Raw genomic sequence first — 288,358 nt, 5'->3', positions numbered from 1 at the left:
CCTCTCTGAGTCAGACTTAGTGGCTGCTTTAGTGGTTTTAAATGCATGGATTCCAAATGCAGAGATGTGAGGGAGATATAGCTGAGTTGCTAGGAGAGAAAGTCCTAGAGTGGAGACTGAGAGAAACCTTTCAATCCCTGCTTTTATGCTGATGATAATAGCTTGCTGTGCAGATTTTACATGTGAGGCCCTGTACACAGAGCTGCTGGGATTATTTGCAGTTCTCATGCCAACCTTCAGAGGTAGATGTTATAATGACTTCTATTTCATTGACAAGGAAACAGGAGCAGTAAGTCCAGAATTTTGAGTGAAATCTTCCAGTTCCTTTAAATTGTGGCAGCCCAGTCAAATATTTTTCAAAACCTTGTACAGTCCAAACTAAGCCCATCTGCAAGTTGAACCTAGCCCCATGGGCAGCCTTTGCAATCTTTGGTCAAAAGCCTTGGATCCCAGGACTAGTTTTGGCATTCTCTGTGTGACCTTGGGTAAATCACATAACTTCTCTGGATGATGGCTGCAAGTTATTGATACTCAATATCTTGCAGAGGTCACAGAGCTTATAAAGGGCAAAGCTCAGGATCTTAACCAAGGCAGTTCAAGATCACAGAACGTAATCACTGTAAATGTAAACAATCTTCAATATGTGTTCCTGTTACTCTTCTAAGACCCTCTACCAACCGAGCTACTAGTTCTAAGTGATGATCCAGTTCTAAGGATGATGACCTAGTTGCATTGGCTAATACTTTAATATATTTCCACTGATGGACAGTGAGAATGAAAGTGAAGAAGTGAAGGGTTGCATAGACTTCTTTCAATGTGAAAGGCAAAGAAGAGGTAGGAACACTCCCCTCAGCGCCACATCATTTGGCCTGAGATTCCATCCTTGAGTTTTTTTTTCCTCATCCACGTGACACTCTTGATTCATGCTTCAGAATAAGAAGAGTCTGGTGTTAATATTGGATGTCATTTAGTCTTAAAAGCTCTTGATGTGAAAATGAAACTGTCCACTGGTTTTTCAGTTTTATTTTTAGCAGAAAACCTTTAAAGAAAAAAAAGAAAGAAACCTTATATAGAATGCCAGCACATAGAATAGAATCAGCTGGTGTCCATTATGTATTGCTCCAGCATAATAATGATGATGAACGTAATAACCGCAGCAGCTAATCCTTGCTGAGAATTTGTTGTGTGACAGGCATGATTTATTATAAGACCTGACCTGGGGCTTCCTTGGTGGTCCAACAGCTAAGACTCCAAGCTCCCAATGCAGGGGCTCTGGGTTCAATCCCTGGTCAGGGAACTAGATGCTACATGCCACAACTAAGAAGTCAATCAAGGATCCCACATGCCTCAACTAAGATCTGGTGCAGCCAAATAAATAAATAAATTTTTTTTTTAAAGAAAAAAGGCCTGACCACAGTAACTCATCAAAGTCCTACAACATCTCTGTGAGGAACTTAGATCCAGAGATGTTCAGTAATTTGCTCAAGGTCACAGAGCTCAGCCTGGAAGTTAGGCAGACTGCCTCCAAGGCTCACAGCCTTTCCCACCCTACTGCCCTGCTCTCCACCCTAGTTAACTCCAGATGCACCCAAGTAAGAAGATGCATATTTCAGAGGGAAGCCACAGTGATGCAGAGCCATGCCTTTGCCCTTATGATCCTGAGTCATTGAAACCCCAGCTTGATTTTACTATCCACAGGGTCTTTATCTGTGGGAAACCTCTCTCCTCATTGACAGTTACTAGGCCTGTCCTTGTACCTCAGTCTAAGCTAATTTGTCTTTGAGATGCTCCAACAGATCTTTCAAAGTGATAGTCATGTCTGCCTCAAAAAGTGAATTAGAAGTCAGAATACCCCCCCACACACACACAAACACACACACACACACCTTTACTCTCCAAACTTGGTGAAAATATGTCTAGAGTGGTTAGAAACAAACAGACCCCAATCCACTGGATTTATAGAAATACAAGAGAATCTGCAGTGATCACAGGAAGAGGGTGGCCCAGAAGCCCAAAAGGCTTCTTCAGGGAAACTTGGGTTCTGGGAACACAGAACAGAAAGCTGTTAGACAGGAAGAAACAGACTTGCCTGAACTCTGGTTTCTCTGGGACCTCCCAGAAGGTATTTAATTTACATGATTAGGCTGGGGCTGATGGTGTGATTAGTGATAGGTTAGACCTCCCTGGAGCTTTACTTTCTTTACACTTTACTAATAAAATGTAACTTTTAAATAAAATATGCATCTTAAATATTAAATTTCTAGAGAGTTGAACTAAAACAGATTCCTCAGTCCTAGTATTATTGATAGCCATCCTAAAGGAGATCAGTCCTGGGTGTTCATTGGAGGGACTGATGCTGAAGCTGAAACTCCAATACTTTGGCCACCTCATGCAAAGAGTTGACTCATTGGAAAAGACCCTGATGCTGGGAGGGATTGGGGGCAGGAGGAGAAGGGGACGACAGAGGATGAGATGGCTGGATGGCATCACCGACTCAATGGACATGAGTTTGAGTAAACTCCAGGAGTTGGTGATGGACAGGGAGGCCTGGTGTGCTGCGATTCATGGGGTCACAAAGAGTCGGACATGACTGAATGACTGAACTGAACTGAACTGAAGGCTGGATGGTTCTTTGCAGTGGGAGCTTCCCTGGGCACTGGAATATCTTTAGACGTGATTCTGGCCTCCACCCTCTCTGGGCCACTAGCATGACCCATGGGTGACACTCAAAAATGCCTCCTCACATTGCTAAATATCCTCTAGTGAAAGTGACAGTGTTAGTTGCTTACAGTAGTCATATTCGACTCTTTTCTACCCCATGGACTGTAGCCCACCAGTCTCCTCTGTCCATGGGATTCTCCAGGCGAGAATATTTGAGTGGGTTGCCATTTCCTTCTCCAGGGGATCTTTCCAACCCAAGGACTGAATGTGAGTCTCCCACATTGCAGGCAGATTCTTTTCAGTCTGAGCTACCAGGGAAGCCCAAATGTCCCCTAGAGGGCAAAATAAGTCTAGTGAGAACATTGAATTAGGGAATTTCAGAGATGCCATTTCATTATCTAGTTACTTAGTCGTATGATCCCTTTGATATTTGAAATCAGTTTTAAATGAAAAGTTGGCTCAGTATATTTTTTCCTACTGCTAAACATGTCCTTTGTCTGGAGGTTCTGGTTCATAGGTTGAGGACAGCAGCATAGTGGTTTGCCATCACACCAGCTGCTCTTAACTAAAAGTTAACAAGTCAGTTACTAAAAACATACCACTTAACAATCCTGCACAGATCAACCTCACCACCTCCTGTTGCTTTCAATTCCCTTCTTTCATCCTATCTCCTTTTCCCACAAATGTGAAACTGGAAGACTAACAAAAATAAATGTCAGTTGACTTGGCTGAGGCAGCCTATCTCACCCCAGACAGCCTTTCTCTTATCAAAGGGCATTATTTATTTTTTACTTTATCTTCTTCTGTTGTCTTTTTAAAATTTCCTAATAGAGGATACTTGCTTTACAATATTGTGTTGGTTTCTGCCATATATCAACAGGAAACAGCCACAGGGATACACATGTCCCCTCCCTCTTGATCCTCCCTCCCATCTTCCTCTGTATCTCACCCTTCTAGGTTGCCACAGAACACTGGGTTGGGCTCCCAGCATCACACAGCAAATTCCCACTTGCTGTCTATTTTACATATGGTAATATATGTTTCCATGCTGTTCTCCCTGTTCATCCTACCCTCTCCTTCTTCCGGTGTCCACAAGTCTGTTTTGGGTCTGTGTCTCCATTGCTGCCCTGCAAAGAGGAATCTAGAAAGATGAGGTTCCCTTGTCTTTTTCTAAACAGTTTTCTCCAGTAATTACTACTCACTTACTTAAGGGCTTAAGTCACACTCTGTATGTTGATGTGGGTGTTAAAAGTTCAAACCCCATAATCAGAGCATAGCCCAGGTTTGAGTCCTGGCTCATCCATCCATCCACTGGTTTCAGGATGGTGGGTAAGTTTCTGAAGCTCTTAACTGCAGTTTTATTATCTATAATATGGGGACAGTAATAGTGCCGGCTCCACACAGTTGTTGTGAGAATTTAATAAAATACATATGTGACATGTTCAGCAAAATGCTGTGCATTAGCAAGCATTCTAGACACATTCTTCCCACTGTAATCATCACCCTTATAATTATTTTTAAAGATCACTTCATTCCCTATCCTCCTATCTCCGCTAGAAGTATCTGGAGGTAATGACTTCAGGCAGACAGAAGATTGCTTCAGAAACTTTTGAAGAAGTAAACATTTTTTAAAAAGCAATTAAAAGTTTTCCCGTTGTATCTTTCTATAGCTCTGAGACCACAGCCAAAGTGACCATAGGATATCTACAATGAACTCACCCAGAACCTGAAACCAGGAAGTGCCTAAAGACCCACCCAAATATCCCCCAAATCACCCTCCCCTTTATCTTTTCTTAGGCAACATCACAGGACCTCCTCCCACTCCCTCACCTTTCCTTTTCTAAAAATCACTCCTGCCATCATTTGAAGTGGCTACACTTGAATTCAGAATGACAGGAAAGAAAATATCTTGTTTCTTGGTGATGTTTATTTGCTCAGCAGGTGAAAAGCAAAGACTTGCAAGAAAGAAGTGAATCTAAGGATGCAGTTGAAGTAGCTGTACACCAAGCATTAACTCCTTATTGTCTGAGTGTCCAGCATTAAGGAAACATCCCTTTGGGATTGAAGCATTCAATAGACTTAGTGACCTTTTTTCTTAATCAACAAAGATTGAAGTCTTTACCATCAAGTTCTCTTTTTTCTGAGTAGATGACTAGCAGCGAGAGGTCTGGGTAATGGATAATGGTTTTTTCTAGGTACTTGGTATGACATATAGCATCATGTTTACACCCTCAGTCTGAAAATGCACATGCCTAGATTTTCATCCCAAATCGGCTATTTACTAGCTGTGAAAAAAACATTGTCACCTCACACGATCAAGGCATTCTCTTCGCCATAAGCACAGATGGTCCCCGTGCTAGTGAAGCCTTGGGAGACCAGGAAGAGATACTGTTAAAGTCTGAGTCAGGTTTCCAGTTGCTTGATATTACATATCAGTCTATATTAATATGTCTTGGTTTGGAAAGTGACTCTGTTAAGTTATCTGACCTGTTTGAGCTTCAGTTTTCATTTCTGTATTTCTTCTGCATAGGGTTGTTCTAATGATTCAATTTATAAACAGTGTGACAGACTGAGCTCAAAGCCTGGCATCTGATAGCTACTCAATTAATAGTTCTGAAAATAATGGTTATTTAAATGAAGATAATGGGGGTCTGTGCAGAGCAGTATAGCCCAGCATTAGCAATTAGGAGACCTGACCTAAGTCCCCAGATTTGTTCCTAAATCTTATCTTGTACAGCTATCTCAACCTCTGAAGCATAGATTCCAATCAGGTTAAAATGGAGTTAATATTATTTGCCTATAATTGCTTAGAGAGATGGTGACAGACTCAACTGAGCTTTAGGGAAGAAGGAACCATGAAAAATGCAAAATGCAAAACAGATTTGACTGCTAATAATTTTCTCATTCTTTGCACGCTGTTGTTGTGGTTGCTTTTCATCCTGGTGGTGGCATTTGACAGGCTCACTACTCATAGGCACTTCTAGCACATTCCTAGACAAGGAGAGACTGCCAGAAACCATTGCTCAAGCTAACTCAAGGCTAAATCAGGATCAGGACCCAAATCTGTGACTTCGGTCTGGTGTCTTTCTCTTTCACAAAATGGGAGGGTCCTACAGAGACTGGACCTTGTACGGAGGCTAGAATTATTGACAAGTGGCATTCACAGAATGAGAGGCATTAGATGATTCTGTGCATCTCTTCTGTTTGCTAAACTTACCGAAGCGTTCCTTCAGAGCTATTTCTCTCTCCTTCCTTTTCTAGCTCTTCAGGGTAAAAGAGTGTTCAACTGTTGACAGCTGGTGATATGCTTACCCTGGGAACAGTTCATAAAGCCTGGCTGCTTCCAGGAGAGCCTGGAAGAGGGCTCCATCCACTAATGGAGGCAGCCAAGATTGCCTGCAAAATAAACAGGCAACTTCTTAAAGATCATACTGGACATTGAATAGCTCCCTGCTGGAGGCTGGGGCAAGGGAAGTGAGGACTGGGGAGGTCGTTTCCATGCCATGGCTTTATTAAGACCCATTGAGATGGGAGCCAAGTTGGTTAGAGAGCTGGCCACAGACGGTGACCTCCCAAAGCAGATCAGTGACTTGTCAGGGATGGAGGTCAGGCAAAGGTCCAGAGACTAACACCACTGCTACTCCTTCCTGCAGCACTCAACTGGGAAAATGTAACTAGTGCAAGAACTCTTGATATTCTCGGACTTCCTGTACCTGGTAATTGCTAAAGTTAAATCACTTGAAGACAGGCAGTGCCAAGGAGTCATTGTCTAATTCAGCCATGTTTTGGGTTGAGGCCACAGGCCATTGCTGTACTGGTTACAGAAGGGAACAAAAAATCCAGTGCTAGAATTGTTTCTTTTGCTGCTGCTGCTGTTGTTCAGTAACTCGGGCAAGTCTGACTCTCTGTGACCCCATGGACTGCAGCACACCAGACTTCATTGTCCTTCACTGTCTCCCAGAATTTGTTCAAACTCATGTCTATTGAGTCGATGATGCCATCCAACCATCTCATCCTCTGTCATCCCCTTCTCCTCCTGCCCTCAATCTTTCACATCATCAGGGTCTTTTCCAGTGAGTCAGCTGTTCACATCAGGTGGCCAAATTATTGGAGTTTCAGCTTCAGCATCAGCCTTCCAATGAATGTTCACTGTTGATTTCCTTTAGGATTGACTGGTTTGATCCCCTTGCTGCCCAAGGGACTCTCAAAAGTCTTCTCAAGCACTACAGTTCAAAAGCATCAATTCTTTTGTGCTCAGCCTTCTCTGTGGTCCAACTCTCACATCCGTACATGACTCCTGGAAAAACTATAGCTTTGAATACACAGACCTTTGTCAGCAAAGTGATGTCTCTGCTTTTTGTCATAGCTTTTCTTCCAAGAAGCAAGCATCTTTTAATTTCGTGGCTGCAATCACTGCTTACAGTGATTTTGGAGCCCCCCAAAATGAAATCTGTCAGTTTCCATTGTTTCCCCATCTATTTGCCATAAGTGATGGGACTAGATGTTATGATCTTAGTTTTTTGACTGCTGAACTTTAAGCCAACTTTTTTACTCTCCTCCTTCACCTTCATCAAGAGGCTTTTTAGTTCCATTTTGTTTTCTGCCATTAGGGTGGTGTCATCTGCATATCTGAGGTTAGTGATATTTCTCTCAACAATCTTGATTCCAGCTTGTGCCTTATTCAACCTGGCATTTCGCATGATGTTCTCTGCATAGAAGTTAAATAAGCAGGGTGACAATACACAACCTTGACAGACTCCTTTCCAAATTTTGAACCAGTCCATTATTCCATGTCTGGTTCTAACTGTTGCTTCTTGATCTGCATACAGGTGTCTCAGGAGGCAGGTAAGGTGGTCTGGTATTCCCATCTCATTTAGAATTTTCCACAGTTTGTTGTGACCCACACAGTCAAAGGCTTTAGCATAGTCAATAAAGCAGAAGTAGATGTTTTTAGTATTAGAAAAATAAATAAATAAATAAAAGACAAGAGATGAACCTGATACCCTTCAGGTATTTGAAAGAAAGGAAAAGATGACAATTTTTTAACCTGGCTCCACAAAATAGAGCCAGGGCCAGTAAGTGGAAGTCATGGCAAGATGGCCCACATTTGGAAAATTGACAGTTCAGTGGTCCAGAATGGAGTGGAATGCTTTGTGACATGACAAGTTCCTCATGTGAGGTGTCCAAGCATAGACTGGCATTCTTCTGTGTATCCTTAGGGTTCTCTTGAAGTTCAATAAAGTCACAGCATATGTAGAAATCAGCCTTGAAATTGGTCCTGAACCAAAATCATAGCTGGTCAAAACTACTTTGAGAATCCTTGAAAGTGAAAGTCGCTCATTTGTGTCTGACTCTTTGCAACCCCATGGACTGTGTAGACTATATGGACTGTATGGACTATATATATGAATTCTCCAGAATACTGGAGTGGGTAGCCTTTCCCTTCTCCAGGGGATTTTCCCAAACCAGGGATTGAACCGAGGTCTCCTGCATTGCAGGCAGATTCTTAACCAGCTGAGCCACCAGGGAAGCCCAAGACTGGGTTGGGTAACCTATCCCTTCTCCAGTGAATCTTCCCGACTTAGGAATCGACCCAGGGTCTCTGCATTGCAGGCAGATTCTTTACCAAATGAGCTATCAGGGAAGCCCCAACATACGTAGAAATCAGCATTGAAATTGACCCTGAAGCAAAATCATAACTGGTCAAAATTACTTTTGAGAATCCTTTAAATTGTCCATAAAAACTGTATCTAAATATGATTTTACTTTTCACCCTGGACAGTTAAGCCTGAGTTGCCTCTAAGAACCATACTGTTGAAAAGGGGTCTTTACACACTGGAATCACTTTTAGTGGGGTTAGGTGCTTGAGGATTAGGAATCGCGGCTGTTCACCTCTTTCCTCTGTGCTTGTGCTCAGTGAGTGGGTGGACAGGCACGGGGAACCACTCACATTATTTAAATTAATGTATATTTATGGGTACATGAGGTGTGGCACATATAATTGATTGTGCCAATTTAAAATTAAATATGCTGCTTATTAATCTCACAGGATGAGAGCAGAGAGGAAATCTCGAGTCACCTATCTTGGTGGCTGAGATGGTAAAGAATCTGCCTACAATGCAGGAGACCAGGGTTCCATCCCTGGGTTGGATCCCTGGAGAAGGGAATGGCTACCCACTCCAGTATCCTTGCCTGGAAATTCTATGGACAGAGGAGCCTGGTGGGCTACAGTCCATGGGGTTGCAAAAAGTTGGACACAACTGGAAAACTCACAGTTCTGTAACCATCACCACCAACAAGACATAGAACATTTCTATCACCACCTAAAATTTCCTTGTGCCCAGGCCCCTTTGTACTCAATCCTTTCCCTCCTAATCTTGGAAACCACAGATCTGATTTCTGTCTATATAGTCTTCCTTTTTTATAAATTGCACATAAATGGAATCATATGATACCTAACAGTCTTTTGTGTCTAACCTCTACTCAGTATGTTTTGAGATACAATCACATATACTGATAAACATGAGTTTATCAGTAGTTCTTTTTTATGGCTGACAGTCCATAGTATCAACATATGACAAGTTTTGGGATGATTATTTTTTATTAAAGTATAGTTTACTTACAATATGTTAGTTTCAGATGTATAACACAACTATTCAATTATACACACACATATATACACATATGTATGTATTCTTCAGATTCTCTTCACTTATAGGTTATTATAAATTATTGAGTATAATTTCCTGTGCTATACAGAAGGCCTGTGTTGGTTATCTATTTTATACATATTAGTGTATATATGTTAACCCCAGCCTCCTAATTTATCCCTCCCCACCCTGACAACTTTATCTATTCACCTGTTGATGGACATTTCAGTGGTTCCCAGTTTTTTACTATTATAAGTAATGTTACTATAAATATGGTCTTCCCTGATAGCTCAGTTGGTAAAGAATCTGGCTGCAATGCAGGAGACTCCCATTCAATTCCTGGGTCAGGAAGAGTCAATGGAGAAGGGATAGGCTACCCATTCCAGTATTCTTGGGCTTCCCTGGTGGTTCAGCTGGTAAAGAATCCACCTGCAATGTGGGAGGCCTGGGTTTGATCCCTGGGCTGGGAAGATCCATTGGAGAAGGGAAAGGCCACCCACTTCAGTATTCTGGCCTGGAGAATTCCATGGACTGTCTAGTCCATGGAGTTGCAAAGAGTCAGACACGACTGAGCAACTCTCACTATAAATATAAGCTTTCAAGTATTTGAAGGAGCATGCTTTCTTTTTTCATTTTTATTGGAGCACAGTTGATTTACAATGTTGTGTTAGTTTCTGCTGTACCGCAAAGTGAATCAGTTATACGTCTGGATATATCCACTCTTTTTTAGATCCTGTTCCCATGTAGGTCATTACAGAGTAGTATTGAGTAGAGTCCCCTGTGCTCTGCAACAGGTTCTTATTAGTTATTTAGTTTATGTACAGTAGTATATATCTGGGTTCATCCATGTTGCTACAAATGGCATTATTTCATTCCTTTTATGTCTGAGTAGCATCCATTGTATGTATGTACTATGTCATCTTGACTCATTCGTCTGTTGAAGGACATTTAGATTACTTCTGTGTCCTATTGTAAACCATGCTGTATTGAACACTGGGGTGCATGTATCTTTTCAAATTATGTTTTTTTCTGGATATAATATGCCCAGGAATGGGACTGGTAGTCCTATTTTTTTTAAGTTTTTAAGGAATCTCCGTACTGTTTCTTTACATTCCCACCAACAGTGTAGGATGATTCCCTTTCTCCACACCCTCTCCAGCATTTATTTTTTGTAGATTTTTTGATGATGGTCATTATGATCAATGTGAGGTTATTAGTTTTAACTTGCATTTCTCTGATACTTGGGCTTCCCTGGTGGCTCAGCTGGTTTAGAATCTGCCTGCAATGTGGGAGACCTGGGTTTGATCCCTGGGTTGGGAAGATCCCCTGAAGAAGGGAAAGGCTACACACTCCAGTATTCTGGCCTGGAGAATTCCATGGACTGTATAATCCATGGGGTTGCAAAGAGTCTGATGTGACTGAGCAACTTTCACTTTCATTTTTCTCTGATACTTAGTAATGTTGAGCATCTTCTCATGTACTTTTTGACAATCTGTGTATCTTCCTGGGAGAAATGTCTATTTAGATCTTCTGCCCACTTTTTGATTGGGTTGTTTGCTTTTTTATATTGAGCTGCATAAGTTGTTTGTATATTTTTGAGGTTAATCCCTTGTTAGTCACTTCCTTTGAAAATATTTTCTCTGATTCTGTTGAGTTTTTTCATTTGTTTATAGTTTCTTTTGCTGTGCAAAAGTTTTCAAGTTTAACTAGGTCCCATTTGTTTATTTTTGTTTTTATTTTTATTACTCCAGAAGGTGAATCCAAAAAGGTATTGCTACGATTTATGTCAGAGAGTGTTCTACCTGTGTTTTCTTCTGAGACTTTTATAGTATCTGGTCTTACATTTTGTCTTTAATCCACTTTGAGTTTATTTTTGTGTATGGTGTTAGAAAGTGTTTTAATGTCATTCTTTTACATGTAGCTGTCCAGTTTTCCCAGCACCACTTACTGAAGAGACTATCTTTCCTCCATTTTATAGTCTTGCCTCCCTTGTCAGAGGTTAGATGACCTTAGGTGCATGGGTTTATCTCTTGGCTTTCTATCCTGTTCCTTTGATTTCTATTTCTGTTTTTGAGCCTGTACCCTACTGTTTTGATGACTGTACTATAGTTTGAAGTCAGGGAGCCTGATTCCTCCAGTTCCATTTTTCTTTCTCTGAATTGCGTTGGCTGTTCAAGGTCTTTTGCATTTCCATACAAGTTTAGAAAGTTTTTGCTCTAGTCCTGTGAAAAGTGCCATTGGTAGTTAGATATGTATTACATTGAATCTTTAGATTGCTTTGGATGGTATAATCATTTTGACAATATTGATTCCTCCAATCCAAGAACATGGTATATCTCACAATCTGTTTGTGTCATCTTTTATTTCTTTCATCAGCATCTTACAGTTTTCCAAGAACAAGTTTTTTGCCTCCCTAGGTAGGTTTATTCCTAGATATTTATTCTTTTTGATACATTGATAAATGGGATTGTTGGTTGAATTTCTCTTTCTGATCTTTCATTGTTAGCATATAGAAATGCAAAGGATTTCTGCGTATTAATTCTGTACCCTGCAACCTTACCAAATTCATGCGTGAGTTCTATTAGTTTTCTGGTAGCTTCTTTAGGATTGTCTGTTTATAGTATCACGTCATCTGCAAACAGTGACTGTTTTACTTCTTCTTTTCCAATTTGGATTTGTTTTATTTCTTTTTATTCTCTAATTGTCATAAACATTTTATGTCTCTGATTGTCAAAGGTATGTTGAATAAAAGTTGTTAGAGTGTACATCTTTGTCTTTTTTCTGGTCTTATAGGAAATGTTTCACTTTTTTATTTACCATTGAGAATGATGTTTGCTGTGGATTTGTCATATATGGCCTTTATTTTTTTGAGGTAGGTTCCCTCTAAGGCCACTTTCTAGAGAGTTTATATCATAGATGAGTGCTGAGTTTTGTTAAAAGCTTTTTCTGTATTTATTGAGATGATCATATGATTTTTGTTCTTCAGTTTGTTAGTGTCATGTATCATACTGATTGATATTGAAGAATCCTTGCATCCCTGGGATAAATCCCACTTGGTCATAGTGTATGAGCCATTTACTATGTTGGTGATTTTTAATATTTTTAATTTATTGATTTTTATCCATTCAGACAAATTCTGCATTTAGAATGTTAATTTCCTTAATATATAATATAATTTTTATATGATTGTATTTTAGCCTAGCATTTTGCTACTTTCAACATGCTCCCTTTGGTTTGGCTTTGTTGTTCCTCTGTTTCTAGGGATTCTTTTAATAATATTGAAGATTCCATTTTATTTATTTCTCTTGGGTTTTTCCCCCCACACTTCTTAATTTTTTTCCATGGGTTTTCTAAGTCTTAAAATCCTTAACTTTTATTGTGTTTTAATGTGTAACCTAGAGTTAATGGGTACCACTTCATGTAAAATGTAAAAGCTTTGAAATCATGTAATTCCATTCTCCTACTTCCAATTTTATGCTACTGTTATATTTATGACATCCACTTACATAAAAATCTCAGAAGGTACTACTGTTGTTTTTCCCTTATACAGGCACTTGTATTACAAACAAATTAAGAAAAGGGTAAAAAAATTATGTTTTTCACATTTACATAAATATTCACCACTTCTGGTACTTTTTATTCCTTTCTAGGGATTTGAGTTTCCATCTGGCATCATTTTGCTTTAGCCTGCAGAAGTTACTTTAGTGTTTTCTTGCAGTGCTTATCTGATACTAACAAGTTATAGTTTTCTCTTATCTGAAAATATCTATTTTGCCTTTATTCTTGAGGAATTATTTTTGCTGCTTGTATAATTCAGCTCTATTTTTAAAGTCCTTGAAAGATGTTTTAATATTTTCTGGCTTTTAATCAAATCAAAATTCTTATATATGTATTGTGTCATTTTTCTCTATTTCTCAAGATTTACTCTCTTCTCTTCCTTGGCTTCTGATAGTCATGGACATATTATGAGCCAATAGTCTTTTTCATATTTATTCTTATTTATTGAGATTAAATTTATTCTGGTTTATTGAGCATCTTGAATATGCAAATTTGTTTCTTTTTTCAAATTCAGGAAATTTGGGGGGCCTCTATTTATTTACATATTTTTATATACCCTCTTTGTTCATTCTTATCCTTCTAGTGTTTCAATAGCATGTACTTTAGACATTTTTTATGTTATTAGCAAGCCTCTGAGACGCTGCTCATCTTATCTTTGTTCTTCACTTTGGATAATTTCTATTGCTCTGTCCTAAGATTCACTAATTTTTACCTCTGTCATTTTCATTTTATAGTTATATCTGTCTAGTGAATATTTTATTGCAGACATTTTAATTTTGGTTATAGAATATTAATTTTTACACATTTTTATTGTTCCCATATTTATGCTAAGATTTTTACTCATTGCAAACACACATTATTTTATATCATTGGTTATCATAACTGTTAAATTTCTTGTCTGCTAATTATAAAATCTTAATCATCTTGAGACTCATCTTAGTTGATGGCCTCTTCCTTTGAGAATTGGTCACATTTTCCTGGCTCATATATTTTGAATATCCTATACATTTTGAATGTTAAGCATGGAGACACTGAATCCTGTTGTTTTTCTACAAGATGTAGCTTCTTTTCTTTTAGAAGACATTTAACTTGGTTGGAATTAGACTACAAAATTTTCTTCTTGGGAAGCAGCTTCCACATCAGTTCACCTCTTTTTGTTTGTTTTCAGTTGATCTTCTTGGATCTGTTCCATGTGTGCATAGTTCAAGGGTGAATCAGAGATGTGGGAAGACAGAACTTAAGGATCCCCTCTCTGGCTCTTTCCCTGCTGGAATTATTCCTCTTTGTTTCTGTGGTGAGCATGATTTCCCCAGACTTAGTCCTTACCCATGCCACAAAAACAGTTTTTCTCACTAGCACCCCCACCAGTTGAACAGATCTCTTCCAACAAAAGCTACTCCACTTCTGTACCTTGTCACTTCAGTGTTAAAATTGTCTCCATTGATAGAGAAACTTGTTGACACATAAAAATTTTTGTTTGTCTTGAGCTCTCCTAAGGTTAGATTTGCCAACACTTCATTCCTTTATCACTCACAACTTTCCCTCTGTTTCTGAGCTACTTCTCACTCTGGGTGCCTTCTTTAGTGCGTCTTTGTTATCCAGATCCTACCATCTAAATTCTAACTCAGACTCCACCGTGAAAGCATCATCCATTCTATTCCCAGTTAACATTGTTGTCTTCAAGTAAAGTTTTCTTAGAATTCCAGTGGTTACATCACATATAGTGTCTTAGATTATTATTCTTTTTGAATTAAAGGTGGTTTTTTTCCTCAAAATTGGCTTAAACTCCATGGCCACAAGAAATATGTCTTAAGCAATTAGTTTTTACCCTCCACGATAATTAAGGGCAGATAGACCAAGATTAGATCTAGATTATGCTGTGGTGTTAGAGAAGACTCTTGAGAGTCCCTTGGACTGCAAGGAGATCCAACAAGTCCATCCTAAAGGAGATCAATCCTGGGTGTTCGTTGGAAGGACTGATGCTGAAGCTGAAACTCCAGTACTTTGGCCACCTCATGCGAAGAGTTGACTCATTGGAAAAGACCCTGATGCTGGGAGGGACTGGGGGCAGGAGGAGAAGGGGACGACAGAGGGTGAGATGGCTGGATGGCATCACCGACTCGATGGACATGAGTTTGGGTAGACTCCGGGAGTTTGTGATGGACAGAGAGGCCTGGTGTGCTGCGATTCATGGGGTCACAGAGAGTCGGACATGACTGAGTGACTAAATTGACTGATGCTATGGATTTACTATATATTTCTGACAAGTTACCTCTGTAACTTCAGCATCCAATATTTTAAATATACTTAATAATACCTGATTTATGGGGCTATTTTAAGATAAATAAAATTATTTCCCTAGCACAAACACTCTCCTATTCTTCTTTATGAGTGTTTTACAACTTCTTTTTCCTCAAACTCCCAACACCTTCTTCCCCTTCTTCATTTTCAGCCAATGAATTTTTGCTTCTTATTTCACTAAGAAAACTGTGAACTTAGTAGCAATCAGAAGGAAACTTTCACACATTTCCCAACTAGTCTACCTCCCCACCTACATCTGTGCCCATTTTCTCTGTTTTTCTTCTTGTTAAATGTCAATGCTCCTACCTAATGCAGTACCTTCACTTTTGTATTTAATATCTTATACTTGTATACTTTTCTACTCAAGGACATTGTTTCTGTAATATTTTGCTCTCTCCTAGGTCATCAGTTTTCCACCTCTACTCAATCATCCCCATCAACATGCCACCATGGTATGACAACTCCCCTGCTTAAAACAAATCAGATTTCTCCTAACCTTGTATACCTTCTATTGTTCTACCCCCTATTAACAGTTTTCAAGACTGGTCTGGACTCACTCTTTCATTTCCTTACCACCCATTTTCTACTCAGTCCGTGTAATCAGGCTCTTATATCTATCATTCAGTAAGAATATTTCTTGTTAAGAGCTCCATAATGGCAAATCCCATGCTAGTCATCAGTCTTCATTCTTAACTTCCTTCACTGGTTTCAGAACCCTAATCTCCCTTTGTTCTCCTCCTACTTCATTGAACACTCTTTTTCAGTGTCCCAGGATTCATTTCTTAGGACATTTCTTGGCACCCACTATCTAGATGATCTCATATTATCCCATGGCTTTAAATGTTACCTACACATTGATAACTTGAAAATATATATCTCCAACCTAGATCTCGCCACCAGATTCCAGATTTAAATGCTCAGTTCTCAAAAGATCACCTCCACTTTGATAATTAAACGTACATAATTTTTACATATGTAATTAAGCCAACATAATTAAACCTCAAAGCTACATACCAAAACTGAATTTCTGTCTTCACCTTCCAAGCCAGTTCCTTCGGTAGTCTTCCCCTCAGTGTTTAAGAACTCTGTATTTAATTGCTTGTGACAGATACTGCCCTCTGGTCCTTGACTTTACTCTCTGTCTTACCCCACATGTAGTACATCAGGAAATCCTTTGGGCTCTTCTGCGTATATCTGTAATCTGACCATTTGTCAGCTTGCGTTTGAGCAAGCTCTGGGAGTTAGTGATGGACAGGGCATTCTGGCGTGCTGCAGGCCATGGGGTTGCAAAGAGTCGGACACAACTTCCTGTCTGAACTGAACTGAACTGACCATTTGCTATCTCCATCACGTATTGATCTAAACCACAATAATCTCTCAAGTGGCAGTATTATTTCAGTAATCTCCAAACCGTACTTCCTAGTTCTATTCTTCACTCCAGCTATACTGACCTCATTTTTTCTAAAAAATGCAAGCGTAAAAAAAAAAAAAAAAAGCAAGCGTGCTTCTGTTCTGGGGCACTACACTGGCATTTTCCCTTCACGGAATTCTCTTCTGTTAGGTATCCCCATGGCTTTACCCATTTACTTCTAGCCTCTGTGTAAATGTCACCTTGTCCTAGAGGCTTTCCTGATCTTAATGCATAAAGTAGCATCCATATACCCATTACCTAGTTCTGTTACCCCACTTTATTTTGCTTCATAGCACTTACCACTGTCTGAACTATTGCGTAGTTGTTTCATACACACACACACACACACACACACTGGGGACAGGATTTTGTTTTGCTTTGTTTTTACAGCTATAGCCCTAGCACCTAAAGCAATGCCTGACATAAAACAAGAATTCAATAATTGTTATTGGGTGGATGGGTGAATAATACAAACTGAAATCTTATCATAGTACCTGTAGTATAGTTAGCACTTAATAAATCATAAGTTTATTATCAGGCACTAGATAAATATGTGTTGAATGAATGAATGAGTTTGTTCAAAAGTAGCAAAAAGAATTTTATCTATATTGAGCTAAGATCACCATCTTGATCTTGTGTCTTACCTCCTGATCACTTCACCAGGTTCTACATCCAGATGTTATGTGCCCAGGGTTCAAAGCCATTGCATCATGATAAGGAAGGACTCTGACTTGGGGTAAGATTACCCTAAAAAACACTTGCAAAGGTGTGAACAACAGCTACCTGCTCACGTGACAGACAGAAACCCCTGAGCAAAGCCAAATTCACCCACAGAGGATCAGCCCAGATATGATCATTGTAGCAGAAGGCTGGGTCAGGACCACATGGCTGCTCCCCATGTTTCTCCAAGACCTACAAACTGCAAACAAGGTTGGATCATCTCAGTAGGTGACCTGGGTTATGACCTATATTTAAAATGAACTGAAAATAATAATGAAACAGACTAATGTAACATGAAAAAGTAGCTTCTGCATCTGCTCTGCAGATTCTGTAGTCAAAATCTACTGCCTTTTTTTTTTTTTTTTTTTTTTTTGGCTACATTTCTTTGGTTAGCTTCCTTCGAACTAGAGAAAATGTCCAAAAGGCTTTTATGAGAAGGTTCATGAAGTCTCGCACAGAATCCAAAGCATGGCTGCACGGAGATCTCCAGGAGGACAGGGCCCCGGGAGCCCAGCAGCCTCAGCAGTGGGAGTCCAGGACCCCCTCCACCAGGGTGCTGCCTGCCATTCGAGGGACTCCCTGTCATTGCCAAGTCATGAGAGAACTTGATTGGCCTGGCTGATTTTGAAAATGCACTCAGGTTCAACCAGTTGTTCCAACCAATTGACTAGACAGTGGGTCATATAGTAGAAACCTGAGGTGGGGGTTAGAGGGGTATAGTTTTCATAAGAGGAAGGATAATTGGAAAAACACCCTGGGAAGTGTCTAGAAGACCTAAGGGAGAGTACAGGGCAAATTCAGAGAAGTCACTTTATGGGCACCACACACAGGAAAAAGAAAAATGCCTTGAAGACTCACTCATCCAATTCAACAATGAAATAGTATTGACTTCTCCCAGCAGCCCATTCAGACTTAAACATATGCAACAGCTAGGCACATTGTATGTACCATGTGTCATTCCACCTACGTCAGGTGAGGAGAAAGTGCATTATGATGCCAACAAATAACTTCCACTCTTATTGTGTGGTCTTGGGCTTTTGTGTGGTCTGTCACATCTGACTCTTTGCAAATCCATGGGCTGTATAGTGCTAGGCTTCTCTGTCCACTGACTTTAGTTCCCCAGTCCCTTGCTAGACTTCTCTTCCTGACCCAGGGATTGAATCTATGTCTCTTGCATCTCCTGCATTGGCACGCAGGTTATTTACCAACTGTGCCACCTGGGAAGCCCCTTGGGCTTATGACTTTATCTTTATTCATTTCAGGATCCTCATCTGTATGATGGGAAGAGTAGTATTTCCCCACACAAGGTAGGAATGAAGTGAGATAGTGGGGCAGGGCAGGAGTCAGGACAGACTTGAGTCTGAGAGATGAGGTCAAGGCTAACACTGCTGTCCATCAGCTGTGAGGCCCTGTGCAAGCTCACTTTCTCGGACCTGCATGCTCTGTGTCTCTAAAATAAAGACAAGTGTGCCCATCCTGGGCTTTGGCAGCATGAAATGAGTTATGCAAGGCACTGCATCAGGCCTAACTGTGTGACAGCTTAACATTGTGCTTCTTAAAAACTGTTTTTAAGTGATGGTGCTTTGAAAAATGTAAAATATCTACAGGTGTACACTGTGTTTTTTTTTTATATTATTACTGTCACCACTACTATCATCAATATCACCACTGATTCAAGAAAGCACAGTAGAAATAAAGATAAATATAGCTTCAAAGGATGGGCTTATCCTTCCTTCTTTAGAAGGCTCTACCTTGCTACCAAGTAAAGTAAAAATGCTTTAACTTGACAGACAAGGCCATTCATTCCCCAATCTCTGTCCTTCCAACCTCATCTCTTGCACTTTCTCTCTCTCTTGCCTGTTCCTGCCACTTGCCCTGCTATACTTCATCACCCAACCTCATGGGCTATGAGCTGTCCCTAGACATTCTCTGTACTTAAAAACTCTGTGCCTTCATGCTTGGCGCTTTCTTCTCTTGGAAAGGTCATTTAACCAGTCGCTGTCCATTGGAATTCTCATTTATCTGGCTGCACCGGTTCTTAGTTGTGGCATGTGGGATCTAGCTCCCTGACTAGGGATCCCTGATCAGGCCTCCTGCATTGAGAGCATGGAGTCTTAGCCACTGGACCACCAGGGAAACCCTCCATTGAAGTTCTTATTTCTAGTTTCAATAGAACTTCCTAGTAGGCCCTTATTACAGCTACTAGTCCTGTTACTTATTGAGATATTTGTTCACTTTTTCAAATTTTGCTTGTCAGTCTACTATTTAACCCTTATTTTATTTAGATTTTCTGTGAAGTTGTTCATGTGACCCAACACCGCACCTTATTAAGGTTCCCTTTAGGGCAGGACTGTGTCATGATCATTTTTGTGGTTCCCTGTTGGCTAACACAGGGACAGACATAAAACTGGAACACTAGAATTGTTAGAAGAGAGAGAGGGCAGGGAGGCAGAAAAAATGGCACTCCAATCTGCTCTCTGTGGACCTCAATCTGTGAGCATGATAAGTATTAGCCCTGTATTATAAGCAACTGAACGGCCTACCTTTGCAAGAATATCCAGAAATGGAAAAATAAAGTCCTCTCCTAAGCCTGCATAGAGTTGTTACTTTTCCCATGCTGTCAGACCATAGAATCTCAGAAAATCATAAGCCTTAAGGGACCTAAGAATAACAGTATCTCCATATTACAGATGAAAAGATTGAGGCTCAGAGAAATTTAACCTCTAGCCCCCAGAGGCATTAAACAAGAAGTAGAGCTGAAGTTAGGATGATGGTATGTGTGTGGTGGGGGGAGAGGGGCTGATGTTGGGTAGTGTCTGTGACCGCCATGTCCAGACCAGCCTTTCATCAACTCCTACCTGCGATTTCCAGGTTTTGCTTGGCTTTCACTTTCTTGGACTTGACCACTGACTTCATGTCCCCAGTCCCTTGCTAGCCCAACCCAGTGTGATAGTGGCTCATTCCAGGATTTGTTGCTGAAAAAAGAGAGGAACATAATCCAAAAGAATATTGCCAATGCAAGGAGTGAGGGAACCCACAGAGTTAAAGGGGGCACAGTTCATCAGCCTACCCACTCCTCTCATACCAACTGCAAGTTTGGAGGTTCCCAAGACCACCTTCAGTGTTGATCGTTCACTGGCAGGACTCAGAGTTCACTGAAAGCTGTTATACTCATGGTCATAGTTTACATCAGGGAAAGGATATGGATGAAAATCAGCCAAGAAATCATGGGGAAGATTCCAGGGAAGTTCCAAATGCAGAGTTCCCATTGTCCTCTTCCCACGGAACTGTGGACAGTGTTACTTTCCCAGTATCCACGTATGACAACGTGCACAGAGTACTGCCAGCCAGAGAAGCTCCCCCAAGCCTTGTGCCCAGAGTTTATACTGGGGCTCCATCCTGTAGATACAGCTGTCTGCCCACATGGCTGAGCTAGGCGCCTCTGGATACTGAGCTGACACTACATGACCCAAAGCGTCCACCCTGCATCATGTTGTTAGTCTCTCTGACATGACCCAGCATCCCCAGGCAAACAGAAACACTCACACATGACATTCTGAGACCTTTGAGATTATTTCCCAGAAGCCAAGGACAAATAGTGGACCTCTGTGGGGCAAGGTTAAATTCTGCACACCCTTCCTGACTGCCATTACCCCCACTTCAGCATGCTGGGAAGTGCATGAGCTTGAAACCAGACTGGCCTGTGCTGGCTGACCATTTATCCTTGCATGACCTCACCAGTCACTCACATCTCTAAGCCTCAGTTTTTTCTTTTGGAAAATGGAGGTAAAAATGCCTGTGCCTCGCAGTGTTTGAAAGGATTAGAACTGATGCTTTTAGGGAACTTGATATAGTTATGATGTGTAGTAAGTACCCAACAAAGGTAATAGCCTTTTCCTGTTCTTCAATTCTTTTTTTTAATCCTCCCCCTCCTCTTTCTCTTTTTTCTCTTCCTCTTTCTCCCTCCTTCCTTCCCTCTGTCCCTCTCCTTCTCCCTCTATGCCCTTCCACCCGTCCATCTTCTCTCAGGATAGCAGAATGTCACTTCAGCTTGCTGTGACTCAGGAAATGCCACCTCAAGGGACCCAGGTTCCCGCGGCAGCTTTGGTATGCCCTGCTGGTATCTGCTGATCAAAGCTAGCTGTCCTGGGCTGGAATCAATAGGACCTAACACATTGTAATGACTTAGCTCCATTCCAGATCTGGTGTAAACTGAAGATGAAAATGTGTTTTCTAAAAATATCGAGGCTGCTACAGATGTCTGGGCCTGTTTCACCTCTGGTTACACAACAGTCCTGCCTGGGCATCTCTACTGAGTTCACGTGCCAGGAGACTACCCTAAGAACAGCCCTGCCCTCCTCACTAGTGTTAGCACCGTCCACCCACCACATAGACAGAGAGGTTAAAGCACCCAAAACGGACACTAAGCGAGTTATGAAGCAAGGTCTTAGTGAGACCAGAACTTGCATCATCTGAGTTAGGCATGCATGACTCTCAATAGCTCTCCTGATGCTGCCTGGGATTGTTCTGTGGTTTTGGAAAAGCCAAACCCTTCCCCAAACCTCTATTGTGTGACTGAGATCGCACTTCCACGTACACTCTCCCCCCAGATGCCTTCTGCTACAGAGCTACCATCATGAAGAAGAAAGTCCTGATTTAGGGCCTCTGTTTTCAGACTGCTGAAGATCTGAGTCACAGATCTTGCCAGTTTCTCTCCCTGCACCTCTCCCATGAACCTGGCATTGGAGGTGGTCAGTGATAAGCTGCCTGCACATTTGCTCCCTGAGAATCCCATGATCAGCCTGTGACATAGCCCCAGAGATTAGAGCTGCATACGATCAATGCTGCTGCATTGACCTTATTTTTCCTGCCATGTTTAGAGAAAGAAAGTCACTTCCCTGAGTTCTCAGGCATTTTTAGTGAGCAAAGAGAGAGACTGATGAGGGTAATCCATGAAGACTGAACTGCAGAGCATGAAGGCAAACATTTTGCTTTTTGTACCTGCAGGCTATGTTTATGCCTGACCTCTCTTGTTTAGTGTCAAAGCCAGCTCCCCCTGTAAATATTTCTTCCTTCCTCATCTTGTCTGCAATCATTCCTCCTATTCTTCCTCTTCTAGATCAAGCATCACTGTCCTTTTCAATCTTTGATTTCTTTTGCATGATCAAGTCAGAGGAATAGCTCCTCTTCTTTCTTTCATTATCTCAATATTTACTAAATGCTTCTTACAAAGAACTCTTCTAGGTAATCTAAAAAATGAAATGGACAGAACAGACAAAAATTCCTGCCTTCATGTAGTTTATATTTTAGTAGTGAGGAACAAGCAATAAGTCAATAAAAATTAGTAAAAACTTGTTCTATCAATTGATGATAAATGGTTTGGAGGAAAAATGTAAGGGAAAATGATAGATTTGGGGCATAGAGGGCTTGAGGTTTTAAATATTAGATTGGTCAGGGAAGTCCCAGTGGAAAGATGACTTTTGACTAAAAACCAGGGGAGGTGATCAAGGGAACTCATTGGGGCTATCAAAACAGAGTCTTGGTCTTTGAGATGTCCTATGGCAGGAGTGCCTAAGAACAATTAGGAGGCCAGCATGGCTAGAGCAAAGTGAGCCATGAGGTGGAGGGGGCTGAGAAAGGATCAGAGGGGAGAGGAGAGGCCAGAATACATAAGGTGTGTTCAAAATGATGGCAGATGAGTGAGGAATACAAGCACAAAGGAGTTTACTCTTTTTACTCTTTGTTGCTCAGCTGCTCAGTGTCCGACTCTTTGTAACTCCATGGACTGCAGCATGCCAGGCTTCCCCGTCCTTTACTATCTATCTCCTAGAGTTTGCTCAAACTCATGTCCACTGGGTAGGTGAGGCCATCCAACCATCTCATCCTCTGTTGCCCCCTTCTCCTCCTGCCCTCAATCTGTTTTTTACTCTGACTGTAGGGAAAGCCATTGAAGAGTTTTGAGTGGAGCTGTGAAATAATTTTATTTCTATTTTTCAGAATGACTATAGCTACTATTTTTAGAACAGACTCCAAGGAGCCAGAGTAGAAGTGTAACAACTTAGGAGCTTATTGCAATAAGCCAGTTGAAAGGTGATGGTGGCTCAGGCCAGGGTATGTCAGAGGAGACAGAGAGAAGTGGTCAGATTCTGTAAATACAGTGGACCCTTGAGAGACACAGGTTTGAACTGTGCAGATCCACTTGTACATGGAATATTTCAATAATAAATCCTACAGTACTACATCATCCACAGTTGGTTGAATCTACCAATATAGAACCACAAATACATAGGAATCACATACCCCAGGGGCCAGTTCCTGACTGCAGGAAGGGACAGTACCCCTAACCCCTGCTTTGTTCAAAGGTCAATTGTATATTGAGGTAGAGTTTCCTGATTGATTGTATGTGCATGCATGCTCAGTTGTCTAACTCTTTGCAACACCATGGACTGTAGCCCGCTAGGCTCCTCTGTCCATGGCATTTCCCAGGAAAGAATACTAGAGTGGGTTGTCATCTCCTTCTCCAGAGGATCTTCCCGACCCAGGGATTGAACCTCATCTCGTGTCTCTTGCATTGGCAGGCATATTCTTTACCACTATTGCCACCTAGGAAGCCCAGCTGATTGTATAGGATTAGATAATAGGGTATAATAGAGACAGAAAAAAACAAGAGAAATAAGAATGACAGAGCATTTGGCCAACAACTGGAGGGATAGAGTTGTAATTTGGGAACAAATTATGGTTTGTTTTCTCATCTGCCAAATGGGTAAATGAACTAAAATGTTAAAGGTTGTTATAAGCACATGGCTTAGAATCACTCCTGGTGTGTAAAACTCAAGTGTTAGCTACCAGTCTTAGGATTATCCTCCTTTCTCTGCTTGCTTCCTTCAGAGAACTAAGCAGTCTGCTAGGATCTTGTTTATTTTTCTTTGTCATCCATCCCCTCACCAGAATGGAAGCCTCATGAATGGAGGCAAAGATCTCATCTGCCAAGTTCATGCTGTATCATCATCTTCTACAAGTGTTTCAACTTTAATATATGCTTGATAAATACTTATGAGTAGAAGCATGAAAGGATTAAACACTCAGGACAACCTGCATTTCCCATGATATATCTCTCCTTGGCATCTGTTTCTTGCGTTCATACTGGTCCATTTATGACTTTAGAAAATGGCATTAAGGAGGGCCTTTCTAAAAGGTGGATCAGGGACTTTCCTGAGGCTCCAGTGGTTAAGACGTTGTTTTTCAATGCAAGGGGTGCAGGTTTGACCCCTGGTTAAGGAGCTAAGATCGTACATACCCCATAGCCAAAACACCAAAAGTAAGACAGAAGCAGTATTGTAACGAATTCAATCAAGACTTTAAAAATGGTTCATATAAAAAAAATTTTTTTAATATAAAAGAAAAATTAAAGGTGGATCATATAAAGGTTAAATAGTTCACTCAGAAAATCCTCTCTGTACTATGCCTTGATGAAGGGAAAAGTTCTAAGTGCCGCCATCAACAGGAGCTCTGAGATTCCAGACACCACAATCCATGCTCCTCCTTCTGAGGCTGAAATCAGTGCATCCCGTTCTTTAATTAGCAGAGTTGCTGCCCTGCCTCCACCCCTGGTTCCGCTGTCAAGATGTCACACATCTCTGGGTTGGCTGCCCGTCCCAAGACAGTTCAGCTCTCTGTGCCTGGCTGGAGGAAGGCAGGAAAAGGGCAAGGAGCCAATTAGATTGAAATGGAATCTGGTCTTTGGAGGCCCCCTGTCAGGGTGAAGAGTTTTGGATGTTCCCAAAGATGACAGATGTTTCTTTATTTGAGCTGCTCTCAGAGGTTAGAGGTCATTTGTAAATAAGATTTGCTCCATTTGGTATGGCAAGTCGTGTTCTTCGAGTCTTATTTTTTTTAATCCCTGAGTCTTTTTCTCTGTGTTTTGACATGCTCACTGCCCACAGAAAGGCTATTTGGTCTGGAATGAATATTTCATGCCCTTGGGAGCAGCTGAAGTAGCAATCAAGTTCAGGGAGGGTACCAGTGATGAGCTGACATGGCGCTAAGACAATCCAATGGGAAGGATAAGATAGAACAACTGGGGTGATGAATGAATGGATGAATGAATGAAGGAGTAAATGAGTGAAGCCTCAAAATTATTTCCTCTGATTTTAGCTGGCAGGAGAAGAAGTAAGCTAGGTTCTATTATTTAGTCTTTACTTTGTTGGTCCAAGAAATTTTGTCTTTGTATAGATGATATTCCATGGAATATTATCTTCAAGTAAATAATAACCCATCCAGAATATAAATGTAAATTTTAATGCAAATCAGGGAATTTTTTAAAAAATCAGATCAATGGACTTATAAGTATCCATGAACTGTATGAAATATGTATACATTTATATGTAATATATATATACACATATAAGTTAACCACTTTAAAAAGAAACACTTGGTATGGGGCAGTCATTGCTCTAATATTTTTTTTAACTTTTTATTTTACATTGGAGTAGAGCCAATTAACAATGTTGTGATAGTTTCAAGTGGACAGCAAAGAGACTCAGCCATGCATATACACGAATTCATTCTCCCCCAAATGCCCCTCCCATCCACGCTGCCACATAACATCAATTGCTCTAATGTTTTAGAAATTTTTTCTCATGTAATCCTCACAACCCTAGGAAGGAGATGTTGTTATTAATACTATCCCCACAGAAATAATGTTACTGAGATACTGAAAGGATAAGTAGGACGCACAGCTAGGGAGTGGCAGAGCTGGTGTTTAAATTTTGGTAGTCTGGCTCTAACTATATACACAGTGTCATGGTAGGACAAGGAGAAAGCATGGATGTGGAGTTGCCTTTTGGTTTTGATTTATTAAGGAAGTTATAATGAAATAAATCAGAGCATCGCATAGACTCCAAGGGCAAGAAAGCAGCTACCGTCACAGGAATAAGAAACGGAGGTCAAGTCATCAGGAACGTCAGCAGCCATCTATCTGGTCTCTTAGATTTTCTGTGTGTTTTATCTGCAACAATGGCCTGTGAACCCATCCATCAGCATGAACATGGCCCATTATAATGGACCAACACACAATATGTGCTTCTTAGCCTCTTCTGTCTGGCTGTCATATTTACCTCTCATCTGTGACTCTGAACATACTAATGAATAGTCTAAATGGACAGAGTTTGAAAGTTTAATCTCCAGCAGCTTCATTGGAAATCTTGAGTTGCCCTGCAGCAGCCTGTTCAGAACTCTCAATTCCATGCTCCTTCCTTCATGCCATGATACTTATGGCAATAGACTTGGGCCAAGATGGGGCAAAAGTGTGACGTTTAGCCCAGGGCTGATAGTGTTGAAGGTCCAGCAGAATCTGTTTTATATCTTGAAACCTCATTTCAATATTCAATCAATATTACAAATCAAGTCAATATCAACATATTACCTATGAAGGCTCCTTACTCAGAAGTGTTAACATTTGGTGGGGAGCAGGATATGCCACCTCCAGAATGTGCATGAGGATTATTTTGAGCCGCAGACAACTGGAACCCACAAATTTAGGAAGAGCGTTTTACCTCCCCCTTAACTGCCTGAAAGAATCTCAGTAGGAGGCCTGTACCCAGCAGGGAGGGCTTACCTGGTGACTCAGTGGTAAAGAATCTGCCTGTCAAGCAGGAGACGGGGGTTCAGTCCCTGGGTCAGGAAGATCCCCTGGAGGAGGGCATGGCATTCCACTCCAGTGTGCTTGCCTGCGAAATCCCATGGACAGAGGAGCCTGGCAGACTACAAGAGTCCATCATGACTTAGCGACTAAACAGCAACAACCTGGAAGAGAACTATGAATATTACCAGAGATAACTTTTTTATATCAGAAAGACTCATTTGTATGGCGGGGCAAATATTTGTTTACCAAACATTCACTGTTCTCATCTTCCTGTAAATTGTCTTCCTCCCTTCCGAGAACCCAAATCCCTGCCCTCTTCTCCTTAGTTCAGGATGGTATATAAGCTTCAGTTACCTGAATTCAGTGAGTCTCATTTTTACGGGCCTTTCATAAGTATAAAATTTGTTTTTCTCCTCTTAATGTGTCATATGTCAGTGTAATTATTAGACCAACCAAACAACCTAGAAAGGAAGAAGGGGTTTTCCACCCCTAAACATTCCATGAAGAATGAGCACCATTGTTCGTGAATCCCTAGGTGTTTTGATGCATTCCTGTCCTGTGATTCAACGAGAGAACTGTGTGCTCCGCCTCACCTCACAAGGTCCACCTGGAAGCTTTTCACATTTATACCGTTCCTACCACACAAACACCGTTCCGTCACACACACAAACACTCTTAACTCCTCAGCACCCACAACTTGTGTGTTAAAGTTGGCCTACTTACTACAACAAACGTAGTCACTCAGGCCAGTTATCTGCTGAGTGAATTGACACCAACAATAATTAGAAAAAGCAAAGAACCCGCACACCTGCAGTCAATCTTTGATAAAGGAGGCAAGAATATACAGTCAGAAAAAGATAGTCTCTTCAGCAAATGGTGTTGGGAAAGCTGGACCGCCACATGTAACTCAGTGAAGTTAAAACATACACTTAACACCACACAAAAAAGTAAACTCAAAAGGACTGAAAAACTTAAATATAAGGCATGACACCATAAAATTCCTAGAAGAGAACATAGCCAAAACCCTCTGACATAAATCACACCTATGTTTTCTTAGGTCAGCCTCCCAAGTCAATAGGAATAAAAACAAAGTAAACAAATGGGACCTAATCAAAATTATAAGCTTTTGCACAGAAAAGAAAACCATGAGCAAAAGAAAAGACAGTCTACAGACTAGAAGGAAATATTTGCAAGTGATGCAACTGATAAGGGCTTAATTTCCAAAATATACAAATAGCTCATACAACTCAAGAAAAACAAACACCCAATCAAAACAAAATGAGCAGCAAACATAAATAGACATTTCTCCAAAGAAGACATAATCAGTAGGTACCTGAAAACATGCTCACATCATTATTAGATAAATGCAAATCAAAACTACAATGAAGTATCGCCTCACATTGGTAAGAATGGCCATCATTAAAGTCTACAAATAAATTCTGAAGAGAGGTCTTTTTCCCTCCTCTCTCCCTGAGAGAAGGGAACCTTCTTACACTGTTGGTCAGAATGAAAGTTGGTGCAGTCGCTATAGAAAACAGTATGGAGGTTCCTTAAAAAACTAAAAATAGACTTACTATGTGATCCGGCAGTCTCATTCCTAGGCATATATCCAGAGAAAATTCTAATTCAAAAATATACATGCACCCCAGTGTTCACACGGAGAAGGCAATGGCATCCCACTCCGGTACTCTTGCCTGGAAAATCCCATGGACGGAGGAGCCTGGTAGGCTGCAGTCCATGGGATCACTAAGAGTCAGACACGACTGAGCGACTTCACTTTCACTTTTCACTTTCATGCATTGGAGAAGGAAATGGCAACCCACTCCAGTGTTCTTGCCTGGAGAATCCCAGGGACGGGGGAGCCTGGTGGGCTGCCGTCTATGGGGTTGCACAGAGTCAGACACGACTGAAGCGACTTAGCAGCAGCACAGCAGTGTTCACAGCAGTGCTATTTAAAATAACAACACATGGAAGCAACGTACGTGTCCATTGACAGATGAATAAAGAAGATATATATCTTCTTTATTGTATATATATGATTAAATACTACTCATCCATAAAAAGAATGAAATAGTATCATTTGCAGCAACATGGATGGACCTAGAGATTATAATACTAAGTGAAGACAGAAAGGGAAATACATATGCTATCTGATATCACTTACATGTGGAATCTAAAAACATAACATAGATGAACTTATTTACAAAAGAGAAACAGACTCACGGACATAGAAAACAAACTTACAACTATCAAGGAAGAAAGGAATGGGGGGAGAGGTATATTAGGAGTTTGGAATTAGCAGATACAAACTATATAAATAAAACAGGTAAACAACGAGGTCCTACTGTGTAGCATAAGGAACTATATTCAATATACTGTAATAAATCATAATGGAAAAGAATATAGAAAAAGACATGATGGGCTAAGTCATGAGGTGGAGTAATTTTTGATCACATGGCTTTATGTGCAGACATGCAAATCATACACTTCTCCCCCAAAACTACATCTTTTTTACCAAGACAAGATCTCTGAAAAGCTTGCAGCAGATGTGATGAAATAACAAAGTTTCCTACCTGAGTTTAAAGATAGTTTGAGATGTTCAAGAAGGCCATAAACTCAGTGGTGGTTTAGTTGCTAAGTCGTGTCCAACTTTGCGACCCCATAGACTGTAGCCTGCCAGGCTCCTCTGTCCATGGAATTTTTCAGGCAAGAATGCCGGAGTGGGTTGCCATTTCTTTCTCCGGGGGATCTTCCCAACCGGAATGAAATGAATCAGGAATGAAACCTAAGTCTGCTGCATTGCAGGCAGATTCTTTACCGACTGAAACTCAGGGGGAATTAAAAATGCATAAAAGAGCTGAAACTCTTAAAGAAGACAGTCATTGCAGAGGATTTTATGTCATAAAACAAGGATCAAGATTGCCTGGTCAAAGCCTGATTGCAGAGGTTTTTAGGCATATTGACTCGTAGGAAAAGTTTAAGAGTTGACTTTAATTTGAATTTAGTTCAGAGGACTCTAGAGCAAAAAGAGAGTGCTTAATAAGCTTGTTAGAGGGGTATTTGCCAGAAAAGAAGCCAGCACTTTCATTTCAGACTTCATTGCTCTCAGATTTTTGTAAATTCTGTTCAATAACAGAAAGAAAATACAATGTAGTCTTTACATTCCCTATTTGATCTTTGCTTCTTAACAAGTGTTTGCAAAACACATATTTGAAGGATGCAAAGAACCGACTCATTGAAAAAGACCCTGATGCTGGGAAAATTTGAAGGTGGGAGGAACAGGGGACAACCGAGGATGAGATTGTTGGATGATATCACTGACGCGATGGACATGAGTTTGAGTAATCTCCAGGAGTTGATGATGGACAGGGAAGCCTGGTGTGTTGCAGTCCATGGGGTCACAAAGAGTCGGACATGACTGAGCAACTGAACTGAACTGAAGGTTGCTTTGTCCCTCATTTATTTTTACAACTAGTGTTGTTGGTATTTTAGGGTATATCAAGTTTCCATAGGGTAATACCAGTTCACAGCATCCCTCCCATGGGAAATAAGGGCTCACATTAAGTCAACTAGAGTTGCCAGCAGGAAACAATTAGGTTAGGAGCTGCACCTTAAGTATATTCAGAGTGGCCATAAGATCACAGTGCCTCAGGATTAGTTACAGGATCTTTCCTCAAGGAGAAATGTAACTTCTTTTCTGCCATTCTTTGAAGCTGCAATTCAGTCTGTGAAAACGGCAGGCTGGCCACCGCACTAGCAGAAGCACAGATTTTTGAAGCCCAAGAGACCCGCCTTTAAATCCTAATTGGGCTCCTTGTGATAGATTTGATCTTCAATAGGTCACTTAATCTTCTGGCACTGGGTCTCTTCATTGTGAAATGGCAAGAATAATACTTCCCTTGCAGCATGATGGTAAGTTTTAGAGGTAATCTACTTAACAACACCTGGCACATAAGCCAGACCAAACAAACAGCATCCATAGTTATTTTGTTTTTGATGATGAGATTCATGAAGTTTTTATTTGGGGTATGGGATCATTTTTAACCAACTGTTGCCGGTACTCAGTCTCTGTTCACTGGTGCCAAATAGAAACATGGAGACAGAGTTTTGGGTGAAATAGAAAAGAGTAGCTTTTATTGCTTTGCCAGACAAAGGTGGCCACGGTGGGCTAATACACCTCAAGATGTGACCCACGCTGGAGGCGGTAGTGAGGAGTTTTACAGTGTTCAGGGAGCAGAGTGTGATTAGCTCATGGACAATTCTTAGACCGGTTGGCATCAAGCTGAAGTTCCAAGTATCACCAACCTCCTTGTTTCAACCAATCTAGAGTCTGTGTACTTGTGGTCAGCAGTTTTTATCTGGAGGGGGCTCTACTTCCCATAGAAACACCTTAGTGGTGTTTGTGTCAGGCCTTTATCTGTATCTTTCAGGGAACAGTGAGTTCGGCAATTCTGCTACATGGCAGATTTATAGTCTGAATTGTTACCAGTTGCCCAGTTCAGCAGCTGTTCTTTGTCTCTACATCTTCATGTTTCCCAACTATTAACTCTTGAGTCTGCATTTTACTTCAGTGGACTATCTATCACACAGGCTCATCCATGGTTTCACAACCTCCTGGCTCTTTGATCTGTGGATCTCTGGAACACCCCCATACAATTCCAGCCCATTGTTATAAATCCCTGTATTTATTTGATAGTTCATCTCAATTCTGCTCAGCTCTTCAGCAAGAACTGCTGTGGGCATGGTGCTGGGGCGAGGTGTGCAAACATGGATAATGCGTTGCCCTCAAGGAACTTAAGCTAAATTTGTGATTATTGTGCTGAGCGCTCAGTCCCAAGTCAGAGAACACCAGTGAAATTCAGTCCTCTTGAGTTTACTTGTGTGTGTGTTCATTTGCTTATTTAGCAAGCATTTTTGTTCCTAGCATGTGTCAGCACCATGTCAGATCTTGCACCAGACAGTCTCTGTCCTCAGGAGGATCTCAGGGGTCAGCAGAGGGAGCAGGCAGTGGGGACATGGGTGACTTGTGCTGGGCCCGTTTAAAGCTTGGGGAGCAAGGACACTAGGGAAGTTAGTGTCTGTACTCTCTTCCTGGCCAGAGTTCCACCCAGAGCACCTGGCACATCCTACCCCGCAGCAATAACCCTGCGACTAGTAAAAGCTCCTTATGAAACCCTTCTTATTTCTTCAGCGTCTAGACCAAGGCCCCGCTCTGAGAAAACTACTTTCTCCTTTGCCTCAGTCTGGCCCTCTGTGGCCCTTCCAAACTGAGACCCCACCAAGCCTAGGATAACACAACCTGTTTTTCCATGCCTGTCCCAGCATCCCACCTTATCCTTGGCATCTTGTTTGGATACATCCCAAGGAGCCCTTCTTAGAAGTTCTAGCAGGAGATGGGGCAGGGACATCAGAAGCAAGTGGACAAGAGAAGAGCTGGTTGTGAGGCCAGACTCATGTGGCTCCCCATCTGGACGGTGGGATCTTCAGAAAGATATTCAACCTCTCAGAGCCCTATTTTCCTCTTCTGTCACATGGAAATAATAATTACTCTTAGCTCCCAGGGCTCTTGTGAGGATTAAATAAGTTAATGCTTGCCTAGGCCATAGCTTAGCGCTTGACATTTGATAAGCTCTCAACCAATTTATTCCCACTGAAGCAGGCGCAGTCCAAAAATGTTGCAATTTGAAACGAACTGCCTTAAGTTCAGTGAGGGCTTGAGCTTTCAACAGGGGAGGTGACTCTGGGGGACCCTTCCCTACAAAACAAGAGGAAAATGAGAAGGAGCGAATAAATCACACCAAAGGAGAGCATTGAAAACACACATAACATGCCCCAGAGACACACGAGGCCTTACCCTCCACCCAAATGCTCACAAGTTAAGTCATTTTTGCTTCAGAATTTTTTTTAAGTTGAGATACAGTTGAAGTTTATTGTGTAGCCCCTTCCTTCTCCAAACCTAATTATTGCTCTAAATTTGATATTATTCCCATGCATGTTTTTATATCATAATAAGTATGTGTAAATCTATAAATAGTGTATCATATTCTGCTAAGCCTGATCTAAATGGCATTTACAATAGAAACTTTGTTGCCTACTCAGTATTTGTTTATTAGCTAGCCTACTTCAATATTTTCTTCTTTGCAGAACATGTGGTGTGCTCTGGGTAACAATGCACCCAACTCAAGGCCTTCTTTTCCCACCTTCACTTCTGCTAGAGAGGTAGCCGGTAAAACAAGGGTGAATGTCATTGGTCAGGGCTTCTGGGGCGATCCTTTTTAGGGACTCACTTGCCAGGTGTACCCTTGCTCTTCTTCCCCTTTTTCTCCCTCCTACCTGGAATATGACTGAGGTGGTGAAGCTCCAGAGGTTTTCAGCTCATGACACCCCTGGAGGTTGGACGCCAGTGGTAAGCAAGGTGGAGCAGAAAGGCCTGAGTCCCTCATGACCTCAGAGCCTCTGCATCAGCCAGCCTTGCACTACCTGCCTCAAGATGTGTCTTGTGTTGTAAGTAAATATTGTAGTTAAGGCATGTTTTCGTCCCATGATTAAAAGCAGTTGAAGCTAAGCCTAAATAGTAAAGAATCATACTATATGTATCATCTTCCAAAATGAATCTCTTTTCAGCATTATATTTTCATTGCTCAGCATTCTGTTTATCTTATGAGGCAGATTAGGGCTAAAATCACCAGTTCTAGAATTAGACTGGCTGGGTCACAGCCCAACTCTGACATTGACAGTTATGTGAGACCTTGGATAACAGCTTAAACTTCTCTGTCTTCCTTGCTTGTCTATAAAATGAAGATGATCATAATACCCCCATCACAGGATTGGCAAGAGAATGAATTGGGTTAATATTCACATGCAAAATGCTTACAGTTGTACCTCCAGCAATATCATAAGTAAACCTGTAGAGACATAATATTATTTTGCTGCTTATCTGTGATTGTATAGTTCCATTTTAATTGCCATATAATATTCCATTTTATAAACATGCTCTAATTTTTTTTTTACTCTATGTTTGATGGATTTTTTGTTTCTTGTTTTTAGCTTTTACTGAACGATGATGCATTGAACATTCTGAACATGTCTCCTTGTTTACCCCCATACGAGTTTCTCCAGGGCATCTACCTAGCAGTAGCAATGCTGGGCCTAGGGGCATGTATGCTTTCTGCCTGACTCAATAAAGCTAATTTGCTTTGCAAAGTGAAACACAGCAATCTGTGTAAGAAAATCCCCATTGAATCTCATCTTTCCCAAATCCCAAGGTGATTCGACTTCTTGTTTTTTGCCATTCTGATGTTGTAGCAAGGTATCACTTTGTTCTTATTTAAATTTGCATTTCCCTGATGAGTAGGGAAGCTGGAAATAATTACATGGTTTGGAGCCATTTGGATTTTGTCTTCTGTGAACAACCTGTTCCTATCATTTCTGGTTTTTCTTCAGGATTGTTTATCTTCCTCTTTTTGAATTTGTATCTGTAATAATGTTACGAGCATCTCTTCCAAATCTGTGACTTGTCTTTTCCCATCTTTGGGGGCATAGAGATTTTAATGTAGTCAAATTTATCAAACTTTAATTATTGATGTCTGTGCCTTAAAAAAGTTCCCCCTCAACCTCAAGGTCATAGGGACTTTCTCCTCTATTTTGTTTTAAAATTTTTTCCCCAGGAAGGAAGTCTTGACTGCAGCTGGGATATATTTTTTATGTGCAGCATGAAGTAGAAATATGTTGTTTCTATCTGAGCTAACAGTGATCTCAACACTATTGATTGAGCAGTCCGTCTGTCCACCCTGATTTGTAAGGCAACATCTGTCACATATTAAGTCCCCATATGTACACGAGTCTGTTGCCCAGCTCTCTAGTGTGCGTATCATTTGTCTGCTTGCTATCCTGGTGCCAATACACACTGCCTGAGTCTCGGTCTCTAAAGGGTCTTTAGTCCGTGAGAAGGTTGGTTTGTTGGCACCATGCAGATAAATCAAATCATAGGATGGGTTTTCCCCTGTCCAGACAGCTTTTCCGGCATTATGTAGGACAAGTCTCAGTGCCACAGGGACACAGTAGAAGGGAGAGATACATTGAATTCAAACTTGCCTCTTCCTTCTCTTCTCACTACATACCCTGTGGTGTTTCAGACTGCAAAACCCATGCATGCATCCTGCCACCATCAGAGCTGGCTCTATGTGATGCTATACTCAACACTGATGGACAACAAAGCCATTTTGTCTTTCTAATGGTCCAAAGGAAGGGAACGTTGCCTAGAAGCAATATTTATAGCCTGGATAGTTATGAAGCACTTGTGAGAGAAACCATTATATTGAAGATGTAAGAAGTCACCAAATCCCCACATGCACAAGCCTAAAAAGATTGAAAAAATTAGAAATAGATAATCCACCCACCAGATGGGGTGTTATCTCCTTGGCTTGTTCATGAAAGGACAAAATGAAGTGATTAGGAGGTGGGAAGGTAGCTGAGTATAGCTACCTACATGTGTTAATTTGCTTTTATCTCAATTTTCAATATCAGAAAACAAAAGGCCCCAGAGAGAATGCTGATTTTGCTTTATTAATCAGATAACAAAGTCCCTGCAACACCCTAAGAATTGTTGAAATGGTTGCCAACCCCCTTGGGCACCAGGAAATGTCAGTGGGTCTCCCTCCACAGAATGCAATCAGAATTCAATCAGACAAGAGCATAAAAAGCAAGGCCCAGTGGTTTTCTCTAAACATCCAGGATCTCTCACCAAGGATTGAAGTTTAATGAAGAGGGGAGAATTGGGCCTCAGGGACCAAGTCTTCAGAAGGGGTAAATTTCGTGGAGACGTATGCAGCCCCCAAGCTCCATCAAGCAGTCCAGCCAGGAAGCGTCACTCTGCCATTCTCCTTCAGGCTGACTGTGACTGATTGATTTATCACTGTGCTGCAGCTCCCCTGCTTTCCAAATGGCTCAGCAGTAAAGAATCTGTCTGCAGTGTAGGAGACACAGGTTTGATCCCTGGGTGGGAAGGATCCCCTGGAGAAGGGAATGGCAACCCACTCCAGTATTCTTGCCTAGAAAAATCCCGTGGATAAAGAAAGTGAAGTCGCTCAGTTGTGTCCGACTCTTTGTGACCCCATGGACTGTAGCCTGCCAACTTCATCCACCTGTGGGATTTTGGCCATAAAACAACAAAAGAACCCTTCAGAGTCTGAAATGAGGCAAGAACCTAGTGATTCGTGACTGGCATGAATCCAAAGTTACTGCCCTGAGGAGCTAGCCCCCTGCCCACCCACACCAGCTCATGGCTCTTCCTGAGTGAGTGAGACAGAAGAAGTGTGGGTCACATGAGAAAGTCACTTAGCATCACTTCAGATAGGAATAGAGGAATATGAAAACAATCCACAAACCAGTGTTTAACTGATTGAGTCTCTCGCTGCCAATGATCAAGTATTGTGGTCCTGGGATTAGAATCTGTACTTTTCTCTAGTTTGAGATGCTTTGTGATTTGAGAAGTTTTAAAATGACAAGGTAAAACCAAAATAAAGTTTATAGTTTAGTTAATCGTATTGTACCCTAATTTCTCATTATGACAAATGTTTTCTAGTTTTGTAAGGATAGGAGAATCTCAGATGAAGAAAATCTCTGCACTACCTTTGCAACTCTTCTGTAAACCTAGAATATCCCCAAATCAGATATGTATTTTTAAACAAATCAACCAGGGCAATCACAGGTGTCTAAAATTACAGGAATAAACATAAATGGCTCACAAAGACTTAGAAAAACCAAAAGCCAAGTTCTCCACCTATACATTAGGAAACTGATGTGAACTCTACCACTGATAATTTTTGTGACCTTGACCAAGTCACCTAACCCTTCCTCATTTTATTTATTATTCCAAAGAAAAAGAGCAATCAGATTGATCTGCAAAACATGGAAAAGTTCAAAATTATCCATAGTCATACTCTCCAAGCCATGATTTCACCAAATGCAAAAATTCAGTAGAAGCAGATTTACTTCTGCATATCTTCTAATTAACCCAGGCAATTTCAATTTCAGTATATGCAATTATCACATCATTTCGAAGAAAACAAGTAACTAAAGAGTTAGGAATGAAGATGGTATATTGGAAGTAAAGATTGGTGTGACATAATATGGAAGGATAAGGAATATTGAAAGCATGTGATTTGTAATCTTAGAAACAGCACCCTGGGTTTGTAGGGAAAGCTTTTGCTGAGAGGTGTGAGAGCATTTAGTTAAAAGTACTTTGATCAGAATTCCTCCTGAGCAAGGTTAAGGACATGTAACAATGTGTCATGGGAAGGAAGTTTCAGCAACACTTCCCCCAATAATTTGCACATCTCAAGAATCCAGTCATTTAGAGTCTCTGAGATCTGAGGAGCCAGAAATCAAAAGCTCTGAGTCATAAATCAGAACAATTTGTTTTCATGCTTCACAACAGATGTTAGTAACAAACAAAATTAATTTCAAGTTTCTCGTGTTAGGGAAGGCAAGCATTAAAAGGCTGTAGGGAGCAGATTCTGAATAGGAGTGTGCCGTACCTATGGTTATTTTAAAAGGTAAATGTCATTGATATTGACATTATGTAGTACACTACCTTGATTGCTTTGTTCAAAATATTTTGTATTACACTCTCAAACTTGGCCACAAGGAAAGGGAACTTCTATGAGTTCTAAAGTTCCTTAACCACAAATTTACCTGAATGGGTGTATTGAGGAGCTTAATACCTACAGCTGGGGAAAACCACTGTGGTACAGACCTAGCCTACCTCGAAGGATTGTTTGAAGGTAAAACGGAATAATACAGTCATGCCTCATCTAATTGCATTTCTCAAATATTGCATTTTTTATAAGTTGAAAGCTTGTGACAAGCTTGCTTTGAGCAAGTCTATAGATGCCAATTTTCAAATAGCATTTGCTCACTTCATCTCTCTGTGTCACATTTTGGCAAGTCTCTCAGGATTTCAAGCTTTTTCATTATTGTGATATTTCTTATAGTGATCTGTGACCGGTGATCTTTGATGTTACCATTGTATTTGTTTTGAGGTGCCATGAACCACACCCATATAAGACTTTGAACTTGATTATTGAAATGATAACAAAGGATTTAGAACATTACATAAGCTTAGCTGATAAAGCAATGGCAGGGTTTGATAGGATTGACTCCAACTTTGAAAGGCATTCTACTGTGAATAAAATGCTATTAAGCAGCATTTCATGCTACAGAAAAATCGTTTGTAGCAAACCCACTTCATTGTTGTTTTCTTAAATTGCCACAACCACCCCAATTTTAGCAAGCACCACCATGATCAGTCAGCAGCCATAGGCATACTGCAATGGTACACTTAATAGACTACAGTGTACTATAAACATGACTTTAAATGCCTTGGGAAATCAAAAGATTCTTGTGACTCAGTTTATTTTGCAACAACATTCACTTTATTATGGTGGTCTCTAACTGAACCTACAGTATCTCCAAGGTACACTTGTAATAGAGTTGAAGTTCTCTGACTTTTTAAAAAATATTAATAATAATGATATGCAAATTTTTCATTAGAAAAATCAAGCATGTCTTGGTGCTTATCACTGCACTAGGAAAGGAGGTATAAAGTGCTGCTTGCTTCCAGGACACACTGGTGGGTAAAGTGGTGATGACTCTATAGAAGTACTCAATGCCTACAAGTACAAAAGTTTAATATACAGAACTAGGAGCTAAGATGGGATAAGGTCAGAGTACTATAAGGTGAATGAGTAGCACTTCAATTATACAAGACAAAGGACGGGTTCCTGGGGGAGGTGACATCGAAGTCCTAAAATATGAATGGAAATTAGCTCGGCTTTGGGGGGATGGGAGCTGGGAAGTGCTGATGGTAACTGCACTGGTGTGACAGAGAAAGACAGACACAAAACGAAATAAAATAATTTCCTTTGGCTAGAATACAGCGTGAACAAATGAGAGATTAGCAAAAGATGAGGCTACAAAGAGAGGCCATCTCTAGTTAATGGAGGTAAGGAGCTGTAAGTTATGTTACACTTTTGTTCCTTACCCTGTCTGAGGGAAATTGAAGCCAGAATGGGTTTTGAGCAAGGCTATGACATAAATGGATTGACAGTTTGATGACATCTTTCTGACCTCACTGTGGAAAAACAGATTGGAGGGAAGAAAAACTGGAAGCGTAAGGACAAACTATGATAAGTAATCAAGACAAGAGATGAGAGAGGCCTGAACTGGTATGGTAGCAATCAGCCCAGAAAAGACCCGACAGAACTGACAGATGTATAGAGGTTAGAACCAACAGAACTTGGTAATTAGATACATTGAATGAGAAAAGAATCGAAAACTTGAGAAATGAAACTGTAGAATTGCCATTCCATGGAGATAGGAAATAGGAGGTAAGAGCAGATGTAGGAGTAAAGATAATGAGTTTATTTGGAGGCAAGCTGAGCTTGATATTCTCAAGAGATGTCCAAATAGTGATGTCCGATAGACTGATGGATCTTTCCTGAAGTTCTCCCTACTTTGAGAACAGAAGTTTGGAACATATGGAGGACTTCTGAGAACTTTGTCCATTGATATATTAATCAAATAACAGAGGAGAAATAATAAAAGGAAAGTATTGGTTACATAAGAGAATGTCTTTGGAAATAAGAGAATGCTCAGTCCAACACATGTATGAGAAAGTAACTCAGTCAAAACAGATAAGAAAGCTCCATTTCTAAAAGGAGAAAAGATCAGCCACTTAACAATGATGTGCTATGAGATCACTTCCTTTTATGGATAGGCTGGCATCTGGGGAGGAAATAATCTGCCATCTCTCAAGATCCCTCATCAGGGTCACTCATGCCCTTGACTTCAGAAAAGGCACAGTGAATTAAAGATAAAGTGAAAGTGTGGGAGATATACATGGGCTATAGCCATTACTGGTGCGATTCCCCCATTTTATAGAGAAAATAATTTAGATTCAGAGTGACTGACCTGCCCATGGTCACACAGCTGGTTAGCAGGATGTGTAAGCCACATGTCAATTTGGCATCTTACTCTGCTCTTTGAAATCTACATGAGGTCAACTTGAGCTCCCATCCGTATCCTTTGGAAAACCCTGCACCATTACTTCCCCTATCCCCAACTTCTGTGAATTCGTGTGGGACTGATGTTTCTCCCAGTCATCTCTGGTTCTCATTTCCAGCATTTGCTAAGTTTCCCACTCTCTTCTTTCTTATGGCTCTTTTAGTTTCTCCCCTTGTCATTGAGCCAAATATGGGGACGACTCCTCCTTGACTTCTAGACCACTACCCCCAATCAAATGATACCAATCAGTCAAGGCCTCTCTGTGTTGTAAAGTTTTACTAAAAATGTTAAAGTAACATGGATGGATAGTGTATCATAATATCATACATATTTGTAAGTGAATATCATTTAAAGTACCATTTATACAATGAAATATTATTCAGTCATAAATAAATAAGGAAATATTATTTGTAACAACATGGGTGTACCCTAAGTATGGATTATGCTAAGTGAAATAAGCCAGACAGAGACAAATGCTGTATGATCTCACTTACAGGTGGAATGTAGAAAGATTAATAGTTGCTAGAGGTGGGTGTGAGGGGGTGAAATGTGTTGTTGTTGTTTAGTCACTAAGTCATGTCTGACTCTGTGACCCCATGGACTGCAACATGCTAAGCTCCCCTGTCTTTCATTATGTCCCAGAGTTTGCTCAAACTCATGTCCATTGAGTCGGTGATGCCATCCAACCATCTCATCCTCTGTTACCCTCTGAAGAGGGTCAAAAGGTACAAACTTCACATTATAAAATTAGGTCATGGGAATGTAACATACAGCATGGTGACTATAGTTAATAATACTGTATTGCATATTTGAAAGTTACTGAAACTACTAGATCTTAAAAGTTCTCATCACAAGGGAAAAAAAACATTTTGTTACTATGTATGGTAACAGATATTAACTAGACTTCTTGTGCTGCTCATTTTGCAAAGTATACAATTATAGAATCATTATGCTATACATTTGAAACTAATATAATGTTATTTTTATAAGTCCATTATACCTCAATTTTTTAAAATAGCCCCTCTTGCCTTTCTTTTGACAACCAAGAACCAACCTGCTACCATCTTAATCTCATTTTTCATGCTTTTGCCAATGGAGTCTCCCTCCTTCCTTTTCTCTTTTCCACTTAATTCTTGTCCCCTTGCCATTAATCCCAAGTGCTAATCAGGAGATGTTCCCTCCCTAAGGAAACTCTGGAACCACCTGCTAAAATATTCATTTTTCTCACCTCACTTAACAAATCTGGTCCTACACTCTGCATATGCCAGATGACTAGTTCATTCGACCTTGTAGAAAGCTCCTCCCAAATTTCCCAGGTCCTGCTCTCTGTCTGCCCCCACCTCAGGCTTTCCTGTGCTTGCTAGTTAGCATGCAACTCACATAAGCATGCCTATGTCTTGAGTGAAGTGAACTGAGCCCATCAATGTGTACTATTGTCTTCTAATTGCTTTTAGACCTGCAGACTTTAAACAACTTTCTTCACCCTTCAGCTCAGCACTGATTTATTCAGCTTCTGTGAGCAATTTATTCACTTTTAATTAGATCCAACTTAATTATTTTGTCAGTAAAACAAACCAAAAGAATCTATAAAACAACTTTTAAGTGAAATCACATTCCTGCCTGGGGGGATATAAAAAATGAAATTATGCATCTCATTTTACCTGCCTCTTGCAAAGACAGGATTGCCCACGTTGCCTTTTTATTTCCCAAGACCTTTTGTCTTTCATTAAGGAAAAGACATGAGAAATCAGGCTTGAAATAGAGAGGAGAAAATGGGAAAAGTTATTTTCAGTGGAGAGCAGGTATGGGAGTGCATAAGTTAAGTGTTAGTCACTCAGTCATGTATGATTCTTTGTGATTCCATGGACTGAAGCCTGCCAGGCTCCTCTGTCAATAGAATACTCCAGGCAAGAATACTGGAGTGGGTTGCCATTCCCTTCTCCAAGGGATCTTCTCGACCTAGGGATCGAACCTGGGTCTCTTGCATTGCAAGCAGATTCTTTACCATTTAAGCCACCAGAGAAGCTCCCATGCATGGGAGTGCAATAGGGCAGGGCTTCTCCAGATCTGCTTTTGGGCAACCCCTGTCCTAGAATATTCTGGGAACTGTTTAAGAGAGCAGGTTTCCCACCCCAGCCCCAGAGCTTCTGATTCATTAGGTCTGAGAGGTGGGGATGAGAGATGGGGCTTCTTACCTGCCTGTTCTCTCACATTCTAAACTCATGCCTGCTTCTGGACACCCAAGCCTTCATCTTCACTAACTGGCCACTTCTGCTTCTCCAGGAAGCTTGCCTTGCCCTTCCTATTCAAACAGCTTTTCTTCTATCTGTGACAACGACCACTGCTTGCTGTCTGCACTTTTTCAGTTCCCCACTGATAGCCTATGCATTCCCCTATCCTGTGTGTACATCTCATCTCTATAATTATTTTGTTAGGTCAGGAACTCTCATTACAGATCAGTCACTCAGCACTCAGCCAAGTCCCCTGTCTGCACTGTTGGATTCTCACTACCAAACAAGTATTTCCAACCTTTCAGAGCCCAAAGATCCTTTTGTCATCAAAGAACTTTACAATCTCTACCTGAAATTTGCTTTCATTTTAGTTTTTGTGTGACTTCCCTGGTGGCACAGACAGTAAAGAATCTGCCTGCAGTGCAGGAGACCTGGGTTCAATCCCTGGGTCAAGAAGATCCCCTGGAGAAGGAAATGGCAACCCACTCCAGTATTCTTGCCTAGAGAATTCCATGGACAGAGGAGCCTGGTGGGCTACAGTTCATGGGGTCACACAGAGTCAGGCACAACTGAGCGACAAACACTTAGCAATCATGGATTGAGAAAATGCCTAGTAGCAAAATCCTGTTGTGAAATCAGTAATGTCTTTAGACAAATTTATAATATATCTATCTTAAAAGTAACTGCCATGACTTCCCTGGTGGTCCAGTAAAGATTTTGCCTTCCAATGTGGGGCATTTTCGTTTGATCCCTGGTCAGGAAGCTCAGATCCCCCATGCCTCATGGCCAGGAAAACCAAAACATAAAACAGAAGCAATGTTGTAACAAATGCAATAAAGACTTTAAAAATTATCCACATCAAAAAAATCTTAAAGTAACTGCCAAACTTTAAAATAGGGGCTCGTGTATGTATGCAGCATATAATGTGTTCCATACAGACTATGCCGGGAGGGCATTGCATACTCTGACCTCTTGATGTCAGTGACATACTTCAGGGAAAAGTATAAGGACCAGAGTTCAGGGGCTACTCTCTTGGCCTCAAATTTGAAGTATGACACCCAAGTAGAAGGAGTCAGGGTGTTTGGAAAATGTAAGCTCATTCTTCAGCTAACAGTAGTAATGACAGGTCTGACCATGTCATGTTGTCATCTTCCACATTACTCCAACAGCTCTCACTGGCTTCATCTGTTGTTCAACTCTCTGACTAAAAGTCTTTTAATCTAGGACCTGGCAGAGAATGGCTAATACCCACCAAATATTCTTTGTGCTTTCCAAGTAGCCCAGCTTCCTTTGCAGTCAGGGTGAGGCTGTGTGACTGATTCTGGCCATTTGACTCTGAGCACAGTAATGTTATTCACTTATGGCTCCTTGTTATGACTACATTTAAAGCCACATGTTGAGATCGTGAGGTGGAGAGGGAGTCTGGATGCATAAGTCTCTGGATGGGAGCAAGTTACGTGGACCTGTAGACTCTTTGTAGGTTGTGCTAAACCACTGAGCTTTGGAGCCTTATTTGCTTCACAAGCTAGCATAGCTTTTGTTGCTGCTGTTTAGTCACTAAGTCACGTCTGACTCTTTCCGCCCCTGTGGATTGAAGCTCACCAGGCTCCTCTGTCCATGGGATTTTCCAGGCAAGAACACTGGCGTGGGTTGCCATTTCCTTCTCCAGGGGATCTACATGACCCAGGGATTGAACCCATGTCTCCTACATTTGCAGGGGGATTCTTTACCGCTGAGCCACAAGGGAAACCCCTCTCATAGGTTAGCCTGACTAACCCATAAAGTGAAAAAGGAGCTTTTAAGGAACTGCTAAATACCTAGATCCATGCACCTAGAAATAAGAGAGACAGAGGAGAGCTTGGGTATTTGCGAATACTGAGCAGCAAGGAAAGAGGTAGGCAGGAGCTGCATCATATGAAGAAATATAGGCCACAATGAGAAGTCTAGATTTTGTGCAAAGGCAACCATAAAGAGCATAAGAAGAGAACTGACGTGATCTAATTTGCACTTTAGAAAAATAGCTCTGGCTGCCATGTGAAGGCTAGATTGAAAAGGGAACAAGCAAGGCTGTAGGAGCCAATTAAAAGTTTGTTGCAATTCATCCAAGACAAGAGATGCTAATGCCTTTTATTAGAAAACAGTAGAAATGTCGAGAAGCAGATGGATTTGAAGAATATTTAGAAGACAAAAATGGGTAGACCAAAAAGAGATTGGCTGCAGCAAATGAAGCAGGAATCAGAGGTAATGACTAGATCCTTTGAGTAGGTCCTGGTGGGAAAATCACTAGGCCATTCAGGTAAGACCTAAATCAAATCTCATACAATTATACGGTGGAAATGACAAATGGATTCAAAGCATTAGAACAGATAGAATGCCTGAAAAACTATGGACAGAGGTTTATAACATTGTACAAGAGGTGGTGATCAAAACCATCCCTAAGAAAAAGAAAGGCACAATTGTTGTCTGAGGAGGTCTTACAAATAGCTGAGAAAACAAGAGATGCTAAAGGCAAAGGAGAAAAGGAAAGATATACACATCTGAATGCAGAGTTCCAAAGAAAAGCAAGGAAAGATAAGAAAGCCTTCTTTGATCAATGCAAAGAAGTAGAGGAAAACAATAGAATGGAAAAGACTAGAAATCTCTTCAAGAAAATTAGAGATACCAAGGGAAGATTTCATGCAAAGATGAAAACAATGAAGAACAAAAATGGTATGGATCTAACAGAAGCAGAAGGTATTAAGAAGAGGTGGCAAGAATACACAGAATTATACAAAAAAGTTCTTCATGACCCAGATAATCACAATGGTGTGATCACTTACCTAGAACCAGGCATCCTGGAATGCGAACTCAAGTGGGCCTTAGGAAGCATCACTACAAACAAAGCTAGTGGAAATGATGAAATTCCATCTGAACTATTTCAAATCCTAAAAGATGATGATGTTAAAATGCTGCATTCAGTATGCCAGCAAATTTGGAAAACTCAGCAGTGGCCACAGGACAAAGATCAGTTTTCATTCCAATCCCAAAGAACATCAGTGCCAAGTAATGTTCCAACTACTGCACAATTGCACTCATTTCACATGCTAGCAAAGTAATGCTCAAAATTCTCAAAATTTTGAGAATTTCAAAATTATGAAATTCAAAATTGAACTTAATAATTCAAAATTATGAAGCTAAGCTTCAATAGTACATGAACCAAGAATTTTCAGATGTTCAAGGTGGATTTAGAAAAGGCAGAGGAACCAGAGATCAAATTTCCAATATTCATTGGATCATAGAAAAAGCAAGGGAACTCTAGAAAAACATCTACTTCTGCTTCATTGACTACACCAAAACCTTTGACTGTGTGGATCACAACAAACTGTGAAAAATTCTTAAAGAGATGAGAATACCCGACCACTTGACTTGCCTCCTGAAAAACCTGTATGCAGGTCAAGAAGCAACAGTTAGAACCGGACATGGAAGGACAGATTGGTTTCAAATTGGGAAAGGATTACATCAAGGCTATATATTGTCACCCTGCTTATTTATCTTATAAATATAGTACATCATACGAAATGCTGGGCTGGATGAAGTATAACCTGGAATCAAGATTGCTGGGGGAAATATCAATAATGATATCTCAGATATGTAGCTGATATCACCCTCATGGCAGAAAGTGAAGAGGAACTAAAGAGCCTCTTAATGAAAGTGAAAGAGGAAAGTGAAAAATCTGGCTTAAAACTCAACAGTCAAAAAAACTAAGATCATGGTATCCGGTCCATCACTTCATGGAAAATAGATAGGGAAACAATGGATATAGTGACAGACTATTGTCTTTGGCTCCAAAATCACTGTAGATGGTGACTGCAACCATGAAATTAAAAGATGCTTGCTCCTTGGAAGAAAATCTATGACCAACCTAGACAGCAAATTAAAAAGCAAGACATTACATTACTGACAAAGGTTCCTCTAGTCAAAGCTATTGTTTTTCCAATAGTCATGTACAGATGTGAGAGTTGGACCATAAAAAAGGCTGAGTGCCAAAGAATTGATGCTTTTGAGCTGTGGTGTTGGAGAAGACTCTTGAGAGTCCCTTGGACTGCAAGGAGATCCAACCAGTCAATCTTAAAGGGAATCAGTCCTGAATATTCATTGGAAGGACTGAAGCTGAAGCTGAAGCTCCAGTACTTTGGCCACCAGATGCAAAGAGCTGACTCATTGGAAAGGACCCTGATGCTGGGAAAGATTGAAGACAGGAGAAGGTGATGACAGAGGATGAGATGGTTGGATGGCATAACCAACTCAAAGGACGTGAGTTTGAGCAAACTCCAGCAGATGGGAAGGACAGGGATGCCTGGTGTGCTGCAGTCCATAGAGTAGCAGAGTTAGACATGACCGAGCAGCAATGATCCTTTGGGTAATTGAAGATGCTATTCATGAAAATAAGGACTGTTGCAACCAAAATGAATTTTGGGGAGAATCCAAGACTTCTAAATATGTTAAAATTGTGACACCCAGCAAAGCAATGGAGATGGCAAGTAGCCAATGGGATTACCACCGTCCAGTGCCCATGAATGAGGTTTGAGCTCCAAATACACTGAATGGGAAATCAGCTTGTTATATAACTGGTGATGTCCTAAACACTAATGAACTTGGGAGATAATGATGTTTAACATGGCAGACTACAAAAATAATCTCATCTGTTTAAAAAAATAGTTGTCCTTGAAATTCTGTTGGAGTAAGTCTTTCATGGACTTAGCAGCTAACAGAAAATCAATCAGGGACAAAAGCATCAACTAGGCTTATGATGAACTCTGAGCGGGGCATGTTATGATACCTAAGTCTTATAAAAACCTGTCTCTGATTATTCCTTTCCCACACAGGTCCATTCTATAAGGATTTCATTTGTCAAGTATTTTCATTATCTTCAACAGCGGTAGTCTCCAGCCTTTTCAGCACCAAGAACTGCTTTCATGGAAGGCAGTTTTTCCGTGGACCAGGGAGATGGAGGATGGTTTCGAGATGATTCAAGGGCATTACATTTATTGTGCACTTTATTTCCATTATTATTACATCAGCTTCCATCACAGATCATCAGGCTTTAGATCCTGGGGATTGGGGAATCCTGTTCTACAGAACTGCATCCTTTGGTTAATTTTATTAATATTTAAGGTGATTGCTGTTTCTTTCTCACTCCGTAACTCCTTTCATGCTAGTCCCCACTTTCACCAGCCTCTAAAGGCAGCCATCCCCACCCCGCTCTATGCAAGGTCCTGCAGACTCAGTTCTTACTCAGTATTGCTTCCTCTCTGGAGGAAGGCAGCATCTGGCATCCTAATTATAGGACACGTTTTGTACTCTGTGAATGAGGCACAATCAGAGCTCTTGCCCTTCCCTTTGGGGAGGACAGAGCTTGTCTGGTGCTTGTAGGAACTGCAAGCACACAGCAGCTGTATGTAGACTCCTGTAGCTGAGTTCACGGCCAGTGAAGACTCTGAAGTGAGCTGTCCTCGAGGCTTCTAGCCTAGCTGAACTCTACTGCAGGATAAGGTCTTCCTTTTAACCATTCTCCCCTTTGACCATTTCTTTCATGGGAAGCTTTACTGAACTTTCCTGGGCAGATCCCAAGGCTAGAAACCTTAGTGAATGGCTTTCAAACCATGATTTCTGTTTTTTGGCCTGCATCTAAACATATTTTCTTAAATCAAAAATGCTATCAATTGAATAATGTTGTGAGGGTAAAAAGAAAAAAAAAACAAACATAACTGTATATAACCATATCAATAATGTGACATAAAGAAGTTCCTTGTGACCCAGTGATTAAGATTTCCTCTTCTAATACAAGGGGTGCAGATTCAATCCCTGGTTGGGAAACTAAAATCCTCCATGCCTTGTAGCCAAAAACCAAAACATAAAACAGAAGTAATTGTGTTCTGACAAATTCAATAAAGACTTTAAAAATGGTCTACATCATAAAAAAAACTTAAAATATGACATATCCTGGGTTCAAAATACTGAAGTGTGTGTGTGAGGAGATGAAGGGGTTACATCTTGGATTCTAGTAATTACAGGTTTTCCTGAAAGGGAGTAGAAAGAAATGACAGTTTCCATGGAGAAAGTATTCTATTCCCTTAATTTTTGTTTCTTCATCTGTAAAATGGGTATGAGTAAGGTAGGTAGACAACTACATAGGGTGAAGGATTTCCTCAAGCAAATCCAATCAAAATAAATGGAAAAGGCAAAATGAATAAAACATTGATAAGATTGCTTATTGAAAATCTTTCCTTGATCTAGTAAAACGTTTGGGGAATGGATAGGAATGTGGTCAGTGGATTTTTTCTTTAATTCAGGGCTGATGCAAAACCTTTTGTTGTTGCCTTTGTTGTTTTGAAACTTCTATAGGGATACAAATACCTTACAAAACATATTATCAGCCTTTCATACAGTAGTTGGTAAGCTTCAGATAGTGAAAATGACTGATACTGCGTGACCGGTGATATTTCTGAACCTGATTCCCAGACAGCAAACAGAGGTATAGACGGTCTGGAGCAAATGTAGTAGTAGCAGGCCAAAAGTTTTCATTTTGATAAAAGTAGGTCTTATTAGTGTCCATTAAAAAATAATGTGCGTCAGGCCCGACTTCTAATATCCGTGCTTTAGCACAAAGCCAAAGGTGATCAAGCTTTTTAAAAGTGAGTTGACTTAAAATATACTGCATTTAGAGACACGTGCACCCCAATGTTCATCTCAGCACTGTTTATAATAGCCAGGACATGGAAGCAACCTAGATGCCCATCAGCAGACGAATGGATAAGGAAGCTGTGGTACATATACACCATGGAATATTACTCAGCCATTAAAAAGAATTCATTTGAATCAGTTCTAATGAGATGGATGAAACTGGAGCCTATTATACAGAGTGAAGTAAACCAGAAAGATAAAGAACATTACAGCATACTAACACATATATATGGAATTTAGAAAGATGGTAATGATAACCCTATATGCAAAACAGAAAAAGAGACACAGAAGTACAGAACAGACTTTTGAACTCTGTGGGAGAAGGTGAGGGTGAGATGTTTCGAAAGAACAGCATGTATATTATCTATGGTGAAACAGATCACCAGCCCAGGTGGGATGCATGAGACAAGTGCTCGGGCCTGGTGCACTGGGAGGACCTAGAGGAGTCGGGTGGAGAGGGAGGTGGGAGGAGGGATCGGGATGGGGAATACGTGTAACTCTATGGCTGATTCATGTCAATGTATGACAAAACCCACTGAAATGTTGTGGAGTGGTTGGCCTCCAACTAATAAAAAAAAAATAAAAATAAAGAGAAATATATATATATATATACTGCATTTAATAAAACAAATAATATTAGGGTACAGCAAGAATTGGAACGGTGACTCAAGAATGCTTGCAATTTGGGGAAAACTGATGTAATTAAATGATTTAAAGACACATTAACCGTAGACTATTTCTTCTATGGTGGTTATCGTTTAACTCAGTGTCTGACGGGAAATTGTTTTTGTGAGTTTATACTATTTGTCCTCAGAGGGGAGTGCTTTAAAAACCCACCAAACTTTCTTACATTCTAATTAATTCTAATGTCAGGATAGTGTACTATTTATCAAGAATCTAAGTGTAGATTAAATTTAGTTTTATAGGATTCCCCCCTCCCCTGGCCCTGACCAACTGATATGCTTTGTATCAGAGAACTGTACGTGAAGGGAAAATAATTCTCTAGTAACCACTTTTTCCTGTTTACAGTCCCACTTGGATCTTCTTTCCATTTTTAAATTCAACATGTTTTCTCTCAGCACAGGAAGCTTGCGTGTGTAACTTCTTGCTAAGTTGTTCACTAACTTCCAGACACATACACATGAATTTACACACATATAACACACGCTCACTATTTCATCCAGTTACCTCTAATCCCCTAATCTCAGCTCAATGAACTCTACCTGCTCAGGGACAAGGTCGCATCTCTCTGTCTTGCAGTCACACAGTACCCTCGTCTTTTGTGGCACTTATCCTGATTGGTGAATATGTACCTATTTCTATCAGTGTGTGCTTAAAATCTCTCAGCTAAAGTTTAGGAATTCCCCGAAATCAATTAAGAATATGTTCATGATATTAGAGATAGGAACAATTTCTTAAAGAGAATGCAAAAAGCAGAAACCATGAAATAAAAACTAATTAATGGATTATTAAAAATAAATAAATTTTAAAAATAATAGTAAAATAAAATCTCTCAGCCTCACTAGAATGCAAGCTCCAAGAGAATAGATGTCTAGGTTTTACTCACCTGGTACAAAACAAAAAGTTCAATAAGTGTTTTTTGTTTGTTTGTTTGTTTCAGTGAATAACTGTTTGAAAAGTAAAAGTGTTAATCGCTCAGTCGTGTTTGGCTCTTTGCAACCCCATGAACTGTAGCCCGCCAGGCTTCTGTTTAATTGACCCCTAATAATAATAGTGGAATTTGCTAAAGATGGGGTTTAGTTGAGTTCATTAAAATGTAAAAGAAAAGAACTAGAGTTAATTGAAAATGTGAGCCAGGCAGGATGGAGTAAATTTGGGAATAAGAACAAAATTTGTTAACAAACTGTAATTAACCCAGTATCTTAGACCCATGGTCCAACGTAGAAGAATCGTCCCTCCAGACACCCCCATTTAGAGGAAATCCTGCCCAGTGGAAAAGTGATATTAATACCCGACAGGATTACTGCTATAAGCCAGAGGTGATCTGAGTGTGAATTAGCAAAATCAAATAATCACCAAGTTTATTGTTAGTGGGAGGTGCCATGTTGAAAAATTAGAATGAGAGGGAGACTTTACAACTGGAAGGACCTTGGAGAGTTGCTTCAGACATGCCCCTCCCTTTCTGAAAGCAGTTAAAACCACACCTCAGATAAAAGGATTACACAATCCCCCTCTGGTTCCTGCTCTACTTTTGGAAAGAAGTAACTTATCTGAAGCAAAGGGGAAGCCATGAGTCAAGGGGTTTGCCCATCTTGGCCCCTCCAGCCCATCCCTTTGGGCTTCCGCCAGAGCACAGCCTGGGGCCTACATAGCTCTGGTCCTCGGGTCCCTGCCCGACAGTCTCCAGGGCTTCTTCCTCTCAGCATCACAAATAGCCTTCACAGGCTACCTGGCCCTTGTCATCTCTACACCCTCACCTTTTGCTGTTTTGTCTCCTGCCTCATGGCCTCTCTGGGAGAGTCCTGTGAATTTTGTTTCTAGAAGCAGTTCTTCTACCTGGAACACCCTCTTACAACCTTCTACCTAGCTAATAGTGTCTATATACACATACACATATATGTATACACACACATACAAACATATTTTCTTTCTTTTTTTAAAAAAAATCTTTGTTTTGTATCAGAGTGTAGCCAGTTAACCGTGTGCTCCACCTCCCGCCCACTTGGCCTGATGGACCTGCGCTGGTGGAGACTAGGCTCTCATCCCTCCAGCCATCCAGCATCTCCACGCCTGTTTGCATTTCCTCCCTGTGACTCTCGCCTGTGCCAGCAGCACGGAGAGCTTAGAAGCTGACCTCTGAGGTCATTGCAGTTGGTAGTCAGAGAAGACAGCCTGAGGACTCTTCCCCACAGGATGTTTGTTGTTGTTTTTTTTTCCCCCAAACTTTAAACTTTTTATTTTGTATTAGGGTATCGCTGATTAACAGTGTTGTGATAGTTTCAAGTGAACAGCCAAGGGACTCGGCCATACATACGCTTGTATCCATTCTCCCCCAAACCCCACTCCCATCCAGGCTGCCACATAACATTGAGAAGAGTTTCCTGATGTACAGTAGGTCCTTGTTGGTTATCCATTTCAAATATAGTAGTTAAGCGTATTATTTTCTGAATCATTGAAATGTCTTGCCTCTTTACCCATAACTACTTTAAGATGGATTTCCTATGAACAAGAACAATTTCTTATATAAGCACCATATATTTATCATCATCAGGAGATTTAACATTACTAAAATCCTGTTTCTAATCCACACTTTATGTTTAAATTTTCCCCATTGTCCAGTAATGTCTTTTATACCTCTTTGATCTCCCCCTGTCCAGGAGCCAATCCAAGATCACATATTACATTTTAGCCTTCTTTAATCAGAAACAGTTCCTCTGCTTTTTCTTTGACCTTTGACATTTGAAAAACCTAAGTCAGTTATTTTGTAGACTAGCCCCCAGTTTCAGATTCTTCATAGCTTCCCTGTGACTTCCACAGAAGCGATGTCCTCCTCAGTATGTTGTGTCAAGGGGCTTAAGATATAAAATTATCCCCAGATAGGTGATGTTTGCTTTGATCTCTTGGAGAAGGTGGTGTCTGCCACATTTCTCCACTACAAAGTTATTCTCTCTTTTAAAACCATTGTAATTAACAATTTGAAGGAAAGAGACTTTGAAGCTAGGCAGATATTCAGCTCCTCATCTAGCTTTCATCTACTAATTTGACATCCATTTTGTATCTGCTTTATTTTTATGGAAGCTTAGTTAACATTGTTAATAAAAAAAGGAATGTGATATGATAAATGGACTTTCTAAATTACCTTACCTAAAATACCTGCATCTCCCATGTCAATCCAATCTTCTTTATGAAGATCTTATCACATAAAACTGAGAGATGTCTCATATGTATGGCATTAGCCAAGGCAAGATTTCTCATTTTCATTTTCTATTCTATTCATGAATGATCTTTTCATTTCCTTTTCTTTTATAATAATAATATTTTTTAAAAAGAATCCATGAAAGGGACATTGATTTTAATAATGAGGAAAAAGATATATATTATTATTTCAAGCTTACCAGCTGTCAAAATATTGCTTTTGGTCACATCATGATGGGCATCAGTAATTGCATTTACTTTTTCATGCTTGATACAAGGGCTCACTTAAGTCTCTGAAGAGCTTCTTGCAGCCTTGGGGTCTATGAATTGGAAATCATTTGGATTGATTAAAGTCATGAGGAGAATTAGGATAAAGGTCAGATCATAGGAGCATCAGGAAGATAAAATATTACCATTTAAATGAGAAATGGAACTTTTTCTCCTTTAGTGAATCCCATTTTCAATGACAGATGGGGTTGGTCACTGTGAGATTAATAATACCTGACGTTCACTCATCCATTTATTCAAAAGAAAATCATTCTGCAAGCCTACTAGGTGAGAAGAAAACTCTGTACAACTTCTAGCCTTTTAAATTATGTATTTGAATAGATTCCTCTGGATCTCTAAGCAAAATATGGCCAAAAGGAACCTTGGAAGCTTGATTATAGGTTCTATTAACATGTTATTGACTAGCGGATTTTTGCAGAAATTAACACCTGTGGCCAGTGATTTGTTATGTAAGTGAATATTGAAAAGTCTCTGGTCAATAATGTTCGGGTAAAAAAGATGTATTAATATGTCTCTAGTCAATAAGTTGTTAGAAGAGCTCAGAACCTGGAATACCCTAGAAAAAGCAGCCTGCTTCCTCCATCTCAGACTAAGCACTCAATTTTAGAAACCACCAAATGGAAAGGAGAGAAAGAAACCCCCGCCCCTGACAACCAAATCAGAAAAAGCCCGTGTGTTCATAGAAGCACATTTAGTGAAGTCCACTCACCTCAGGCCCAAATTCCCTAGAAATAAACTTTCTCCTTTGTTTCACCAATTACTCTCATGTTAGGTTCTAACCACTGATGAGCTTCTCTGAAATATCATCAGTATCAAAAACTTTGAGAGAGAAAACCTAAAGAATAAATATCTTTCCCCTTAAGACACATCACCACTTACTTCATATACTTATGTCAACAATTTGTTCCTCACAAAAAGCTTGTGAAAAAAGTTGAGTAAGACTAGATCTCCTCATATTCTGGTGAGGAAACTGAACACGAGAGAGGTGAAGGGACAGTTTGGAGTCAGGGATGAATCAGAGCTAGAATTCTGATCCCTGGGGTCATAGTCCTCCTGGCTATGCTTTTGTCCCAGTGAGATCAACCACAGCCTCCCCATACCACCCACCAGCTTAAATGCTTTCCTAGTACCTTTATTTATGTGATTTTTTTTTAAATTTTTATTTTTTTTATTTTTCAGTGGGTTTTGTCATACATTGATGTGAATCAGCCATAGAGTTACACGAATTCCCCATCCCGGTCTCCCATCCCACCTCGCTCTCCACCCGATTCCTCTGGATCTTCCCAGCCCAACAGGCCCGAGCACTTGACTCATGCCTCCCACCTGGGCTGGTGGTCTGTTTCATCCCAGATAATATACATGCTGTTCTTTCGAAACATCCCACCCTCCCCTTCTCCTACAGAGTTCAAAAGTCTGTTCTGTACTTCTGCGTCTCTTCTTCTGCCCTGCATATAGGGCCATTGTTACCATCTATCTAAATTCCGTATATATGTGTTAGTATACTGTAATGTTCTTTATCTTTCTGGCTCACCTCACTCTGTATAATGGGCTCCAGTTTCATCCATCTCATTAGAACTGATTCAAATGAATTCTTTTTAATGGCTGAGTCATCACAGCCAAATAAAAAAAATTAATTTAAAAAAATCACATACTAGTACAGCCATTATGTGATTTTTTTAAATTAATTTTTTTATTTGGCTGTGATGGGTGTTTGTTACTGCTCGCAGGCTTTCTCCACTTGTAGCAAGCAGGGGCTATTCTCTAGTTGCGGTGTGCAGGCTCATCACTGCAGTGGCTTTCCTTATTGCAGAATGCAGGCTGAGTAGTTGCGAGACACAGGCTTTGTTGTTCCCCGGCATGTGGAATCTTCCCGGACAAGGGATCGAACCTGTGTCCCCTGCATTGACAGGTGGCTTCTTAACCACTGGACCACCAGGGAAGTCACTATTTATGTGATTGTTTGCTTAATGTCTCTCACTCTATCATATAAGGATTAAAAGAATTAAACCTATTTTTCTCACCTTATGTTCCACAGCCTACCTTGGATGGTTTTGGATGGACACGTGGATGGGCCAATATCCCACCTGTTTCTCTTAACCATAGCCGTGTCTTAAGTTGATACAATACATATTTCTCCTGACCACGGTAACCTCCTGTGTCCTTTTCCAGACCGGAGCTTGCTACCAGACATGGCCCTGTCAGTGGACTCCTCTTGGCACCGGTGGCAGCGACGAGTCAGAGACGGCTTCCGCCAGTCTCCATCCGAAGCCACGCCGCTGCTGCTCCCAGAGAAGGAGACGCCGAGCTGCAACCTTGCGCAGCAGCGTGTCGTGTTCCCCAACAATAACGCGTTCCACCGGGACTGGACGAAGTTCTCCAGGCGATACTCCAGCAACAGAATCTGCACAACCAAGTACACGCTCTTCACCTTCCTGCCCCAGAATCTCCTGGAGCAGTTTCACAGGTACACGACCGCCTGGCTGAACACTGTGTACTTCAATCACGCATTTGCCACTCGGATGAACTCAGAAATGCTGCTTTCTGGGCTACCCTTCCTTTAGTATCCAAATGCATGTACCTTGGGAAGCTTTGTCATTCATTCATTTGCTCATTCAATATTTATCAGATTCTACTCGGTGTTGGGTCTTGTGTTGTGTATTAGAGATATATAAGGGAGAAAAAAAAAAGGTGCATTGTTCGGACTATGTTGGCTAATGAAGGAAACCAGATGTTTATTTTAGGAATTATATGCATGCTAATTCACTTCAGTCATATCTCTTTGTGACCCTGTGGACTGTAGCCCGCCAAGCTCCTCTGTCCATGGGATTCTCCAGGCAAGAGTACTGGAGTGGGTTGCCATTTCCTGCCCTGGTGGATCTTCCCAACCCAGGGATTGAACCTAAGTCTCTTATGTCTCCTGTTTTGGCAGTCAGGTTCTTTACCACTAGCACCACCTGGGAAGCCCAGAAGTTATATAAATTGGTGTAAGCTGTAATTCAGATAGGTACTTCCAAGGAGAGGTATGTGTTGCTATTAGAATGAATACAAGAGAAATCAGACCTAGTTAGGAAAGTCAAGAAAGACTTCCAGGAGGAAGGGACAGTGGAAGTCTAACCTGAAAGAAAAGAATGCATTAACTAGGTGAAAAGAGGTAGAGAGAAGTCAGAAAAGGGAGCCAGAAGAATGTTCTTTCAGACAGACCTTTATGTTTGAAGGCACTGTGGCAAGAGGGAGCAAGATGTACCTCGGAAAGCTTAAAACTTGCAAGTCATTGTTTTGAGATAATATAGGCAAAATTACATTTTAATTATAAAACAAAGTATGCATCCAGACATTATCCTAAATTTTGTAATTATTAGCACCCACCATTTATCAAGCAACTACTATACTCTGGAACCCTGTATTTCATACATAATAAATATCATCCCATGTAATATGTATAGGAAACCTTTAAAGTAGGTAGTACTATCTTCATTTTGGATGGATTTGACTTCAAAGCCCTTACCGTGACATTGTTGGAGGTAACACTGGAAGAGAACGTCATATTAGTTAGTAAGAGCTAGTAGGAGGGAAGAAATAGTGTGTCGACTATATTTTTCTTCTCCATAGTTTTCACTCACACCTTTCTTGCCCCCTCCAGATGGGCTAACCTCTATTTCCTGTTCCTGGTGATTCTGAACTGGATGCCCACCTTGGAAGTCTTCCACAGGGAAATCACCATGTTACCATTGGCCATTGTCCTGTTGATCATCATGGTCAAGGATGGCGTGGAGGACTTCAGGAGATACTGCTTTGATAGACAGATAAACTGCTCCAACATCCAGATATATGAAAGGTAAGGGCAAGTATTCCTCTGTTTTCTCTGTGGCAAATAGATTGTGTAAACTTATCAGCATTCGCAAAAAGTTGGCCTCTCTTCTCATGTTCATTTTTTTCAATTCACTTAATTCAGTGATACTCAACCAGGGCAATTTTCCCATGCAAGGAACTTCTGAACTGTTTTGGAGACATTTCTGGTTGCCATATTGGGAAGGAAGGTCCTACTGGGATCTCGTGGGTAAAACCGAGGACGATGCTAAACATTTTACAATATACAGGAAAACATCCCACAACAAAGATTATGATCCTGCTGAAAATGTCACTAGTGCTGAGATTTAGAAACCTTAATTTAACTCATGTAAACACCATATTATTAAACCTAGGATGTTACATTATTAAGAGGAGGATAGAAAGCTCAGGACTTAAACTCTAGGGATTTCCACTGTGGGCCAGAGGCTAAGACACCACGCTCCCAATGCAAAGGACCCAGGTTCAATCCCTCATCAGGAAAGTAAATCCCACATTCTGCAACTGAAGATCTTGCATGCCACATCTGAAAGTCCCACGTGTTATATGAAGATCTTGAGTGCCCCAACTAAGACCTGGCACAGCTAAAGAGTAGACAGAATGATAGATAGTTTTTTTTTTTCTTCAAGAATTAAACTCTGAAACTGACTGAATCATCTCAGGAGACCAACTACAGGAACAGCTCTTTGGAGACTCATGGGCAGTGTCTCCCAAACCAGAAAATGTATACCATTTTTAGAGCATCTGTGGCTCTTGGCTGTAAATCCTTGCCTTTAGAACTTAACCAGGTAGGTTTTAGGACCCAGAGTTGGCACACCTGTTCTGGATTGCCAGGGGTGGAAAAGGAAGCTACCTGTGAATGACGTCTGCATTCCAACAGGTGGAGTCTCAACAAGTAGAAGGAAGTGACCCAGTGGATACACACCTGTTCTCTGCAAGCTGTTTCCTTGTCATCCTTCTCCCTTAGTGTTTATATACTGGCTTTTTATTTTTAGTTTTCCTTTTGAATCAGAGAGAAATTTTCAGCCAAGAAGGCAAGTCAAAGATGTCATCACTTGCTGGCAGCTGAACAATGGAAATGATCAGAAAAGAACCTCTTTTATGGGGAACTCGAGTGTCCTGCTATGAGAATTAAAGACAGGATTGAGCAGAGATGAGAAAGGAAGGCAAGAAAAGGCGGAAAAGGAAAGAAGACAAGAAACGAGTGGTGGTTTCCAACCTGCCCTTTGAAGGATGGGCCCACAAAGAGAACCCCAACAGACATTATCGTGGGAATCAAATCAAGACCAGCAAGTACACTGTGTTGTCCTTTATACCCAAGAACATCTTCGAGCAGCTGCACCGGTTTGCCAACTTCTATTTTGTGGGCATCGTGGTTCTGAATTTTATCCCTGTGCTCAATGCATTTCAGCCAGAGGTGAGCGTGATACCAATCTGCATCATCCTGGCAGTTACTGCCATCAAGGATGCCTGGGAAGACCTCCGGAGGTACAAATCCGATAAAGTGATCAATAGCCGAGAGTGCCTCGTCTATAGCAGGTAAAGCCAAACACCCGGGGAAGTCTTGACCCCAGCTCTGATCTTTCTGTGGCTGCTGCCACTGCAGCAGCTGTTCATGAGAGGATGGGGTGGGAGATAGCATTATTTTATCGTAGTGAGGCTGTTTGATTCTCCACAATGGGAAAAAGCAGAAAACAAAAGAAATTGAGATTTGAGTCCATCATTTATTAAAATTTGGAGATCTTTATTTATGTGATATTTCCTTTGCTGTGTCAAATGTGCTAGATGTTTAAGAATTTTGCTTAAATTCACATTCATTTTGGTTGAGTGTGGCCATGAGCATGTTTAGAGACCCTCAGAGAAAAGTGGCATCACTGTTTTTCAGGGGAGTAATAGGCACTGTTTTAGAGAATCAGCCCCAGACACACTGCCCACATTGAAGTCTGTCTCCATCAGGCATTAACTCTGTGTGACCTTAGGCAAGTGACCTAACCTCTCTGAGACTCATTTTGTCATCTGTAAACTTGGAACCCTTCCTGAGGTGGTCGTGAGAGTTGAGTGTAATAATCCTTGGAAAGTACTTAGCACTGCTTCTGTTGTATGATAGTCAGTATACAAGCTGTCGTGGCTTTATTTTTAGAATGTAAAACTCATATTAGCTTCATCAAGACTGCCCTTAAGCTCTCTTTCCAGGGTCCCAACCCAAACAAAAATGGCTCACCATTTGTCTTGCCATGCTATATAACATAATTTTATATATTCTGTTGTTTTAGAAATACTCCATTGAGTCAATAACCAGTCTGGGTTTTTGGGAAAAGGACATGCTCCCGATCAGTAAGGGAAGATGGTCAAGTTATCGCGTGTCTCAACTTTATGACAATTCCTGTAGCCCAGAAAGAAGCAAGGGAATGGAGTCTGGGCTTGCAATGAGATTTCAGTGACAAAGAGTGCTTTCTGGTCTGGCAATGAGACGCCTTAGATGAGTCAGTCAATTGCAGCAGGTGAGGGCTTGACTTCCTGCCAAGTAAGAAAAGAGTCCATCTCTCTTGAACAGCACCATGGCTCTGACTTTTTCCCTCTGATACCGTGGATCCCGGTTTAGCCGAAGTTGGTGCTGTAGCTCTGGTCCTTCTTGGGGTGAAAGGAGCTTGCTCCAGGGTGTGCCTCACCACTGTCCAGGGGCTGCTGCTTTCTAAGAAGCCCTTTTCCCTGGGGAGAAACATGTAACTTAGCAACTTAGAGCTGGCTGATGAGAGGGTTTAAGAGCCAGACTCCACTCAGAAAGTTGGAGCCTGGGGAAGCTTCTCAGGAGACCGTGTAATGCAAGGGACTCAGCTGTGCCTCGGGCACCCCAAGGAGAACCTCCACACCCTTCCCTCAGCAAAAGGTGACCTTCCGGTCTCTGTGCTCGCAGGGCCACAGTTGCATCCCTAAAAATACTAACCTGGAGCCTTGATGTTCCCCCGCCCACCCCAGCTCGATCTAACTATTGAAAGTGATTAGCACACTGAATACCTAGAGTTGAGTTGAGTCATTCCTCAACTTTGAATAAGGAAATTATTAGGAGAGAAAAAAATCGATGTTGGAGTCTGTCACTTTTCCCAAAGAGACTGTTTTTTTAAAGATAGCATTGTTTCTATCTTGTCACCAATCCACCACTCCCCCCATTACCTTTGGTTTTGTGCCTTTTTTTTTTTTCCTGTCTTTCTCCTTTGTTTCCTTTTTTGTTTTTCCCATAGAAGATGCCCTCAGATGCTGGTTCCTGTGAAGCAGAGACACATGTGGACCTCAGTAGGCTTGGTCCTGCTCCCCCTGCTCTGTTCTGAGCACCCCATAAAAATGGGCCTGTTGTGGGGTAATTTCAGTGTCAGTCAGACTGATCTGTGCTGGGTGCTGGCCTGATACAGGCCAGGCTGTTGTCATAGCAATCCAGAGAAAAAGACATTTATTCCCAGGCCACTGGTAGAGAGGGACACAAAGGTTTTTCTTTTTTTTTTTTTTTTAAACATATAATATCATTTTATTTATTTTTTTCTTAATACTATGATTTCAGAGATATCTTCTCAAAATTGTTACACATCAATGTTTAGTAATAATAATGTGTTTGATCATTCTTCATTATTTTGGTGAATCATAGTTTAACCCAGAGAGTATTTGAAAACCAGAATCTAAGTTCAATTTACTTCAATACTTGATTGCCATAGTTGTTAGGACAAAAATTACTTTGGGAATGCTTATATCATGCTATATGTACCGGGGAAGACTTTTTGGTTATTGATAATATAAATACAAATTCTTATTTTTTTCAACTGAACTGTAATTAATTTACAATGTGTTAGTTTCAAGTATACAGCAAAGTGATTCAATTATACATATCTATATATTCTTTTTCAGATTCTTTTCCATTTATAGATTATTACAAGATGTTGAGTATAGTTGCCTCTGTTATACAGTAGGCTCTCATTGTTTACATAAGGTGGTTTTGTGGTAGTATTTCCCAAAGTGTGTTCAGTGAAATGATAGTGACAAGAGATGGTCTCTGGAAAAAAAAAAATTCATGAACAGAGAAATGTACACTGGCCCTCCTAGACCCATGGTTCATGAAAGACTAAGAAAAGATTACAACAAACCTATTCATCTTTGATTAACTCGGTGTTGTTCCAAACTTGTAAAATCTTGAAAAGACTTTATAGTATCTCCATTTGGGAAATTTCAATTTTTCCAGTATTATAAAGTAATTGACTATAAGAACCAGGCAAGTGATTGAGTGAAATAGACTGGATATAAAAAGGAAAGCAATATTATTGATGTACTGATTGATGGCCATTGATACTTGACATCAATGCTAGGATGCAATAGGGAGTGGTGGGAACTGTGGCAAGCTGAGAGACACGGGCATGCATTCATCTCAGGAGACAGAACTGGCCACTGAGCTCCAGCTGGTTACCCAAATTTTCTGAATTTTATTAGGGGAGCTAGAAATTAATAGTTTTATTTGAAATAACCTGATTTTTTTTTTTTTTTTTTTTGGAATGGGGGCTGTCCTGTGGCTTTGTGTCTTTGTGCTAAGTCTTTGTTGCTTTCCATAGGCTCTCTCTAGTTGGGCCAAGCAGGGGCTACCCTTCATTTTGATGTGCGGGCTTCTCATTGTGGTGGCTTCTCTTGTTGCAAAGCACAGGTTCTAGGGGCACAGGCCTCGGTAGTTGCAGCCCAGTAGCAGTGGCTCTGGGCCCTAGAGCATGCGGGCTCCAGTGTTTATGGCTCGTGAGCCCTAGAACACACAAGCTTCAGTAGCTGTGGCAGGCAGACTTAGTTGCTTCTTGGCATGTGGACTCTTCCCTGACCAGGGACTGAACCTGTGTCCCCTTCACTGGCAGGTAGATTCTTATCCACTGTGCCTCCAGGCAAGTCCTGAAGTGACCTGACTTTTAAGTGTTGACAACTGATACATTTTTTTCCCAAACACTTCAGATCTATTTTATTTGACCTAAAATCCTTACTTTGCCTTTGAGCCCCCTATTTTGTAACTTTTGCTTTATAATATCATAGGAAGTTGGAATCACTGCAAAAGAATAATTAGATTCTCCTTTTGATATTTATCTTCAGTGAGGGAACATCTCTGTAGAAAGGTGATATGAACTTGAAGCAAGAACGTAGGCCTTGGCGTCAGAAGGCCTATACTCTAGGCCCAGATCTGTATCTACTGTAACTACTGTAACTACTAGTGGTAGCTTAGAAAAGTCCTTGAAATCTCTGGGTCTCAGCTTCTACTTTTGTAAAACCTGGAATTCAGACTAGATCTTGTCCTATGGGATGAACTTTGAAAGAACAGAACCCACAACCAATTAAATTTGGGAAATAGTAATTACTTTATAAATCTCTTGAGTCAAACAAATGAACATTAATAATAAAGATTCTGGGAGAACCTTCAGTAAGGAACTATCCGACTTTATTGAACTGTTGTGTCAGTTGAGATACTCTTTACCACAAGAAGTGGAAACCTCAACTCAACAGTTTTAAACAATGAAGAGAGTTTGTTTCCTAAGTCACTACAAATGTCCCGAGGTGGGCAGGTGATGAGGCATAGTTCAGTCAGTCAATCAGAGGTGTATAGCTGCAGCACTTAGCTGTCCTTTTCATTTGGTCCCCCTCTATGTCATCTTCACCCTCAAGCAGATTTCCCTAATGGTAATGAGATGACTGCAGCAGCTCCAGCCCTCACGTCTACATAAAATAACCCACAAAGGGAGAAACAAAAGGACTTTTGGAGGCATTCTCAGAAGGTTCAGGAAGTTTACTCCCCAGATCTTCTTCACCTCTTAGTAACCCCGGTGGGTCACAAGCCCATCCCTCAACCAATCCTTGTGAGCAGGAGCTGCGATTATTCTAATTAGGTTATACCTGAGTCACAGAGCCCAGGAAGAAGGTTCACCTCCCTGAAAGCATCCCAGTGAAGGTGAAAAATCCGCATGAAAACATGAGTTATTTCCAAGAGAAGGAGGAGCAAATATTGGAGAGGCAGCCTCCATGTCCTCAGTACCATCACCTTAAAATATTTCTGAGCTTCAAGTCCTTGTGAATTATTTTCCACTTATTAACAGGAACAGAAACACTTTGGAACATTCTGTAATGTAAATCCCTAAAGTTCTTCCAACCCTGAAGTGGATTAATTCTATGAAAGGCCCCAGAATATCAAGCCAGAAAATGTTAGATAAATAACTGATGGTGAGGAGCATTCACTTCTACCATTCAATGGTATATGACAGAATTTCAGGCAAAGAATACAAGATCTGAGAGGACATTTTTTCTTCCTAAGAACCACTATAAAAGCTTATATCTCAAGTGCTAGTTCTATCCATTTTGTCTCCGATTCACACATTTGAGAAACTGATGTCAAATGTCTTCATTTTTGTTCAGTTGAATACTAGGACCTTTCGAATTTTGCTCCCCCTAATCCCGTGCATCATCCAGCCTAGACTTATTTATACTGTGAGAAAATCTTTTTGCAAACAGCAGAATCCTTGTTAACAGAATTACAATCCTGTTAGAGCATTTTCTTTTAATATAGCCACTGTGCTTGTGGTCTTAAGGTGACCCATTAATCAGATTTATGGAATGACTTCAAGGAGAGATTAGCTTCAGAATTGTATTAGCTTAGTTTCTCCCAGGGCTCAATTTAATGAATCTAGAAACCATACCCAGCAAGAGATTTGTAATTTTCCATCAAGCTTAATACATTTTTATTGGTATTCAGAAAACAGGCAATAAGGAAGCAGAAGTGGGAAGCAAAAAAAATCCGTGAAGGTTTTTGTCACCATATTGTAATGCAGTAAAAAGCCTTTCAGTGTTTCAGCAGCCAAGCACCACACTTTATTCATCTCTTCAGCAGGTCTGAAGTAGGGACCAAGTGCATGTGCGTGAACACGGAAGACCCTTTGAGCCCTCGAAGGGCTCTCGGTCCACAGATCATGAGGAACTGGTCAACAACTACAGTGTCCCCTGCCTTGGATAGAGGGTCACAGTCATGCATGGGCTGCAGTGACACATCTGCCTGCCAAAAACATCAGAGCCAGCCGAGGGAAGCCTTCCCTGAAGAGGTGACATTTCAGGAGGTCACTGAAGGATGAGCAACTCTCAAACAGGCAAAGAAAACACGTCAGCTCACAGCCTGACATATCACCCAAAGGTTGTACATGTGACTTATTCTGGTACCAAAAGACCAGGATCAAGAGATGTCAGGAGCTTAGGTGAGAAATGGTTCCAATTAGAAAGTTTTATTTCATTTTTTTGGCCACATTCAAGCAAGCTCCATGAGTTGGTGATGGACAGGGAAACCTGGAGTGCTGCAGTTCATGGGGTCGCAAAGAGTCGGACACGACTGAGTGACTGAGCTGAACTGACCACACTGTGCAGCTTTCAGGACCTTAATTCCCTGACCAGAGATCAAACCTGACCAGAGATCAAACCTGCACCCAGAGCAGTGAAAGCTCTGAGTCCTAACCACTGGACTGACAAAGAATTCCCTGGAAACTTAAACTCTGACTTTTTACCAAAACTTGGAGATGCTCTTTTCTGTCAGTTGGTTGCTATGACATAAAAAGAATTCCCAATGCTAGAGGATTGTGGCCAGTCTTCTGACAGCATGGTCGTGAGGGACCAGCCACAGTGAGCTCTGCTGGAGAAGGCAGATGCCTGGCCTGAAACCTGGTTTTATTTGTATGTCAGTTTCCTTCCATGCCGGAGCCCCCCCTGGAAACCCAGAGAGTGAGGAGACCAGAGATCCTGATCCTGGGTCTGTCACTATTAACTCCATGACCTAAATGAGGCCACTTAGGCAGTCGTGGCCCCATTTGCCTCATCTCCAGTGACGATAGTCCCTCTACGGTAAATTTTGTGAAAAGCTTGAAAGCAACAGAATTATAGGAACAGCTAGACAGTGCAGTGCCAGAGGAGAGTGCATAAAGTGGCCTCAACAAGGATGTTTAAAATGTGACGTCTTACTGGATGCTTGGAGTCAAGGACTTCAGTGTCACACCTGGACTTGTTTCAGAACTGCCACTTCCTAAATGTGTGGGCATTTGTAGTTACTTGATCCCTGAAGCCTCCATTTCATCTTCTGTAAGATGGGACCAGTATTAGCACCTGTCTCCCAAGGTCATGTGGATTGAATGAAATAATCCTTATAAACTGTTAACTCAATGTCTACACTATAATTAGCACTACATTTTTTTTTTAATTTCCAGTCACTTCAACTCTACATTTTCAGCTAGGTCCAATCTGAACCTTTATTTTCCTTGCTACATTCTCCACCCATACAACTGAGGAATTGCCTGTTTTATTGGCATGGGTCACAGGCATTCACTGAATCACATTTTCCATTGGGCAGGGTAACCATGTTTTAAAAGCAGAACCTGTGTTCTGTTCTCTCATTTCTCTTTTATGTGGCAGGACTTAAAATCTGAATTTGGGAAACCCTTCTAGAATCTGGACCTCTCTCCCCCAAACCCTTTCCATAGCACTCCTGAGTACACGCAGACTGAGATTTAGATTATACAAGGGATTTAGGGAGCTTCATCTGTCCTAAAGCCCAGGCCAATTATCCCAACCCAACTTCTAACACATGGTATTCTACATTAGAATATCATATTTGTGTGGCTATTATTATTAATAGCTGTTTGATCCCCATGCTATTATTATTTTCCTCCATATACCATCCCTCTGGTAAACCCAAAAGTGATGGGATGATGGACAGGGTAGAATTGAGGCTTTACCAGGGCCATCCTAACATCAAAATACACTCATAAATTATTCACCCTAAAGCTACTTTCCTGGATTTTCTGCAAGTGTTATATGAAGTAATGCATGTAAAATGCTTAGTATAGTGGCTGGCATTCAGTAGCCATCAGCAAATGTTGGCTAAGATATTACTAAGGATAGTTCTATAACCTTGATAGCCAGGAGTCACCATAAGCTTGATCCAAGTGAAGTGACAGTCAGTTAGTCATGTCCTACTCATTGCTACCCCATGGACTGTATAGAATTATCCAGGCCAGAATACTGGAGTAGGTAGCTGTTCCCTTCTCCAGGGGATCTTTCCAATCCAGGGATCAAACCCAGGTCTTTCACATTTCAGGCAGATTCTTTACCAGCTGGGCCACCAGAGAATCCCAGGGGTGTAAGAAAGATAGACCATTGGCTGGGGATTTGAACTGCATGGAAAAAGACAAACTCTTCATCATAAAGCTTGAATCCAAGCTCTAATAACAAAGCAAAATAGGTCTGGGGGAAGAATCTGAAAAATGCACATAACAGAGAAATATAGTGTCATTTGAGGCATGACTATTAAATATGCCACTGGCTGGAGTTGACAGACCAGCAGACCGCTGCATCCACCCTGCGGCTCTTTGCTCTGCATTTGGCACTAGCCAAATAGACGTCCTCTCTGAAGCATCGGTTTTGCAAGTGCCCACCCCACTCCCACAGCCTCACCCTGCACTCACAGTGGGCCATAAACTATTTGGGCCAGTTCAGCTTATCATGTCAGGTTTGAATCCATTAGGTTCTCCCCCAAACTCAATGAGTAGAAGAATCATAAAATAAGAATCCTGGTGTCCCCAAACCTCTGGACTCCTGTCAACAGGCATGATTTGTATCTGAGTGGATGATGATTTATAGCCTCTGTCTTGCCATGATGGAGCTCACAATTCCAAAAGCTGAGGCTCCTGTTCTCAACCCCTGTTCTTGGTTTAGTTTATGTCACCAGATGCTGAGGCTTCATCTGCTTTGTATTCACTTACCAGCAGAACCAAGAGACCACGTGGAGCTGTCATTCCTGTGTACCTGTGTGACCTTACGCAAGTTGGATAACCTTTCTGGGCCTAAGTTTCCTCATCTATGAAACAGAGATAGCAGTAATAATACAATAAAAGTAGGCTGCTAAATGGTAATATAGGTTAAGTGCTGTAGGCCTTAGTTTTTTAGGAAACCAACAAATTGTCTTTCAGAGTGGCTGTTCCATTGTACCATTCAGAATGGTTGCTCCATTCCTACAAACAATATATGAGAGTGCCTGTTGCCCAGCCTCCTCACCTGTTTAAAAAAAAAAAAAAAAAAAAAAAAAAAACCTTCTTTTTGGACTTGGGGAAAATGTTTGGATTTTTGAAGTTTCTTTAAATGTGTTTGTATATTATGTGTCTGAACCCAATTCATGAAATATAATCACAGACATAAAGTGGGAATCCCAGTAGCATGAAGAAGAAAATGCTGTGTTGTTAGTGTTCAGGATTTGGGGTATTTAAATAGGGATGTACAGTATCTCATTTTAATTTACATTTCTCTGATGACATATGATGTGGAGCTTTTGCATGCTTATTTGACGTCTGTATATCTTCTTTGTTGAGGTGTCTGTTTAGGTCTCTTGTCCGTTTTTTAATTGGGTTGTTTGTTCCTATGGTTGAGGTTTAAGAGCTTCCCTGGTGGCTCAGATGGTAAAGAATCTGCCTGCAATGCAGGAGACCCGGGTTTGATCCCTGGAGAAGGGAATGGTTACCCACTCCATATTCTTGCCTGGAGAATCCCATGGACAGAGGAGCCTGGTGGGCTACAGTCCATGGGGGTCGCAAAGTGTTGGACACGACTGAGTGACTAACACTTAAGAGGTCTTGTATGTTTCAGATAACAATCCTTTATCAGATGTGTCTTTTGCAAAACACATATTTTGTCCCAGATAGTGGCTTGTGTTCTCGTTCTCTTACCATCATCTTTCATATAACAGAAATTTTTGATTTTAATGAAATCCCACTTATCAATTACTTCTTTCATGAATAGTGCCTATGGCATTTACCTGAAACATCATCATCATCATACCAAGGTCATACCAAAGGTCATCTAGGTTTTCTGCTATGTTTTCTTCTTGGAGTTTTATAGTTCTGCACTTTATATTTAGGCTTGTGATCCATTTTGAGCTGATTTTTGTGAAGAGTATAAGATCTGTGTCTGGATTCTATGTTTTTCTTTTTTGTCATTTGAATGTCCACTTGTTCCACCACCATTTGTTGAAAAGAGTATCTTTGCTCAGTTGTGTCACCTTTGCTCCTTTGTCAAAGGTCAGTTGACTGTAATTATGTGAATCTATTTCTGGGCTGTCTATTCTGTTCCATTGATCCATTAGTCTGTTCTTTGGCCAATGCTGCACTGTCTTGATTACTGTAGCTTTATAGTAAGTCTTAAAGCTAGTTGGCCTTTTTTGGCTCTTTATATAAACTTTAGAACTATTCATAGTTTTTCAACATCCTCAAAAACTTGGTGGGAAGCCCTGATTTTAAGGATATATATTTCTGAGAATTTGCCCAGTAACCAGCATCCAGAGTCCTGAGTCTTCCACAGGCTGAATTTGGCCCTTCTTTTTGGGCTTGGAAAGGTTTGGATTTTCAAAGTTTCTTTAAATGTGTTTGCACATTATGTGTCTGAACCCAATTCATGAAATGTAATTACAGACATAAAGTAGGCATCCCAGTAGCATGAAGAAGAAAATGCCGGGGCAACAGTGGTGGTTAGCCCTCCCCATAACATTAGCAATCATTGTCATCAGCATCATGAAAGCAGCTTGTATTTAGTGAGTCCTTACTAAGCGCAAGGAAATGGCAGCCCACTCCAGTGTTCTTGCCTGGAGAAGCCCATGGACAGAGGAGCCTGGTGGGCTACAGTCCATGGGGTCGCAAACAGTCGAACACGACTGAATGATTTCACTTCACTACTAAGTGCAAAATGAGCTCTCAGTCCCTTACATGGGTCATGTCACTAATCTTTTTAATAACCCTCTGAGGCAAATACGTGTATTACCTTCAACTGAAGATAGTCTCTGAAAGATTAAGTTACTTCCCCAGGGTCACTCAGGTCGTAGTGGTAAAGTTGAGATTCAAGCCCACTCTTAGTCACTATACTGCACTCATTCTCATTGGCTTCCCCTTTCACCCTGGGGTGATGACACGGACCCTTTGGGGCCTGACGTGCCAGCTTCTTGAAGGACAGTCCAGGTCGGCTCATCCTCTACTGGTTGGGAAATCCTACAGACAACTAAGCTTCCTGATAAATCCCCTCTACTCTACTTCCTTAGAACATAAAACCTTCATGTGTGTGCATGCTAAGTTGCTTCGGTCATGTCCAACTCTTTGCAACCCCACCAGGCTCTTCTGTCCATGGGATTCTCCAGGCATGAATACTGGAGAGGGTTGTCATGCCCTCCTCCAAGGGATCTTCCTGACCCAGGGATTGAACCCACGTCTCTTATGTCTCCTGCATTGGCAGGTGGGTTCTTTACCACTAGTGCCACCTGGGGAACCCCAAACCCACTTGAGAAATAGTACTTGAGAAATGGGACCTTAAACACCCTCTCCTCCTCCATTCCCCACCTTTCACCTGCTTCCCCACAGGATCTAGTTGTTTACAAACCTCTCATGCTGTTTATTTACCTCTTAATAAGCCCTAGCTCCTCTCAGAAAGCCATTTAGCACTGCACCACTTAATTTCTCCCCGAGGCAGAATCTGCCAGATGGAGTCTTTGTCCCCAGCCATGTTGATTTATCTTATTTTTAAACAGCAGTGAACACACCACGAAACTAAAATAGCAATCAGTTCCCAGGTGTGGACTCACTGAGCATGTGGGAAATGATCAGGAGCGTGTGGACGTGTCCACCCGGGGCATCTGTTCCAAATGGGCTGGATTAACCAGGGAGTGACTCCCGCAGGTGGCTCCCAGCCAGCTGCTGGCCACATCTGGGCGTCCCGCAGTGCAGAAGCACACCACTTTTCTGCCTCAGTGGGATTCAGCCACTCAGCACCTCCTGGGGCTGGATCCCAGGGCCGTGCACCCTTGCCTTTCCCACAGTTATGTTTCTAACAGTTGAGGAGACAGAGTGGGCCCCCAGGGGATCAGAAAATCAGCACAGAATAGCCCAGTGCAAGAAGGAAATGTCTCCAAAGTCACTTTTTCTCATCCCCAAGTTCCTATAATATCTAACTCCATTTCTATAATGTTACTTTGTTTGGGTCAATCGATATAAATGTAATTCAAATTCTATACCAGCTAAATTACTAAATTATGTCCCCCCCAAAAAAAAAATTTTAAACACCCTCCCCCAAATGTGTTGCTTCCATGGCTTCTGTGCTCCGGGACACACGACAGGATATATGCCTGTGGGTGTATAAGCCTCTGTTTGAGCAGCATGACCTGGAGGTGGGCAATCTCTGGGGGAGGGTAAGCCCACAACAGGGACTAAGAGAGTTCTCCAGCACTGCATGTCACCTTAAGGAAGAGAAGATCACGTCTAAAGGAAAGACGGGTGATTGGTACCAGGGCAGCGGCGCTGGACAGGACCTGCCTGGGATCCCAGGGATGACGGACTGAAGTTAGAGGCCAGCCTGATGCATAGCTTTTTGCGTGGGTCCGTTGATCTTTCGATACCTATCATCACCATGGGAATTGACAAGACAACACTCCAGCCTAACTCACAGAAGTGACTCCTCATAATTATCCATATAGATATGGATATTTATGTTTCATAATTCATCTGCATAACCTCCATTTTCCATTCTCTTAATAACTCACAACTCATAATAACTAATGCATGCATGCTCAGTTGTGTCTGACTCTCTGCGACCCTATGGACTGTAGCTCTCCAGGCTCCTCTGTCTATGGGGTTTTCCAGGCAAGAACACTGGAGTGGGTTTCCATTTCCTCCTCCAGTAATAAACAGTGGAGTCCTTCATTAGAAGGAAGAAGAATGAGATTCAATATTGACGAGTGGAGGTGTTTTCGTCTGCCTTTGGTATGTCTATGTATATGGCACTCCCAACTAGCTTTTGCAGACCTCCTGAACCTTCATTCTCTGAAAGTATTGGCAGTTAGAATATTACTCAGAGTCAGCGGTGTTCTCATGAAATCCCATGTCAAGTACCAAGCAGAGTGCTGAGGTCTCCTTTGGGAGTGGGCCATTCCCAAATGACAGAAGTCAAAGGCGGGAAGTGGAGAAGAATATAGACAAGTTGAATGGCAATCCTTTGTTCTTTGGAGCAATTTTGCTGTACTATTCAAGAATCTTTTTTTTTAAAGTGCCCTCTCACAAAGGGGGAAAAAAAGAAAAACAATAAAGAAAGCCTCCCTCCTTCACCACATAAGATCCTTTTCCTATGGAGAGTATCTGCCATTCCAATTTCTTTAAGTAGCCTTATATTTGGACATTTAACAGTTGTTCCCAAGGCTCCTCTAAAGAAAAAGTTTTCCCGAATCAGCATGTAAGTGTTTCTCTGAAATGGCAGTGAGAAATGAATCTGGGAAAACTATCTCTATTCTTCATGGCAAAAAAATTTAAAAATAACAGAGAGAAGCAGGAGAGCATAAAACAAGCTGAGGGAATGAAAAGGGCTTAGAAACCTACATTTTCTGTTAAAAGAATGATTGAAATGCTGCAGATGCACTGCCCTCAAAATGCTCAGAAGTGGTCTCCATTGGGGCGATATTTTTCACTCATTAGTTTAACCAATGGCTGCTGCGCTGTGGGCACTTCTGAAGAATTCTGTGGGTCTTGAGAATTGTAAGACTGCTCCCTAATTGCAATACCTGATTATTTTATAGACTGATCAGATCTTCTCTTGGATGGCCTTCCAAAAGGCTTCCAAAGGATATACACCTATTTCAGGAAAGTGGGGGGAGTCCTTCACATGGATCTTTTATGACAAGGAAAATGCAGTCTTAGGAGGGCTTGCTCGGGGTTTTCTAGAGGGCCCCAAAGAAAGGAGAAAGCTCAAACCTTTATCTTCAGTCTGAGAAGAAAAGTAACAATCCAGCCACGTCTCTCTGTCTGCAGAAAAGTGGTCTGGTCATGCTCAGGGCAGTTCAGATTCCTATAGAAACAGAAAAAACAGCATGCCCAGAGGGGCTCAGCATCCGTGGAGAAAAACAGCAAAGGAGAGCTGCCTTTCCAGGCCTGGCTGGGCTCAGAGGTGTTCACCTGCAAGCCAGCTGGGCCTAATTCAAAAGGCCACATCTGGAGTATAGGTTTGGTCCAAAATTTCACATTTATAAAGATTTCCAAGCAGTCTTAAAAGAGCCCTCACTTCTGGACAAACCTGGAAACTATGCCACCCATAATAATTGAGAGCACTTAGAAAGTTAAATTTGACTTGGCAAGTCCAAAAGACTTCAGAACATGCCTGATGAATACTTCAAAATATTTCTTAAATGGTAGAAGATGGAATAAATCAGATTGCCTGGGAGAACAGAATGAGTTCAATATTTGGTTAATCAGAAGGAAGAATCTGTAAAATGAGGGCTCTTGGAGATGAAATGCATTGCCTTGGGGAATAACGAGTCTTTGCTGGGGGCATAATAGCTGACACTGCCATTTCACTGGAGAAGAAAGAGGGGAATGTCTTCGAGGAGGTAGGATACCTGTGCAGCAGTGAAAACTGGGTTTGGGGTCAGGGTCCAGCTCTGTTTTTGTAAAACTTTGGGAAATTTCTTCTAAACCCTCCATTCCCTCTTTGTGAATTGGGTATAATAATATCTTCTTCAGTAGGTTATTATGCAAGCAAATGAAGTATTACTTTATACCAGTGCTTGGCATGGTAGAAATGCTAGATTCACAGTTGTTGCTGCCCCCATTATTATGTAAGCTCTGATAAACTGGATGGGAAGAACAAGTGCATCATTTTCTCAGACTTCTTTAGCTCTCTGACTCTGTGATCAGTGTGGGGCCCATCCTGTCAATGTTCCTGGTGTTGTCTCCCTAATTCCCTGTTTCCTATTTCAGCACCTTTCAGATCTTCCTAGACAGTGGGTATACTCTCCACCTATAACCAAAAGCAATATGTCCTATTCTCCATTCTTTTATGACCCTGCTTTCTTAAGTGATAACTGGGTATTCTAGGAAGTGAAGTTTATAAAGAATATGATGTTAATATGAATATATGGTCACCTTCTTTAAATTTTTTCTCCTGCCAGGATGCAAGGGCTGAACACAGCAACCAGTCCAAAGCCAGCAGTCAATCAAAACTCCACATGGTCATCAGGAGAGATCTTTACTAGTAGGATACTATAGATCATGCTTAGCTTTCCTAGAGATGATGCTAGTGGTCACTTGGGGCACATAGAATATAGAGCAGTCTTGTGACAAGTTGATTGGGGGATATTAGGTACAGGGAGGGGGAGTTTTTCCATTCACTCATTTATGTTCTGAGAACCTTAACATACACTCTGACCCCTGTCTTTCTCCCACCCCAGGAAAGAGCAGAGCTACGTGCAGAAGTGCTGGAAGGATGTGCGTGTGGGGGACTTCATCCAGATGCAGTGCAATGAGATCATCCCAGCCGACATACTCCTCCTCTTCTCCTCAGACCCCAGTGGGGTCTGCCATCTGGAAACTGCCAACTTGGATGGAGAGACCAACCTCAAACAGAGGCGGGTTGTGAAGGGCTTCTCACAGCAGGTAGGGCTCTTTCTAAGATAAGATCTTTAACTGGGGGGCCAGGGGAAGATGTCAGCCAACTCTACTTGGTAATTGCACTCAATCTGGTGGGTAGAGGAGAAGGTAGTAGATGCCTCCTTTCCCAAGCATGTTGTTGTTTTTGTTCAGTCACTAATTCATGCCCGATTCTTTCTGACCCCATGGTCTATGCAGGCCAGGGTCCACACCAGGGTTCGTATCTCCCAGAGTTTGCTCAGATTCATGTCCTTTGAGTTGGTGACGCCATCCCACTATCTCATCCTCTCTCAGCCCCTTCTCTTCCTGCCCTCAATCTTTCCCAGCATCAAGGTCTTTTCCAATGAGTCAGCACTTCGCATTGGGTGGCCAAAGTAATGGAGCTTCAGCATCAGTCCTTACAATGAATATGCAGGGGTGATTTCCTTTAGGATTGATTGGTTTGATCTCCTTGCTGTCCACAGGACTCTCAAGAGTCTTCTTCTGCACCATGGTTCGACAGCATCAACTCTTTGGCACTCAGCCTTCTTTATGGTCCAACTCTGACATCTGTACATGACTACTGGAAAAGTCATAGCTTTGACTATATGGACTTTTGTTGGCAAAGTGATGTCTCTGTTTTTCAGTACTCTGTCAAGGTTTGTTATAGCTTTTCTTCCAAGGAGCAAGTGTCTTTTAATTTCAAGGCTGTAGTCACACAATCTTTCCAGCAACTCTCTGAGATAAATATCATCCTCTTCTCACAGATGGGGAAACTGAGGCTTGGGAAAGTAAATAACTTGCTGAAACCCTCAGAGTCCTTAAAAGGGGACCTTTGTGTTTAGTTGAAGAAACTGCTTTTTGCTCTAAACCAAGGAGTCTAGTATCTGCTCAGTTACTTTTGAGACCAGGCCACTTTTCTGTGCTTATCTGATCCCTACTCATCCTGCTCAGATCAGCTCCAGCAATTTCTCCCTCTATGAATTTTTTCTAGTACTCCTTTGACACCAGCATAAAAGCAGCAAGGTATCGTGAATTGTTTTTCCATTTTGTATGTCTTACCTTCATGACAGTACTGAAATCTCTTTAAGAACAGAGAATGATCATCAACATTTTCATTTAATCCCTGCTTATGTGTATGATACCTTGGACATCATGGAGAAGTCATGATTGTTTTGTGGTTAAGAACCCAGGCTCTAGAGTCTGGCAGAGCTTAACTCAAAGCCCAACCCTACCATTTGTTAACTATCTCACCCTTTATTCCCTCATCTGGAAAATGGGCACAAAAATAATACCCTCTCTATAGCATGCTTCTGAGGACTGAATTGTTACTGAACCAAACTTGATTCTGCTTGCCCATGTGCTGTAGAGTCAATCTACTGATGCTGGGTCATAGTGAAGGAAAACACAGCATTTATTCTAAGGCTTCATACAAGTAGTCCAGGACAGCTAGTGCTCAGAAGGCCCAAATTCCCCAATGGGTTTCTGGATAGCATTTTTTTTTTTTTAGTTAATTTTTATTGGTGTATAGTTGCTTTACAATGTTAGATTCTGTTGTACCACAAAGTGAGTCAGTTATACACATACATTATCTCCTCTTTTTTGGATTTCCTTTTCATTTAGGTCACAATAGACCACTGAGTAAAATTCCCTGTGCTATACAATAGGTTCTGATTAGTTATCTATTTTATACATAGTATCAGTAGTGTGTTTGTCAATCCCAGTCCCCCAATTCATCCCACCCACCCCTTCCCCCCTTGATTTCCATACGTTTGCCCTCTGTGCCTGTGTCTCTATCTCTGCTTTGCAAATAAGATCGTCTATACCACTTTTTCTAGATTCCACATAGATGTGTTAATACACGGTATTTGTTTTTCTCTTACTTCACTCTGTATGACAGTCTTTAGGTGCATCCACATCTCTGCCAATGACCCAATTTTGTTCCTCTTTATGGCTGAGTAATATTCCGTTGTATATATGTACCACATTTTCTTTATCCATTCCACTGTTGACAGACATTTAGGTTCCTTCCATGTCCTGGTTATTGTAAATAGTGCTGCAGCAAACACTGGGGTGCATGTGTCTTTTTGAATTATAGTTTTCTCTGGGTATGTCCCCAGTAATAGGATTGCTGGGTCAGGTGATAGCTCTATTTTTAGTTTTTTAAGGAACAAAATGGCATTTTTAAAGCCTAAGTCAGGGAAGGGGGACAGGGTATGTGATCAGCTCATGCACAGTTCTCTGGCTGGCTGATGGTAAGGTAACAGGGCAGTGTCACAAGGGTGACCAATCCACAAGTCGCCTGGGCTATGTGCTGTAGACCTCGGGGCTATGTCCTCATGGTCATTAAGCAATTCACGTCTTCCATTTGGTGGGGGCTTTCATGTCCACAACTCAGGAAATGTATATCAGAAGCTATTATCTAGGTACTTCAGAAAGGAACTAAAGCAGACGATATGGGGTAAGGGTTGGCCCCAGTATGGCCCCATAAAGTCCTGCTCAGTTATAAAATGATAGGTACATGAATTACTTAGCATGAAGCTAGGCATGTAGTAAGAGACCAGTAAATAGTTGGCAGTAAATATAAGTGGCATTCATAGGCAATATGTGTTGACTGATTGAGTGTGAAAAATTCCAATTTTCAACTACATTCTGGAAGCAGAGCAGTAAAACTTGTATGCGTTTATAAATCTCCTTTTTCAGGAAACCACCCCAACAGCCTCCCCACAAATCTGAGTCCTTTCACTCTCTTGGGTAGTTATCTGGTGTCGCTGTTTCACCCAGTTATTTCTTTTGTTTGTTGTTGGCCCCAAGCAGCAGCCCCAAGCTGTTTCTTATGTATTAACTAGTCTGATGGTTTGGGATTTGACCAGAATGAAGAGGTGGATGAAAGGGTCATTCACACTCCACTGCTATAAACCAGCCAATTCAATTTAATCACAACTCTCAAACTCTAACCCTGACTTCTCTTAGGGTACTTGATGTAATGATTTACAAAAAAATAAAATTCGTTTGTGAAGGGCATAAGTTTGTTTGATCTTGAAAGTTTCCAGAATTCTCTATTCTATTTCAATAACTGATTCTCCCTCTCACTTTGCTTAAGCGTGCTTTTCCATTTCCGTAAGAACAGTGATGGGGAATACATGTAAATCCATGGCTGATTCATGTCATTGTATGACAAAAACCACTACAATATTGTAAAGTAATTACCCTCCAACTAATAAAAATAAATGGGGGGAAAAAAAAGAACGGTGATAATAGTACTAATAATAATGCATTCTTAAATTAATCTTTATTGGAGTACAGTTGCTTTACAGTGTTGTGTTAGTATCTCCTGTAGAGCAAAAAGTGAGTCAGCTATATGTATACACATATCCCCTCCCTCTTGGATTTTCTTCCTACTCAGGTCAGCCCAGTGCATGAAGTAGAGTTCCCTGTGCTATATAGTCGATTCTCATTAGTCATCTATTTTATACATTGTTAATTCCACACCCCCTTCCCCCTTGGTATTTATGCATTTGTTCTCTCTGTCTGTGTCTATATTTCTGCTTTCTAATGCACCCTTTTAAAACCCTTTTACACAAATGAGGCACAGAGAAGTGAAGTAACTTGTCCAAGGTGAGCGAGCTGGGAAGTATTAGAACCACAATCCAAAGCCAGCTTTGTCCAGTCTCAGCTCTTAAAATCTGTAGTAGCTTGTTTCCCTGGTCCTTTGACTCTCACTCAGCTTTTACTCAGAATTTCTTACTTGAAAGCACACATGTATCATTTTCAATATTTCTTTCCACTTTTAAGTAACAAGTGACAGGAGGGATAAAAGCAGACCTAGCCAGCTCCCAGGGGAGTAGGAATTTTGGCTGCTCTTTGCTGTCTTGCTTCTCCCTGTCTTTAATACAAAAAGATTTCTGAATATGGATAGAATTCTCTTCTAGCTCTATGTATGTCTCAAATGTGTTGAACAAAGATGTCCATGAGAGTTGCAAGAAAAAATACATATTGCCCTGTCAAGTAAGATCAGATGACAGTAGGTTCCAACTTTTCAAATAGTGTGTATTGCAGACCTTCTCAGATACTTCAATAACCCCTAAGGAGAAGGGGTCGGGGAAGGTTTAATATGTAACATTTCTAATTATTTAACCACAGAAACCTTTTATTGCAAGGACCATATACTAGGACTACTGCAGGAGAGGTGGGATCACAACTTAGAAATTTGCCTTAAATGCACTGAAGGTGTTTCAGATGTATCATAACCATCACAGGGAGGAACATTTTCACATGTACATATATCCTTCCCCTTTATCATCACCAAATTATAATTCATGAGGCCTGGGCATGCATATTTTTTAAATGTTCTCCTAAATGATAATATGAACCTACAACCACTTCCTTAAAAATCTATGTAAGAAAAGGAAGGTGCTACTTCTAAAAAAAATATCATTGTAATAATGAAAATAAAGCCATCACCTATAGACATCTTACATGTGCTAGCATTTTTATACCCATTTTCTTGTGTCCTCATGACCATCCTGTGAGGTAGCCATTTCTACTCCAACTGATGATGAAAACCTGGGGGTACAGAAAAGGCAAATGTCATCACTTATCTCAGAGAAGACTGAACCTGCAAATGTGGTTTGTTTGGAAATTTAATTAAAGTCTTCTGTTAGCTTATTATTCCTGTTGGCTATGAGACTTTTATCTTTTCAAAAGGGAGTGTTTACTAATTGCAAAGATTTCTAGAAACTCCCAACTCTACATCATATACCTACACCCATTTTCACCACTGAGTTCGGTTAATTCAAAGTCAGTAAGACAGACTTTGCCTCAGCTCCCCTAGATCAGCATTTCTCAAGGTGGAGTCTGCCAAACCATTATCTCAAGAGATAGTTCTTAAAAAACAAGGTCCACAGTCAAATCTGACTCTGCGGCATGTGTCCTGTCAACCCCACTCAGAGGTTCCATTGTCAAAATATGTTAAGATCTCAGAGAAGACCTGGAGGGAGAAGGTCAATCTTTCTTCAACTCTGAGCTTTCCAAACTGATTTAACCTCAGAACCATTTGGGGCACAGTAATTTTTCTTCTTCCTATGGAAGCTTGAGGAAAATATTAATTTACATTGTGGGGAACCACATGATCACGTCAGCTGAAGGGTGACACAGAGGCTGACCATCATCACAGCTTAGGCAGCTCATCCTTGCCTTTCCTGTCTAGGTTCAGAGAAATTATAAACATGAAAGAGCTTCTCTAAAGGTTCTTCCTTCTGTGACACAGCACATCATCCTCAAGGTTGCCAAAGAGTTAGTTTCAAAATCCTTTTCTCAGAATGCAACTTGGACCAACCAAGTCAGGGCAGATAGAACATTTACCAAAGCCAAAGAATCAGAAATGAATTCTTCCAATTAGTATTTCAGAGCAATTCCCTAGTTATCTTTTATCCAAACCACTGAAGACCAAAGTCCTACTGAAGTGTCTGTGAGATCATTTCCCAGTGACACAGAACTTACAAAACCAAGTAAACAGGAACCAGCCTCTTGAGCATCGCCTGAAAGTTTGTCAGATGCAAAATTCAGGCCCCACCCCAAACTGAACCAGAATCTGAAGTTTAAGAATTTCCAGGTGATTCATGTGCACATTAACATTTGAAAGCAGTAGCCTAGGGCATCACTGATTAACGTAATTAATAATTGTGCTTATCTTTTTCATTGCCCATGTTAAAGATTCATGACTGAGTGACTTTCACTTCACTTTCATCTTTGTCATGCCTAAAATAGTAGCTGCTGTGTCCATGCTCTAGTCGTGTCTGACTCTTTGCAACCCCATGAACTGTAACCCACCAGGTTCCTCTGTCCATGGGATTTCCCAGGCAAGAATACTGGAGTGGGTTGCCATTTCCTTCTCTGGGGGATCTTTCTGGCCCAGGGATCAAACCTACATCTCTTGTGTCTCCTGCACTGCAGGCAGATTCTTTACCACTGGGCCACCTGGGAAGCCCAAAATAGTGGCAATAATTCCTTAATCTCAACTTTTAAGTCAATGTTCAGTATTTTCAGTTTGCTTGAACAAGGATCAAAATGAGGTCAAATACTAAGATTACTTTCTTAAATCTCTTTTACTTTATAGTTTCTCTACTCAGCTTTCTCCTTTTTCTCCCTTGCATATTTAGTTTTTGCTGTTGAATAAACCAAGATGTTTGTCCTGTAAAATTTCCCATAGTCTGTATTTTGCTGATCTCCTTGTGATTCCATTTAATATTTTTCTGTCCACTATATTACTATAAACTGGTGGTTGAATTTAGTGCCTAAATCAGTAGTCATTGATGATTGTTGTCTATATCCATGAACTCAATGGGATTTGCAAAATGGTATCACCCTAAAGTCATGTATAAAAAGGAATTTCCCCTCATGAAGTAGTCAGTTACTCCCATGGCTGATTCTTGTCAATATATGGCAAAAACCACCACAATATTGTAAAGCAGTTAGCCTCCAGTTAAAATGAATTAATTAATTTAAAAAATATTTGGTTACTGTGGGGTTGTTGCTGTTGTTCAGTCATATCCAACTCTTTGCAACCCCATGGACTGGAGTATGCCAGGCCCCTCTGTCCACTCTCTCTCAGAGTTTGCTCAAATTCATGTCCATTGAGTCAGCGATGCCATTCATCCAACCATCTCATCTTCTGTCGCCCCCTTCTCTTCCTGTCCTCAATCTTTCCCAGCATCAGGGTCTTTTCCAGTGAGTCCGTGCTTCACATCAGGTTGTTGTTCGGTTGCTCAGTCCTGTCCAACTCTTCGCAACCCCATGAACTGCAGCATGCCAGGCTTCCCTGTCTTTCACCATCTCCCGGAGCCTGCTCAAATTCATGTCCATTGAGTCAGTGAGGCCATTCAATCATTTCATCTTCTGCCATCCCCTTTTCCTGCCTTCAATGTTTCCCAGCATCAGGGTCTTTTCTAATGAGTTGGCCCTTCACATCAGGTGGCCAAGGTATTGCAGCTTCAGCTTCAGCATAAGTACTTCCAATGCATATTCAGGGTTGATTTCCTTTAGGATTGACTGGTTTGATATCCTTGCTGTCCTCAGGAGTCTCCCCCCAGCACCACAGTTCAAAAGCATCAGTTCTTCATTTCTCAGTCTTCTTCATGGTTCAAGTCTCCCATCCATACCTGGCTACTGAAAAAACCATAGCTTTGACAATACAGACCTTTGTCAGCAAAGTGATGTCTCTGCTTTTTAATACGCTGTCTAGGTTTGTCATAGTTTTTCTTCTAAGGAGTGTCTTTTAATTTCATGGCTGCAGTCACCATCTGCAATGATTTTAGAGTCCAAGAAAATAAAATTTGCCACTGTTTCCACTTTTTAAATGCAGGATAAGTGCTTGATCATTTCCTCTTATTTACCAGTTTTAAAATAATGAGGTGATTCCTAAACATTCTCCAAAGTTGACCAATGAGATTTTTTTTTTTTTTTGTATCAATATGAACTCTTGGATTTAAGCATATTTGATGTAAATCAAATCAGTGCAGTTATTATATTATCTTTATTGATTATCCCAGCTTTAGCCAGTGGGAACTTCTTCAAATTAACTTCCAAGTTCTTTGGATCTCATGACCTCAGTAGTCCTAGATTGATCTGGTCCTTTTTGATAGAAAATGGCATTTAGAAATCATGGTAAATACATGCTAGAGATACTTTTTGCTATCAGATTGATCATTGTTTCTATGCCATTTAAGTAAACAGAACTAGGACTTTTTTTTTTTAGAGTCTGTCATACAGAGTGAAGCAAGTCAGAGAAAAACAAATGTAGTATATTAGTGAATATATATATATATATATATATGTATGAAATCTAGAAAAATGGTAGAGATGAACCTTTTTGCAGGACAGGAATTTAGATGCAGACATAGAAACATATGGACATGGGGGAAAGGAGAGGGTGGGACAAATTGGTAGATTAGGATTGACATATGTATACTACCATGTGTAAAATAAATAGCTAGTGGGGAGTTGCTGTACATCACAGGGAGCTCAGCTCAGAGCTCTGTGATGACCTAGAGGGAAGAGTTGGAAGGATGAAGAAGATCCAAAAGGGGGGGGATATATGTATGCATGTATCTAATTCATTTCATTGCATAGCTGAAACTAATGCAACATTGTAAAACAATTATACTAAAAAAAAAAAAAGATTAAATACATCAGAAACTATGCTGATACTTCAAATTCAGAACTAGGGAGTTTTGTTCAACCTCATCAATATTAAACATATAAATCCTTCTACCACAACAAGCAAAGTCCTTAACCACTGTACTACACAGCTCCCTTTTGATAGTTGACAGTCAATATTGGATTAGAAGTGGAATTGGCAACATTTTCAAGATGAAGAAACTTAATTTCGGAGAGATTGAATTTTATCAAAGATAACCCAGCTAATAAACACAGTGTGGAGACAGAAGTGGAGCTCAATTCTGATGTACCTGATTATTTTTCCCATGGCTAAAGTAAATTCTAAATTCCTTTATGTGTATTTTCCATTTCTCAAGTGATTATCATTTTTATATGTATGAAACTATTGAAGCTTTATAAGTCTTAATTATAATTATTCATAATAATACTTAATTTGACCATGACAGACACAACACTACAAAAGAACTGTTACTTTCATTTTTATAGCCCTCAGACTTCCTTTTGGTGACCCTCTCCTCCACAGTCCTGCTAGGGCATGAGTACACACACACACACCCCACAGACAAAGGATCCCCTCTTCCAATGTTTAGCATTATTTGTACATTTCTATTAGCAATTCTTTTTCCATTTTTATCTCTGTAGGGCCTCATGAGGAAGCTCTGCTAGGTTGTGTGTGACAGATATAACCTCATTTAGGTGTTCCCTGGTGGCTCAGATGGTAAATAATCCACCTGCAATACGGGAGACCTGGGTTCAATCTCTGGGTCAGGAAGATCCCCTGGAGAAGGGAATGGCAACCCACTCCAGTACTCTTGCCTGGAGAATCCCATGGACAGAAGTAGCCTGGCGGGCTATAGTCCGTGGTGTCACAAAGAGTTGGACAAGACTGAAACTCTCTTTCAAGGTGTTAATAGATGAAAGCTTAGAGGTTTTCTCCCTCCCACTCTCTCCATACCCCATGAAAACATATTTATATTATAATAGTGGCCTTCTCTGCCTTAACCAGTATGGATAATTGTGGCTATTTTAGGCTAATGTAAGAAGTGCTTAGTTTGTCAAAGGAAAGACATTCTAATCTAGTATATGGATTAGTCAAGACTCCTGGTTACACATGAGAGAACTCCAATTTGAAGTAGCTTGGACAAAAAGGGATCTTATTGGAAGGACATGGGATGAGATGCGCCTCAGGCTCAGGTGGAACTAGGAATTTCGATTCATCTCTACAGTCCCCATCTCTTTTGTTTGCATTTCTCTCTGCATTTGGTTTCAATCTCTCAAACCAGTTTCCGTTATGTGGAAGAAAAACTGCTATCAATAAACCTGCATTTATGCCCCACCCTCTAGAAGGGACTAGGGAGCTTCCCCATTGTCCAGTTTGAAAAGCATGCCAGCGAGAAGGAGTGATTGGTCTGGCTGGAATCATGTGTGCACAACCCTCGACCAATTCACTCTGGCCAGGGGGGAAGGATTCTGTCCTTGGCATCCTCTAATTCACCTTCGTGGTGGAAACTGCCGTGTGAGGCAGGAGAGTACTGAGCAGCACAGAAATAAATATTCACTGCATCTATTCTGCATCAGGGCGGGATAAGCCTAACTTAGGTAACCAAGGTCATCTGTGCTGAAGGAGAGGGGCCCGGTGTCCTCTCTCCTGAAGCTCCCAGTGGCATCCTCACTTCCCTTTCTCTGAGGCAGCCTTCTCTACAGAGTATCCGGGACAAATCCCTCCTTCCTTTGTGCTCCCACAGACTTCAGTCTTCTCACTCTCAAGCACTGCACATACCTCTTTGTACTTCATTTAATACATTCATTTACTCAGTCAACACATGATACATTATGGTCATATCTTCCGTGAATAACTGAATATAGACTTTCTCAAACTGGAATTCATGCTCTCTTCTCTGTGACCTCTTTTGCCCAAAACATGAGGTAGAGAATTTTGGATCTCATGTCATTTTCTCGCATCTCAGTTATCCACAGTGAGAAAAATGTGTACAGAAAAGAGTGTCTGCAACACTCCCCTAAGGCGCCACCGCCCAGCTGGTGACAGCTGCCCGTGTTCCCAGCATCATGCGGTCACGCTTTCACTCACCAAATATTGACTGAATGCCTTCTGTGTGCCAAGGGCTGTCGTGTACTCTGTGTGCATGAGGGTCCGAGTGTAAATAAGAGAGATGCGGGTCTAAGGGGGAGTCAGACAGACAGATGTTAACAATTCCACAAACAATTGATTCCTTTTAGGAATAACGGAAGAAATCATCAATTTCTCGGGACTTGGTTCACACGCCAAACCCATGCCTTTTTGGATGGAAAAATGTCATGGGAAGGTTTCAAGAATAAATTTAATCTTAACCCTGAATAAAAACCAGAGAACTTATTCACTTTAAAAAAGAGAACATAGACCGTAAAGAATTCTTAAGAGTCCTTTTCCCACAGCCCTCCAGCCAGTTCTGTGTGGAAATCACGGGGGCGGGCAGGGAGCCCTGGGTGCTTGTACGTGCAGAGCATATCTTCATCCAGAGTTAGAGACGAAAGTATCTGCCAGTCACTCTGTTGCAGGTTATCACGAAAAGAACTCTGACCAGGAAATGGGAAGGTTATCAAGCACTGGTGAATGTCATTAGTTTTCAGATAGAATTCTCAGCAGTCACAGGGCTGATTTGCATGCCAGGGGGTAAATCTTTATCACCTGACTCAGCAGCTGGGACATAAAGGACATTTAATTCCACCATTCATCCAAGCTAGTTTTCTTTAAAAAAAAAAAATTAATCACTTTAAGTAGTACGTTTCTAAGGTTGCAGTGTATCTCTTGTGTAGCCGCCCAGGTTGATGTGGTTTGTATAGCCCGTAACCCCCAGCCCTTGCAGAGTCCCTGTGAGCCCTTGAGTCCTTGCAGAGAAGGCAGATGAATTACTGACGCTGCTTTGTCATTCTCCCTCCCAGTGTGGAGTGGGAGTGGCTCTTCTAGTCATCTAACCTGAGGGTTGTGTAAAAACACACTCTGAGAGCATCACAGAAGCTTGGTGATCCTAGTTCAACTCTTCTTTTTCACATGTATCTCTGCTGCTGCTGCTAAGTCACTTCAGTCGTGTCCAACTCTGTGCGGCCCTATAGACGGCAGCCCACCAGGCTCCTCCATCCCTGGTATTCTCCAGGCAAGAACACTGGAGTGGGTTGCCATTTCCTTCTCCACACATACATCACTGGCTTAGGATAAAAGCTCAATATATAAGTGCATTCTGAGTTGGAGGAAAGAAATTAGCTGTTTCTCTTTCTTCAATTAACAGAATCTTTATTATTTAATGCACTTAGCTCTTTTTTTTTTTATTTTCTTTTTCTTCGAGTTTTATTGAGATATAGTTGACATACAGCACTTTTTTCAGTTTAATGTGTAGAGTGTAATGATTTGACTGACACACAAAGTGGAATGATGACCATAATGAGTTTAGTGATCATCCATCATCTCATGTAGATACAAAATTTTTTAAAATATATGTTTTTCTTTATAATGAGGATTCTTACACCTTACTGTGTTAACAACTTTCATATATAACATACAGCAATGGTAATTCATGTCAGTGATGTTAATCATATTGTACATTCTATGCTTAGTACTTCTTTACCTTATAACTAGATATTTGTACCTTTTTTTGCCTTCATTCAATTGTCCTACCTCCTACCTCTGGTAACCATAAATCTGATTTTTTTTTCTATGAGTTTGTTTGATTGGTAAACTGGTATTAAAATAGAATTGACCAATAAAACTATGTTAGTTCTGGTGTAAAACATAGCGATTTGATATTTCTGTATATTACAAAATGATCACCACACCATCTGGCATCATACAAAGATATTACATTATTAATGACTCTACTCCCTATACTGTATGTTTCATCCCAATAGCTCATTTATTTTGTAACTGGAAGTTTGCTTTTATTTCTCTTTACTGAGGAACCAGATCCAAAACAGTACTGCTAAGACTGATGTTAAAAATATACTGGCTATGTTTTCTTCTAAGAACTTTATGACTCAGTCTTAAGAGATTGTATGTTTCTAGGAGTTTATCCATTTCTTCTGTCTTGTCTGTTTTATTGGCCTATAATTCTTCATAGTAATCTCTTCTGGTCTTACATTTAAGTCTTTAATCCATTTTGAATTTATTTTTGTATGTAGTGTGATAAAGTAGTATACTTTATTTCACATGCAGTTGTCTAGTTTTCCCAGCACCATTTATTAAAGAGACTGTCTTTCCCCATTGTATATTCTTGCTTCCTTTGTCATAGATTAATTGACCATATAACCATGAGTTTACTTCTGGTCTCCCTATTCTGTTCCATGGATCTATGTATCTGTTTTTATGCCAGTGCCATACTGTTTTGATGACTGTAGCTCTGTAGTATAGTTTTAAATCAGAGAGTATGATACTCCCAGTTTTGTTCTTCCTTCTCAACATTATTTTGGCTATTCTGTGTCATTTGTGCTTCCAATCAAATTTTAGAATTATTTGTTCTAGTCCTATGAAATTTAACACTGGTATTTTAATAGGGATTACGTTGAATCTATAAATTGTACTGGTCATTTTGGCAATATTATTTCTTCCAATTCATGAGAATGGTGTATTCTCCATTTGTTTGTTTTGTCTTCGATTTCTTTTATCAGTGTCTTATAGTTTCCCAAATAACAGGTCTTTAATCTCCTTAGATTTATTCCTAGGTATGATTCTTTTTAATGCAGTTGTTAAATGAAATTGTTTTCTTAATTTCTCTTTCTGATAGTTCATTGTTAGAGTATAGAAATACAACAGGTTTTTATGTATTAATTTGTGTCCTGTAAATTAGTTTGTATCATGAAATTCAGTGATGGGTTCTAGTAATTTTTTTGGTGACATCTTTAGGATTTTCTATGGACAGTATTATGTCATCTGCAAATAGTGACCTTTTACTTATTCCTTCCCTATTTCAATGCCCTTTACTGCTTTCTTATATCTGGTTGCTATAGCTAGGACTTTCAACAAAAGTGGTAATGGTGGGCATTCTTGTCTAGTTTCTGATCTTAGAGGAGGATTTCAGCTTTTCACTGTTGAGTATGACATTGGCTGCAGGTTTGTCTTACATGGCCTTTATTATGTTTAGGTGTATTCCCTCTGTGCCCACTTTGTTGGGAGTTTTTACCATAAAAAGATGTTGAATTTTGTCAAAAGATTTTTCTGCATCTATTGAAATGGTCATATGATTTTTTCTTCTTCAGTTTGTTAGTGTGGTATGTCACATTGATTTGAAGATATTGAATGATTCCTGAATCCCTGGAGTAAACCCCACTTGATCATGGTATTTGATCCTTTTAATATATTGTTAGACTTGGTTTGCTAATATTTTGTTGAGGATTTTTCCATTTATATTTATCATTGATATTGGCCTGTAATTTTTTTTTTTTTTTTGGTGTCTTTGGTTTTGGAATCACAGTGATGCTGGCCTCATAGAATGAATTTGAAAGCATTTCTTTTCAATTTTTAGAAATAGTTTGAGAAGTGTAGAAGTTAATTCTTCTTTAAATGTCTGGTAGAATTTACCTGTAAAGTCATCTGGTCCTGGACTTTGGCTTTTAAGTAGTTTTTTTGGCTACTGACTCAATTTCATTAGTGTTATTGGTCTGTTTATATTTTGTATTTCTTTCAGACTCAGTCTTGAGAGATTGTATGTTTCTAGGAGTTTATCCATTTTTTATGTCTTGTCCATTTTATTAGCATATAATTGTTCATAGTAATCTCTTCTGATCCTTTGTATTTCTTTAATGTCAGCTGTAGCTTCTTTCATTTCTGGTTTATTTTATTTGAGTTTTCTCTCTTTTTCTTGATGATTCTGGCTAAAGGTTTATCAGTTTTATCTTTTCAAAGAACCAGCTCTTAATTTCATCAATCTTTCTTTTTTTTAAGTCTCTTTCATTTATTTTCACTCTGATATTTATTTATTTTCTTCTACTAACTTTTAACTTTGTTTGTTCTTCTTTTTCTGCTTACTTTAAGTATAATATTATGTGGCTTTTTTAGAATTTTCTTGTTTCCTGAAGTCAGCTTTTATCTCTATAGTTTTACTCTTAAAACTGCTTTTGAACACAATGATTCAAAATCTATAGAATACAACAAAAACAGTTTTAAGAGCAGTGTCCTCTGCCATGAGGGGCCAGGGCCCAGGTTCCAGCTCTAAGAGGCTAGAAAGAAGACTGCCAGTTGCCAACACCAGCCTCTTCATGGTAGAATGAGTTTCTGAAAATGACTGCCACCAGCCTCTCCCAGAGGGAGTCCCAGTTGCCTGCTGCCACTCTGGAAGGGTCTCCAAGGTTAGTAAGTTGATCTGATCCAGGTTCCTGTCAAATAACAACCTTTGTTCTGGGTCTCACAGTGTGTGAGATTTTGCATGTGCCTTTTAAGAATGAAGTCTTTGTTTCCTTCAGCTCTCCCATACACAAGCCCCACTAGCCTTCAAAACCAGATATTCTGCAGGCTTGTCTTCCTGATGCAGACCTCCTGGGCTGGGGAGCCTGATGTGGGGCTCAGACCCTTACTCCCTGGGGAGAACCTCTGCAATTGTGACTCTCCCATTTGTGAGTTTCTTACCTGTAGGTGTGGATCTTGACTATTACTACATCTCTACATCTCTGTACCTCCTACAACCTCAACAACTTGTGGTTCCTTCATTATATCCTTAGTTTTGAAAAATCTCTTCTTCTAGTCTTCAGATCATTCTCATTCATAGTTGCTCTGTAAATAGTTATAATTTGATATGCCCATGGGAGGAGGTGAGCTCAAGGTCTTCCTACTCTGCCATCTTGCTAGAAGAATCTTTCTTGAATATTTCCTTATGGCCCTTGAGGGGTTTTAAAGTGGTCTAAGACATGCTTCCTGTCCTTTAAAAGCTTATGACTATGGGTCCCTATTTTTCTTTAACATAAAAACCCTCAGTGACAATCAAAAAAATTTAATTAAAAAAAATTTTTTATAATCTTTATGCCCCAATCCATTTTCTCTGAAAGTAGTTGTCTTTTCAGCATCTATTAGTTAAGAAAATAAATTAAAATCTACTATGAATTTGGTGACCTTTAAAAATAAATTTGTTTTTATTGACTTCAGGAATTCCTACAGAAAATTGAAAACCATGTATGTGTGAGAGTTACTTTCACTCTGTCCACAGACAGCATTTTGGTACACATGGGGATTTATAGACAAGTTGCTATGTTTCATTTACCAATTGGCTTATAGAAGTAACTATAAGCCAATATAACTATTTGACAACTAAAAGTATAAAATACTTCAAGTTCTAAGTGGGGGTGTGGATATTGCAAATTTGTCTAGAATCAAAGAAAGGAGAAATTGCTGTGATCTGCAGTAGATAGATGGGTCCTTAAGAGGTAAAACCCTTGAGCTTGGCAATGAAGGTTTAAGAGAATTGTAAATATGGAAAACTTGCAAAGAGAGCATGAAAAAGGCCCAGAGGGTCTGTTGTGTAAGAAGACAGCATTAAATGCTTACACCCAGAAAAGAACAAGCACATACTTTAGAATGAGACAAAACTGGATGTTCATGAACTATGTGACCTTGAGCAAGCTACTTAGCATTATCAACACTCAGTTTTCTCTCCTATAAAATGAGACTAACCTGTCCACAACACTTTACAGGAGAGTTGGAAAGATCAAATAACATTAAGCAAATGAGGGACAGCCTTTTGTGAAGTGTGATTTTACCGAGTAAATAAACATCGTTATTTTTTAAAGGCCCAGAGATACCCAATAGATTGAGCAGACCGCTGTGTTGACTAGAATTCTTAGTTGTCAAGGAACAGAAATGACTCTGGCTCACTTAAGCAAGACAGGATTATTTCGAAAATGCACTGGGAGGTGAAATAAAAGGAGTGAGGTAGACGTTGTGATTCATAAAATCTAAGGAAATATGAAGTTCAGTTCAGTCACTCTCAGTTGTGTCCAACTCTTTGCGACCCCATGAACCGCAGCATGCCAGGTCTCCCTGTCCATCACCAACTCCTGGAGTGTACCCAAACTCATGTCCATTGAGTCGGTGATGCCATCCAGCCATCTCATCCTCTGTTGTCCCCTTCTCCTCCTGCCCTCAATCTTTCCCAGCATCAGGGTCTTTTCAAATGAGTCAGCTCTTTGCATCAGGTGGCCAAAGTATTGGAGTTCCAGCTTCATATGAAGACCCAGGCACAAAAACAAGAACTAGGACAGCAGGAGAATATTGGTAGCAGCAATTACTTAATAGTCTCCTTTGTTTTTCCTTCCTTGAGTTATTCTACTCAAGTCAAAGTCCCACAGTGAGATAGGCTAGTGGGCAGGGCATCTTGATTTATAGTCCCATGAAGATTATGAGCCAGGGAGAAAAGGTAATTTTCCAAAAGGAAGTTAAAGAATTGTTTAAAAAAAAAAAAAGGAGAACAGGACAGAGAGTGAACAGAAAACAAGTTTCAAAAGATCATTCGTACATTTATATAATCACATTTATTGATCAACATGAAGAATACTGAAAAAATAAGCCTAAGAAAGTAAAATTTGAGGCTAATTCAAGAGGAAGAGCCTCTTCTAGATATAGGAATATCTCTCAACCTCTTTGCTTCACCTTGACTTTCCCGGTGGACCTAGAGGCTTATTGTATATAGGGCATAGGTTAATGAGAGTACCTTAATCCCAGAGTCATTACACCCTAACTCTTGGCTCACTTTCCTTTGCTTTCATAGATACCACAAGTAACACACCAGACTAACCTGGAAACTTTGAGCTGTTTTATGGCTGCGATAATTGAGTTGTGTCAATAAACTCTTCCTTCTCTCTGATTCTCTCTCACTTCTTCAATGGCTCATACATTATGAATATTTAATAAGTGCTTGAATGTGTGGATGGATGGGAGACTAGTCTGTTGGGATCTAGACCCATGTTGGGATCTAGGACCTTGACTCCTTTTTCATTTTTATTAGTTGAGCCAAAGAATTAGATTTTCTTTTCTTAGTTGAGCCACATTTCCTTGCAAGAGCAATCTTATTCCCATGAATCAAAGTTAACATTTGTACCTGAAGCTTTTATAGGTCTTTGCAGAGGTTTTCTTTGTTATCTCCTCATTCATAACCTTTCAGTATTTAATGTCCTAATATTCATCTCTCCAGCTAACCTTACCTTTACAAATCTTTATGTTGTTGTTATTCAGTTGCTAAGTCATTTCCAACTCTTTGTGACCCAATGGACTACAGTACACCAGGCTTCCCTGTCCTTCACTATCTCCTGGAGTTTGCTTAGATTCATATCCATTGAGTCAGTGATGCTATCTAATCATCTCATCATCTGCTTTCCCCTTCTCTTTTTTCCTTCAATCTTTCCCAGCATCAGGGTCTTTTCCAGTGAGTCAGCTCTTCACATCAGATGGCCAAAGTATTGGAGCTTCAGCATCAGTCCTTCCAATGAATATTCACAGATTTCCTTCAACCCTGAATATTCTTTGGAAGGACCAATGCTGAAGCTGAAACTCCAAATCTTTATAGTATGCCTGTTAACACAAGGGGTCATGGGAGGTGCTCTAGAGGAAGCTGACAGTTTACTCAAGGAAGTAGAGACCTAGATACACCAGTGTTAAATGGGGGCATGAGAGTTTATGTGGAAACATGACCCAGAGGAATCGGGTGAAGAGGGAGGTGGGAGGGGGGATCAGGATGGGGAATACATGTAACTCTATGGCTGATTCATATCAAGGTATGACAAAACCCACTGAAATGTTGTGAAGTAATTAGCCTCCAACTAATAAAAAAATAAATAAATAAATAAATAATAAAAGGAAACACCTAAAAATAATAATAAAATAAAAGAACAGTTCTTATTGACTGAGATGAAACTGTGGGGATTTGGATAGGTTTCGTAGAGGAGGTGGCAAATTAAAAAATCTCAAATGTTAAAAATATATGTGTAAAATTAATAATTCTCAAACAATGTTCTATATCTAGACAATTTTGTGTCTTAACCTCTACTCTTTGAAAGTGCCCTACTTTAAATTGCAGATATACTTGGAAGAGGTAACACACTGCATAGTTTATTAATTGTAGTAATTTTCGAATATTTTCTGTGTGTGTGTGTGTGATTAGTTTCTCCATTGTGTCCGACTCTTTGCAACCCTATGGACTGTAGCCCACCAGGCTCCTTTGTCCATGGGGATTCTCCAGGCAAGAATACGGGAGTGGATTGCCATGCCCTCCTCCAGGGGTTCTTCCAAACTGAGGGATCAAACCCAGGTCTCCTGCATTGCAGGCAGATTCTTTACCATCTGAGCCACCAGGGAAGCCCATGAAAACTGCAATGGGTAGCCTACCCCTGTTCTAGGGGTTCTCCCCCACCCAGGAATGAACCGGGGTCTCCTCCATTGCAGGCGGATTCTTTACTAGCTGAGCTACCAGGGAAATCCCATAAATTTTCTACAATATATAAAAAATAAATTTTTTTTTTTCCCTCATCAATCTCCTTTTATTTTTAGCCATAGGATAGTGCACATATTGCAAGGGCCCAACCATGCTTATACAGTGGCTTTTATAGTATAGAATGACATATACAGATTTCTTTTATTACAAGTCATTATGACCTAGACCGCCACCATGCTTATATAGTAGTTTTCATAGTATAGCATGATATATATGGATTTCTCTTATTACAAGTCATTATGACCTCCAGGCATAAAGCCTAATATTTTTTCAATTGATGAGAAATAAAATAGGAAAATTCAGATCGTATCCTTTCTTAATGGATGAATAGGATAGAGAATATTTTCAGTCCTTGCAACTTCATCTCATGTTAACTTGGAACTTCTCTGAGAACGATTCTTAGTTCTCTCTCCGCTCCCCAAGGGACATTTGGAAATGTCTGTAAACATTGTTGGCTGTCACAGCTGAGGGGAGAAAGGGAAGGTGCCACTAGAATCAAGTTGGCAAAGGCCAGGGATGCGGCTAAACATCAAAGAATCATCCGGCCCGAAATGTCAAGAGTGACAAGAGGAGCTAACCTGGTCTTAGAAACACCTTGACCTGCCAACCAACTAGGTATCTGTGTAGGTACTAGAAAAAACAATGAGAGTGCAAAACCTTTCATGAAACATAAAAATAAATCTTTTAGAAACAAAGTAATACAGAAAATTTAATAGCAGTAAGTCAAAGGTCAGCATGACAATATTATATATTTTAGCTTTTGATTCTTCCTTATTTGACCCGAGTTAAGAAGGGTGGTAGTGATGGTGGTAATGATGATAATTTCTAGACATTGGAGCTTGCTTATATTTTTTATTAAGATATAACTGGCATATAATATTATGTTAGTTCTAGATGTATAGCATAATGATTTTTTATCTGTATATATTGTGGAATAATCACAATATGTATTGTGATCAATCACAAATGTATTGATCACCATACAAAGTTACTTTTTTTTCTTTTGATCAGAACTTTTAAGATCTACTCTCTTAACAACTTTCAAATATTCACTGTAGTAAATATTTATATAGTTTCCATGTTTACATTATATTTCTTGACTGATTTATCTTTTAACTAAAGCTTCTAACTTTTGACTTCCTGCACCCATTTCACCCACCCACCACTCCCTGACTCTGGCAATAGCCTTTCATTAAAATTTAGATTCCACATACAGTTGACCCCTGAGTAACACAGAGGTCAGGGATGCCAACCATCCACACAGTGGAAAATCTATTTATGATTTATAGTCAGTCCTCTGTAGTCACAGTTCCACCTCTACCACTTCAACTGACCACATATCAGGTAGTACCATAGTGTTTATTTAAAAAAACCTGTATGAGTGGATCCACACAGTTCAAATCCATGTTGTTCAAGGGTCAACTACATGTTGACCTCATTTTTCATATCGGGTACTTTGATCATAGGAAGCGGAAAAGGAACATAGAAAAGGAAACAGGACCAAAAGGAGTTCTTAAATGATCATCTTTCCTTTGTGCGTGAAAATAGCACTGTGGTTTAAGAGGGTGGGCTCTATGGAATCAGCAATTCTGAGGCTGAAGCCTGTCTTCTGCTCTGCTAACTGTGTGCCACTGGGAAAATTCACTGACTCTCCCTAAGCCTCAGTTCCCTCCTCTGTATTATAAAATAGGGTAATAATAGTGCCGATCTGATCAGTTTATTGTGTGACTTCAAGAGAAGAGCATGTGTGAAATATTTAGCTGTTCTTGACACTTCATAAGCATCCAATAAGTGCTGTAATAATAATCATAGGAAGAGAAAGTGGAATAAATGTAATGTATTGATGGTGATGATGACAATGATAACAATGACTATGGTGATAGTAAGGACTGGCTTTAGATTCCAGTGTCGTGGCTTGCAGTGCTGGTTCTGTTACTTACCAACCATAAGACAATTGCTTTATTGATCTACATTTGCACTTCTGTCCACACCTCTTAAGGTTACTGTGAAAACTTAATGACGGGTGCCTGGAACATAGTAACTGCCCCACATCACTGGGTCTGACCTGAAGAACCACACACAGTGCTCTCCTCTATGGAAGGGGTTTATCTTTTCCTGTACGCTGATGGCTATTACTTTCTTCAAGGGTGGTGCCTTTGGTAATAGGCTGGGTCAGCAAGAAAAGGTGGTTAGTGGGCTTTATCCCCAAGGTAAGAAAAGCTAAGTGAGCCAGAAGTGGATCAGAAACTCTGGTAGGGAGCTGCTCTGTAGCTCAGGGACCTCAGCTCAGTGCTCTGTGATGACCTCACAGGGTGGGATGGGGTGAGGGGAGAGGGAGGGAGGTCCGAGATGGAGGGGGTGTGTGTATACATACAGCTGATTCACTTCCTTGTACGGCAGAAACTATCATAAACTTGTGAAGCAATTATACTCCAATAAATAAATAAATATTTTACAAGCTCAAAAAAGTAAATAAGGCCCCTGGCAGATTTGTAGGGCTTGACAGTGGCCCACCATCACTGACCTTGGGTTCTCCTAGCAGCTGCCTGGAGTGAGTTACAGCAAATCCAGGGAAGGCAGCAATCCTGAGGGGCTGTCTGGCAACAGTGGGGTCTGTATATCCTTCTCCACAGCCCATCTAGGCAAGAATGGAAGGAGCCCAGGGAACAGGGAGCTATGAAGGGCAAAATCACCACTCCATGTGGAGAAGGAGACAGACAGAGCACCCAAGGCAAGTGCCCAGAAGAATAAAAGAATGCAGGACACTTCAGAAGGAAGGTCGCTGGGAAGCCCTGCTGAGGGACAAGACAGCCGGGGATCCCTGGAGATGATTAAACAGGCGACAGGCTCACTGCAGTGTGATCATTAGCTCTCAGACCTGCTGCTGCAGACATCTGAAATGAGTTCGGATTCCAGAAGCCAGCAGTGAGCTGAGTGGTATGGATCCAGAGGGAAGCACAAGGCTTAATCAGAACCGCGAAGGCAGCTGACAAATCACAGTGTTATTTGTCATCATCTCAGAACTCGGCAAGTGTTTGTCCCTGAAAGAATCAATACTTGGAGGGGAAAGGGCTGTATTTTTAGAAACTCCTGGATGGGTAATTTATTTCAAGTGAGCAGAGAGTTTATTTATGTTGGCACCCCCACAGAACCAATGGACAGTATATTTACACGAAGCCAGAAGATGCCGTCATTTCTTCTAATCAATTTACCACTTTGAACAGCTGTACCTTGCAGCTTGAAGTGATTCATTCACTACTCAGGCTAAAAGTTCTACCCAGGGAACCAGTTCCAATCCCACCTTAGCACTACTTCCTTCTATGGCATGGCCTGTTACACCTTTCAAAACTTTCCCACACAAATTCTGTCTTCTGAGGCACAATGGTATTAGCCCCATTCTATAGATGAGAAAACTGAGGCTCAAGGATTGAATGTACTTTTAGTCAATGTAGGGTCAAATTAAAAAGCAAGATCTCCTCACCCCTAGTTGTGTTTTCCTCAGGTTGGACTTTAAGAGATTGTAAACTAAAATACCTAACAAAAGAGAAAAAATGAAGAGTCAAGAATGTGTTTTAAATGTTTTGCTACAAGAATGTTTGTGGTGGTAGGGGGTGGGGGGCAGTATGTTGTACAAGTAAAGAACAGAGGGTCGGCAGTCAGACTTGGATTCAAATCCTAGTCCTGATATGACCACAGGCAGCTTCTTAACCCTTCTGAGTCATAGTTTGCCCATCTCTAGAGAGGCAATAATCAAGTTCTTACTTCATAGAAGAATTGTAAGCTTGAAGAAAAAATAGCATTTCTAAAGTTCTCATCATAGCATCTGACAGAAGTAAGAGTCCGATGAATGCTACTTATTTTGTTTTATTAGCTATTATTTTCACAGCATTTTTGCAACAGCCAACAGTTGAAAGCAGGTCAGTGTTCAGTAGTGAAATATAGTGGCATTTATACAATAGGTTTCTATCCAGGTGTTTAAAGAGATGTAGAAAAGTGTAATAATGTGTAAAAATGTTCACTGTATATGACCACTAACTCTCATTTTTGAAATGCATAAGTGTGGGTGTGTGTCCATACACAAATGTGTGTAGGTGTATGTACATACTTTTTTAAACTCTGGAAGCTCTAAATACACAAGAATATTGGCTAGCTGTAGGTAGTGTGAGTTATAATTTCTTCTTTTTGATCATCGATTTCTATACTGCCCAGTTTGGTAGCCACTAACCCCAGGTAGCTATTTAAATTAATTAAAATTAAATAACAGTTAAAAATCAGTTCCTCAGTCATACTACCATATTTTCACAGCCACACATGATGTGTGGCTTCCACTTTAGACAGTGCAAACATAGAACATGTCCATCAAGGCAGTAAGTTCTATGGGGCAACTTGAGCCTAGAGACTGAAATCCAGGCTGAAAAAAAAACAGGACAGGGCCCTCCCTTTGCCAAGCACTCAAGTTTTCCTCTGCATCTACTTCTTCCTCCTTAATGAGAATATTGCTGTTTTTTCTCACACATTGCAATTATCACGGTGCAACAAAGCGGGCATTACCTTATTTTCAATGGTTCTAACTATGATTAGCTCTCCCAGTGATCCTATTAAAACGAGATCCCTCTGACTTAATAACCTCGCAGCACTCTCTCTCTCACAGGAGGTACAGTTCCAACCAGAACATTTCCACAACACCATCGTGTGTGAGAAGCCCAACAACCACCTCAACAAATTTAAGGGTTATATGTAAGTATCTGCCACCCGTGTACTGCTTGTAAATATTGCCTCTGCAGCTAGAAGTTTTGTCTTGAAATGGCCAAACAGAAAAGCTTGTGGGTCCTAAGAAAGTTTATTTCTTTTTATCTTAAGAAAAGGCTAGAGAAACCTAACTAAATTGAGAAATCTTTTCCAGTCTTTGTTGTTGATGGAGTGACATTTAATTATTTCCCAGGTTTAAATTCACTAATAGTTTTTTCAGAACTCTGTGAAACAGCATCAAAGTCGAGACCACACTCTGATTCAGGGGAGGCAAGTATGATTAAATTTAGACTGGATTTCTGAAGGAGCCTTTATTGCACTGAGAATGGGGACTTTGGAGTTTGACAGACCTAGGTTCAAAACCAGGCGTTATCGCTTACAAGCTGTTTGACCTTGAGTAAATTAATTAACCTCTCTGGGCCTTCATTGCCACTTCTGTAAAATAAAGATTACATCACAGGAATTTTCTTGCCTGAGAGCTGATCCTATACAAAGCATGGAAACAGGCAGAGTAGATAGTTCATGGTGCCGCTGCTGTTGCAATTACTGTTGTTATTATTTGTCAGTTTTGATTCAGCCTGAGAGTTTTGCTATAATTTTGCTCCTACATTTGACAACTGGTCTTAAAGACCAAAAAAGACCAAAAAAAAAAAAAGAGAGAGCGAGCAGTGGTAACAGACGTGAATAAATGACCTATTCAGGGCTTTAAGACTTTCAGAGGACTTTCTCAGAACATCATCTCATTTAATCTGCAAAACAACCCAGAGAAGTGAGAATTCTGATTCCCAGTTTTCAGATGGGAGATCTGATGATAAAAATTTTCAGGATTCCCTCAGAAGCACACAGCAGCTACAAGGCGGGGCCAGGACTTCCATCCTGTCTTTTCACTCTAACCCCTGTGTGTTTTGCATTGTATGCACACAGACAATGAGCGCAGACATGTTAGAGCAGCATCTCTACCAATGGGCCTGCAGTGAGACTTCAGAAGATTTCTCAGGAGGCAGGTGGCAAGGTTTTTCCTCCAACCAATGTTTCCCAGGCCATATGAGATGTCTTGAGGAGCAAGATAAGAGAGGAAAAAGCAAGAGCAATGCAAAAGAAATAGCATATTTTCTGTGCAAATTACTTTTTAAAAATTAAGAGAGCGCAGATGGAGACGGACAGAGAAGGGCGCAAGTTCCTGGAGGAGAAGAGGATTCATAACAGGCATCTGGCGAGGTGGAGCTTGCCACCTGCCTGGGCAAGAAGTCCTCCCCTCATGCACAAGTTTTGTGGATTTGGTTCATCCCAAGGCTCCCTTGCCTTGGGTCATTCTCCATCCTCTTGCAGAGCAGCCTCATTGCTGGGTTTCTACTTGTAATCCTTTCTCCCCCAAACAGCTCATGCCAGCAGCCAGCCTTTCTAAGCTTCAGCCTGGGCTCATCTCAGACAGAACTTTCCCAGCTCCATTCAACCCCCAGAACCCCCTCTTCCTGGTCACTGCCTCTAAAGCCATCTTTCCCCACCTGCCCGGGGCTCCTGGGTGAGCCCAGAAAGTCCAGTTGGTCAGTCTAGCAGCCAACCCATGGGATGCTGGCAAGTTCTGCACCATGCTCCCACATCTCTGCCGAGGCCCACCACTCACAGATGACCTAGGCTCTCTTGCTGAGCAAACCACAGGACTGATGCCTCCAGATGTCCAGAAGCTTCTTTGGCCTCCTTAATGTAGGAACTCTCTTGGGGCTACCCAGGCTGGCTAGAAACTGAGTAGTTTTTAATGCTTTGAAGATTAGGGATGTCAGAGTTAACGATGCAATTTTTAAGCAGTAAGATCAGTCCAGGGCAGTGGTTCTCAAACCCCTTTCCCTCCTATCAGAGGACCTTTACGGTGTCTGACGCATTGATTATCACAGCTGGGATGAGGTGCTCCTGGCATCTGGTGGGTAGGGGTCAGAGATGCTACTCAGCATCCTGTGGGGCGCAGAACAGACCCACAACCAAGACTGATCCACCCAAACAGTCAGGAGTGTCGAGGTGGAGAAATGCTGCTGTGAGTCAGTTCAACAAAGCATCCCTGTAAACAGCGCCCTGAATAGAAGGGCTATGAGATGGCAGTCCCTTTGTACTGGAAAAGGAACGTTATGACCGGGAGACAAGGAAGATGCTGTCACAGGTTATCACCTTAGAGCATCATAAATGCTCTTTAAACCACTAGCTACTAACAGTGAATCATTCAATATTCTCTCTGTAGCAGCTCCCTCCATAAGGACAGGTGGGTCTTCAACTTCAGCCGTTCTCAGAGCACCTTTATGATTTGTATCACATTCATAAACACTATATGTTACAAATTTTTAATTGGCTTATTTTTCTCTTAATTTATTTCAGAAGAAAAAGTTATGTTACTGGCACTATGGGCGACTTGTCGCTGCTGTGTTTAGCTTGCCGTAGATTTATGGCAGGATTGCTTTCCATGTATAAATTTTATAACAGTAAAATTAGTAAAATGAAATCAAAACAGTTATTTTACTCTAACTACAGACTATTACCAAAACCTCCTGTGTTAAAGAACTAGATAAATAAGTGCTAGAAAGGATTAACAGAGATAAACTAAGACATTTCCTTGTTAAATTCAAAAGAATTGCAAATGGAAATGACTGATTCAGTGTAAATTAATGGGGTACTACTTTAAGAACTCCAATGTAGTGAAAATCACATGAGGCTTGGTGTATGAGGCCTAGGTTCCCAAGTCCTGGGATGTCCTATGTCCTGGAAGTGTGTCCTTGGAAAGATCTCTCACCCTCTCTGAGTTTCAACTTTCTCATAAGCAAGGATAATCACCCTGCTAACTTCCCAGAGCTGTGAAGAGTCAAATAAAATCATGTAAGTAATATAGTTTATAAACACAGTAAAGAATTATTCTGAGTGTATTGGGTGGTATTGTAGCATTCTGGAGCCAGACTTCCTGGATTTGAATCCCCTTTCTTCCATGTACTATGATTGCCTCAGTTTCCCTATCTTTAAAATGGGTATGAGACATGACCTACCTTCTAAGGTTGTCATGACCATTATTTAATACATAGAAAACATAACTGGACCTAGAGAAATGAAGTATTAAAGAGTTAGGAGGAGAGAAAATCCATTAGAGTTCAGATGATCACTTTTCTGTTCTCCCCAATGTTGTGAGGAAGTTAACTTTTAAGTTCCTAAAAATCTCACACAGAGAGGGCATCAGGACTGCATGAGGACCAGATACCGAGTCAACCCTGCTGTGGGTTGACTCAGAAGTGTCTAGAATTAAGTGGGAAATTGTGATGCTTCCTGAGTCTAGAAGAAGGGAAGAACTCTACGGATCTCCCCTTTGAGAAGCCTCCTCCCAGGATGTTGCACAAAGGCCCCTGGTCCTCCTGCCGTGAGGTCTATTTATTTTATAAGGATGGAGCAAGAGAAGGATAGCACAGGCGAGAGGCCAAGAGGGGAATCTGTGGGCTGCCCTTCCTCATCGTCTCGTGATAAGAGAGGAGGGACTGTCCTTTGTCCTCTGCAGACGGACGTTCAGCTTGTGTGGGTGCAGATCCAGCAGCTGGGTGGCAGTGGGTGTGTGAGCACTGCCTCAGGGAGCACAGCACCTATCCTTGCAGGCTCAGAGCCAGTTTCCCCACATTTGGCCCCTAAAACCGCTTTGAATCTTCCTCATCGGAGTTCTGCCTTTTAGGCAAAATCACATCCTTAGGGATGGGTAATTCTCCTCTAATGGTCCAGTCCCCATTAGGTGTCCTAGGACCAATGCAATCTTGCATTTAAATATGGGAATTAGTTTCCAAGTTAATATTGCTCTTCTGAAGAAGAGGGAGAAGAGGGATCGTGTTCACTCACCACTTCTAATTCTGAGACACTAACCCGTGAAAGTGTGGAGTGGCCACCAAACTGTTCCTGTCTTTCATTATCTCCAGGGAACATCCTGATCAGACCAGGACTGGCTTTGGCAGTGAGAGTCTTCTGCTTCGAGGCTGCACCATCAGAAACACTGAAGTGGTTGTTGGCATTGTCATCTACACAGGTTATTGTCCATGGACACTTTCCTATGTGCATGCCCTTTCTCCTCCTTCCTCCAAAACTTTCCTCCAAATTCATGTTTAGTTGGTGGGAGCTCACATCACTTCTAAGGGGTAGAGTCATGTGATTTCCCATTTCTAAGGGAAAGCAAACTGAGGCTGGATTCACAGTGGCTTACTTGGTCCACAGGAGATATAGTTCGATTCTGAATCACTCTCACTCATCTGGATGACACGGGGAGGGGGACTCATGCACCCCAAACGGTTTTGTGACACTAACCATAGGTGGGATGAAGAGCATCTTCTTCAGCTTGAGGAGTAACCTCACTAAACTTAGCAACATCACTGTGTGTGCCTCAGTGTCCTCATCTCTACAATGGGAATAACATCTCTATCTGCCTCATGAAGCACTCATGAGAGTACGGTGACCCAGACATAGAAAGTACCCAGTGCCATGTGTGGCACATGAGGGTACGAGTCTTGGTTGTTGTTTTCACAGTTGCTTTTATTATTAGCTTTATTCATTTTGTGGCTCCATGTATGGTGGTCTGTCTCTTCTTTGCACTTTGATTTTGCTTCCCCTTGAAAAAAGGCAACAGCAGCACTTCTCATAATGGGATTTGGAGAGGGTCTTGGGATGGCTGAATCCTCAGTACCTAGCACCTGGCGCCCATGGGTGCTCAGTACATGTCTGTTGTTACGTGAACAACTGCAAACATCTATAGCGGTAACACAGTCTCCCTGGAGTGTCTACCTTCCCTGGAACTCTCCAGAATAAGCTTCTCTGGATCTTCCACTCACTGGGACACCTTGTAATATTTTGTTTACTTTTAGTTGGTATGTTTTGGTCTGCATAGAATCCAAACTTTGTTGGACATGGAAGAGCACTAACACATCAATCTACCCTACGACTCCCTTTGGCAGACTGTGAGAAAAAAGTAGGGTTTTTTTTTTTTTTAATAGTGTCACAATCTAGCTGGCTTTCTCTAATTTGGGGGAAGGATGTTTTATTTGTCAACACAGGTCACTACTTTCAAGGGTCTTTGACAGTGGAGTTCAGTGCTGTCTGGCAGACTTACTAAACATGACCCCTTCAGTAATCCCTGCCCCACCAAAACACCCTCATAAACATTGAGTTTTCTTCTCTGCCTGAGCAGAAGCAAAGCTCCGAGTGGGTGACGGGAGTGGCCTATGAGAGGGCAGGCAGAGAGGGAGTTAATCATGGTTACCAGGAGTCAGACTGCCTGGGGCTAAACCAGCCCTGGGCTTCCCTAGAAGCTCAACTGGTAAAGAACCTGCCTGCAATGCAGAGACATGGGTTCAATCCCTGGGTTGGGAAAATCCCCTGGAGGAGGGAATGGCTATCCACTTCAGTATTCTGGCCTGGAGAATTCCATGGACCGTGTAGTCCATGCAGCCGCAAAGAGTCGGACAGGACTGAGCGAATTTCAAACACACTAAACCAGCCCTTGGCTGCAAGTTCCTGGAAAGCTGGTCAAGCTTTCCACACAAAAGGCACTGATAACCTGTTCTCATAGGATTGTAAGGTTCAAATGAGACGATCTGTGAACGGGGCTTAACACTAGCCTGGCACACATCAGGGTCTCAAAAATGTGAGCAAAAGTGGTACTAACGGCACTAAGTGTTCTCATCTGGAGCAGGGGGTCTCAACCTCCGCACTGTCGACCTTTGTCCCAGATTGTTCTTTGTGGGGGCAGGGGGGCATCATATAGGATGTTTAGCAGCAGCCCTGGCTTCTGCCAACTAGATGCCATTAGTGCCACCTCCTCAAAGAGGATAACCAAAATTTCCTGAAGACTTTGCCAAATGTCCCCTGGGGAACAGAGTGCCCTGGGGAGAATAACTGCTCGGGGAGCTGTACTCTCTGCCTTGATGGTATAGATGGACACAACAGGAGCACCTCAGGATCAAAGGCAAAAAAAGCTTTCAAGTTTTCCAAAAGGAAGAAATTCTACGTGGAGGCGTATGCTCCTCACCGCAGACATTAATTGAGGCCCTACTGTGTCCCAGAAACTAGTTTAGGTACTTTATGTGTATCAGTTCACTCCCTTATCCCAGAGCATGCAACCATCATATCTCATTTTGCAGATGAGAAATTAAGATACAAAAGGATTAATTCCACCAAGGTCACATGTCTCCTGAGATTAATTCCCTCCAACCCAAGGTCAAGTGCCTGAGAGCCAAGCTCTGTCAGACACTGGAGCCCACGTTCTCTCCACCACACCATGCTGCCTCCCCTATGAGACCACATTTTGCCAAAGGAGCAGAGGAACCTTAGGAAGTGAGGCATGGGTGAATGAGGTGACCCCAGGGCAGGCAGGGACCACAGCTGTGGCAGCCCTTGAACAACTGCAGCAACTGAGTCTGACATAAGCCCAGCGCGTGCTCACTCCTGCAGTTTCATTGCCACTTTAAATCCACAAGGCCACCAGCTAAACAGCATTAAACCACTCGCTGCTAGAGCTGATATATTGGTTCTTTTTCATTTTGCACAGGAAACATGTGACTGGTGTCTTTTAATTTGTCTTCTGAGGGGTATGGCACAGTAATTAAAATTTAGCAGCCCCAAAGGAAAGGCTCTGTTTAAAGACAAGGCTTAGTTAGACTGTCAGCTCTTAGCTGAGTGATTTGGGTACCAGGGGCAGTAGAAAGAGAAATAGAGTGGGGATCAGCATCCCCAGCATCCTGCATGGGGTTCTCCATGCAGCTCTGATATTCATGTGTCCTTTCACCTGGATCAAGTCCCTTATATGCTTCTGCCATGGGTTTCTCCAACTGGAGCAGAGGGGCAACTGGATAAGATTCAGTAGTTTTTAAATATTATTATTTCTTCTTTGAACTAAATTTTATGTAGAACTCCAAGACAGGAGAGGAGCTACCCAGAGTTAATGCTGGGGTGGAGGCCCTTGGTCACTACACTCTTGCACAAGCAATAAACACCTTAGCAAAGAAGCAAGCATGAAAATGACTGGCCTCAAGTACAGTGCTGCCCCAGGGCCTTGGCATATACTGTTCCCCAGCCCAAAGCCCTTTTCTTCCAACTTTTCTGTCTCCATTCATGTCTCCCTTAAACGTCACCTCCCCTGAGAAGCCTCCCCTGACCATGCTCTCTAACGACATCTCTCATTTTTTTAGCCCTTATTTATTGTTTACTTCATGGGACTTATCACCAACTGTGATGAGCTTATTTACTTGTTTGCCTGTGTATTTTCACCAGCATGTGAATCATCTGTCTTAACTACTGTATGCTACCACTAACCCATCGCAGCCCCTTTGTGCAAATTAGAAGACGGCCCTTCCTCAAGACAGCCTTCTGTCATTTGCTAGAAATGTGTCCTAAGAGGCTAGCAAATCTGTGACAGCTACACAGTGAGGGCTACCTCTTGAGCTGTGTAGGACACAGCCTGTGCACGGGAGTCTGGTCTATGCCCCCTCCCGCCCCCCATGTCCAGCAGGTAGGGGGTATTCCATAAAAGCCTGCTGACCAATTGTGTGAGGTCTCTCCAGCTGTTCCCAGAACCTCCCTATGCCAGGACACATCCAGGTTAGAGGATGAAGCCTCTCTTGTTTTTTCAGTTTTTTAGGTTTGTCTTTTTTTTTTTTTTTCCAATTGGAGTAGAATTGTTTTTGCAGTGTTGTGTTAATTTCTGCTATACAACATGAATCAGCCGTTTGTGTACACATATATTATATAATATATCCCCCCTCACCCCCCACATCCCACCCCTCTGGGTCATCAGAGAGCCCTGAGCTGAGCTCCTGGTACTACAGAGTAGCTTCCCACTAGCTGTCTTGTTTACACACGGTAGTGCATACATATCAATCTTACTCTCCCGTTTCATCCCACCACCCCCTCAAGTCCCTTCCTGTGTCCACACATCCGTTCTCTCCGTCTGCACTCTGTCCCTGCCCTGCACAGAGGTAACTCTCCTGCGGGAAGATCCAGAGGCAAATGAGGGGCCAAAGACTGACAATCTTACTTTTCCCTCAAAGGCCATGAGACGAAAGCCATGCTGAACAACAGCGGCCCTCGGTACAAACGCAGCAAGATCGAGCGGCGCATGAACAGAGACATTTTCTCCTGCATCGGCATCCTCTTCCTCATGTGCCTCGTTGGAGCTGTAGGTATGGAATGTTCTGGAAAGAACAACCCCACAGGCATCTTCTGTTTCTTTTGTGCCAGTTGCCTCAACACAGAGCCTCAGTTTCCTTATGTGCAAAAAGAAGTTAATAAAAAAAAAGCAAGCCTACTCCGTATTTCACAGGGTGCCCATCCAGCTGAAAATGCGGGTGGCATCGTTCTGAAAGTTGTATATGCCCTAAATCATAGGAAGAGCATCTGTCATCTGTATATTCAGGAAATACTTCCTGAACCCGGGCACCCCCTGACCCATAGAGGGTAACAGACGAATCAATCACAGGACTGTCCTCAGAGTCCAGCAGGAATGAGTCCAGCCTGAGAACAGAATCAATAACAGCATCTGGCGCATTCAGTGAGGGTGGCAGCAGGTACTGCGTCTGTTTCCTAGTGATGCTGTAAAAGATTAACGCAAGTTGAGTGGTTTAAAACAACACTAGCTGATTCTGTTACACATCCGGGGTTCAGAAGTCCAAAATCAGTTTCACTGGATTAAGACCAGGGTGCCTGCAGGACCGGCTCCTTCTGGAGACCCTGTGGGGGAAGCGGCCCCTTGTCTTTTTGGTTTCTGCTGGCCACCTGGGTTTCTGCATTTGCGGCATTGGGAGATTTTCAGGACTTCCAGGTGGTAAAGAATCTGCCTGCCAATGCAGGAGTCATAGGAGACTCGAGTTCCGTCCCTGGGTGAGGAATAGCCCCTGGAGAAGGAAATGGCAGCCCACTCCAGTATTCTTGCCTGGTGAATCCCATGGACAGAGGAGCCTGGAGGGCTACAGTCCAGGGGGTCACAAAGAGTCAGACACAACTAAGCGAATGAGCACACACACGCATACACGCCTTCGTTTTCAAAGCGCCTTACTTCACATTTCCTTCTCCTTGTCTGTGGGCATATCTCCCTGTGCCTCCTTTTTATGAGGACACTTGTAATACATCATCAGGCCCATCCGGCTAATCCAGGCTCCTCTTTGCCATCTCAGGGCCCTTCACTCAATCCTGTCTGCAGAGTCCCTTTTGCATGTCCACAGGGCCCCAGGTTGAGCACACAGACACCTTGGGGACATTATTCAGCCTGCTGCGGTGTTATGGGAGCATCAGGGAAGGAAGTCTTGCTGGAGCTGATTCTCATCAGCAGAGGGAGGTGGCAGGGACAGGATGGGGCCGGCACCTGTGAAAGAAGAGAGGACACTTTACCCCACAGACAGCACAGACAAAGCACAGTGGCAGAAGGGAAGATCATTCTTTTGCAGAGGAGAGTTTGGCTGTTTGGCAAGAACAAGGCCAAGGGTGGAACCCTGAACAGAAGCAGGCCATGGCCAGGTTCTACCACAGCCAGTGTAGACCGCCGTGGGAGGAGGTATTCCAGTTGATCCTTGGAGGGTAGGCCAGGCAGTGAGTACGATCCTCCTCCTTACTCTCCCCTTTAATGGCTTAACACTGAGGATGGTTCTTGGTACCCTAAAGGAGGCCGTAAAAGAAGCAGGGAGGATCAAATTGAAGAACTCATATGCTAAGTCCAGAGCCCCCTGCCAACTCTGCACCAGGGAGCAGCTGTCTTCTTTGATCTTCACTTGCTTCTATCAGAAATCTCACCCATCACTGCTGTTATACTTTATTTTTTAGAAACTATTTCTTTTTAATATTTCTTTATATTTATTTATTTGACTGTGCCAGGTTTTATTTGCTGCATGTGGCATCTAGCTCCCTGACCAGGGATCGAACCCAGGCCCCCTGCACTGGGAGCACAGAATCTTAGACACTGGACCACCAGGGAAGTCCTCATCACTGTTTTTAAAAGACAGTGTCCAAGGCCCAAAACGTTGCTCAGCTCACAAAGTTCTTAGGTGTCGCCACAGTGAAGACAGTTGGGTTTAGTCTCATGCATGGCCTGGAGTTTTGAAAGAATGCACTTCCCAGGTATATCTCAGGGTACTCTGAGAGGGGGTCAAAGCTGGAAGGGCAATACCTGCAGGGAGCAGAAGCCGGCAAACAAGAAAACCACCCATTGGTTTTGTGGTCCATCTGTGTCCCCAGAGATGCTGCAAAACTCTTGACTCTGTTTGGGGAAGGTTTTTTAGGGACTGTAAAACCTGGGAAGGACATTGAGGATCATGTCACTATGTCTCTAGAGAAAGGAAGTTAATGATTAAAAGTTAGACAGAGTTAGACAAGACTCAAGCAAACCAGAAGCAGCTTGGTAGATTGCCCAAAATAAGAAATACTGTGTAATGGGGAGGGGCAGGATTCTCTTGTCTGAGAATAACAACTCATAGAGTGACAGGCCTCTGTTGGCACCTAATTAAAGCATGGCTCCTGTAGGAGGTGATGGCTCTCAAATGAGCATCATTCCAGGGTTATTTATCACACATTTACTTTACCAGGTTTGCCTGGTGGCTCAGCTGGTAAGGAATTCGCCTGTAATGTGGGAGACCTGGGTTTGATCCCTGGGTTGGGAAGATGCCCTGGAGGAGAGAATGGCAACCACTCCAGTATTCTTGCCTGGGGAATCCCATGAACAGAGGAGCCTGGCGAGAGAATAGCTACCCACTCCAGCATTCTGGCCTGGAGAATTCCAAAGACTGTATAGTCCATGGGGTCACAAAGAGTCAGACACAACTGAGCGACTTTCACTTCATTACTTTAATGTATGAAGATGGAATTTCTTTTTTATTTGTCTAGAGTGTCGTCCCCAGGCCTTTCTGATCACCCAGTACCCACCTGGGCTTCAGAATCCCTCCAGGCCTCCTCCTCTATGCAGCCCGCTCTGATTTCTTTCATGATCTCTGGCTCCTCTGAAAGCCAGTGATCCTTACTCTGTACCATATATTTGGCCCTTAACCTCACATCTATAAACCTCCTTTATTCTACTGTGTATGACGGTATTTGGCCCAACCTCTTGGGCAAAGAAGTATCTTAGGGGCAGGGTGGCATCCTTTTTGCCTTTTATTCTCTGTAGTTTCTGCCCTGGAGCCGAGAGCATTATACACATAGGGCAATCCTGTTCTCACAATAACCCCATGGGGAAGGTACTGTTACTAATTGATAGATAAGGGTGCTGAGATTCAGAGAGCTCAGTGCCAGTTGCACTTATCAATCTGCACTTGATGGGTGTTGCTATCCCCATTTATAATTAGAGAAACAGAGGGTTCAGTCTGTATCTGAGGCTGTTGCTATGGGCTCTTATAGCATTCCAGGATCTAACTCATGCTAGGGAGATTTGTATCTTTACATCAGACTCCTTGACTTGGTAGGGAACTCCTCAAAGACAAGAAGTAGGACCAACTCCTTTTTGAATTAATAAATTTTGGATAAAGAGAGGGAAGGAAATGGACAGAGAGGAGTAAATAAACAGAGTTGATGGATGGGTGGGTAGGTGGATGGATGGATTGAGGGATGGATGATTGGATGGGTGGGTGCATGAGGGCGAAAACAAACTCTTGTCACTTTCTCTATTTCCAACTCCTGTGTTATAGGACTTAAACAAAATCTAAATAATCACCATGCTAGTTTTCTCTACTAAGAGGAGAGATTGAAATGTATGGTATGTGAAGGACCACCTTAGAGCTAAATGAACACACACACACACAGTGTTATATAGAACAAGGATGCGCTCCGCCAAAGCACACTGATTTCTGGCAGTAGGTCAGGGAAGGGCTGATGTAATTGACCAATTTAGGATTATGTGGAGATTTAACCTCATGCTTTGCTTTGCCTCCTCTCAGGTCACAGCCTCTGGAATGGAACCTTCACAGAACACCCTCCCTTTGACGTGCCAGACGCCAACGGCAACTACCTTCCCCTTGCCCTTGGGGGCTTCTACATGTTCCTCACCATGATCATCCTGCTCCAGGTAGGAGGTCCTCCCCAACTCAGGGCTCTAAACACCTACAGCCAACACCTGTACAACTTTGCAAAAAAAAAAAAAAAAAAAAAGAAATCTCAGTACTGACCCTGAGAAAGAACTAACTGGACTGAGATGAGAAAACATTTATTGCTTCTTATGAGTCTTTGAAAGTATTCATATCTGGTATAATGTCAGGACCAGCCCTGCCTTGTGGAGGGGACCTTGGCCTCAGATAATAACAGAGGGAAATATTTATCAGACTGTTGTATTTAAAAGTAAGATTGCAACAGAGATCCAGGGGTGCCTGTCCTCCTGCCAGATCTAGAACTGGTGAACTTTCTGACCTGAGAACCACAAAGATAACATAGCACAAAGAATGACAGAAAACTTTCGAGCCCCAAGCATTCAGAGAAAGAAACCACAGATTAGTGTTTTCATATATGTTAGATTGAAGAAGAACCAGGACTATATATAGGAGAAAAAAGACAGAGTATCTGTAAGAGAGAGGTAAGAAAAGCCCCTACTTATAGGTAAACACTGGAGAAGGCAATGGCACCCCACTCTAGTACTCTTGCCTGGAAAATCCCATGGACGAAGGAGCCTGGTAGGCTGCAGTCCATGGGGTCGCTAAGAGTCGGACACGACTGAGCGACTTCACTTTCACTTTTCACTTTCATGCATTGGAGAAGGAAATGGCAACCCACTCCAGTGTTCTTGCCTGGAGAATCCCAGGGACAGGGAAGCCTGGTGGGCTGCCGTCTATGGGGTCGCACAGAGTTGGACACGACTGAAGCGACTTAGCAGCAGCAGCATAGGTAAACACATGCGGTGAGGTATAGAGAGATTTAAAAAAAAAAAAACAACCTCAGGCCCAATAAGAATTACAATCTATGAAAAGATAGGAGAAGCTGTAGTTTTGTTTTGACAAACCCCATCTGTATGAGTTCTTGCAGTCCTTGAGCATGTTTCTTGGTCCTCCAACTGGCAACATCTTTCCTTCAATAGTTCATTAATTCATAGAGCAAAGTAACCCTTTTTAAATATGAGGAGGAAGTCATGCTCTACCTCTGCCCTGAACCCTCTAATGGTTTCATAACCAAAAGTGAAATAAATACAGAGGGGAATACAAAGTTCTGAGGCGACCAACAAAGCCTAAGTGATCTGGGCCCCACTCCCTCGGGGACCACATCTCGAGCTGTCTCCCACACACTGGCACACACGCCTGCCGACTCTCGCCCGGCCCTGCAGACACCCAGCTGTGCCCTGCCTGGAACATGCCTCCTCCCACAGATAACCTCAGGCTCACACCCTCATTTCTTCAGGCCTCAGCACAAAGGTTGTGGTTTCTGAAAGACGCCCTCCCAACCTTCACTCTTTTCACTTTTCTTTATTCTTTTTTTTTCATGAGACTTGCCACCACTCAATATAGATTTCTCTGTTTGTTTACTGGAATGGGAGGTCTTCAAGGCCAGGGCTTTTTTCTGCTCATTGCCCTTTGAAGGACCCAAAACAGTACTCAGTATTTGTGTGTGTGTGTTAGTCACTCAGTCGTGTCCAACTGTTTGCCACCCCATGACTGTAGCCCACCAGGCTCCTCTATCCATGAAATTCTCCAGGCAAGAATACCTTCTCCAGGGTATCTTCCTGACCCACGGATTGAACCCAGGTCTCCTACATTGCAGGCAGATTGTTTACCATCTGAGCTACATCAGTGGGCAGTGATCAACAATAAATCCGAATAGAAAACAGATTTAGGTTTATCAAAGGGAAAAGAGAGGGGGAGACATAAATTAGGAGTCTGGGATTAGCAGATACACACTGTCATATATAAAGCAGATAACAAGAATCTACCGTATAAAGTATTATCAATATCTTGTAATAAACTGTGATGGAAAAGAACATGAAAAAGTATATACAATGTTATATAGAGAGAATTAAATCACTTTGCTGCACACCTAAACCCAACACGACTCTGTAAATTAACTAGAGCTCCTTACCCCTTCAGCTCAGTTATTAAACAAGCAGTGGTGAGTGTCTACCCCATGGCAAATATTCCTGGCTCAGGAAGGCCTATGTCTTTTTCAGGTTCTCTTAAGGATCCCAAGGCAGGCATAAGGTCACTGAGCTTTAATTTCTCAGAGAAAACCCATTGCGTGAGCTGACCTGAACTTTTCATGAAATGCTTTTGCTACTCTATCACTCAGGGAGGTGCTGAGATGGCAGACCAGCCTCTTTATCTGACACAGTGGGACTCAATCTCCCCACAGATACTGATCCCAATCTCCCTGTACGTGTCCATTGAGCTGGTGAAGCTCGGGCAAGTCTTCTTCCTGCACAACGACCTTGACCTATATGACGAAGAGACTGACTTGTCCATTCAGTGTCGAGCCCTCAACATCACTGAGGACTTGGGTCAGATCCAGTACATCTTCTCCGACAAGACGGGAACACTGACCGAGAACAAGATGGTGTTCCGGCGTTGTACCATCATGGGCCACGAGTATTCTCACCAAGAAAATGGTACGAGGGGGCTCCTGGGGGCCCCACCCTTCTTATAAAGAAATCACCCCTGCTCTCCCAAGAGAGTGGTGACTAAAACCCATTCTCCTGGCTCTCGGCAAAGGCTGAGTGGCTCTGTGGGAAGTAGCTTCCTGTATCCCTGCGGCCTGCTTGTCACAGATCAGCGCTGTTCTTATCACTTGTAAACTGCTATGGGTAATCTCCTGTGTGGTAGCCCTCCAGCTGGTTGATCTTTGTCCTCTGTGGATCTTTGCTGGGCACAATTGACAGAGAAGATTTTTATCCGTCAGGAATGCACTGGGGAGATGTTCAAATTATGTTCCAGTCCTGCAACCAAAGTTTAGGAATTTTTCAGGTTTCCTTACCTGACAGGACAGGCCCAGGTGGAAGCACATGGTGAAATGGGATACAATCAGGAAATGCCCCCCATGCTAACTGACCTCTTGGGGTTTGCTGACGCAAAGCTTTGCCTTAGGGGATATGGCTAGAAAATGCCTGGATTGTCATCTGGACTGAAGGTGGCTGATACAGCTGACTGATCCCCTCGGTTCCTTACCCCCACAGCACGCATGCGCACACACACACTCTCACACACCCCACTTCCTTCATTCTTCATCCTTTTGAGTGGGAGGGATGAAGAGAGAGAAGAGAGAAGGTACCACAGGCAGCCCAGTTCCTTTTGCCACAGCGGTCACGATGTACATGGGAGCTTCTAGTCTTAATAATTGCAGCTGCCAGTACTTAGAGTATGCTTATCACTTTTATATCGTTATATAGTAAGTCTTTTATACATACCATTATATCATTAAGTCTTCAAAACAATGAGTCGGATAGTTTTTATAACCCCTAATTGAGGAAGTAGAGGCGTGGGTTATGCGAAGCTCAAAGTCACATAGCTAAGAAGTAGGAGGGCCAGGATTTGAACCTGTGTGACCAAGTTGCACCCCACTTTCAGCAGTCAGGGTAACCAGCTGTCTGTTATCTAGAGCAGCATAATGTTCTTACACCATGCTTTTAGCTTCATCCCCAAAGTCTAGCATCTCCCCAACCATGATCTAGCCGAGGTACAACTGATGCAATAATAACAAGATTCCTTTCTTGCAGCTAAGCGACTAGAGACCCCAAAGGAGCTGGACTCAGACAGTGAAGAGTGGACCCAATACCGGTGTTTGTCCTTCCCAGCCCGAAGGGACCAGGGCCCAGTCACAATGAGCGGCCAAGGAGGGTCCCAGCCTCTGAGGAGGAGCCAGAGTGCCCGTGTACCCATCCAGGGCCACTCGAGACAAAGGTCTGTGGGGCGCTGTGAAATCTCACAGCCTTCTGTGGCCTTCAGCAGCTCCATAGTAAGTGCCTGCCTTTCACTCTTTGAATTTGCAAGTGACCTTTCTTAAGGAGAGATAGGGGATGGCTCCAGGGCATGAAAGAGAACGGTGTATAAACCCTGAATTGCTCTCAAAATGACAGCCCTTGGTCTTGTTTATAATCTGAATGGGTTTTGTTGGGCATGTATGAGTCTATTAATTTCAAATGTTCAATGTCTTGAAATTGAGAGATTTCTAAATGGAATTAGAAAAAGTCCCCCCACTAAGCCAGTGTTTCCCTGTGGTGATAACTGGTTTGAATTAAGAAGTCCGCGCTCCCCAGCCTGGGAGTGCCGACCTCAGCTCATCATGTCCCCCACCCCCTCTCTCTATACCCATCCCTGTGCTGAGGCCCAGCAACATGTTCACTATGTACATTTTTCCAAAATACAGTTGATTGGAAAGAGAGAGATCTGACATGTCCTTGTTTCTATAAAGTGGAAAAATGGAAGATGAACCTATAAGGCTTACAGGTTTCAAGAAAAATGGGAGAATGTATTTATTGTGATAATCAGAGAGTCTTAAGCTGTTATGAAGCAGAGGACATCTCTGTCAAACTTACCCAGTCCACCTCCTTCCCTTAGGCTAACTGTTTGGCCCCTAGGATATTGAACTTTGCAAATTTGGGGTTTTCTGCATTTAGTCCCTTCACATTTGATCCACTGAGACAGTTACCATTAAACATCTAGGTAGCAGGTGAAGAAACTGAGTTCCTTCCCCCAAGATAACGCAGCATGCCCTAGAAGCCAAGGCCAGCGCCAGGGCTTCTGACTCCTGTCCCCTTCCACTGTCCTCTGTATCAAGCTCTTCCTCTAGGGAACACATCATTCAGAGTCGTCTATACTTACAGAGAAGGCCTCAGGGACCCCCAGTAGCTTGAACAAGATACACATACTCACAGGGACCGAAAGTGCTATCATCCCATTATTAGAACATTAGATTTTCATAATGACCATTTTGGTGAATTTCGTTCCAGTCTTTCGTTCCCCTCATTGTACACACACACACACTACATGTGTTAACATTTTTTTGCAGTCATCATACACATAAATGATAGCTGCTGCTTTTTTGGATTCTGACATGATATCAAAAGCCTTTTCTACATTGCTACCTAGTATTTATTACCCAGGACTGTGTTTTCTGACTGTGACAAGAAATTCTGTGAGTCTGTATCTTCTGGTTTGTTGTTTATCTAATTTAAGTAAATACAAAGTTAACTTACTTACATAATTATATACTGCATGTAATAATGTACATTCTGTACATTTATGTTATTATCATGCACATAAACACAGCAATAGCAAGGATAAAAAATAGCAATGTGTTAAGACATATGATACTTATAAACCTTCAAGAAGAATGATCCATTGATGACTCTGGGAATATTTTTGTTTTTTATTTTTCTTTTTGATTTTCCCCAAAGAAGTAACAATAGGATATGCATATTGTCAAGTCTTTCTCTGATTTAATTCCATCCCCTCTGAATGGAATGCTCTCCCCCCAGCTCTTTACCTAAATGTTTGGACAATGAATTCAGTGAATTCTCTTTGGGCACGGGGACTAAATCTTGCACTGGTGGTGTCTTTTGGTTTCTTTCTGTTCTGGAAACCACAGTCATCCTGTGTATCTGAGAATGTCTCCTCCAGGACAAAAAGGAAGCTTTCCTGTGTAGATATCAGTTGGGATACACAGATTCATTGGTCCCTGTTCAGTCTGACAAATTTCAGAGCCCAGGAAAAACTGCGGCCCTGACTCAGTCAGTATAACTTTTATTTAGGGCCCTTAGCTGATGGTCACTGAAAGGGGCACGTGCACCTATGAGCTATTTCCAGATCTTGAATGTCATCGATTTGCCCTGGCTGGCACATTTGAAGTCCAGTTCTAGCTAAATTCACTCATGAACAATAAGGAAGCTGACACAGTAATATCCAATTCTTGTTGCCTGGGCAGGGGAAGATGGTGATGTGTTCCTTCTATGCACTGCTAAATTTTCAGACTGAAAATCTGGGGTTAGTCAGACAATAGCACCCCAGCTATTTGTTTGGGGTGGGATGGGCACTGGGCCTAGAGTCAGGAAACGTGGGCTCTGGTTTTAACTCTGCCGAGGTTCGCTGGGTGGCCTTAAGCAGCATGTTAAACCTCTTTCTGTCCCTGTTTCATCACCTGAAAATACTTGGCTTACAACTTTCACCGGCTCTTCTCAAAGTCAAAGAATATGACGCTTGTGCTGACCAGCAAGGTCGCTTCCAGCTGTGAAATAGGCACGTTTGGGGTCAAATGCCCCAGGTGTTCATCCCCACTCCACTGTGTATCAGCTCTGTGACTTTGGTCAGTTCACTGAGTGGAAACCTCAATATTCTTATCTCAAAAAAGGGTTACTGTTATGCCTTGTGAGTTGATTTTGAGGATTTAATTCTTAAAATACTGTGTTCTAGACAGAGGGATAAATAATAGAGGTTTTAAATGACCTTTTAAAGGAAAGCTGTCTGCCTTGGACAAATGTTCACACAAGTGATGACAGGGAGAAGAAACGGGAGTCTTCATAAACTACGTGGAGTCCTCTCCCCTGAGATTCTGGACTATTTGGTCTTGAGTGGGGCCTGAGTATTTATATTTTGATTTCTAATGATTCTACTGAGCAGCCACTAAGAACCTCTCTAAGCACACCATCACCCCACTCAGAAATAGTCTTCATTGGGTTCAAATAGGCGCCTTCTACAGATTGGGAAGCATTGGCTGAAGGGGGTGATTTAAGCTGCCTTAGAGGGGTCTGATACTAGCCTGTACACTCTCTGTGGCTGGAATATCAGATCCTTGAATTTGTCTGTGGAGAACGTCTATGGCAGCCCCAGGAGGGTGCCCTGGCTCTGGCTCCTGGCTCCCACCCCCACCCACTCTTGGCAAACTCTGCGCTGTCTCCTCTTCCACCCGCCCATCTGGCATCCAATCTGGTCGGATAATCTCTTGGCACCAACAGTGCTTTACCTTCCCTTTGTAAACTCAGCCAGAACTAGACTCTGAAGCCCCAGAGATGCCAGGTCATGGCGGAGTACCCAACCCCCTTCAAAGAAGCCCATTGTTGGCCTCCACGGCACTTTGCTCTAAACCAAAAATAAATTGTGCATCAACAATAACAACCACCACAACAAAAACTGACTTTTTTCTTTTATTACAAAGAACAAGGTAGCATTGGTAGTTGTGGTCTAATTGGCTGCCATCGTATCTGTGACTTTAGGGTGGGGTAATATATCAATACTTAGGAAAGTAAAGAGTCTTTGACATGACATGACATTGAAGTCGCTCAGTCATGTCCAACTCTGAGACCCCATGGACTGTAGCCTACCAGGCTCCTCTGTTCATGGAATTTTCCAGGCAAGAGTACTGGAGTGGGTTGCCATTTCCTTCTCCAGGAGATCTTCCCGACCCAGGGATTGAACCCAGGGCTCCCGCATTATAGGCAGACGCTTCACTGTCTGAGCTGCCAGGGAAGCCCTTAGCCAGTATTTAAGAGTCCTGGTAGATGGGAAATGAAATGCCCTCCCTGCCCACTGCACCCCCGCCCCCACCCCCAGTCTGTGAGCAGCCAAGATTGGAGTACAAAGTTTTTGTTTAGACATGCCACTTGAAAAATGGTTGCCTCCATGCTTCACCACCTCTCCCTTCTGTGGGCACAGCCTCACCCATCTGTCTGGGAAGAATGCAGTGGAGGAAAGTAAAGAAGACTGTCTTTGGCCCTCTGCCTTCTTTTTTGAAACTTGGTCTTCCTTTCCTTCTTGGGCAGATACTTGTGCCACACTTGTTGTCTGCTCTGGGACAGCCCACACGCACACACTCCCTCAGCAAGGTTAGATACGAGTTTGGATTTAACTAACCTAGCATGCAAAATCCTTTAGGAAGTGACATGACTACACAGGGCAATAAATGGATGAAGCCTGTCTCAGCTTGGCTTCCCTTAGCTCCCAGGGTCCCAAATGGGGGCCCACAGCCCTATTCATAAGAACTGGGTCTTGCCAGCGAAAGAGACACAGATATAAAGAACAGGCTTTTGGACCCTGTGGGAGAAGGCACGGGTGGGATGATTTGAGAGAATAGCATCAAAACATGTGTATTACCATATGTGAAATAGATGACCAGTCCAAGTTCAAAGCATGAAACAAGGCACTCAAAGCTGGTGCACTGGGACAACCCAGAGGGGTGGGTTGGGATGGGAGGTGGGAGAGGGGTGAGGGGTTCAGGACGCGGGGGACACATGGACACCCGTGGCTGATTCATGTCAATGTATGGCAAAACCACCACAATATTGTAAAGTAATTAGTCTCCAATTAAAATAAATAAGGAAATGGCAACCCACTCCAGTATTCTTGCCTGGAAAATCCCATGGACAGAGGAGCCTGGTAGGCTAGAGTCCATGGGGTCGCAAAGAGTTGGACACAACTAAACTTTCACTTTTCAAAAGAAAGAAAGAACTGGGTCTTGCAAGATCTGGGAGACTCCCTTCCTTTTAAAAATAAAAAATATTATTGAAGTGTAGATTTTTTAATTTTATTATTGGATTATAATTGCTTTACAATGTTGCATTAATTTCAGCTCTACAACAAAGTGAATCAGCTATATATGTACATATATCCCCTCCCTCTTGAGCCTCCCTCCTACCCCACCCCCCGCATCCCACCTGTCTGAGTCAACACAGGGCACAGAGCTGAGCTCCCATGGTTTTAAATGAACTTCACCCTGGTTCTCTGTTACACACGGTACATATGTCAGTGCTACTCTTCCGGTTCATCCTGCCTCCCTTTCCCTCTATGTGCCCACATATCTGTTCTCTACATCTGCGTCTCTATTCCTGCCTTACAAATAGATTCATCTGTACCATTTTTCCAGATTCCATATATGTTTGTTAATATATGATATTTTTCTCTATATTGAAGTATAGTTGATTTACAATGTTGTGTTAGTTTCTAGTGTAGAGCAGTGATTCATTTATACACATATATTTTTTTTTCGTATTTTTTTCCATTATGGTTTATTACAGAATAATGAGTATAGTTCCTTTGCTACACAGTTAAGACCTTGTTGTTTATTTCATATATAGTAGCTTGTATGTGCTAATCCCAAACTCTTTAATTTTTCCCTCCCTACACCTCCTTTCCCCTTTGGTAACCATAAATTAGAGTCCTGTATCTGTGAATCTGACACTGTTGTGTAAATAGTTCATTTTTATCACATTTTTTTTTTTTTACTGTGTGGTGTATCATACTTTAGGTTCTACCTATAAGTGATAACATACAGTATTTGTTTCTGACTGACTTTGCTTCGTATGCTAATCTCTAGGTCTATCCATGTTGCCACAAGTGGCATTCTTTTGTTCTTTTTAATGACTGAGTAGCATTCCATTGTGTGTATACATATGTATATACACCACATCTTTATTCATTCATCTGGCAGGGAATATTTATGTTGCTTCCATGTCTCGGCTATTGTAAACAGTGCTGCTATGAACACTGGAGTGCATGTATCTTTTTGAATTAGAGTTTTCTCTGGATATATGCCTAGGAGTGGGATTGCTGGATTATATGGCAACAGTATTTTTAATTTTTTAAGGAACCTCCATACTGTTTTCTGTAGTGACTGCACCAACTTACATTCCCACCAACAGGTAGGAGGGTTCCCTTCTCTCTGCACCCTCTCCAGCATTTGTTACTTGTAGACTTTTTAATGATGGCCATTCTGACTGGCATGAGGTGATAGCTTAGTACAGTTTTGGTTTGCACTTCTCTAATAATCAGTGTCATTGAACATATTTTCATGTGCTTATTGGCCATCTGAATGTCTTTGGAGAAATGTCTTTTTAAGTCTTCTGCCCATTTTTTGATTGGATTATTTCTTTTTTGTTGAGTTGTATGAACTGTTCATAGGTTTTGGAAATTAAGACCTTGCCAGTCACATCATTTGCAAATATTGTCTCCCAGGCCATAGGGTGTCTTTTTGTATTATGGTTTCCTTTGCTGTGCAAAAGCTTGTAAGTTTGATTAGGTCTCATTTGTTTATTTTTACTTTTATTTCTATTGCCTTGGAAGACTGACGTAAAAAAATATTGTTATGATTTATGTCAGAGAATGTTTTTCCTATATCCTCTTCTAGAATTTTTATGATATCATGTCTTGTATGTAAGTCTTTAAGCCATTTTGAGTTTATTTTTGTACATGTTGTGAGGTAGTGTTCTAACTTCATTGATTTACATGCAGTTGTCCAGTTTTCCCAACACTACTTGCTGAAGAGACTGTCTTTTCTCCATCATATATTCTAGCCTCCATTGTTGAAGATTAATTGGCCATAAGTGTGTGGGTTTATTTCTGGGACCTCTATCCTGTTCCATTGATCCATATGTCTGTTTCTGTTGAAAATACTATGTTGTTTTTATTATTATAACTTTCTGAAGTCTGGGAGAGTTATGCCTTCAGCTTCATTCATTCTCCTCAGGGTTGTTTTGGCAATTCTTGGTCTTTTATAGTTCCATATAAATTTTAGTATTATTTGTTCTAGTTCTATGAAAAATGTCACTGGTAATTTGATAGAGATTGTTTTAAATCTATAGATTGCTTTAGGTAATATGGCCATTTTAACAGTATTAATTCTTACAATCCAAGAGCATGAAATCTTTTTCTGTTTCTTTGTATCATCTTCAATTTCCAATATCAATGTATTATAGTTCTCAGAATATAAATCTTTCACCTCCTTGGTCAGGTTTATTCCTAAATATTTTTTGATGTGATTTTAAAAGGGATTTTAAAAAATTTTTCCTTTCTGATATTTCATTGTCTGTTTTAAAGAAATACAATCAATTTCTGAATGTTAATCTTGTATCCTGCCACCTTGCAGTTCTAGTAGTTTTTGTGTGGAATCTTTAGGGTTTTAGACATATATTACCGTGATATCAACATATAATGACAGTTTTATCTGTTTCCTTCCAATTTGGATGCCTTTCCTTTACCTTGTCTGATGTCTGTGGCTAGGACCTCCAATACTATGTTGAGTCGAAGTGGTGAGAGTGGGCATCCTTGTCTTGTGCTAGATCTTAGCTGGGAAGGCTTTCAGTTTTTCACCATTGAGTATTATGTTGACTGTGGATTTGTCATAGATGGTTTTTATTATGTTCAGACATGTACCCTCTATACCCACTTTGTTAAGGGTTTTTATAATGAATCAATATTGTAGGGAGCTCTCTTCTTGCTAGTCCACTGAGTCGTTTTTCCCTTGGAGTTTCTGTCCCATTTGGGAAAAGCTCACCTTAACAATCCATGTGCTTCTATTTAAAATATTTACTAACATTCAGTTCAGTTCAGCCACTCTGTCATGTCCAACTCTTTGCAACCCCATGGATTATAGCATACCAGGCTTTCCTGTCCATTACCAACTCCCAGAGCTTGCTCAAACTCATGTCCATCAAGTCAGTGATGCCATCCAACCATCTCATCCTCTGTTGTCCCCTTCTCTTCGTGCCTTCAATCTTTCCCAGAATCAGGGTCTTTTCCAATAAGTCAGTTCTTCGCATCAGATGGCCAGAGTACTGGAACTTCAGCTTCAGCAACAGTCCTTCCAATGAATATTCAGGACTGATTTCCTTTAGGATGGACTGGTTTGATTTCCTTGCAGTCCAAGGGACTCTCAAGAGTCTTCTCCAGCACCACAGTTCAAAAACATCAATTCTTCAGTACTCAGCTTTCTGTATGGCCCGATTCTCACATCCATACATAACTACTGGAAAAACTATAGCTTTGACTAGACAGACCTTTGTCAGCAAAGTAATGTCTCTGCTTTTTAATGTGCTGTCTAGGTTGGTCATAGCTTTTCTTCCAAGGAGCAAGTATCGTTTAATTTCATGGATGCAGTTACTAACACTGGACTCTCCCTATTCTTCATCCAAACTCAATATCAAGGCCACAACCTCAGCAAGGTTGTGGCTACCCTAAATAGTACTTCAGCTTTCAACTCCCCAGCAACCGAGAAAGTTTATGTCCACAATAGGATACAACCACATGGCTAAGTATTCGTAAGGAACCAAAGGGCAGATGGGAGAGTAAGCCTCCTTCCCTCCTCTGTTCCCCACCATTCAAAGACAACCATTATTGGACCTTTCCTATGTCCTTCCCAGAGGTGCTTGTAGTTATATCTTAGGTTGGCCAAAAAGTTTGTTTGGGTTTTCATATGCTCTTATGGAAAAACCTAAAGGAACTTTTTGGAAAACCCAATAAAAGCATGCAAGTGGAATATACACATAAACACATCTTTTCCCACAAACAAAAGCACACCATGCACTGTCTTGGACTCTGAACTTCTCTTTAACGTAATGAATCTTGAGGAATATTTCATGTATGTAGACAAATGGACAGATATTCAGTGAAGAGCTGCCTTGTCACTTTTTAAACGGCTGTTAAAATCTGTTGACTGGTTGAGCCATCATCTGTTTCTACATGTATGTAAGTTTTTCTATAGATTCTTAGAGCATAACTGCTAAATTGAGATCTTGTGCATGTTTAAAATTTGGATTGATACTACCCCAGTGGTTGTACCAGTCCAGACACTCACCAATAGCAAATGGAAGGGTCTGCTTCCTCTTCATCTGTCAATTCTATATATTCTCAGTATCTATGTTTCTTAGACTAGCCTTTCATTTATTGTCAGTCAGCCAACAAATACAAAACAAGCATCCACACTATGCCAAGTACCATTCTAGCCACTGGGGATATAAAGTCTAATGGGACATCATCCTTGATTTCAGGCATTTGCAGTCCAATGAAGGGGCAAGAAGAACCCCAGTGACTATAGGACACTGCTTTCAGGCTGGGATGTAAGGGGGCAGAGGTGCTTAGAAGCCCCAAAGAAATGCACTTACATCAAACTAGGAGTCAGGGGGAGCTTCCTGAAAGGGTTAGCATCGGAGTTGAATTTGAGACAAAATTAAAGGTTAATCAGAGCAAAGAGAAGAAACCATCTAGTGGGGGGATTGCAGGTTGTTATAGGGGAGACATTCAACACAAACAAATGGAGAGTTTGGGTTCTAAACAGTAGCTGGAATAAGAGGCACAGGTCATATAGAGGGGAAGAGGAGATGGAGGCATGGGAGGAACTAGGGCACAGTTTGTTCCAGGCCTGCACACCAGGGCTCCTGTTCATTTCCACTGCTGGCTCTGTGGGTTCCCACAGAGGCAATCTGCTACACCTAATCAATGATTGTCAGCAATGTGACTGTGAATGAACTGTCATTTAAAGTGAGAGGAGAGTAATGGATTGGCGCTTGGCCACCTCCTCACAGCTTTCAGTGTCAAATGCTGAGAGGAAATGGGAGCAATAGGGCAGCCATATAGCCTAGAACCTTGTACTCAAACTGTGGTCCTCAGACCCACAGCAGGCAGGAGCACCCCTTGGGAGCTTATAGAAATGCAGATGCTTAGGCCTCACTCCAGACTTCCTGAATCAGCATCTGGGTTTAAACAAGATGCCTAGGTGATTCATGTTCGGGAAGTACTGGCATCATGTTTAAGGGTTTGGGTCTAGCATCGGCAGAACTGGGTTCAGGACTGAGCTCTTTTATTGATTTTGAGACCTTAGACAAGTTACTTATCTACAGTGAGCCTCATTCACTTTGTTAATAAAATGGGAGAATGATAATAGCTATTTAATGCTATTATAATGACATAAAATACATGGAAGCCAGGTTTCCCAGGTGACAATTGTGGTAAAGAACTTGCCAGACAATACAGGAGACATAAGAGACGCAGGTTCAATCCCTAGGTTGGGAAGATCCCCCGGAGGAAGCAACCCCCTCCAGTATTCTTGCCTGGAGAATCCCATGGACAGAGGAGGCTGGCAAGCTATGTCGGATCACAAAAAGTCAGACACAGCTAAAGTGACTTAACACATACATGGAGCACTTAGCATAGCATTCACTTTGCTGTAAGTTGTCAGTAGACACAATCCAGTGATAATAACAGGATCCTTGAGGGTGTGGTGTGAGGTCAGAGAGCACCTTCTTCAAAGAGGAAGCCTTGGGGGTTCTGCTATAGAAAGAAATCCAACCAGTTGGGTGCCTGGTTGCCACAAAGCCCTAATCTGGACAACCAGTAGCCCCACAGATGTGTATCTCTTTTCCTTCAGAGAAATAGACTAGCCAAAGGGCCCAGAGGTGTGTAAGGGGTGCTGCTTTCTCGCTGAGTGTCCTACATGCCAAGTTCCTGATGTTAATGAATCGGATAAGAAACCAATGGGCTATGGGCAAAGGGAACCACGAAGAAGCTTGCCCTGCAGAAACAAGTCTGCGTGTCTGGATAAAGCTGCCGTGACATCCGCCGTTGACACCTGCAGGCTGGGCCTGCTGCCAGTGCCAGAGACAAGTAGGCCCTTCACCGAACTTCTTTTTAATGCATTGCTGTATGATTGGAAGGAAATACTAAGAAAGAGTTTTAGCAAAGAGCCCCTATGAGTTCATCAGTGGTGAGGTAGTGTCTTGCCCTAGATAGGAGTCAGGCAACAAAGGTTTGAGCAAGTGCCTGCAGGCTGCCAGGCACCGGGACACATCGCAGTCTCTGCCCTCGTGCCACTTAGAGACTAGAGAGTAAATGGACATGCAATAAACAACCATTAAATCATTTTATCTGTGTCACCGTTTGGAAATACATAATGCATAGCTTGGAGCAAAGCAGTGTGCTGTCGGGCTGGAGTCAGGTGGTGTGAAATCTGTCCTACTTCTGACCCTGATTCAATGTGCAGTCTTGAGAAGTTCACTTCCCTCCTCCCTGGCCCTCAGTTTATCATCAGGAAAATAGGGGATTTGGCTGTGATGACATCCAAGCTTGTTCCCAAGTCTAGGTATCTGTGGTAAGGGTTAAAAGCATCCCATTCATGTACCCTCACCAAAAAAAAAAAAAAAAAGATAAAATATTTTCTGGAAAAGATCCCCAAAGTCCCCTTTATAATCTTATGGACTGTCTGCTGAGCCCTAAGGATTAGATATGCAAGCTCACTGAGATGCCAGACACTACAGATGCCAGCCATCAGCAAGAATCAAAGGCTACTTCTTTCTCATGGGGGATCTTGCCTGGCATGAGGGTTAAAGAGCATGAATTCTAGAGTTGAACTTTCTTGAATCAACTGACTGTATGACCTGGGCAAGATGCCTAATCTCCCTGGGCAGCAGTTTCTTCATTTGAAATGCATAGGTAACTGGGAAAATAGTAGTTGTTGTTCAGTCACTCAGTCGTGTCCGACTCTTTTCCACCCCATGAACTATAGCACACCAGACTTCACTGTCCTTTATCATCTCCCAGAATTTGCTCAAACTCATGTCCATTGAGTCCATGACACCATCCAACCATCTCATCCTCTTTTGTCCCCTTCTCTTCCTGCTTTCAATCTTTCCCAGCATCAGGGTCTTTTCTAATGAATCAGTTCTCATCAAGTGGCCAAACTATTGGAACTTCAGCTTTAGCATCAGTCCTTCCAATGAATATTCAGGACTGATTTCCTTTAAGATTGACTGGTTTGATCTCCTTGCAGTCCAAGGGACTCTCAAGAGTCTTCTCCAACACCACAGTTCAAAAGCATCAACTCTTCAACACTCAATCTTCTTTATGGTCCAACTCTCACATCCATACATGACTACTGCAAAGTCATAGCTTTGACTAGATGGAACTTTGTCAGCAAAAAATGTCCAAGGACTGCAAGGAGATCCAACCAGTCCATCCTAAAGGAAATCAGTCCTGGGTGTTCATTGGAAGGACTGATGTTGAAACTGAAACTCCAATTCTTTGGCCACCTGATGTGAAGAGCTGACTCATTTGAAAAGACCCTGATGCTGGGAAAGATTGAGGGCAGGAGGAGAAAGGGACAACAGAGGATAAGATGTCTGAATGGCATCACTGACTCAATGGACATGAGTTTGGGTACACTCCAGGAGTTGGTGATGAACAAGGAGGCCTGGCGTGCTACAGTCCATGGGGTCACAAACGTCTGAACAATTGAACTGAACTGAACTGAAGGGACTGGATGCCATGATCTTAGTTTTCTGAATGTTTAGTTTTAAGCCAGCTTTTTCACTCTCCTCTTTCACTTTCATCAAGAGGCTCTTTAGTTCCTCTTCACTTTCTGCTTTAAGAGTGGTATCATCTGCATGTCTGAGGTTATTGATATTTCTCTGTTAATCTTGATTCGAGCTTGTGCTTCATCCAGCCCAGCATTTTGCATGATGCACTCTGCATATAAGTTAAATAAGCAGGGTGACAATATATAGCCTTGACACACTCCTTTCCCAATTTGGAACCAGTACATTGTTCCATGTCCGGTTCTAACTGTTGCTTCTTGACCTACATATAGGTTTCTCAGGAGGCAAGTAAGGTGGTCTGGTATTGCCATCTCTTTAAGAATTTTCCACAGTTTGTTGTGCTCCATGCAGGCAAAGGCTTTAGCATAGTCAATGAAGCAGAAGTAGATGTTTTTTCTGGAATTCTCTTGCTTTTTCTATGACCCAACAGACATTGGCAATTTGATCTCTGGTTCCTCTGCTTTTTCTAAGTCCAGCTTGAACCTCTGGGAGTATAAATAGCATGCTCCAGGGATGCAGTAAGATGACAGATGTACAAACCATAAGAAACACTCCACAGATGAGAATTCTCATTACTGTTAAGATAAATTGCCTCAGAGTTCTTTGAACAGTGTTGGTAAACTGATGACAGGTACTGGAGGGACCCTGAAGTAAGGTTAGAGGAGTTAGCATGGGAGCATTAAGAAGGGAGCATACTACTATACTATGACCACAGAAAGGAAGACCCTAGGCTTGTAATCAAGGGGTCTGATGTGCAATTCTGGCTTTACATTGACTCTTTGAGTGGCATTGGTCAAGTCAGCCCATCCTTCTGGGTTTCAGGTGAGATTGGTTTCATCTCTGGTTGGGGCTGTGAGAACCCAGTGAGATGCATAAGTGACCCTGTTGGAGAGGTAGGATGAGCTCCATCACAGTGAGCTCCTGCTGTGACAACTGCCCTCAAAGGCAGACAGACAGGTGGTCCTCACTCCTTCCTAAGCTTTCTGACAGTGCAGACACCATATGGTACGGATGCCCACCATTACTCGTTACAGAGCAATGAGAGGAAATGCAGATGATGCCGTTTGAGTTGCACTCTTCCTTCTCATAAACAGGTTCTTTGCAGGAAATTCTCCTCTTAATATGGGATGAACAAGATGGAAGTCTAGATGCTGGCTGTGTGAGAGTCCTCCAAATGAAGGTTAGAGCTCTTTAAAGCGTGTGTTCCACGTGCCGTCCACTTCCCCTGATCAACTGTGCAGGTGGAGACCAGACTCTCATCCCTCCAGCCATCCAGATCCTCCACGCCTGTCTGTGTTCCCTCCCTGTGACTCACCTGTGCCAGGCAAGCTTAGAATCTGACCTCTGGGGTCATTGCAGTTGGTAGTCAGAGAAGACGCAATCTGAGGACTCTTCCCTACAGGATTTTTTTTTTAATTTTTCATTTTGTATTGACGTATAGCCTATTAATAATGTTGTAGTAGTTTCAGATGAACAGCGCTGGGACTCAGCCATACATACGTGTATTTATTCACCCCCAGTCTCCCTTCCCATCCAACCTGGCACATAACATTGAGTAGAGTTCTATGTGCTATACAGTAGGGCCTTGTTGATTATCCATTTTGAATATAGTAGTGTGCACATGACCTTCCCAAACTCCCTAACTATCCCTTCCCTCTGGCAACCATAAGTTCATTTTCTAAGTCTGCCCCACAGGATGTTTTTAATTTCAACTTGGGTTCTAGTTTGTAACACTTGCCAGCTCATTGGCCCTCAGTCTTCTCCCTGCATGTATCAGTCAAAATTCCCTCAGTGCATCTTTTTCAATCATTGACTCTTCTAAACTTGAATTAACCCGTGGACTCAGCATTGATAGAAATGGCTGTATGTAAAAACGTCTTTACAGAATGGCTTTTGTCATATCTATGAAGAGCTGGTGTTTATTGAACTGCTTCACATCAGGCAATCTTTGGGGTTCTAGAAGAAACAACTTCATAGAAAAGGCAGTCCATCTTTCGGGCTCTTGGTTTATCTGTAGGAAGATTAAACATGGACATAAGACAACTTAATTTAAAATACAGGCAGTATGTAGTGAATTCTAGAGGGATGGAAGAAGTGGCAGCTTCAACAAAGATGTGAAAAAATTGGAAATCCATGAGTCAGATCCAGTCTGCAGGGTTTTTTTTAAAAGAAATTCAAACAAACAAATAAAAAAAACAGTCCTTACATCATTCTCTACTTTATCTTGAAAAACCCAGAGATTTAGCAAAATGCACCAGCCTTGGAGCATTTTACTAGCAGAACAGTCACCCGCTTTTAGATGGGGTGGAATTTGCCAGGTCTCACAGCCCCACTCCCCCAGCCCATAGTGTTTTCATCTGTAACTCAGCCATCTTCCCTCATTCACCTTACCTGCCTGACTCCTGTGGATATTCTCAGTTCAGGAAGCTGCTGCTGAAGCTTCTGGCTCAGAAGACAGATTACTCACTGTGGCTGATTACTCACTGTGGCTGAGTCAGATCTCATGAACCCAAGGAGTTTTTATGGTTATGAAGTCCAGGTAGGATTTGGGTAGACAGGAGAGGACTTCCAAAAGAGTGTGGTCAGAGGCCTAGGAGGGGAGTATACCCCCAAGAGGTGGTCACCAGACCACCTGGCTGAGCTGAAGGACCACATGCAGAGTGGTGGGAATCAATAGGAGAAATGCAAACTGGGAAATAATTTAGATGACAGACTGAAATGATCGTGTTCACAGTGAAGATCTTTTAATCTCAAGAATACCTTGAGGGAAATGGTGTCTTAGAAGGATGTATGGGTGATATACATATGAAGGGTTCAAACTAAATGAGGTGAAAGGCAGTCACCTCACTTTTTTTTCCCCAATTATTTTTATTATTTGGAGGCTAAATACTTTACAATATTGTAGTGGTTTTTGCCATACATTGACATGAATCAGCCATGAATTTACATGTGTTCCCCATCCTGAACCCCCCTCCCACCTCCCTCCCCATCCCATCCCTCTGGGTCATCCCAGCGCACCAGCCCCAAGCACTTGTTTCATGCATCCAATCTAGACTGGCGATCTGTTTCACACTTGATAATATACATATTTTGATGCTGTTCTCTCAGATCATCCCACCCTCACCTTCTCCCACAGAGTCCAAAAGTCTGTTCTATATATCTGTGTCTCTTTCTCTGTTTTGCATATAGGGTTCTCATTACCATCTTTCTAAATTCCATATATATGCGTTAGTATACTGTATTGGTGTTTATCTTTCTGGCTTACTTCACTCTGTATAATGGGCTCCAGTTTCATCCATCTCATTAGAACTGACTCAAATGTATTCTTTTTAATGGCTGAGTAATATTCCAAGTGTATATGTACCACAGCTTTCTTATCCATTCGTCTGCTGATGGGCATCTAGGTTGCTTCCATGTCCTGGCTATTATAAACAGTGCTGCGATGAACATTGGGGTACACGTGTCTCTTTCAGCTCTGGTTTCCTCGGTGTGTATGCCCAGCAGTGGGATTGCTGGGTCATATGGCAGTTCTATTTCCACACTGTTCTCTATAGTGACTGTACTAGTTTGCATTCCCACCAACAGTGTAAGAGGGTTCCCTTTTCTCCACACCCTCTCCAGCATTTATTGCTTGTAGACTTTTGGATAGCAGCCATCCTGACTGGTGTGTAATGGTACCTCATTGAGGTTTTGATTTGCATCTCTCTGATAATGGATGATGTTGAGCATCTTTTCATGTGTTTGTTAGCCATCTGTATGTCTTTGGAGAAATGCCTGTTTACATCTTTGGCCCATTTTTTGATTGGGTCATTTATTTTTCTGGAATTGAGCTGCAGGAGTTGCTTGTATATTTTTGAGATTAATCCTGTCTGTTTCTTCATTTGCTATTATTTTCTCCCATTCTGAAGGCTGTCTTTTCACCTTGCTTATAGTTTCCTTTGTTGTGCAAAAGCTTTTAAGTTTAATTAGGTCCCATTTATTTATTTTTGCTTTTATTTCCAATATTCTGGGAGGTGGGTCATAGAGGATCCTGCTGTGATTTATGTCGGAGAGTGTTTTGCCTATGTTCTCTTCTAGGAGTTTTATAGTTTCTGGTCTTACATTTAGATCTTTAATCCATTTTGAGTTTATTTTTCTGTATCATAGTCACCTCACTTTAAAGGCTGAAATGGAAATCCAGAGGGCTTCCTGGGGGGCTCTGTGGTAAAGAATCCACCTACAATGTAGGAGATATGGATTCGATCCCTGGGTTGGAAAGATCCCCTGGAGGAGGGCATGGCAACCCACTCCAGTATTCTTCCCTGGAAAATCCCATGGACAGAGGAGCCTGGAGGGCTGCAGTCCATGGGGTTGCAAGAGTCAGACACGACTAAAGCCACTGAGCATGTGTGCATACATGCATGTGGAAACCCAGGCTGGAAGGCTAGAGGGTCTGAGCCTGGCTGGAAGCATCAGGAATGAGGGGTAAGTGGTGGGAAGATGCTGTGGGGGCAAAACCTCCAGAGCCTATATAACTGATGGACACGTGGGTTGAGGGAAGGGAAGGAACCAAATCAGACTCTGCAGTGAGCAGGCTCAGGGGAGGGGAGACATGCTGGGTGCAGGATGCTGGGAGGACTGTATCAGCCTTTCCCAGGCATGAGAGAATCTGCTGCAGTGGGCCTTCCTCCCCAGTCCCTTCAGGAAAGACTCTGACCCTAGCCTTTCTCTCCCAGGAAAAAGATGTGACTCCAGATAAAAATCTCCTGTCCAAGGTGCAAGACGCAGCTCTGTGGCTGGAGACCCTCTCAGACGGCAGACCCCCCAAGCCTTCCCTTGTCACCGCCTCCTCCATTGCTGACTTTTTCCTTGCCTTAACCATCTGCAACTCCGTCATGGTCTCCACGACTACCGAGCCCCGGCAGAGGGTAAGGACCGGTGATGGTGTGGGTGGGATGGATGGGAGGAGCCCAGGGGTGAAGGGGTGCCCTGCACAAGAGCACAGAACACTTGGGTCCTAATCACACTGTCACCGTGTCATCACTGTGAGACCTTGAACAAAGCTCTTGTCCTCTCTGGGCCTCAATCTCCTTATGTTTTAAATACAATATAAGAAGTTCCATAAGAATTTTCTGTGTAGCTTTCACATTTTGTGTCTGTCTGCAGGGTAGACATTAAAAGTTAACATTTACTGAGCACTTGCTATGTGCAGGGCTCTATGCCAAACGTCACCCGCACTATCATTTAATCTTTATGGCCCAGCAATCCTGTGGGGTATGTCTTTGGATTTAGCAAGTGAAGAAACAGTGGCTCAGAGAACTTGAGTAACTTAATGAAGGACATATGGTGAATATATGGCAGAACCATCTATATGATTCTATCATAATATCACGGTATACTGGTATCTGCTTTTTAAAGGGGGGGTTAAAAAAAATGAACACCGTGTGTGAGGTTTTGCTAAGTTAGAGATAATACAGCTGGATGGCCATTTATAAAAGATTATACTTGGAGTTATTTTTCAGTACTGAAGATAGATTTATTTTGATTATCCACATACTCTCGCCCAAGCTCTCTTGTAAGTGATGAATAAGAATAATGGGTGTTACAACACTTGGCCACAAAAATCAAGAAAAAGAGGGTTCATCCAGGTACCAAACCAGAGCCCCTATTATTACACCCAGGTTCTAAACTACCCTGAAAATTCAGCAAGTAATCAGAGGTCTGCAGTGAACTTTGGGAGGCAGGAAGCATTATCTGAGAAGTTCTGTGTTTTAGAAAGAAGTATACCATCCAATTCTCAATTTTCAAGCTAATGGAAGGTTGCAGCTGGCAGGTAGCTCAGAAGCCCCTGGAGTCAGACAGAGCCAGATGTGAGAGCCAGCTCTGCCACCTACAAGCTGGGTGATCACAGCCCACTTAATCTCTTTATGCCTTGGTTTCCTCATCCAGCAGTTGGGATAATGATAGGATCCCCTAGCACTGTTGCTGGGAGGATGAAGTGAGATGCTGCGTGCAAAAATAAAGCAGGCAAGGTGATGATAAGGGTTCAGGGCGTGTGAACTGCAACCCTGAGTCTGGCTTTTGTCTCCTTTGCTTTGCCTGGCCCATGGTCAAAGTGGGATGTCACCACCAATCCCTAGGAAGTCAGGGCTGGAAGGAAACCAGTGGCCTAACCCTCTCACGTCATAGGTGGGTAAACTGAGGCTCACAGAAGGGAGAAGGCTTGCCCACCATCATTGAAGTGGATGACTGCAAAATGAGCTTCATATTCTGCCATAAGGGAGCTCGATAGTTTTCCCAACCTGGAGAGTCATGTTCTCCTTTCCTCTTTTGCCTCAAGGTCACCATGCCACCCTCGACCAAGGCTCTGGGGACATCCCTGGAGAAGATCCAGCAGCTGTTCCACAGGTTGAAGCTTTCAAGCCTCAGTCAGTCCTTCTCATCCACTGCACCCTCCGACATGGACCTGGGGGAGAGCTTGGGGGCCAACATCCCCACCACAGACTCGGAAGAGAGAGACGACGGGTCAGTGTGCAGCGGTGGCTATTCCACTGACGGCGGCTACAAGAGCAGCACGTGGGAGCAGGGCGACATCCTGGGGGCAGGGCCGGGGGCCCCCCTGGAGGAGGTGCTGCAGGCCCCGGCCCTCAGTCTGGCTGGTCCCGAGCTCTGTTATGAGGCTGAGAGCCCTGACGAGGCCGCCCTAGTGCATGCTGCCCGTGCCTACAGCTTCACACTGGAGTCCCGGACACCCGAGCAAGTGACCGTGCGCTTGCCCCAGGGCACCTGCCTCACCTTCGATGTCCTCTGCACGCTGGAGTTTGACTCTGTCCGGAAGAGGATGTCTGTGGTCGTGAGGCACCCGCTGACTGGTGAGATTGTCGTCTACACCAAGGGCGCCGACTGTGTTATCATGGACCTGCTGGAAGACCCAGCCTGCGGTGAGTCCATCTCATCAGGGTCCAAGAAGAGAGGGTTCTGGCATTTAACTGGTGGTGTGGAATGGTAACTGGGGGGCTTGAGTTATGGTGTCACTCAGTCCAGCAGGTCCCAGCTGGAACACAAGCCCTCGAGATGTTTTCCTCACAGCATCTTCCTTAACACACACTGCTCTCCACATCTCCTTGACCTGGAAAATTACAGAGCTTATTAAAGACATTGGGCAGCCTTGTCACAGAGGAACCTCTTTATTTATCCCAGTTTTTACTTTTCCAAACTCATTTAAACGTGGATGCTCCATACACAAATCCACCCCCCCCCCACACACACACACACACCCAGGACATCCATCAATATACCCTAGAAAATACTGTGGTCCTAACTCTTAGTTTTGGGGAGAAGCCCACTGAACCTGAAGGAGGGAAGTGGCATAAAAGAAGATGCTCAGCTAACTAGTGGTGAACCCTAGTGGGGGTGTCCTGAATCCTGGTTTAGAGCTTTTGTCACGCCACCAGAATTCTGCACTGAGCTCGATTTGCTCTGGGAAACCTCAGGGGATGCTCTTTATCATTCCCTTCCCCAGCCTCCCCAACATGGATTTTCATTAACTTGCTCCAAGCCAGAAAAATGTTCCAAAGTCCCTACATTATTGGTGTCCAATTTTGTAGCAGCATGAATTAGTGTGTAGCCGCTTCCTGATTGCTAACAAGGAAAAGACAGTTATGGGGCTATGATTCTCCCAGGACAGGAGATTCCAGCCAAGCTTCAGAATTGCCCAGGCAGCCCTGTGCCTCCTGCATTGTCAGCTATGGATCAGAGCCAAGAGGTTCATGGGGATTGATGAGCGTTTAGAACAGGAAGGGAGCTAATTAAGTGTCTTCATCCCCAGACTCTGGCAGGCAAGTGGATTCGGCATTTCAGAGTCGGGGGAGCCACAGCATTCCATTCCCGCACAACAGCCTTCCACACTGCCCTGGAGATATTTCTTTGTTCCTCACCTGATTCCAAAATGGATGAGAGATTCCTCCAATAAAAGATACATATATGATGTTTCTATGAGATTTGAGAAGCAAAGATTTCAAAATCAGGGGGTAAATAACCTCAGGTTTAGTATATGTACAATGTTTGAACAGTCAACTTGACCCTGAGGTTCCTGGTAGCCTGAGCAATAAAGTAAACTCAGAAGTACACAGGTAGAAGGCAAAAGGTGTTTTTAATCTCAGAAGCAGATGTCTTTGAAAATAAAACATCGTAGATAGTGCTCCAAAAGACAAGGCACAAAGATCGTGCTTAAGGCACCTGAAAACAAGTAACATCTGAAAAATAAGGAGATCATCTTTGAAGGGATTTTATACTGTGTAAAAGCAGGCTTAAAATAGTATCGGGGGAAAAAAAATTAGAGCTTTGTTGGACTTCTTTATACTTGTCTTACTGTAAAGAATTGTAATTTTAATTCTGCATTATATGGAGGGATGAACAAGGGGCACAAAGACTGTTTACTGCTTAGGGTTACTAAAGATCTCAAGCCAGCCCTGGTTAAGAAGGATTCTGATGCTTATTTTCAAGCTTAGACTTACAAAATGCTGCCACTGATTAGGGATGTCTGTGATATCTCAGATGAAGGAAGTGGTGATGGCATCAATCCTATCCCGTAACCACCAGCCCAGGCTGAAAAATTCCTTTTTATCTGATAGATAAAAGTACTGGAATTTCAAACGAAAAAGATAAATTTCTTCTAAGAGAAATGTATTATATAGGACTTCCAAAGGGAGACTCTGAGCTACACAATGAAATATTTTTCACACTAGATTTATAGGAATCCAAAAAATATTTTTTGAAGCCTAACTCAGCAAACCCAGTATGGTAAGGAACTTAGCAATGAGATTTAGGTTTCTCTTCATCTTGGAAGCAACTTTCCATAAGGACTAAAGTAGATTACAGAGTAGGTGATGGATAGCATTTTTAAGACTTAGCAAACAGCTATTTGGAACTTCCCAGGTGATGCTAGTAGTAAAGAACCCTTTTGCCAATGCAGGAGACTGGAGTTTGATCCCTGGATTTAGGAAGGTCCCCTGGAGCAGGAAATGGCACCTCACTCCCGTATCCTTGCCTAAAGAATTCCATGGACAGAGGAACCTGATGGGCTATAGTTCACAGGGTCCCAAAAAGTCGTAGACGACTGAAGCGACTTAGCACACAGGTAAACAGCTGGTTATTCAGGGCTAAACTAGTCACAGGGAGGACTTCTTGTTGTTTGATTCAGCAGGCCTTCAACTGGACCTTCAAGTCTCTGTTATTTAAGTTCCCAGGTGATTCTGATGCAAACAGGTATTTGAGTTTTCCATGCTTTCTTTTTTTTCCTGCACAGTATACAGGATTTTAGTTTCCCAACCAGGGATGGAACACAGGCCCCTGTATTGGAAGCAGAGTCCTAACCACTGAACAGTCAGGGAATTTCCACAAACAAGCATTTGGGAACAATACTTGAAGCCACCTAACTTCCCTAAATAGTACTTCTCTCAGCCAGACTTTTGATGATCAGATACAGAGAGCGGACAGTTTAAGGACCCATGGAGTTACAACTTTGCAGGGCAGCCTGGAAGCGCAGCTCCGTGTTTGTGACAGGGGTATGTGTGGGTGGGTGGGGGTGGTGTAAGGGAATTCCCCCTCTAAAAACTCCAGGGTGTTAGAAACGGGATCCCTAAGCATTTTGTCCATGACCTCATGGGGAACAATGACTATTTGACAGTGACTGACACTAATGTGGAAAAGAAGATGAGGAAAATCCGAGCCCGAACCCAGAGGCATCTAGACTTGTATGCACGAGACGGCCTTCGAACACTGTGTATCGCCAAGAAGGTAAGAATAAATTCTCCATTTAGTGGCCGAAAGACTTCAACCCTGCTTGTGTCTTTTCTGTTTCTTGTTAAAAGATCCTCAATATTGGTTCTTCTAATATTTTCAAAATTGGCTATCCTGACCACACAGACCCACAACTTTTGACAATCTTGCTGGGACAGAAATCTGAGTGGTAAGGTTCCTTATCAGTGTGGCCTTGTGGTTCCCTGCTTTTCATTGTCTATGTAATTGGTAACCTATAACTCATGATTCTTTAATGTTGTAATTTTGCCTTTAAATATCCTCTTACCATTTCCATTATTTGCTAAGATCTAGAAGTTGTGAGATTTTATGTGATCACATACAAATCTAGATTTCTGGTTTCTCTTGAAAATGTAGAGGATCTGGAAAACTGGATTACCATTCTTGAATCGCTTCAAATACTATAGCCAGCTAGCAGCAGATTCCTGCTGAGGAATATATTCTTCTGTGTTCTGGGGTTGGTCACAGTTCCTACCACTGTCTATCACATTGCCCTTGGCCCAGCTAGATTCAAGTAGGTTACCTTCCCTGGGCCCTGCAGGTCTTTCTGTTTGCAGCCTCTACAGGAAAGGCAAGCAAAGAGCTATGATTCCCAGAGCTGGGGTACCTAAAATCAGATAGGCGAGCTACAATGGGCATGCGTTTTGAGATGGTTAGAAGTGGTTTCTTTTTTTTAATTGGGCTATAATTGATTTATAATGTTGTTAGTTTCAGGTGTACAATGAATCAGTTATACATATATCCACTTTTTTTTTTTTAGATTCTTTTCAAACTTAATGGTTATCAGGGTGTAATGGGGGAAGGATAAACTACGAGATTGGGATTGATGCATACACTACTATATATAAAATAGATGACTAATAAGGACCTACTATCTAGACAGGGAACTCTACTCAGCATTCTGTCATGGCCTACATGGGGAAAGAGTCTAAAAAAGAATAGGAGTGGTTTCTTCTCCAGAAATCCCAGAGCTCTTCATCTCTTTCATGGAGCTTAGTGCCCCATAAAGTTTAAGAGCACCCACTTCAAAGCCAAGCCTGGGACAAGTCCCAGTCACTTATCAGCGATGTGACCTGGGGCAAGTTTCTCCACCTCTCTGAGCTTTGGGATGTTCTCATGTGTCAAACGGTGCTACTGTTCCCTACTTCATACAGGTGTCATGGAGATTAACGAAGGTAATAGGTAGTGCCGGGACAGTGACTAGCACTTTCTACTCTATAGATTATAATTAAAACCTTACCACTTTCTATATTTTATTGAAATTATCTATTTCTATTTTGCCTCCTCTGATAAGACTGTTCTTCCTCAAAAGTAAAAGACCTACTTGTGTCCCCTTTGTTTTCCCCACAGTGCCATGCATGGGTGGGAAATTAAAGAATATTTGATGCTTAGACAAAAGAATCATTTTTTACTGTAAGAGACAGTGTGCATATAATGCCAACAGAGGGGTCTAAAACGCTATGGACTCCAGAAGAGGAACTATATCCTCTGGTGGTGGTTTAGCCTCTAAGTCATGTCTGACTCTTGCGACCCCCATGAACTGTAGCCCACCAGGCTCCTCTGTCTATAGGATTTTCTTGGCAGGAATACTAGAGTGGGTGCCATTTCCTTCTCCAGGGGATCTTCCCAACCCAGGGATCGAACCCAGGTCTCCTGCACTGTAGGCAGATTCTTTACCAACTGAGCCACCAGGGAAGCCCCCCGTGTCCTCTAGTTGGATTTTTTCAGCCATTTGACACCTCCAGGAGCTAGTGGAATAGTCTACCAGGCTATACAAGACCTGTCTGCTACTTACTTTTCCAGCCCAGCTGCATTGCTGGTCCTCTCCATCTGGCTGTCCATCCTTAAGCCAACTGCTGTGTTCAGGGAACAGAAAGAAAGCCAAGTTCACTGCCGTTTCATGGCCTTTGAACTTGCCTCTCCCCATGACTGAACACTTCTCATCATTGGATTTCAACCTGTACATCACCTTGTCTAAGGGTCCTGGCAATCCGAACAAAAATAACCCCTCTTCCCACAGCTATCCCCCTACCCAGTCACATGCTGTTTGTCTTCTATATAGAAGTCCTTGGGATGGTCCATTCTTTTAAATTATTCACTTAGATAATGTCTCTCACCCTCTACTAGCACATCAGCCCAGGTCTGTAGGGCTCTTGTCTTTCTTGATCACTTCTATATCTACAGTACCCAGAGCATCACAGAGGTCAACAGACGTTTGATGATAATGAAACATGAAGATCAATCCTTCATCAATTCAAGAATCTAAAAAAAAAAAAAAAAAAAAAAATCATTGAGGGGAAAGCCCCATCTAATTGTATAGTGAAGGTCAAGTTGGCCTGTAGGAGGTCCAACACGTGGACAAGGGGAAGGAGACACGCAGAGCTGTGAATGAGCCTCTTCCCATCTCACAGGTCTTAAGTGAAGAGGACTTCAGGCGATGGGCCAGTTTCCGGCGTGAGGCTGAGGCATCCCTCAACAACAGAGATGAGCTTCTCATGGAGACAGCACGGCATCTGGAGAATCAACTCACCTTACTCGGTAGCTAAAAATAAGTTTATTGTTACATTTTTTACAACAAATGCTGCAAGCAAGAAAGGGTGTTCCTGGCCTTGATTCTGATACTGTTACAAATGTGTCTCAATTAGGAGCCTCCCTGGGGCGCCCTTCCAGGCATTTGGCGCCAGTGAGGTGTGCCAACATCCTACCAGACTCCACACCCTGCTTCCCGAGGATGCCCAGGAGCATTCCTGCCCTCCCTGCTGGAGGAAGCCTGGTTGCTTCTCCTCCAGTCGTTCAAATGTTTATTGATCACCTACTATGTGCCAAGTAGCACGCTAGGTACTGTGGCTTCAATGGGGAACAAGAGCCACAGACCCTGCCCTTGATGATTAAATAAGTAATTTCATCAGAGTGTGACGAGAGCGGGACTGGGAGACGTTGCTGGTGGGATGAAGCACAAAGGAGCCAAGGAGGGCACAGGAGAGCTTGAGCTGATTGGAGAAAGGGAGCTCATCAGGTGTTCCACGAGAGGGAAGGGCCTGAATGCAGGTCTGGAGGTGAGAAAGCCTGGGCTAGCTGGAGACTTAGGTCTGCCTTGGCTGGACCATGGAGTGCAAGGGAGACCCATGAGGTAAGAGAGGTCAGGAGGATATAGATTATGAAGGGCCATGTAAATCGTATGCTAAAGGTTTGGAGGAGGGGAGTTAAAGCAGGGACAGATTTATGTTTTATAAAAATCACTCTGACTGCTGCTGTATAGAAATTAGATGGCTACCCTGGGGGAAAGACGAAAAGCACCAGCAAAGAGACAGCGATGGATTTCTGTTGAAGGAAAAGCGTTGCCAAGGGAGAAGGGGGAGACTTTCTTTTTCAGACTCTTCGCCTCACAGCTTGGGGACAAGATCTAGGAAAGGCGATGCCTGCGCAGCATGCACATGCTGGCCATGTGGCCACGTGGCAGAGCCTCCTTTGGGAGGCAGTGCTGACCCGGGATGAAAGCCACGTCTTGGCCCTGTGTGCCCAGGGACACTTCCCCGCACCTCTGAGCCTCTCTGTCTCCTCTGGATCACACTCCACCTAACTCAGCCAGGCTGGGGTGAAGGGGGAGACCTAGGGTGTTGCTGTAAGAAGATGGTAAAATCTCTTTATATTTAAAACGTAGCAGCAAGATGTAGTGGGATGAGTGGCAAGCCAGGGGAGGCGGTTTTGCACCCCACCTCCTTCAGCCTTTTGCTTCCTGCGTGTGGACTGCAGAGGCCTTTGTCTGCTATCTCACGAGGCTCCCTGGAAAGCTGGCCTGGAGAACTCACTCTAACAGGGACCAGGAGGTAGCTAGTGCAGACAGCTCCATCCAGCACACCAGGCCACCACCAGAATGTCATCCCGTTAGGGCCCCCGACTCCTGCACACCTTTCCTCTTGTTCCAGGGGAGCCTTCTGGCCCTGGCTGGTGAGAAGCGCCCCTGAGTCGGTTCGGCATTTGTTAGGACTTCTCAGCTTCCCTGACTGAGAAAGGCTCTCAACCCCTGTTTCATGTTCTCTCACACACCACTAAATGTGTTTTTCCTCCTCTCTCCTTCACTCTTCCTCCCTGTAATACACATCCGCTTCAGTCTCTCACCTTCCAGGTTATTGCTTGGAGGAAAAGATGAGGGTCAGGCATCATTTTTCATGGAACTGTTCTCCAGTGCACTTGGGCCTGAAACACAAAACGGGCCCATTTCAGGATGGAGAGGTTTATTTTTCTTCCCTCACAGTGGCTTAGGATAGAGCAGGCTGGGGCCGGGAAGAGAATTCATCCTGCCACCAAGAAATTGCCTTGCCATTCAGAAGCTGCATTGCATTCACAACAGGTCTCCCCATACAAAATGATCTTTTCAATATGCATCCAGTGTGACTGTTTTGCCAACATATTGTCACTCGGGATTATTAAAAGAAACGGCATGCTTCACTCCTGCCCAGAGTGAAATGGACAGCCATTAGTCTGTGGTCTGAAACGAATCTCAATTAAAATGCAGATTTATTTTTGCTTAATCACTTGGCAACCATTGGCTGTTTGGGTATATATTCATCAATGTTGGCTCAAAGCTTGAGACCATTCAAAAAATGATGGAATTCACATCTTTAATTCCCTCTAAGAATATTATTTCAAAAACCCAACTCTATTAATTCTAGGGTGAGCACTTGCAGAGGAAAGACCAGTGTCCCCATGTCTTTCCACTCCTCTTGCTGCTATGCCGCTCCAACCACACCAGCTTTCCTCTGACTCTTAGCCTTGAACCTCATCCTGCTTCCTCCACCCTCCAATCCAGTCTCTAGAATGATCTTCTTAAAATTCAGAACTGTCCATCACTCTCCAACTTAACTCCCTTTAATTTGCTACCAAGTAAATGCCAAATCCCTTCACGCCCTGACGGGCTCTACATGACCCAGCACCTCCCCTCCTGCCTCATCTCTCACCCAACTCTGCCTCTCTTTATGTGTCATCTTCTACTCTGACCTCTAGACCTTCACCCATGCTGCTCTCTCTGCCTGGAATTCTCCTTCTTCCCCACCTTTAGGGTTTATCTTCCAGCTCTGAGATTGAACGGCACTTCCAACTTTCCTGGTGGCTCAAACAGTAAAGAATCTGCCTGCAATGCAGGAGAATCTGGGTCAGGAAGATCCTTTGGAGAACAGAATGGCCACCCACTCCAGTATTCTTGCCTGGAGAATCCCATGGACAGAGGAGACTGGTGGGCTACAGTCCATGAGGTCACCAAGAGTCAGACACAACAGAAAGACTGACACTTTCACTTGTTTTTCTTCCTCAGCAAGGCCTTCCCTGACCTTCTAGATGAAGTTCAAGTCTCTGGGTATATGGTTGCCTGGCACGCTGGGCTTCTCTCCTCCCATCACTCGGTTATAAATCCTTATTCAACAGGCCTTTAAACGCAGAGAGGATGTGGACCAGCTGTGTCTCTTGTTACTGCTGTATCCTGTGTGCTTAGCACAGCCTAGAACATGGAGATAATCAATAATCACTGCCTGGTTTGACAGGGCTTTGGGGAGATTAAGCAGCTCCTTTTTCCAACATAAATGTGAGCTATGCTGTCTTTGCTCACTCCAGGAGCCACTGGGATTGAAGACCGGCTGCAGGAAGGTGTTCCAGACACCATCGCTGCTCTGCGGGAGGCTGGGATCCAGCTCTGGGTCTTAACTGGAGATAAGCAGGAGACTGCGGTCAACATCGCCTATGCCTGCAGACTCTTAGACCAGACAGACACCGTTTACTCCATTAACACAGAAAGTCAGGTGAGACCAAAGTAGACCCCAGATGTCCAAGTGCAGAGCAGCACCTAGGCCAACGGGAGACAGGGTTACGGGTACCCAGGGGCAGCACCACCCCAAATCTCTTGGCCCTCACGCAGTCCTGGTCCTCTGCTTCATCTCCACACTTGGTTTACTGGTCTATTTATACTACATCTAACAAAACATAGTAGCAAGGTGTGGCTCTCTCGAATCCTGCCCTTCGCCCAGTCTCCCCATTCTATATATGAGAAACTGAGGACTACAGAGTTGCTGAGTCATCTCCCCAGGGCCACCTTGTCATTTCTGATAGACAGACTAAGTCTAGAATGCCCTTCTCTGGTCAGGCCAGTGCTATTTGCATTATTGCAGACTGTCTGCTCACAGAATCTCAGTTGTTAGTTTCTTATACTTTGGATTAACTCATCCACTGAAAAACCATAACTAAATTGACATGGTTCTGAGTTTAAAATTTCAGCTCCAATTTGTAGTATCAAACTGGCTGCCACAGAATGAAATCTGAAGAGAGCAGTACACAAGACCAGTATGCTTTGATGCAATGGGAGAGAGAGATAAGCCAAGTTCAAAAACTGCAGTTTTCAGCCTTAATAGGTTGTGAGTGGCTGAGAACAATGTTTGGAGAAAGAGGGCTGTATAAAGTCTAAAGAAGTGTATTGAAAGTTGCAATGGTTTTTCTGTTTAGGAGGAAAAAAAAACCTATGTTCATGATGCAAACTGAAGAAAGTAAAATTTCACTAGCTCCTTGGCTGATGAATATGGGAAGTAGGTGTTGAGTCAGTTGCCCCTATCAAAGGGAGCAGTATTGGATTAGATGTGGAGTTGAAACAAGAAAGACACTGGGTTGTGGGGGTGGTGGGTGGAGGGCACTGGAGACCTAGAACATTCCAGGGGGAGAAGGATGGAGAGAGGGAGGAAGATGTGAGATGGGAAGAACAGCACAGAGAGAGACGCAGGAAGGATGATGGAATCTCACTCCTTCGCTTTTGCCTGAGGCGGATCTGGACCCAAAACAGATGCTTACAAGTTTCAGTTTCGTTTTCATTCAATGAAGAATCCATGATTTTTTTTTTTTTAAAGAAGTGGTGTATCCTAATAAGAAATGCCAGAGACCCTAAAGTGAACTAAAGATGAATTAGGAAAATAATTTACTTTCTTGTCAGGTGCAGACTATGCTATGATTAGATGAAACCCCAGTGAATTTTCAAGATGAAAATAAACTCAGGGAAATCTTGGCATTAATATTATGCTTAAGAAAGAAAGTAATTTGCATCTCGCTTGAGTGCTTGATCCCTGTAACAGTGTGGATGTCTGCCTGCCCAGCTTGCAATGGCAATCCCATTTGCAATGATCATTTCACTTCCAGGAGGTGGACATCAACAAGCCTATGAGTCCTCCTGAGGAAGGTGGAGTGGTTTTCTGTGGATTCTGTTAAATGCAATGCCTTCCTGTAAGAAGCTGAGGATGTTTGTTGATTAATTAGCCAAAGTTCCCAAGAAACAGCAGGTCACACCCAAGTTGAACTCAATCACTATCAACCATTTTAAAGATGTCCATGACTCTCCAAGATGGTACCTAAATATTGAGCACTGCCCACACCCCTGGGCGCACTAAACCTGAAAGATTAGGCTTTCTCATCCTGTTGAAAAAGTAGTGGGTACAGAGATAGCACAGAGTCAGCATCACTGACTCAAAGGACATGAGTTTGAGCAAACTCCAGGAGATAGCGAAAGACAGGAAAGCCTGGCGTGCTGCAGTCCATGGGGTCACAAAGAGTTAGACACAACTTGTGACTGAACAACAGAGATATGTTAAGACAGAAATGGGGGAAATTCATTCTAAATCAGACTAATTTAAATCCCAGTTTAATGTACTTACATATTCAGTAGGTATTTTTTCGAATGGTTTTAAACTGTTTGATTCTATATACATTGATTTAGGACTATTGTTTCTTTGTTATGTATCTTAAAGCTATAAGCAAGTTATGAGGCCTTTCTAAACTTCAGGGTCAGTCAGTTCAGTCACTCAGTCATGTCCAACTCTTTGCGACCCCATGAATCGCAGCACGCCAGGCCTCCCTGTCCATCACAAACTCCTGGAGTTTACTTAAACTCATGCCCATCAAGTGAGTGATGCCACCTAGCCATCTCATCCTCTGTCATCCCCTTCTCCTCCTGCCCCCAAACCCTCCAAGCATCAGGGTCTTTTCCAATGAGTCAACTCTTCGCATGAGGTGGCCAGAGTATTGGAGTTTCAGCTTCAGCATCAGTCCTTCCAGTGAACACCCAGGACTTATCTCCTTCAGGATGGACTGGTAGGATCTCCTTGCAGTCCAAGGAACTCTCAAGAGTCTTCTCCAACACCACAGTTCAAAAGCATCAATTTTTCCGCACTCAGCTTTCTTCACAGTCCAACTCTCACATCCATACATGACCACTGGAAAAACCATAGCCTTGACCAGATGGACCTTTGTTGGCAAACTTCAGGGTTCTCATCCATAAAATGAGAGAATTACCAACCCATCACTGGAAGTGTTGATCTGTCAAGGAATTTTAGAAGGGACTAGATAGTATTAGATGTTGTTGCTTAGTCACTCAGCTGCATCCAACTCTTTTGTGATCCCCATGGGCTGTAGCCCACCAGACTCCTCTGTCCATGGAATTCTCCAGGCAAGAATAATCGAGTGGTTGCCATTCCCTTCTCCAGAGGATCTTCTCGACCGAGGGATCAAACTTGTGTCTCCTGCACTGGCAGGCAGATTCTTTACCACCGAGCGACCAGAGGAACCCATAATGTTAGATAGGAACTAGTAATAGCAACTATTATTATTATTATAACTAACAACATATATTGAAGACTTATTATGGTCCAGATACCGTACTTCACCAAACTTCAGTCTTCTCATCTGTAAGATGGGGAATTAAAAAGTTTTATTTCACAGGTTATTGGGAGGATTAAATAAGATCATAGAAGAAATATAGTTATTAAAACAGGATTTCTGAGTTAACAAATTACCCCTAAACTTAGTAGCTAAAAACAGTGGATACTTATTATCCCACAGTTTTTATGAGTTAGGAGTCTAGGAGCGCTTACCTGGGTACCTCTGGTTCAGGGTCTCTCTTGAGGTTGCAGTCAGGGATGTGAGCTCATCTAAAGGCTCAGTGGGATGGGTCATTTAGGGATGGGGAGTCCTCCTCCTTCCAAGTTCATGGACATGATTGTGAGTAGGCTTCAGTTCCTCTCCATGGGAGCCTCTCCATCGAGATGCTTCACAACATGCCAGCTGGTTCCCCCAGGGTAAGCCATTCAAGAGAGAGAATGGGAAAGAGTGTCAAAGTGTAGCCACAGTCTTTTGATAGACTGACCTGGGAAGTGACATCCCATCACTTTTGCAAAATTTGCTTCATTAGAAAGGAAATATTAGTCATAATGACAATCAAGGGTTGGAGATTACACAAAGAAGGACCTGACTATCAGAAGGTATAGGGATCATTGAGAACCATCTTAGAGGCTGCATGTCACCAAACCTGACAGATACTAAATGTTAAGTGAATGGTAACCATTGTGATTATTATATAGACAATTTGAAGGAAGTACATTCAGAGATTTTATTTTGAAGCTTCTATTTCCAATGACTTGCTGCAGTCATATGTTGGAGGAATTTATAGGCATACCTCATTTTATTACACTTCACAAATACTGTGTTTTTTACAAATTGAAGTTTCATGGAATTGAGAAAGTCTGTTAATGCCTTCTTTCCAAAAGCATCTGGTCACTTTGGGTCTCTGTGTCACATTTTAGTAATTGTCACAGTACTTCAAGCTCTTTCATTATTATTGTATTTGTCATGGTGATATGTGATCAGTGATCTTGCTGTTTTAGGGTGCCACAAACTATGCCCATATAAGAGGGTGAACTTAATCAATAAATGTTGTGTGTGTTCTGAGTGCTCCACCATCCAACTGTTCCCCATCTCTCCCCCTCTCTTCAAGCCTCCTTGTTCCCTAAAACACAACAGTATTGAAATTAGGCCAGTTAATAACCTTCCAGTGGCCTCCAAGTGTTTAAGTGAGAGGAAAAGTTGTACATCTCTAGCTTTAAACCAAACGCTAAAACTGATTAAGGTTAGTGAAGAAGGCATGAGGAAAGCCAAGAGAGACCAAAAACTAGGCCTCTTGTGTCAAACAGCTAAGTTCTGAATGCAAAGGAAAAGTTCTTGAAGGAAATTAAAAGTGCTACACCAGTGAACACACAAATGATAAGAAAGAGAAACAGCCTTATCGCTGATAAAGAGAAAGTTTTTGTGATCTGGAGAGATCAAGCCAGCCACAACATTGCCTTAAGCCAAAGCCTAAGCTAGAGCAAGGCTTTAACTTTCTTCAATTCTCTGAAGGCTGAGAGAGGTGAAAAAGCTGCAGAAGAAAAATCTGAAGCTAGCAGTGGTTGGTTCATGAGGTTTAAGGAGAGAAGTCATCTTCATCATGTAAAAGTACAAGGTGGAGCACTGAGCACGGATGTAGAAGCTGCAGCAAGTTATCCCAATGATTCAGCTAAGATCATTAATGAACATGGCTACACTAAAGAGCAGGTTTTCAATGTAGACAGAACAGCCGTATATTGGGAAAATGTGCTGTCTAGGACTCTAGTTAGAGAGAACTCAATGCCTGGCTTCAAAGAACAGGCTGACTCTCTTACGGGTGACTAACACGTCTCCTGACTTTAAGTTGAACCCAGTGCTCACTTACCATTTGAAAAGTGATAGAATCCTTAAAAATTATGTTAGATCTACCCTCCCTGTGCTCCATAAAGGGGATGACAAAGACTAGATGATAGCACATCTGTGGACAACATGGTTTATTGATTATTTTAAGCCTGCTATTGAGATCTACTGCTTAGGAGGAAAAAAAAAAAAAAGATTGCTTTCAAAATATTACCACTCATTGACAATGCACCTGGTCACCCAAGAGCTCTGATGGAGATGTACAATGAGATTAATTTTGCTTTCATGCCTGCTGACACAACATTCATTCTATACATACCTGTACACTTTTTTAGACATAATGTTAGTGTATGCTTAATAGACTGCAATATAAACATAACTTTTATATGGCCTAGGAAACCAAAAAATTCATGTGACTCACTTTATTGCAATAGTCTAGAACCAAATCCACAATATCTCCAAGGTACGCCTGTATATAAATTGTGCTAACCCTAGCTTCCAGCAAGGACTACTTTGCTCTCTTTCCCAGAGAAGTGCTTCAGTTGTAATCACCTACTCCTGACCTACTTCTTGTGGCCCCTCTGGGTCCCATGCACACCCTATTGCTTGCAGTCTCAGTTTAGCATCCCCTAAAGGAAGGCTCCAGAATAATGAACTGCAGTTCTACTCACTTCAGAAAGAATGATTCCAAGTAGTCTTAGCAGCTCCTAGATCAATGGTCTTCAAACTTGCCATTTCAGAACAAGCGTCACAATTTTTGCCTAAATCCATATACTACCTATACTGTTATTTATTTAATAAGTTCATTTAAATAGACTGAAATTTTTTAGATTTCTTTTTAGAAGAATTTTTCAGCAGTGCAATAAATGAAATACCATTTCTTGCCACAGATAAGAGAACACTGCTAAATAAAGACCCTGTGAACGAAACAATGCAATTAAAATTGGTATTCCAGCTGACTTCCACAACTTTTCTCTATCTTTATTTAAAAGTGATGTTTACATAAGTGAAAGAGGTATTAAGGATATATTTAGATCCAAATCTGTCTTTATCCTTGATATATTCAAAAGTAATAGAGAAGAATTGATAAGAGGAAATAGCTTCTTCCCCATGTTTCAAGATAAACATCAGAAAAAATAAGAAGTTTATTTAAACCAGTAAGACTCATGTTCGTGGTGAATTTCAACCAGTGTGACCAATACATTTGTACTAATGATAAAGTACACAATGTATTTTTTCAATTACAAAGCCACAAGTTGAATCATAATGATCAGCCTCCACTACTAAATTGGGTGACTTTAGGCAACTTACTAAGGATTTCAGTTTCAATTTCCTCATCCCTAAGCTAAAGTCGGTAATACCCACCCTACCTACCACACAGGTATGTTCTGAGGAACAAAGGAGAAGGGAAATGACTTGTAAGAAATGGAAAGCACAGTACCAGCCTAACACATTGTCGTCATTTACCATCTCATCAGTATCATTTATAAACGCTATCATCCCTGTATCAGTCCCCATCTTACTGAGCTATCTTCACTCTCATTCCCAAGCTCGCTCTCTCTTTGGGCCATTAATGTGGTTCCAAATTATTCTTGCTCTGACGCTGTTTGAAATACTGCAGAGAAATGTCAAAATCAGAGAGTGATTCCCAGGTCATCTCTGTGGTAGTAGAGTTTTATAACTCTTTTACCAGAGGATGAGGTGAGGCTTTAAACCTACGTTTCCAGTGTTGCTTACTAACACCAAATTGATTATTGTGCCCTTTATACTCTTTATAGGAAACCTGTGACTCCATCCTCAACTTGGCACTGGAAGAGGTAAAGCAATTTCACGGACCTCTGAAGCCAGACCGCAAGTTCTCTGGGTTCTGCCTGCCTTCTGCGACACCAGCCCCGACCTCAGGAGCTGCAGCGCCCGATGTTGGGCTGGTCATCGATGGGAAGACGCTGAGTGCCATTTTCCAGGGGAAGCTGGAGGAGAAATTTCTGGAGCTGAGCCGGTATTGCCGCTCTGTCCTGTGCTGCCGCGCCACCCCGCTGCAGAAGAGCATGTTGGTCAAGCTGGTGCGGGGCAGGCTGGGAGTCACGACCCTCTCCATAGGTACCCGGCGTGGAGAGGGGCGGGCTGGGCAAGGCCACTCTGACATGCCACCTGGACCAGAGCCCGGAGGTCAGGGGTCACAGTCAGGGAGCCCAGGCTGAGGGCACCGTCAAAGTCACAGTCAGGACGTGACAGCCGGCAGAGCAAGCAGAGGCTAAGCATGGTGGGAGAGCGAACCTGAGTTCTCTGCTAAGGAAATGTCAGCACTTGGATGGAGGCCAAAGCCAAGTTCAGAACACCCAGGTAGATCCATATACACTCAGGCTCCCTCAATTCTGGGACGCAGACCGTGTCCCCTTCAGTCCTAATACCATGCACCTCAGGTGTCTATGGACTTGATATTCTGCTGAGTGTTGATGGCTAGTGGGGAGATTTTAAAAGTGGAGCCTGCCCCACATTTAAATGAATGTATATACATTCATTTCTAAATACAAGACTCCACATAAAGCATACCCTGAATAAATGGGGGCTTGTAGGTTGATGAAAAATTCCTTATAGGAGATTAAATTTTAGTCGTGGTTGAAGCAGAGAAATTAAAACTGTCCTTACTTCAAACCTTCCAGAAACATCCAAACCTGGATGATAAGAATCTTTTGATCTGGAGTCCATTTCTCCAGCCACCTCCCTCCCACCAACATTCAGCACTCTGTGTTCCAGCCTTAGGAAGCTGCTTACCATTCTCCAGGATCCCCATTCTCTCTCACCTCCTGGCCTTTGCTCAAGCCATTTCCTTTTGTAAAACCTCCTCTAATCAGGCCAATGTTCCTTTACTGTACACTCTGCTGGCTCCACAGCACTGTTATGACTTGGTGATGGGCTGCCCAGGAGACCAGGAGTTCCTTGAATGGAGGGACAATATCAGTCTTACTTAATTCCATCCTGTACTCAGCGCATACCAAACATATGGTAAACATTGCTTTCATTTAGGGACATTCTTATAGATGGTTCAGGTTTTCTTACTCCTACACAGATATGGAAAGAAATTTTCTTTCCTGGCATTTCAAATAAGAGACCTACTTTACATTGTTCTTGGTTTTTTGTTTTTTAGCGGGAGTAGGGGGTTGGTTTTTGTTTTTCTTCCCTCTTGGTCTTCAGGTAAAAGCAGTTCAAAACCAGGAGAAAAAAAGGAGGGGGTTGGCAGAAAGAATACAGGGAGCAAAATTTTACCAACTGCACCCTAATTTTATTCCCTAAACTGTCCTCTTGAAAGCTGCAGACACGTTTAAGGCAATAGCCCAGGATCAACTCCCTGAAGTAAAGGGCTGGCTTCAGTGCCACCGCAGCAGAAACAAAACCAGCAGGGCGAAAAATAGGATTCCACACCTCTACTTCCCCTGGCTTGCCAACAGGAGAGGTTAAAGGGTAGATTTGTTCTGCCACAGGGAAGATGAAAACTATGCATTGCTATGCTACCAAGGAAAAAATCATTAGAAGAGTAACAACTAGTTACAGTGACAACATTTTTAAGATTAATAAATTTTGTTGCCAGACAATTAGGAGAAAATTCTCTCCCCCAATTGCATATTCTTTGTAATATCATATATTACAGGTGGGGCCAGGAGAGAAAGGAAGTCATTTCAGTCACAAATTGTGGCCCTCAGGCTGAATCCAACCCACTGCATATTTCTGCAGAGATGCTAAGAATGGATTTTGTGTTTTTACTGGTAAAATGTGTAAAAATCTATTTGTCATTCAGAAAGAACAGTTGTTCAATATTGCATCTTGGCCCACAAGGCCTAAAATATTTATTATTTGGCCCTTTACAGAAAAGGTTTGCTTAGCTTTGGTCTGAAGGATAAGGCATTGGAAAAAGCCAGGCTTGTGAAAAAGATCTCACTGTTTATAGAACTGTGCTGTCCAAAATGGTTGCCACCTGCTATATGTGGCTATTTAACATTACACTTCAAATTAAACAGAAATTCACCAGCCACATTTCAGTGTTCATAGGAGGGTAATGGTTTTCAAATTGGAGAGTAAAGAACAGGACATTTCTATCACACAGAAATCCATTTGACAATGCTGGTATAAAAGGTGGCATGTGTGTGTATGTATTTGTTGAATAATAAAAGAAAAGTAGGGCTTCTTGTCCAAAGAAAAAAAGACATCTCTTAGGCTAAGTGACTGTAGCAATGGCTTTTCCAGAGGACTATTCAAAGCAACATTAAAAGGATTCAATTATGTGCAAATGGAGACAATCTAGAGTCACTTATATAAAACTTCTCATTGTCTCACAACAGTTGGACCAGGATCTCATGACTACTCTCCTTTCAGGTGATGGAGCAAATGATGTAAGCATGATTCAGGCTGCTGATATTGGGATTGGAATATCTGGACAGGAAGGCATGCAGGTATCATTTCCTTCAACTCTTCTTGTTACTTTCTTACTCTCCTTTATCCTTATTGGTGAATTAAGGAATTCCCCCTCAGAGCTGGAGGAACTCCTAAAGAGCTTTGCAGAATTATCATCTGAGAAGCAGGGGACTTCCCTGCCTATATATAACCTCTATCACCGCATCCCTAGTGGCCAGTCTTTCAGAATAGGGATCAAAGGATGCTTGGCTTTTTACAGACAGCCAACTATACCTGTATTCTAAAGCCAAATAGTACCCAGCCATTCAGGAAAAACTAAGTTTCCCCCTGATTCCATGTTTCCTTCCTCCCCACCCACATCAAGGTTACAACACCCTTTGTGAACAACTGGAAAACAATTTTCAATTGCCATTTTAGTTGTGAAGGCTAGATGGACCTACACATCGCTTCTACCAAAATTACTTAAAATCCAGCCTGGGACAAGCATCCTAACTTGAGCTGCTGTGTTCCCCATTAAGACAGACCCCACTTTGTAGTTCTTAACCATTAACAACTGTGTGTGTTCCCACCACCAGCGCAGACATTAGGTGTTACCTAAATTTTTTGGTGAGGAGGAACGAACACTGTCACTTTTTGAGTCTCTATCATAGGCCAGCACTCTATTTGCACTTCACATTTATTATCCCAGTTTCAGTAGTCACTACCACCCTGTGTGTTAGGGATTGTTATTTCACTTTTTTCTGATGAGGAAACTGAGACTGAGAGAGGTTAAACACCTCGACCAAGACTCTGACTAGGATTTATAACCAGGCATATCCAAACCTCCTACTCTGAAAAGCAATATGAACTGGGCCTAGTTCTGAGTCATCCCAAGGGCAGAAGACACATTTTGGCTCTGCAGAAAGGGGCAGCTATCCACCCAGCAGCTCCACCTGAGATGGGTGGAAGGCCTGTCTCGGGAGGTGGCCAAGGGTATTGAGAGGTTTGAGGATAATTTGCACAGAAGCCCCCAGTCTCTAGGCAACCATCACATGCCTAGCATGGTGCTCAACACACACTGGTTCACAGGAAATGCTTGTTGGATAAGTGAAAGGAGGGGAAGAGCCAGACCAGACCCCTGGCCTCTTCTGACCACCCTCCTTGGATTCTAGTGAGATCCGGATTTCCCAAAGGAGAGGGTGGGGTGTCAGAGTCTAAAAAGTCACTCAAGCGTGTTGTATGTGACAAAGGGTCTTTCAGGCCTTACCTACTGCAGACCTTAGAACAGAGCGCCACCCTCAGGGGAGCCTCTTTGGTCCATTAGCAGCCGTGGATGGAAGCTGATATGTCTGCTCTGCCTCTCAGGCTGTCATGTCCAGCGACTTCGCCATCTCCCGCTTCAGACACCTCAAGAAGCTGCTGCTTGTGCATGGCCACTGGTGTTACTCGCGCCTGGCCAGGATGGTGGTATACTATTTCTACAAGAACGTGGTAAGTAGTCCGGCTGCAACCTCCCTCCCACCCAGGCAGACAAAGCATCTCAGCATAAGGGAACGAGTCAGGGCTGACCTGGATTTTGAATCCTGCAACTGTCCCTTACCAGCTCAGTGACCTTGTACTTACGAAGTCGTGTTCGACTCTCTGCAACCCCATGAACTGAGAACTACCAGGCCCCTCCATCCATGGGATTTTCCAGGCAAGAGCACTGGAGTGGCTTGCCATTTCATTCTCCTGGAGATCTTCCCGACCCAAGGATCGAACCCAGGTCTCCTGCATTGCAGGCAGACACTTTACCATCTGAGCCACCAGGGAACCTTTGGCAAGACAATTCAGTTCTCTGGGCCTCAATTTCTTCTTTGATAAAATGGGGCTAGTACTATTCGGTGAGGTTATTGTGAAGACTAGCAATGCTGTCTGGAAAGCATGTGGCATATAGGCAGTACTGTGAGTAGTTCCAAGCATGGACTCTGGAGTCAGATCAGATTTGATTCAAATAGAGGTTCCTGTATTAGGTAATGGCTTCATACATTTGTTTCCCCGTCTGAAAAATAGGGATGGTAATAGTAGCTTTCTCATATACTTGCTATGAAGATAAAATGACAGCTTGTGTAGAAAGTGATTGGCATGTAGTGATCACCCTCTAAAATTAGCCATTCTTTTTTACCATTGGTACTGCTGTTGTAACTCTCAGAGGGACTCCATAATTGAGCTTTGTTTTCTGACTGCAAGGATTTGAAGATCAGCTAGTGTGTCTTGTACCTTAGGTTTCCTCCCCAGATAGAGACAGACGAATGCAAGAGCCCCATTCTGCCTCTTGGGAGAGTGAAGAGAAAGGTTTAGGACTGGAATCCTGGGCTTCCACCCAAGACCCTACATATCACTTCAGCATTGCCAGCCTTCCCAGCCAGGACTTGTAATTTTCTTAGTGGTCCAGTGATTAAAACTCTGCACTTCCAATGCAGAGAACATGGGTTCAGTCCCTGATCAAGGAACTGAGATCCCACATACTGAGCAGTACAGCCAAAAATAATTTTTTTTAAAAAATATCAATTTGCAAAAATACTTAAGAGTACAGTGATCATCTGGGCTTTAGTCTGGCCTGACTCTAATATCCTGTGTGAACTTGAAATAGTTACTTAACTTCTCTCAGCCTTGATTCCCTCATCAGTAATGCAGGGAGACTAGGACTCTTGCTGTCCTCAGCATTATCAAGAGGCTTTATCATCAGAGCTTTAGGTAGCATGTAGCACTATATAAATAGTCATTATGAGCTATTATTGTTTCTCTAAAAGACGTGTATTTCTGTCTTGTTGATAAGGGCCCAAATCAGGCACACATCAACTGAGGTATTAAAACTCCCAGAGGTTGTTGTTTGCAAAGCATTTGATTAACAATGGGCATGAGAAGAAGCCAGAGCACTGCCTTACTAAGTGAGGGAACAGGGCCTGTGTTTCCCATTATCCAGTTCAGGGACCTTTAAATAATCCCCAGGAGACTCCAAATAGAATCCTGTTTGCATAAGGAAAAGGGGAGGATTAAGACCAGAGTGATGGAAGGGAAACATATCAGGCCAATAGAAGTTACAAAATGGCATATATCTGTTCTCCCAGGCCTGCTTTCAGGCACCATCATAGTTACCCTGACTCAGGAATAAGCATTTCTGTGCAGAGTTCAATGTATATGTAAATAAGCAGCATGACAACTAATAATGTAAATTTGAGAAACTGGATGGCACCATGATTTCAACAAGTCTATGCAAACAAGTCTCTATCTGACTTGAAAGACTGCTTATTTAGAATTTAAAATGCCCCCATTTAATGTTTTTTTTTTCTCCTTGTCTCCAAAAGAATCATTCTTTTGAATAAGCACAACTTCTTTGCATTAAATTTGTGAAATAGAAAAGGAAACGTTTCCAGCCAGCCATGCTTTCAAAGCTTAAATGATATTTATTTCCAGCCCGATGCCGTGCTCAAAATTTCAATACCGATGCCGAATTATCTCCCCTTTGCAATTAGAGGGTGGAGGACTATGACTTCCACATCCGAAACCAATTTCAGAGGGGATTAAAACCCTGCCTGCTCTGAAATGTGAACAATGAATTAATTATGCACTGTAGCTTCTTGGGAGGAAAAGCAGGCACCCAATCTCAGCCATGCCATCTGACATCACAGAGTTCAGTTCTCTCCCCTCGAGGTGCAGAGATTTCAGCCAGGCAGAGCAGGTAGAACCAAGCAAGGTCCTAACATGGCCTGTGGGGGTAGGAAACATACTTTGATGTTCAAACTCCAGGTTGGGTGTTAGGACAATAGAACCACCAAGATGTAATTCGTTTACTCAGATAATTATTGAACAGCTGCTGTCTCGGGAACAGTATCAGGCATTGGACATGGAGCAGACATCTAAACAGACATGTTCCCTGCTCTCATGACGGGTATGGTCTAAATCGGGGCTTAGCAAACTGTTTCTACCAAGGGTCTAATCATCAATATTTTCTGCTTTGTGGAAGTACAGCCTCTGTCACTCTGTCACACCAACTCAGCTCCACTCTAGCTGCTGTAGACAATATGCAAGTGAACCACTGTGACTGTGTCCCAGTAACACTTTATTTATGGCTGGACTTGTGCAGAATGGTTTCAATAAATCTTCTCAAAATGTGGTTCTTGGATCAGCAGCATTAGCATCATATTGATGCTTGTTAGAAATGGGATCCTTGGGCTGCACTCCAGGCCCACCCACTACCTTGGAATCTGCATTGTCAGAAAGATCCCTGGGTGATCCGTATGACAAGCACAGACAAGCCTGACAAGCCTTAGGGCCTGACAAGCACTGGGACTGGGGGAAAGAAATGAAAACTTTTAAAACATTTTCTTGGTGCATCTCCCCTAGAGGAAGATCAGGGTACCATGAACATATTGCCAGAAGACTTTGACCTAATCAATCCAGAAGTAAATAGCATTTAAGCTATTGCCTGAAAGAGAAGATTCAACTATGAGTTACTCCATTCCCCAACCAAGGAGGAGACGTTTGACAACCTGAGTCCTTACAGGAAATATTTCAGGAAGTTTACTCTTCATTTTATAACGTATGTTATATCTAATTCCAAAACCAAGTGTAAGTGACTTTCAGTAAAAAACACAAGGCAGTAAGGAAGTTATAAAGGAAGTATGAGAGTGTGATCAGGAGCCATAATGGGAGGAGTTTGGTCACACCTGTAACCTGGGATAAGATGCCAATTATCTTTTTAAACAGGTTCAAATTGTTTATTACATTCAACATGCATGAACTACTCTGTCAGATTGCTTATATAGGTTTCTAAAAGCTTTCAATTTTTTATCATGACCAGTAACAGACATTCCTGGGCAACACAGGTCCGTGAACAGCACGGTAGTAGCGCTGGTGTATTGTGCAGACGGGCACGTGCGCTCAGTCGTGTTGGACTCTTTGTGACCCCAAGGACTGTAGCCCGCCAGGCTCCTCTGTCCGTGGGATTTCCCAGGCAAGAATACTGGAGTGGGCTGCCATTTCTCACTCCAAGGGATCTTCCCAACCCAGGGATCGAACCCATGTCTTTACCAGTGGTAAAGGGGATACTTTTAGAGACATATGTCTCTAACTGAAAATCCCTGGTGGAGCAGTAAAATGATGTGGTGGTAAAAGTCCAAGACCAAAGGTCAGAAATCTTGTATTTTTTTATTTTTAGACTTAATTCAGCTTCAGTTTTTTATATGATTATTTCTTTTTAATTTTTAGAGTATAGTTGATTTATAATGTTTACAATTTTAAATTATGTTTATAAATGTAAATTTATGTCATTACTTTCTGTTGTACAACAGTGATTCAGACATATGCATATATCCTATCTACTCCTTCCCAAATTTTCTAGTATATATTACTGACTATTGAGCAGAGTTCCCTGTGCTATACAGTAGGTCCTTGTTGATTATGGATTTTATATAGAGTGTAGATGTTAATCCCAAACTACCCCCACCTTTCCCCTTTGATAACCTTTCATTTGTTTCCAAAATCCATAAGTCTATTTCTCTTTTGTAAATAAGTTCATTTGTATCATTTTTTTTAGGTTCCACATATAAGTGATACTACTATATGATATTTATCTTTCTCTCTGACTTTACTTAGTATGATTTTCTCTAGGTTCATGTTGCCACAAATGGTATTATACCATTGTTTTTATGGCTGAGGAAACATTCCATTGTATATACATACCTCATCTTCTATATCCATTCATCTATTGATGGACATTAAGGTTGCTTCCTTGTCTTGGCTATTGTAAATAGTGCTGCAATGAATATTCAGTGCATGTATCTTTTCAAGTTATTTTCTCTGGATGTATACCCAGGAGTTGGATTGCTGCATCATACAGTAAGGTCTATTTTTAGTTTTTTAAGGAACCTCCATACTGTTCCCCATAACAATTGTACTGATTTATATTCTCACCAACAATGTTGGAGGTTCCCTTTTCTCCACACCCTCTCCAGCATTTATTGTTTGTAGACTTTTTTATGATGGCCATTCTGACTGCTATGAAATGAAAATGAAGTTGCTCAGTCACTGCTATAAGGTGATACCTTATTATGGTTTTGACTTGCATTTCTTTAGTAACTAGTGATGTTGAGCATATTTTCCTGTGCTTTTTGACCATCTGTATGTCTTCTTTGGAGAAATGTCTATTTATATCTGCCAATTTTTTTGACTGGGTGGTTTGGTTTTTGATATATATTGAGTTTCATCTATTTGTATATTTTGAAGATTAATCCCCTGTTGGTTGCTTCATTTGCAATATTTTCTTTCAGTTCATAGGTTGTCTTTTCATTTTATGGTTTCCTTTAGCATGCAAAAACCTATAAGTTTGATTAGGTCCCAGTTTAGTCTTGCTTTTATTTCTAGTGCCTTGACCTAAGAAAACATTGGTATGATTTATGTCAGAAAATGCTTTGCCTATGTTCTCTTCTAGGAGTTTTATGGTGTCATGCTTTATATTTAAGTCTTTAAACCATTTTGAGTTTAGTTTTGTATATGATATTAGAGAATGTTCTAGTTTCATCCTTTTACATGTAAAAGGATGTCCAGTTTTCCCAGCACCACTTATTAGACTGTCTTCTCTCCATTGTATGCTCTTGCAGATTTCTGTCATAGGTTGACCACAGGTATGTGGGTTTATGTTGAGGTATGTTCCTTCTATGCCCACTTTCTGGAGAATTTTTATCATAAATGGATGCTGAATTTTGCCAAAAGCTTTTCTGCATCTATTGAGATGATCATATGGTTTTTATTCTTCAGTTTGTTAATATGCTATAATGCACTGATTTGCAGATCTTGAAAAATCCTTGCATTCCTGGAATAAATCCCAATTGATCATGGTGCACAATCCTTTTAATGTGTTGTTGGATTTGGTTTGCTAGTCTTTTGTTGAGGATTTTTGCATCTATGTTCATCAGTGATACTGGCCTGTAATTTGTGTGGGTGGTATCTTTGTCTGATTTTGGTATTAGAGTGGTGGTGGTCTCATAGAATGAGTTTGGGAGTGTTCCAATTGTTTGGAACAGGTTCAGAAGGATAGGTGTTAGCTCTTCTCTAAATGTTTGATAGGATTTGCCTGTGAAGCCATCTTAGGCTTTCTACCTTTCTAAGAATTTGTCCATTTTATTAGCATATAGTTGCTTATAGTAGTCTTCTATGATCCTTTGTGTTTCTGTGGTGTCTGTTGTAACATGTATCCTTTTTCATTTCTAATTTTATTGATTTGAGCCCTCCCTTTTTTTCTTGGGAGTCTGGCTAAAGGTTTATCAATTTTTTTATCTTTTCAAAGAACAAGCTTTAAGTTTCATTGATCTTTTTTTATTGTTTTCATCTCTATTTCATTATTTCTACTCTAATCTTTAAGATTTCTTTCCTTCTACTATCCTTGGGTTTTGTTTGTTGTTCTTTCTCTAGTTGCTTTAGACATAAAGTTGGGTTGTTTCTTCGTGACTTTCCTTGAGGTAAGATTGTGTGTGTGTGCTCAGTCGTGTCCAACTCTTTGGGACCCCATTGACTGTGGCCCACCAGGCTCCTCTGTCCATGGGATTTCCCAAGCAAGAATACTGGAGTGGAAATGAATACATTTCCTACTCCCAGGAATCTTACCAACCCAGGGACTGAACCCACACCTCCTACATTGGTAGGCAGATTCTTTACCACTGCACCAGCTTAGAAGCCCAAGATAAGATTGTATTGCTATAAACTTCCCTCTTAGAACTGCTTTTGCTACATCCTGTATCGTCGTGTTTTTGTTGTCATTTGTCTCTACGTATGTATTTCCTCTTTGATTTCTTCAGTGATCCATTGGTTGTTTAGCAGCATATTGTTTAGCCTGAACATCTAGGTCTGGATTCCAGCTTTGCTATTCACTAGTCTGCAACTCTAGCCCCATGACTTGACCTCTCTGAAGCTCAGTTTCCTCAATTGTAAAATGAGGATAGCAGTGACTGCCTCATAAGGCATGTAAGTGTACTGAATGGGTCAGTACAGAGCCTGGCACCTAGGAAGTGCTTTAGGAGTCTCTGTTGTTATTGCTGCCATTGCTATTCTTGACCTTATCTGTAGATGGGTCACTTCCAGCCCCGGCATCCTAAGATTCTACAACCTCAAGTCACAATTCCAGCCCCAACTGGCCAAGGGACTTTAGTGTAGTCAGTCACCCTATCTGAGCTGTTCAACCCACCTGTGTGTACATGGAACTAAGAGTGGGTGTCTTTCTCAGTCAACTGGAGAGGGAGAAGCAAGAGAAGGTGCTCAAAGGGTCAAAAAACAAAAACCAAAGCCTGATGTGATTGCTAAACACTAGTATCAAGACTTTACCACTTTGGTTCTTCTTAAAGCCACCCTGTCAAGGGCATAAGTGGTTGATGTTGTTTTGGGAACTCAGAGTCTGCCCAGGAAACAGATTAAGCCCTCTCCTTCCCAAATCTCCTTCTCTGAGAAATAACTTCATCAAAACTCATAGCAGAAAAGCCCTTTCAGCATCATGGGACTAGAGTGGGAAGAGGTGACCTGAAGCCCCGGAGCAGCAATGGAGGGGACCCCAGCCCTCAGAGAGAAATGCAAGGTCCAGGGTGTCTAAGAGCACCAGGGTCTCCTTTAGACTCCCCACTAGTGATCTGGGCAGAAAAGCCAAAGGATGGAGCTTCTTGGATGGAAGAATCTGGGTCAGCATTGTTAGTGCATTATCTAAAGATGGAACTAAGAGGGCTTGGAGTGGTTGAGGAAGAAGCTTTGAAAATTCAGGGGCCAGTTGTGTACTTCCTAGCTCTGAACATGGACAAGGGAAAAGTGAATTTCTCAGAGCCTCAGATTCCTCGTCTGTAGGTAATGTTAAATATTATTTAATAATACATAATATAGTACTATTATTGGCAATAACATCTTGCTAGGTTGTTGGGACAAATTATGTATATTGCATATCTACAATGTGCTGAGTGTGTGCTCAGTCATGTCCAACTCTTTATGACCCCATGGACAGTACCAAGCCAGGCTCCTCTGTCTGTGGAATTTTCCAAGCAAGAACACTGAAATGAGTTGCCATTTCCTGCTCCAGGGAATCTTTCCAACCCAAGGACTGAACACGTCTCTTTCGTCTCCTGCATTGACAGGTGGATACTTTACCACTGCGCCACCTAATGTGCTGTGTACTAATATACTGTTACCACACACCCATCACAAATAGACTCTCAAATAATAATTGTAGTATTAATAATATGAATGTTAATATTACTAGTAGTAGTATAATAACAAACAGAGAGCTTCTTAAAAATAACGCTGGCCCAGTAGTTAGGAGATGAGAATACTAGCTTGAACACAAACCTACTGAATGAGTCCTTACATCAAAATCCCTTTACCCCTCTGTGCCTCGGCTACATGGAGCAAAGTTTTAGTTCTAATGCCAGGACCAGCTGGTATCGTGACCTTGGTCAAGTCACCAAACCACATCACAATATGTTAGACAATAATTGTGACCCAGCCCTTCTCTAGTGAGGAGGTCTTGAGTGAAAAGATCTTTAGAAAGCATAAAGCAACACTTCAGCATAATATTTGATTCTTCACCCTCTGAGTTGTGAGACCATTAGGAAAGGGTTGGAGGTCAACCTCCTCATGAAGTCCTCCTCCCACCAGCCATCCTGCCCACAGTCAAATCTTTCCTCTTACTACACTACTAATCATAACTACTTACTGCCTTTTGGTTTCACGGGCCATGGTCTATATACTACTATTCCCATATGAAAGGTGGCAAGATGACATGCAGAAAGGTTAGACAATTTGTCTTAGGTTACACAGCTAGTACATGACAGAACTGAGGATTCAAAGCCCATCCTCCCTGCCTCCAAAAACCACCATAGTATACTTTACAAGTTGATAGAATTCCCTTCAGATCCTAAAGAAGGTTAGTACTAATAGTAATAGCAGAATCTAAGGATGGAAATTACCTCTAATCCTTAGACAACCCTGCATGTAACAAGTGAGGGAATTGAAACTCCAAGTCCGAGCAGTTATTTGTCAGAGCTCCTAAGCAGCGTCTGGTGATGGCTGCCCTCGGGCCCTCACTTACAAGGCCATGCTCTCTGCCCACAGTGCTACGTCAACTTGCTCTTCTGGTACCAGTTCTTCTGCGGTTTCTCTGGCTCCACCATGATTGACTACTGGCAGCTGATCTTCTTCAACCTCTTCTTTACTTCCTTGCCTCCTCTTGTCTTTGGAGTCCTTGATAAAGACATCTCTATGGAAACACTCCTGGCATTGCCCGAACTGTACAAGAGCGGCCAGAACTCCGAGGTAAGGGGGTCGGGCAGGCAGCGGGACTGGGAGGTGGCCTTCAGCTCCTCCCTGGGGGTGTCAGAGAAGGAGTGCTGGGCTGGAAATCCTGTGTTCTGGTCACCACTCTGCCACTTACCTCCCATGTGACCCAGGAAGTCTGCTCACTGTTCCTGGCCTGTTTCTCATCTGCTGTTGAAGGTGATGGATCAAACTAGTGGATATTTTTCTTTTTAGTTATTTCTTAATTATATCACACATTAATATGGGCCTGTGCTAGTTCAAGGGGAAGAGGACTTACAGAAAGACTGCATCACTTTTACCTGATCTTTATAGGCCTTCAACAGAATGCCCAAGGCTTGGTTTGGGAATCCATGAGGCTAAAAGCCATCAAAATATTTCTTAGAAGGCACAGAGGCCAGAATGATGCCCTAAATGATTTGGAAAGGTCCCACAGCAGGCAGTCTGACCAGCACAGACAGGCTGGGAACCTTGATGCAGGGGCAGAGAGGGAACCTAATGGCCTCAAAGGTGGAGCTCTGGGAAAAGGGATGTTGCTATGCACGAGGGTAGCTCTACACCTCAGATAAGGAGGGTAAAGCCAGATGTGGTGCTTGAGAGCTGGTGAAACTTTGTAGACAACCAGTGAAGAACCAAGCCCCATACTCACCCAAAGACAGACAGAGAGCAACTTAGCAACCCCAGCACTTCAGGCGAGGGAGATGTGTAGATGACACACGATATCTTGGGCCCTCTCATTGTCCCCTTCCCATAGGTGAACTGGCTGCATAATGTATTCCTTGAGTATCTAACATTAAAAGAAATTAATGTAGCAGAAACACACACTGTAAATGGTTTCACTGTTCCCAAGGAAGGAAACACAAAATGAGAAAGCTCATCTCCGAAGCCACTGAACTGTCTCTTGGGAACTTGTAATCCTGAGCTGTGATTGAGAGCTCCGTTTCAGATGCTATTCAGACTCTCTAAACTTACCAAGTTTGTATTAGCACTAGTACTAATGATCATTAACAGTCGAGCCCCTTCTAGGTACCAAAGCACAGTTATATTTAGACCTCTTGAAACTCAAGGAAATCTAGCTGGTGCTGTTTTTATCTACTTCTTATGGAAGAAGAAGAAACAATTCCCAAAGCAGTTTAGTGACTTTCACTAAAATCACACAGGCCTGGAACTTGACTTGAGGTCCTGTCACTCCCAGGTCTGTGCTCTGGATCATTCCATTGTATCGCCTCTAGGGTAAGAAATATTGTAAGTGCCATGTTGTCTGGCCCAGCCATGCACAAGAAAGGTGCTTATAAGGAATAGAGGCTTGCTCGGATGGTGCTAACTGTCGACGTGTTCTTTCCTGGCAGTGCTATAACCTGCTGACTTTCTGGATCTCCATGGCGGATGCATTCTACCAGAGCCTCGTCTGTTTCTTTATCCCCTACCTGGTAGGTTGTGTGGTCCCATTCTAACCATCCAAACAGCAGGGGAGAACTGGCCCCATTAACATGAAATCCCAGACAAATAGTATCTTTCTGGACACTTCAGAGCAGAGGATCCAAATCGGAGGCCTGCAAACTCCACTCTACCCAGCATATTCAGAAAGTCAGAATACTTTACCAAAACATCTTAATTTCTGCCAGCTTCCAGGAAACTAAAAGCGGTTATTACACTGGGTCATGGCAAAATCCAGAGCTGACTCACCACCCTGCTTAGATAGGGCACCTATTCTCTAGTCTGTCATAGTCCCCACCATGCCCTTTTGTGTCATGCCTAGCCATCTTCACTCACTCATTTACTGCTTCTTACTTGAACATTGAAGGTATTTGAGTTTATACCTCTTGATTTGTATTTACATTTGTGCTTCCAAGTTCTGACAATAAGGGTTACTGCCTTATCTGAAATAAAACAAGAATACCGAGAACACAGGATACCAGCCCCATCTCAATTCGGTTCCCCAGTTTAAAGAGTGAGAATGTATGTAACATAGGATATCTGTATTCTTCCCAGACAAGGAGCTCAAATGTGGAGTCATTTGTGCCAGGAAAACAGTGGTGTCTGCCTAGTCTCTGGATCACATTCTTTTGCAAACAGCAACATCATAGGTGATGAGGCTGCAAACATTTTGTGTTTTCTCAGAATTTTCTGGTTTACAATACCCTTCCAAGTCAGGCCTCTTTTGCCCTTACTATGTGATCAACAGACTTACCATTTAGGACTATTCCATCTAGGATGATTTGGACTTTTCACCCTCCGTTCTGGCCTCTGCCTGATCTGCCTTTTCCTCTCTCTTTTCAAGAAAACAATTCCTCTTACTACAGTCTCAGCTGATTTCTCATCTCTACTCCCAAAGTGCCTTGTACTTGCTTCCATTTTAGCATTTACACCCTTAAACTGTACCACTCCTGCCTAGGAGCCTCTAAACTCCTTGAAAGTGGACACAGGAGTATCTTTAGCAGTTGGCATTGTGCCTGGTAGGTACTCAATTTCTTGTTTACTCATTCTGCAAAGCTCTGGGATACTCTTCGTGGCTTCCTTTGCAAATGCATTTTGAAGAGTTTAGTCCTATCAACTCACTCCTCCTCCTGTCTGTCCCTGCAGTCAGTTCCACATGACGGTAGCTGGAGAGCTTCTCCCCGTTCCTTCCCCTCCCTTGACACCTGCCTTCACGGATGCTTTACAATCACTTGTCCAAACCAAGGCCTTCAGTCCATGGGCACAGCTGACAGTGCCTGTTTGTTCCTACTCTGCAGACCTACAAGGACTCTGATATCGACGTTTTTACCTTTGGGACACCCATCAACACCATCTCCCTTGCCACAATCCTCTTGCACCAGGCAATGGAAATGAAGACCTGGGTAAGTGCCCCCAAGCTCTTTGGGCCTAAAAATTGTGTTCCTGTCCATCGGCTGCATTCAGATTTGGGCTGCTTCTCTCTGTATCATTGATCCACTGAATACACACATGCTGAACTCATACCTATGGTCCACTTTGATAGGGATAAAGAAGTAGAGAAGATAAAATTGCTGGCTCAACTTGCTCACCTTCTAGTCAGGATGAAAACACTAAGACAGATAATACAATGAGGCAGTATTATTGCCAAAACAGGTACTTTCGATTTCAAAATTCACGGGTGTTTGAGAGACAAGGAAAACATTTGACTGACCATACTTGAGGCAATGTTAGGGAGGTGTGCTGTCCATTTAATTTGGGGGTAAAAGGTTAGAAGACTGGTAAAAGATTAGAAGACTGCCTCCACATAAGTATATCTCAAGTATGTCCAACTATCACTTTTTAGTAATCCAAAATGGTAATGCTAACTTTCTTATTAAATTTGACTAGTCAATGATAATTATAAAAAACATAGAGCTTAACATCACATGCCAGGTACACATCTGTATGATTTTAATGTACTTTCTTACTTAACTTCCCAAAGCCCTTTAGATAGAATTTTTGTGTTGTTGAGATATGATTGACACAGAGCACTGTTTAAGTTGTACAACATAATGACGTGACATACACAGTTGGTCCTTGAACAATTTAGGGTTTAGGAGCACCAATCCTCCACATGGGACAATCCACGTGTAACTTTACAGTTGTCCCACCATATCTGAAGTTCCATATCCACAGATTCAAGCAACAGTGTATCATGCCGTAGTGTAATATGTATTTAGTGGGAAAAAAAAAATCTGTGTATAAGTGAACTTATGTTGTTCAAATCTGTGTTGTTCAAGAGTCAACTGTATTGCAAAGTGATGGATGTTTACTAAATTTATTGTGGACATCATTTTGCAACATATGCATGTGTTAGAAAAAATACCTAATTCCCATTTTATAGATACAGAAATGAGTATAAAGAGGTTAAACTTTCCCCAAGCAGTGCAAGACAGAAGCAAGCCTAAACCCTAGCTGGCTGACTCTTGACCTTTTAACCTCTGTGCCAATAGTGTGACAAGGTAAGATTAAGGGGGGCAGGGAAACCTCTTTATGGAAAGAACCATTTCAGCTTGGCAAAGACCAAATCTTTCTGAGAGCATTTGTATTAAATGTTTAGAAACTTCCCTAAGTAGGTTCAGGGTATTCCCAACCTTCTACAGTGGAACTCCCTCCCTTCCCCCTACTGTCACAAGCTAGACCAAGCAGTGGCTGGTATCAGCCACCCAAGGGGGCTTCCAGGTCACAGAGTTCCCATCTTGAAAACCCCTTAGTTCCAATTCACGCCATGACATATAGAACAAAGTGACAAAAACAAAAAGAACTAGTCAAGCTTAAATAAATTTCTTTCAGAACCACCAGAGAAACCACTTAGTTTTATCAGAAACTGTGAAGAAGGCAGTCATAATTTTAATACTAAGAACTGAACCAAGCTAAGGAAATATTTAGAACTCTTGAAAATGCAAAAAGCTTGTCACTGAAACTAAAAATGCAATTTGTGGAATTCACTCTAGACTGGCTAAGAGTAAACTACCAAAACTGTAAAGTATTGTGTACTCATACAGAACACCACATAAATATGAAAATGTAATCAAGAGGAATTATATTTGGAATACATGACTCCAACAGCCACATAATAGAAGTCATGGAAGAACAAGGAAAGAATGGCTAGAGAAGTACTGAAGAGGTCATCATTGAGAATGACAAAATAAATCTGGATATAGTGCCTGGTAGTAAAGCTGTACAATATAAAAGAAACAGTCTTAAAATCTGCCAAGACTATGGGCAAATTACCTGAAAATTAACAGCAATAAAACAATAGAAACCAAAAAATAGTGGAGCAATTATCTTCAAAGACTTAAGGCCAAATAGCAAACAGCTATACTATTTATACACTATCACTACACTTAAGTGATAGTTCACTTAGGGCTGATAAATAAAAAGATTCCCAAGGGAAGTACACCCACTCAACCAGTGGAGAAACACTGATTTTAATTCTTTAAGAAGGCCACGAAAATCTCCTAGGTCATTACTATATTCATTCAGTCAAAAGAAGATGATTTACTTTTATCAAACAGAAGAATCAAAGGAAAATAATACAGCTGTATGTTTGCTTTCTCCCCCTTTTACCTGTATATATCATGTTTCTGTCCCTTTTTAGTAGCCTGTGGTAAAAAAAAAAAAATGAATGACATTTTTAGATAAACTCTATAAGGTCTACCACCTATAGACCCTCACTAAAGGAAGAAAGAAATATGCAAGAACATGAAAGAAAATAAAAGCTAAAACTGCAAGAAACGACATAATGGTAAGGAAAGGCTATTCAGTAGGTGTTTTATGCTCAAGTCTTCATTGTATGAATAGGATGAGAAATACACAACCATAAATGGTTCCATAAAAGTCTAATTTATTTAGCACCTCCTAAATCTTAAAGTATCTTAATACTTACAATTATTAAAAACTTAAGATTAAACATAAAGGAGAGGAAAGAAATTAGAGGAATATAGGAAACTATCAATTCCCCAGGCTGTAGGAAAGAGGAAAAGGTAAGAACAAAGAAAATGATGGCCAGAAATATCAGATAGGACTTTTTCATCCTGTGAATACGAAGAGAAATGGAAAAAATTACAATTTTAGAATGATGTTTTTATAGAACTCTATCCAAACAGACACAGATCAACCTTTGAATAAATTACTACACTTGACCTCATGTAGTTAACACTAATATATAAAATCTTGCTCTAAACAAATTCTAAATATGAATCTTTCAAACACACCTGACCATATACCAAAAATTTAAAGACCAAATTCTAAATCACAAAGGAATTTGAAAGAATCAGTATCATAAAGAACTTATTATCTGATAATAATGCATTTAGATTAATAAATACAAATAATGAAAGCACAGCCAAACAACCCTAACATGCGTGGAAATTTCAAAATGTACATCTAAACATGTCATTTAGGAGGTCAAAAGTAAATCATGATGGAAATTATACTTACTGCTGCTGAATGACTATAAAAATATATATGCAAACTTGTAGGATGCAGCTAAAGCTTTTACTATTAAAAGATTAAAAAGAGGTTAAGTTAAAATTTCAACTTAAGAAACTTTAAAAAAAATACCATGTAAACCTAAAGAAAATAGAAAAGAAAAAAAGATGAGAGAAAAATCAAAGAAAGGTCAATAAGACCACAACTGAGATCTTCAAACCCTACTGAAAACTCACCTCTTGGAACTTCCTTGGGGGTCCAGTGGTTAAGACTCCATGCTCCTAATGTCAAGGGCATGAGTTCAATACCTAGGCACAGAAGTAAGATTCCCACATTCTGCAGTGTGGCCAAAAATGGGAAAGAACTCATCTCTGACGAAACTGATCCAAAAGAAGACAGAAAGAGAAGGCCATGAAAACAGTACTAGAAATGAAAAAGACTGCAATTTTGGATACACAGTTGTCTCAGTACCTGCAAGGGATGGGTTCCAGGACTCATGCAAATACCAAAACCCACAGATCCTCAAGTCAATTCCTTTATATAAAATGATGTTGAGCCCTCTGTTTTCATGGATGCAGCTCTCATGTGTACAATGGTCAATGGAATCAATATTTTTAATATTAAGCCAAATTAAATCCTTTAAATGTAAAATTTGCCCAACTATAGGCAAAATCATTCATCAAAGCTGAATAAACCAATCACCATTCTAGAAACCAAATCAACAATCTTATCCCTAAAGTTACAAAGCCAACGGATTGTAAAGGTGAGTTTGACAAAGTTTATAAGGGACAGAGAATTCCTATGTCATACCAACTTTTTCATGGATTCAAAAAATAGAAACATAAGCAATCCAATTTTCACGGCTAGAATAAATTCTGATACCAGAATGAGCATGGACAGTCCTAGGAAACAAAATTATATAGCAGTTTCCTCAATGAACATAAGTGTAAAAATTCTAAATAATATATTGGCAAATTAACTCAGTAGTATGGGTTAATACTACTGTAGTATATAGTATAGTATATACTATAGTATAGTATGTAGTATAATAGTACCACAGTAGTGAGTGAATACCACTTCATTAAAGATAATAAAGCCTAACCTAGGAACGTTCATGTTCTGTTGGTAAACTATAAACTGATAGCACCACTCTGGAGAAGCAATTTGAAAATATCTAGAAGAATATGTTAAAAGAGTTAGCTAGAAGTATTCACATGCTGTGACACAATTCCACTTCTAACTATGCAACCTGGACAATCCTTTTACACACATATATACATAGACATATATAAGATATTACATCATTATTCTTTAAAGCAAAATTAAAAAATCAGAAACAGCCTAAATGTTCACCAACAGGAAAACAAATAGTAGCATAATCATACACTAGAACAGTTAAAATGAATAGAACAGCGTTTAGCAACAAAATAAACCTCCAAAGCATACTGTCTAGTGAAAAGAATTCAGAAGAATAGCTACATGATAAAATTTTAAAAGTATTCATTAGCATGGATACATAAACATGTATATGTAAAATACACACAAAAATGATGAACATGATTTATTTTCAAGATGAAAGAAAAGGCATTTGCAAGGGACACATGGTGGTTGAATTGTATCTGTAAGGCTCCTTTTAATAAAATCTAAGGCAAATGTGTGTAGAGGAAGAAAAACTAATTTTCTCTCTACCCTTCTAGGTCTCAGCTTAGACACTCCTGTAACAAATAACAGACTAATGAGAGAAAAACAAACAAAAGTTTAATCAGTATTTCCCATACACGTGAGAGAGACCAGGAAACTATGGCCCTAGCCACCACCTTAAATACTATCACAAACTTAAAACAAAACAAGTTTCGGGGTTAGGGCAGGCCAGATGTGGAAGTTGATAAAGATTTTCTAGAAATTTAGAATGTTTCTTTTTCCTGGTACAGAGGGAGACACCCTTACAAATGGAGATTTCCCTTATAAGTATAAATGTCTCTTACAAAAAGAAAATGTCTATTCAGTTTTCAGAGCTTCTCCTCTGTCTGCTGTTTCTTAAAAACAACCAGCTCAAGGTAATCCTGACGCCAGAGACACATTTTGGAGTGACAGATTCTGCTCCCATATATATGGCATAAGGTTAAAACTGGTAAAGCTGGACATCGCATGCATCAGATTTGTTGTCTGTGTGCTTGAAGTATTTCACAGTAATTACATTCTTTTTTAAACAGTAGCACAAGATATTTCACAGGAGGAACTCTTCTCTCCATGACTTTCTTAACCATTAGATATTTTTTTAACCTTTCAAAAATGCCCTGTAAATAATCAGGCCACAATGTATATTAAGTGAGTAATGATTCACTTAAGAAGTCATTCAGCCTTCTTTCTCAGAGCACTGCATTTTTTAGAACAGAGAACTTGTTCCTTTAACTCACCATTCAACACTATTAATCCACCTAATGCATCTCTAGACCAGGTATCCTGGTAGTCACTGCTAATTTCTGTTGCTCCAGGGAAAGGAGTCAGCTACTACCATCATTATGAAGAAAGTATTTCCCTTTCTCAAGTGCTTGAAGCAGAGAGTGTCTTTCTTCCATGGGTAGAAATCAAACATGAAGTTTTTTTGGCTGCACTGTGCGGGATCATATTTCCACAAACCTGTGCCCCCTGCATTGGGAGCAGAGTCTTAACCACTGGATAGCTAGGGAAGTCTCGAAATCTAACATGAATTTTACCAGCTGTATCAGCTTTCAGTCCTCACCTAAGTGACTCAAAAATGTTAGCTAACTGTTTTCTTCTCTAGGAACAGGGGCTAGAATATTTCAAAACATCTATTCCACTGAAAACAAATAAATTCGTGTGTATATACATTTTAATATTATATATATATAAACATATACAAACATATACAATGAGTATGTGTGTATATATATATATATATGTATACAAGCATATACAAAGAGTATGTATATATATGTATACACAATCTAAAAGTTTGAAAAGGCTGATAGGATAATTAAAGACCAAAACCTCTGGGAAAGTGGGATTGTAGTGAAGCAAGCTATACCAAAGTTTATGTTTTCTTGAGAGTGTTTGCAACCCTGCCTAAAATGAAAGTTTCCGAATATTATGTTCAATGAAGTCGTCTGCCAAAATTAAAACCCAGGCTCCTGTAGTGACAGTCTAATAAGAGATCACATCACATTAGGTGATTAAGCTCTACCTGCAGAATAAGGGTACACCCACCTGCACTCCTCTCCCCAGCAGGGGCTGTAGGGATTGTCCCCACTGAGCTGAACACATCAGGGAGAGTCAATAAAGAGGACACAGCCTGGGAAATGGACCATGTATATGTGACTAAATCACTGTGCTGTACAATCAACTCTACCTCAATTATAACAAACAGTAGACAAGAAGATATTTGCACTATATAACAACTGATTGTATTAAGAAATTTAAATAACTCTCAAATGAGTTAAGTTTTAAACACACACACAAATAATGAAGTTCAAATGAAACAAGGACTCATCAATAAGGATCACAAGCACATACATCAGTAACAAATATTTTAGGTATTGAATTATCAGAAATAACTCGTAGAAAAGTTTTTGTTTGCTATGTTTAAAGACGAATAAGCTTTAAAATATCTGCAAGAATGTATGGTAAGTCATACAAAGAAACCTAAAAGATTTTCTTTAAAGACCAAGTAAAACTTTTAGAAATTAAAAAATCCAATAACTGTAATTTAAATTTCAGTGGCTGGCTTAACTGCAGATTAGGCAAAGATGAGGATAAAATTAGTGAATTGGTCAAGTTATCAAGAATATAAAACAAAAGTAGAATATTAGCAAAACTCAAGCAAGATAATTTTTTAAAAAACGCCATGCTTATAAGAAAACTATAGAACACTAAAGACAAAAATAAAGATCATAAAGCAGTCAGATTTTGAGATGAAGGTTTTCTTCTAAGGAACAACAGATAAAGTTTTGCTAACATCTCAGTAGCAACAACAGAAGCCAGAAAATAGTGAAAGTTGGTCCCTCAGTCGTGTCTGCCTCTTTGTGACCCCATGGACTGTAGCCTGCCACACTCGTCTGTCCATGGAATTCTCCAGGTAAGGAAACTGGAGTGGGTAGCCATTCCCTTTTTAGGGGACCTTCACGATCCAGGGATCGAACCCAAGTCTCTCACATTGCAGGCATATTCTTTTTTTTTTTTAATTTTTTATTTTTCAGTGGGTTTTGTCATACATTGATATGAATCAGCCATAGAGTTACACAAATTCCCCATCCTGGTCCCCCATCCCACCTCCCTCTCCACCCGATTCCTCTGGGTCTTCCCAGCCCACCAGGCCCGGACACTTGACTCATGCTTCCCACCTGGGCTGGTGATCTGTTTCACCACAGATAATACACATGCTGTTCTTTCGAAACATCCCACCCTCACCTTCTCCCACAGAGTTCAAAAGTCTGTTCTGTACTTCTGCATCTCTTCTTCTGCCCTGAATATAGGGCCATCGTTACCATCTTTCTAAATTCCGTATATATGTGTTAGTATACTGTAATGTTCTTTATCTTTCTGGCTTACTTCACTCTGTATAATGGGCTCCAGTTTCATCCATCTCATTAGAACTGATTCAAATGAATTCTTTTTAACAGCTGCGTAATATTCCATGGTGTATATGTACCACAGCTTCCTTATCCATTCATCTGCTGATGGGCATCTAGGTTGCTTCCATGTCGTGGCTATTATAAACAGTGCTGCGATGAACATTGGGGTGCACGTGTCTCTTTCAGATCTGGATTCCTCAGGAGATTTCTTAAAAAACTGGAAATAGAACTACCATGTGACCCAGCAATACCACTTCTGGGCAGGCATATTCTTTATCATCTAAGCCACCAGGGAAGCCTCAAGAATACTGAAGTGGGAACTATTCCCTTCTCCAGGGGATCTTCCCAACCCAGGGATTGAACCTAGGTCTCCTGCATTGCAGGCAAGTTCTTTACTATCTGAGCCACCTGGGAAGTCCAGAAAATAGTGAAATGCTATATTAAATATACTAAAAGAAAATAACTTCCAAAAAAGATCAAAAATATCTTTTAAGAATGAGGATGAAATAATGAATCAGAAAATATATCACCAGCATGACTTCCACTAAGAGAAAATTCTAAAGAATGTATAGCCATCCTCAGTATCCACTGGGTACTGGTTCTAGGACCCAATGCAAATACCAGATTCTATGGATGCTCAAGTCCCATAATCAGTCCTCTGTATCTGTGGATTCAACCAACCATGGATCAAGCAATACTGCAGTATTTTTGAGAAAAATCCACATGTAAGTGGACCCACAGAGTTCAAACCCCCTGTTGTTCAAAGATCAACTTAAAATACAAGGAAAGCTATCCCAGTGTTCACTGCAGTGCTATTTACAGTAGCCAAGACATGGCTATTATTGAATAGACATGTCCAATGAATGGCTGAATAGAGGAATGGATAAAGATGCGGTACCTATATACAATGGAATGTTACTCAGCCATTAAGAGTAAAATAATGCCAATTGTAACAACATGGATGAACCTGGAGATTATCACACTAAGTGAAGTCAGTCAGACAGAGAAAGGCAAACATCATGTGATATCACTTACAGGCAGAATCTTTTTAGAATGATACAAATGAACTTATTTACAAAACAGAAACACAGACTTAAGAGAACAAATTTGTGGTTACCAGGGGGAAAAGAGGTAGGTGATAGACTAGAAGTTTTGGATTGACATGTAGACAGTATTATATTTAAAACAGATAACCAACAAGGACCTACTATACAGCACAGGGAACTCTGCTCAATATTCTGTAGTAGCCTAAATGGGAAAAGAATTTGAAAAAGAATAGATACTTGTGTATATATATAACTGAATCACTCTGCTATACACCTGAAACTAATGCAACATTGTTAATCAATTACACTTCAATACAAACTTTTTTAAAAAAGGATAAGAAAATACAGTTTGGATGGAAAATCCAAAATGCAAGAGATAATGAAGGCATAGAAAGTGTCAAGCATGTAAGTAAATCTTAAAGACTACTGACCATATTTAACTGTAATAATGACTTGTGTGATTTACAAAGATGATAGAATTTAAATAAATAGTAGCAATAAGATATAAATCAGGAGGAAGGTAAACAGAGTTAATTTATTCTAAAGCCCTTGCATAATTTAGGAGGAGGGAAACATATAAACTTTATACTACAGTAAGTTAAGATTGCTTACTGTCATTTATTGAGTAATCACTGAAAGAATTGAAATACATAACTTTAAAACTAGTAGAGGTGGAAATGAAATTATATGAAATCAGCAATAAGTTTACAAGAGGACAAGAATTGGAAGAAGCATTAAAGAGGCAGGAGAAAATGAGATCAGACTACAGAAGACTGCTGCTTCAGAAATGAATAACTGACAGCCACATGTGGAAAAGGCTCATTCATCACACAAGCATAACACTAAGGAAAAAAGACAAAAGTCACACAAAATATAACTAACTTTTTTAAGAGTAAAGAATAGCATGAAAATTATCACAAAAGTCAAGGTGATTTAGGGGTGTCTGGGGTATCTGTGTTCAAATTCTGGGCGGTAGCAACATAGGTATTTACTTTATAATAAGCCATTAAACGGCACACTTTTAAAAATGGTTTATATATACATTGCATTTCCAAAAAAGAAAAGTCTAAAACAAAGCTAAAGTAGCGTGAGTGCATTCCCCCCCTGATCTAAACTACCCCTCAGCAGTGTTTTCTTCTTTCCTTCCACAGACTTTCATCCACGGGCTTGTCCTGGCAGGCAGCTTCGTGATGTACTTTGTGGTGTCGCTGCTGTACAATGCCATCTGCGTCACCTGCAACAGCCCCACCAATCCCTACCGCATGATGGAAGGCCAGCTCTCAGACCCCACTTTCTACCTGGTCTGCTTCCTCACACCGGCCGTGGCGCTTCTCCCAAGGTTTGGGGTGCTGTTTCCTTCCTAGAGCTACCACTCTCCTCCAGTAACCATTCTCATAGCCTAAGGTCAGGAATTTGACCCCAGCTGGGATGCTTGAGGCTCTTGTTCCAGAGGGAGGGAGCTAGGACAGAAAGAACAATGAACTTGGAGGCAAACAGCATGGTGTCTGGTCCCAGGGCAGCCACAGAGCAGCAGAGTCACCAAATCTGGCATGACCTCTGTTATGACACCTGGAAAATGAGAGTACTCATTACTCCCCTCCTGCCATACAAATCTTGTTGTGTATAAAGAATCATTGTGTAGTCCATCAGCCCAGGAGTCTCACTTTCAAATGCCTTCAGGGACAGGTAAGCAACGGCAGCAATCCAGGTGAAGTACAGGCATTGGGGAAGGAACTTCTCAGCTTCGGCTGAAGCTGCCACAAGGAAAAATTGAGTTGAACATTTCAGAGCTTTAGATTCTTCCCACAAATTTTGCAGGAAATATCCAACTTTTAAATACTACTCAAATTTGTTAAAATACACACAGATTCATACACATACACACATTCTATATTAGCCAAATAAATCACTTCTGCAGAGCGACCATTTCTAACATTTCCAGCCTCTAAAAAAAAAAAAAAAAATAGCAACAACAATGCCTCATATGTCCTTAGAAAATTATGTGTCAAGAGTAAACTCTAATTCATCATTTTGCTTTTTCAAAATCACCTAAGAAATTAGAACTACAAGTGGTTGTAGTCACACTTGATCATGGGACAGCTGAGGTCCCAAGAGGAACCAGAATGTGTCCACCAGCTCACCACCAATGACAGGGGGATTCTGTTCTCCCAACTCAGAGGCCAGTGTTCTATTCTCCAGCCCACACTCTATAGTCAGAGTATTTGGTGAACTTAATGATTCTGTACCCAAAGGCAAGACCTAGCCCCTCTCCAGCCTCAGGATCTTGTCACTCTGAATCTTTGAAATTCAGCTACTTTACCATTATAAACCATAGTCAAGAGGCCATCGCAACACTGTGCAGAACTTTTTCTAATCCAAAAATAAGGCAGAAAGTCATTAGCATGCTTTGGTTCTTTTAATGAGTTTGGCAGCTTGCTTAACCTAGTTTGAGCTCCCTTTCTTCTTCCTAAGACACCTCAGAACCTTGACATCTGATGCAGGGTTTAGAGGCTGAACATATCAAGATGACAAACTCTCCTGTAAACTCAACAGTTGGTGGGTTCTAAGTATACGCAGTCTCCCTGCTTGGCCCCTCCTGGTCTCCACAGCCATATCTCCCTAGTCCCTCCCTCAAACTTTGGGCTCCCCATCACTGTGCTTCTTGGACTTCCCTAAAGTCTGCATGCCCTCTCGTCTTCCTGCCTGTGTTCATGCTGACCCTTCTACTCAAAATGTCCTTCCTGTTACCAGACCTCCTCATCCCTTGACATCATTCCAGGTGTGACCAATTCCTGAACCCTTTTGTGACTTTACCAACCACCCTTAAGCTGAAACAGATCATGTGTTCCCGTTACCTGGTTGTATCCATCACTACCTTTATCCCACGTACTGTCTGTTTTATCTGTTTGTCATGAACTCCTAGAAAGAAGTATCCTCCTTGTTATCATCAATAATCCACTGTTAGCATAATTCTTATCACAAAGGCTGCCCTCAGAGATAAATGAGAAAAAAAGATGTTAAGGAAATAGAAAGATGAATAAAATAGGGCTCTTTCTCTCAAGAACTCTACCATCCAGTGGACAATTCAGACATATAGTCCAGGTAAGAGTGATTAGCACTAATCAAGGGCCCTGAGACTGAAGACTGGGAGTCAAGTAAGCACAAGCCTCAGAGGATATATTTCCCACCCCACCCCCTCAGGAGACAAAGCCTGGGCCTTAAAGGTCCTGCCCTCATTGGAAAAGGGCATCAGGTGTCTGTGTTAAATGCTTTCTTCCACACTTTTGGGGTTAAATGTGGTTGTAATCACCTCTGACCAAGGACTGACCTCTCTGTTCAGTGTCTACTTTGGGGTAGAGGAAGAGTTCATCATCTACAAAGAGTTCCAGCTTCTTTGTCTTATTCTTGGTTAGAAGACACACTTGAAGTCAGAGGCTACCAAGTTGATAAGAATCACTGAAAATCACAAACATTCTTGAAAAAGACAAACACTCACCATTATATCTTGTTAAACAGATGAGGGGCAAGCTAGGGAAACGTTAGCAAATATTTTCTTGCCAGTGACCATAGCATGCAAGTTAAATCTCTGCTTATTCTAGATCATCATAAACTTGAATTCCTACTTAATTCTGTTTACTAAGAAAGGCAAAGAGATTTCCTTTGACAGAGAAAGGATTATTTTAATAGCTCCAAGGACTGTTAACTTATAACCTTGGAATGATTAATTTTTGTTACAGAAATCTACATGGCAGAACGTTTGTTGTAGAAAACTGTATTTGTTCACTTAAAGATGTAAGCTGTATTTATAATAAGATTGATTTCACTCACCAAGCTTGTCATAATTATCCACTAACCATGACCTCACTAATCTTAGTCTAATTAATTCAACCAGTATAAAGGAACCGTATGATGTTCTTAAACTGAGCAAGCTTTTGTTTTATCTGTAAAATAACTAACGCACCAACTTTAAAACACAACGCAGCATAATTAGCTACACTAGGTAGGACCCAACAGTCCTTGTACACTTCATTTGACTTCAGTAATACAACACTCTCTTGATTTTTCTCCTATCTGCTGGTTCAAAGATGGCATGGTGTACATCAAGCCTTTATCCTAGGTTCTTTTGTCTTCTAACTTCTTTCCATAAACATAGCAATCGTTATTGTGAAGTTAAATGCCATTTTTCACAGATGAATCTCTAATATCAACTCCCAGCCCTGGTCTTTCTCCAGAATCCCAAATACATCCTTCTAGCTACCTGTGCCCCGCCAGCACTGGACATGCCACATCTGAGGAAAGTGGCAGACACGCATGACTTAATTCATGATCTATCTTCTATCACCACCACCCTCCCAGAAACATGGCTCTCTTCCCAAGTTCCTTCCATCCAGTTACCCACTGAGGATCAAGGCAGGCCCATGAGAATTATCCTTGACACCACCCACCACCACATGGCCCTCGCTTACCCATTGCTAGGACCTGATAGTTTTATCTTGTTAAATAGAATCCATCTGCTATTTCCATTTCTACAGCCACCACCATAGATAGGTTATAATTCTTTCACTCCAAATTATTTCAATAGTCTCCTATTGGGTTTACCCTAATCCATTATCATTGTGTCAAAGTGTGATCATGTCATGTTTGTAACTTTCCAAGGGCTCGCCAAGGCCTTCACAATAATGTACAAAACCCAAGACATTCCCCACGGTTCTTGCCTGCTCTGGCCCTGCCAGCGCCTGTGTCCTCTTACCCCACTCCTGCCCTCAGCCTCCACACTGCAGCCACCGTGCCCAGGATCTGGCTCTCACCCGCTCTTTGCCTGGCTCCCTCCTGAGCATCCCTCAGCTTTATTGTTTCCTCCTCGAGGAAGGTCTCTAACATCAGATCTTGTGTGTGACACTCACTCTTCCCGTGGCTTCCAACTCTGGTTCTCGTACCTTCTGACAGCCAGAATCCTGTCAGTCTGCTTCACAGCTTAATCCCTTAGGGCTTGGCCCATTGTAGGAACTTGATGGTTATTTGTTCACTAAATGCAGAGAGAAGGAAATTCATAGCGTGGGGGAATGTTTAAACTGTGGAAATTCTAGTTTCCAGGCAAAAGTTGAGTCTTTCCTGAAACACACAGGCATGGCCACCTGTACTGCCTCCCTGAGTGAGATGAGAAAGAGTGGGGAAAGTTTCCGATTCTGTAGGATCTATTGCGGTCTTCAGAAACCCCTGTTCACATTGAGGTCATCCAGAATCTTTTAGACATAATAGAAGGATAAGAGCCTCTCTGCATATAAGGCTCTTAAAAAGTTTAAAAAAAAAAAATAAGAATTATTTTTGGAAAAGACCCTGGATGTCCTCTGGACCAGTTGGGTTACTTTTTATTTTTTAGTTGGATTATAGTTGCATTACAATGTTGTATTAGTTTCTGCTTTCCAACAATGTGAATGAGCTGTAAGTGTATCTGGATCCCCTCACCTTGAGCCACTCCCTCCATCCCACCCCTCTGGGTCATCACAGAGCACAGAGCTGAGCTTCCCGCCGCCGGCTGTATCTAACACATGGTAGTGTATCTATGTCAATGTTACTCTCTCAACTTCTCCCACACTCCCCTTCCCTCCTGTGTCCACAAGTCGGTTCTCTATGTCTGTGTCTCTGTTCCTTCCCTGCAAATATGGAATCTAGGAAAACAGTACCAACTGAATTACTTTTTAGATAAACCAACACCCAAAGACTGAGTATAAATTGCCAAGAACCACAAGATTGTGTATGCTTAGATCAGTTCAGTTGCTCAGTCATGTCCAACTCTTTGTGACCCCATGGACTGCAGCATGCCAGGCTTCCCTGTCCATCACCAACTCCCAGAGCCTACTCAAACTCATGTTCATTGAGTCAGTGATACCATTCAACCATCTCATCCTCTGTCGTCCCCCTTTACCCCCGCCTTCAATCTTTCCCAGTATCAGGGCCTTTTCAAATGAGTCAGTTTTTTGCATCAGGTGGCCAAAGTACTGGAGTTTCAGCTTCAACATCAGTCCTTCTAATGACATAGATCACATAGGTTTAATCACCTTCTTACCCCCGTTTCCTACTTCATCTTGGAATAGGAGACATATAGAGACTTCTATTCCAAAGTCCACTACAGGCAACTTGGCAGGAGAGAGGAACCATGAGTTAACCATCAGGGAGATCTGTCAACTCCTCAGGAGACCTTAGGAAATCCAGCTCATCATTTGGGACCTTGATGGTATCTTCATCTAGCAAATAGTGATAATATACTGATGCTGTGAAGTTGGCATAGCCCACAGATTCAAGAAAAGAGTATGCATTGGGAAACTACTTAAAAATTAAGTTCCACAAAGAATGAACACTCCAAAGCAAGTAAATTTGCCTAAATTAGAACAGCCCAGAAATAGAATGGACTGCCATATGCATAGTTGATGAGAGGAAAGCATCAGAATTCAGGGCACTGGGTCCTGACCACAGCTCAACCACTGTATGGCTCTGGACAAATCTTTCAGTCTCTTAGTGCCTCAGGTTCCATGTCTGTACATAGTGGGAAACAAAACAAAAGTACCAACTGTTTGGGATTTGGGCGAGAATAACATGAGTTATGCATATAGTACATAACAAATGTTAGCTGTTACATTTCGTTGTTGAACTCCCCCAGTACCAGAAGTGCTTGGACATAGATTTGATCCATCAGTTAACAGAGCAGCAAAGGGGATCTTCTGCTGGGTGGGGACTTGGATTCTAAGGGCCCTTTCAATGCTGAAATTTGAGAAGTCAGAAGTCACAAAATATCTTTATTCTGTTATTTTCCCCCAGGTATTTTTTCCTGACTCTACAAGGGACATATGGGACGTCTCCAATCCTAAGAGCTCAGAAAATTGACAAACTACCCATGGACAAGAGAGAGCTGGAAATCCAGAGCTGGAGAAGCCACCAGAGGCCTGCCACCATCCCCGGAGAGGCCCAGCCCATCAACCGTCTGGGGTCGCCTGCCTCAGATCAGAGCACCCCAAAGAACTCGAGCCCTGCTGAGCGGAGGTACAAGGAGGACTGGGTACTGCCTGGAGAGAGATGCAGCAGAGACCACACAAGGGACGACCCATACTCAGGGGACTCCTGGGCTAAATTCTCATCTGGGGAGCACCTGCTCCTAGAGCCTAGTAGGATGATGGCGTCCGGAGCCTACTCAAGCGGACAGACTAACTTGAACCGGCCCTTCAGCCGGGGCAGCCACCGCCGATCCCAGAGCTCACTGACCATATGAGGGGCCTACAGACATCTGTACACACTCAGAGGAGGCCACCCGGTCAGTGGCTTAATTAATCACGACTCTTTCTCCTCAAAGAAGAAAGAATGTGCCAGTCTTACTCTCTTCTCCCCACCCTTAGAAGACGTGCTGGCCCCACCTTTAACAAAAAAGAACTGGAAATCAGTCAACCTCTAGTTTTCTCCTGCTGCCAGGCAGCACATCTTGTAAATGGTTTTTTATAAGGAGGTTATATTTCTATTGCATTGAGTTTTTTCATTCTTTAGCCCAGAAAGTCTCTCTGAGCCTCTGGATAATGAGAGCCTACAACCCAACACAACTGGGTTGCATCAGATTCCAAGATGCCAAGAAGTGTTTTGACCTAGCTGATATCTCAAGATTTAGAAGTTTCTGGGCTTGTCAAACCATCACCTCATTCCTTAGTGCCAAGAGTTCAAGTTTCAGAAGAGTCTCATACACACAATGCCTCATCTCAAGAGTATTGTAGGAATGGTCATGTCAGGGTTAACATCTCTTCCATTCTCAGAGTTGGGTCTGCTCTAAGCCAAAGAAAAGGACATCTGACGATTAAAACCAGATTTGAACTCAGAGCCAGACACTTCCAAAGGTGGCAAGGCCACAGCTAGTGTAAGAGCAGAAAGAAAGCAAGCATGTGAAAGTGAACAGGTGCACCAGTAACCCGATGCTTTAGCTAATAGGCCACGTGTCCCACAGTCTGGGGAATCTACCAAGAGGACATAGGCAGCATTCTTCTTTAAGGTATTTATTTATTTTTAAATAAAAGTATAAATATCCCCAAGTTCTCCAAAGTCTGCCTTACACCATTTCCCTTTAAGGAAAAACCTATATTAGTACTTATTGTTGCTAACCAAAAGAAATCCAAAGAGAATTTTTCCTTTTACCAAAACAAAAGGTGAAGAGAGCATTCAGCATTTGTTTTGCAGCCAGTGATTAGAGGTAGTGGTTAGAGGTGCAGGCTACCTCTAACCGAGCATTCAGTTGCGCTGCCAACCTCCTTCCCTGGGAACTGCACAGCATCTCAGAATCAAACCGCCATAGCTTTGAACTCTATCTGAGCATCTGTGCCTTATCTCAGTTTATTTTGTACATCTGTTAGCAAGATGTATCCTAAGGTAACTACTTCTTTGTTTAAACCATTTCAGCTTATGACATTTTTCATAGTAACGCTCTACTTTCAGACTGCAGGGGAAACCTGTACCCATCCTCATTCTGCTCTCAGAAAAGGGAAACTTCAAGATCAAACCTTTGCACAGCTGTACCCAGAATAGACAACCCAGATGATAGAGCAACTCTGAGCCCAAACAACAGCATCTGAAAGAGTAGAACCAATGTTAAATCCCATTCATCCAGAATATCACAGGCTTCAGCTGAATAGGGGAGAGCCAGAGGAAGTCTCACTTCACAGGAAAAAGAATTACATGGACGACTTGTATGGAAAACAGTGTTGGAATAAAGAATGAATGATAGGATTCTAATACATTGTCAAGAGAAGCAAGCTGTACAATGGGCAAAGATAGCCTGTCACCAGTCTTTTAAGGTGAGCACCCGCCTTAAGGTGGTACCTAGATACTGAGCAACAAGCATTGATACGAGGGTGGAAACAATTGTGGCAAGTCACAGCCACCCCACGAATTGACATCACTTGAATAACTTCTCAGCAAAAGCACCCAAAAAGAGCTCAACAATCAAGCCAACAGATGGCAGAGTAAGCTGGTCTCCTGACCATCCTGCTGGCAAACCTTAACTGGAAGGGCCATTTGGGGCATCATCCTAGAGTCGATACACTGGATCTCTCTCACTGACTTTGCCACATAATGGTGCCAGCACTGGCCAGCTGGTGGGGCTTCAGCTGGCCCTCATGAATCCTTCATGAGGACGGTTCAAGGAGGAGCAGGTGAATGTATCAGGCAAAGCAGTAATAATATAAATTGTCCCAAATGAGGGGACTGAGCCAAAGCTTGGATCTCAGGGTCCTTCCTTTTCCTTTATGTTTCCTGTCCACTCCTGAAAGCCAGATGAGACAGGTGGGACATTTCAGAAAAGAACAGAGTAGTGGGAAGAGCACTGGCCTCAGGAGATGGAGACGTGGACCTTTTCTCTGCTCCATATTCTCTAGGAGCCAGGAGCATTGATGTAGCATGCCTCCCCTGCCCTACCTCCCAGACTCGGCATAAGGATCAAGTAAAAATTACACGGGGTTGTTCAAACCCTTTGAAAGTTGTAACACCCAGGGATTTTTGTTTGAGAGCTAAAAGGAAGCAAAATTGTGGAGAAAAGTTGAGAAAATATCACCTGTACCTAAATGCCAAAGCACACCTGACATTCTCATCCTGCTCTCTTGCATGACCAAGCATCCCAGTTTGCCTGGGCTTTTCCCAGTTTTAGCACTGAAAGCCCCACAGCCTGGGAAGTTCCTCAGTCCCGGGCCGACCAGGCCAAGCTGGTCACCTACTCTTGCCCTTTTCTGTGAAGCAAACCAAGTGTGTCCGTCCAAGTGCCATCTTAGGGGAAAAGGTTATAACAACTATTTCTCTGTAACATAATGCTAATGATTGTAATTAATACATTTTTATACATTCATGACCTTTTACAGATTGACTGGGAACATATTATCCTTTATTAAAAGAAAAAAATAAACATGGTTTCCCATCATTGCCTACAGTCTGAGTACTACTGCCCATCCATCTTTCTTGACACCCACTCATTCATCCATCCATTTATTGATCCAATAAACTTCTGTTAAGCCCCTCCTAGATGTCTGACAATGTACTTGGGGTTGTGAGAAACCCACCTCTTTCTTAAAGAAGCCCATATCCTTATTGGACATAGGGTATCAAGAAGATAATTGATCCAACAAAGACTGTGACACAAACCTAAACAGCTGTAAGAATTAGAAGCAGCATGCACAGTCCCCTCTCTCTCTCTGAAACTCCAACCTGGATAGTCTCCTCTTCCTGGGATCCTGACATCAACCTCAAACTCATACTGATTAGGTGCCTCTTTTCACCCATTCATTCAAACACCAAGCGAGTTCCCACTGTACACAGCAGTGTGGTGGGTAGCAAGCATACAGGCCCAGCTCCTGCGCTCAAGGGATTTAGTCTAGAAGGGGACCCAGACAATATTCAAGGAATCAATAAATGTGATAGTGAACACAGTGACATGAAACAAGAATGATAAGGATGGGAGGCAGGGGTTGTCGGGGTGACCAGAGGGCTTTTTCAAGGAGGAGACCCTAACCCTGAAAACAAGGTAGCAGCGCAGGACCATTCTGAATGGAGAGAATCAACTATGAAAGTCCTCAAAAAGGTAGAGTTTTATATAGAATAGAGGAGGAGGAAGGAGAAGGGGAAGAAAGAGGGAGGGGGAAGGAAGAAGGAGAAGAGGAGGAGGAGGAAGAAATGAAAGGTCGTCCTTGGGACTAGAACCCAAAAAGCAAGAGGAAGTGCCCCATGATGATGCTAGTGGTAACAACTGTACTCACTTATTGTGTGCTAGGGACAGATCTAAGTTCATATTATCATGTAAACCTCACTGCAATCCTTCAACATAGATACCGCAGTCCCTTGAGGGGATTATATTCTAAGACCTGCAGTAGATGCCTGAAACCACATATAACAGCAAAATATAAATATATATTTATATGTTAATATATATTTATAAAATATAAATACACACACACACACACGGTGGCTCAGCTGGTAAAGAATCTGCCTGCAATGCAGGAGACCTAGGTTCAATCCTGGGTTGGAAAGATCCCCTGGAGAAGGGAAAGGCTACCCACTCCAGTATTGTGGCCTGGAGAATTCCATGGACTGTATAGTCCATGGGGTCACAGAGAGTTGGACACGACTGAGTGACTTTCAGTTTCACTTTATACATACACAATGTTCTTACCTATATACACTTACCTATGCTAAAATTTATAAATTAGGTGTACTAAGAGAATATCCAAATTGCTGGCATCACTACTAGTGTGTGCGGGAGCCATTATTAAGTAAAGTAAGGGTGACTTTGGTCACAAGCAATGTGATCCTGGAACCGCTGATCTGAAAACCAATGCCAGAGCGTGCTGAGCAGTAGGGTTGCATATGCCATGTGGACATGCTGGACAAAGAGATGATTCATGTCCCAGTGGGAAGGTATAAGATTTCATCAAACCACTCACAAAAGCATGCAATTTAAAACTTATAAGTCATTTCTAGAATTTTCTAGTATTTGTGGACCAAGATTGACCACAGGTAAACTGAAACTATGGACAGGATAATCATGGGTAAGGGGAGACTACTGCACTGTTCTCTCCTATTTCAATCAGCTTCTACAACATAACAAACCACCCCCAAAATGATTCATATACTCACGATGCTGCAAGTGGGCGATTTGGGCTGGGTGGCTGGGGTCTCCTTCCACACTGCCTCACATCCTCAGGGGCATCAGCCAGCCTTGTTGGACAGCAACAATGTCCTGAAAGAACAGAAACCGCAAAGAACTTGGCTCAGAGCTCAGCAGAGTAGTTGGAAAGTTCAGCCAGCAGGACTTTCCATTCTGCACAGAGAGGCCCCAAAAGAAAATCAGTCACACAGCAGTGAATTCTTCCAGATAGCCAGCAAACCGATCCCCAAGGCATCTGGGATGGGTTCCCTGGATGAAGGAGATGGGACTGTGATCTGGGGTGGCCCCCCAGGCAGACAGGCTTCATGAGGGCCTTAGGAGAGGAGAGCGCGCAGCCAGGACTCCAGGACGCCCACACTGAGGATTCAAACGTTTTCAGATAGAAGCTAGACAGGAACTTTTCTGTTCCAAAGCGTGCTGGTGCCACCTAGCATCTAGCACTGGGGGAGGAACTGCTGCATTCCTCCTGCAGCCGGAGCAGGAATAACAGGACCTGGGGGAGCCGAGCCAGGAGTCAGAGGACAGACCTACCACTCCAGCTCTGCCCACAGTTTCTGCCGTGACTGTGGACAAAGCTTCCCCAAGGTTCAACCTCAAAGTGAGGTTCACTCAGATTCCCCAAACGCTCAGGACAGGAACTGGACTGGTTCCAACATCCTATGATTCTAAAAACTATTTTGGGGAGGCTGGTTACAGTAGGGGAAAGACCCCTGGTAAATCAATTTACTACTGGTGAAGTTGTTTGAGTCTTGTGCATGTGCATCACACACACACACACACGAAGATACCACATGGAGGCAGTCTGTGATCTTCTCTGATGCAACCCCAGGGCTTGGCACATGGCAGAGCCCAGCAATACGGTAACTCTTGCTGTTAAGGAAAATCATAGATGGGGACTGGTCTCAAGGTGAGTGTAGAAGGCAGGAGGGCAGCAACCATTTGGGAAGATAATGGACACCCTAAGCCTCACTGAGGCCCCAGGTTGCCTTTCTCAGATAAATAGGTAGTAAAGAATTGCAAATACCCAAGGAAGGGGCAGGGCAGCTGCCATTTCAGCTGTCAGGAGGCAGCCCGAGGCAGGACACCTCTCCTCACCACTGTCAGCTCACTCCAAGTGCTAACGGATGGGCAAAGAGAAGCTACACTCCCCTGTAACCTCCATCAGTGCCCCCATGCTTCTCCATAAAAACAACCACTTACTATACAAATAAAACACCCAGACAAGCTCCAGTACCGCGCACACCACTGCCCGATATCCTTTCTCTGCCCACATTTAAATAGCCACCAGCTCTCCACTGACTCTCAGGCTGCAAGAGGAGCCAGCTCCTCACAGGTTAGGCTTGGGGAAAGTTCATCTCAGGCATGTGATGGATGCTGACCTAGGAGGCAGCAGGAAGGCACCTCGGAGCCTTCTTCAGATCCCAGTGCAACAAAGGGAGACTGCCTGACAGACACTGGACTCAACTTTGAAGAAAAGTGATTTTTCTTCCGTGTCATGAGCCCTTCCTATCCGAGCTCACCTATGTTCCCATACAGTGAGGTGGGAGAGATTCCTGTAGATGCAGATGACAAAACTCAGGTAATTGATAAGTGGCTGTCCCCGGGGTCACCTCGTAATTTGGAGTTGGAACAAAGACTGGAATTGGGGTTTCCTGACACTCCCCAAGGAGGACTCTTCAAGCAATAGCAAGAGATTAACTGGCGGTCCTTTCCAGGACTGCTTGGACGTTTAAAAAAGAGAAGATTAACCCAAAAGGGTAAAATTTTAAAATATCAGACCACACAGCAGGTGAACCAGCATAGATCTGTTTGACTGTGGAATCAATCCAGAACTCTTCGTATCAACCTGTTTGCGAAAGGGCAGCCTGGGGGTGAAGGATGGGGCTCTTCCAGTGAGAAGTCACCTCTGAGTTCTCTGGTCCTCAGAAGCAGAAACAGAATTCTGAAGCCCCACCAACTGCTGCTTCTGAGTCCCAAATCTTGCCTTTAAGAGAACTCACATTGTTCTCCCGCTCCCCACGCACACAGACAAAGTAGCATTTGTCCCTTTTACTGAATGCAAAAGACAAAAGTGTAAAGAGAAACGCACGTTTGCTTTCCCCATTTATAACAGATTAGCAGGACTTCCCTTATGGTCCAGTAGTTAAGATTCTGCCTTCCACTGCAGGAGATGCGGGTTCGATCCCTGGTTGGGGGAACTAAGATGCCACATGTCTCGGGGCACACCACAACGACTGAGCTTGCACAGCTAAGCCTGCAAAGCCACAACTATGCTCTGGAGCCTGCATGCCATGCGCCACAACAAAAGAGCCCACACACTACAACTAAGACCCGACACAGCAAATAAACACATAAATATTTACAAAAGACTATCAGGGAGACTTAGCTTTCAAGAAGAGAGTACAAGGAACTTAATGTTTGCTAGGTTTCTAATGAAGTCATCCTCTTCTTAAAGAGCAAGGAACCAGAGAGGGCTACAAGGCCGAAAGAAATGTGAACTTGCTAGAGATTGAGAGTCACCTCTGCTACCCTCCATTGTCCCTGGTGGCTGGAGGACAGTGATTAGATCTGTTCCATGTTGAAAATGGAACCTCTGGGGTACCCATGTACCCTCAATGAGTAATTTACCAAATGGGGCCATGGTGCTCTTCCAAGCAGGTCCTCAGATCACCCTCCTAGCCTCACCATCCATCAACTGGCTCAGGATAAATTGGAGGATGCCATTCAGACCACAGTATTAATGAACATCATGACCTAATGTGAGATTCCCATCTTGTTAATTCATCTATTTAACAGCTTCTTCAGCTCATGCTGAAGAAGCAACAGACACAGGGGTTCTTCATGCAGGGTGGTAAGGCAGAGGGGGAGATGAATACCTTTGGCCAAAGGACTCTTTCTTTAAAAGACCCTTACATCAACCCTTGCCTACCCAACAGACAGCTCTTGTATAATAGGACAAATGGAATATATACCTTTTTTGTTCCCTGCAGATAACAAATTGGCTTTCTTGTCCCATTTTAAAGATGGATAAACTGAGGCTCTCCCCAAAGTCAACAGGCAATTATGTGACCAAGAGTCAAGATTCAAACCCAAGACGCCCAATTACAGGGCCCAAAATGTTAACCTCTAGGCTACATTCCTTCTACAACCTACTGAAAAAACCCTGAATGAATTTAGAGACAAGAGATCTGGTTCCCAAAACTACAAGTTTCTTATTGGGAAACTTTTTTCCTCTTATTCTCTGTATGAAATAAAGAGGTTGGCCAGGAGATTTCTCAGATCTTTACATATTTCCAAATTGGTGATTCTCATCTGGAAGAACATGTACTCATTTGACTCCTAAATGCCCTTGAAGCTTTCACTCAAGCTATCAACAAGAAATCTTTTTTTGAGTTGATGTGTTTGAAACCAGACTAATCAGCTCTTCAGACAGATAATTAAAGGGCTTCCCTTGTGGCTCAGTGGTCAGGAATCCACCTGCTAAAGTAGGGGACTTGGGTTCGATCCCTGGTCCAGGAAGACCCCACATGCCTCAGAGCAACTAAGCCCATGTGCCACAACTACTGAGCCTGTGCTCTGGAGTCTGGGAGTGTAATGACTGAAGCCCACAAGACTAGAGATGGTGTTCCACAACAAAAGAAGCCACGGCAAGACTGAGCACCTCAACTAGAGAAAAAGTTCACACAGCAGTGAAGACCCAGCACAGGCAAAAATAAAAAAATAAATAAAATTAGTTTTTAAAAAGGGATTGAAAACCTGCTGACTAGCTAAGTATTAGCAAACCACAAACATAGTTGGGGGGGGGCGGGGGTACTGAGAAGGTAAGCAGGTAGCAGGGACGCAATCTGAAGGATAAGACACTAAAGCCTTTGACTGTGTGGATCACAACAAACTGTGGAAAACTCTGAAAGAGATGGGAATACCAGATAACCTGACGTGCCTCCTGAGAAACCTGTATTCGCGTCAAGAAGCAACAGTTAGAACCAGACATGGAACAATGGACTGGTTCAAAACTGAGAAAGGAGTATGTTAAGGCTGTATATTGTCACCCTGATTATTTAACTTATATGCAGAGTACATCATACAAAATGCCAGGCTGGATGAAGCACAAGCTGAAATCAAGATTGCTGGGAGAAATATCCATAACCTCAGATATACAGATGATACCACCCTTATAGCAGAAAGTAAAGAAGAACTAAAGAGCCTCTTGATGAAGAGAAGAGTGGAAAAGCTGGCTTAAAACTACTCACCATTCAAAAAACTAAAATCATGGCATCCAGTCTCATCACTTCATGGCAAATAGATGGGGAAACAATGGAAACAGTGACAGATTTTATTTTCTTGGGCTCCAAAGTCATTGCAGATGGTGACTGCAGCCATGAAATTAAAATACATTTGCTCCTTGGAAGAAAAGCTATGACCAATCTAGATAGCAAATTAAAAAGCAGAGACATTACTTTGCCAACAAAGGTTCATATAGTCAAAGCTATGGTTTTTCCAGTAGTTATGCACGAATTTGAGAGTTGGACCATAAAGAAGACTGAGCGCTGAAGAATTTATTCTTTTGAACTGTGGTGTTGAAGACGAGTCTTGAAAATCCCTTGGACTGTAAGGAGAACAAACCAGTCAATCCTGAAGAAAATCAGTCCTGAATATTCATTGGAAGGACTGACACTGAAGCTGAAGCTCCAATACTTTGGCCACCTGATGTGAAGAGCCAACTCATTGGAAAAGACCCTGATGCTGGGAAAGATCAAACGCAGGAAGAGAAGGGGACAACAGACGATGAGATGGCTGGATGGCACCACCAACTCTATGGACATGAGTTTGAGCAAGCTCTGGGAGATGGTGAAGGACAGGGAAGCCTGGCATGCTGCAGTCCATGGGGTCACAAAGAGTCAGACACAACTGAGCAACTGAACAACAAAGGAGATAAGAAAGCGCCGTTGCTCGATTTATGCCCCAGCTCCTGAACCAGGCGTTCACTGTGCCCCCATTGCCTGACCATGACCTTCCTCACCAAGCTCAGAGCCTGTGACTGAGGCAAACAGGTTTCTCACAATCCTAAACAGCCTCTGTGCCTTTGGTCAGGCCACATTCTCTACTCAGAACACCTACTCAAAACCCAAATTTCAAATTCAGATCTCTCAACCACTTCTTCCATCAAGATTTCCCTAGTCACTGAACTTTCAAATCTCTTTGTATACCACTTACAGAACTCAATACAGGGACTCACCTCTACATTCTCATGGTTTTTTTTTTTGGTTTTGTTTTGTTCTTTTTTCTTTTTCCAATCATTCCTGACAGAATATCCTAGCCTGATGTCACAGGTCATGAAGGATTCAACTTTAGGTCATTCTAGGGTCAGTGACAGTAGCAGACTAGCTCATAAGAATGTTCTACCTCCTAATCCTGACTATAAATCTAGGATGCAGAGATAGAGGGAGTATTTCTTCTGCCTTTCTCATGCCATAAAGGTCTCTGCTTGTCTTCCCACTCTTACCTCCCCTATAGGCAAAGACCAGAGGATGATCCAAAGGTCAAAGTGCCAGACAAATCAGTAAGTGGTTCTTGAGGGCCTATGTCCTAAAGGAGATACAGTCTCTCTCTTGCATTTCCTCCTTCCATGAGGTCAGCCAGCACACTAAATTGAGGCTCATCTCATGGAGAAAACCAACCTCTCATTTGTTCCCTTTTCTTTCTCCTACTTTGGCTCACAGGGCTCAATTATAAATAAGTTATTCTTGTTCCCATCCTGCTAATCCTCCTTGTGGTACTAGACTAGGAGAACAGAGTAAGGGAATTGGGAAGTGGAGGCCCACAAAGGGTAGAAGTGATTGCCCATGTGGGATGCAGGCATTCCTGATTTCTATGCCCATTATGCCAAAATACCCAACTTAATTTGTATTTTTATTCCCATTTTACAGATAAACAAACAGGCTCAGAAAAGTTAAGCCATCTCCCCAAAGACGCACTGTTAACAAGAGACAGAACTAAGCATTCTAAACCCAGATCAGATTCCCAGTGCACTGTAATTAGTAACCAAGATAGCCTGGTCCCTGGGAATGTGACATGCAGGGCATAGGATTTTCCCGAACACTCCTGTCTCACAAACTCCCTCGGAGTCTCTGGTTGTATCTCCAGCTACTTAAACTTTCCAGCCTCCTCCCCTTCCAGTTCCTCCACAGGCACCCCATCCAAACACTGACACAGAGTCTAGGAGAAGAACTGGCTGCCACGCTGACACTGGCCCCGCTCTAATTATAGCTCAAATAGCCTGCACCAAGCCTGTAGACAAAACACACCAGAGGCACATCAATCTCTGCCCTAGCTGGCTCCCACCATGGGCATGTTCACACTGTTGTGAACAAAGGGGCCCTGCCTGCACCCCTGATGTGGGAGGAATGCACCCAGCTCCCTCTCACTGCTTATTTTTAATTAGAAGTTCCATTACAACCACTACAGCAGTGAGGTGCACCCCAGGCTACACACTTTAGAACAATTAGCACACCCCTTGGGTGGCTAAAATGGCCTCAGCCCTGGTCCAGGCAACATAATTGCACCAAAACATACAGCCTACCAGGAGGCTCCCAGTTTAAGTGGAAAGAAACAATTAGCTACACAATCTATGGGGCAGTTAGAGCTGTAGGAAATTCTTCAGTATACATAATTTAAAAGTTTACTGGGGTGGGGTGAGATATATGGACATTATCTATTGCCTATGGCTCAGTCAGCAAACCTCTATCCCTACCCAACCCACACCCCCATGCCATTAGTGCTGTGTGTGTTGGGGTTGCGGGAAGGGTAGGCGGGCGGGAGGCTAAGACACCTGGTGCATTAAAGGGACCTGTTATATTGGGTTGGCAAAAAAGTTCATTTGGGTTTTTCTGTAACATCCTATGGAAGAACTTGAATAAATTTTTGGCCAACCCAATAATTCCATGTCTGGTTCATTGTGGACCCAAACATCTCATTCCTGGAATGTGGGGAAAAATCACTGGGGCAAAGAGGTTAGAGAGTCCCCGCCTACATTGATGCCACTTTCAGAATCCCCAAGTCACTAATTAAAACCTACCCCAAAGATAGCTCCTGGCTGAATCATACTGGTGAGTCTAAGGAATAAATAAAATGAGCAAATGAGAAGACCAGAAAGACCCCTCTGAACACCACGGGAGCTACAGAAAACCACCAGAGGCTCCCTGGCCTCTGTGTGAAGCCACACTTGGATTCCATAGCCAGAAGCATCTCGTCTGCATTGCGCCTTCCTTGGGCCAGCACTGCCGCTATAATTAATATTCAACTGGCATTTCCACTGCGCATTCAAAGCCTGTTCTTTCAGCCTTTTCAAATCCAATTCAGACCAAAGTCATCTTTGCCCTTGCATTTCAGTTTGGGCGGCAGTGATAGGGTTCCTGCTTATGGTTTATTAGCATTTATTGAACAGCCAAGGAGCCCTGCATGAGAGCAGTTGTCACTAGGTCTCTGATTCCCAAACTAAAATTAACAAGCCAGCAGGACACCAATTCTGGGGCAGGAAGGAGGCCATTTCAGTGAGAATTATTATTTATGATTTTTTCATGCAAAACTATGGATGGAGTGGAGGTTTCTGAGGCTTTGAAAAAAGGGGCAGTCAGGCTAATAGAAGGCAGCCACTGTTTGATCACTCACTTGAAAGTCTCCGCAATCACCCTCCAGGCTTCCTCATTTGTGGATCTAGAGGCAGCGGTAAAGTATAAGGAGGACTTGATTCGAGTCCTGAACTAATCAGCTACACGACCTTCTGCAAATTATTCCCCCTCTCGGGGTCTCAGCCTCTTACATTCAAGAGGAGAGTTAAATGGGATCAGGAGTGGTCAGTCCATCTCCCTGGGGAGATGTGGTCAGGATGGGGATGGCAGATTCCCTTGCCTGCATTACCCACAGCAGCTATTATTCTACCTGATTCATGTGGCAGGCTCTCCCCCAAGATTGTGTTGAAAGAAAATTCTTCTTTTTGATCTGTAGACTACAAATTTGAAGCTACTGGGTGATACCTAAAATCCTTCATGGCTGTGGAGCCTATGAAGTAGGAAGAACTGAAATGGTGTAAGGAAACTGCCACACTAGAATAGAGCAGCTGTGTGCTTTGAGTGATGAAAGAGACATGAGGGCCAAGGAAAAGGATCAACATGGAGTCCCAGAGAAGCAGAGAAAACACCCAGAGATTATATTAATGACTGTAGATACAGGAACTCAGAGCACAGGGGAGCTGAGAACTGATCTGAGTGATGTGCAGGCGTTCTTTAATAACTAAGATAGCTCAGCATCATTCTATGGCAGATTTCCTGGGCAGATGGAAGGCCCCTTGTTCCAGGCTGGCAGGTCCAGACTAATAAGACTTTCTACCACTTCTCTCTTGAATGGGTGCATTGCTCACACATGCAAGCATTGAAAATAGGCAAAGTGTCAGCTGCTTGACTGAAAATCTTCTAAAGACGAAATCTGAAAGCTAAAAGAAATCTATATGGGTCCTCCAGGATGAAAGCAAATGATTCTGGTTAATGGAAGCCTGACATCACATAACCAGTGGTGACAGTTATTTAACTTTTGAAACATAAAAAGAGAATATCAGCTCAACTTCCAATTAAATGGGATGGATTGACATATATATTTATCTCCACTTTCTCCTAAATTCCCACTAGAATATGAGTCAAGAGAGTAGAAAGGTATAAATCCTCAAGAACAAATAAAAAAGGAAAAAAGTAAAGCCAAAGAACAGTCAACAAAACGTAAGAAAATGGAAAGGAAATAAAGGAAGGGTAACTGGATTACATTTCAGTTTTCTTCTTTCTACTAAGGACCCACAGGGTGAGAAATCAACATGAATCCAGGCAGTACCTACCAATAGCCCTCAGAGGCTTGGGAATCAGAAGCACCAAGTAACTCTGAAAATGGGGGTCCACACAGTAGAGCTGAAAACAAGATATTGCAAAGTCTGAGCCAGGTCCCCTCCCCCAACCAGTGCAGATGTGGAACTTCCATTCCCCAAACCTGGCAGGAGCTGAAATAAAGATTCTACAAGAGGTAACACGAGCAGAGAACAGGCTGAGAGCAAGGTCTTCCCTGATCAAAAGTGTAGGCTCTTAGCTCTTAGAATACAAGCAGCTCCAAACCCAAGCACAAGATCAGAGAACTCTTTTTTTTTAGAAAGCTGATTAGTCCAAGACAAGAGATTCTTCAGCTACTACCTCAAAAGAAACCAGGCAGAAGATACAGAAGCAACATAAGTGTCCATCAACAGATGACTGGGTAAAGATGATGTGGGGGATATATATACATCTGATTCTTTGTGGCCCCATGGACTGTAGCCTACCAAGTTCCTCTGTCCATAGAATTTTCCAGGCAAGAATACTAGAGTGGGTTGCCACTTCCTACTCCAGGGATCTTCCTGATCCAGGAATCAAACCTGTGTCTCTGGTGTCTCTTGCATTGGCAAGTGGATTCTCTATCACGACCACCACCTGGGAAGCCCCATACATATATACATACACACCGACAATGTAATACTATTCGGCCATAAAAAAAAGAGAGAGAGAGAACAAAATTCTGTCATTTGCAACAATGTGGATGGATTTGGAGGGTATTACTCTAACAAAGGTTCATATAGTCAAAGCTATGGTTTTTCCAGTAGTCATGTTTGGATATGAGAGTTGGACTGTAATGAAGGCAGAGCACCAAAGAATTGATGGTTTCTAACTGCGGTGCTGGATAAGACTCTTGAGAGTCCCTGTGACTGCGAGGAGATCAAGTCGGTCAATCCTGAAGGAAATCAACCCTGATATCATTGGAAGGACTAATGCTGATGCTGAAGCTCCAATACTTTGGCCACCTGATGCCAAGAGCTGACTCACTGGAAAAGACCATGATGCTGGGAAAGACTGAGGGCAGGAGGAGAAGGGGCTGAGAGAGGGATGAGATGGTGGGATGGCATCACCAACTCAATGGACATGAGTTTGAGAAAACTCCAGAAAATAGCAAAGAACAGGGAAACCTTGTAACTGCAGTCCGTGGGGTCACAAAGAGCTGGACACAACTGAGTGACTGAACAGCATGCTACGTGAAGTAAGTCAGGGGAAGACAACAGTATGTGATAACACTTCTATGTGGAATCTGAAAGACACAACAAACTGGTGAATAGAGTAAAACAGCAGCAGACTCACAGATATAGAGAACAAACTGGTGGTTACCAGTGGGGAGAAATGGCGGGGGGAGTGGTGTGGGGACAGAGGGGGTTAGAAGGTACAAACTGTGGGGTGTAAGATAGGCTCAAGGATCTAGGTACAACACAGAGAATATAATAACTGTAAATGGAAAGTAACTTTTAAAATGGTATAAAATAGTTTAATAAAAAAGAAAAAAGACAGGCAGGTCATCATTTTAAAAGCCCACTGTGTTTAAGACCCACTGTTTCCCTCTGCCCTAGAGAGTCATAACCAACCCCTTTCTATTTGGAATTCCACCACCATCACCAGCTGGACTCCAACCAGGAATATGGTAAATGGAGGCCTTAATTGAGTCTACCCCCATTTCATTGGCAGGGGAGGATGAGGGAAACCAGTAACACACCTTATTATGCTAGGTGCTGAGTGTAGCTATAGAAGTACAGGGTGAGGTAAAATGGCACAGAATAAGAGAGTCTTTTTTTTTTATTATTGGAGATTTGTGATTTTAAAAAAAAGAGATACAAAAAGTGGTTTTTGCAAGGAAGAATTACTCTAGGGAGAAGAACAAGATGTATAAAGGTATGTCTCTCTTCTAATTGCCAAGGACAGTCTTCAGTTAAACGTCACTTCTCCTGGACACTCCCTGGAGCTGTATCTACTTGGGAGATGGACCAAACTTCCACGTCCTTCCTCAGAGGGGCATCAGGAAAGAAGAGAGGCTGCCATATCCAGAATACCCAGTTATTTGTCTGCATCCCACCAGCATGTCTTAGTTGAGAACTGCTCATTTTTAAAATGGTCAGGGACTTCCCCAGTGGTCCAGTGGCCGATAGTCCATACTCTCCAAACAGGGGACATGAATTCGATCCTTGGTCAGGGAACTAGAACTCACATGCCACAACTGAGAGTTTGCATGCCACAACTAAAAATCTTACATGTCACAACAAAGACTGAAGATCCTACGTGCAACAATCAAGAACTGGCACAGCCAAATAGGTAAATAGATTTAAATGGTCAAAATGACTACATTCCCACAAATGAAACCACTTGCCAATAAACACCATGGACACACCAGTGCCTTTGCATGCAGTGTAACAACTCTTTGTGGCATTCTCTGAGGAGAAAATTCTGCCCCTTTTCTTGCATTTTAAATTAGGACCAGGCAACAAATGTTTGTGAGGATGTGGAGAAATGGGAACTCTCACTGGTGAGAATGTAAATTGGCAGAGCCAGCACTTCCCTGGTGGCTTAGTGGTAAAGAATCCACCTGTCAATGCCAGAGGCTTGGGTTTGATCCCTGGTCCAGGAAGATCGCACACATTGTGGGGCAAATAATTCGTGCACCACAACAACTGGGTCTGTGCTCTAGAGCCCAGGAGCCACAAATACAGAGCCCCCACATGCAACTACTGAAGCCCGTGCATCCTAGAGCCCAGGCTCTGCAACTAGAGAAGCCACTGTAATGAGAAGCCGAGCACCAAAACTAGAGAGTAGCCCCCGCTCACTGAAAGTAGAGGAAGCCCATGGAGCAACAAAGACCCAGCACAGCCAAAAATAAATACGTAAAATTATGGGGGGAAAAAATTGGCACAGCCACAGTGGAAAACAGTAGGGAGATTTCTCAACAAACTAAAACTAGCACTACCATCAGTTCAGTTCATTCGCTCAGTCGTGTCTGACTCTTTGCGACCCCATGGACTGCAGCAGGCCAGGATTTCCTGTCCATCACCAACTCCTGAAGCTTGCTCAAACTCATGTCCATTGAGTCAGTGATGTCATCCAACCATCTCATCCCCATTAACAGCACTACCATATGACCCAGCCAATTTCTTTGCAGGATCTATATCCAAAAAAATAAACATTAATTTGAAAAGATATATGCATCCCAATGTTCATAGCAGTACTTTTTATAATAATAAAGATAAGGAAGCAACATAAATGTTGATAGACAGGGGAATGAATAAAGAAAGTGCAGTAAACCTGAAGAAAAAGAACAAAGCAGAAGGTATAACCTTCCCAGACTTCACACAATACTACAAAGCTATACTAATGAAAACAGTGTGGTATGGCCACAAAAACAGACATATGGATCTATGATAAAATAAAAATAAAATAAAATAGACACAAAAATAAACCTGCACTCCTGGAGTCAATTAATCTTTGACAAAAGAGATGAAAATATACAGTGGGGTTAAGACAGTTGCTTCAGTAGGTGGTGTTGGAAAAGCTGGGCAGCTGCATGTAAATTCATAAAGTCAGAACACACCACCACCCCCCTTTCATGAAGGATAGCCTTGTCGTGGTGAAGGGGCTTGGGCAACCGAACGAATCTGTGAACATGCTGTGCAGGGCCAGCCAAGATGGATGGGTCGTGATGGAGGGCTTTGAAAAACATGATCCAAGAACCCCATAAACAGTATGAAAAGGCAAAAAGAAATAACACTGGAATATGAGCCCCCAGGTTGAAAGGTGTCCAATATGCTACTGGGGAAGACCAGAGGGCAATTACTAGTAACTCCAGAAAGAATGAATAGGCTGGACCAAAGCAGAAATGACACGTGGAGTCTGGTGGTGAAAGCAAAGTCTGATGCTATAAGGGATAATATTGCGTAGGAACCTCAAATGTCAGGCCCATGAATCAATGCAAATTGGACATAGTCAAGCAGAAGACGACAAGAATGAACATCATCATCTCAGGAATCAATGAGCCAAAATGGACAAGAATGGGTGAATTTAATTTAGATGACATTGTATCTACTACTTTGGGCAAGGATCCCTTAGAAGAAATGGAATAGCCCTTATAGTAAACAAAAGAATCTGCAATGTAGTACTTGGGTGCAGTCACACAAAGGACAGAATGATTTCAGTTCATTTCTAAGGCAAGCCATTCAATGTTACAATAAACCAAGTCTATGCCCCAACCACTAGTGGCAAAGAAGCTGAAGTTTAACTGTTCTATGAAGACCTATAAGAACTTCTGGTGCGTGCATGCATGCTAAGTCACTTCAGTTATGTCGGACTCTTTGCAACCCCATGGACTGTAGCCTGCCAGGCTTTTCTGCCCATGGAATTCTCCAGGCAAGAATACTGGAGTGTGTTGCCATGCCCTCCTTTAGGAAATCTCCCTGACCCAGGGATTGAACCTGTGCCTCTCATATCCCCTGCACTGGCAGGTGTGTTCTTTACCATTAGGACCATCTGTGGAGTAACAGGCAAGTTTGGCCTTGGAGTACAAAATAAAGCAGAGCAACAGCTTACAGAGTTTTGTCAAGAGAACACACTGGTCACAGCAAACACCCCTTTCCAGCAACTCAAGAGATGACTCTACACATGGACATCACGAGATGGTCAATACCAAAATCAGATTGATTATATTCTTTGCAGCCAAAGATGGAGAAGCTCTACACAGTTAGCTTAGGGAACACAGTCCCACCTATCAGCAAAAATTTGGATTAAAGATTTACTGAGCATGGCCTTTCCCACCAGAGCAAGACCCAGTTTTGCCACAGACAGTTCCTCCCATCAGGAAGCTTGCACAAGCCTCTTATCCTCATCCATCAGATAGCAGACAAAATGAAAACCACAGTCAAAACAAAAATGATCACATGGATCATACCTTTGTGTAACTTAATGAAACTATGAGCTATGCCATATAGGGCCACCCAAGACTATGGGTCATGGTGGAGAGTTCTGACAAAATGCATTCCACTGGAGAAGGGAACGGCAAAGCACTTCAGCATTCTTGCCTTCAGAACCCCAGGAACTGTATGAAAAAGCAAAAAGAAATAACCCTGAAAGATAAACTTCCCAGGTCAGTAGATGTCTGATATGCTTCTGGGGAGGAGCAGAGAAATAGCCCGAAGAGGAATGAAGAGGCTGAGCCAAAGTGGAAATGACACCCAAGTGTGGATGTGTCTGGTAGTGAAAGTAAAGTCCAATGCTGTAAAGAACAATATTGCATTAGGAGCCTGAAATGTTAGCTCCATGAATCAAGGCTAACTGGATGTAGTCAAGCAGGAAATGGCAAGAATGAACATCAACATTTTAGGAATCAGTGAACTAAAACTGACTGGATGGGTGAATTTAAATCAGATGACCGGCTGATTCAAATCAATGTATGACAAAACACACTGAAATGTTGTGAAGTAATTAGCCTCCAACTAATAAATAAATAAATAAATAAATCAGATGACCATTATATCTACGACTGTGGGCAAGAATACCTTAGGAGAAATGGAGTAGCCCTCATAGTCAACACAAGAGTCCAAAATGCAGTTCTTGGGTACAATCTCAAAAATGACAGAATGATCTCGTTCGTTTCCAAGGCAAACCATTCAACATCACAGTAATCCAAGTCTCTGTCCCAACCACTAATGCTGAAGAAGCTGAAGGTGAGCCATTCTATGAAAACCTATAAGAACTTCTAGAACCCACACCAAAAAAAAAAAAAAAAAAAAAAAAAGATGTCTTTTCATGATAGGGGACTAGAATGCACAAGTAGGAAGTCAAGATACCTAGAGTAACGGGCAAGTTTGGCATTGGAGTACAAAATGAAGCAGGGCAGGCTAACAGAGTTTCATCAAGAGAACGCACCAGTCATAGCAAACACCTTTTCCAACAACACAAGAAAAGACTCTACCCATGGAAATCACCAGATGGTCAATACCAAAATCAGATTGATTATATTCTTTGCAGCCAAAGATGGAGAAGCTCTGCACAGTCAGCAAAAACAAGACCTGGAGCTGACTGTGCTCAAATCATGAACTCCTTACTGCAAATTCACACTTAAATTGAGGAAAGTAGGGAAAACCACTAGGCCATTCAGGTATGACCTAAATCAAACCCCTTATGATTATACAGTGGAAGTGATAAATAGATTCAAGGGATAGATTTTCATAGACAGATTGCCTGAAGAACTATGGATGGAACTTTGTAACACTGTATAGGGGGCAATAACCAAAACCATCCCCAAGAAAAAGAAACAGCAAAGCAAAATGGTTCTGTTAGGAGGCCTTACAAATAGCTGAGAAAAGAAGAGAAGTGACAGGCAAAGGAGAAAAGGAAAGATACACCCATCTCAATGCAGGGTTCCAAAGAATAGCAAGGAGAGATAAGAAGCCCTGCCCTTTTCCCTGGGGGCTAGGTCTTTTAATGCTTGTGGCCAGGAGCTAAGAAAGGCTTCCACAAGGGTCAAATCTCTCATACCCACAGCCACTTTCCTACATGTCTTGCCACCTACAGGAATACCTCTCTTGGAGCTGCTGACTCCCCAATGCACCAGTGGCCACTAGGGCTCTCAAGACCCTAGCAGCTTCGCTATCTCTATGCCCTGTCCTCACCAGGGCAGGCCCAGATAATCCATGGAAGCCTCAAGAGCAGATCCCTGTGGGTGACCCCCTACAGAGGTGGAGGTAAAAGCACCCCTGAGCCCTAAAGTCCATGCAACTAAGGAAGAAGAGCTGAAATCTCTCCTTGCAGGTGCACAAACCATGAATTGATACCCTCATGATCAACTTAATAAAAACTCAGCACCTACAAAATATATGAACGAATGAGTACTCCAGCAGTCAAGGTGGATCTACTCTTAGCAACTGTGTATGTTGTGGGGCCAAACACATGGAGGTTGGGCCAGACTAAAGTCACATCTGCCTCCATAAGACCTACAACAGGTCCAGATCCATGGTTACTGCAATCTTGGGACCTGACTTCAGTGGATCTACTCTGGTGTCCTAGTGAAAGCAAACTCTGGCAGATACCAGGGCAAGTAACAGGCATACCAACAGCTAAGAGCAGTGCCAAAGTCAGCAAGATCTGAAAGCTCACACAGTGGGTGAAAGGTGACACAACAGAGCACTCCCACCAGTGAACAGCTCCAGAGCAAGAATACTCAGTAGCTTCCCTCCCAGCGGGAGCGCTCCAATCCCACCTACCTCACACTGTTGTCAGAACCACAACTAAGAAGCAGATCTAGGTCTCTACTCCAACAACTAGGGAGCAGACCCTGCCCTACCAGGGCAGTGAAAGTCAGAGTAAAGGGAAGGTCCTGCTCAACATCCAGAGCAGGCTCTGGTCACCACAATACCACTCAAAACCCCATCACAGATCTGGCTTTAATAACTATGGTTTCTGTTATCACAAAACATGGGGTCAGGGCCAGACCAGAGTTTGAGCTGCCTACAAAACTCCCACAGAGGGTCCAGATGCACAATTACTCCATTGCTGAGACCTAACCTCAGCAGACCTGCATTAGTGGCTGATTGATAACAACAAATGAGAGTCACCAGGGCCCATTATCAGTATGTGTGTGCTAAGTCACTTCAGTCACGTCCGACTCTTTGTGACCCTATGGATGTATGCACCAGGCTGCTCTGTCCATGGGATTTCCCAGACAAGAATACTGTAGTGGGTTGTCATTTTCTTAACCAGGGGATCTTCCTGACTCACAGATCAAACACATGTCTCCTGTAGCTACTGCATTGCAGACAGGTTCATAACCACTGAGTCCCCGGGAACCCACAGTTAATGCAGGACCAAAAGCAGTGTAGTTTTTGAGGCTTCACAACAGTTGAAAGGAGACACTACTGAGCACAATCACAAGTGAACAGCTCCAGTGGAGGAAAACTCAGTGGTTGCTTTCCCAGTGGGAGGGCTCCAATTCCTCCTACATCACAGTACAGGTCAGAATCACAGCTAAGAAACAGATCTGGGGGCCTCTACTCCAAAAACCAGGGAGCAGACCACACCCCTCACAAGGCAAACACAACCGCAGAGCAAAGGGAAGGCTCCACTCAATATCTATGGCAGCTCTGATCAACACAACAACAATCAAACCCCCTTTCAAGGGGATAATACCACAAGGGTCTGGACAAATCTCATCCACCAGGGGACAGACACCAGAAGCAACAGAAATTATGATCCTAGAGCATGTGGAAAAGAGACCACAACACAATAAGTCTGACAAAATGAGAAACTAAGAAATACATTGCAAATGATGAAGCAAGATAAAACCTACAAGAACCACCAAATGAAGAGGAGATAAGCAATATATCTGAAGAAGAACTCAAGTAACAATAGTAGAGATGATTCAAGATCTTGGAAAGAGAAGAGTCACAGATCCAGAAGATACAAGAAAAGTTGAGCAAAGACCTAGAAAAACTAAAGAACAAGCAAACAGAGATGAACAAGACAATAACTGAAATGAAAAATATACTAGAAGTAATCCATAATAGAATAACTGAGGCAGAATAAAGGATAAGTGACTGGGAAGACAGAATGGTGGAAATCTCAGCTGCCAAACAGAATAAAGAAAAAAGAATAAAAAGAAATAATAGCACTGTCATAGAACTCTGAGACAACATTAAATGCACCAACATTCAAATTATAGGGGTCCCAGAGGAAGAAGAAAAAGAGAAACAGCCTGAGAAAATATTTGAAGAGATCACAATCAAAAACATCTCTAAAATGGAAAAGGAAAAAGTCAGCAAAGTCCAGGAAGCACAGAAATTTTCATACAGGATAAACCAAAGGAGGAACCCACCAAGACAAATATGTATTAAGCTAACAAAAATTAAATTTAAAAAATATTGAAAGAAACCAGGGAAGGGCAAAAAATAACATACAAGAGAAATCCTATAAAATTATCACCCGGCTTCTCAGCAGAAACTCTGCAGGAAAAAAGGGAGTGGCAGGACATAGTTAAAGTGATGAAAGGGAAGACCATAAAGCAAAAGTACTCCACCCATCAAGGCTCTCATTCATATTCAATGGAAAAATTAAACACTTTACAGACAAGCAAAAAGCACAGAGTTCAGCATCACCAAAGCAGCTTTACAACAACTGTTAAAGGAACTTTTCTAGGTTAGAGAAAAGAATATATAGAGAGAGAGAACAAAAGAGAATGCACTTGTTATAGCAAACATCCTCTTCCAACAACACTAGAGATGACTCTCACATGGGCATCACCAGGTAGCCCTACTGATATCAAATTGATTATATTCTTTGCAGTCAAAACTGGAGAAGATCTATACAGTCAGCAAAAGTAAGACCTGGAGCCGACTGGCTTAGATCATGAACTCCTTATTGCAAAATTCAGGTTTAAATTGAAGAAACTAGGGAAAATCACTTGGCCATTAAGGTATGACCTAAATCAAAGCCCTTATGATTATACAGTGGAAGTGACAAATAGATTCAAGTGATCAGATGTGGTAAACAGAATGCCTGAAAACTGGGATGCAGGTTCATAACACTGTACAGGAGGTGATGATCAAAACCATTCCCAAGAAAAAGAAATGCTAGAAGACAAAGTGGTTGTCTGAGGAGGCCTTAAAAATCGCTGAGGAAAGACGAGAAGCAAAAGGCAAAGGAGAAAGTCAAAGATATACTCAACTGAATGCAGAGTTACAGAGAATAGCATGGAGAGGTAACAAAGACTTCTTTAGTGAAAATGCAAAGAAAGAGAGAAAAATGATAGAATGGGAAAAAATAGACCTCTCTTTAAGAAAATTCGAGATACCAAAGTAACATTTCCTGCAAAAATGGGCACAAAAAAGGACAGAAATGATAAGGACCTAAGAGAAGCAGAATAGATTAAGAAAAAGTGGCAAGAATGCATAGAAGTGTTAAAAAAAAAAAAAAAAGAAGAAGAAGAAGATCTTAAAACTCAGATAACCATAATGGTGTGCTCACTCACCTAAGCAAAACATCCTGGACTGAGAAGTCAAGAGGACCTTAGGAAGCATTACTACAAACCTAGCTAGTGGAGGTGATAGAATTCCAGCTGAGCTATTTCAAATCCTAAAACATGATTCTGTTAAAGTATTGCACTCAATATGCCAGCAAATTTGGGAAACTCAGCAGTGGCCACAAGACTGTAAAATGTCAACTTTCATTCCAATCCCAAAGAAAGGTAATGCCAAAGAATTTCAAACTACCATACAATTGCACTCACTTCACATGCTAGCAAGATTATGCTCAAAATCTTTCAAGCTAGGCTTCAGCAGTATTTGACCCAAGAACTTCCAGATATAAAAGCTGGATTTAGCAAAGGTAGAGAAACCAGAGATCAAGTTGCCAACATCAGCTAGATTGTAGAAAAAGGAAGAGAATTCCAGGAAAACATCTACTTCTGCTTCATTAACTAATCTAAAGCCTTTGACTATGTGGATCACAACCAATTGTGAAAAGTTCTTAAAGAGATTGAAGTTCCAGACCATGTTACCTGTCTTTTGAGAAGCCTATGTGCAGGTCAAAAAGCAACACTTAGAACCGGACAGGGAACAATGGACTGGTTCAAAATTGGGAAAGGAATATGTCAAAGCTGTATATTGTCACCCTGCTTATTTAACTTATATGCAGAGTCAGTCAGTCAGTTCAGTCGCTCAGTTGTATTCGATTCTTTGTGACCCCATGAATCGCAGCACACAAGGCCTCCCTGTCCATCACCAACTTCCAGAGTTTACTCAAACTCATGCCCAGAGAGTCGGTGATGCCATCCAGCCAGTTCATCCTCTGTTGTCCCCTTCTCCTCCTGCCCCCAATCCCTCCCAGCATCAGGGTCTTTTCCAACAAGTCAACCCTTTGCATGAGGTGGCCAAAATATTGGAGTTTCAGTCTCAGCGTCAGTCCTTCCAATGAACACCCAGGACTGATCTCCTTTAGGATGGACTGGTTGGATCTCCTTGCAGTCCAAGGGATTCTCAAGAGTCTTCTCCAACACCACAGTTCAAAAGCATCAATTTTTCGGCGCTCAGCTTTCCTCACAGTCCAACTCTCACATCCATACATGACCACTGGAAAAACCATAGCCTTGACTAGACGGACCTTTGTTGGCAAAGTAATGTCTTTGCTTTTTAATATGCTATCTAGGTTGGTCATAACTTTCCAAGGAGTAAGCATCTTTTAATTTCATGGCTGCAATCACCATCTGCAGTGATTTTGGAGCCCAAAAAAACAAAGTCTGACACTGTTTCCACTGTCTCCCCATCTATTTCCCATGAAGTGATGGGACCAGATGCCATGATCTTAGTTTTCTGAATGTTGAGCTTTAAGCAAACTTTTTCACTCTCCTCTTTCACTTTCATCAAGAGGCTTTTTAGTTCCTCTTCACTTTCTGCCATAAGGGTGGTGTCATCTGCATATCTGAGGTTATTGATATTTCTCCTGGCAATCTGGATCCCAGCTTGTGCTTCTTCCAGCCCAGCGTTTCTCATGATGTACTCGGCATATAAGTAAATATGCCGAGTACATCATGCTAAATGCTGGGCCGGATGAATCAATAAAGAGGAACTAAAAAGTGAAAAAGGACAGTGAAAAAGCTAATTTGAAACTCCAAATTCAAAAAATGAATATCATGGCATATAGTCCCATAACTTCATGTCAAATAAAAGAAGGAAAGCAGAGACAGTGACAGATCTTATTTTCTTGGGTTCCAAAATCACAGTGACGGCTACCATGAAATTAAAAGACACTTGTTTCTTGGAAGGAAAGCTATGATAAACTTAGACAATGAATTAAAAAGCAGAGACTTCACTTTGCCAACTAAGGTCCATATAGTAAATCTATGGTTTTCCCAGTAGACATATACGAATGTGAAAAATGGTCCATAAAGAAGGCTGAAGGCCAACAAACTGATGCTTTCAAATTGTGGGGATAGAGAAGACTCTTGAGAGTCCCTTGGCTGGCAAGGAGATAAAACCAGTCAATACTGAAGGAAATCAACCCTGAACATTCACTGGAAGGAAAGATGCTGATGCTCCAATACTATGACCACCTGGTGCAAAGAACTGACTCATTGGAAAAGAACTGATGCTGGGAAAGCTGGAAGGCAAAAGAAGTGGGCAGCAGAGGATAAGATGATTAGATAACATCACTGACTCAATGGACATAAATTTGAGCAAGCCCCGGGAAATCATGAAGGACAGGGAGGCCTGGCATGCTACAGTCCATGGGATTGCAGAATCAGACAAGAATTCGGGACAAAACAACAACTCACCCCTCTCGCCATACACCAAAATAAACTCAAAATGGCTTAAAGAATTAAATATAAGATATGACACCATAGAAGAGGGACTTCCCTGCTGGTCCAGTGGCTAAGGTTCTATGCTTCCAATGCAGGGGGCAAGGATTGGATTCCTAATCTGGGAACTAGGATCCCACATGCAGCATAGTGCAGCCAAAAAATATTTTTTTTAAAATATCTCGTAGGAGAGATCATAGGCAATACATTCTCTAACTTAAATCCTACCAATATTTTCTTAGGTCAGGGATGGAGGACCCTCATAGGCTAAAATCCATGGGGCAGCAAAGAGTCAGACACGACTGAGAGACTTCACTTTCACTTTCAGTCTCCCAAGGCAATACAAATAAAATAAAAAATAACAAATTGGAGGTGGGAGGAGGAAAGATGTAGAGGAGTAGGAGGACATCAAGTTTCATCTATCTCCATAAATGCATCAAGAATACATCTACAGATGGAAAAGTTCTCACAAAGCACCAGCTGAACATTAGCCAAAGACCTTGGACACTGGAGAGTACAAAAAAGATCTTTGATAACCAGGTAGGACAGAAGAAAGAAGAAAGGGGAAAAAAAGAAGAGAGGAAGTGGGATGGGACCCATGCCCTTGGGGTTTGAGGGGACCTAAAGAAACAAAGAGGTTCCCACATCCAAAGGAACCCCCTCACCAACAGGGAGACCAGTTGGGCAGAAGGAGACCATCTGGAGCTGTTAGAGAGTGAAACACCTGGTCTGTGGCAGGCAGGACAGATGATCGGGACCACATTCCTCTACGCCCCAGCCCGGGACATGTGTCTGCAGGTACACACAGGGGCTGGGAGTGACTGGGTGCTGGAACATGGAGACTAGAGAGCAAACTCAGGGAGAGGAGTGCCGCTGGATGTGAGGAAGCAGCCTGAGGGGACTGGAATGAGGAAATCCACAACCAGAAATGTTTGTGGAGGATACCCAGACTGCAGTAGAAGAAAGGCACCATTACTGACCGATGTGCAGGGGCTGGACCCACCTTTGCAACCTCTCTCCCCAAGCACCAGCCGCTGCCCTCCACCCAGGCACTAGGAAAGGTCTCTGCTGGGGCTGACCCTCTGGTACCTGCTCTCTGGCATTAGTAAAGGCCCCCGCCAGGGCTAGCCATCTCATGCTGGTGGTCAGGAGCTAGGAAAGGCACCCACCAGGGTCAGATCTCTCATACCTGCGACCAAACATTAGAAAAAGGCCCCAATAGGGCTGGCCCTCGCATTCATGCTGCCAGAAAAAAGGAAAGGCCCCCACTGGGGCTGACACACATGCCTGCTGCCAGGCGCTAGAATAGAAAAGGCCCCCACCAGGGCTGGCTCTGACATGCTGGTCATTAGGAGCTAGGAAAGGCTCCCACTAGGGTCAAATCTCTCATGCCCACAGCCACTTCCCCACATCTTGCCACCAACAGGAGCAGCTCTCTCGTGGCTGCTGACTCCTTGCATGCATCTGGGGCCGCCAGGGCTCCCGAGACTCCAACAGCCATGCTGTCTCTGTGCCCTGTCCTCACTGGGGCAGACCCGAGTCCTCCAGGGCAGTCTCAAGAGCAGACCCCTGTGAGTGGACCCCTCACAGAGGTGGGGGTAAAAGCACACCTGAGCCCTAGGGGCCATGCAACTAAGGAAGAACTGAAATCTCTCCTTGCAGCTGCACAAAACGTGAATTAATACCCTCAAGACCGACATGATAAAAACTCAGCACCTACCAAATATATGAACTCCTGTAGCCAAGATGGACCTAGCTTTAGCAACTGTAGTCTCTGTGGGCCCATACACATGGGGGTTGGGCCAGGCTAAAGTCAGATCTGCCTTCATAACACCTGCAACAGGTCATATCCATGGTTACAGAAATCTTGGGACCTGACTTCAGTGGCCTAGTGAAAGTGATATCAAAGTTAGTTATAGGCACACCCACAATTAAGGTGTGGCCAAAAGCAGTGTCAACATCATCATGATCTGAGAGCTCACACACTGGATAAAAGGTGACACAATAGAGCACACCCACAGATGAACAGCTCCAGAGGAGGAATACTCAGTAGTTTCCCTCCCAGCGGGAGTGCTCTAATCCCACCTATCTCACGCTGCGGGTCACAATCACAGCTAAGAAGCAGATCTGGGGGCCTCCACTCTAACAACTAGGGAGCAGACTGCCCCTGAAGGGCAGTGGCAACTACAGAGCAAAAGGGGAGGTACCGCTAAATATCCAGAGCAGGCTGTGGTCACCATAATACCACTCAAATCCCCTTTACAAGTCTGACTTTAGTAACTGTGGGTTCTGTTGGCATGTAACATAAGGATAGGGCCAGACCAGAGTTTGAGTAGTCCTACAAATCTCTCTCTGAGTGTCCAGATGCACAACTACTGCATTGCTGGGGCCTAACCTTGGTGACTGCATCAGTGGCTGGGTGATAACAACAACTGAGAGCCACCAGAGCCCATTGCCAGCATACCCACAGTTAAGCAGGGCCAAGAGCACTTCCGACAACAGTATACTTTATGAGCTTTTACAATAGGCGATAGGGGACAAAACTGAGCACAATTACAGGTGAACAGCTCCAGTGGAGGAAAACTCAGTGGCTAACCTCCCAGGGGAAGTGCTCCAATCTCACCCACCTCAACTGCAGATCAGAATCACAGCCAAGAAACAGACCTGGGGCCTCTACTCCAAAAACCAGGGAACAGACCCCACCCCTCAGAAGGCAGCAACGACCACAGAGCAAAAGGAAGTCTCTACTCAACATTCAGGGCAGTTCTGATACACATAACACCAACCAAACCCGTATCAATGGGATAATAGCACAAGCATCTGAATCAATCTCACCCACCAGGTTTCAGACACCAGAAGCAAGAGGAACTATGATCCTACAGTGTGTGGAAAAGAGACCACAAACACAGTAAGTCTGACAAAATTAGACAACTAAGAAATATGTTGCAGATAAAGGAGCAATATAAAAACCTACAAGAGGATTTCTGGTTCAAGATGGTAGAGTAAAAGGACATATGCTCATCTCCTCCAGCAATAGCACCAAAATAACAACTAGCTATTGAACAACCATCACAGAAGAATGTTGGAACCCATCCAAAAAAAGATACCTACCCCATGCCCAAAAACAAAGAAGAACCCACAGCAAGATGGTAGGGGGGCACAATCATGATACAGTCAAATCCCATACCCACCAGGTGGGTGATCCACAAACTGGTGAACAATAATACCAAAGAAGTTCTCCCACTGTTGTGAAGGTTCTGAACCCCATGTCAGGTTTCCCAGCCCACAGATCCAACAAAGGGACAGGGAATCCCCAGGAAATCTGACCTTGAAGACCAGCGAAATTTGATTATAGGACTTCCACAGGACTGGGGAAACTATAGTCTTGGAGGGCACAAACAAAATCTTGCACAAACCAAGACCCAGAGGAAAGGAGAAGTGACCCCACAGAAGACTGAACCAAAACTACCAAACTAAGGTGCCCTGTGGAGATGTAGGTCAGCAGGGGCTCATCACAGGGATGGAAACACTGGCAACAGCAGTCCTGGAAGGTCCCCCTTGGTTTAAGCCCTCTTCAAGTCTCCATTAACCCTACCATGGAGCCTCTAGACTCCAGATCTGGATCATCTCAGGCCAAACAACTAACAGGGAGGGAGCACAACCCCAACCCATCAGCAGGTAATTAGAGTAAAGCTTTACTGAGCAAGGCCCTGACCACCAGAGCAAGACTCAGTTTTCCCCACCACCAGTCCCTCCCATCAGGAAGCTTACACAAGCCTCTTAGCCTCCTCCATCAGATGGCAGACAGAAGAAGAACCACAATTGCACAGTGACTACAACAAAAACCACATTACAGAAAGTAAATCAGGATGAAAAGGCAGAAAGTTATGTCCCAAACTAAGGGACAAGATAAAACCCCAGGAAAACAACTAAATGAAGTGGAGATAGGCAACCTCCCAGAAAAAGAACTCAGAATAATGATAATGAAGGTGATCCAGGATCTTGGGAAAACAATGGAGAAGATGCAAGAAATCTTTACCAAAGAACTAGAAGAATTAAAAACAAACAAGTAGAGACGAATGATACACTAGAAGGAATCAATAGCAAAATAACTAAGGCAGAAGAATGGGGGAAAAAAAAAAAAACAGCCCAAGGAACATCTGGGACAACATTAAATGCACCAACATTCACATTATAGGGGTCCCAGGAGGAGAAGAGAGATAGGACCCAAGAAAACATTTGAAGAGTTAATAGCTGAAAACTTCCCTAATATGGGAAAGGAAATAGTCAACCAAGTCCAGAAAAAACAGCGCACCAGGCAAGATAAACCTAGAGGAAGAACACACCAAGACACATAGTAATCAAACTGACAACAATCAAAGACAAAGTAAAAACAAGGGGAAAACCACAAGTAACATACCAGGGAACACCCATCAGACTATCAGCTGATTTCTCAGCAGGAATTCTACAAGCCAGAAAGGAATGGCATGATATATTTAAAATAGTGAAAGGGAAGAAGCTACTACCAAGAATACTCTACCCAGCAAGACTCTCATTCAGATTTGATGGAAAAATCAAAAGCACTCCAGACAAGTAAAAGGTAAGAGAATTCAGCACCACAAAACCAGCTTTACAACGAATGCTAAAGGAACTTCTCTAGGCAGGAAATTCAAGTGAAGGAAAAGACCTACAGAAAATAAACCCAAAACAATTAAGAAAACGGTAATAGGATCATGTGTGTGTGTTAAGTTGCTTCAGTGGTGTCTGACTCTGTGACCCCATGAACTGTAGCCCACCAGGCTCCTCTGTCCATGGGATTCTCCAGGCAAGAATACTGGAGTGGGTTGCCATTCCCTTCTCCAGGCAGATCTTCCCCACCCAAACCTGGGTCTCCTGCATTGCAGGCAGATTCTTTACCACGGAGCCACCAGAGAAGCCATGGTAATATGTATGGTAGGATCATACATGTCAATAACCACGTTAAGTGTAAATGGATTAAATGCTCCAACCAGAAGACAAAGACTGGGCCGCGCTGGTCCTGGCTGCGCCAGCGCAGGCCGCGGAGGTCTCTGGGTCAGACCTCGCGCTGGGCTCTTTCGGTCTGTTCCGTGATGGCAGCCGCCGCCACCGTGGTCACCCCATCAGGTTTGGAAGATGAGGTGTCTCGGTCCCTCGGCGAAGGAGCGGGGGAGGTGGTCGTGGAGCGGGGGCCGGTACGGCCTACCACATGTTCGCGGTGATGGAGGACCTGGTGGAGAAGCTGAAGTTGCTCCGCTATGAGGAGGATCTCCTCCGGAAGAACAATCTGAAGCCCCCGTCCAGACACTATTTTGCACTGCCTACCAACCCTGGGGAACAGTTCTACATGTTTTGCACCCTTGCTGCCTGGCTGACTAACAAAGCTGGATGCCCTTTTGAGCAGCCTCAAGAATATGATGACCCTAATGCAATAATATCTAACATACTATCTGAGCTTCGATCATTTGGAAGAACTACAGATTTTCCTCCTTCAAAATTAAAGTCGGGTTATGGAGAGCATGTATGCTATGTTCTTGACTGTTTAGCTGAAGAAGCATTAAAATATATTGGTTTCACTTGGAAAAGACCAGCATACCCAGTGGAAGAATTAGAAGAAGAAACTGTTGCAGAAGATGATGCAGAATTAACATTAAATAAAGTGGATGAAGAATTTGTGGAAGAGGAGACAGACAATGGAGAAAACTTTATTGATCTCAACGTTTTGAAGGCCCAGACCTATCGCTTGGATATGAACGAGTCTGCCAAGCAAGAAGATATTTTGGAATCTACAACAGATGCTGCGGAATGGAGCCTGGAAGTAGAGCGTGTACTACCACAACTGAAAGTCACGATCAGGACTGACAATAAGGATTGGAGAATCCACGTTGACCAAATGCACCAGCACAAAAGTGGCATTGAGTCTGCTCTAAAGGAAACCAAGGGATTTTTGGACAAGCTTCATAATGAAATTAGTAGGACTCTGGAAAAGATCGGCAGCCGAGAAAAGTACATCAACAGTCAGCTCGAGCACTTGGTTCAGGAATACCGCGCAGCTCAAGCCCAGCTGAGCGAGGCACGGGAGCGTTACCAGCAAGGAAACGGTGGAGTGACAGAGAGGACCCGACTCCTGTCCGAGGTCACAGAAGAGCTAGAAAAGGTGAAACAAGAAATGGAAGAAAAAGGCAGCAGCATGACTGACGGTGCTCCTCTGGTGAAGATTAAACAGAGCCTCACAAAACTGAAGAAGGAAACCGCTCAGATGGACATCAGAGTCGGAGTCGTGGAGCACACGCTCCTACAGTCAAAGCTGAAGGAGAAGTCCAACATGACAAGAGACATGCATGCCACCGTCATTCCAGAATCCGCAATAGGCTCTTATTAAAGCATACTGTTTTTCATGCTTCTGATTATTGGTTTTTTCTAGAAAATCATATTTCATGTTGCGTAGATTACAAAGCACAGTTATTCCTCTTAAAGCATGTTGGGTATTTTTTTACATATATACACACATATTGTATCATGATGATTATGGATGGTCAGAACCTTTAAATTGAATATAATATTTAATAAAGTAATTTAAAATTCTCACTTTCAAAAAAAAAAAAAAAAGACTGGCTGGGTAGATGAAAACATGTGCATGTATGCACTTCGACTTACCACATCACTCTGTTTGACCCTCTAGATTGTATGCATTTTGTATTGTTAGGTTAATCATGTTCCTATGACTTGCAATTGTAAGTATCTTTTATTTTTTTATCTGGCTATTGATTGTGAAAACTGGTAAATCTTTTACTATCGTAATTATGTAACCATTGAATCATTGAACATAATACCATTGTATCAAGATTGGTCAACAGAAAAATAATAGAATTTTATATCAACAAAAATACCATTTTATAGAAAAACTTGTAATCACTTTTTAAAACCCAGATGTGTATCAGAATTATACTGGAAGCTTTTGAAAAATACAAATGCCCAGGTAATGCTGTTTTTCTCCAAAGCTCCAGATATGTTTCTAATGAGCAGCCATGTTTAAAAACAACTGGACTATAAAATCTTTTACTTTTATCTTGTTTGTTTCACTTTATCTGTTTCATACTCAGTGCTCCCATTTCATTTATGTTTTCCAGTTTCTCCATCTCTTTTTCTTTTGATGTTCTTTCTCAAGCTTTTATCAAGTGTAATAGAAAAGCTTTTGTATAAATATATATAAAAAGTATAACAAATACTTTAGAAAGTTTCTGAATATTTGCCTAACCAAAAAAAAAAAAAATGAAATTTTGATTCCACTTATTTGGCTTAGCATAAATAGAATGCTAGATTTCTAATTTTAAAAAGTAGATATGCAATAAGCAACAAAGGTTTACTATATAGCACAGGGACCTATAGTCAGTATCTAATAATAACCTATAATGTAAAATAATCTGAAAAATAATATGAGTATGTGTATAATTGAATCATGTTACTATGCCCCTGAAACACTAAAGTCAACTGTAATTCAGTAACATATATATTAAGGAAAAAATACACAGAAGATAACCTATAAAGACAACTAAATGAAGAGAAAATAACCAATATATCTGAAAAAGAATTCAAGTAATGATAGTAAAGATGATCCAGGATTTCAAAAACAGAAGCAGCATGGATCCACAAGATAAAAGAAAAGCTGACCTAGAAGAACTAAAGAACAAGCAAACAGAGATGAGTAAGACAATAACTGAAACGAAAAACATATTAGAAGGAATCAATAGCAGAATAACTGAAGCAGAATAATGGATCAGTGACCAGGAAGACAATGGTAGAAATCTCTGCTGCAGAACAGAATAAAGAAAAAAGAATAGGAAAAAAAAAAGAGAGAGAGAGCAATCTTAGATACCTCTGAAACAACATTAAATGCCAACATTCAAATTATAGGGGTCTCAGAAGAAGAAGAAAAGGGGAAAGGGCCTAAGAAAATACTTGAAGAGATCATGGTCAAAAAATTCCCTAACATGGGAAAAGAAATAGTCCCCAAAGTCCAGGAAGCACAGAGATTTGTACAGGATAAACCAGAGGAGGAACATGCTGAGAAAATTATTAATCACACTGACAAAAATTAAATACAAAGAAAAATATTAAAAGCAATGAGGAAAAAGCAACAAATAACATGCCAGGGAAATCCCACAAGGTTATCAGCTAACTCCTCAGCAGAAACTCTGCAGACAAGAAGGGAGTGGCAGGATGTGTTTAAAGTGATAAAACAGAAAAACATATAACAAAGAATACTCTACCCATCCAGGCTCTCATTCAGATTTGATGGCAAGCAGAAGCTCCAAGAGTTCAGCACCACCAAACCAGCTTTACAATAATTACTAAAGGAACTTATAGGCAAAAAAAAATCATGAGAGAAGAGAACAGAAGAGGAAGGAAGAAGAAGAAGAAAAAAAAAAAGACCTACAAAACCAAATCAAAATAACCACAAAAATAACAATAGGAATATACATATCAATAACTGCCTTAAATATAAATGGGATAAATACCCCAACCAAAAGACAGACTGGCTGAATAGATAAAAACAAGACTCATATATATGCTGTCTACAAGAGACCAACTTCAAATACTGTGGGTTGCCATGCCCTCCTCTGGGGGATCTTCCCAACCCAGGAATTGAACCCAGGTCTCCCACATTGCAAGTAGATTCTTTGCTGCCTGAGCCACCAAGGAAACCTGAATGCCCAAACCAAAAGACATCAGACTGGCTAAATGGATAAAAAACAAGACTCACATATATGCTGTGTATGAGACCCACTTCAAACCTAGTGATACAAACAGACTAAAAGTGAAGGGATGGAAAAGATATTCCATACAAATGGAAATCCAAAAAGAGCTGTAGTAGCAATACTTATATCAGACAAAATAGACTTTAAAATAAAGACTGTTACAAGAGACGAGGATGTAAACTGCATAATGATCAAGGGATAAATCCAAGAAGAATAAATAACAATTGTAAATTTTATATACCCAACATAGGAGCACTTCAACACATAAGGCAAATGCCAATAGCCATAAAAGAGGAAATCTACAGCAACACAGTAATACGAGTGGACTTTAACATCCCAATTATACCAATGGACAAATCATCCAGACAGAAAATAAGGAAACACAAGCTTTAAATGACACATTAGACACAATAACTGGTATTTAATAGGATATTCCATCCAAAAGAAGCAAAATATACTTTCTTTTCAAGTGTACACAGAGCATTCTCCAATTTAGATCACATTTCAGCTCATAAATCAAGCCTCAATAAATTTAAGAAAACTGAAATCATACCGAACATTTGTTTGCTGACTGCAGCACTAAGACTAGAAATCAATTACAGGGGGGAAAAAAACTATAAAAAACACAAGCACAGGAAGGCTAACCCATGTGCTACTAAATAACCAATGGATCACTGAAGAAATCAAAAAAATACCTAGAGACAAATGACAGTGAAAACACAATGACTCAAAATCTGGGGAATGCAGCAAAAGCAGTAATAAGTGGGATGTTTATAGCAACACAACCCCACCTCAAGAAATAAGAAAAATATCAAATAAACAATCTTACCTTATACCCGAAGCAACTAGAGAAAGAACAAACAAAGCCCAACGTGAGTATAAGCAAAGAAATCATAAAGATCAAAGCAAAAATAAATGAAATAGGAATGAAGAAAGCAATAGAAAAGATCAATGAAACTAAAAGCTGGTTTTTTGAAAAGATGAATAAAATTGATAAACCTTTAGTCATACTTATCAAGAAAAAATAGACTCAAATTAGTAAAATTAGAAATGAAAAAGGAGAAGTTGCAATAGACACCACAGAAAAACAAAGGATCATAAGAGACTACTACAAGCAACTACTGGAGAAGGAAATAGCAACCCACTCCAGTATTCTTGCCTGGGAAATCCCATGGACAGAGGAGCCTGGCAGGCTACAGTTCATGGGGAAGTAAAGAGTCAGACGCCACTGAGCGACTTCACTTCTTCAAAAAACAAGCAACTATATGCGAACAAAATGGACAACCTGGAAGAGATGGACAAACTTTTAAAAAGGTACAATTTTCCAAGACTGAACAGGAAGAAACAGAAAACAGATCATAAGCACTGATATTGCTGCTGCTGTTGCTAAATCGCTTCAGTTGTGTCCAACTCTGTGCAACCCCATAGACAGCAGCCCACCGGGCTCTTCTGTCCCTGGGATTCTCCAGGCAAGAACACTGGAGTGGGTTGCCATTTCCTCTCCAAAGCATGCATGCATGGTAAGTCGATTCAGTCATGTCCAACTCTGTGCAACCCTATGGACAGCAGCCCTCCAGGCTCCTCTGTCCACAGAATTCTCCAGGTAAGATTATTGGAGTGGGTTGCCATGTCCTTCTCCCACTGATGTTGAAACTGCGATTAAAAATCTTCCAACAAACAGAAGTCCAGGACCAGATGGTTTCACAAGCAAATTCTATCAAGCATTTAGAGAATAGCTAACAAGAAGCAAGGTCCGATGCTGTAAAGGGCAATATTGCATAGGAACCTGGAATGTTAGGTCCATGAATCAAGGCAAATTGGAAGTGGTCAAACAGGAGATGGCAAGAGTGAATGTCAACATTCTAGAAATCAGTGAACTAAAATGGACTGGAATGGGTGAATTTAACTCAGATGACCATTATATCTACTACTGTGGGCAGGAATCCCTTAGAAGAAGTAGCCATCATAGTCAACAAAAGAGTCCAAAATGCAGTACTTGGATGCAGTCTCAAAAACGACAGAATGATCTCTGTTCGTTTCCAAGGCAAACCATTCAATATCACAGTAATCCGAGCCTATGCCCCAACTAGTAACGCTGAAGAAGCTGAAGTTGAACGGTTCTATGAAGACCTACAAGATCTTTTAGAACTAACACCCAAAAAAGATGTCCTTTTCATTCTAGGGGACTGGAATGCAAAAGTAGGAAGTCAAGAAACACCTGGAGTAACAGGCAAATTTGGCCTTGGAGTACAAAATGAAGCAGGGCAAAGGCTAATAAGAGTTTTGCCAAGAGAATGCACTGGTCATAGCAAACACCCTCTTCCAAAAACACAAGAGAAGACTCTACACATGGACATCACCAGATGGTCAAGACCGAAATCAGACTGATTATATTCTTTGCAGCCAAAGATGGAGAAGCTCTATACAGTCAGCAAAAACAAGACTGGGAGCTGACTGTGGCTCAGATCATGAACTCCTTATTGCCAAATTCAGATTGAAACTGAAGAAAGTAGGGAAAACCACTAGACCATTCAGGTATGACCTAAATCAAATCCCTTATGACTATACAGTGGAAGTGAGAAATAGATTTCAGGGACTAGATCTGATAGACAGAGAGCCTGAAGAACTACGGATGGAGGTTCATGACATTGTACAGGAGACAGAGATCAAGACCATCCCCATGGAAAAGAAATGCAAAAAGGCAAAATGGTTGTCTGAGGAGGCCTTACAAACAGCTGTGAAAAGAAGAGAAGTGAAAAGCAAAGGAAAAAGGGAAAGATATTCCCATTTGAATGCAGAGTTCCAAAGAATAGCCAGGAGAGATAAGAAAGCCTTCCTCAGCAATCAATGCAAAGAAATAGAGGAAAACAACAGAATGGGAAAGACTAGAGATCTCATCAAGAAAATTAGAGACATCAAGGGAACATTTCAGGCAAAGATGGGTTTGATAAAGGACAGAAATAGTATGGACCTAACAGAAGCAGAAGATATTAAGAAGAGGTGGCAAGAATACACAGAAGAACTATACAAAAAAGATCTTCATGAGCCAGATAATCACAATGGTGTGATCACTCACCTATAGCCAGACATCCTGGAATGTGAAGTCAAGTGGGCCTTAGAAAGCATCACTACAAACAAAGCTAGTGGATGTGATGGAATTCCAGTTGAGCTATTTCAAATCCTGAAAGATGATGCTGTGAAAGTGCTGCATTCAACACGCCAGCAAATTTGGAAAACTCAGCAGTGGCCACAGGACTGGAAAAGGTCAGTTTTCATTCCAATCCCTAAGAAAGGCAATCCCAAAGAAGGTTCAAACTACTGCACAATTGCACTCATCTCACATGCTAGTAAAGTAATGCTCAAAATTCTCCAAGCCAGGCTTCAGCAATACATGAACCAAGAACTTCCAGATGTTCAAGCTGGTTTTAGAAAAGGCAGAGGAACCAGAGATCAAATTGCCAATATCTGCTGGATCATCAAAAAAGAGAGTTCCAGAAAAACATCTATTTCTGCTTTATTGACTACACCAGAGCCTTCGACTGTGTGGATCACAATAAACTGTGGAAAATTCTGAAAGAGATGGGGGTACCAGACCACCTGACCTGCCTCTTGAGAAACCTGTATGCAGGTCAGGAAGCAAGAGTTAGAACTGGACATGGAACAACAGACTGGTTTCAAATAGGAAAAGGAGTACATCAAGGCTGTATATTATCATCCTGCTTATTTAACTTATATATAGAGTGCATCATGAGAAATGCTAATTCATGGGGTCGCAAAGAGTCAGACATGACTGAGCGACTGAACTGAACTGATTCTTCTCAGACTCTTGAAAGTATTGCAGAGGGAGGAATACTCCCAAGGTCATTCTGTGAGCCTACCATCACCCTGATAGCAAAAGCAGACACAGATATCATACCAAAAAAATTACAGGCCAATATCACAAATGAACACACACCAAAAGTCCTCAACAAAATATTAGCAAACCAAAACCCACAACAATTTAAAAGGATCATATACCATGATCAAGTGGAATTTATCCCAGGGATGCAAGGATTCTTCAATATACACAATTCAATTAATGGGATACACCATATTAACACACTGAAGAGTAAAATTGTATGATCATCTCAGTAGATGCATAAAAAGCTTTTGATAAAATTCAATACCCATTTATGATTAAAAAAAAACTCTCTAGGAAGTGGGCATACAGGGAACATATCTCCACATAATAAAGACAGTATATGACAAACCAATAGCAAACATCTTTCTCAATGAAGAAAAACTGAAAGCATTTCCTCTAAGATCAAGACAAGGATGTTCACTCTCACTACTACTGTTCAGCATAGTTTTTGAAGTCCTAGTTACAGCAAAGAAAATAAATAAAAGGAATCCAAACTGGAAAAGAAGAAGTAAACCTGTCACTGTTTGCAGATGACATGATACTGTACATAGAAAATCCTTGAAAGACCACCAGAAAACTGCTAGAGCTTATCAATGAATTTGGTAAAGTTTCAGGACACAAAATTAATACACAGACATCTCTTGCATTCCTATACACTAACAACAAAAGATCAGAAACAGAAATTCAGGAAAACAGTCCCATTTACCATCACAACAAAAAGAATAAAATACCAAGGAATAAACCTACCTAGACAAAAAACCTGTACTCAGAAAACTATAAGATACAGATGAAAGAAATCAAATATAACACAAAGAGATGGAGAGAGACATACCATGTTCTTGGACTGGAAGAATCAATATTGTGAAAATAACTATACTACTCAAAACAATCTACAGATTCAATGCAATCTTAGCAAATTACCAATGGCATTTTTCATAGAATTATAACAAAAACTTTCACAATTTGTATGGAAACAAAGACCTGGAATAGCCAAAGAAATCTTGAGAAAGAAACATGGAGTTGGACGAACCAGGCTCCCCAACTTCAGACTATACTACAAAGCTATAGTCATCAATACAGTATGATACTGTGGAAGGCATGGGTTTCATCCCTGGTCCAGGAAGATTCCACATGCCACAGACCAACTAAACCGCTTGTATCACAACTACTGAGCCAGCACTCAGAGCCCATGAGCCACAGCTACATAACCTATGCACCACAACTATCAAAGCCTACATGTCTAGAGCCTATATGCCCCAACAAGAGAAGCAATCCAATGGGAAGCCCACACACCTTAATGAAGACTAGCCCCTACTGCCTGCAACTAGACAAAACCCATACATATCAACAAAGACCCAATGCAATTAAAAATAAGTAAAATTAAAAAAAAAAAAAATTAAAGCAAGTGACAACTTTTAAAACACTGATGAACAAATCAAAGATGACACAAATAGATGGAGAAATATGCCATGTTTGTGGATTGGCACAATAAATATAGTGAAAATGAGTAGCCTATCCAAAGCAAACTATAAATTCATTGCAATCCCTATCAAGCTGCCCACGGTATTTTTCACAGAACTAGAACAAATAACTTCACAATCTGTAAGGAAACAAACAAACACACAAAAAACCTCAAATAGCTAGAGCAATCTTGAGAAAGGAGAATGGAACTGGAGGAATCAACCTTCTTGATTTCAGACTATACTACAAAGCTACAGTCAAGACAGTATGGTACTGGTACAAAGACAGAAATATAGATCAATGGAACAAAACAGAAAGCCCAAAGACAAATCCACGCACCTAGGGATACCTTATCTTTTACAAAGGAGGCAATACAATGGAGAAAAGATAATCTCTAACAAGTGGTGCTGGGAAAACTGGTCAGCCACTTTTAAAAGAATGAAACTGGAACACTTTCTAACATCATACACAAAAATATACTCAAAATGAACTAAAAATCTAAATGTAAGACCAGAAACTATAAAACTCTTAGAGGAAAACATCAGAACACTCTCTGACATAAACCACATCAAGATCCTCTATGACGCACCTCCCAGAGTAATGGAAATAAAAACAAAAAATAAACAAATGGAACCTAATTAAACTTAAAAGCTTTTGCACAATGATGGAAACTATAAGCAAGGTAGTTTCAGAAAGAAAAGGCAGTCTTCAGAATAGGAGAAAATAATAGCAAATGAAACAACTGACAAAGAATTAATCTCCAAATATATACAAACAGCTCAATACCAGAAAAATAAACAACCCAATCAAAAAGTGAACCAAAGAACTAAACAGACATTTCTCCAAAGAAGATGTACACATGGCTAATAAACACATGAAAAGATGCTCAATATCATTCACTATTAGAGAAATCCAAATCAAAACCACAATGAGGTATCATCTCACACTGGTCAGAATGGACACCATCAAAAAGTCTACAAACAATAAATACTGGAGAGGGTGCAGAGAAGAGGGAACCCTCTTACGCTGTTGGTGGGAATGCAAACTGGTACAACCACTATGGAGAATAGTGTGGAGATTCCTTTAAAAACTGGAAATAGAAACTGCCATATAACCTAGGAATCCCACTGCTGGGCATACACATTGAAGAGACCAGAATTTTAAGAGACACATGTACTCCAATGTTCATTGCAGCATTGTTTACATTAGCTAGGACATGGAAGCAACCTCAATGTCCATTGGCAGATGAATGGATAAGAAAGCAGTGTACATACACAATGGAATATTACTCAGCTATAAAAAAAAAGAATGCATTTGAGTCAGTTCTAATACGGTGAATGAAACTGGAGCCTATTATACAAAGTGAAGTAATTCAGAAATAGAAACACCAATACAGTATATTATTTATGCATATATATGGAATTTAGAAAGAGAGTAACAATGATCCTATATGTAAGGCAGCAAAAGAGACACAGACATAAAGAAGAGACTTTGGACTATGTGGGAGAAGGTGAGGGTGGGATGATTTGAGAGAATAGCATTGAAACATATATATTACAATATGTAAAATAGGTGACCAGTGCAAGTTCGATGCACGAAGCAGGGCACTCAAAGCCAGTGCTCTCAGACAACCCAGAGGGGTGGGGTGGGGAGGGAGGTGGGGGGGTGGGGTTCAGCATGGGCCAGAACATGTGCACCCATGGTTGATTCATGTCAATGTATGGCAAAAACCACCACAATATTGTGAAGCAATTATCCTCCAATTAAAAAAGCTAATTCTTTAAAAAAAGAATGAGTTAAAAAAAAAAAAAACTTACAAATAATAAATACTGGAGAGAATGTGGAGAAGAACCAACCCTCCTACACTGTTGATGGGAAAGCAAATTGATAAAGCCACTATGGAAAACAGTATGGAGGTCCATCAAAAAATATATATACTACTATGTATAAAACAGATAACTAATGACCTGGATAATTACAATGGTGTCGTCACTTACCTGGGGCCAGACATCCTAGAGTGTGAAGTCAAGTGGGCCTTGGGAAGCATTACTAAGAACAAAGCTAGGGGAGGTGATGGAATTCCAGTTGAGCTATTTCAAATCCTAAAAGATGATGCTGTTTAAGTATTGTACTCAATATGCCAGCAAATTTGGAAAACTTAGCAATGACCACAGGACTGGAAAAGGTCAGTTTTCATTCCAATCCCAAAGAAGGGCAATGTCAAAGAATGTCCAAACTGCTGCACAATTGCACTCATTTCACATTCTAGTAAAGTAGTGGCCAAAATCCTTCAAGTTAGGCTTCAACAATACATGAACCAAGGACTTCCAGATGTACAAGCTGGATTTAGGAAAGGCAGAGGAACCAGAGATCAAATTGCCAACATTCGTTGGATCATAGAAAAAGCAAGAGAATTCCAGAAGAAACATCTACTTCTGTTTCATTGACTACGCTAAAGCCTTTGTGTGGATCACAACAAACTGTGTAAGATTCTGAAAGAGACGGAAACCAGACCACTTTACTCACCTCCCAAGAAATCTGTATGTAGGTCAAGTAGCAACAGTTAGAACCAGACACAGAACAACAGACTAATTTAAACTTGGGAAAGGAGCACATCAAGGCTGCATATTATCACCCTGCCTATTTAACTTCTAAACAGAGTACATCAAGTGAAATGCTGGGCTGGATGACTCACAAGCTGGCATTAAGATTGTCAGGAGAAATATCAATGACCTCAGACATGCAGATGTTATCACCCCAATGGCAGAAAGTGAAGAACTAAAGAGCCTCTTGATAAAGGTAAAAGAGGAGTGAAAAAGCTGACTTCAAACTCAACATTCAAAACAGAAGGTCATGGCATCCAGTCCCATCACTTCTTAGCAAATAGATGGGGGAAAATGGAAACAGTGACAGAAGTCATTTTCTTGGGCTCCGAAATCACTGTGGACAGTGATTGCAGCCATGAAATCAAAAGTTGCCTGTCCCTTGGAAGAAAAGCCATGACAACCTAGACAACATTAAAAAAGCAGAGTCATCATTTTGCCCACAAAGGTCCATCTAGTCAAAGTTATCTATGGTTTTCCAATAGTCATGTACAGTTGTGAAAGTTGGACCATAAAGAAGGTTGAGCACCAAAGAATTGATGGTTTTGAACTGTGGTGCTGGAGAAGACACTTGAGAATTCCTTGGACAGCAATATCAAACCAGTCAACCCTGAAGGAAATCAACCCTGAACATTCATTAGAAGGACTGATGCTGAAGCTGAAGCTCCAATACTTTGGCCACTGATGCGAAGAACTGACTCATTGGAAAAGACCCTGATGCTGGGAAAGATTGAAGGCAGGAGAAGGGGATGACAAAGGATGAGATGGTTGGATGGCATCATTGACTCAAGCGACGTGGGTCTGGGTAAACTCCAGGAGATGGTGAAGGACAGGGAAGCCTGGTGTGCTCAGTCCATGGGGTCACAAAGAGCCAGACATGACTTAATGACTGAACAACAACAACGAGAACCTACTGTATTGCATAAGGAATTCTATTCAATGCTCTATGATAGCTCAAATGGGAAGGAAATTTAAAAAGGGATATTATGTATACATATAGCTGATTCACTTTGCTGGGTAGCAGAAACTAACACTGTAAAGCAATTATACTCCAATAGAAATTATTTTAAAATAAATAAATTTAAAGGGGGGACCTAATCAAATTTACAAGCTTTTGCACAGCAAAGGAAACCATAAAACAAAAAGACAACCCATGGAATGGGAGAAAATATCTGCAAATGATATGATCAACAAAGGCTTAATTTCCAAAATATACAACTTACATAACTCAACAACAACAAAATCCAAAAGAAGGGCAGAAGGTCTAAATCGATATTTCTCCAAGGAAGACATGTGCTGTGTTCAGTTGGGTCTAACTCTTTGGGATGCTATGGACTGTAGCTTACCAGGCTCCTCTATTCATGGGATTTTCCAGGGAAGAATACTGGAGTGGACTGCCATTCCCTTCTCCAGGAGATCTTCCCAACACAGGGACCAAACTCACATCTCCTGCATTGGCAGGCCGATTCTTTATCACTGAGCCTCCTGGTCAAAATGGCCATCGTCAAAAAGTCTACAAATAACAAGTGCTAGAAAGGGTGTGGATAGAAGGGAACCCTTCTAACTGTTGGTGGGAATGGAAGTTGGTGCAACCATTGTGGAAAACAGTATGTTAGGTTCCTCAAAAAAAAACTGGAGTTGTCATATGATCCAGCAATCCTATTCCTGGGCATATATCCAGACAAAACTAATTCAAAAACACACATGCATCCCTATATTCATATAGCACTATTCACAATAGCCAAGAGATAGCAGCAAACTACATATCCATTGACAGATGAATGAACATGGATGTAGTGTGTGTACATACACAACAGAAAACTACTCAGTCATTAAAAAAAAAAGTAATGCCATTTGCAGCAACATGGATGCAACCAGAGATAATCAACCAAGTAAAGTAAGTGATAAAGAGAAAGACAAGTACCATATGATGTCACTTATATAGAGAACCTAAAATATGACACAAATGAACATGTCTATGAAACAGACTCATAGGTATAGAGCCTAGACTTGTGATTGCCTAGGGGGAGGGATGGAGTGGGAGATTGAGGTTAGAATATGTATAGTTATATATAGAGATAGTTAGGGGACTTTGGGAAAGTTATGTACACACTGTTATATATATCATAAGATATTGAATATAGTTCCATGTATACATAATAGCTTACATATAGGATGGATAAACAAGATTTTATTTTATAATACATGGAACTATATTCAATATCCTATGATAAATATATCATTGTGTACATGACTTTTCCAAAGTCCCTAACTATCCCTATATATAACTATATTTAAAGTGGATAACCAACAAAGACTTATTGCATAGCACATGGAACTCTGCTTAATGTTATGCGCCAGCCTGAATGGAAGGGGTGTTTAGAGGAGAATAGATACATGTATATATATGGCTGTGTCCCTTTTCTGTTCACCTGAAACTACCACAATATTGTTAATCAGCTATACTCCAATACGTTTTTTAATTTAAAAAAAAATCCTATGTTAAACCATGATTTAAAATATTTAAAAAGATATATATATATGTTTAGCTGAATCACATTGCTATACAACAGAAATTGACATTGCAAATCAACTATACTTTGTCAAAATAATTAAGAAATGTGATATAAATGCAGACATGTATATGCACAATAGAATACTACTCAGCCACAAAAGAAAAATAAAATTTTGCCCTTTGCAGCACCATGACTAGGCTTGGAGGGTATTATGTGAAGTGAAATAAGTCTGACAGAAAAAGACAAATAATGTATATCACATGTATATGGAATCTAAAAAAAAAAAAAAAAAACCATGATAAACTAGTGAATATAACAAAAAATAAGCAGACTCACAGAACAAACTAGTGTTTACCAGTAGGGAGAGGGAAGGAGGGTAGGACAATATAGGATTAGGAGAGTAAGAGGTACAAACTATTAGGTATAAAATAAGCTACAAGAATATATTGTACAGCATAGGAAAGAGACAATGTTTCATAATAACTATAAATGGAATATAATCTTTAAAAATTGTGAATCATTGTGTTGCACACCTGTAACATATTATACGTCAACTATACTTAAATAAAATTTTAAAATTTAAGAATGTGCTAGTTATTTCTATGAAAGTTGCTCAGTCATGTACAACTCTTTGTGACCCCCATGGACTATATAGTCCATGGAATTCTCCAGGCCAGAATACTGGAGTGGGTAGCCTTTCCCTTCTCTGAGGGAATCTTTCCAACCCAGAGATCAAACCCAGGTCTCCCACATTGCAGGTGGATTCTTTACCAGCTGAGCCACAAGGGAAGCCCAAGAACATTGGAGTGGGTAGCCTATCCTTCTACAGCGGATCTTCCTGACCCAGGATTCATGGTACCAACATGCTAAATGAGAACCCTTTTGACACTGTGTCCTTAAAGACAGCTGTAGAGAAAGTAACTTGCTTATAGCATCCACAACAACTTCTCCAGAAGCCATCAGAGAAAGGAGAAGTATGTTGGAGGATGATACTAAGTCACAACGATGATGCAAACTGTAGTTGTCAGAACCCAGGCCAGTGAGATTCCTTTCTAATATTCACAACTCTTGGGAATGTTTTAAGTTCTTAAGGTTGAGAAGGATAATAAGAGTAACCATAATAATGATAGGATTTCTTAAGCTTTTACAATATTCCAGCCACAGTACTAACGCTCTACATACACTCTTCACTTTATCTTTATGACACCTGAACAAAGTTTTCACTATTTCTGTTTTGTAGAGGAAACTAAGGCTTAGAGACATTACTTACTGATGGACACACAACTAGTATGACACAGGCCTCGATTTTAACTTTGGTCCCTCTAAGCCCATAGTCTGTCTACCTAACAACCAAACCTGAATTGTTTACTCTTAAGCCATCTCCACATCACTTACCTGCTTAGAAACTTTCAATGACACCTCACTGCCTACATCAGTGGCTCTCAACCCAACATTATCTGTTCATCAAACTCAACAACTTACTGTTGCCCAAAAAGTCATACATACTATCCAACTCTTGGATGTTTTCCTATATTTAGCTGAATATTACCCATCTTTAAGAGACCAACCAAGAAGTCACAACTTCTCTGAAGCTTTGTGCACTTTAGCCCCTAAAACTTTCTGGAAAGACTTTCTGTCCTCTGGGCTCCCCAAATGGTTACTACCATTCATTCCATCTTTATGACACCTTAAAACAGCTTATGTGTTCTATGGGCCATGATTCCAGCAAGAAGTGTATTCACTTTAGAATAATTTGAAGAGTGTTTAATAAAGGCACTATTTACAAAGGTATAGAAAGGTTAAAGGGAAACTACAGATGCTAGTGTGAACCACAAGTCTGGCAATAGAGGCCCCCATAACCACTCCCAGTTCAAAAAAAAAAAAAGGATGAGAAGAAGGAACGCTTGTGGCCAATGGGACCCAACACAAAAAAAGTTGCCTGGAGAGTGGTGCCTTACAAGAACTGTGACTATCAGCTGAGGAATCAAGTAACTCCACAGAAAAAAACTAAAACTCTAATTCAAAAAGAAATACTATTTACAATAGCCAAGACAAGAAAACAACCATCAGACGATTGGCTTAAGAAGATGTAAGATACACACACAAATACTGCTCTGCCATAAAAAAGAACAAATAATGCCTTTTCCTGCAGCATGGATGGACCCAGAGATTATCATACTAAGTGAAGTAAGTCAGAGAAAGACAAACACTATATGTCACTTACATGTGAAATCCAAAAGATTTTACAAATGAGTCTACATACAAAACAGAAACAGACTCACAGATACAGAAAACAAACGTTTAGTAACCGAAGGGGAAAGGGAGGTCAGGGAGGGATAAATGAGGAGTATGGCATTAACAAATACAAACTATCATACATAAAATAGATCAGCAACAAGGACTTACTGTATACCACAGGGAACTTTAATATGTTATAATAACCTATAATGGCAGTAATCTGACCAAAATATTTATTTATATATATACATATACATGTGTGTATATGTAGAACAACCAATTTGCTATACACCTGACACTAACACAATATTACAAATTAACTATACTTCATTTTAAAAAATCCCAGATGGGAAAATACATACATAAATACATGCATATATGCTTAAATACATATATATACACACATACGTACATACACACACACAAATCGCTCTGCTGGGTGAGAGACAGTGACCAAATACCTTGCCTTGCTCTTTTTCCTCCCTCCCTCCCTCCACCCATCTTTTGCTGATGCTCCTCACTGGCAAAATCGACAGGAAGCTGAAGGACAAAGAAACTCATAGACCAGTGGTTCTACAACATTGACACTCATCAGAAGCTGCTGTGTAACACAGGAAGCTCAGCCCGGCACTCTGTGATGACCTAGAAGGGTGGGATGGAAGTGGGGAGGGAGGCTCAGGAGGAAGGGAGCGTACATATTTGTAATTATGGCTGAATCTGGTTGTTGTACAGCAGAAACAGCATGGTAAAACAATTATCCTCCAATTAAAGAAATCAATAATCATACATCAGGATCACCCAAGGACTGCTAAAACAAAGGTTCCAGGGCCCCTTCCCCAGATTTCCTGATTCAATTGGTCTAGGATAGGTGAGGTTCAAGAATCTGCCACAAGATCACTAGTGATGCTGGCGTGATGCCAATTCCAGGACCAGACACTGAGAACAACTGCCAGACCCTAGCCTAGACACCAGCCTCCTAGGGTTCAGAACAGGGTGGGAAGGGTGAAAAGCTGACCCTGTGGGGCAAGGGGAGGATACCCAGCAAACACACCCACCTATCCCACCTACACTGTCAGACCAGAGGTCAGCACACCTTTTCTGGAAGAGCCAGAAAACAAACATTTTAGTCTTTGCAGGCCATATGGTCTCTGTTGCTACTACTTAACTCTACATTCTTAGCACAAACTCTCTCATAGACAACACAAATGAATGAGCATGGCCATGTTCCAATGACATTTGACTTTCATTCTTTATTTATCAGTATAAAACTTTATTTACCACAAACTCATTTAAGTCTTCCCCACCTTTATACTCCCCCCAGTCTTCAAAAACAACCACTACAATTATTCACTGAGTGAGAGTGAAAGAAAGTGAAATCGCTCAGTTGTGTCCAACTCTTTGCGATCCTATGGACTACCAGGTTCCTCCATCCATGGGATTCTCCAGGCAAGAATACTGAAGTGGATTGCCATTTCCTTTCTCCAGGAGATCTTCCCAACCCGGGAATTGAACCCCGATCTCCCGCAGTGTAGGCAAACGCTTTACCGTCTGAGCACACATAACTGCCAGGAATCTTACATGCATTATCTCTTCACTTTGAGGAAACCTAGATTTAAATTATGCTTTTGAACTGTGGGGTTGGAGAAGACTCTTGAGAGTCCCTTGGACTGCAAGGAGATCAAACCAGTCAATCCTAAAGAAAATAAACTCTGAATATTCTATGGAAGGACTGATGCTGAAGCTGAAGCTCCAATACTTTGGACACCTGATGTGAAGAGCTGACTGGGAAAAAACCTGATGCTGGGAAAGATTTAAGGCAGAAGGAGAAGGGGGCAACAGAGAATGAAATGGTTGGATGGCATCACCAACTCAGTGGACATGAGTTTGAGCAAGTTCCAGAAGATGGAGAAGGAGAGGGAAACCTGGCATGCTGTAGTCCATGGGGTCACAAAGAGTTGGACATAACTGAGCTACTAAACAACAAGATTTAATCTGCCCCCATGAGGATCAGCACTTGGGTAGCTTTCAATTGAAGTCAATTTTTCTTTTTTTAAAATTTGGAAATAATTTTAATTTACAGAGAAGTTACAAAAACAGTACATAGATTCCCTATGTACCGTTACCCCAACCTCACAAGCCCAAAGACTTCTTGTCTCTTTTGATCTCAGAAGCTACACAGGATCAGATGTGTTCACTACTTAGATGAGACTTTATGTGGCTTCTCCTTAAGGCATATTACTAGAGAGAGTTAAGACTCCTTCAAAACCAGTGCTTTTTTCCACATTATCACTGACTTGTAGAACAAAACTGCTTCCTCAAATATAAATTTTTCTATCCAAATATAGATAGAATTACCTAAGTAAATTTTACCCAAGTAAAATTACCCAAAGAACTCACCTGGACATTAGTACTACAATGTTATAATTCTTAAGACACCCATAACGTTTGCAATAATCTAAAAAATTCTACCTTAAATTGTTAAGCCAGTTTTTCATCTGTGTGTCAGGATCTGTGTGAGTCACTCCAAATCCAGAGGGGAAGGAGACGGTCACAGTCCCTAGCTCTGAAGGTTAACTGACTAATGAGATATCAGTTCAGGTTTTCTGGTTGCAAGCAACAAATGTGAGCCTGAGTAATTTAAAACAAAATGTGTTGGCAAAATACTGAAATGCTGATAGGATTGAAAGACCAAGAGGTCAGCCGTTCTTCAGAAATGTTGGAAACCAGATATACACCACAAGAGATGCCAAGCTCAAGTTCACTCTCTGAATTCTTGTAACTCTGTCCTGGATGGGACTCTGACTTAGGCAGTTTTTAAAACTTCCCCACATGATGGACCTAGAGATTGTCATACTGAATGAAGTAAGTCAGAGAAGGAGAAACATCATGTGATACCCCTTATGTGTGGAATCTAAAAAGAAATGATACAAATGAACTTAGTTACAAAACAGACTCACAGACTTACAGAATGAATTTATGGCTGCCAGGTGGGGGAGGATGGCGGGGGTGGGGGGGGAGGAATAGTTAGAGAGATGGAAATTGACATGTACACACTGCTATGTTTAAAATGGGTAACTAACAAGGTCCTACTGTAGAGCACAGGGAACTCTGCTCAATATTATGTGGCAGCCTGGATATGAAACAGCAGTTTCAGAAAAAAATGGATACATGTACATGTATGGCTGAGTCCCTATACTGCCCACCTGAAACTATCACAATATTTTTAATTGGCTATACTCCAATATAAAATAAATTTTTTAACTTCCCTTATGTTTCTAATTTATAAGCATGGTTGAGAACTACTGCTCTGGTCTCTTCAGCAGAGTTGTTTTATTTTTCAGTGTCATTCTGGTTTTTAGTAGTTCATTGGCTCTTGATCAAGTTAAAATAAACTTTCAAAAGCATACTCCAGTTCCTCACAAAGTTTAACAGATGAACAACAATATATTCCATGTTTACAGCACTCACTATGCCTGAAAGCATTCTCAGAAGTCCCATCTCAAGGGAGTTTCATGACCACTCTATGAGTTGATGGCACAATGTTACTATTTCTCCATAAGAAAATTGAGGCTGTGGTAAGGGATAGGTCCAGGTTCTCATGACAAGTAAACAAGAGGTGAGACTAGACCCCCAGATATCCATAGGGCATCATCGCCAACTTTAGAGTGACTAAGATCACCTGAGTACTAGTTCCAATGCAGCCTCCTTGACTTCAAACCCAGAGGTTCTGATCCATCACATCTTAAGCAACGCACGAGTTCCTACGATATCACCCACGATGCACCTGGCCCCAGAATCTCAACTGGTGAAACACCATCAGCAAGGAAATCATTTTTCTGTCCGTGGCTTTGAATAGGATCCTGTCCAGAAGCAAGGAAGTGGATCAGCTGACTAATCCATGATGCTTTCCAAACCAATAGCATTTCCTTTGCTATTCCCTCCATCTTCTTTTTATCTACTACTGTTAGCTTTTCAGAGAACAAAGACAAACTCTAGATCAGCAATGGTCAATGAGTTTCAGTCAACTCAGATCAATCAGCAATGGCTTCTTAGAGCCTTGGATTGAGGAGTAATGAGACCGTACCGGCCAAAGTAGGAAAATGTACTGCGATCAATCAGTAATGTCTGTCAGGGACACAGTGAGGACTCCAAGCCTATCATTGATCTAGACAGGACTTTATCCTCAGTTTTTTATTATTACTTTTGTAGAAAGAATATGTCTACAAAGAGACACTTTGTTTTTAACTACAGATAATGAGAAATGATTTTTTAAACTGCTTCCATGCTGCCTGTAATCTATGGGTTGTACTCGAGACATTTTAGATGTCATGATTCAAATGTAAATATCCCCTGAAATCCATCACTGTCTGGGTAGTTGATTAAGCACCATGCACAGAAAAGGTGCTCCCTTAAAAAGGCATTTTATTTTTGTGAGCTGATATATTACAAAGATGAGGGTACTTTCTCACATATTCTGCTCATGGTGACAGATGAGGTGTGAAATTGATTCCGAACACCTAGGAGGGTTATGATTTATCATCACACATTAGGCCCTGTGGAGCTTTTCAGGATGAATCCCAACTACACTCAGAATCCAACCACATTTCTGGGAAGAGGACACTTAGTGACTCATGATGCATTAAGTGCAGCTATTTCACAGCTGGCACCCAATAAGGGGCTTCATTTCATTCAATCAGTCAGCAAATATTTACTGAGCACCTAATATACATCAGGTGCCGTTTCAGGAGCTGCAGATGCCACAAAGGGCAAGACAGACTCACTTATCCCGAGAGTTGGCTTCATTCCCCGAGAACTCACACTCACCGCTGGCCAAACAGACCAACAACCTGGCACGTGGAGAGCAACACTTGAGGTGGCCTGAACTGAACAGCATCCCACAATTTTACTTGGAGGAACCAACTTGTCAATAGCCAGCACTGCACCTTCAGCGTTATTACTCTCGGTACAAAGGAGGGGCCCACGGAAATCTCCAACGAGTGAGGGGTTACAGCTTGTGAGCCCCTCAGGAAGTTGCTCAGTAAAGACGGGGCTTCACACCTAGATGCCCATCAGCAGACGAATGGATAAGGAAGCTGTGGTACATATACACCATGGAATATTACTCAGCCATTAAAAAGAATGCATTTGAATCAGTTCCAATGAGGTGGGTGAAACTGTAGCCGATTATACAGAGTGAAGTAAGCCTGAAAGAAAAACACCAATACAGTATACTAACGCATACATATGGAATTTAGAAAGATGGTAATGATAACCCTATATGTGAGACAGCAAAAGAGACACAGATGTATAGAACAGTCTTTTGGACTCTGTGGGAGAGAGCAAGGGTGGGATGATTTGAGAGAATAGCATTAAAACATGTATGTTATCATATGTGAAACAGATCACCAGTCCGGGTTTGATGCATGAGACAGTGCTCAGGGCTGGTGCACTGGGATGACCCAGAGGGATGGGATGGGGAGGGAGGTGTGAGGGGGGTTCAGGATGGGGAACACATGTACACCCGTGGCTGATTCATGTCAATGTGTGGCAAAAACCACTACAATATTGTAAAGTAATTAACCTCCAAAAAAAAAAAAAAAAAAAAAGACAGGGCTTCAGGGACTTTCCTGGTGGTCCAGTGGGGCCCACATTTGATTCCTGGTCAGGGAACTAGATCCCACATGCCACAGCTAAAAAGATCCCATGTGCCACAATGAAGACTTGAAGATCCTGTGTGCTGCAACTAAGCCCCAGTGCAGCCAAATATCAATAAATAAGTATTTATAAAAGGGGGTGGGGGGGGTGCTTTAGGCAAAAGCCTTACCTAACTGAAAGCATGTAAACCTCTGGAAAGAGTTCTCTCTCCTGCTAATCAATGCCTAAAAGCATATCCTTACACAGAACTAGGCAAGATAAAAGGGAGGCAGGACTTCAAAAATGCCTAAGCAGGTGGTGGTGGTTGTTTTAATACACAGAATTCTGCCTCTGAAGTTCTGGGTTAGGCTCCAGGCAGATCTATAAAAGCACCCATGGGTGACTCTGATGAATCTAGAAAACACTTTCTTCAAGCTTCATTTAGATACAGGCCTCACCTCTGTCAAAATACAAGGTAGAAATTATGGTAAAGGGAATAAAAACCCATTTGACTGGGAATCACCCAGCTTGAGTTCTAGTCCTGATTCCATCTTTAATCAGCTGCATGACCTCAGACCAGCTATATCAGCTTTCTGGGACCCAGTTTCATTATAGACACAATGAGAGGAAGAATATATGATTTCTAATGTGTCTTAAAGAGCTAAGTTTAAGTAGTTATTTTTTTCACATTTGCAGGCCAATTTCAAACACTAATTGATTAAGCTTCAGTATAAATAATCACTGTTAAATAGTTCTTACAGGAAAGTAATACATATTTAAAACACATTCGTGCCAGATCAGTCCATTACATATTTAGATGTCTTCAGAATCCATAATTAAGCTTCTGCAGTGTTCAATGTGGAATTTTTATAAACTCCCCAGTAGCAGTATCATTCTTGTACTATTTGTCACCCTGACTTGTGCCTTCCTGACCCCTGCCCCATCCTTCAGATGTCCCCTCAGCTGCAGTCATTAGTCATTATCTGACTCTCAAGTGGAAGCTACCAGATTTCTCTAATAATATGTAAATTCTCTCTTTAATTAGAGAATTCAGAATTGTAACTTCTTACAAGACTGACTGGATTACTATTCTTGTACTTTTTCATGCTGATTGCCTGCCTCTCTATACCCCATTCACTCATAGCATCATACAAATCCTCTGTGCTGATGGCTGGGACCACTGGCCAAGCAACTTCTCAGAAGACAAACATCAAAATTTTGTTATCTAGTACTTCTCCATGTGACTTCCCAGGTGGCTTAGTGGTTCAAGAATCTGCCTGACAATGCAGGAGATGCAGGAGACTCAGGTTCAGTCCCTGGGTCAGGAAGATCACCTGGAGAAGGATATGGCAAACCACTCCAATATTCTTGCCTGGAGAATCCTGTGGACAAAGGAGCATGGTGGGCTACTCCTTTATGGGCTACCGTCCATAAAGTCACAGAAAGCCAGACATGACTTAGCAACTTTGCATGCACATTGCTTCTCCATACAGATAACCTCCTTTGAGATAATGATGAATGAGACCAAAATCTGATTTTGTTGACCATTCACCATAGTTATCTTGTGAACACCCCTAGCTCCAGCCTAGTTACAGGTCAAAATCAGCAAGAGTAATTCCCCAGGATCACCAAGACACAGTTGACTCAGCCAGTGTTTGCCTTTGGGATGACAAACTACCCCCCTGGAATCACAGTATGTTAGAGCAATATATCTCATACCTGTAATGCGATAAGAATTCCACAGGGAACTGTGGAACTGTGTGGTTGTTTTCCAATCTGCTCACAGTCCCACACTCCCCTGTCAATCTCCTACTCTATACTGCCAGGTCTGGAAGCATGCTAGGTTTTCCAGATTCTCTTTTCAGTGGCTTTTGATTAGGTTCAGTCAATGTGAATCATTGGCATCTGGAAAGGAGAAATCACCCTGGTCCTAGCAGAGGCGGTATCTCATAAGTAATTCTAGCAGCGGCAGGGCACACCTCCCTCCAAGACCCCAGCACTGCTTGTTGACACAGTATTGCTTTTGCTATCATTTGTCAGCCAAGCAAGCTGTAAGGCCCACCCAGACTCAAGAGATGGAGAAGACTCCACCTCCTACAATGGAGCAGTCCCATTAAAATCATATTTAAAAAGTGCTATTCCTTAGCACTTTCCTTGTTCCTTTCATTCCTCCAGTTCTCCCAACACCATTATTTTTATGATAGACAGTATGAAAAATGGTTCAGATTAATCCCTTCTGACTGCCTATTCCCCTTTGCAGTATGACTATAAAGCTCCTCCTATCAACAAGTAATGTCTTTCTCCACCTCTTGGATCTAGGTTAGACCTATGACTTGTTTTGGCCAATAAATAGTAGCAAAAGCAATAATCCAGGTCTGATTTTTTTTATATTGCATATATTTATTTCAACCCAACAATCTGTGATCAGGTGGGATTTATCCCAAGGGTGAAAGGATTCTTCAACATATGTGCATCAATCAAGTCCAACACCACATTAACAAACCAAAGAATAAAAACTATATGATCATCTCAATAGATACAGAAAAGGCTTTTGACAAAATTCAACACCCGTTTACGATATAAACACTCTGGAAAGTGGGCATAGTGGGAACATAACTCAACATAATAAAGACCATATCCCACAAACCCACAGCCAGTTCTGATTTTAGACCTAAAAACCTTGCATGCTTTCTTCTGGAATCCCACTAAGCTTCCAATGAATGAGCCTGAGCTGGTCTGCTGAAGAATGAGACCTCACAGAGGAGAAACAAAGTGCCCCAGCCAACATCCATCAGATATCAGGACCAGAGGCACCTCGCCGACCTGACATCTACCACAGACACACGATTGAGACCAGCCAGGATCAGATGAGCTACCCACTTAGTTGTCCACTAGACTGAGGAGCAATAACAAGCAGTTGTTCCTTTAAGCTACTAGTTTTAGGGTGTTCTGTAACCTCCCAATCTTATAATAACTGATCCCTTTCACTAAATGGAAGACATTGCTATTTCTCTGGCCAGATAATGACTAATAAAAAAAGCTTGTAAAAATGCAAAACCCCAGTTGAGGCACCCCAGTCATTTTGATCTTTGCCAAACACAGATTTCAAGGAGTTGTGGAAATTATCTTGTTAAAACTCTCACCCCTCAGGTGGTTTATCGATAAGATCACCTTTAGGCAAAACTTCAGTCTGATCAAATACTTGGTAATCAATTCCAGTGTCCAAGGAACATCACCATACTGTCACGGATCTTTTTTTCATTCCTAGCTTCATTCCCTCAAGCTGAAATTTTTGTCTTTTTCCTCGTATTTCTTTCTGAGAAGAAGGAAAAAATACCGGCTGGCAGATATTCTCTACAACTAAAACATGTTTTACCCTTCAGGTTAAATAGCTGCAGCCAAATTCTTTTAAGTTTTCACTCTGGCTGTTTGGAATTAAAAAAGCAAAATTTAATTAGTGCCTGATGAACAGCATAATGATCTGAGATTTCTATATATTACAAAACGATCACCACAATAAGTCTAGTTACCATCTGTCACCACACAGAGATATTACATTACTATTGACTATATTCTACTTGGTGTACATTTCAGCCCTGTAACTCATTTATTTTGTAATGGAAATTTATACTTCTGCTGGAGAAGACTCAATCTTGAAAGTCCCTTGGACTGCAAAATATCAAACCAGTCAATCCTAAAGGAAATCAAGTCTGAATATTGACTGGAAGGACTGACGCTAAAGCTGCAATACTTTGGCCACCTGATGAAAAGAGCTGACTCGCTGAAAAAGACCCTGATGACGGGAAAGATTGAATGCAAAATGAGAAGGGGATGGCAGAGGATGAGATTGTTAGATAGCATCGCCAAATCAATGGACATGAGTTTGAGCAAACTCTGGAAAATAGTGAAGGACAGGGAAGCCTGGCATGCTTCAATCCATGGGTTGCAAAGAGTTGAACACAACTTAGAGACTGAACAAACAAACAAACCCCCTTAACATATTTCACTCATCTCTCTGTTAGGCAGGAAGTTAGCTGAGAACAAGAGGTAACTCCTTCAGCTAAACATTCATGACCCTGCCATGCTACAAAAGAGGAGACTCATTTTCTTTTATAATATGGTCTAGACCCAATATCATTTTTGGGTCTGGGAATCCTGGCCCCTAAATGGAACCATTAATTAGAACACTATTCTCCATTTAAACCTATTTTGCAAAAGGCAGGGCAAATAGTTTGAGAGCCCATATGTACAATTTCCCTTTGTCCTACAGAATAGCCAGGATTTCCTTACAACTTGTAAACTTCCCACCTTTGCAACCCTGCTACTTAAGGAAAATCCCTCAATTCTACCAGCCACATCACACCTAGTTCTGCCCCACCACCTTACGAGGGACCTCTGTTACCTCATCAGCTAAAGTCTATCCCTTGGTGGAAGCATCAGGAGGCAAATTTGGCCCACAACCAGTCCATAAGCCTTTCTCATTGGTAGAACTAAAACAGATCAAGGCAAAATTGGGTAGCTTGTCAGACAATCCCACTAAATGTATCCAGCGATTCCAACATATTACTATGGCTTATGAAATGACCTGGAAAGCTATCACAAAAATCCTAAACCAGACCCTCTCTGATACTGATACAGAACAAGTTGAAAGAGAGGCAAAAAGATTTGCTGATGGACTCCACCTCTCTGGTACTAAATACCCCATTGGGAAGACGGCAAGCCCCAGCATTGATCCAGAATGGGACTACAATCAGAACACTACAGAAAGAACACCAGTGGGAAAGAAACAATTTTATCATCTGTATCAAAGCAGGCCTTAAGGCACCCCAACATAAAGTCATAAACTACTCCCACGTAACAGCAATCAGTCAGGAGCCCAGGGAAAATTCAACAGCCTTCCTGTTGGGCTGAGGGAAGCACTCATTGAATATACCAATCTAGATCTGGACTCATATGAGGGACAAGTTAAATCAGCACCTGATATTGGACACAAATTATAAAAACTAATTGAAGACCTAAATGTCACCTTAGATGCACTAGTGAACAAAGCCTCAGTCTTCTATAACCGTGACCAAGAGACCGAGGCCAGGGCCTGGGAGAAAGAAAGAAGGAAAGAATCAAATGCCCAAATGACGGCTGCCCTACAGGGTCAAGCTGCCCCCAACAGTACCCTGAATTTACAGCTCAAAAAAAGACAAATGTCACATTTGTTGCCAGATGGGCCATTGGGCACAGAAGTGCCCCAGCTGGGATAAACCTAAGACTGCTTGCTATAAATGCCAACAGTTAGGAAACTGGGCAACCCTTTGTCCCTTGATCCAAAGAGACTAAGGACCAGAGGCTGCTACCCAGATGACTGCCAAGATGAGGAGGGCCCCTCCAGCTGGCCCCAGTACAACAGACCCACATCACTGGAGTGGAGTCAAGAGCACAAACGGATGTGGCAGGTAAGTCAACCATTTTCTTCCTCAGTTGGGGGGCCACCTGTTTGTCTTAACTTCCTTCTCTGGACCCTTCTCTTCATAGACTTGCACCATCACGGGAGCCACAGGCAAACCATTCAACAGGCCTTCTACTATATCCCTCTTCTGTGTCTGGGAGGGATCTGGATTCTCCCACAATGTTTTTACAAATGCCTGACTGTCCTAGATGACTCCTGGGGAGGGACGTACAACAAAAACGGAATGCCATTCTTTCTGTCTTCCTAGGAGGGTCACATGGACCCCATCCAAGGATGCAAATTCTGGGAAACTTTAAGAAATCTCCTAACTAATGAAGATATCAAAAATTCCTCTGGGCCAGACCAGCTACAAGTCAACCCACTGGCCTGGGACCCAGGTGTCCCAAGAAAAGCTAAAAATGCAACACTGGTCACGACAGCTCTAAAGGACCCACATAAATTTCCCTAAAAGACATAATATCCCCTTAGGTCCAAAGCCCGCATGGGACTTCAACCCTTCATATCCAAATCCATGATGTCTGATGGACTCCTTATTCCCATAAAATCACTTTGCAGTACCCCAATATTAGCAGCCAAGAAAAAGGATGGCACTTACCACCTGGTCCATTATTGCCTCGTTAATGATTTGTGAATCATTAATGAGGCAATAATTCCCCTACACCCAATAGTCTCCAAACCTTACATGCTTTTGGGAAAGTTACCCCCAGATAGTAGCTGGTTCTCAGCTCTAGATTTGAAAGATGCTTTCTCCTGCATCCTATTGACCCCAGAATCACAATACTTGTTTGCATTCGAATGAGAATCTCCATTACAAGCACCTCAGCAACTGACCTAGACCGTTCTGCTGCAGCGCTTTAGGGATAGCTCCCACCTCTTTAGACAGGTGTTAGCCTGAGATTAGGGCTTCCCTGATGAATCAAATGGTAAAGAATCTGCTTGCAATTCTTTAGGTTTGCAATGAGACCTAGGTTTGAGCCCTAGGTCGGGAAGATCCCCTAGAGAAGGAAATAGCAACCCACTCAGTATTCTTGCCTGGAAAATTCCATGGACAGAGGAGCCTGGCAGGCTACAGTTCATGGGGTTGCAAAGAGTTGGACACAACTGAGTGACTTGCAGTCCGAGATTTACAAGATTTAACACTTGAGAGGGGAGCTTTCATACAGTATGCAGATACATATGCTTGATTTGTTTCCTCTCTCAACCCTAGGCCATTCATGCCAGTCAGGTCCTTAATTTCCTGACCGAGTCAGATTATAAGGTGTCCCAGTCTAAGGCTCAGCTAGTACAACAGTAAGTTTCCTAGCTCAGAACAGTACTGACAGGTATACAGGCAGGCACAGTATTTTGGCAGACTGTAGAAAAGCCATCTATAACTGACCTACAGACTCACACCACATGTAAGCAGCTGCGAGCATTCCTGGGCCTAACCAGGTATTGTAGAATTCAGATACCCAACTACAGTTTCATTGTGCAGCCCATATATGAAGCCCTAAAACACAGAGATGATTAAATACCCCTTGTATGGGGGTCATCCCAACAGGAGGCCATGGAAACCTCCTCTTTGCCAGAGATCCAACTTTAAAATCTCTTTGCCAGAGAGTTGGCAAAACAGTCTCTTTACCAGAGCTCCAACTTTAGGATTACCCAACCTTTCCAAGCCATTCCAACTTTCCACCCACGAAAAAAGGGACGTTGCCTTAGGGGTCCTCACCCAAAGACTACAAGAAACTCCAAAGCCAGTAGCCTAACTCGCCGAACAGTAGGGTCCCACTGTGAAGGGCTGGCCCCCTGTTTTAGGGCACAGGGGGTACTATCCCTCCTAAGATAGGAGGCCCTTAAATTCACCCTGGGAGCACCCGTTTGAGTTCTCACTGCTCAGCGTGTACATTTACTTAATAACCAGGCTTCAACCTGGCTTTCAGACAATAAGATCCTCAGATATCAAATCCCCCCCCCACCTTTTTTTTAAACCCACAGATATCTTGGGTGTTTGTAGGACTCTAAATCTAGCAATCTTGCCCAAACCAGGGGGAAAAGCTCCTACCCATTTTTGTTCCAAGGTCTTGACAATTTTCTTAAATGCCCACCTAGACCTCTCAGATCAACATTTGGCTGATGCTGACCAGGTTTGGTTCACCGATGGAAAGAGTAATACAGCAGACGGCAAACATAAGGCTGGATATGTCATCACATCCCTTCATGAGGTCACTGAGGCCTGGCTCTGCCTCAGTGCTCATCCCCATAACTTGCCAAAGTCACTGCACTCACCTGAGCATTAGAATTGGCCAAAATCAAAAAGGGTCACAATTTACACTGATTCTAAACATGCTTTCTTGATCCTACATGCCTGTGTAGCCATCTGCAAAGAAAGAGGATATCTAATCTCCAAAAACAGCCCCACTAAATATGGCCCTCATTAAGCAGCTAATCCAGGCTGTCCACCTGCCTACAAAGGTAGCCATGTGCGTGTGTGTGTGTGCTAAGTCGCTTTAGTCATATCTGACTCTTTGCGACCCTAGCCCCCCAGGCACCTCTATCCATGGGCTTCTCCAGGCAGGAATACTGGAGTGGGTTGCCCTGCCCTTCTCCAGGGGATCTTCCCAACCCAGAAATCAAACCTACAGATATCTTGGTTGTTTGTAGGACTCTAAATCCAGCAATCTTGCCCAAACCAGGGGGAAAAGCTCCTACCCATTTTTGTCCCAAGGTCTTGACAATTTTCTTAAATGCCCACCTGAACCTCTCGGATCAACATTTGGCTGATGCTGACCAGGTTTGATTCACCGATGGAAACAGTAATATAGCAGAAGGAAACACAAGGCTGGAAGACACAAACTCACATCTCTTCTATCTCCTGCATCGGCAGGTGGGTTCTTTACCACTAGCACCACCTGTGAAACCCCAGAGGTAGCCATAGTTCATCGCAAAGGCCATCAGTGAGGCTCATCTGACACTACAAAGAGAAGCCAATTTGCAGACCAAGCTGCTAAGCAGGCTGCCTCTAAAGAAGCCCCAGCACAGGGGGTTCTCATCCCTGCCCGGGCACTTTCTCTCCACCTGTATGGAGGAAGAAAAGGCAGGGGCAGCCCAGAAGTTTTTCCATCTAGACTCATCCAAATGGTATACTTCTGATGAGACTCTTCTTGACCCCAGTAGCCTCCAATAGAAATTCATTAAGGCCCTCTCACGGGATGCCCTCTCTGCCTTGGTATCTAGAGTCCTAAAAGGCACAGGACTTAAGTAATCCAGCAGATATCCAACTCCTGTCTGATCTGTCCCTATAATAGTGAAATTGTTAGTCACTCAGTTGTGTCCAACTTTTTGTGACTTATGGACTGTAGCCTGCCAGGCTCCTCTGTCCTAGGGATTCTCCAGGCAAGAGTACTGGAGGGGGTTGCCACGTCTCCTTTCAGGGGATCTTCCCACATCTCTTATGTCCCCTGCATTGGCAGGCAGGTTCTTTACCAGTAGCACAACCTGGGAAGCCCAATATCATTTATATGTGGAATCAGAAAAAAAAAAAAAAGAATGGTACAAATGAACTTACTATAAAACAGAAATAGAGTCACAGATGTAGAAAGCAAACTTATGGTTATGGAGATAGAAAGGGAGGGGGGGCAAAAATTGGGAGATTGGAACTGACATATACACACCACTATATATAAAGTAGATAACTAAATAGCACCCACTTATAGCACAGGGAACTCCACCCAGTACTCTATAATGATCTGTATGGAAATAGACTATATGTGTACAGATAACTTATTCACTTTGCTCTACACTGGAAACTAACACAGCATTGTAAATCAACTATACTCAAAAAAGTTAAGAAATTTTTGAAAATAAACAAAGAATGTCTTGGTTTCACCAAATATCCAGACTTGGAAATGATGCATTTGGTCTGAACCTTCCAGTTTCTAATGCCTCGCTATGGCTCTGTGACCAGCAGTTGTACCTAGAGAACTCTGGATCTGAAGTTCTTTTATGATCTTCAATTAAAATAAATTTAATGTTTTCTTTCCCTCCAAACATGGCTTGAACTTTCTAATTTCCAGGAAGCTTTCCTTACGTCCCAGTTTGGGTTTTATACTCTTCTCTTTTTTGGCGCGTCTTTGTTATCCTATTTCATAACTGCCCTGTCCCTCCCACAAACTGTAAGTTCCTTGGGAACAGAGACATTGTCTTACTCACCTTTGTATGCCCCTTCTCTAAAATACACGCACAGTACATGCTCAGTAAATCTTCACTGATTTAATAAAGAAAAATGGTCTTTACTCTAAAAGGAAAAAAAAAAATTATTGGGACTTTCCTGGTGGTTAAGAATCTGCCTGCCAATGCAGGGGACACAGGTTCAATCCCTGGCACAGGAAGATTCCACATACCGCAGGGCAACCAGGCCCATGCGCCGCAACTACGGAAGCCCACACACCCTTAGAGCCTGCACTCCAGAGCAAGAGAAGCTACAGCCATGAGAAGCCTGCCCACAGCAATAAAGAGTAGCCCCCATGGGCAGCAACTAGAGAAAACAAAGATGCAGCACAACCATAAATAATTTTTCTTAAAAGAAAAACTTAAAAATACATGACCACATGATCCAGCGATCCTGCTTCTGGGTATATATCTGATAAAATGAAAATTGCATCTGGAAGAGATATATGCACTCCCATAGTCATCGCAGTATTATTCACAGCAGTCACAATATCAAAACAACCTAAATAGTAGTCAACAGATGAGTGGATAAAGATGTAGTATGTATTTTATACACACACAATGGGATATGTTCAGCCATGAGAAAGGACATCCTGCCAATTGTGACAACATGTATGAACCTTGAAGTCATTACACGAAGTAAAATAAGTCATTCAGAGAAAGACAAATACTGTAATATCACTTCTTTTGGAACCAAAAAAGCTAAATTCATAGAAACAGATAAGAACTATGGTTACCAACAACTGTGGGAAAGGTCAAAGAATACAAATGTCTAGTTATAAGATAAAAAGTTTCTGGAATCTAATGTACACCATGGTGATTATTAACACTACTGTATGATGTACTTGAAAATTGCTAAAAGAATAGATCTTAAATGTTCTTACCACAAAAAAAGTCACTAAGTGATGTGATGGAGGTATTAACTAATGCTATGGTAGTTATTTCACAGCTTATAAGTGTATCAAATCAACACATTGTATATCTTAAACTTATATAATGTTATATATGTCAGTTGTATATCTTAAACTTATAACATATGTCAATTATATCTCCATAAAACTGGAAAAAATTTTAAAAAGACTTGAAAATTAGAATGATTTGGCAATAATATGCATTAAAACTTATATTATTTGTCAAGTAGTCTTAAAATATATATAGTATATAAGAATTAATCTCCAAAATATACAAGCAGCTCATGCAGTTCAATACCAGAAAAACGACCAACCCAATCAAAAAGTGGGCCAAAGAACTAAACAAACACTTCTCTGAAGAAGACATACAGGTGGCTAATAAACACGTGAAAAGATGCTCAACGTCACTCATTATTAGAGAAATCCAAATCAAAATCACAATGAGGTATCATCTCACGCCGATCAGAATGGATGCCATCAAAAAGCCTACAAAAAATAAACGCTGGAGAGGATGTGGAGAAAATGGAACCCTCTTACACTGTTGGTGGGAATGCAAACTAGTACAGCCACTAAGGAAAACAGTGTGGAGATTCCTCAAAAAAAAACTGGAAATACAACCGCCATATGACCTAACAACCCCACTGCTGGGCATACACACAGAGGAAACCAGAATTGAAAGATAAACATGTACCCCAATGTTCATTGCAGGACTGTTTACAATAGCTAGGACATGGAAGCAACCTAGATGTCCATCATCAGACAAATGGATAAGGAAGTTGTGGTACATATACACAATGGAATATTACTCAGCTATTAAAAAGAATGCATTTGAATCAGTACTAATGAGGTGGATGAAACTGGAGCCTATTATAAACAGTGAAGTAAGTCAGAAAGAGAAACACCCATACAGAATATTTATGTATATAGATGGAATTTAGAAGGACAGTAACAACAACGCTATATGCAAGACAGCAAAAGACACACAGATGTAAAGAACAGACTTTTGGACTCTGTGGGAGAAGGCGAGGGTGGGATGACTTGAGAGAATAGCATTGAAGCATGTAAGTTACCATATGTGAAACAGATGACCAGTGCCAGCTCAATATATGAAGCAGAGCACCCAAAGTCAGGGCTCTGGGACAACCCAGAGGGACGGGGTGGGGAGGGAGTTGGAAGGGAGGTTCAGAATGGGGGGACACTTGTACACCCATGGCTGATTCATGTCAATGTATGGCAAAACTCATCACAATATTGTAAAGTAATTAGCCTCCAATTAAAATAAATAAGAGCATCCCTGAAAACTCAGGTGGCAAAGAATCCGCCTGCAATGCAGGAAACCTGGGTTCGATCCCTGAGTTGGGAAGATCTCCTGGAGAAGGGAAAGGCTACCCACTCTAGCATTCTGGCCTGGAGAATTCCACAGACTGTATTTTTGGACTTCCCTGGTGGCTCAGACAGTAAAGAATCTGCCCACAGTGTGGGAGACCTGAGTTTGATCTCTGGGTTAGGAAGATCCCCTGAAGGATGGCACAGCAACCCACTCCAGTATTCTTGCCTGGAGAATCCCCATGGACAGAGGAGCCTGGTGGGCTGCAGTTCATGCAGTTGCAAAAAGTCAGACACAACTGAGTGACTAAGCACACAAATAAATTAATTTAAAAGAAAAAAAAAGAGAGTCAATGAACCTATAAACCTATATATGTATGCGCTCTCATTATCATCATTATGGCTTTAATACTACTCCAGGGAAGCTTCCTGTTTATCTATCTTAATCCAAATATCCCTCTACTCAGATGCCCTTTCCATAGCCACAAATAGAGCAGGAAGTGGGAAATGAAACAAGATGACAAGTGACTCTCAGGAGTAACAAAGCTTGTCTAGAAACACCTAGGAATACAAATGACCATAACTTTAATGTCTGCTGGCTCCAATGCCAGGGTGACTCTGGGGCAGTAACATGGTTGCTAAATTACTTGCAATATTGGGCTAGAGAAACCAGGCCAGTGCTCAGATGTGCAGTTCATAGCCGCCTGCACTGGGCCCTGAACAAGCCTGCTGCTGGATCAGCAATGTCTTGGAACTCTCATTATTGGCCAGGCAGCACTTTTCATCAAGAGCCTTGTATACAGAGACCAGAACTCACCACTAGCAAAACATCCCAACAACAAAATCAGGGAGGAGGAAAAAAAAAAAAAAAAAAAAAACTATAGGATTGGTAAACCCCCCACCATCTGGAAAAAAAAAATCATGATTGGAAAGGTGAAAATGCCTGGGAAACATGATTAAGAGAAAGCTAGCATAACCCAAGCACTTTCCAGGTGGCACAGTGGTGAAGAATCCACCTGCCAACACAGGAGATGCAAGAGACAAGGGTTAGATCCCTGGGTCTGGAAGATCCCCTGAAGAAGAAAATGGCAACCCATTTCAGCATTCTTGTCTGGAAAAACCCATGGACAGAGGAGCCCAGTGGGCTACAGTCCATGGAGTCAGAGTCAGACATGACAGAGCAAACGAGCCCGGATGGACACAGAGCATAACCCAAATGGAATTAGGTCTTCCAATTCCTGTTTCTCTGTGTGGGCTTATGTTCAAAGTAAACACAAGTTGGACTCTAGGAGTCTCAAGGATCAAAAATTTAGAGAAGGTGTCCTTAAGCACAAAAGGGGAATTGCACTCCCCACTAGAGAACAAGATTGAACTTCCTAAAACTCTTCCCAGGCGATCCACACCTCCTTCTCCCCAAAGGCGTCCTGTGCACTGCTGCCCCTCTCCTCCCTCACAGCCTCTCAATTGTGTCCCATCCAAGTCCTTTCTCACTGGTGGTCTCGGGCCCTTCTCCTGCAGAGTCACACACCTCCTGGCACTTTGTTCTGTCCACTGCCTCAGTCAGCACTGCAGAGGCAGGCAGCTGAGCACCAATCTCCTCCTCCTTAGCAGCCAGGAATGGGAGGCCAAGCATTTATATGTTACTCTTTTCTCCTCCAAGAAACCATTTTGAGTGCCATTAAGTATGTTTAGGGGTCACAGTGAAGTTCTAAACTTTGCACCATCACAAGCATGGGGACAAAACAAACAAAAAAAACATGTAACAAATCATTTTGTGAATTACTTTCTTCTACTGCTCATAACAGATCACTATGGTTTGGGACTCTATTTAGGCAGATTCTCCTACAAGAATCTGTTCTATTCAACAGACTGCTCTCTTCTAAGGTTTTAAAGAGCTTCTGCTGGCTTGAAATTTGATCTTTTTGTCTTCAATCACCCTTGTTTCATCTTCTCAAGCTTCAGCTGAATGCTTAGGAACCACATTGCCTTTCCTCAAACTTCATCATTTTTTAAAGAGTTTATTTTCCTAGATCTGTATTTCTATGAATAACAGAGAGTAAATGTTTCTTAAGCCACAAAAGTACATTAGTTCTCCTGGAAGGGCCAGCCATCTGTTCTCATTTTAAAGAGCCTACTCTGAATTATACTACTTAAAAATATTTTATTGTTGTACAGTTTACAAATAAAGAATTATGTCCAAACCACAGTGTTTCAGGATTACAACATTTTTCAGACACATCAGGTGCCCAATGTCCTCAGATGTCTAAGGGCAAAAAGCCTTTGCCTCACCTCTGAGTTATGTTTACGCATACCACAAATGAGATCATGCTGTAGGAGAAAGGCCACAAGCCCTGGAGTCACAGAAGCCTCATTCAAGTTATGGCCCTGACTCATATGAACTCTGGGACCTTGACCGAGTGCTAGTAAGGATTAAATTTGTTAATCTCCTAATAAATATAACTATGTTTTTACAGCTTTCCTCATCAACAGAGGGAGTTTCTCCAACCTTAGGACCTTTGCTAGCCTTGAGACTTGCTTTGACAAAATAAAATGTGGTAGAAGCAACAGTCTTGCAGCTTCTGTCTTCACCATCTTGGGCTTCTTTCCTAAGACCTCCAAGTGAGGAAGCTCATCTAGTCTATGGAGGAGGGGAAGCCACGTGGGGGAGAAGCAAGACAGCATAGCCCATAGCTCACATCAAGTGCCACATACACCACAAAGGCTCTCTTGGACCCTCCAATCCAATGGACCCTCTGGCATCTTGAACCTGGGCAAAACCAGCAGAGGAGCCACCCTGCCCAACTACAGAATCATGAAGAAGTCGTTACAAATAAACTTCCTTGTGAGATAGAAATAGACTCACAGTTGTAAAGAATAGATTTGTGGTCCTCAAGTGTGGGGGGGTGGTGGTGAGGAACGGAATGGGAGTTTGAGATTAGTAGATGCCAACTAGTATATATAGGATTGATAAACAAGATCCTACTGTATAGCACTGGGAACTATATTCAACATCCTGTGATAAACCATAATGGAAAATACATGTGTATGTGTGTGTGTGTGTATCTGAATCACCTTGCTGTATACCAAAAGTTAATACAACATTGTAAATCAATAAAAAAAATTTTTTTAAGGAGTCATTTGTTGCTTTCAGCCACTAACTTCAGGGAAGTCTGTTACCTAGCAAAGAATATATTTCCATTTCCTCATTCAAACAGGACAATAATGCCTATCCAACTCTTCATTTGTTTATTCAAGAGAGTTAATGGCTTACTACATAGAATCTATAGAATATATAATCATATATAATTGAGAATCAAGAGAGACAATGGATGTTAACGTACTTGGTAACATTATTTTTGTTACTAACACCTTCTTTCACGGAGCTCCCATGTTTCTTAAGCTCTTAAATTCACTTTGATCTTCTCAGAGGATCAAATAGAATTGTTTTCAGCCCTCTCTGATGGAGCTGACCCTTCACACCTGCCCTTCTTCTACCTACTCTCATTAGCAGAGAAAATCAGCCCTTAAATAAGGACCACTGGGACTTTCTTTTTAGGGCCCAGAAACTGACTCATTAAAAGGAGCCATAAAGCTCTAAAGATGGAGAAACTTCCCATTACCATCCCAATAAGAGCTTTAAAAAAAAAAAAAAAAACCAAGTTAATAACAGCTAAAATGTATTGAGGTATGGTACTGTTTTTTAGTGAACTGTAGCTGGACTCAACAGCACTCTGGGGTAGGTGGTGTTATTACCGCTACTTGAGGGGAAGGAAACTTACACCCCAGGAATGGTCACTTTAAATCACTTGCCCAAACATCATGAGATGGACTAAGATTCAACCCCCCGGTAATCTGAGACCAGATTGTGCACCCCTCCCCCTTAACCCCTGCCCTGATCTACTCATTCTTCCACACCAAGTTTTGCTGTGGCTCCCAATACTCATCTAGAACAAAGATTGTATCTTTTTCAAACTGAGTTCACTGGAGGTGAAGCTCTGTGACCTTGGCCAAGTCATCTCCTTCTCTAGATCTCTGCCCCACACCAGGTAAATTATGCAGAAGGTTAGACCAGGTAATGTAGAAAATCCCTTCCAGCCCTGAAAATCCAGATAGTAAATTCTTCCCCAGTATCTTTTATTATGAATTCTGTTCTCTTTTTTACTAAGGCAACTAAAGAACATTAGGCGAAGAAAAGGAAAAGCAGATGCTATAAAAGTGTGTTTATTAACTAATGCAAGGAAATGAAAAGGCAACAGAGGAGATTCTATTTATATCTGCCTGGAGGATTATGCCATCATCTATACAATTTGATTTCTTAATGCATTCATTCAGAGCTGAGACCCTGTAGGGTGCTCTTTAAGCCTGACATTGAAAGAAATAATTCAATTAAAATAGACTTGAGGCTTTTGCAAGGCATTAAACTCCCTGAAAAGATTTAAGACTTGCTCCAGGCAGCTTTGGAGCCTGGAGGGCTATAGTTCACAGGGTCCAAAAGAGTTGGACAGACCGAAGTGACTTAGCACAGAGGCACACATGCCAGGCAGTTTCAACACCAGCACTGGTGAACCCACAGGAAAGCATAAGATGGGCTCAGCAATGGGCGTTTCTGGAGACATTGGTGGAGGTGAGTTCTGGGCTGCCTAGAAAGGGGGTTGTCAGAGTAGGAACTGTACCTCAGGGAAAACACTCTGCCCAAAAGCTTCCCAACAGCTCACTAGAGTCTGACATTCATTTTACCATATTGCCCTAGATGAAACCTATCCTTCCATAGCAGGCAGTGAAATTTAATAAATAACTATCATTAATACATACCATTCATTGAGTGCTCTCAGTGAATACCCTCAGTATTGACCAAAGAACTTTTCATGCATCATCTTATATAGTCTTCATAACTGTATGATGTTAATCATCATCAAGCCCATTTTATAGATGAGAAAACTGAGGTGCCAAAAAGTTCCATGATCTTGTTCAAGGTTACACAGCTAGCTGGCTGCAGACAAACCCTCCTCTGTGGTGCCAAAGCCAGTGTTGCTTAGCACTTAAAAATGCAAGTGAATGAGAAAAACATAATTCTAAAAGACCTGTACCCCAACGTTGGTGCGTAAGTCATGTTTGACTCTTTGCAACCCATGGACTGTAGCCTACCAGGCTCCACTGTCCATGGAATTTTCCAGGCAAGAGTACGGGTGCCATTTTCTTCTCCAGAGGATCTTCCTCACCCAGGGATCAAACCCTTATCTCCTGCATTGGCAGGCAGATTATTTATACTACTGAGTGTTCATTGCAGCACTATTTACAATAGCCAGGACATGGCAGCAACCTAAATGTCCACTGACAGAGGAATGGATAAAGAAGTGATGCATATAAGCAATGCAATATTACTCAGCTATAAAAAGGAACAAAATTGGGTTATTTGCTGTGATGTGGATGGAGCTAGAGTCTGCCCGCACAGAGTGAAGTAAGTCAGAAAGAGAAAAGCAAATACTGTATATTAATGCATATAGGGAATCTAGAAAAATGCTACTAATGAACCTATCTGCAGGGCAGGAATAGACACACAGACATAGAGCATGGACTTGTAGACATGGTGGGGGAAGGAGTGGGTGAAACAAATGAGAGAGTAGCATTGACATATATACACTGCAATGTGTAAACCAGAGAACTGGTAGGAAGCTGCTGCATAGCACAAGGAACTCAGCGCTGAGCTCCATGATGGTCTAGAGGAGTGGGGTGGGGGTGGGAGGGAGGTCCAAGAGGAAGGGGATATGTGTATAAGCCCCAATACTTTGGCCCCTGAGGTGAAGAGCCGACTCACTGGAAAAGACCCTGATGCTGGGAAAGATTGAAGGCAAAAGGAGAAGAGGGTGGCAGAGGACAAGATGGTTAGAAAGCATCACCGACTCAATGGACACGAATTTGAGCAAGCTCCAGAAGATAGTGAAGAACAGGGAAGCCTGGCGCACTAGAGCCCACAGGATTGAAAGAGTCGGACACAACTCAGCAACTGAACAGCTACAATAGCTGATTCACCTTGCTATACAGCAGAAACTAAAACAGTGTAAAGTAACAATACTTCAATTAAAAAATTGAAAAATACAAGTGGCATGTTATTACAGGAGTCTGAACTGGAGAAGTATGTGCATGTGAAGAAATAAAGACACAGCCCCTTTCCTCAGCTGCATGCAGTCTGGTAAGCAAACATGGCTTATTCTCAGAGTAGCTCAAACTAATTTACAAATGACTGAGGTCAGAGCCAAACATGAGAAGAGGTTTTCACATGGGCAGAGCAGAGAGTACAAAATTACGGAAGAGGATATAAAACAGGCAAGCTAAGGACCTGAAATTACCCTGCACAAGTCTGCCCGAGGCAGGCAGAGTTTAGCCACTTTTTTGTTTAAATTTTCATCTTGTAGTGGGGTATGGCCGATGAACAAACGGTGTTGGGATAGTTTCAGGTGAACAACAAAGGAACTCAGCCATACATATACATGTATTCAGTTCAGTTGCTCAGCCGTGTCGGACTCTGCGACCCCATGAACTGCAGCACGCCAGGGCTCCCCGTCCATCACCAACTCCCGGAGTTTACTCAAACTCAAGTACACATGTTCATTCTCCCCCAAACCTCCCTTCCATCGAGGTAGCCACTTTTATTTTTAATGCAGGTAAATTTCTGACTCCACTTCCAATGTGTGGTTGGTCCTTTCCCACACCAAGCAATTCTCCAGCACCATCTGGATATCCTACAATTCAACTCAAATCCAATACTGTTTACCCAGAGGTGGCATCATATCCCACAACTTAAGGGCTCCATCCCACAGACTGCTCCCCACTTCAGACACCAATGGAAAGCCCAGGTTTTATGACTGACCAACAATAATTGGAGGTTTCAAAGACTCCTTGCTTAGGTTCAATTAATATGCAGAGCAGCTCATAAAACTCAAAAGAACATTTTACTTACCAGACTGCCAGGAAAGACAGGGGTTGGAGGGTGGGTGGGGGAAAGCATCCAGATCCTCTCCAGGTGCTTCCCTGGGAAGTTCTCTGAACCCAGGCTTCCTGGGCTTTTAAGACCACTTCGTTATGTAGGCCTACTTGACTAAATCATTGGCCAATAGAGATCGAACTCATTGACCATCCCCTCTGCCCTGCTCTGAGGTCAGGGGGTGGAACTCACACGGTTGGGTCTCCTAGCAACCAGCCTCCTACCTTAGGTGTTGTCCAGAAGTCACATTAACACAACAAAAGACACTTTTAATGCTCTCATCACAGGAAATTCCAAGGGAAATTCCAGTTTTGGAGGTCTGTGCCAGAAGTGGGAACAAAGACCAAATATACATTTATCATAAATCAATATGACAACTGGGAATTCCATGGGATTAGGAACTGTGTCTTCCTTATTAAGCTCCAGGAAATGTTGGGAAAATGTCCTCCAGTTTCCCAACACCAACATTTTGTTGCGAGAATGGAAGAATACCTGATAGGATAAAAATAAAATACATAAAATTAAATAAGCGAAAGAAAAGAAACCTCAACCCTAAATCTAACCTCTTCTTAAGTGTTAGAAAACGCCGCGGGAAGAAAGAGCCACCTCTAAGGACCGGTGGTGAAGGCCTTTATTGGGCAGAACTCCCGGGGACGGGCGGGTGAGTGAGGAGACAAAGGGAGTCTGCGAGGAAGGAGAGGTGGGGAGAGGTTTTATATCAAGGCCAGGCGTCCAGGTCAGGTCCTTCTATATAAGGAAGAAAGCGCGGGCTACAGCGGCGGTGGGTGTCCAAGGGCTCTGTGTCCGTTCCTGGTAGTACCAGGCTGCAGGGGGGGGGGGGCGGTTGGTCCCCGGAAGTTTAGCCAGCCTCCGGAACCTGTCTGCGGCACTTTTTCAGGGCACGACTCAACACACCCGACCTTTCATTAAGAGGGGAAGGAAAAAAAGGAAAACAGGTGAGGGAATGCCTAGAAAATGGAAGGGGAGAATTTGAAAGACCTGTCGGATCAATGTAAGTGAGATCAACAGCTGAAATGACCACCCTGAACCACTAGCCCTGGGTCAGGACTTATGAGAACTTCAGTGTAATGAGAATCACTTGGGGAGCTTGTTTAAACACAAGCTGATTCACCCCAGGAGTTTCTAATTCAGTAGATCAGAAAAATGCTGCCTTTCAAACTAATTTCCAGGTGATGCTACTGATGCTGGTTCAAGGTCTCGCCCCTGAGAAGCAACAGCATTCAACTTAATTGCACATTAAAATCACCTTGGGGAGTTTATAAAAAATACCTACGCTGTACCCTTGACCAAATTCATCATAATTCCTGGAGTGGAACCAGGTTATACCTATTTGTTTGTTTTTTAATTAAGTACTTACTTTTGGCTGCCCTGGGTCTTCATTGCTGCATGCAGCATTTTCTAGCTGCATCGAGCAGAGGCTACTTTTCATTGTGGTGCTCGGGCTTCTCATTGTGATGGCTTCTCTTGTTACAGAGCCCCGGCTCTAGGTGTGCAAGCTTCTGTAGTTGTGGTGCTCAGGCTTAGCTACTCTGTGGCAAGTGGGATCTTCCTGGACCAAAGATCAAACCTGTGTCCTCTCCACTGGTGGGAAGATTCTCAATCACTGAAACCACCAGGGAAGCCCCTGCCTGTTTTTTTTTAAAGTAGAACTAGATCATTGCAATGTGCAGTCAAACCCAAGACGAAGTAGTGTAGGTACATGTGTGGACTTGAAGCTCACACATCATTAAAACAACAGCTAATATTTGCTGAGCAATTACCATGTGACAGTCAGTCAGCTGAGTACATTACTGCATGATTTCATTTAATCCACACACAAACCTTCAAGTAGGGACTATTAATCCCATTTTACTGATAAGGAGAGTCAGAGAAGTTAGTAATTTGTCCCAGGCAAAAAAACTAGTCATTGAAAACCTAAACTAGTCAATGAAAACCTAAGAATGTCCCAGGCAACAAACTAGTCATTGAAAACCTAAGTCAATGAAAACCTTCAGGTCTGTGTTTGTGCAAAGACTCCTAATCCCTGGGAGTCTTTAGGCCCTTCCCCAAAACACTTATGCTCTGGCCTCTGCCTTAAATCTTTAGTATTTGGTTGAGTCCAGATGCCAACAATCTGGTCTGGAACAGTTGGAATCAGCTTCATATCTGGGATTATATAGATAGATTAATAGATATCTGTATTCATAGATACACACATTAAAAAAAAACAAATGCAAATCACAGAATGGTTGCTTTACTGAATTCAATACTATTAATATTTAAAAATCCAGCCACTGTCCTGCTTATACTCCTTCAACAGCACATAACCACTTTCAAGAAAAGTTCAACCTCCAAATATGGCATTCAGGGCCCTTCACGATGGGACCCCTGCCTCAGACTCTCCAGCCCCACATCCCTCCTCCTCTATTCCCACCAGCCTATTTTCTGTTCCCTACATCCAACCGTGCCCTCAGGCCTTTGTCTGGGCTCTTTTTTTCTCCTTCCTTCCTCTTCATCTGCCTAGAGAACTCGTACCCATCCCTTAGACTCAGGGCAACTGTCCCCTTCCACCCAGAACCCTCCCAGCTGCGGTTCTCTGAGCAGTTACATTGCGTGTGTATCACAGACTATTCTAGGGTTACTATGTATCATTCTCTACCACCTCACTCTGTTGGCTGAATTTCTAAAGGAACCTTTTTAACAGAATCCTGGCATTGCCCTGAGAATGAGACTTTTCCTAAAGATTCCCCCCCAGTAAAAACTACACTCTCTTCATCCTCTGGAGAGGGAATATCCATCCTCTCTTCCAGACCATTCTCCTCTCTTACTCTGTAAAACCTCTGCAGCTCTGAATCTTGTGTTCTCAGACTATACCACCCACCACCCTTTGTTGCCACAGTCCTTCTCCCAGCGTCACCCCTTTTATTCTTTGAATACTTAGCTCCTGGCTTACTGTCCCTCTCTGCAATACCAAATCAGTCCTAATTACTGATGATTCTTGTATCTACATTGTTGACCCTTCCAATATCCTGTTCACACAGTTCCTTCATTTTCTCGCCTCTGATGAACTTGGTCTCTATGCCACTCCACCAAGCTCTCCCAGGGTCTCACCCCAGACCCTAGACCTTGTCATTACCAATCACTAAAACCCCTCCAAAATCTCAGCTTTCAAGCATCCCATTCTCCAAGTGAGGATGTGGCATGGGGGAGGAGGAGGAACAGAGAACAGAGGCTTAGGTTCCCTGCCCATTGTGATCCTTGCTCCCTCTCGCCCAATCCCCTGGCCTCCTCTCACTTTGTCAGACTCGCTCGGTGAAAACACACGTTTCTCAGCTAAAACCAAGTCTCTGCCTGCTCTGTCCCCATACACGGAGAGCTGAAAGAGGCTAGAGGAAAATATAACCACGCCGACTGATCGCTGTCAAGTCATGACCGAGAACGTCAGTGGCTCCCGTGGCTAGTCCACTCACACTGAGAATTCTTTCATGCTTCTGCCCCTCCCTGCAAACCACAAGTCCCCATCCCCATTTTCAGCACTTGACTTTGCTTATCTAAATCATTAGAAAACAGAGGCAATCAGATAAGAACTTCCACAGATTCCCACCCCATTTCACTCAGGTGCACCTGCACCCACGTTTTTCACCACCCTCCTGAGGTTATGGGCAGGGTTCCAGAGACCTTTCTCTGGCCACCCAGGGATTCCAGAGGCTGCAGCACCACTAGAGTGAGCCAATTCTCTTCTCTCCTTGTGCCACATCCTCCCTAGATGGGGAGATGCCACCAAGACAGAATAAACTGTGGTGGGGGTGCAGATCTCTTTTATTTTGTTAAATTGGAAATTTAAATTATTCTTTTGTGCTTTGTACCAAAGTAGAGGATAAAGCCCTTGATATGCAATTATTTCAACAAACAAAAGGCTGGGTATCCCTGTATTGTTCCTCCAGTGGATGCCTATTTATCTGGCTTCTACTTATTTCAAGTACAGTGACCCACAGAAGACAAATAAAATAGGATTTGAAGATTTGAAGTCCTTAATGTGTTGTGTATTTACTTGGATTTACAAAGACCAATTGTTCAACACAATCAGTAAAAATGAAATCTTATTCAGTCTTTCCCCTTGTAATCATCAGAGGATCTCAAAAGTGAATAGGAAGTATGTGTGGGAGAGGGAAGAGGATGGGTGGGAATGCCACTTTCTGTCAACTTCTTTCAAAAGTCTTCACTTGCCCCAGACAATTTTTTGAAAAAGAGTACTCTGTAGGATTGTTCTCCCCTCCCTTTCCAGCCCAGACTATGGACAATTAAATTCCCATTTCCATGGTTTGTTAGTTAAAGCCATAGGAGAGAATCTTCTTAGAGTATTTCTGTTTTAATTGACCTTGAGAACTTACCATCTGCCTTAGCATTTGCAAGTGCTTTATGTCTGATATTTGAATCTTTAAGCTTCATAGGACAGGTAGTATTGTACCATCACCCCCATTTACAGATTTGGAAACTGAGGCTTAGATAAATTCAGAGGTCAGCCCAAGGTCTGTAACTACTGAGTAAGGGAGCTGAGAACCAAACCCAGGCAGTCTGACTTCTGGGTGTGTGTACAAGGGGTGTCACAACGCTTTCCATTTTACTCTGAGAGAGTCAATCTTTTATATTCTGCAGTCCATTTGGCAAAAGGAGAGAAGGGGGCAGGGCACAACCTTTAAAAGAATGACATAACGCAAGGATACAACATAAACCGATTAGAATCAAATGGATCCAAGATGGTGGACAAGTTCACTTTGAATAGACCTTGATCCTCAATCAGCAAGCTAAATGACACACCCAGAGGGGCCATGACAGTTCCAAGACACTATCAAAAGACCAAAAAGTGAGCAGGGATCCAACTCCTAAAAATCTCCACTCCTTCCCCAAAATAGTTGGAATAATCCTCCCACTCATTTGTCTATGAAATTACCCAGCCCATAAAAGCTAACCATGCCACATTTCAGGGCCCCCACACTCACCCTCTGCAATGGCCCACATTCTGTCTGTGGAGTGTGTTCCTTTCCGAATCTGAATAAATCCACTTCTTACCTATCACTTTGTCTCTCACTGAATTCTTTCTGTGAGCAAACATTAAGAAACCAGGTACCATGGGTTTTGACTGGGTTCAAGTCCTGGCCACATGGGTTTGAATCCTGAACTGGGTTTTGGCTGGGTTCGAGTCCCAGTACATGGGTTCAAGTCCCAATCTGAGGTAAATGGTTTCACACTGGATATTTAAAGGGGAAATGGGGGACTTCCCTGATTGTCCGGTGGTTAAGAATCTGCCTGTCAATGGAGGGGACGTGGGCTCAATCTCTAAAGTCCAAGAAGACCCCACATGCCTTGGGGCAAGTAAGCCCATGCACCACAACTACTGAAGCCCACGGGCTGGAGAGCCAGTAATTCACAACTACTGAGCCCACACGCTGCAGTTACTGAAGCCTGTGCACCTAGAGCCCATGCTCCACAACAAAGAGAAGCCACAGCAATGAGAAGCCTGTGAGGCACAACTAGAGAAAGCCTGCCTGCAGCAACAAAGACCCAGTGCAGCCAAAACTTTTTTTAAATAAATTAATTTTTTTAAATGGGATGAATGCAGTTAAGTTTCACTGAAAAGATAAAAGATTAGTTAGGTCATACAGAATGGATTGCCTTACTCAGGAATAGAAGTTGCAGTCAAAATGTAAATTCTGCTGATGGAGAGGTTGCATTTTAAATTCTTACTGGCTAACATACTGTCAAAGACAGAGTGACTCCAGACTCTAAGTGGCTAAGGGAGGTAATCTCAGGTGGTGTTTTCTGTAGTGAAAGCTGCCAAAGTTTAAAGCCAGGGTCTTCTTACTGTGTGATCTTGGATAAATTACTTAACCTCTCTGACTCTCAGGTTCTTCTAGGTAAACGGAGATGACAATAACAGTAGTTACTTATCAATCAAGTTGTCCCCAAGTGTTCATCAAAGGAGCACCATTAAGTTTTGAACGCAAATGCAGCATAAGAGACTGAATATACAACGGCCTGTGCTGGGCTTAGTCACTCAGGTGTATCGACTCTTTGTGATCTCATGAACTGTAGCCTGCCGGGCTCCTCTGTCCATGGGGATTCTTCAGGCAAGAATACTGAAGTGTGTTGCCATGTCCTCCTCCAGGGGATCTTCCCGACCCAGGAATCAAACCGGGGTCTCCAGCATTACAGGTGGATTCTTTACCAGCTGAGCTACCTGCGAAGCCCATACAACAGCCCAACCCTATGTAAAAATAGAACTCTAGCTTACTACCTCAACCAGCCTTAGAAACAAACTCATTATCTAGGGAGCCCATGAATCAGGCCTAGTTATTATTTACAAGGCAGACCTGTACAAAGTCAGACCACTCTCTCTAGAAAAAAATTCCATGAAGCCAAACAACGACTCCTGTCACTAGCAGCCCAAAACAGGCAGAATTGATTAATAACTGGCAGCTTCACTAAAGCTTGTCCTTGCTTCCAACTTAGAAAGCCAGAGAAAGCCAAATATGCACCCTTAACCAATCACATAAAATGTCCTGTCTCCAGCTGGGCCCCCTTGAGAACTTCCCCACACTAACAGCATCCAATCAGGGCAAACCTAAAGTCTTCTCTTTTCTCCACTACAAAATCTTAAAAGCTTTTGGACAACAAAGGAAACTATAAGCAAGGTGAAAAGACAGCCCTCAGATTGGGAGAAAATAATAGCAAACGAAGCAACAGACAAAGGATTAATCTCAAAAATATACAAGCAACTCCTGCAGCTCAATTCCAGAAAAATAAATGACCCAATCAAAAAATGGGCCAAAGAACTAAACAGACATTTCTCCAAAGAAGACATACAGATGGCTAACAAACACATGAAAAGATGCTCAGCATCACTCATCATCAGAGAAATGCAAATCAAAACCACAATGAGGTACCATTACACGCCAGTCAGGATGGCTGCTATCCAAAAGTCTACAAGCAATAAATGCTGGAGAGGATGTGAAGAAAAGGGAACCCTCTTACACTGTTGGTGGGAATGCAAACTAGTATAGCCGCTATGGAGAACAGTGTGGAGATTCCTTAAAAAACTGGAAATAGAGCTGCCATATGACCCAGCAATACCACTCCTGGGCATACACACTGAGGAAACCAGATCTGAAACAGACATGTGCACCCCAATGTTCATCGCAGCACTGTTTATAATAGCCAGGACGTGGAAGCAACCTAGATGCCCATCAGCAGACGAATGGATAAGGAAGCTGTGGTACATATACACCATGGAATATTACTCAGCCATTAAAAAGAATTCATTTGAATCAGTTCTAATGAGATGGATGAAATGGGAGCCCATTATACAGTATAGAGTGAAGTAAGCCAGAAAGATAAAGACCAATACAGTATACTAACACATATATATGGAATTTAGAAAGATGGTAACGATAACCCTATATGCAAAACAGAAAAAGAGACACAGATGTACAGAACAGACTTTTGGACTCTGTGGGAGAAGGTGAGGGTGGGATGTTTAGAAAGAACAGCATCAAAACATGCATATTATCTAGGGTGAAACAGATCACCAGCCCAGGTTGGATGCATGAGACAAGTGCTCAGGCCTGGTGCACTGGGAAGACCCAGAGGGATGGGATGGGGAGGGAGGTGGGAGAGGGGATCGGGATGGGGAACACATGTAAATCCATGGCTGATTCATGTCAATGTATGACAAAAACCACTACAATAGTGTAAAGTAATTAGCCTCCAACTAATAAAAATAAATGGGGGAAAAAAAGTCTTCCCATTTCTCTGCCTGCTTTTGCATCTCAGCCAAAACCCAAGTGATGGTGGTTGGCTCCCTTGTTACAGCAAGCTGTGTATAAATAACCTTCACCTGTTCTCACCGGGTTGGTCTTTATTTCCACAAACATTAACTGAACTCATTCAAGTTATAAATGATGGAGCCATAGATCAAGGTGTAACAGTGAAGACAGTACTGGGCATATACCCTGAGGAAACCAAATTTGAAAAAGACACATGTACTGGAGTGTTCATTGCAGGACTGTTTACAATAGCTAGGACATGGAAGCAAACTAGATGTCCATTGACAGATGAAAGGATAAAGAAGCTGTCGTACATATATACGATGGAATATTACTCAACCATAAAAAGGAATGCATTTGAGTGAGTCCTAATGAGGTGGATGAACCTAGAGTCTATTATACAGAATGAAGTAAGTCAGAAAGAAAAAACCAAATAACATATACTAACACATATATATGGAATCTGGAAAGATGGCACTGATGAACCTATCTGCAGAGCAGCAATGGAGTCACAAACACTGAGAACAGGCTTATGGATAGGGCTGGGGAGGAAGGAAAGGACAGGATGTATGGAGAGAGTAACAAGGAGACACATATCACCATATGTAAAACAGATAGCCAACGGGGATTTGCTGTGTGTCTCAGGGAACTCACACAGGGGCTCGGTGACAACCTAGAGGGTGGGATGGGGAGGGAGGTAGGAGGGAGGTGCAAGTGGGAGGGGACATGGGTAAACCAATGCTGATTCATGTTGATGTTTGGTAGGAACCAACACAATATTGTAAAGCAATTCAGTTCAGTTCAGTTCAGTCACTCAGTCGTGTCTGACTTTCTGTGACCCCATGAGTGGCAGCACACCAGGCCTCCCTGTCTATCACCAACTCCCGGAGTTTACTCAAACTCATGCCCATCAAGTCGGTGATGCCATCCAGCCCTCTCATCCTCTGTCGTCCCCTTCTCCTCCTGTCCCCAATCCCTCCCAGCATCAGGGTCTTTTCCAGTGAGTCAACTCTTCCCATGAGGTGGCCAAAATACTGGAGTTTCACCTTCAGCATCAGTCCTTCCAATGAATACCCAGGACTGATCTCCTTTAGGATGGACTGGTTGGATCCCTCTGCAGTCCAAGGGACTCTCAAGAGTCTTCTCCAACACCACAGTTCAAAAGCATCAATTTTTCGGCACTCAGCTTTCCTCACAGTCCAACTCTCACATCCATACATGACCACTGGAAAAACCATAGCCTTGACTAGACAGACCTTTGTTGGCAAAGCAATGTCTCTGCTTTTTTTTTTTTTTTTTTTTAATGTCTCTGCTTTTTAATATGCTGTCTAGGTTGGCCATAACTTTCCTTCCAAGGAGTAAGCGTTTTTTAATTTCATGGGTGCAGTCACCATCCGCAGTGATTTTGGAGCCCAAAAAAATAAAGTCTGACACTGTTTCCACTGTCTCCCCATCTATTTCCCATGAGTTGATGGGACCAGATGCCATGATCTTAGTTTTCTAAATGTTGAGCTTTAAGTCTACCTTTTCACTCTCCTCTTTCACTTTCATCAAGAGGTTTTTTGTTTCTCTTCACTTTCTGCCATAAGGATGGTATCATCTGCATATGAGGTTATTGATATTTCTCCCAGCAATCTTGATCCCAGCTTGTGCTTCTTCCAGCCCAGCATTTCTCATGATGTTCTCTGCATATAAGTTAAATAAGCAGGGTGACAATATACAGCCTTGAAGTACTCCTTTTCCTATTTGGAACCAGTCTGTTGTTCCATGGCCAGTTCTAACTGTTGCTTCCTCACCTGCATACAGGTTTCTCAAGAGGCAGGTCAGATGGTCTGGTATGCCCATCTCTTTCAGAATTTTCCCCAGTTTATTGTGATCTACACAGTCGAAGGCTGTGGCATAGTCAATAAAGCAGAAATAGATGTTTTTCTGGAACTCTCTTCCTTTTTCAATGATCCAGCAGATATTGGCAATTTGATCTCTGGTTCCTCTGCCTTTTCTAAAACCGGCTTGAACATCTGGAAGTTTACGGTTCACGTATTGTTGAAGCCTGGCTTGGAGAATTTTGAACATTACCCCTCAATTAAAAATTAAAAAAAAATTTTTTAAGTGATCATATTCAGAAAAATTTTTAAGGGAGAACCTTCAAAATGTAAGCAGAAAAGGAAAGTGAGAATCAAGCTCTAGCCTGAATATTCAACAAGGTAGGCAATAGTGACAAGTGGAAAGCTGGAGAAGGCTGGAGTACATACATTCTCAAATAGGAGAAATAAGGCCTCAGGTTCATGTACTCCCAGCACACACAGTAACATAAATAGCTCCAAAAATCTTCTCTATCTCAGAGACCATATCTGCCAGCCCAACATGTGGACAGAAAATCATTTCTTTGGATGGAGATGCCTCTACAGTGTTAGTTCATGAATATCTATGAACTCCCACTGCCCCCTCTCACCTCATCAACTTCCCAGACCAAAAAAGAATTGTTTACAATCGCCTAACTGATTCATGAAATTATACCCTTGAAAGTGGCTTCAACCACAATTAAAAAGTTAATAAAACAGTTGAATCTCAGTTTTTTTTTTAAGTATGTGTATGTCTGGAAGCAAATATAGCAAAATGTTAACCACATTTGTTATCCCTGGATAGTGATATTCTAGGTGATTTAAATATTCTTTTTAATACATTTCTGTATTTCCTAAGCCTTTCAAAATGAACAAGACTTTTCTTATCAAAAGAAAAAAATACATGTCTTAAAAATGAGATCTCTATAAATCAAGAATGCTTCAATTTTTTGAAAAAAAAAATGAGACCTCAGGGATAGTTAACAAATTAAAAGCTGTCAGTCATTTATCCCTCGGTATGAATAAATAATGTGTTTATCACCATTCTGTTGGGGTGTGTAGGAGATATGAGAACTGGGGTGGGAGGTGTCAAAGGCATCCCCCTTTATGCCTTAATAGGGCCAAAGGCACAAGGAGGAATGTATTCCCCAAACATTCCACAACATGACCAAAGACAGCCATGCCTCTGAAGGTATGTGAGAGAGAGTGGACACAGAATTCAGCCCAGAGACAGGAGCTGAGAGATACAAATATATGCAGCATTTCTAAACTCTTTCAGTGGGGTCACTGCCAGCCTAAGAACAAGGAACAGAGTAGCTTTTAACTAAATAATTGAAGCATTTGAAATGCAAACAGAGGCAAATTGAGTAGACACCCAAAAGAACATTGACCAGGGCAGATTTAGCCCTGACCAGACCTTGTGGACAAGTCCTGGACTTGGAGAATCACCAAGGTATGTGGCCGGATTTTGTTACCAAGGTGAGAAGAAGTGAAATGATTTCAGGCACCATTCCTTTCTCCCAAAACAGAAGGGGAGAGATGTCATTGCCCAATGCCCACCCAATTCAACAGGTCTTCTGCTTCAGCAAGTTTAAATCTTCACTTATTTCCACTCATTCTTGGCTAAACTGACAACTAAATCTGTTTATTCTGGCATCTAGCAAAGAGTAGGCCTCTCCTGGGTTTAGGATTTCAAATACTCAGCAGTTTGGCTGGTTGATACTGGGAGATTTGATGTTAGGGAACAAGACTTCTCTTTCCTAGGATAACTTCCTCTTGCAGTGTATACATAGGAGATATACAGATGGGTGGACCCTCAAAGAATCAAGGACCCAGAACACTCCAGAAACCCATATTCCCTCTAGACAGTAACAACTAAGGAGTAGTTCGACTTTTTTTTTTCCCCATCACATTCACATACTAAGCCGAAGTTATCCAACTTGGAAATAAACTACCATGATAAAGGCATGTCTTTTCAGTACCATTGTTTTTAACAGACTCATCAGAGGAATATTAATTAGGACTTTCTTTGATTTTGCCATTCTACTTGTTTAGAGAGCAAACATTGTGAAAATAATGTCAACTTGCAAATTTCTATCCCAAAAGTTACAATTTCATTGCCCTGTAGAACATTAACCAATTTTATATCTTTTAGCAAATTCATTTCCACTTCCATTTGACTAACATGCTATATAAATGTTTCTTAAATTTTCTTTTGGAATCAACTCTATCTTCTTTGAATAAAATCTTTAAATGTTTTTTGTCTTTTGTATAATTCATGTGTCATAGAGAAAAACTTTTCCTCGACCCTCTTATATTCTGTTCTTGGGGGCCTGCAAATTAAGCTCAAAAGAACAGATTAGTAAGAGAAGAAATAGATTTAATCATGGAAGTTCATAAAAAAGATGCAACTCAAAGGGGTTTATATACCATTTTAATCAAGGAAGAGGAGGAGAAGGGTACTTCTGGGGAAAAATGACTTTTTAGAAATAGAGGGAAGAAAGGGCACTTAGATATGGAGGATAGAATAGTTTTGTAGCAATGTCCGTTTTGGTGTAGTGCCAGCTTTATATCGCCGAGAAGATTAGAGAGTTGTTCCCAAGGAGGAGATTTATAACAACTGAGCTCTTTTGAGAGCTTTTAGGCAGATAAGCAATTTCAGGATCTCAAATGCTTCAGCCCAAAATAAATTTTATGCAACAATGGTATACTCTGAACTTCTTCATCCCTTCATATGTTTTAAATTTTCTGAAATTTATTTCCCATATTGTAGGACAGCAGAAGAGCCACATCTTATCAAGATCAGAGCCAGACTCTAAAGCTGGTTCTGACACTACAGTTCTTCCCACACTGCCAAACTAAACAACTGCGTGACATTGAACAAGTCACTCTTCCTCTCTCGGCTCAGCTTCCTTAGATATAAACTGGGTCATGTGGAAGAGATGATCTCTACATTCCTTCTAGATCTAGCCATCTTTGCTAAAGTTAATTACTTGGCAAAATGATAAGGAAAAAAAAACAGGCCTCCTTGATCTTCAAGTCCTCTTCTCATTCCACCCACATCCCTAGTAATATCACCTCATATGTGAGGCCTTTTCTGCCCAGGCAGAAGCCCAGAGTCATGAATTTTCTCTCTCCCCACCAACACTAAACTAATCTATGTCCTATCTACCAGGAAACCTTTCCAGCAGGGAACCTACTCATATTATACACTATAAAGTAATCAGTAGCCAAGGCACATACAAACACATACTCTCTTTTTTAAAAATATCCGTATTTCTCTTTCAAGAAAATAAAATTTTTACTCAAGTGAGGGGTAGAATCTCAGGCAGTGTGACAGACAAGAGGGGTAGGCTTGTGAAAGCAGGAGAATCTTACTACCACTATATCAAATGTATTTGGAGGGCTGGCTTTTGGTCAAAACAGACCACAACTATGTCCTGGCTAGCCCCGGACCCCATGATATACCAGCTGTTGTACATTTTGAACATCACCTTCGGTTTTTTGGCTTGATGCATAGTCACATCTGTCTTTAAGTACGTATAACAGTGACAAAAATTTCTGCATCTGTTGCTAGTCATCCATCTTCTCTGACCCAAAATGTAAGATTTGCACTTGAACACTACTGTTAAGATGATTAGACTTGATTCTCCTTATTTTTCATTAAATAGAAAATAGACGCTTATGTATTTTTCTTTTCACTTATTAATCTGTCCTAATGCTTCTACACTGAAGATTTCTCTGATACTAGAATTTAAATTATGAAAACAACTGAATTCAGAGACTCTATTAAGGATAAGGAATGAGCCGCCGTCCTGATTCCTACAATGAAGCTTGTCTTTTTAAAGCTCATTCCCTCCTCCTTGGTAATTAAAAGACAAGCATTTACACCAGGAAAGCCTGGGGGTATGCATGTTTTAGAGCAGAGGAGAACCAACAGGACACTTGTTGCTGATGCCACTGCTGTGATGACACAGCATGTCTTGACTCGTGGGACAATCATTTCAACATCGTTTTTTACAAAGATAATGATGAGTCTTCTTCTGGGTTAGCATCATATCTCTAGGGACTCTCCTGGCACAGACAAGACACAGCACACGTGGTCAAAGATGCATGTACAAGCGTGTCTCTTAGCCCCAGTCTGCACATTAAAATCACCTGAAGACCTTTTTAAAACTATTCATGCCTGGGCAGCACTCAGGCCAATAAAATCAGAACCCTGGGAAATGAGATCCAAGTACAGGAGTAGAAGAGCCGATTAGAAAAACTGCTGAGCGCCAGCTACGCCACGTTCGAGGCCTGAGGCTGGGAGTGGACGGCAGCACTGCCTGGACAGTCTCATCACCATTAACACTGAGGAACTGGGGCGGGGGGATGGGGGCGGGAGTGGGGAGACTTTGTATTTCGTACTCCTGATGACAGAAGAGAATAAACCCTTTATATTCGGGGAGAACAAAATAGGAAAGGTGATTCTAACATGCATTCAGAAGCGTGAACACCTGAGACAGGGGTATTCACTGAAGCTTTGCTTGGAGAAGGAAAAGAATACAAACAAGTTAGATTTTATTGACTGGATGTGATTAATTATGACCCATTCACACAATGGGTTAATAACCCAGTCATTCCAAAAAAAAAAAGAAAAATAAGGCAAAAAAAAAAAATCTATAGGCACTGGGTGGGCTTCCCAGGTGGCTCAGTGGTAAAGAATTCCCCTGCCAATGCAGGCGACACAGGAGACATGCATGGTTTGATCCTTGGGTCAGGAAAATACCCTGGAGTAGGAAATGGCAACGTGATCCTGTATTCTTGCCGGGAAAATCCCATCGACAGAGGAGCCTGGCGGGCTACAGTCCATAGGGTCCAAAAGAGCCAGACACGTTTGAGTGACTGAGCACACATAGGCATTGGGCAAAACCATTCTCTCCATCAATGATTCGGGCACAATAATTAAGGCCTATAAGTTTGGGCGAGGCCTATAAAAATGTTAGAGACCTGAAAAAAATTGTTGATTACAAAATACAAAAGTAAAACTACAAGGTTACAATGAATGTTTATATCATGCCAACTTCAGCAATTATTAGGTTTAGTATTCATAAAATTATTACATTTGAAAACAGTTGGTAAGCTCTATTTTACCTCAAGAATTCCCAAGTATGTATGGTCAATGGTTCTCAAAACACAGTTCCCAGGATAGTGACATCAACCTTGTCCAAAAACTTGCTAGAAATACAGACTTCTAGTCCTCACCTCCAACCTATCAAATCAGAAACTCTGGAAATGGAGCCCAGTTCTCTGTTTGCACAAGCCCTTCAAGTGACTCTTAAACAAGCTTAAGTATGAGAATAACTGTGCTAGGTGGTTACCAAAGTAAAAGGATAATAATCTTACAGAATAAAATTTAAAATAACAATCATAAATAATAAATACCAATCATAAATAATAGTCAAGCAATTCATGAAGCACAATTTGAAAATCTTTTAAAAATTTCTTTTGAGAAAAATATATGTAGCCTCAAAAAATTAAACATAAAATTACCACATGATCCAGCAATTCCACATCTAGATGTATACCCAAAAGAATCAAAAGCAGGGACTCAAACACATATTTCTTTATCAGTGTTCACAACAGCATTATTCACAGTAGCCAAAAGGTAGAAATAACTCGTGTTCATCAACAGATGAACTACAATCCATATATATATATATGGGTTGTGTATATATATATACACATATATACAATGGAATATTATTCATCCTTAAAAAGGGATGAATTCTGATACATGCTAGAACTTGGATGAACCTCACAAACACTCTGCCAACTGAAATAAGCCAAAAACAAAAGGAAAATTTTGTATGATTCCACTTATACAACGTATCTAGAATAGGCAAATTCATAAAGGCAGGAAGAAGAATAAAGATTACCAAGAGCTGGGGAGAAGGGAGTGGGGAAAAGGCAGTTACTGTTTAGTAAGTACAGAGTTCCTGTACTTACTGGGGTGATGAAAAAGTTCTGGAAATGGATAGTGACATGGTGGAGGTGCACTAGTGGTAAAAAATCCGCCTACCAATGCAGGAGGTGTAAGAGATACAGATTTGATCCCTGGGTCCAGAAGATCCCCCGAAATGGCAACCCACTCCAGTATTCTTGCTAGGAGAAACCCATGGGCAGAGAAACCTGATGGGCTATAGTCCATGGGGTCACAAAGAGTAGGACATGACTGAGCATCTGAGCGCGGCACATGGTTATACAACATTGTAAATGTACTTAATGTCACTGAATTGTGCACTTAAAAATTATCAAAATGGTGCATTTTATGTTGTATATATTTTACCACCATAAAAACTGAAAGCTGGAAAACCAGGAAAGCCAGTAATAGAATTCAGTCCAAAGGAGTGAGAACCAGGGGAGCCCAAGATTAAGTTGCAGTCCTAGTCTGAAGGCCTGAGAATGAGGAATGCCGATCTTTAAGGGCAGGAGAAGACTGATGTCCCAGTCAAGGAAAAAGAACAAACTTGCCCTTCCATCCACTTTTTGTATTAGATAGGCCTTCAATAGATGGACGATGCTCAGTAGTATTGGGGTGTGGGGGTGATCTTTATTCAGTCAAAAAACCAAATGCTAATCTCCTCTAAAAACACCCTCACAGACACCCAGAAATAATGGCTTACCAGCTGTCCAGGCATCCCTTATCCCCATGAAGTTGACACATAAAATTTACCATCACAGATGGTTTACTTATCATCTGTAAGCCTGGTCTATAAAATCCTTGAGGGTATGGATTGCAGGGAGCCGGCCTGAACATACAGGCCCCTTACGGCCCTAAGAGAGAACAAAGGGTCTCTCTTTGTCCTGCCACCCCTTCTTGTTAAAGTATAGACTGGCATTTGTCTCCTTCAGGGAAAAAACACCCTGGTGACCTTTTGCCTGTTTTCCTGGTGCTGATAAACTCGTCATGACTGAACCTGTTTTCCATCTAGTTAATGTTCTATTGATGAAGCCTGTTTTCTATCTAATGTTCTATTGATCTTAATCATGTTGGGCGCTAGGGAAATTAATGCTTTACTGATCTTGAGTGTGGGAATTAAAAAAAAACATCTGTAGCTCTGCATGTATGCAAACCCTCGATCTATTCTTAGTAACTCCTGTTAGCGTATATTTAGGCGTGGTATTCTTCAATAAAGTTGGCGGAGTCAGACCCAAGCGGACTCTGTCCCTCTCAACCCCATCTTTCTGAGTCTTATTCTCCTAGGTACTCTGGTAATTGCGTTCTCGACCAGTTCGTTTGCCGGCAGGCTCCGGCAATGGATCATTGTTTTTGAGTCTCCAAAACCTAACACAGCACTTAGATTACAGCATTAGCTAACAGTAAATGAATGAACAAGTGAATAAGTGATGAGCAAGTAAATGAATAAATGAGTGTGTAAATAAATGATTGCCACATAAGTCGTTAGGTCATCACGTCCACTGAGATTATGTGCAAAATTCTGTGCATACATGAATTATCCAGAGAATGGGTTTATATCCATTATCATAGTACCAGTGGAATGCATGACCCCAAAGTGCTCCAAACCACTGGTGTAGAGATGGGATCAAGATGGAAAAGAAGATTTCTCAGATGGCTGCTGGCAAGTATTTCAAGCAGATCAAATAAAAGTGGGCCAGGGACTTCCCGGGGGGTCCAGTTCAGTGATTAAGAATCTGCATTCCAATGCAAGGGATACAGGTTTGATTCCTGGTTGAGAAAATAAGATGCCACATGCCACAGAGCAACTAAGCCTGTGTCTCACAAAGGGTAAGCCCGTGTGCCCTGGAGCCCATGGCCCACAGCGACCGGAGAAAATCCCACGCGCTGCAACAAAAATCCCCACATGCCACAATGAAGATACTTGTGCTGAACTAAGACTCAATGCAGTCAGATAAACAAATAAAAAATTTTTTAAGGGAGCAGCATACAAGCTGACAAGACGATATATCACACTGAGGACAAACAAGAGCTTAAAAATCAGAGTTTACTGAGCAGAACCTGTCATTAGATGAACATTCCTCTTTGCGTCCTTGAAGTTCACCGATTTTCTGATTTCACAGAAAAAAATGCACTTGTCATTATCCTGATTGCAGTGCTGGCAAACACTAGCTAGATACAGATGCTTCCCACTTAAAGAAATTTCAAGAAAAATTTGTATTTGGAACACCTCAAGCCTCTGCTGAAGGAAGAGTCAGGCACTGATGTAAGGAAGAAGATCCTACTGGGATCTTCTGGGTAACAGGGGTCAAATACACACACGTGATTGTTCCTCAGCCTCTGGGGAGCTTACAGTTTCATGGAAGAGAAAGATAATCTTCTGCTCAACTTCCAGTAACAGTGAGAAAACTCGGGAGACTCATCAGATGTTCTGTGAGGATATGGGAGAACGGGGTGTTCATGGGACTAAAAAGCTAAGATCATTCTGGAAGGCCCCGAGCTCACCATGTAGCCTATCCAACCCAGGGTCAGTACACCTTCCCTCAGTTCAATTCAGTTCAGTTGCTCAGTCATGTCCAACCCTTTGCAATTCCATGGACTACAGCATGCCAGGCTTCCCTGTCCATCACCAACTCCCAGAGCATGCTCAAACTCATGTCCATTGAGTCAGTGATGCCATCCAACCATCTCATCCTCTGTCGTCCCCTTCTCCTCCTGCCTTCAGTCTTTCCCAGCATCAGGATTTTTTTCAATGAGTCAGCTCTTAGCATCAAGTGGTCAAAATATTGGAGCTTGAGTTTCAGAATCAGTCCTTCCAATGAATATTCAGGACTGATTTCCTTTAGGATTACCTGGTTTTATCTCCTTGCAGTCCAAGGGACTCTCAAGAGTCTTCTCCAACACCACAGTTCAAAAGCATCAATTCTTCAAGGGTGTTCAACTTTCTTTATGGTCCAACTCTCACATCCATACATGACTACTGGAAAAATGATAGCTTTGACTAGATGGACCTTTATTGGCAAAGTAACATCTCTGCTTTTAATATGCTGTCTAAGTTTGTCATAGATTTTCTTCCAAGGAGCAAGTTTCTTTTAATTTCATGGCTGTAGACACCATCTGTAATGATTGTAGAGCCCAAGAAAATAGTCTGTCACTGTTTCCATTGTTTCCCCATCTATTCGCCATGAAGTGATAGAATCGAATGATCTTCATTTTTTGAACGTTGAGTTGTAAGCCAATTTTTTCACTCTCCTCTTTCACTTTCATCAAGAGGCTCTTTAGTTCCTCTTCCCTTTCTGCCATTAGGGTGGTGTCATCTGCGTATCTGAGGTTAGTGGTATTTTTCTTGGCAATCTTGATTCCAGCTTGTGCTTCATCCAGCCTGGCACACCCTGCATAGAAGTTAAATAAGCAGGGTGACAGTATACAACCCTGATGTACTCCTTTCCCAATTTGCAACCCGTCCGCTGTTCCAAAGCCGGTTTTAACTGTTGTTTCTTGACCTGCATACAGATTTCTCAGGAGGCAGGTAAAGTGGTCTGGTATTCCTACCACCCACCAATGTTATGCCCAGGTATACACCACCAAGAAATTATCACATCGATTCCTAAGAAGACAAAGTTGAGAAAGTTGTTCTCCAAGATTCCTAAAAACCCCAGAAGCTCCCTTTTTGACTTTTGCTTACAGGGGACATGTTGGAAATATTAGTTCATTAAAGTGGTACCACAGGGGGAAAATTCAAACATAAAACCTCAACCTAGCCTCACCACCTACCCTCAAAATTCCCATCTTGAATCACTGAAGGTATGTAATTTCTATTTGGGGAGGTTTAGGTGGGGCTGATTAGAGGGCACATGTCCCCTGGATGCTGAAGACAGAAATCTATTCAGAAACATCGTCTTGGATGTAATAGGTGTCTTGGCCACCACTATATGAGAAAATAGAATGAAAAACTTGGAAATTAACCTTATTAAGTCATTTCATCTAGTCTTCTGCCTTCCATGCCCTGAATGATTAAAGCAGCCTCAAGAACACAGATCTAGAGAAATGATTTTCTGGTTTTTTCCCTGAGACTCTAATTTAAACACTTTGATTCATGAGAGGTGTTAACTCTTGAACAGAGGAGATGTGAGAACTCAAGAGAAAACTACAATGCTACACAAAAGTTTGAGAATGGGACCCAAATATGAGTACTTCATAAATACTTTCAAAATATCAGCATAGTTAAAACTCATCAGTAATGTGCTGAGTTGCTTAACAATCTCAGCAATCTCAGTTTCTCTACAAGGATTACAGCAGAATTACCTCACAGGGCTGTGGTGAGGAATAAGTGAAATAGTAATTATGAAGCATTTATCACATTTTAGATAGCCCAACAATGTCAGCCATTATTCACAAATTCATTATTTCCTTTTATTTTCTTAGCCAATAAAATGTATTAAGCCCTTTGGTGTTCACTGAACTAGACCTTGGGAGAAGAGACAACATATAATTTTTGAAAGCTGAACAATAAGTTAGATATCATTCATTTTTCCTAAATTGAATCTTAATTGTAACACCCCCCAAAAAAAATAATAATTAAAAACAGAGTTTCTATGATTTGCCAATATTTTCTCACCTTTAAAATATTCTGATGTATGTATGGTATAATGTAAAACATTGCTTATTTTTTACTTGACTATGTTATTTCAAGCAAATGTTGGTATCGTTGTTTAAGCACTAAGTCATGTATGATTCTTTGTGATCCCATGGAGAGTAGCTGACCAGACTTCTCTGTCCATGGTATTTCTCAGGCAAGAACACTGGAGTGGATTGCCATTTTCTTCTCCAGGGGATCTTTCTGACCCAGGGATGGAACCCATGTCTCCTGCATCTCCTACATTGGCAGGCAGATTCTTTACCACTGAGCCACCATGGAAGCCCCATTTCAACCAAATATCCATATTCAAGTCTCAATTTTTTGTTTATAGTATATGTAACCTAATCACTGACTACCATGAGTTTAAGTGTCTCTTGGCCTTAAAAAAAAAACAAAACTAAAAACAAAGCTGCCATAATGGGAGAAGCTGGTAAGAGCTGCCCTTTTGCCCTCCCTAGGGAGCCCTAAGGTACTGAGGAGAACAGTTTGCAAGTCAGTTCATCCAGCCTCTTCATCTTACAGGTGAGGACTGTGGGGATTACTGGTCTAGTTGCTTGTCAAAGATCACACAGATAATCAGACAGCCTGGGCTAGAAGCTGGATCTCCAATATCAAAGAATTTACCAACTAGCTATGGAGACTGGATATATGCGTATCAGAAAGTGGTAGAAAATCAGGGGTCATTTTCTTCAAGTTGTATTAACAAAGCCTGGACCTTAGCCAGGTCCCATGCCCTTTGGATTTCAGGTTCTCCACTGGACTTTTGGTTCTGAATAACTTCTGCCTTAGTATTCATTAACATGAACAGAATGATAATTTATATGCTCAGCGACTGGTACCAAGTTTTCTTTAAATATTTTTTATAAATTTGTGGATTTATTAGAAATGTATTCTCTAAGTAAAATACAAATATGTTGATGTTGTAATTAAGGAAAATCATTTTGAATGAAACATCCTTATGCAATCTGGAAATACACAGAATAAAAACTCAGAAATTGAACATTAAGTCTGATTTCTATTATTTATCTTCTCTGTGCTTCAAACAATGAAATTTATATGACATTTAGGGAGAAGATTTACTTTTTAACACTTACTAAGAAATACGTCAGATATACAAAATAAGATCTACTTGCCCTGACACCTGATTTTGAGCAAGGCAGAGTGACAGTGAAAAGAAATGCTTTGATAAAATGCAATTCCTCCCTAATGGCAAAACTAAAGATTAAATGATTTTGGGTGTCGAATATTGTATCACTTCCTACTAGGGTGTGAACAATGAAAGGGAAGTGAAACTTGTTTCAGTGCTCTGTCCCACTACCTGGGGTTCGTGGTAAAATGCTCAGCGCCTTCCAGATCCTCCTTTTAATCTCTCTCATTACCACATTAGCTTTCCTTGTGAAAACCCACAGACATCCTAGCCTATGTTTTGAATCCTATTTCAAAGGCCTCAATTGGAAACAGGGAAGGACTTCAACCAGAGAACAGAGTAGATGAAGTGAGGTTCATTCATCCTCCACCAGCATCCCCTCCTCCCACCAGCCCTGGACAGACAGATAGTTCTTTTTTTTTTTTTAATTGGAGTATAATTGCTTTACAATGATGTGTTAGTTTCTGTTGTACAACAAAGTGAATCATACGTATACATATATCCCCTCCCTCTGGAGCCTCCCTCCCAACAAGTCATTCTTGCCCAACACATACACTCAAAACAAAGGAACATGAGGGCTCAGACCCTGCTGGCAAGGTTTACTGTCTCAGTCAGTCAGTTCAGTCACTCAGTCGTGTCCGACTCCTTGTGACCCCATGAATCGCAGCACGCCAGGCCTCCCTGTCCGTCACCAACTCCTGGAGTTTACTCAAACCCATGTCCATTGAGTCGGCGATGCCATCCAACCATCTCATCCTGTGTCGTCCCCTTTTCCTCCCCGCCTTCAATCTTGTCTAGAGGCTAAAAATTTCAAATACATGGACGTTAAAAGGGAATAAATGTCTCAGCAGAAGATGTTTGGTACCAAGTGAGTATAATAAATTGTAAATGGTCTGGGACTTTACAGAGAAATCATTTCTGGTATTTAGAAAAGACTTTGGCATAAAGATATGAATCATGAACTAAGCCTTAAATAACAAGAATCAGATGGACAGGAAGGAGGGTGTTTCAGGTCGGGATGTTTTTCTGGATATTCTTGTGTATCCACAATTATTAAGATCAGCCCAAAATGGATACTGTTGCACAGAATGAATTTGAGGTAAGACCACAGAGCCCAGTCATCAGAGATGAGGGATGTTAAAGCCTGTAATCATAGCAGTTGTGACCTACTTAACCTACTTCTTTAGTGAGAACTTGTTGTTATTTAGTGGTGAAATTGTGTCTGACTCTTTTGCGATGCCACAGACTCTAGCCCTCCAGACCCCTCTGTCCATGGGATTTTCCAGACACAGACACTGGAGTGGGTTGCCATTTCCTTTTCCAGGGGATCTTTCTGACTCAGGGAGGGAACCTGTGTCTCCTGCATCTCCTGCATTGGCAGGTGGATTCTTTACCACTGAGTCACCAGGGAAGTCCCTTAGTGAAATCTACCCAGTACTTAAAACCACGGAGCCCACACCTGCCAGTGACTCCCAGGGTAGATCAGTCCTCACTGGCAGCAGCTTTTCATCCTGATCTCTGAACATCCTGTCTCTAATTTTCTGTCCTGTTGGAAGCCCTTCATCTGCTTCCCTACCACGCTCCTAGGGACAATGTGGTTTGTCGACAGAGCAAATTTTTTTTTTTTTTAATTCTTCCTGTAAAGACAAACAAGCGACCAGCACTAGAAGGGCTTTATATTTGCAAATACCCCACGGTGTTTCACAAAAATCAATCTGACCAAAACCCATAAAATATAAATTCACCTGCTACAAGCACAGGATGACTGCAGTGATTTCTCTCCCCCAACCTCCACATTACACAGCGTCCATACAAATGACTCTGGAATCTGCACCAATTACTAGAGCCATGGAAAAAATCTCAAGGTCAGGAGAATTTGCAGGGAAAAAGAAAGCAAATGAAATGCCTCTTTAAAGAGGTCCCTTATAGAAGAGTCTGCTCTGAGGCAGATTTGAGCAAAAGTAGATGATTTGAACAAGAAATTTGCCACCTTCCCTTTGAGATGTTGCAACTCTCTGAGAATCACAGCCCCAGAACATGTTCCCAGAGGTGTTCCTAATCTGGAGTCTATGTGATGTGCTTCTGCTACTGGGGAAGAAGTGAGAGTTGTGCTAGGCGTTGGGGAAGGCAGCTGGGAGGGGCAGAGCTGCTGAATATTTAAACACATAAAATGTTTATCTTTTTAATTATAAAAAATGCTTCCTGCTTACTGCTGAAACTTTTGAAAATACAAGGAAAAAAATGTCACTCCTCATCCCTCTCTGGGTTTCCCAGGTGGCGCTAGTGTAAAGAACTCACCTGCCAACGCAAGAGACGTGAGACATGAGTTCGATCCCTGGGTTGGGAAGATCCCTTAGAGGAGGGCATGGCAACCCACTCCAGGATACTTGCCTGGAGAATCCCATGGAGAGAGGAATCTGGCAGGCTACAGTCTGTAGGGTGGCAACTGAAGCAACTTAGTACACACACCCCTCTCTAACCATCTCTTGGCAGTACATCAACCAGCACAGTCTCCCAAAGCCTGCAGCAAAGTCTCCCTGTGCACACACAAAATCAGACTCCTGGGCCTGCCCCCCACATCTGCAGAATCCAGATTTCTGAGCATGGATGAGTCCCCAGCACCTGAATTTTGAAAGGTACCCCCAGTGTTTCTTACAATGACTTCCTGTTGGAACTGTAAACCCTGCCAGTGCAGATATTTGGGTTTCTTCTGTTCACTATTGTATCCCAGAACCTGCCATATGGGAGGTATTCAGTAAACATGCATTGAATAAAAAATAAGTTCTTTTTTTTAACCACATACGCTTTTCTTCCTTTTTTTGGAAACATGTCCTCATAGTTTTACTTAATGACAGATGAAGGATTTACCACATACTTGTTACTGTCCTGAGTTTTGCAAGCATTATCTCATTTATACTAAACTCATTAAGCAATCATAATTTATAATCCCTATTTCAGATGAAAAATCCTAAACACAGAGAAACTGTGTAATTTGTCCAGCACCACAAAGCTAGTAAGTGATAGAAGCAGGTTTAAACCTCAGAACTGTAGAAGACTGGAGCCTTCATGTTTCACATTTGGATCCATTGAGCCTTTTCTCAGTCTTTCAACAATGTTCTACATTTTTATGTGACTGACTGACAAGGGCTTAATTTCCAAAATATATGAAAAGTTACTATAATTCAGTAACAAAAAACAAACAATCCAATCAAAAAATGGGCAGAAGATCTAAAAAGACATTTCTCCAAAGAAGACATACAGATGGCCAAGGGGGACATAAGAAGATGCTCATCACTGCCAATAATTTGAGAAATGAAAATCAAAACATGAATGAGCTACCACCTCACACCATTCAGAAAGGTCATCATTTAAAAGTCTACAAATAATAAATGCTGGAGAAGGTGTGGAGGAAAAGGAACACTTTTACACTACTGGTGGGAATGTAAACTGGTTCAGCCACTGTGGAAAATAGTATGGCGTTTCCTCAAAAAAAACTAAAATTAGAGATGTTGTAAGATCCAGCAATCCCACTCCTAGGCATATGCCCAGAAAAAAAACTGTAATTCAAAAAGCATGGAAACGACCTAAATGTCCTTTGACAGATACAATGGACTATCGCGTGCACGCAAGCCAAGTCACTTCAGTTGTGCCCAACTCTTTGCAACCCTATGGACTGTAGCCCACCAGGCTCCTCTGTTCATGGGATTCTCCAGGCAAGAATACTCGAGTGGGTTGTCGTGCCTTCTTCCAAGCGATCTTCCTAACCTAGGAATTGAACCCTTGTCTCTTATGTCTCCTCCATTGACAGGCAGGTTCTTTATCACTAGCACCACCAGAGAAGCGCACAATGAACTACTACCCAGCCATTCCAAAGAATGAAATAACCCCATTCGCCATGACATGGAGGCAACTGGAGATTATCATACTAAGCAAAGTCAGTCAGAAAGAGAAAGACAAAGATCATATGCTATCACTTTCATGTGGAATTAAAATATAACACAAATGAACATATCTACAAAATAAAAATAGCCTCACAGATAAAGCAAACAGACTTGTGGTTACCAAGGGGTAGATAGAGGAGAGAAGATTAGGAGTTTGGGATTAGCAGATGCAAACTATTATGTATAGGATGGCTAAACAAAGTGAAAGAGGAAAGTGAAAAAGTTGGCTTAAAGATCAACATTCAGAAAACTAAGATTATGGCATCCAGTCCCATCACTTCATGGCAAATAGATGAGGAAACAATGGAAACAGTGGCTAACTTTATTTTTCTGGGCTCCAAAATCACTGCAGATGGTGACTGCAGCCATGAAATTAAAAGACGTTTACTCCTTGGAAGGAAAGTTATGACCAACCTAGATAGCATATTAAAAAGCAGAGACATTACTTTGCTAACAAAGGTCTGTCTGGTCAAGGCTAAGGTTTTTACAGTGGTCATGTATGGATGTGAGAGTTGGACTATAAAGAAAGCTGAGCACCAAAGAATTGATGCTTTTGAACTGTGGTGTTGGAGAAGACTCTTAAGAGTCCCTTGGACTGCAAGAACTCCAACCAGTCCATCCTAAAGGAAATCAGTCCTGGGTGTTCATTGGAAGGACTGACGCTGAAGCTGAAACTCCAATATTTTGGCCACCTGATGCAAAGAGCTGACTCATCTGAAAAGACCCTGATGCTGGGAAAGACTGAGGGCAGGAGGAGAAGGGGACGACAGAAGATGAGATGGTTGGATAGCATCACAGACACAATGGACATGGATTTGGGTGGACTCTGGGAGTTGGTGATGGACAGGGAGGCCTGGCGTGCTGTGGTTCATGGGGTCGCAAATAGTCAGAAATGACTGAGCGACTGAACTGAACTAAAACAACAAGGTCCTACTGCATAGTACAAGGAATTATATTCAATATCCTGTGATAAAGCAAAATGGAAATATATATATCTTATATATATGTATTTGTGTTTAATTGAGTCACTTTGCTGTCAAGCAGAAATTAACACAACATTGTAAATCAACTATATTTCAATAAAATTTTTTAAAAAACAATATCCTACATTTTTTAATGGTAATGTGGTATTCCACTTACACATTCACTAGAATTTAAAAAATTAATGAACAGTTCCTCTCTATTTTTACAACACTGTTTCAGAAGCATGTTAACTAAATTTTTGCATAATCATACTTTTTCCTTTAACCGTTTCCTGAAAGTGGAATTGTCAGGTGAAAGGATATGATCACTTTTAGGACTCTTGATTCATGCTGACTATTCTCCTACTAAAATGTTTTAATAATAAGACACATATCAACCAGCATTATATAGGTGCCTATTTCTTCCATTAAAAACATAGAAACTTTGAATATCATTAAAAAATACTTGCTTATGGATGTCAAACTTGGGGGCGTGTTCTAGTTCTTTGTTAAAAGAGGGCACTTCTCATAGGGCAGGACCTTGGCAGTACCAGAGTCAGGCAGAGAGACAGAGTTCATCTCCAAACCTCTGGCAACACCTGTTTTGGGGATTGTTTTCTGCTTTTATTTTATTTTGTTTGACCTCTGTGCCTTGACTGATGTTACACCCCCAGCTGCTAGGGATGTTTTCATTTCTGTGCATTCCACAAATTCACTCTGTCCCATTCCAGTTCTTGGTGACCCTGCTCCTCAGAAGATCTACGTAAGGTCTGCCGAGGGCCAGCAGAAACTTGGTCTCCTGTCATTGTCCACAGAGCATAGATAAGGAAATCCAGGCTCAGCTAGGCTGAGGTCACACAGCATGTAAAGAGGTAGAATGAGGAGTCTTAGAGCTGGAACTCTCCACCACCCACCCACCCCTGCCTCTCCCTTGGCAAAACGAGCCACTGGGAAAAAATCTGAATGGTGAATCAACCATTACCAGGGTGGACTAACTTAGCAACCCTTCAGTCAAAAAAGAAATTACTTCTCCTCATGAAGAGGAAGTGAGAAGGAAAGAGCCCCTACCCGCGGCCCCAGCATTCCAAATGTAGGCATCACTCAGCCCAGAGACACTGGCTCCAAACACTCGGCTTCTGGTGGAACTGAAATCATTATTGATCCAAAAGTGTTCTCTGAATGAGCTCACAGTCTACCTCAGCTGCCTGCTGGCCTGACAGGTTCCTAGGAGCAGCTGCTTCCTTGGTCAGCTCTTCCAGGCTCATATTTACTCTGAGAAATTAGAAGTTAAAAGTAAAAGCAAATAGAGATGGAATTTAATTATATTGAGCAGATTTGCAACATGCAAGGAATGCTGTTCTTCTCCTCTGAAAAGCAGAAGAGACAGCTGAGCTAGCACCCAGGCACTGCCTGTGCCAACAACTCAGCTCTCGTCCCTTCTCAGCATCTCTCCATCTATGGATTGCTTGTAGACTCCATGGGGGCAAGGACTGTGTCCCCGTCACTCAACATACTGATGTTACTATAGCTTTCAGCAGGAAGTAACTGATAAAGAGGATGAGAATGTCTTGAAGCATTCTGCACTGATTGTTTTTAAATGAGAAGCCCAGAGGAAGGCAGCCTTAGAGTTGGTTTGGCAGCTTAGGATCCAAACCATCAGGATCCAGACTCTCCTAAGCAGTAATCCCCCTTATCTGCAGTTTTGCTTCCTGGGGTCTCAGTTACTCCCTCAACCCCCAGGTCAACTGAGGGGCAGAGGGGTAGGTGAATGCTGTCAGCCAAGAAAGCACAAATTCATGCCCACACAATTTGTATTTCCAGGCTGGTGACATTTGGGTTGCAAGTGAGCAAGACACAGTTGGCTACAGTTTTCCCACGTGGGGAATGTGGCTTACCTAGACGCTCAGAGCAGGTGACACTTTTGGTGAAAAACCCACCCGGGAAATCAGAGGTCGGCCTCTTAGGATCTGAGGATTCTGCAAACAGAACAGAAATCAGGGGAATGCCGGCAGCCACGACCACCTCTAGGATGTACATGGAACCAGATTCATTACCCTCTCACTGAGTCAGATGGTCCTGTGGATGAAAAATGTTGCCTGCCATAACAGTAAGCAAAGGATGTTTCCATCATCAAGCTACTACAGCCACCCGATGCTGAGCCCTGAGGAATTCAGGATGGAGACCGACGGGCTGCCCACTGCCAAATCCTCAGCCATTGGAGTCACCCCAACTGTGTAACACAGGATGGAAAAGAATAGGATGCTGGTTCTAGATAGCTGAGATACAAATGAAAGGAATGGTTTCAGCGGGCCCAGACTCTTGCATCTTCCCATACATAGAAAAGTACTAAATTCATTAACTTGAGATGTCTGGTTGTCTTTAATTAATGGTAATCTTTCAATGTTCCAACAAGCTGGTCTTGGTTGCAAAAACGTTTAATATCCTGTCTCCTTCCTTACCTCTTCCAAGCAGTCCTTCAGAGCTTTCTGAGAGGTTGTGTCCTGAGACTGAAGTCCTCAAAAAGTCTGCCAAATAAAAGGTAATTCTCAATTTTTAAGTTGTACATCTGTTTTAAGTCAACAGTCCCTTCTCTTTGGGGGGCCTCAATTTCCTCATTTATAATATGAAGGAGGGAAAAAAAAAAGAGGAAGAGATCACATTACATCTCTAAGGTCCTTTAACATTTGTGTTCAATTTTGTTAGTTATAGAATCTACAAACAAGAAAAAAGTTAAAATAAATCAGTGATGCAACAGAGGATATGAACAAAGATATGGCCCAACCATAACACAGTAAGATGCAATAGTTGAGAATCTGGGCTTGAGACTCAGGTGGACTTGGACCCAGTGCCAAGATCTGTCACTTACTATATGATCTCATGTTTTTAAGCCCAAGATGAGTTTTCCTTGTCCACAAAATGGAGACAATAATAGTGATCTCATGAAAGAGCGTTGAGAATTAAATAATACTCATGTTGCCAGGTAAAGGACTAGGCACATACTAGGTGCTTCATAAACTGCACTCTCAACAAACCAAAAAGATAACTCCTTAGGACTTCCCTGGTGTGGTGTCTGGCTCTTTGCGACCCCAGGGACTGTAGCCCACCAGACTCGTCTGTCCATGGGGATTCACGAGGCAAGAATACTGGAGTGGGTTGCTATTCCCTTCTCCAGAGCATCTTCTCGACCCAGGGATCAAACCTGGGTCTTCTGCATCGCAGGCACATTCTTTACCATCTGAGCCACCAGGGGAACCCAGATTTCTCTGGTGGTCTAGTGGCTAAAAATCCACTCTGCCAATGCACAGGACACAGGTTTGATCCCTAGTCTTGGAAGATTCCACATGCCGAGAGGCAAATAAGCCCCTGAGCCACAACTACTGAGCCCACGAGCTGCAAATACTGAAGTGCACTCACCCCAGAGCCCGTGCTCCACAAGAGGCGCCACCACAACGAGAAGCCCAAAAGCCACAGTGAAGAATAGTCCCCGCTCACCACAACTAGAGAAAGCTCGTGCACAGCAACTAAGCCCCAGCATAGCCAAAAATAATTTTTTTAAGCTTTAAAAAAAAAAAAATGAATCCTCAACTGATAATCTTCCTTTAAGACTTCAAGAATCTCTATATCTTGGTTTTGGTTTCCAAATCTTTGTTCCAAAGAACTATCCTTTCTTCTGACTGCCAACTTTGAGTTCAAGGAAGGTCCTGGGACCATCGTTCTTCCTGCAAACTGAATGATTATGTGTTTTATAAAGAGGAATGCCAGGCTTCACTGGAGACTCAGGGAGGTGTGCAGAGGCCATCTATTCTGGCAAGGGTCCACCTTTCTTCCTTTCATGGGCCTTGTCTTGTTGGATAGCCAAATAAAAGGTTCTGCCCACTCACATTGAAAAATCTATTCATTAATGGGATGTAATTCACACTATGTGCCACTAATTACCCTAGGAAAGCAGTAAAAATTAATAAGGAACTACAGTTTAATTGTTTGATAATGACAGGGAGTTCCAAAGTGTTCTCTTGAGTAATAAAATTAACATTTAAACTAGTTCAGTCAAAGAACCTTCCCTTAAATATAACTCTTCACTATTTAGTGTGGCTTATTTATTTCTTTATTATCTCTTTGGCAGCTCTAAAATATCACAAATATCTACTGAACATTGAGAACTTGCTCCAGGACAGTGACTAGCCTGTCTGCAGAGTTTCAGGTGAACTGTGGGTGGTCCCCACCACACACACACACACATACACACTCACAATCATACACACACAGTAAAATCAGATTGTTCTATGTTTATTTAACCAGGGGTAAAGAAGCTTCTCAGAAACTAGGGCATTTCCCCAAAGGGAGATGGGAGCTGGGAGAAGCTGCGAAAACACTGCCCAGAGTAGGGTCCTACAAAATCTCAGAAATGAAATTTTTGCTACGATGTTATTCTTTTACATTGGAGTATATACTGCTATTCCAGGATACTCTCTGGGCTTTTAAGGGAATGTGGTAGTTTTAAAATATGCCCATAAAAACTGGAGTATAATTCCCTCCCCCTTGAACATGAGGAGGATTTAGTGCTTCTAACAAAATGTAGCATAAGTGAGGTTGTGTGACTTGAAACTAGGTTCTAAAATGGATTCAGCTTCCACCTAGCTGTCTCCTGAGATGCTTGCCCTTGGAATCCAGCCTCCACGTTGTGAGGAAACCAAAGCACAAGGAAAAGCCGCACATGGATGTTTCAGCCAACAGACCCAGCTAGGCCCCCAGCCAGCAACGGCATCAACCGCCAGACTCATACTTGAAGGAGACTTTAAATCAGGGGCCCCCAACCCCAAGCCATGGATCAGTACCCAGTCCGTGGCCTGTTAGCAACCAAGTCGAGGTAGTGAAGCTTCATCTGCCGCTCCCCACTGCTACCCATCACTCACATCACTGCTTGCACCACACCCCCACCCCATCTTCCTGGAAACCAGTCTCTGGTGACAAAAAGATTGGAGACCACCGCCTTAGATGATTCCAACACTCAGCCTTTGACCCTTCCTGCTTGTCCCATAGCTGCGGCCCAGAGCTGGTGCATCAGATACAAAGCAAGCCCCCTGCGTTCTGGACTCCTGACCCACGGAGACCACGTGCTGTGCTGTGCCATGCCCATGGCCTCCGTTGTATTTGACTCTCTGCGACCCTGCAGACTACCGCCCACCAGCCTCCTCTGTCATGAGATTCTCCAGGCAAGAATACTGGAGTGGGTTGCCATGCCCTCCTCCAGGGGATCCTCCTGACCCAGGGATTGAACCCACATCTCCTGCGCCTCCTGCAGGGCAGGTTGATTCTTCACTGCTGGGCCATCGGGGAAGCCCACAGAAACCATGTGAGAAACTCAATGATAATCATTGTTTTAAGCCACAAAATTTGGAGATAAGCTCTTACATGGCAATAGATGACACACACAGAAAATTTTATAGACATGGGGACTCTTGGTTCTGGAACCAAAACCTTAAGGCCAGCAAGGCATGACTCCACACAGATCAGAGGGGAGTGAAGAGGAAGGGCTCCGTGTTGTGGACCAGGCTTTCAACATATTCATTACCGCTGAGTAACATACTTCAGCAGAAGCGCTGTAGTTCTGAGCAACTTAACGACTGCAGGGTTTACTTATAATTCACAGAGACAGGACTAAGTACTGTTTAGCTACGTGGAATGTTTGCTTTCCCTGAAGAGTTAAGGATTGGCATTGATGATCCCTTGAAAGTTGACTTTCCAAGAATCCCATCATGTTGTGGCCCATTTCACTCTTGCCTGAGACAGAGAAAAAGACAACAAAGAAACGGCTGTGCTCTGAGACCAGTCATGCCCCCTCCTCCACCCTCGACTCAGACTCCATGCCCCATGTCCGTTGTCTCATACCAGCACTGCTATCTTCCCAGGCCAGGCCAACTGTCTTCTTATTCATTCATTCATTCATTCACTATATATCTAGTGCCTACTGCATCAGGGGAGACAGACATTGAACAACTAATCATACAAACAAAGAATTCTACTCGGGACATTCCTAGTGGTCAAGCGGCTAGGACTCAGCGCTCCCAATACAGAGGAGCTGGGTTTGATGCCTGGTCTGGGAACTAGATTCCACATGCTGCAACTAAGATCCAGGGCAGACAAATAAATAAATACTAAAAGAAAAAAAGAAGAATTCTTTTTGTCCTAAGCACTTAGAGGGAGAAGTGCAAAGCCCTCTGGGGAGGTAGGGATGTTTAAGCTGAGAGGTAAAAAATTAAAGAATGAATGAGGCAGACAGGGGTGGGGTGGGGTGTAGGGAAAACATTCCAAACAAAATGCTGCTCTGTATGGAGACATAATGTGGTTTCTGGGGACTTAAAGACCAGTCAGGATGCCAGTCAAAAGTGGAGGAAGCAAGAAAGAGAGTGCCCCCAGAAAAGTCTGGGCATGGAGGGAACAACAAGATCATGCGAAGCAGTATAGAAAGATCTTAACTATATTCTAAGAACAGCAGGCAACCACAGAAGTGTTTAAGGCAGGACAATGCCAGGGTCAAACTTCACCTGTTAAAGCATCTCAGTCCTCTAACCCCACCATTTCCCTTCTATGTATATACTTCTGTACAACCCAGATCACATTATATTAGTTAATTGTTTGGGTATCTTTCTCTCCCGTGGTGCTTATGGGTCTCTTACTATATCTTATTTATATCTGTAATTCCATTAGGCTTCCTACTGCTCTTGGGATGAAGAGTAAGCTCCTTTGCAGCCTGCAAAGTCTTGTACCATCTGCCCCTTGCCCACGTCCCCAGGATGGTCCAGAGTCACTTCCTCTACACTTCAGTCATTCATCACGGTTCAGTCACTCTGAAAGACCTGTCACATCCTTCCAGGATGCCCTCGCTAGGATAAAGCTCCTGCTAAACACTCTCAGAGCAACCAACTCTTCTCTAGCAGAGCACCTAGAGGGATTCACATCACCACTCATACACATTATCAATTTAATATCTGTCTCCCCTCCTAAACTGTCAGTTTTACGAAAGCAGAGATCTCATATGTCTTGGTCACTATCATATCTCCAGGACCTGGCACTTTGACACTTATAGTTGAGATGTTGAATGACAGAATGAAGGAGTGGGAATGCATGAATGGGTGATTTCATGTCTGATCCAGTGGTCACCGAGGCCAATACAACAGCTGATGTTGGACACCTCTCTCTGATCACCATTCAGGTCCTTCAGTGACATCACCTCTTTGCTGGCCTCACTGACTCTCCACTGGAAGAAGCCAATGTTAGTGAAGGCTTTATGGAATAACGGAAAGTAGAAATGTATAGAGAAAGCAAAGAAGGCATTTCTGGCAATCTCTGAGTAGCTATTATCTGAATCCTTCTGTCAAGCAAGAGAGGAAAGCTGGCAAATACCCATGCTCAGTTACCAAGTTCATGTAAATGCTGACGTGTATAGGACTTCGGCTGTATTCATAAGCTTTCCAAATCCGGAGCACTTCAAAGTTCTTTATGGGAACTAATGGGGTCAAATACAGTCCTCCAGGTCAGCGCTTCTCAAACTATCTCTGGTAAAGGGCCAAGTTTTAATTTCATTTTCAATCCATCACAGATCAATACTTTACAAAGATAATAGGAATTACATACTTAGATGAGGCTGCAATGTCAAATATCTGTAAAAGTTTCTATATGCTTACTGACCATTTCTGTACTCATTTCCTCATGGGTAACGAAATATTTGAAGACTTGCATCCATCTGCAAATCAGCACTGAGCAGCACTGATCCAGGTCAGTACTTGCACTCCCACTGCCTCATTCCTCAGCCAGAGCAGACATGCTAATCAATCATCACACATTTCCCCATGTAGCCCATGTTTGGTTTTAAAATCCTTCCTCATCCCAGTGTTCAAGATAACCTGTTAGAATGGCTATGACCAAAAAGACAAGAAATAACAAGTGTTGGTTAGGATGCGGAGAAAAGGGAACCCTTATGCACTGTTGTGAGGACGTGAATTGGTGCAGCCACTGTGGAAAACAGTATGGAGGTTCCTTAAGAACTCAAAATACAACTATCATATGATCCATCAATTCCACTTCCGGGTATTTATCGGAAGAGAACGAAAATACTAACTCCAAAAACACATGCACCCCCATGTTCAATGAAGCATTATCTACAATAGGCAAGATATTGGGAACTACCTAAGTGTCTATTGACAGATGAATGAAACTGTGGATTATATAACTACAATGGAATATTGTTGAGCCATTAATAGGATGAAACCTTGACATTTGCAGCAACATAGATAGATCTCACGGGTGCGATGTTAAGTGAAACAAGTCAGATTGAGAAAGATAAATGAGAGTTATGATATCTCTTATATGTAGACTCTTTTTTAAAAAAGAAAAAACTTACAGATACAGAGAACAAATTGGTGGTTGCCAGAGGTGAGGGACTGGGGGGAGAAATGGGAGGTAAAAATTAAAAGTTTTTAAAAGAAAGAAACCCTGTAACCTTTACCTGTCGTCTTCCTATTCTTCCTTCCCCTACAATCCCAAGGCTAAGCAATCACTAATTTACATTCTGCTTTCTGTCTTTCCTGTTCTAAACATTTTATATGTCTGAAAAATAAACAAAGTCAGCCACAACCATGTACACAATCAGGGGTACCATGGGAAATTACACTTACTTACCAACCCTACTCTCCATGGTCCACAGGCTGGCCATTTGTCATACACACACCCAGGAAAATGAAATGTCTCTATTTTTGTTTCCAGTCTAATGAAAAGTTCATGAAGAATGACCATCTCATCAAAAGGAGTCCTTCCTGATCATTCAGTCCATTAACAACCTCTTTTCAGCTTGAGAAACCCTTAATTAGCACACACTAAGAGAAGATATAGCGATCGATACCATGAATAGAAACTTCTGGTATGTTCTCAGATGTAAACTATATGGATTGCATTTGGGAACCCGAAATCACCAGCCCTTCACTGTTTTGACCCTTTTCTCCCTCCAATTCTCTATCCCTATGGCTCACCTGCTTCTACTTCAAGCTGTCACAAGGGCTCATTCACAGTGAGTTATTTTCACTTCTCAGTACACTCTTTAACAAAACAGTGAGGTTTTCATTCCTCCCACATTCATTCTTTTCCCCAAGCAAGATTAAAACTCCTGGACCTTTCTTGGGTCAGTATAAGGCTGTAAGTCAACCTCCAGTTATGGTCACTGAGAGGACAGAGAAAAATCAGCCACAAGGTGGTGAGAATTGATCTGCTGTCTCCTGCCTTTAGATCTGAAACTCACTCTTGGAGAAAGGCAAGTTTCACTTTGAAGCTTTTCTCTCAACCTTGCCTCTAAAATTCTCTTTCAAATTTTTTTGCAACTTCCTCCTGATCCCTGCAAACCACAGAATCACAGACTGTTGGTGCTAGATATGCCTTAAAGGGCCTCTGGTTCATCCAAAGTCCTCTTTTGAGTAGTGGTGGGGAAAATAGTGAGGCCAGTGTGAGGAGTCAGCAGACGTGGCCCCCTTGCTAACCACTGATGACCTCAGAAGAGTTAATTCACGTTTCTGAGACTGTTTCCAAGAAAGACAGATAAGATCCCTAAAATGGGGTGATTGTGACCCACTCATGGGCCTAGTTGAGAATAAAATTAGATGATGAAAACAAAGTTGCCTTGAAACGAAAGCACCGTATGAATGCTAGGATTTTAACAGTCCTTCTCAGCATCACAGTGAACTAAAGGCCGACATCAGTAGAACCACGGGGAGGAGAAAGACAGGGTGAGCCAAGGTGCCTTTTGCCAAATGTCTTTTTTGACCACTTGACACCTGGAATTAATTTAAGGAAAGGAACTGAGGTGTTTTGGACCCCCAGTAAGAAAGGAAAGTTGGTTGTAATTTGATCTAGGATGGTGGTCATGATAGAAAAAAGTGGACAAATTCAAAAACACTTATGATGTAAAATTATCAGGCTAAGTGTCCAACAGCAGGTGAATGGATAAAGACAATGTGAGAGAGAGATATACACCATGGAATATTATTAACCATAAAAAAAGCAGGAAATTCTGCCATTTGTGACAAGATGGGTGTTCCTTAAGGATATGATGCTAAGTGAAATAAGCCAGGCAGAGAAAGACAAATTATATATATATATACATATATAGGTAGATCTTATATATATATATATATATATATATATATATATATATATATGTAGAATCAAAAAAAAGTGAAACCAAACTCAGAAAAAGAGAACAGGTGTGTGTTTACGAGAAACACTGTTGGGGTGTGGAGGAAATAGATGAAGGTGTTCAAAAGGCACAAACCTCCAATTATAAGGTAAATAAGCTCCAGGGATGTACTGTACAACATGGTGACTACAGCTAACACTGCTATATAATATATATGGAAGTTACTGAGCTGAAATCCTATCAGTTCTCATCACAAGGAAAAAATGGTTTTGTAACTATATGAGATGGATATTAACGAAATTAATCATTTTGTAATATATGGGTGTCATTATGCTGTATCCGTTAAATTTACACAGCAAGTCATTATGCTGTATGTCCGTAATATCTCAATAAAAATGGCCAAAAAAAATCATCAGGGCTAGGTGATGGATTGGATACAGGAAGAGAGAGGGAGGGGCTTATTTAACTGGAGATAAGAAAGATTGGAAGAGATCCAGCTGGGTACAGAAGGGAGATCACAGACCTGCTTTTGCATATGTTGAGTTTGACTCACTTTTGGGATATCCAGGCAGATATACTAAATAGGCCATTGGAGCTGAGAGGCTCTGTGTAGCTCAAGATATAAAAGGTAAAGTATATCCATGTAGGTGGGAATTGAAGTTGGCTAGGATGAGAGAATACCAAGGGAGAGAACACAGGATGGGAAAAGAAGGGGGCCTAGGACAAGTGTGTGGACAAGGGACCACAATATTTAACAGCAGAAGAGGATGAACCTTAAGAGAAATTAAGGAGAGACCAGAGACAGAAGGAAAGCAGAACAGTGTTTTTAAGCAACGGAAGAACATAATGTAAGAAGGAAGAAAAGGGACTCCCCCGGTGGAACAATGGATAAGAATCTGCCTGCCAATGCAGGGGACACATGTTCAATCCCTGGTCCAGGAAGATTCCACATGATACAGAGCAACTAAGCCCGTGTGTCACAACTACTGAGCCTTCATGCTGCAGTTACTGAAGCCCGCACACACGGAGCCTGTGCTCCACGAGAAATGCCACCACAATGAGAAGCCCACGCAACGCAGCAAAGAGTAGCCCCCACTCACCACCACTAGAGAAAGCCCGCGCGCAGCAACAAAGACCCAGAGCAACCAACATTAAATAAATAAATAATAAAAATAAAAACCAAATTAAAAGGAAGGAAGAAAGAGCCAGTGGAATCAAGTACTGACAAGGATTCATTTAAGATGAAGATGGAGAAACATCCATCAGAAATTGAGGTGACCTTTCATGATAGCATCTCTTTTTGGGTCCTTTCCAAACACAGCTTCTTTCCTATGACTTGTCCCCGTGACCATTCAAGGTTCAAAACAGACCTCAACTCTCTGGGAAAACCAACCAAATATGAGATCCTGAACATGAGGGCTGTTTTCAACATAACAGTTTGAGGCTTCAGCTAAGCCTGTAACTTCCTGGAGCCACCACTACACCCTACATACCAAGAAATCCTATCACCTGAGATTGGTTTCCTCTAGATCAC

The 288,358-nt window shown here is 41.9% G+C and overlaps 1 protein-coding gene and 1 pseudogene across 3 annotated transcripts; both read left to right on the top strand.

Annotated features, from left to right (window-relative positions):
- Positions 1-55,310: 55,310 nt before the first annotated feature.
- ATP10B (ATPase phospholipid transporting 10B (putative)) lies at positions 55,311-178,675 on the top strand. 3 transcript variants are annotated; one of them, XM_065936437.1, is made up of 22 exons: positions 55,311-55,591; positions 56,768-56,962; positions 73,253-73,457; positions 96,720-96,805; positions 100,747-100,853; positions 104,863-104,994; positions 108,727-108,854; positions 111,116-111,368; positions 112,473-112,711; positions 129,542-129,733; positions 131,146-131,746; positions 134,494-134,603; positions 137,036-137,162; positions 140,232-140,416; positions 146,927-147,248; positions 149,520-149,596; positions 150,903-151,028; positions 159,663-159,863; positions 161,213-161,293; positions 162,599-162,703; positions 172,563-172,750; positions 178,228-178,675. In XM_065936437.1, the coding sequence occupies exons 1-22, from the start codon at positions 55,317-55,319 to the stop codon at positions 178,673-178,675; spliced, it is 4,383 nt and encodes a 1,460-aa protein (XP_065792509.1). In that variant the 5' UTR covers positions 55,311-55,316. The 3 variants fall into 3 exon arrangements, with proteins under 3 accessions (XP_065792509.1, XP_065792493.1, XP_065792500.1); XM_065936421.1 differs by having other exon boundaries at positions 55,317-55,591; positions 111,152-111,368; XM_065936428.1 differs by lacking the exons at positions 55,311-55,591; positions 56,768-56,962 and adding an exon at positions 58,127-58,512.
- A 30,743-nt stretch (positions 178,676-209,418) lies between these two features.
- LOC136168717 (intraflagellar transport protein 57 homolog pseudogene) lies at positions 209,419-210,864 on the top strand (annotated as a pseudogene).
- Positions 210,865-288,358: the final 77,494 nt, after the last annotated feature.

This window comes from Muntiacus reevesi, chromosome 1 (assembly GCF_963930625.1).
Source record: "Muntiacus reevesi chromosome 1, mMunRee1.1, whole genome shotgun sequence".
NCBI lineage: Eukaryota > Metazoa > Chordata > Mammalia > Artiodactyla > Cervidae > Muntiacus > Muntiacus reevesi.
Note: the sequence above shows the minus strand (reverse complement) of the source record. Positions and strands in the feature narration are given on the sequence as shown.

Bases quoted from the DNA above. Each gene is read 5' to 3' on its own strand.
- ATP10B (XM_065936437.1), top strand. From the start codon at position 55,317: ATGGCCCTGTCAGTGGACTCCTCTTGGCACCGGTGGCAGCGACGAGTC. The intron at 108,855-111,115 runs GTAGGAGGTCCT...ATCTCCCCACAG, and splicing joins CCATGATCATCCTGCTCCAG to ATACTGATCCCAATCTCCCT. The intron at 131,747-134,493 runs GTGAGTCCATCT...ACTATTTGACAG, and splicing joins GCTGGAAGACCCAGCCTGCG to TGACTGACACTAATGTGGAA.